This window comes from Microcaecilia unicolor, chromosome 7 (assembly GCF_901765095.1).
Source record: "Microcaecilia unicolor chromosome 7, aMicUni1.1, whole genome shotgun sequence".
Classification (NCBI taxonomy): Eukaryota; Metazoa; Chordata; class Amphibia; order Gymnophiona; family Siphonopidae; genus Microcaecilia; species Microcaecilia unicolor.
In genome coordinates, this window is record NC_044037.1 from 45,790,568 (window position 1) to 46,078,925 (window position 288,358).

Below are 288,358 nucleotides of genomic sequence, written 5' to 3' on the forward strand. Positions count from 1 at the left end.
AGCCTCCCAAAGTGCTTTGAAAATATGCCTCTATGGCTACTCTTATGTTCCTGTATTACTTACTATGTTTATCTATAACCTTTGTTCAGTATTTCTATTGTCTTACATTGTTAAACTAACTACAGTTAATTGTTTGTATGCCACATTGAACCTGAACCTGCTTGGGATAACGTAGGGTATAAATGTCATAAATAAATAAATAAATACTTATTCATTCTGGATATCTTGAAAACCTGACTAGGTGGATGATGCCTCAAGGACTGGGTTCAGAAGCACTGCATTATAGCCATGCCTAAACCCTCTTCTGGAGGCACACATAGCCAGCTAGGTTTTTAGGATCACCTCAATGAATATGCATGAGATAGACTTGTATACAGCATCCAAATATACATATGGCATGCATATTCATATGCATTCATCCTGAAAACCTGACTGGCTAAGAGGTGTAGTTTCAAAGCATTTAGACTTACAAAGTTCTTTGAAAATGAGCCCCTAAGTGTGCCTCCCAGGAGAGGGTTGAAAAGTAGTGCATTCTGAGACTTGCAGCACCGATTTGAATGGGTAGAAAGGGGACTACACATACCACACTGCTTTGACTGGGTAGCCTGGCAGCTCTGAAAAGGGTCTGTAGTATTTCAGTAGGAAGTGGAAACAGCCAAACTGGATATACTTCATGCAGAGCTGCCAAGTTACCCATTCCAGGAGGGAGACTTTTTGGCCGGTGCTGCATTTCTTCCAACCTCATCCTGGTGCTTTATTGGACAATTCAGCAGTGATTTCAATAGAATCATTGACTACAAATACGACATTGCTTTGGGATGTAAGTTTAAAACCAGCACCAAGCAAAACGTCTCCCTCCTGAAATGGTTAATTTGACAACTTTGCTTCATGGTCAATCTGCCCATATATTAGGATATTTTGCAAACACTAGTGGTGATATTTAGAGGAAGCTCTCTTATGGTTTAAGAAACCCGGTATCTAGTACTTTGAGCTTCGTTACACCTAAACAGGTAGAGGCGGCCCCAATTAAGCTTTTAGCAAGACCTGGAATGGCTCACACAGTTACGCTACAGAAGTTTTGAAGTATTCCCTGTATCTAAGATATCAAACGGGTCTGGGTAAAAACCAGAGCTTCCAGATCCATAACAACCTTGCTAAACCACTGTGTACAAAAAGGTAATCTGTGACTGTGTTTTTTTTTTTTTTTTTAAATATCTCTTTCTGTTCTAAAACCGATGCTGAGGTCAATCCGGTGATGTTAGCTCAGAGTCCATGTGAAATAACCTGTTGTGCCGGAGATTTTTGAGAGAGGCAACAAGTGATTTCTGTTGATGGGGGTGGTTTGCACATGTGGCTCTTTGACTGTAGCCCCAGAAACCTTGAATCGGCGGCGCGGCGGTGGCAGCTTGGGATCGGGAAGGGAGTGTGGAAATCCAGGCTCCGTCTTTTGGGCGTCGCCGGCGCCGCCTCCGCCCCTTCCTCCCTGCCCATGTGCCGGCTGCTGCCCCGCTCGGAAAGTTTTGCAGAGCGCAGCAGCCTGGCCGGGCCAATCAGTCGGGAGAGAGCGGAGGGGGGCAGAGCTGCGGGCCGCCGCTGAAGCACTTTTGGTAACTTGTGAGAAAGCAGCCAGGACGGAGTCCCCCCCGTCGCCAGCCCGTGCAAAGAAGATCCGAGCGGCTCCCTGTGCCCTCCCCGCATCTCCTTCACCCGGGCTTTGATTGCTTAGTAGTGGGGGGCGGGGGGTTCATCTTTTTTTTTGGTTGTATCGCGGATCGTGTGTTTTATTCCCTCCTTCCCTTCCCCCCAGCCTTCGTCCTCGCCATGGTCCGGATGGGTTTCTCTTCCTTCGTTTGCACTTTAGCTGCTTTCAGCCTCTCTGCCCTGGCGGAGTTGAAGTCCAAGAGCTGCTCGGAAGTGAGGAAAGTTTATATCTCGAAAGGCTTCAACCAGAACGATGCGCCCTACCACGAGATCAATGGTGAGTGCGGCGGGGAGCCCGGGGTCGGCCGCTGGGGTGGCTTTTTGCTCTGTCCGTGATTTAGGAGGAAACCTTTCCTCTCTCTCTCTCCCCCCCCATCCCTTAGCCTTCTCCACTTTCTTAGCGTGCTTTTGCTTTTCGCTTTGTTTTAGCTCTAGAGGCGGCCGGTGGCTTTTCTAAAGTGAAACTCGAGCCTCCCGCAAAAGTTGCGATCGGAACTTCAATAACAAATGCAAACGTTGCTGGTTGACCGGTAAAGCCACTTTTTTTTTTTTTTTTAATTCCTCCTCACGCTGCTCGGAAATAACTTTTCGACAGTGGTATTTTTATTAGGAGTGACCAGATTTAGTTTAACCTCGGGGTTAATTGCAAACGCAATTACAGGCGTTTTGAAAAGAATGATTACAGGAAATCTTAATCTCTTTTGTTTGGGGATGGTCATGTAAATGAAGAAGGCTAATCCTCTGGAAAAAAAAATGTGCACGTTTTTACACTTGAGGTGTTCAAAAGAACCTCCCCCCCCCCCCTTTGACTGTTTACTAAATGTACTCTATTGTCGAGCATTGGTTGTGAAGAATTCTTGCTTAAATGAACTCTGCAAATGATAAATTGTGTAGAGGAATTTGCAGATGGCAGCCGACCACATTTTGATGCTTTCCAAACCCTGAGTTCTTTTGGGCTGAGATCCTATGTCCACTCGTACTGCAGTCGGTCACTTGTTATAACATCCGTGGTCTATAAAAGTGCTTATGTGAAGAAAGAATGTAGCAACTTGGCAGAATGATGGCCGTGAGGATACAGTGATCTCTGAAACTTTCTAATAGCGTTTGCAGTTCTGTTTACCCCCAACCAGATCCACTGGCTGTTGCATATTGCTTGACTGTCAAAGCAGGCAGAGGAGGATTGTTCATTTGGACCTAGGGAGGGAAAAAGGGATCTAAAGCTTGCATTTTCCAAATGTGTTATAGCGTTTCTCATTTTTAAGGCCTGTCTTATGAAAAGGCTTCCCTTAGTCTTAGTGACTCAGGCCCTTAGCATTGTTTCTTGAAGTCTAGCTAGAATTTGGGAAGGACCCCCCCCCCCTTCAGATAACAATCCAAACGTTTTAAAATCACTGAGAGGCATCTGTAGTAAATTGAGATTGTGGAGTCTCTAAACAATATTGCATGAATGCTACCATATGTTTAGTCAAAGAACAAACATGGGCCCCAGTCATTTCACATGGGTTATTTACAGGACCAGTGGGGTTCTCTAAGTTGATTAGGTGTCTTGTGCGTCAGTTCATTTTGATTTTACAGAGTAAAATGTCTGCTGCCAACCTAATTCCACATGTATTGGCCTGATTTACAACTTTTACCTTCTTATACTCCCCCCCCCCCCCACACACACACATCAAATCTGAAATGCAAAGGGGGGGGGGGGGGTGGCAGGGCACATTCCCTCTGCTGCCTCACTGGGGGTTTGATGTATAAAAAGTTCTCTCTCTCCAAGGAAATCCTGTGCTCTAATGGTTCTGGGCCTGAGTGCAAAGCCTGTGCTTGGGAAAGAAATTTCATGTACTGAACCTCAGACATATGTCTGTCTATGCAAATACATCAAATAAATGGTTTCCTGAGAAGCTGTCATGTGGTTTCTAACACATTTCTAAGAAAACTTAAGGTTTATTGACACAAAACCGGGCAAGGGGATCATCTGACTCTTAGAAATATCTCCAAGCAGGCAGCAGCGATCCTGTATTGAGCTTCATGAATAATTCTTGCGTGGTACAGCCGGCTAGATTTTTATGAGGAATACAAAAATGATGGTTGTGGTTAATATTTTAACAACCAAGACAGCGAGTGGCTTTTCTGTTTATCTGAAACTAGTTTAAAGTTTTTCAGCATATGCTTCTAGATAGATGTAAGCCCAGAGGCCAGTTCTGAGGAGTCAGCAGTAGGAAACGGTAGCTAATGTGCTCACACCCAAAACCATTTTATTCCCTTTGCTTCATCCTTCAGCCCCCTCCCAGAGCTTCTGCTTTTATTTCCCCCCTTTTCAATTCTCCCCGGAACAAAAGAAGTGCCATTTTAAGCCGGAATCCATAGGAGACCACCAAGGACTTCAGCTCACGCCGTGCAATTTCGCACCACTTCCAACAATAAAAAAAAAAAAAAAAATGCATGACTGAATGACTGAAAAATGCAGAATGGTGGAGACATTCATTTGAGGCTGGGACACTGTCACAACACAGACAGACCCACGTAAATACCTTTTTAGACTGCTAATATAAAACCAGGAGTAATCTTTTTACCATGGCTGTGTCCTTCAAATATGCATACATTATTCCCTTCAGTAGCATAAAAGTGAAATGAACGTAGCCGGCTGTACGTTCTCCATTGTCAGCTGGGTTTCCATACATCTGAGAAAAATAAGTGGTCTTTTCATTTCTAAAGATGAGGGCTTAAATGGTACTATTTGCTATTCTTTTTCTCAATTTGAGAATACTCTGAGCAGCTAAGTGTGTGTTTTGTTAAAGGATGATTTTTTTTAAAAATCTGACGTTGATTATACCTCTTTCCCCATGTGACATAATGCAGGTTTATGGACCGGTCTGAAATATTTTTTAATCATTATGTACTTACCCAGTGTAATTAAGATGGTCCAACTTGTTTTCAGGGGAGTCGGAGTGCAGCCTGCTGGCAGGGCTTCCGTTGGATGTCCTGAACTGCTTGTTAGTTTGACCCCAGGCCTTTGAATTGAGAGGTCACACAGAGAAATGTGATAATCAGAAGGGATTATTTAACGAGAGAATCTTTCCTATTTACTTTTTAAAAGTATTAATTAGGGTATGTTCCCAGCTTCTGTGTGGAATAAATATGCTGAACCAGAGAGTTGGTTTCCTCTTTCTTTGAAAGGTATGGGTCTCCTCTTAAATGGATGAACCTTCTTGCTGGGTAAGGAATTGGAAGCAAAAGAATTTTGACTTGCTGCTTGTTAACTGCCTGGTGTTAAGTGTGATTTGAAGTCGCTCAGATGAGTAGGTGAACCAGGCCCTTGGAGGTCTCTTCTCACATAAACGCACAGGGCAATTTTATTAACAGGGCATCTATTCAGCATCTTTAGTGGAATGGGTAAAATATACACCTGTAATTCAGGCTCGAGCACTTCTCTTTGTGCCTAAATGTCAGAGATAGGGGGGCGTTCTATAAATGGTGCAGAAATAAATTGGCGTGGGACACTCTGGGTTGAATAACGCTTAGAGCTGATTCCCGCACTGGAAGTTGGGTGCTGGTTTTTATGCAGCTGAAATCTGGTGTAAATGCCGGCGTCCAGCTCCTGGCATTTGTGCATGGAAATGGGATTATGCTATAGCCCCGCGCACAGCTTTTTGGAATGCCTCCTTTTAAGTTGCGTGCTGAGATATTTAGGCACCCGGGGTTATAATATAATGCACAGGTTGATGCGCACAAAATCCCAATTGCCAATTATAACTGAAAGAATTGATTGCTATCAATTAATTGCTAGTTAATGGTTTGTTGGCTAATAAAGATGCGCACTGAGATTTTGGTGGATAACATATAAAATCCTGTAAGTTACACGTGCGAGTTCTGGCCTCCTGTAAAATAGGTGCCATGTGAAATGTGCATGTAATTTATAGAAGCGTGTTATATTGGTAGACGAAATCTTGTCTTTTATACGCATGTCCACATATGTATGCTTGTATATGCCATTATTGTAATCATAAATATTAACACCCAGTTTATAGAATTATTCCCAGAGTGGACAGAATGCCTTAGGGCCCTGTTTACAAAGGTGTGCTAGCGTTTTTAGTGCTCGTTATTAGCGCATGCAAACCGTGTAGTGGCCCTAGGAATATTATGGGCATCTACACAGTTAGCTCATGCTAAAAACGCTAGCATGCTTTTGTAAACAGGGTCCTAAGTGAACTAGGCCTGGACTTCTGTACACTGAAAAGCTGTGGGGGAGAGGGGTGGGCATGTTTTTGTTTTGTAAGTAGTCTGGGCTGCTGTGTTGCTGTGGATTTGCTAAGCTAGTAGAGGAGATAATCAGTTTGGGCCTTGGCTATAGTGGTTACCTTGAGGTCATAAGTTCTCTGCTGGACTCAAAAGTTGGCTTCCTTTTGACTTGGGAAAGCGTGCGTGTCATATTTTTGATCCTATTAAGGTGACAGTGGGGCTCATTTTCAAAGCATTTAGACTTACAAAGTTCCATAGTAACCTGTGGAACTTTGGAAGTCTGAGGGTCCTGTTTGCTAAGCAGCGTCATAGGCGCGTTAACCATGTACATGCTTACAGTATCCCTTATAGGTGTCTACATAATTAGCGTGTGTGCTAAAAACATTAAAACGCCTTAGTAAACAGGGCTCTTGGTGCTTTGAAAATACGCCTCTGTGTATCAAATTTGCACTGTCACAAAATACACAAGAATGTCTGTCAATTTGTGGTCAATCCAGGCCTACCTTCAACCCAAAGTCATTTTTTTCACCTTGTTGGTGTGATATTTTGTTCTGCATGAGTCCTGTGCTTCTCTTTGCTCTGTAAACAGTATACATAGTTTTGCACTGTATTTTGAAAGGACAGTTTGTTTGCAAAGTGTGAAGGATATTTATAACAAAAAGTCAAACTGCACAAAAAAGTCTGTTAGGAGACTGATGGATGTAAATAGACCATTTCTAAACAGATGAGCACAACATAGGTTGCAAAGCTTATGATCCATTTTATTCAGAGGCCTAGTTCAAAATAATTTTTGCCAGAGGCAGAGCACAGAAGGGTCCCTCGTCCAAAATGCTTTTCCACCCAGATGGTAGGTGTCCCGATGAGAGCTCTAGCCAGCAAAAGTTAAACAGAACAGCGGAAGTACGCCATTTCCTAGGAGGGCAGAGAACACTAAGCTGATTTTGGTACAGAGCAATATTCCGATCTATAGACTCCTGAGGCGTAGAGTGCCAAAACACAGCCGCTGATTCAAGTCTTTTTTTTATCTACCTTCAATAAACACCGCTTAATTGGACTGATACATTTCCCTTGTGGTTGTCTGGAAGTGCCAACTCTTCACCCTACTTCTTGGGTCTGCAGTATTCTACAAGGGCCAGATTGTACAAAGTTGTACACCTAAATCCGAATACCACACAGATTTGGGCGCACACGTTACAGACTAGTGCTAATTTTGCGACTAACTTAGGGCTCCTTTTACAAAGTCGCGCTAGGGATTCCAGCGCGGCAAGTGTGACAAAGCCCATAGGAATTGATTGGGCATCGTTGCATTTGCTGCGCTGGAATCACTAGCGCAAAAGAAGCCCTTAAGTGGTAATTGGCACTAATTTGTAGTTGTGTGGAACTGCACTTGAGCACCTAAATGCCGTATAGCATGCAGTTACAAAGGGGGTGGGCCCATGGGCGGATCAGGGCGTGTTGTCTGCATAAGTTGTACATGCTCATACCCACAAATGATATCTGTTACCTTTGACATGGTGGAAGTGCTAATGCATGCTGACTTACTCTTTTCTGTGGCAATTTTAATTTAATTTGGCATTTGCTACCTGCTTTACTGACAAGTTTTTTTTTTTTTAATCATTTATTTATAATTTTTTCATTTTACAAGGATCACTTGCAAAACAGTAAAACAGAGATGATTGTACATTAAAACAATATTAGAAGAAAACAATCTCAATAAGATAAGTGGATTTTATACAATCTTTCTCTTTCTTAGACCAGAAAATAAATAGGGAGAGTGAAACAAGACAAGGAGATCAATTTAAACAACAGCAAACAAAGAAAACGTGGTATTAACCCGATTATTCCCGGTTATTATTTATCTAAATCATTATTCCACATTGATCATCTGGTTGGTTTCTTCAAGACCATAACGGCGCATAGTCCATCAATTTCATTGGAAACATACTTATTGTCCAATATTAGTGAAAGTAATAAACCTGATTTCATTTTTTTCCCTTTTAAAACCAGAAATTGTTTAACAATACAAACCCTTGAATCTCCAATCCAATTCCCGATGATTAAAGTAATCCCAGTTTCACAGGCTTCACTCCTTTTGAATTAATATATTAAGAGGAATCATTTCAGAGGAAAAAAAAACATTAGGAGTCATACCCGGAACTCTGGGAAAACAACAATCTCGATATTAATCATCTGTAACAATACTGACAAGTTTTAAGCGGTTTACATTTAACATTTTATCAAGAAGTTAGCAAACATTAATTAGTAATAACTTACAGTGGAACTGTTCAGTTTGAAGTAAACATTACATTACATCTTAACTAGCTAGACATGGTTGGGCATAATTGTTTATGTAAGATCATGTTTAATATGAAACTTGATAGTCTTTGGAACTCATAGTCTATAATGTAGACCCTTCGCCATTTTTATCATGACAAGTTTCACACGCAATTGCTGTTGTAGAGTTGGCGCTTACTGTCGGATTCTGTATAGCACGCCTAGAGATCCTGTGCTGAAATGTATTTATTAGGATTTATGAATTCGCTCAAGGTGGTGAACAGTAAGAATAGAACAAACATGAGCAATAGGCAATTACAGCAGTAAAAATATTCAAATAACAATACGAAGTATGGCATGGTATGCTACTTGCAATGACAACACAATACATAATAGAACATTTTAATTGATAGTGAAAGGTACAGTAAAAATGTAACAGGTAAGAGAGTAAGAAGAATATGTGTAACTTAAGCTTATGAGCACTGATAACGGCACTTAGCATGCAGTAATGAGCACTAATTGGCACTGATCAGAATTTACACGCACAACTCGCTAAGCGTATTCTGTAACAAAGTGGGGCAAAGTTCTAACGCACGCAGTTCAAAAGAGGCGTAGTTATGGGCGGGGAAAATTTACGCACCTAGTTATAGGTCTCAGTGCGCCTAAATTTAGACACCAGGATTTATGCCACATTTTTGTAAGTGTAAATGGAAGCGTGTAGTTTCAGGTGCTGAGATATCAACTAAACATATTCTGTAATTTGGTGCCTAAATCTAGGTGTCGACTTATAAGATTTTTTTTTTTTTTTTAAGGCACCATATGAAGAATCTCCCCCTTAGCACTCATTTTTCATGCCTAATTTTTGATGCACTTTCTTGAATCTAGCCCCAAGGGCTCAAGCTTCTTTTGCTGGGATAAGCCTATAACAGTGTGGACCGGAAGAGCTGTGCAGACTTTGAGACAATAATACTTTCCATAGTAAACCACTACAGAAAATAATTGTTCTTTATGCACATTCAGTTCACTCGCTGCTCACAAAACTGCATATTCCTCACGTACCCCTTCTGTGTTGTCACGTGAAGACTGTGTGTAATAAGCAGAATTAGAGCTTTGCTGGTCTGCCTGAAGGATGATTTTTATTTTTCCTTTTCTGCCTGGGGGGGGGGGGGGGGGTTCTGTCATTTTACATGGCGGAAAATTACTTGTTTTTCTGTCAGAAAATGATTGGGTAGGAATGCTCTTTGTTTAATTTAATTTTATTTCTTCCAGCCAGACAGGTAAAATCCAGGATATTTTTCTGCCTCCCCTCCCCCACCTGACACACGTTCTTATCAACTGTTGTGTTCATAAACAATTATTTAGTGATCAGAAGCTCTGGTGCTCATCTATTTTTGGACCACAGACAGAATCTAATTAACGCACCCATAATCAGGCCATTGAACTGTTACCATAGCTCAGTTTATCCTTGCTAAAGTAGTCAGTCATTTCTGTTTGTTGTGTAACCTTTCAGTATTTTTAAGGTGTCGTATTGTTTAAACCTATGTTAATTGATCAGGCATGTATTTAGTTCAGTCTAATGGTTGTTTATGGTGATGGTTTCTCTGTAGACATGCTTAATCCTTGTAAGCGTGGCAGTGCCTTTCATACAGACATGCTTGAACTAGTATACTCATTGCTTCCATCTCTGTTAAATGCCTTTCTGTGGGTATTTTTTTTTTTTTTTTTGCACAAGGAGAAAACACAGACTTTTAACTGGGAAGACGGATTTTTGCAGCTTTGTTTCTTAAAATGGTGGCAGGATTCTGTTTGCAAAGTTCATTCGCAGTATGAGGTAACACCAGTAATGGTCAAACTGTGATTTGCTAAAACGGTACAATGCCCTATCAACAGTTTTTTTTTTTAATCCTTTACGAGAAGTATGTGTGTGATTTTTTTTTTCTCTGAGCAGGATTGATGGCGACGTCTGTGTTTAATTTTCCAGTCTAAACTATGACAGACTTTGGTATGTTTCTGAAAACCTTCCCTTTTTGGCTACAAATCACAATGCTATCTGTACCTCTTGTAAAATGTGAGTGGCATTCTTGATTTTGCAGCTGTAGCAAAGGTGCCTGGTTGTTCTCTGTTCCAAAGTAAAATTGTTGATGTGGTTGCACCAAGGACAGAGCTGTGAGTATGTTAACTTACAGCATAGGCACCAGAACCCAAGGGCTGTGGCCCTGTAAATGTTTTGCCCCACACAGCAGCCAAAAGGTAACCGAACAGAAAAGTCCCACAAGAACAATAGTAGTGCACAAACAAGTGGAAACGGAGGAAGGCTAGACAAACCTCAGGATCAATGAGATTAAAATTTTTATTGCTATGATATGTATAAAATGGTACACAATAACATAAAATCAGTACTCAAGACTTGACACGGCAACATGTTTCGGCATAAAATGTTCCTGCCTCAAGAGTATGTATAAAAGCAAAAACAAGAGGCACTGATCTGACCTACTGAGGTATAAACAAAGTAAAAGCAGATCACATACAAAACACAAAAACAAGTGAATAAAAATAGAAGTGGTTTATTAAAATGGTTACCCGACGTGGCCACGTTTCGCCCTCAGGCTGCGTCGGGGTAAAAAGACTAAAAGAGGTTGATATCGTAGTGTTCCCCTAATAGTAAAAATCAAACCACTTAGTCCACTTCTCACCCCAACCCGATTCACTCTTTTTTACCCCTGACGCAGCCCGAGGGCGAAACGTGGCCACGTCGGGTAACTGTTTTAATAAACCACTTCTCCTTTTATTCGCTTGTTTTTGTGTTTTGTATGTGATCTGCTTTTACTTTGTTTATGCCTCAAGAGTCTGACAATGTGTAGATGAAGATAGGATTGTGCTGCTAGGTAAGAATAGTGAAGAGGTCTTTAAAAAGACCGTGCATACGTGAACTGATGCCCTATGTAAAGACAATGGTAGCAAAACAAAACCAGGTACTCCGAAAGAGTGAGGTAAAGCGTCAATGCTAATCTCCTTTGCTCAGCATCAGCGGCTAGGGGGTAGAACAGGGGTTTCCAAACCAGTCCCGTGGGAACCCCAGCCAGTCAGGTTTTCAAGATATCCACAATGAATATGCATGAGATAAATTTGCATTCCAAGGAGGCCCTGTATAGAAATTGATCACATGCATATTCCCAGGACAGGTTCAGGAATGACTGGGATAGGGACACAGCTTGTTTGGTTTGGCCCTCTCAAACCAAAAAGGAAGGGGCAGAGCTACTGCAGGAACTGAAGGTTCCCCATACCCTCACCCCCCAGTTTTATCTCAGTGCAACTGGGTGATGGTTCTATCTGTGTGGTACAAGGGGGGAGGGCTTGAAACATGAGGTGTAAGTTGAGTTTTACTCTGTTAATAGCATCTTGAGAATGTCACTGTCAACAGATTTGAAAGGAAGTACATAAGTATTGCCATACTGGGAAAGACCAAAGGTCCATCAAGCCCAGCATCCTGTTTCCAACAGTGGCCAATCCAGGTCACAAATACCTGGCAAGATCCCAAAAAAGTACAAAACATTTTATACTGCTTATCCCAGAAATAGTGGATTTTCCCCAAGTCCATTTAATAATGGTCTATGGACTTTTCCTTTAGGAAGCCGTCCAAACCTTTTTAAAACTCCACTAAGCTAACCGCCTTTACCACATTCTATGGCAACGAATTCCAGAGTTTAATTACACGTTGAGTGAAGAAAAACTTTCTCCTTTTTTAAAAAAAATTTACTACATTGTAGCTTCATTGCATGCCCCCTAGTCCTAGTATTTTTGGAAAGTGTAAACAGACACTTCACATCTACCTGTTCAACTCCACTTATTATTTTATAGACCTCTATCATATCTCCCCTCAGCCATCTTTTCTCCAGCTGATGAGCCTTAGCTGCTTTAGCCTTTCCTCATAGGGATGTCGTCCCATCCCCTTTATTATTTTCGTTGCTCTTCTCTGCACCTTTTCTAGTTCCACTATATCTTTTTTGAGATTAAATTGGGAATTTGTGGTTATTGATTCTTTGAGGGCCCAGTAGCACTAACTGGCGAGAGCCTGGACTAGTTAGATACCAGAAGCCAAGCAGGCTTGGGCCTGGCCAGCACTTGGATGCCCCCCCCCCCCCAAAGCAAATCCAAGCCCTGATCACATAATACAACAAAAATGGGTAAGAGAGTAGAATAAACAACCTGATGGCAAATTCCACCTTGAATTTTAAGAAGTGAAAAAAAGCGTCATTGCAAAATCAGATTAAGGGCCCTTTTTACTAAGGTGCATTAGCATTTGTTAAACACTAGAGATGCCCATATGTTCCTATGGGTGTCTCTAGCGCTAATGTTTAGGTGCCCTAAATTTGTTACGTGCATCGTGTACCTTTTTCATGGTAGGTTACATTAAACCTTAGCGTGTTAAGGCTTAATTCATTAGGTATTTGACTTTCTGGCACTGAAGGGGGGAAAAAAAAAATCCCTTGACGAATTGGACTTTAAGTAATAATAATTTTCGTTACAGGCTTAAATGTTTTGAACAGGAAATTTGGTAATTAACTAGTATTAGAATCCTATTTGTTTCCCATGGTTGCACTAATATTTTTGGCGTGCTGAAGAATTTTGCTATAATCACATTCCATTTTGTCCCCAGTACTCTCTGCATATACAAAGTAGGTAGTTTATAAATGTGTATTTTATTGTCCTTGTTGAATTTAAGAGTCCAATATTCAGCCTGCAACAGTCATTGCTTAATTTTTATTGGAAAACCAATGGACATTGGTTATAATGTACGTTATATTACACCAAACTCCTGTTCTGCAGATACCTACGTGGATTACACAAATTCAAGAAGACTGGATAAGCAAACATTCCAGGAATTACAATGCACCCTCCAAATACAAGCTACACAACCTAATTTCCTAGTAGTACATATTTGTGAAATTAAAAAAAAAAAATTTTTCAAGGGTTTCCTAAACATTCAATAATCAAGGAGTAATCGAATCTGAGATGGCAGTGAATTCTAGACTATAACTGTTTGATAGGTGAGTGAGGAATTAAACATCTTAACATGATTTAATCCTCTTTACTGATGAAAAGAACAATAACATCTGGTTCTGAGTCCTATGAAAAAGACCTTTTTGAAGACATGTAATTGAATCGCATAGATAATCAGGAGCATCACCACTCATAATTTTAAAAATAGTGCATATGCATCCTGGCTTCTATTGAGAGCCAGGGCAGCTCCACAAAAAACAGGGTAACAGAATCAAATTTGTGAGCTGTATAAATCAGCTGTATGACCTGTCTGATTAAAGCCTTGGACCATCCAACATAGATAATCCTACATAATAATTCTCACCACCAGCGTTCTAATGTGGGACTGCCTGTGTCCGTGGCTCCTGTAGTTGCTGAGCTAGGCTCCATAGCCAGGATGACGTCACTAACAGCCCCTGCCTGGGAATCAGCTGTCAGTGCGCCGCTCCCTGCCACTTCGGAGCAACTGGCAGGGAGCGGCGCATCAAAAAACTACAAGCGCGGCACCACAGACCCCCCCCCCCCACTCGGTGCATCACCCAATCCCCCCTCCCCAAGCATGTGAAGCAAGCTGCCCATGGCCAGAGTAAGTAGGATTTGAACCCTGACCTCCCTGGTTCGCAACCTGCTGTTCTCTCCACTGGGCCAGTGGTTCCCAAATGGAAAGCCATGGCAAATTTTAAAACTCCCTTCAAATTCTGTCACCCATAGAATGGCTGGTGGGGGGATGCTCAAGCCTTGACAGCTGAAGTTGTCCACTGCCCAAGCCCAGAACTCCATGCTGCCTGAGGAAGTCAACAGCATGCTTCAGCTGCCAACACCGGCACTCCCACACATGGTCACTTCTGGCATCTTCCTCAGGCAGCATGGAGTTCGGGGCTTGGGCAGTAGACCACTTCAGCTGGCATGATTTAGGCATCCCCACCAGCAAAGGTAGGACTCCATGATGCCACCGCCATCATCATCACCGGGGGGGAGGGGAGTGGGGGGGACGACGACAAGGGAGGAAATGTGTAGTGTATGGATGCCATGAAACATTACTTAACCCATTAGTGCCCGACTTTCCCATATGGGATTTTATTATGGGAACATTGGGCTCTAATGGGTTAAACAAGACGCTGTGATCTGAGAAAGTTTGGGACCCACTGCACTAGGAAGCCTTTGCTTGGAATATGGATGTTAGTTGCATGGATGCTATGAAATAAAAAATTTCACCGCATTACTAGAGACATCAAGCCTTGAACAGCAAACTTACAAAGCAAGCATCAGAGTTTACATAATATGTAACGCACATCTCCACTGTCGCTCTAGGAAGCCAATGTGAAGCCAGAATTCAGTTTTTACATTCAGGTTGACTTCAGGATTCAATCATGTTTAACACACCCTTCAAAACATGTATTATTTTGACTCATTCCCCAGCCTGCTGTTCTGAAAAACTTAAACGGTGTCCTTGTGCAAATGCTATTGTGTATATTAGCAAAGCCACAAGGCCACGCTGGACAGCGTCTCCTTTCTAGCACTTTTCAGTGCTTATCTAAAGAGGCAGCCTGGGCTCTGAATCCACTGCCAACATGGTAACTTTGCAAACCAATCAGGGGTCGAATTTAGGGGTCATGGAGTACGGGCCTGGCATGGTACCTACTCCTGAAAATGACCTTGATCAGATAAAATAAAGGTCATCTACAATACACTGCCTTGCAAATCCCCATGCATAAACACAGAGAACATGTAAGGAGCGCCTTCATCAACTAAAAATCCAATCCAGTCACATACCTTTAGGCAGAATAATTAAGTCATGCAAAATCCCTCAACTGGACAACAAAAAACAAACAAACTGGTTTTGGTAATGTAACCCGAGCTATGCTGACATACAAAAGAGCTGTATCATTATTAGAAAATGGAAGAGAAACATTACACCAGTGGTTCCCAAATCTGATCCTGGAAGCACCCAGCCAGTCAGGTTTGCAGGATACTCACAATGAACAAATAGTCATGAGAGAGATTTGCATGCACTGCTTCCACTGCATGCAAATCAGTCTCATGACTATTCATTGTGGATATTCTGAAAACCTGACTGGCTGGGGTGCCTCCAGGTTCAGGTTTGGAAACCACTGCATTACTCTGTTTTTTTTTGTTTTTGTTTTTTAGATATAAAAAACAGCTTTTTAGTAACTAGCTGCAGCTATCACTACGGGGATTACATACTAAACTGTGTTAGGCGCTAACCCCCGCATTCCATATAGTGAGACTTAAGTTGAGCGCACAAATCTAGTCGTATTCTGCATTTGCGTACACAACTTGATTAGTTAACAAGCCAGTCAGCACTGATAATTGCCACTTAAGCAATTGACACTAACTGGCATTAATTAGAATTTCCACACACAACTGTATAATCATATTCTATAATGTGATGCACAAATTCTACGTCGAATAGTTAAAAAGGAGTTGTGGGCATTTCTAAAATTTATGCGCATGGTTATAGAATACACCTGGTCCGTGCCTAATTTAGGCATCGGCATTTAAACCAGGTTTTACTAAGCATAACTGCCCGCAATTAAAATTTAGTTGCACGGATGGGTGCTCGGCGTATTCTATAAACCGCACGGAAATTTAGGAGTATTTTACAGAATATGCCTAGGCGTATTTCTTTTTGGCATGATATATAGAATCTAGTCCTAAATGTGCGCCTAACGCAACTAAAAATGGAGTAGCGCAGGATCCACTCGGGCATGCTGTGGTAGCATCAAAATATGCACATGCTAACCATATGCTAAAAAACGTTTCCTTTTCTTTTTTTTTTTTTTTTTTGAGGACACATCCTGGGCAGCGAGTGGACATTCCTGCACTACATTACCACACATTATCTGGTTTCCACATGGACAACACAGGAGCCTTTATTGCCTATATATTGGCTGACAGTAAGTGTTCACGTGATAATTTTTTTAAATGGCCATATGTTAATGGCAATTAACATGCAGGACAGACCCAGCAACTAGGGTCACTTTTTGCACATGATTTAAATTACTAGAACTGCTCCAGTAGCACGTCTGCACCGATCAGGGCCACCGAGAAAAAGCGTGGCGCAAACAATCTTAAAGGCCCCCTCGCCACCTCCACCCCCCACTTTGGTTTTCTAAAACTCAGCCCCCCACCCCACCCCCCCCACCCACCCAGCAGTGAGCACCAGCAGCCAGAGACTGATACACACTGGTCCCGTCAACCCCACAGCCTTTCCTTGGGTGTTTCCGCCTATGTGAAAACAGAAGTTGCGTCACAGGGACCGGCTGGCGCTAGCAGTGTTTTATCAGTCACTGGCTGCGCTTGCTCGCTGCTGGTGATGAACTGCTGTTTTAAAAGGTACAGAGGCGGCCTCAATTTTTACAAAAACAAACTGATTTGAAATCACTAAATCGGGTAGCACTAGCACTTGCCCCCTCCTTGAAGACCAGGCCCAGGCAATCTTGCCCCTCCCCCCATGCAGCCCAGGCACTGATACTTAACAAGGATGCTTGAACATTTTTAAACAGTCTGTTCCAAGCAGAGAAGTCATACATTGAGAAGTAGGTCAAAACATTTTATGAATGTGATGAAGAGCACCACTCATCTCTACTATAATAAAAAGCACCTCCAGCGTTGTGAAGCTGACTCCGTGGTTTCATTGAAGTGAAGGGTTCGTCAGATTCGTCAGTCTGTCACCATCTCTCTCGGCCCCGCCCTCACGCCTCTGATAGGTCCTCCGCCCTCGACGTCATCACGTTTTGACGTTGAGGGCGGTGGACCTATCAGAGGCGTGAGGGTGGGGCCGAGAGAGATGGTGACAGACTGACGAATCTGATGAACCTTACGAACCCCTCACTTCAATGAAGCCACGGAGTCAGCTTCACAACGTTGCAGGTGCATTTTAGTACATTACACAGCTCCCTAATTTTGCACTTAAACATCGCAGGGTGGCTGGGGGGGGGTGGGGGGGAAGAGGGGGGGCAACGACCCTGGAACTGGGAGGGAGGCAGAGAGGGGGGCAACGACCCTGGAACTGGGAGGGAGGCAGAGAGGGGGGCAACGACCCTGGAACTGGGTGGTTGGGAGGGCGGACCCTGGAACTTGGAGGGGGGTGGGCGGACCCTGAAACTGGGAGGGAGGGAGGGAGTGATCCTGAAACTGGGAGGGAGAGGGGGGGCAACGACCCTGGAACTGGGTGGGTGGACCCTGGAAGTTGGGGGGGGGGGGGGCGGGTGGACCCTGAAACTGGGAGGGGGCCCCTGGCGCGCACACTCATTCTCACACACACACACACACTCGCACCCAGTCTCACTCTCTCTGTCACACACACAAACACACACTCGCACCCAGTCTCACTCTCTCTGTCACACACACACAAACACACACACACTCTCTCTCGCACCCAGTCTCACTCTCTCTGTCACACACACACAAACACACACACACACACTCTCTCTCGCACCCAGTCTCACTCTCTCTGTCACACACACACACACACACACACTCGCACCCAGTCTCACTCTCTCTGTCACACACACACACACACACACACACACTCGCACCCAGTCTCACTCTCTCTGTCACACACACACACACACACACACACACACACACACACACACACTCGCACCCAGTCTCACTCTCTCTGTCACACACACACAAACACACACACACACTCTCTCTCGCACCCAGTCTCACTCTCTCTGTCACACACACACATTCACTCTCTCTCTATCACACACACATACTCGCACATTCACTCTCTCTCTGTCACACACACACATTCACTCTCTCTCTATCACACACACATACTCGCACATTCACTCTCTCTGTCACACACTCACTCTCACACACACTATGTAAAACACATACACTCCGAGGAAAACCTTGCTAGCGCCCGTTTCATTTGTGTCAGAAACGGGCCTTTTTTCCTAGTTGTGTGTAATTTTCTATTCTTAATGTGACTAGAGGACAGAGTTGCTTAAGACTCTACCTTGCAACAATCTAAGATAGAAAAAGCTTTGTAAATCAACACTGATGCAGTGGTTCAATAAGCTCTGCGCCTCACTGTTCAGTTTGTAGGTGGCCTTCATAAACCTCTGTAAGCTCTGCATACATTTTAACACTTCCTAGCACAATCTCAACGTGTTCAGGACTGGAAAAATAGTTTAGAAAACTTAACTACCAGCTACATTTTTTTTTAAGTAGCCAAAGAAAAAAAGTATGTCTTCCTTTATAACTTCTGTTTTCCCTTTGGTGCTATTTATTCCTTCCAGCTGAAACATTTTTCATGAATACGATGGAAAATCCAAACCACAGAAAAAATGTTTTGTACTCCCTCTGAGGAAGGAAACACACCGTTTCAATGCTTAGGGCCTGATATTTAGAATGATTTAACTGGGCAGCAGAAGATCCTGCCCAGTTTAAGTCACATTGATTGGGTGATCCCTGATTTTCGACAGTGCATAATAACCAGATAGTGCTGCTGAAATACGGGGCGACACCCCCCCCCCCCCCCGGAGAATTCTAAATCCCACTGGTAGAGAATACATGTTCTACTCCTATCATCCTGATACTTATTCTAGGATTGATTATTTTATTTTATTTTTTGATTTCCAAGAAAGTGATCTCACAAACTTGAATGCAAATATTCTCCCCATATTGATATCAGACCATACCGCCATCAGCATTAATATTTATATAGATAATGAAAAAACAAACAAAACTCAGTAAAGACTCAATAATGTCTTTCCATCGGATCCAGACTTCATTAACCGTATTGAACTTTTTGTCGTCAGAAATTTTTCAGCACAACTTTCCTCGGAAACCTGTAAAACTACTCTGCATGGTGAGATTCTTAGTTGTTGTTCTTGGGGGGCGGGGGGGGGGGGGGGGGGGGGGGGAGGATGATACACCAAAAGTGAAAAAATTAGAATATAAGATAAGGCATTTTGATGTTGGGTTTCCAATAGTTTTATCATAGTCTATTTTCTCAGAGCTAGTTACTGCAAAATATAACTACAATAAATTTGCCAGTAGGAAGATATCTACCAAACAAGCAGATGTTGACAACTTTTACCAACTTGTTTCAATCTGAATTCCACCTAACTTTTGTGGAAATTGATTCTTTCTTAGTCTTACCCATGCTCAGCTAACTGATGAACAGCAGCCCTTGCTGAGAGGAAAGTCCATTCCATTAAATATTTACAAAATACAGCAGCCAAGCTGATATTCAGCAAAATACACTTCGAAAGTGCCAAACCCCCTCCGAGAAAAGTTGCATTGGCTCCCAATCAAAGAACGGATCATCTTCAAAATCTGCACCTTAGTCCACAAAATCATATACGGCGCAGTCGCAGAATACATGACAGACCTCATAGACTTACCAATAAGAAACAAAGTCAGATCATCAAGATCCTACCTAAACCTACACTACCCAAATTGCAAAGGACTGAAATAAAAAACAACTTATGCAGCCAGCTTCTCTTACGTAAGCGCACAACTATGGAATGGGCTCCCAAAAGCTGTGAAAACAATCCATGACCACTTGAACTTCAGGAAATCACTAAAAACCAACCTCTTCAAAAAGGCCTACCCCAACAACCCCACGTAACCCTCTTCACCTACCAACACAGTATGACTATGATCGAACAGGACATCACGCAATCTTCATCCATTCCGACCCTCCACTTATACCTCATACGATCACTATACAACTTGTGTATTTGTTATCCACCGACTGGGCAAACGCCTTTGACGGTACTAGGTAAGCCACATTGAGCCTGCAAATAGGTTGGAAAATGTGGGGTACAAATGCAATAAATAATTTAATAAAATAAAATTTACTGGCTAATAAGGATGGTTACACCTAAATTTTTTAAAACTTTCTATAAATTCCTCTCTCCCCTATTAACCAATCTGTAGGCTTGCTAACTTTTTAGTGTGCGCTAATGCTAGACACCCATATATTCCTAAACAGGGCCCTTATTTTCTCAGCTTTTGAATGAAATCCTTTTATCAGGCCAGGGATGAAAAGGTACAAAATCTAATTGAAAAAGTTTAGGAACCCAGGAACAGTTTATCACACTTTTATGTTCTTTGTTGTTCTTGTTAAATTTTAAAATTTTATTAATTGTTTTCTTTTTTAAGCTTTTTAATTTTTATTTTTGTTTACTTTTTTCTTTTCTGAAAGTTTTAGGCTCGTATGGGCCCCTTTTATGAAGTGGCGGTAAGCTTAACGCGGGCTTACCTTTCGCTAAAAGTGAAGTACTGCCGGGCTACCGCAGCAGCCTGGCAGTAGTTCCCACCGCCAGCGTGCGTCATATCTGGCACATTTGTAGCACTGGTGTATACCCGGCGGTAATTGGACAGTACTGCGTGCTGCCCGGTTACCGCAAGGTTAGCGTAGGAGCCCTTACCACCACCTCAATGGGTGGCGGTAAGTGCTTCCCCCTGAAATGGCCACGTGGGAAGTGCTTCACTTGCCGCACAGCCATTTCCTGAAAAAAAAATAGACTTACCTTTTACCCGCTGCGATAAAAGGGGGCCTCAGCGCACATCAAAGACGCACACTGATGCCAAAGCAGGCTCCCTTTTGCCGCAGCTTCATAAAAGGGGCCCTATGTAATTTGGTTTTCAACACCTCATTATATTGCACAAATTAGCATTCCAGAAAGCACCCCCCCCCCCCCCTTTTTTATTTTTTTGTAAAGATCATTTAGACCCCCTTTTACAAAGCTGCACTAGTGGGAATGCCAGCATAGCCCATTCAAAGTGAATGAGCTGTGTCGGCATTAGCACACCGGCGACCACCAAAGTGGTTTTGTAAAAGGGGGCCTTAGTTATTGACACATTAGCCACCTGTTCCCTATTTCACAGGTACCACATAACGCACTGGATTCCTGCTGGAGTATATTTGCTTCCAGCTATTTAATTGTAACTTTATACTTGTCAATATTCTCTGTCCTCCTCAAGTCACTTTACTAGCTTCCTATCCGTTTCCGCATACAGTTCAAACTCCTCTTATTGACCTATAAGTGCATTCACTCTGCAGCTCCTCAGTACCTCTCCACTCTCATCTCTCCCTACATTCCTCCCCGGGAACTCCGTTCACTGGGTAAATCTCTCTTATCTGCACCCTTCTCCTCCACTGCTAACTCCAGACTCTGTTTCTTTTATCTTGCTGCACCATATGCCTGGAATAGACTTCCTGAGCCGGTACGTCAAGCTCCATCTCTGGCCGTCTTCAAATCTAAGCTAAAAGCCCACCTTTTTGATGCAGCTTTTAACTCCTAACCCTTATTCACTTTGTTCAGAACCCTTATTTTATCATCCTCACTTTAATATTCCCTTATCTCTTGTTTGTCCTGTTTGTCTGGCCTAATTAGATTGTAAGCTCTGTCGAGCAGGGACTGTCTCTTCATGTTCAGGTGTACAGCTGTGTACGTCTACTAACGCTATAGAAATGATGAGTAGTAGTTAGTAGTACTTGGATTTTGATAACTCTTTAAGGTTTGTGTTCCCTTAAATCAGTGCTTCTCAACCCAGTGCTCGGGGCACATCTAGCCACTCAGGTTTTCTGGATATCCACAGTGAATGTGCACGAGAGAGATTTACAGTCACAGCCTCCTTGGTATGCAAATTTGGCTCATGCATATTCATGATGGATATCCTGAAAATCCGACTGGCTGAGTGTGCTCAGAGCACTGAGTTGAGAAACACGTCTTTAAATGAAAATCGAGCATCATAAAAACTGCACTGTTCAACACATGTTCAACAATTAACTGCTTTCAATAGTGCAGTCCGAGTGGGTGTATTTTCCTTGGCAGCCACTTCAGAAAAAGTACAATGTTTGTGCCAGAATAAGCAATTATTACATTCCATACAATTTTTATAGTCCCATTTATTATCTATTCTTAAAATTGCTTTAATGAAAATCGAATGTTTCCTCTTGCTCACATGAAACCTTCCTTTGTGGGGGGTGAATGTAACATGTCCAGCAAGAGACCTTCCTTGAGCGGAATTCATTCTAGGGGTAGAGAACTGCAGGAATTATTTTACATTTGAGCTGATTTCAATAGCTGTTATGCATGACTTAAAAGGAATCGCCATAGGATGTAAACTGTACCTCACACCGATGTGTTCATTAAAGAAAACTCCAGTGAAAAATGACTTTGCAACTTGTATTGGGAATTTAGTCTCATCTCTATCATGCGTTTCTTTGCTAGCAAATATGACATACCAAGAATCCAGGCTCATGTTCTAGATTGGGGTTGGGGGGTTTGGATGATGCACAATGCATGAAGAACTTGCAGCTTTCTGTAAAATTCTCTGAACATCATAATTCAGTAAACATTTTTTTTATTTTATATTTATTGAAATTTTAACATACATCCAAGCAATAAACGCTTGTTCAGCAGAGTTTAGAACATCTATATAAACCTGATAAAGAAAGTAGAAATCACTCAAGTCCACAATAAAGAGAATCCGAGACAAAAAAAAAAAAGAAGGAAAAATAAAGAAACAAATCAGTCTAATATGCACAGAAGGTACATGGGAACAACACTAAATTATTAGACGAAGAAGTATCATCAATCTCCTGACACTCGTTTAGTTACAAAAAAGACTGAGAGATGCAATGGATCGAAGAAAACATTCTTGGTAGATTTATATAGGATACGTCAATGCAAGATCAGCAGTAAGCAACTCAGTAGACATACTAGATTGGATTACCACAGACAAACTAGACCTCTTATTTATTACAGAAACCTGGTTCCATAGTCCTACAGACCCCGCCATCCTACAAACATGCCCACCAGAATACAAAATCACGCACTGGACAAGAAATGGAGAAAAAAGAGGAGGCGGAATAGCTATAATATACAAACCTGAATTCACCATCACAATCACAGGTGAATCTACCTCACCACAACTCGAAATTGCATCGACAAGAATCAACCATCCAAGCCTAATAGGACACCTCAACACAATCCTATTCTACAGGCCACCAGGAAAATGGCAAGACACCCAAACACAACTCATGGATTTCATCTCGAATACCTGCGTATCAGCCTCAAACATCCTCATACTAGGTGACATCAACTTACACCTAGAAGATGACACCCTACCAAGCACACGAGAATTCAAAGAATTCCTACAACTCTGGGATCTGCAAACACCCAGCTTACAACCAACCCACGAAAAAGGACACACACTAGATATCATAACAAATAGACTCGAACCGGACTCAACTATCACACTCACCAATACAAGATGGACACCCACACTATGGTCAGACCACCACAAAGCAAACGTTACTCTTTACTGGCGAAAAACACAACTAAACACAATCAATAAACATGAGCGAACAACCTACACAACGAGAGGAAAAATAGACCCCACAACATTCTGGCAACAAATCTACCAGAGCGAATGGACTACAAACGCTAACACCATCCAATTCCTCCAAGAATGGGACGATATAAGCACAACAACATTAGACAAAATTGCCCCAGCCCAAACCAGAACATCACACAGGAAAAATGCAAATCCATGGTTCACCGAAGAACTAAAAAAACTGAAATCACAAGTCAGGAGACTTGAACGAGCCTGGAATAAAAAGAGAGACGAACAAACACTAAATGACTGGAAACAACTTCGGAGAAAATACAAATACACTATCAAACAGACAAAAATACTACATTATAAAACATTAATAGGACCAAACTACAAAGACACACATAAACTCTTCAACCTCGTGAACAAACTGTTAGACACCACACCTGTTACAACCAATGACAAAGATATACCAAGTGTCGACAACCTTGCAAAATACTTCAAGGAGAAAATTGTACTATTACGACACAAAATACCCGCCAGCCCTACAGAATACACCACTCTCCTAGACTGTCTAGACCCAGAAGAAGGAACACACCCAGCAGACAGAACTGGACCGAATTTGAACTATTATCAGAAGACCTCATCTCCAAAACTCTCAAAAAATATGCCAAATCCAACTGCAAACTAGACATATGTCCAAATAGCCTCATGAAATCTGCTCCTCAACAATTCATAATAAACCTAACTAGCCACATAAACTACATGCTACAAAACGGACTCTTCCCAGAGGAAAAAGGAAAAATCTTACTCACACCAATTCCTAAAGACACAAAGAAAAACACGAGCGAAATAACCAACTACAGGCCAATAGCATCCATACCACTAATAACCAAGATAACCGAAGGTGTGGTAACTAAACAACTCACAAGCTACCTAGACAAACATTCAATACTGCATGATGCCCAATCAGGATTCCGTTCGAATCACAGCACAGAAACAGTATTAGTCACCCTTATGACTAAATTCAAACAAATAATTGCAACTGGCAACAATATACTCCTCCTACAATTTGACATGTCAAGCGCCTTCGACATGGTTGACCATGGAATCCTACTACACATACTTGAATATTTTGGCATCGGAGGAAACGTCCTGAATTGGTTCAAGGGGTTCCTAACCCTGCGCTCGTATCAAGTCACATCAAACTCAACCAAGTCCAAGGCATGGATACCGGAATGTGGAGTCCCACAAGGATCACCTCTATCGCCAACCATATTCAACCTAATGATGATCCCTCTAGCAAAACTCCTATCAAAACAAAACCTAAACCCATACATATACGCCGACGATGTGACAATATACATCCCATTCAAACAAGACACCAAAGAAATCTCCAACGAAATCAATCAAAGTCTACATATCATGAACACATGGGCAGATGCATTCCGCCTGAAACTAAACGCAGAAAAGACCCAATGTCTGATACCTCCCAATACAACACAACCGAATTCAACGTGATAAACACACCAAACCTAAAACTTCCAATCTCAGAAACGCTAAAAATCCTCGGTGTGACTATCGACCGCCACCTAATACTTGAAACTCACGCAAACAACATAACCAAGAAGATGTTCTTCAGCATGTGGAAATTGAAAAGGATAAGACCATTCTTCCCAAGATTCGTCTTCCGCAGCCTAGTGCAATCCCTCGTCCTCAGCCACTTGGATTACTGCAACTCATTATATGCAGGCTGCAAAGAGCAAATACTGAAGAAGCTTCAAACAGCCCAGAACACAGCAGCCAGGCTCATCCTCGGAAAACCTAAATATGAAAGGGCAAAACCACTGCGTGAGAGACTACATTGGCTTCCATTCAAGGACCGCGTTACTTTTAAAATTTGCACGTTAGTCCATAAGATTATTCACGGTGAAGCCCCAGCGTACATGACTGATTTAATAGACCTACCACCCAGAAACGCCAAAAGATCATCCCGAACTCACCTCAACCTTCACTACCCCACTTGCAAGAGGTTGAAGTACAAGACGATACACGCGTCAACCTTTTCCTACATGAGCACGAAGTCTTGGAATACACTTCCGCGCAACCTAAGAACGATTAGCGAACAAGCCTCCTTCCGTAAACTACTGAAGACTCACCTGTTTGAACAAACTTACGGAAAGAGCCAAAACACTTAGAAACCACACTCACTGTTCACCAACTCAATACACATCCACTTCTGATCCCCCATCCCTCTATCCAGTCAATCATTCACTTACTCACGGAACAATGTACATTATATACCTAGGTTTCTAACAATGCCCTTTTTTCCCATTGTCTCCTTCTAATGTTTCCATGTTGATGTCCCATTGTTATACTCCCATTGATATTCGAATGTCTCGCACAACTCTGTTCAATGTAATCCATAACTTAGTCGTATCAAATGTATTTCTATTATTCATGTCTTATTGTAAGCCACACTGAGCCCGCAAATAGGTGGGAAAATGTGGGATACAAATGCAATAAATAAATAAATAAATAAATATCTAATGATATCTTAAGAAAAAGGAACCCCCCCCCCCCCCAATCTGAAGAACACCTGGTTTCAATAACAAAAACTGCCTACAGTGGTGTTGGGTGTCTCTTGATACATCCAGAAATATTTGAATCTGAAGACCATAAAAGTTTTCTCTCTTTTTAAAGTACATTCACAGCAACCATTGTTTATCAGGAGAAAGTGCCACAGAGGCCACCAAAGTTGCTGCTGTAGCAATCTCTGGATCTGACGTTTCCAGTACAGCTGAAACATCTAAAGGAGCTTGCGATTCAGTACACAATTTATCATGTATGTGGTGCATTTAATGATCTGTAAGAATGGAAACTGGCTATATATTCCCTTCGATGGCCTTTTCTCAGTTATCCTAGTGGAGTAATAACATTTACAGCAGGGAACAGAGAGCCAGGGAAGCCAGAGTTCAAATTCCAATGTGGTTTGTGGTGATCTTGGTCAAGTCACTTAGGGGTCGTTTTGCATGTATGTGTCCAATGTGTGTCAAATTGACACTACCGCCCATCTACTGCGTGCACTGGGTGGTAGTTCCATTTTTGGTGCGCGCCCAAAACACGCGGTAGGAAATATTTCTATTTTCTAACATGGGGGCCCTTACCCAGTTGTAATCGGCAGTTGGCGCGTGCTGCACACTTACCTGGTTAGCGTGCGAGACCTTACCGCTAAGTCAGTGGGTGGCGTTGAGCTCTCAGGCCAAAAATGGATGTACGCTGGTTTTCATTTTGCCGTGTGTCCATTTTCTGGCACATTAAAAAAAAATCCCCTTTTTTTCCAGGTGCACTCGGGAAATGGACCAGCATGCGTCCAGAACACGAGCCTACACCGGCGCAGGCCACTTATGGGTGCTCCTTTAGTAAAAGGGCTCCTTAATCCTGCATTACCTTAGGTGCAAACTTAGGGGCCCTTACCAAATTGCGCTAAAAGGTACCTTAGCGCATTTTTATGCAGGTTATTCCTGCACGCTAAGGCCATTTTTAACACAGGGGTAAAATGTCTATTAAAAAAAAAAGTTTCTGTATTAATGGCTACACACAAATTTTCCCATTAGTGCATTAGCCACTGCTGCCACCTATTTTGAAGTGGTAAGGGCTCACATGCCAACTGCGCACTAATCAGTTGGCATTCGGCAATGTAGCTACACTAACTGATTAGCACAGAGCACACCCACTCTGCCACAGTCCCATCTTTAGTGCTAAAAAATAAACTTTATTGTTTTGCGTGTGGGTAGTGCGCGTGATCCAACAGTTACAGCGGAAAGGGAAACGGGACTTGATATACCGCCTTTCAGAGGTTTTTGCAACTACATTCAAAGCGTTTTACATATATTCAGGTACTTATTTTGTACCAGGGGCAGTGGAGGGTTAAGCGACTTGCCCAGAGTCACAAGGAGCTGCAGTGGGAATCGAACTCAGTTCCCCAGGATCAAAGTCCACTGCACTAAACACTAGGGTACTCCGTCACTAGCAACACTCAATGTAGAATCTCAATAGTAGCAACATTCCATCTAGAATCTCAAATAGTAGCAACATTCAATGTAGAATCTCAATAGTAGCAACATTCCATCTAGAATCTCAAATAGTAGCAACATTCAATGTAGAATCTCAATAGTAGCAACATTCCATCTAGAATCTCAAATAGTAGCAACATTCAATGTAGAATCTCAAATAGTAGCAACATTCCATATAGAATCTCAAATAGTAGCAACAGAATCTCAACATTCCATTTAGAATCTCAAATAGGGAAAGGGAAATGGGACTTGATATATTGCCTTTCTGAGGTTTTTGCAACTACATTCAAAGCGGTTTACATATATTCAGGTACTTATTTTGTACCAGGGGCAATGGAGGGTTAAATGACTTGCCCAGAGTCACAAGGAGCTGCAGTGGGAATCAAACTTAGTCCCTCAGGATCAAAGTCCACTGCACTAACCACTAGGCTGCTACTCCGCTCCACATGTTTAGTTGCGGTAAGCACGTGTTGGTGCTTACTGTAGCTTAGTAAAAGCTTAGATTGTAAGCCTTTTCAGTTTCTAATCTTTCTGTGATATAAATGTCCACCGTAATAATTTGAGTTATTGAGCCTATAGGGCTTCTCAGGTTGCTGCTGCTATTGGTATGTAACTTTTTAATTAGTTATTCTCTGTAAAGTTTTGTCTTGGCACGGAGTATGTTGTTTTCATCATATCAGATTTTAATGAGGAAATCAGAAATAGATGCTTATTTATTTGTTTATCCATTTCTAACCTGCCTATTACTTAGGCAGGGTTACAATAAAACGCACACAAACTTAAAAGCAACATAAAAACAATACAACAAATACACCCTGTGAGCCAACTCAGTTAATAATACTGCACCACGCAAATATCAAATGTGTGATTATATCATAAACTCCTCTTTATTCTGCATCAAATGCCTGAGAAAGCAAATGTCATGATGTTTCTTAAATTGGGAAAACTCTTGATAGTTGATACAATCGATCAGGCAACTGATTCCATAAAGATGGACCAAGAATAGAAAATGCTGCTTCCCTTGTAACTGCGTAATTTATCCAGTAAGGCACAGGGAGGGCAGTAAAATTGAAGAGCCTTCATTAAATAGAATGGAGACAGAACCTTAAAAACAAGGTTGAGCAATTTAAACTGAATCCTAAAAAAGATCAGAAGCCAATTCAGGAAATTTAAAACTGGGATCATATGTTTACATTTACTTTTCCCAACAATCCATCATGCAGTAGCATTCTATACTTCTTACATTGCATAGTAATAAGTAATTCCTATGTATAAGAATTACAGTAGTCTACTTTAGACAATACTAAACTGTGTACCACCACTCAAAACTCATCCCTAGGAAACGCAGGCTTAATCTTAATTAAATCATGAAGTTGATGAAATGAAGACTGAACAGGTTTTAAAACTTGTGCCTGCTTAGTGAGTTCAGAATCCAGGACAACACCTAGACTCAATATTTGATTCCTTAAAGCAAGCATTAAGCCCTGAAAATCAAGTTTCATACTCGTTTTAGTCCCTCGTGGTTTTGTAGTAATCGCCTCAAATTTCAATATTTTTACCCCACTATAAAACTTACCTCCCCTGTTTACTAAGCCGCACGGCAGTGCCGATGCAGCCCTTTCAAAGAGTGTTGGCATTAGCACATGGCAGCCGCTAGTGAAGCTTACCGGGGGGGGGGGGGGGGGGGGTTAATATTAAGATATTCAGTGTTGAGGGGGAGTCTGGAATTTAGCTTACACCTTTTTCAGTACTAGTTCAACATCGATTACATTCAGGACCAGAGCTTATAGTATATTTCTGTCTATGGAGGGTTAAGTGACTTGCCCAGAATCCACAAGAAGCATAGGTGGGATTTGAACCCTGGCTTCTCTGGTTCTCAGCCTGCTGTTCTAACCATTAGGCCATTCCTCTGTTCCAGTATAACTGTACTGATATAGCAAAGATGAAATACGAAACCACAGCACGAATAAAGATGAGGTTTTTTTTTTTTTTTTTAATGTTCCCATGTAGTTTGGTGGGGATTTTAGGCCTGCAAAATCTTCACACCTGGGGGTGGGGGTGGGATATCTGGAGTATTGGTATTTCTTTTCTTTTTATAAACTCTTGTCTACTGCTCTTTGCCAGTTTTTGCATGCAGTTTGCTAACTGTCTTTATTAGAGGGGAGACAACACATACACATTACCTAACTTAAAAACGATCTACGAACTAACTAACTTTCGTAAATTTCTGAAGACCCATCTCTTTAATAAGGCATACCACAAAGATCAACAAATGTAAATGTAACACATCTCCTACCTATATTCAGAATTGTTTTCATATAACTGCTTGTTTAAATTTCTAATATGCTATTTAATCTACTATGCTATACAATTTTTACTATGCTATTCAAGGCCTTTATGTAACATTGTCTGTTTATGTAACATTAAGTGTCTGTTTTCTAATCTATTTCCACCAACAACAATACATTGTAAGCCACATTGAGCCTGCAAAAAGGTGGGAAAATGTGGGATACAAATGCAATAAATAAATAAAATATTTTCATATGGTATATACATCCTTTCTGGGGTGTGTGTGTTTAATTTATGCAAAATATTTCGTCGCTTTGTATTCATGGAAATTTTTCTTTTTCTTTTCAGGAAAAGATAATATACGCTCTCACTATTTAACTTAGGCTTTGAGGAAATAAAACCAAATCTGAGTGTTCCGTTGTTGCTAAAAGTTACCAGCATGATTTCATGTGCAGACTGTAAAGAGTACATTGTATTTTGAGGAGTGGCAGCTTCAGTTGACCAATTAAATGTTTATTATAGACAAGGTAGTTTTTTTAGAAATAACATAAAGGAATATCCTGTTTACATGGGACGATGCATGCATGTGTTTATATATAAATCACATCTGGCCTGTGTTTGGGGGGGGGGGGGGAGAAGGGAGGGTTCCAGTAACTTCTTCCAGGAGTAATCCAAAAGCCCACAAGTCAAATAGTATCCCCCAGCCCTGCCACCACATTGCTGTATTTTTTTTTTTTTGCCACAACTTTCTTATTGCTTTTTCTGAAGCATCTGCAAAATGATGCCAGTGAATCATCTCTCTAGTATGAACCATTGTGTGTGTTTTGTACTGAGAGGTACGTGGGCTATGAAATTTTGACATTTGCCCAACTCCCCAACAAAGGGATTAACCGTATTTTTTTTAAGGTTTCACTCCAGTGCTCTGTTCACTCGGTAGCGCTATGGAAATAACTAGACTTCCTGTAAGGGGCAAACTCAAAATCTTTAAAGATAAAAACCAAAGCTGTGTTGATGAATAAGGGATAGACGGAGGAGGGAACTTTTTATTCGAAGAGGGGTATTTTTTTCCCTTCCTCTTCCTATCTGTTTCCAAGCTTAATCTTTACTTGGGTTCCCTGGTAATGGGTGGTTGAGAGCTTGGCTTAGCTTCATTAGCTGGATGTTCTTACGGCAGTGGTTCCCAAACCTGGTCCTGGAGGCAGGTTTTCAGGAGATCCACAATGAATATTCATGAGAGATTTGCATGCACTACCTCCACTGCATGCAGATCTCGCTCATGAATAGTCGTTGTAGATATCCTGAAAACCTGACTGGACCAGGTTTGGGAACAGTGGCTTATGGTAACTTTTCAGTAATTCAGTAAAATAAGTCTTGAACTTTGAACATACTTTTTTTTTTTTTTTTTTTCGTTTTTTTGAGGAAGTTATTTTTTAGGTATAGATACAAGCAGGCTCCAGTATGCAAACTCTGTCTTCCAGATTCTATATAGTTCGTGTGCAATTCAGGTCATATTCTGTGTTATGTGTGCTGCTTAATTATCTTAATAAGCCATTCATCGCTAATTGATGTGTGGAGGAGTGGCCTAGTGGTTAGAGCACCGGTCTTGCAATCCAGAGGTGGCCGGTTCAAATCCCACTGCTGCTCCTTGTGATCTTGGGCGAGTCACTTAACCCTCCATTGCCTCAGGTACAAACTTAGATTGTGAGCCCTCCTGGGACAGAGAAATATCCAGCGTACTTGAATGTAACTCACCTTGAGCTATTACTAAAAAAGGTGTGAGCAAAATCTAAATAAATAAATAAATTATTGACCGTTAGGCAACTATTGACTTTGAATTTAAGCAAACAACTTGCTAAGCGTATTCTATAAGGTGGTGCGTGTAAATTCTAACTTGCGCTGCCAGATAAGGAGGTGTGGCCATGGGCGTGGATCATGGGTATTATTAAAAAATTATGTGCACTGTTACAGAATACACCTGCTCTGCACCTAACATCGTCACTGGCGTTTACACCAAGTTTTACTTGGCGTAAACTCCCGTGACTAGATTTCATTGTGTGGATGGCCCCAGGTGTATTCTGTAAACACTCTTTTTTTATTTATTTTATTTATTTATTGCATTTTAGGTGCGGTTTATAGAATATGCCTAGGCATATATTTTTTTCAGCGCCGATTTTTACGCCACCATATATAGAATCTACCCCTATATGTACAGCAGAATGAAGAGTGGGATGGGAGAAAAAGGGCAGTAGAATATTCTCTCTTTCATTTTGTCTTTCCACTTCTCTGGTCCCCACTTCCTAAATCAGGAGAGCAGAGTTCACTTTAGTTTGACATGTTAACGCTGGGCTCCTTTTACTAAGGTACGTTAATGAATTTAGCATATGCTAAATCCATTAGCGCACCTTAGTAAAAGGAACCATTTATTCAGGTCTGGCTCAAGGGAGTCAACTTTAGCTTTGGCGCTCCACCCAGGCCATCCTCGCCCATCGGCCTACCTTTTATACGCAGTTTCCCCTTCCTGAATACCGACAGCATTTCACGTAACGCTACCTGCATGGACCCCTGCCTCTTCCCTGTGCCACGCCCCTGTGGAAAGAGTAAGTTAAGTCAAAGGAGGAGCCAGGGCATGGCAGCAGGAAGATGCTGGAGCGCTGATGTGGGTAACGGGTGAAATGTCTATGTTTGGGAGGGGAAGACTGCCTTTAAAAATAGATGGGAGTAGGTGGCCTGAGGCAGAAAAAGGAAGGGGTTTCCAGCTCTTCTGGACTCGCTTAACCTATAGGGCCAGTGACATCACAGGCTCGGTCGTTTGATGCCCTTTATCTTGCGGTACCCTAGGCCACAACTTCACCTGGTCCATAGTTAAACCGACCCTGCATATATTTTGTGGCGTGTTTTCAGCAGTCCTCTGTAGTCAAAGATATACTGCTTTGAATAATTGTCTGAGAAGTTCGTAGAGAACCAATGAACACCTTCCTGTGCCTTTTTTTTTTTTTTTTAACTAGTGAAAGATGCTTGAAATTTTCTTCCAGCTAGACTGTCGATATTTTTGCCTTTGTTGAGCATAGAGAGTGAGGAGATAAACTCATTTTTGCTTTAATCCTGTACCTGGTATGGGGCCTGTTCTGTTACCGCAGTAAACACAGCTGCTAGACACCATCAGATAGTGACCCTGTGACTGCCTCTAGCCTTAGTAATGGCTAAACCCAGTGCATTCAATTTATTTCTTCCCGCACCCTCCTGCCCCCCCCCCCCCCCAAGTGTATTTGTATTGCAAGATGTGCAACACCAAATGGGGTTTGGGAACAGAGGTAGAGGCAATCCCACTGAGTTGTTACTTTGCAGACTGGTGTTAAATGTTTGTGTCATTTTGTTGAGAAAATTTTAGGACACCAATCTGGTAGCTAGTTTTCCCTCCCTCATCCTCTTCTGCTTCCCCTTTCAAAAATATTTAAATAAAAAGCAACACACCTAACCAGTTAGTTTGCCCAGCTTCGAGGAAAATACATTTTGATGAAAAACAGAGAGTTCAATTTCTATTGTTGGACCAATGATGTGGAACCCAATTTCCACTGAATGTAAGAATAACAACTGATAACAGTTCAGTTTAAGAAAGTAATGAAAAATCATCTCTTTGTTAAAGCTTATGGAACTGATGTCAGTAAGTAGGATACCAAGCAGGCTATATATATATTTTTTTTCACTATAGGCTTAATCTCTTCAATTGGTTGTAATTAGCATACATGCACTTTCTTAACCATTATTATTATAAATCTTTATTCAAATATTACACATAACATTGTTCAATAAATCACTATTACAATCCTTATTTAAACCAATGCATCTTCATGCTTACTACATTCTCACTATCATTCTCACACTATCATTCGCACTAACTAAAACTCATTTATAAAAACACTTATACAAAACATTTTCATTACATCTCATCATATCATATACTACATCAATCGTTATCACAGGTAGCGGCAGTTTTGTTATCTCTGATAATGATTTATGTAGTATATGGTGAGATGTAATGAAAATGTTTTGTACAAGTGTTTTTATAAATGAGAGGGTTTTAGTTAGTGCGAATGATAGTGAGAATGTAGTAAGCATGAAGACGCGTTGGTTTAAATGAGGATTGTAATAGTGATTTATTGAACAGCAATGTGAATTATGTGCAATAATTTGAAGATTTATAATTATAACGGTTGTTTAAGTGTGTGTGTGTGTATATATATATATATTTTTTTCTCAAAATAGGAGTAAACAGTTCAGTAAAGGAGTCTTTTATTAAGATGCGCTTGAGTTTTTAGGCCGTGCAAAAAATGCAAGTGCTTCTTAGTAAAAGACCCCCTAAGTCTGTTATCCTTCTCTGTTATTATAGTTTGTGATGTTTTGTACAATTTTATTAGAAAATGTTAATATATATAATTTTATTCTGTAATTTTAAGTTTAGCTGTTTATAATTGCAAGTATGTTGATCTGTGCACTGCTTAGATATAGGTGATATATAAGTAATAAACCGTAACCATGGTTTGAGGCGCAGTGGCTGGTAGGTTTATTTTGCTTAAAGTGACACCAAAAAAGGCATAGAACACTGTAAACTTTGCTTTAATCATATAAATATCTTAACGGATCATCAGCTTGTGAGTGAGAGGTATTATACATCAATAATACCTAGGAACAAAACAAACTCAGAATGAAAAGCTTCAAAAATAAAAATTCTCTACATAAAGTGTATACATCAGTGCAAAGATGTACCAGAATGGCTGAGTAGTAACATTCAATTGCATGTGCATTTAAAGCAGTTTATCAATCAAAAAATGGGAGCGAAACCATCAAATTGCCCAATCAATTTTAGTATAGATTACGTGAGAAAACAGTATTAAGATGGAAACTCCATTTCTTTTTAACTTGCCACTGTGGATAGTGAATCCTAAATATTCAAAGGAATGTTGATCTTTAACCCTGACCAATACTGTATAATAATTTGTGTATTAAATATACCTCAGTTAAATATTTCAAAATACGCACTAATTGATCTGTAGGTTCCCTATCTTATGACGGGACCAATAGATCAATTTGCATAAAGGGAAAGGGAAATGGGACTTGATATACCGCCTTTCTGAGTTTTTTACAACTACATTCAAAGCGGTTTACATATAATCAGGTACTTTATTTTGTACCAGGGGCAGTGGAGGGTTAGGAGCTGCAGCGGGAATTGAACTCAGTTCCCCAGGATCAAAGTCCACTGCACTAACCACTAGGCTACTCCTCCACTGAGCTCTATTGTAGGTTTGTTTAACTGTGGAAGCTAATGTCAGTGGATGGATAGTCTTGCCATATCTTGAGCCTGCTGTTTAAATTCAGTTGTAGAGCAAAGCCAACTCGACGAAAAAATATTGTCTACTATAATGCAACAAGGTGTTTCTAGCTAAAGTTTGCAATATATATAGAAAATTCAAAATGGTCACCAACTTTTGAAATCATTATGTTAAAAAAAAGTTTGGATAAATTGCATGGAAAAAATAAATTTCAGGCTCAGGTCACAGGTGTTTAGCCATTGAATAAAATCATTTATTTGTGTCTTCAAACCCATCCACACAAAAAAAAGACAGTATCAATAAATTGTTTCCATATTTAGATACATGATCATAAGATTTTTCAAAGTGATCAACATAAATGTTAGCCACATCCAGTGCCCTTGTGGTACCCATTGCAGTCCCCTTTATTTAAAAAAGTAAACCCCATTAAAAAACAATTTTTTTAAATTCTAAAATTGACTATCACAAGTGCCCATTGCAGTCCCCTTTATTTAAAAAAGTAAACCCCATTAAAAAAAACAATTTTCTTTAATTCTAAAATTAACTACTACATTATACAAGAAGTGAGAATTCTGCAGGGTCATTCATATCTATTGAGTGATCAATAGATCCTTTTCTTGAGGTACCTTAATGTCTAGTAATTGAATATCACAAGTGACTGACAATATTTGAGCCTTTGGCACAGAAAGGGTTTTTCAAGTAAAGTCATTTGATTAGAAGGGATCTGGTATAAATGATGATGGTAAAGATTTAACAAAAGTATTCAAAAATGTCAGCGAATACACAATGGCTCTGTAAAGGAGCCGTTAGATGAAGTAATTGGTATTACTGGAGGATTTTAAAACCGTTTTATGTACTTTTGGCACTATGTACAAAACGGGTATAACTGGATGATATTTATTTAAAAAAAAAAAAAAAAAGTCTTTCACTGTAAGAAAACCATCCAGGTCTGCTTCTTGCAAAACTTTATCAATTGCTTAATAGTAGCTATAGGGTCAATATCAACTGACATATAAAACTGTCTATTGGATAGTTGATGAGTAATTTGTAATGTATAGTGGTAGTTATTCATCACTACTGTAGAACCAACTTTATTAGCAGGTTTTATAGTAATGGTAGGATCCAACCTTAATTCTTTCAAAGCCTTGATTTAAACAAAACTATTTGCGTTAATTTGACAACTATGTTGTTGAAACGTTTGAATAGTGGGAGATGTGGGCCCAGGAGAAAACCCAGTTTGAAACTTTATGGTTGGCAAAAAAAAGTCTCGGTTCTAAGAAAAATGAAAAATCTTTAAAAAATGGACATGTATATAAAACAAATCAAGATGAATTGTAGGCGCAAATGATAAGTCTTTCTATAATAATTGTTGTTGGCCTGCAGTTAAATGCCTATTTGAAAGATTGATCACTGCATATTTGTCATTGAGACCTAATGAAAGGTTGATCAGTTTAAAGAGGTGCTCATTGTCTGGAGGGGTGCTCTGGGTTCTGTGAACTCCATCCTAAAATAAATCATGAGATGTATTAACTGCTACACCACCCATCATCTGAAGAATTCTCATCTGACGAACTTTCAGAATTCATTGGCAGGATAAATTGTCACTAGACAATTGAGAATAAACTGCTCTTTTTGAAATCCTTGACATCTCAAAGAAATTTTTTTTTTATACTTCAAGGCTATTAAGTCCCTACGAAAGACTGAGAGAGATTCCTTAAATTGTATATGTTGAACTTCAAAATCAGTGAGCACACTTTGTTTTCAAGGTTTGCAATTGGAGATCAGACTCTTCTTGCAATTTTTGTGCTGTTGCTTGAGCTTGTTCGATAATTAAGAGGCCCCTTTACTAAATCATGTTAAGTGCACACACTGAACAGTTTTGCAGTAATTTGCCTGTGAGCATGTGCTAATCAACTGTGATCAAGAGATGTCATACATCAATAATAAAACAAAACAAGCTCAGAATGAAAATCTTCAAAAATAAAAATTGTCTACACAGAAAAAGGAAAGTACATAGCTGAAGGCAAAGATGTGGCAATAATGGCCAACTGTTACACACTAGTCAGCCATTTTTGGCACGTCTTTGCATTGAGCTATGTATTTTTCTGTGTAGTCAGTTTTATGCTGATTTTAATGCCTGAGGTAGACCTGACACATGGGAACTGTCCCAGTGGCTCAAGTGGCATGAATTGCAAGAAGGGCTAACTCAATCTGGTGCTGAATGTCCCCAGTCTCTGGATAGATTTCCCCACTGTTATCCAGATAGGGACGGTCTACTGATTTTTTTTTTTTTAAGCATTATCTGGCTAATGCCCCTGAAAATCTGTGCATGGCCTTGTCTACATGAGACTTATCCAAGTAGCAGCAGCACCTGCTGTTAGGATAAGTCTTTATAACCTATCAAGCCCTTGGATTGTAAGCCATCTGGGAACAGGGAAGTATCCACTCTTGAATGTGATTTGCCCCGAGTTGCTCTTGAAAAGGGGTAATGCAAGTAAAAATAAATAAAGATATACCTTTTTAACAAACCTTTAAATTTTGTATAGTTTGTCCACTTTGGGCTAGATTCTATACATGGTGTCTGAAAAATCCATACGGAATAAATTTCCACCTAAGTGTATTCTATAAGCGGCATCTAGATTTAGACATGGTATATAGAATAAGCTTAGTTGATATCCCATCACTTAGAGCTATGCGCATCCATTTACACCAAGGAAAACATGGTGTAGATACCGTCATGTAGATTTAGGCACAGAGGGGCATATTCTGTAACAGTGCACATAAAATTTGGCCCATTTCCCTGCCCATAACAATGTTTTTGTTTTTTTTTGTTACATTTGTACCCCGCGCTTTCCCACTCATGGCAGGCTCAATGTGGCTTACATGGGGCAATGGAGGGTTAAGTGACTTGCCCAGAGTCACAAGGAGCTGCCTGTGCCTGAGGTGGGAATCGAACTCAGTTCCTCAGGACCAAAGTCCACCACCCTAACCACTAGGCCACTCCTCCACTCTGGCTCCATGCATTAGAATTTAGGCGCTGTGCGTTACAAAATACGCTTAGCGAGTTATGCCTGTTTTCTGCTCCCTCTGATGCTACTTCATGTTCCAGGGCAGGGAACCGGCAGAGCTGACAGCCACTCAACTGCTTCCTGCACCCCCAGGGAGGTAAGAGTGATGTGCTTGGGAGGTGGAGGTGATACGCCAGGGGGGGCAGCTGACCTAGGAACACCACTGGGGGAGGGGTAAGGATGTTGGTGGGGAATATGCACGGAACACCTACAAAGTAGGAACATTTTGAAAGTGGATCAACATGGCTTAATTATCATGGCCATGTGATCAGTGCAAATGGTTTAAAACTTTCAGAAATATGAGATGAACATGTTTTGAGAAATCTTTTTGGTTTTATAGCTTGCCAGGGTGGAAACCTAGCAGGAAACTGAAAACACTACTGCAGAATAAAGGTTAATTTCTGTATAGCACCAGAGGCTAAATGAGATTTCCTTCTTGTTAGTGAATTATAGCCTTAAAATATTATTCTCAAATTCTTTCCTGAAAGATTTAGGAATAATTATACAGCACTTAAGGGCTAGGTTCTGCCAGAGAAACTGAACGGCTCTATAATTTGTACTTTGGGCAGAACTTCCTGTAAATGATAGCTGGGTTTAACTTCTTAATATGTTGCCTAAATATTTGTTTAGTTATGAGCTGGAGAATATAAATTGGACTTGCAGATTTTCAACCATTGCATTTTATAGATTTACAGCCTAAATGTATAACGTTGTGGTAGGTGGTATTTGCAGTTAGCTTTTAACAATACCTGGAGTCTAGTGAACCTCCCCCCCCCCACCCCCAGTGATGCGTATTAATCACATTGATAGTGTGGACAACAAGCTAACAGTTAATGTGTGTTAACTATTTTTTCCCCCATGTTCGTAATGTTAAAATCTTTGTAGCGTGCCTTCTGGTGTACTTTTCTGCCTCCCCCGTTGACGTTCCATGGTATGGACCATTGAACAATTTGTCTGTGTTTAGGGTAGGAGCCCTCCAAAGGCACTTCAGCAGCTCCGGGGGGGGGGGGGGGGGGGGGGTGACAAGATAGCTGACAGGCTGGAATGCGGATTCATCAGGAGTAAAAACTGGCAGAATTCCTCCTTTTATTCTTCTTTGACTTGGGCCCATAGTACTCCAGCTGCTCAGGACCACTGGAGGTTTATCCCATTAAGCAAAAGGAATAGGGTTTCTAATAAATCTGGTTTCAGCTCATGAGTTTACAGTTGAGTCTTATGCTAGGGGCCGAGAGACTTCTGTGCAGCAGGCAGTGCTTTCGCTGTAAAGGTTTTTGTGAATGAATCCCTTCTGGAAATAGTTTTGTAAGGATTTTTTTGGCTTTAAAGGAATCTTTTTTTATTTTTTTTTTATTTTTAACCAGATATCGGTGTATGCATCTTGAAAATGGTATGCTTTGACTGCTGGCTATGCATCCTGTGAAACGGTTTAATTTAAGAGTATTGTTGCACAAAAAGCATCATCTTTCAGCCTTTAGCTTCCCTGAACGTGAACAGTGTTTTGGATGTCAACAGCCACATTACTTAGTGTGTTATGGGTAGTGGATTGGAGGTTGGAGAGGGACATTGTACCTTTTTTCTAAAACGTAATTTTGTCTAGAACCCTTCATTAGTATTTTTAAATAGGAAAAAGCTGCTCATTTTTGTCAGCCCTGTTGAAGGGGCATCACTTACCAGTCAGCACTCATTTTGATCTTCTCTGCCTGTGAAGTGCAGTTAAACTTGGCACCAGTATCTTGGCGGTGTTTAGGCATTAATGGAAAAGGATTTACCTAGTAATTCACTTTGATGGCACCTGTAAGAACATGAAAATTCAGATGACATTACCTTGAACCGTTGGTTCTCAATTCAGTCCTCGGAAGATGCTTATCCAGTCAAGTTTTCAGGGTATCCACAATGAATATGCATCTGAGAGATCTTCATACACTCTCTCTGTTGTATACGTATCTATAAACTGAAATACTGGGTTGAGAACCAGCGCCCCCACAATTTTGAAAATCAGTTCTTTGTGCATAACCATTACACAGTCTTCAAAGGAAAAATGCTAATTTTTCAACTTCCAAGTTTGTGTTTTAAGGATTTTTAATTCATCATTCCCATTGCCCCAGGTACAAAAATAGGTACCTGTATATAATATGTGTAAACCGCTTTGATTGTAACCACAGAATGGCAGTATATCGAGTTCCTTTCCCTTTTGCCGCAACTTCCTTTTGGAATGTGTTACCTTCATGGCGCATCTTAGTAAACAGGGCTGTAACTATTTATCTTTTTGTATGAAACTGAAGACATTTTTTATTTGATAATGATTTGACTTGGTTTTAATTTTATATTTTATATTTCATTGATTATTCTTTATTTTAATGCTTATATTATAAACCTGTCTGCAAACCACAGTGAACCTGCGAGCGAATATAGTGGTATATGAGAGATACATTGACATTCTTTCCTGATCAGCTTTTCAAGAGGCTGAAACTTTATTTGAAAATATTATTAGTTAAAAGTATTTTTATTTTTTACCTAAGTGCTTGCAATCCTTGAACTCTTATAAAATTTCAGTTTACATGTTTGGGAATGGAAAACAAAATACCACATATGTAGACTAAACGTTTCATGTCGGCCAAGCCTTTGTTGAAATGACGTGCTTGAAATTTTTTGCAGAGCAAACCCTGGCCAGTAACCAGAACTGCTTGCTTGTTCCTGTGTGCAAGAGTGGTGTAGTAGAAATGTTTTTGTATACAAAATGTTTCTTTAAAACTGGTCATAGTTCATTGTTCATCTTCGATATACTGCAAAATTATAGCACACCTATGGGGCATAGTTATCAATGTGGGCTACTGTGATGATGTGTTATTTTACCATTAACTTGTGCTGTTTTTAGCATTGGTCAATAGAAGGTAATTACTAGTAAACTGGGGTTATGGTGTAATACATCTTAACTTCCCCTGCAAAGCGGTTTACAAGGAATAAAATCCAAAACACGAAATGGGGTGATGGACATTAGATAGAAGAGTAAAGTGTGTGTGTGTGTGTGTGGGGGGGGGGGGTCCAAAACAGAAGGCAGGAAGTGTATATACTTAGGGAATGTAAAGAGTGACAATGCCCCTGTATAAGTTGTTGGTGAGGCCCCACCTGGAGTATTGTGTTCAGTTTTTTGGAGGCCGTATCTTGCTAAGGATGTAAAAAGAATTGAAGCGGAGTAAAGAAAAGCTGCGAGAATGGTATGGGGTTTGCGTTGCAAGACGTGTGAGGAGAGACTTGCTGACCTGAACATGTATACTCTGGAGGAAAGGAGAAACAGGGGTGATATGATACAGACGTTCAAATATTTGAAAGGTATTAATCCACAAACGAACCTTTTCCGTAGATGGGAAGGCAGTAGAACTAGAGGACATGAAATGAGATTGAAGGGGGGCAGACTCAAGAAAAATGTCAGGAAGTATATTTTTCACGGAGAGAGTGGTGGATACTTGGAATGTCCTTCCACGGGAGGTGGTGGAGATGAAAACAATAATGTGGGATAAACATAAAGGAATCCTGTTCAGAAGGAAGGGATCCTCAGAAGCTTAGGGGAGATTGGGTGGCAGAGCTGGTGATGGGAGGTGGGGCTAGTGCTGGGCAGACTTCTACGGTCTGTGCCCTGAAAATGGCAGATGCAAATCAAGGTCAGGTATACACAAAAAGTAGCACACATGAGTTTATCTTGTTGGGCAGACTGGATGGACCGTGCAGGTCTTTCTCTGTCGTCATCTACTATGTTACTAGGTAAAGGAGGATTGGGAAATATGGGGGGAAGCAAACCATGCTGCCACAGCAGGGGCAAAGACAAAATCAGTTATGCTGAGGGGTAAGCCTGGGACAAATAGGGAAGACTTAGTTTTCGAAGGAAGATTCCATTCTGATGGCAATAGGCAGTGAGTGTTCCAAAGGGTTAGGACCAAAACACAAAAGTAAGAATGTCTTGATGTGATCAAGCCTAATTCTGCAGTGTGCTGAGAGAAATAAAAAAAAAAAAAACAAGCTGGTGTAGACTGTGTATCCATAAATCAAAGAAACAGTAATAAACCAACATAATTATTCATTCTTATATCCCATATTATCCAAAAACAAGTTTCGGTTCAGTGTGGTTTACAATGAAACTGTGTTACAGCAGCTTACATGTAATAAACTGAAGTTTTCTATTTAACAATTAGGGGACATTTGTTGGACAGATAGTTCTTCAAAGCTTTTCGGAATATAAGCTAGAACTAATACTTCTGATTTCATTTGGAATGAGATTCCCCCATATCGAATCTTAGTAATCAAATCCAGCAGAATAAACAGACTTGTAAGTTTTAGATTTTTACAACTGGGAAGATGCCAAAATAGATATTCTCTTGATGTTGATTTTGCAATTTGTAATAGTAAGGATCTTAACGGAAATCCTGTTGGCTACAGGTAGCCAGTGTTTAGCAGTCAGAAGGGGGAGTAGCATGATTGGTAAAAGCCCGGCATAAAATCAGTTTTATGAATCTGGAATTGGTGACTTCTTGATTCTCCCCCCCCCCCCCCACCCAGTATCCTAATGTTACCTAATTCAGAACACGTGCATTGATAAGTGCTGCTATTGTGTAAAAGCAGGAGAAGGAATTAAAATCATTTCTATATACAAGTACTAAGGGGTCCTTTTACTAAGGTGTGCTGAAAAATGGCTTGTGGTAGTGTAGGCGCGGGTTTTTGGGTGCACGCCAATCCAGTTTTCAGAGCGCCTGTAAAAAAAAAAGGCCTTTAAAAAAATGTTTCCGAAAATGGACGTGTGGCAAAATCAAAATTGCTGCCCATCCATTTTGGGTCTGAGACCTTACCGCCAGCCATCGGCCTAGCGGTAATGACCTATGTGCGTCAAATGCCACTTGGCACGAGTCCGATACGCGTGTCCGAAAATAAAAATTATTTTTCGGACGCACACCAAAAACAAAATTACTGCAAGAGCGATGTGGTAGCCGGGTGGTAACTCCATTTTGGCACGCATTGGGCACGTGTAGACGCTAATGCGGCTTAGTAAAATGGCCCCTAAGTTGTCTGGAATGGCTCATGAGTTTCTATATACAACGCAGTACATTTTTCATGCTTGTATTTTGTTGCCTTATTGAAAAGAAACTGAGCAAAGTGAACATCTGAATTGTTGGAGGTGAATCAGTATTGCTATAATCTGTGTCTGATTTAAATTTGAGATTGAATTTGTGGTATTGCTGAATTGTGTAATATGCCAGCTAATTATTGTTAATTGCTTTGGTTCTGTAATCTCTTTTGTGTCTCACCCAACTAGTCACAACCACTTGATGAAGTCTGTAAATTCCACCTTCATCCCAAGTTCTGTAACTTTCCCATCACCCGCTTTCCCACCTCCTCCCTCCTTTTAAAACAGAAGTAATGCCTTTTCTTGCGAAATTACATTTATAATGAGGAGCAGGCTGTGGAAGGGAGAGAGGCCAAGAAATGTCTTTACCCTCTTGGTTTTGGTTTGTCTTTCATTTCACTTTCCATTTGGTGCATTGGTTTTCAGAAAATGCCAGTTGAAGTATAGGCATCGGAACAGGGGATTGTGTGTAGATTGCACTTTTCCTATGTTCACATGCAAAAAGAAAGTCGAAACCCCCTAGCACACCAACAGGAAACAAAACAAAAAAGGAGGGAAGAGACCAATGAAATTCTAACTCAAGGGTAACCAATTTATTAATGACAAGAAAAGTTCATAAGGACTTTCATATAAATGCACTACAGACAGTACATCAAATACACTCAAAGCAGTCCTGCGTTTCGGTGCATAAAGCACCTGCATCAGGAGTCAAAAATAATCCTACAGAAAAAAAACATGAAAATGCAAATCCACATAAGAAATCATGTAGTTATAGAATGTCAAAAATCAATAGAAAATATAAATAATAACATAGTAAGAAATGAAGATAATAAATTAACATAATATATAAATGTAGTAATATGAATTTATATACACACAATTCAATATAAAATACATACAAAATGAATATCATTAAAGAACATACCAGTCTAGTTGACAACATAAAGATATCAATTAATGAGTCCCAATAAAATGTGTAATAGATACACCATCTATAAGGATACATAAAACAACATACATTGCTTTGTTTATAGTAACTACTTCGGGTGTCTTTAATAGGATTATTTTTTACTCCTGAGGCAGGCGCCTTTGTGCCGAAATGCAGGACTGTATCTAGTCTATTTGATGTACTCTTATTAATTAATAAATTAGTTACTCTTGAGTAGGAATTTCATTAGTTTTTCTATCTTGCCACAGAGCCGGTGGTGGGAGGCGGACTGGTGGTTGGGAGGCGGGGGTAGTGCTGGGCAGACTTATACGGTCTGTGCCCTGAAGAGGACAGGTACAAATCAAAGTAGGGTATACACAAAAAGTAATGAAATAAAAGTGGGAGGGCGACCAAGGATTCCAAAGACTGAAAGGATATATAATAATAAAGATGTTTATTGAGGTATAAAGACTTGACACAACGTCGTGTTTTGGCCGTTGTGTCGAGTCTTTATACCTCAATAAACATCTTTATTATTATACTAGGAAAAAATGCCCGTTTCTGAGTGCAATGAAACGGGCGCTAGCAAGGGGCCCCCTCCCTCCGTCCCTCGGAGCTACTTGCGTTACTTGTTCGGGGTTCGCGTTCGCCTTGCGTTTCGGCCCTCAAGTGTTATAGCTCCGCCCTCGACGTCATGACGTTTTGACGCGAGGGCGGTGCAGACACTCCAGGGCACACCGGATATCTCGGGCGCCTCAACTTCCGTGGAGGCTTCAGAACGTTGGGGTTGCCTTTTATATAGAGAGATATCCTTTCAGTCTTTGGAATCCTTGGTCGCCCTCCCACTTTTATTTCATTTCTTGTTGTTGTCCGTGGGGCGTCTAGAGTTCTCCGCCTTCTGGCGGATATTTTTTTCTCTTTACACAAAAAGTAGCACATATGAGTTTATCTTGTTAGGCAGACTGGATGGACCGTGCAGGTCTTTTTCTGCCGTCATCTACTATGTTATTATTGGGTTCAGTCTGGGCTTTAACTGAGCCACTTCAAGACATTATCTCTTTTTACCAAACACTATAGTGTTGCTTTGTTCTTAGGATCGCCGTCCTGTTGAACAGGGCTGGACTTATTTTGCCAGGCATGTTCATCAATAATAGTGCGCACTATTTGCATTTAGTGCCCAGTCAGAGTGCATGCTATATACCTGTAGTGTGTGAATGTGTGAATATTTTGCACACACAATCCATCCCACATGCATGTGCACACTAGGCAAATAATGCACGTTATGCAAATAGGAGAGAATTAAATAATTGTCTCTGAAAAAATTCAGCATCAAGCGCTATTCTATAAAGAGCACGCACATTATACACAATAGCATTTGTCGTAGATCCTGCACCTGACTTGGGTGCTGGGCTTATGCCTACTAAAACCTTGTGTAAATGCCAGCGCCCAAGTTAGGCAGGTAAGGCGGTATTCTGTAATTCTGCGCACAACTTTTCAGAATGCGCCTGGCCACGCCCCCTTTGCTGATACACCTTGTCAGTTAGGAGCCGAGCATTATAGAATAGCGCACAGCCAGTTGCGTGTGCAAATCCTAATTGATGTCAACTGCAATAATTGGTTGTTAAGGGTTTGTTGATCAGTTAGGTTGTGTGCTTAACTTTTGTATTGAATCTGGGGAATAGTGAGCACTATTTTTTAGTTCAAATATATTTTTATCTGAGTATTTCTAAGCAATTAATGAAGCTTTTGTAGACTATTCAAAATATGGCACTTCGTTTGATTTACTCTTTGAAAAAAATCCGATAGAGTATCTCGGGGGCCCTTTTACTAAGCTGCGTTGGTACCTACACGCATCCTACATGTGTCCGTTTTGAACTGCCCGGCTACCGCTTGGCCTGGGCGGTAATTTCATTTTCTATGCATGCCCACTACGCGTCCCGGAAAATTTCTAGCATGTGATGCTAACCATGGGTAATCAGCATTGTACGTGCGCTGACAATTACCGCCTGGTTAATGTTTGAGACTTTACTTCTAGGTCAATGGGTGGTGGTAAGGTCTCGGGCCCAAAATGGACATGTGCCAGTTTTTATTTAGCTGCACATCCATTTTCAGCTTAAAAAAAAAAAAGTCCTTTTTTGCAGGCGCTCTGAAAAATGGACCTCTGTGCATCCAATATATGCGTCTACACTAGCGTAGGCCACTTTTCGGCACACCTTAGTAAAAGGACCCCTTAGCTCTTTATTAAGAGTCGCTGGTTACTGGTCTTTGCAAGAGTACAATTTAAATTTTATTGTTTCATTTATAAAGTTCTATATGGACTAGCACCATTTTATTTACTAGATCATTTTATTTTTATTAGGAAAATCAGAACTACGATATCAATAACCTTATTTACATTTCCTTTTTTTAAAAAATACAAAAAGATTTAGATTGCTTGACCCTTTATTCTCATTTCGAGCAGCTCATCTTGAAAAAGAAGTTATAACCCCAGTGCTTTTAAACAAATAATTTACAATTCCAAAACACTATAAAAACGTATTTGTTTCAGAAATTTGTCATTCAATATAATTATGTAGGTTCCTGGTCATGACTAGCTTCTTTTATTGTGATTCACCTTGAACAGTGAGGTACAGGCGGAATATAAGTTGTATTGTTGCTCTGTATTGTATTTGTTCAATCAAACATCCTATTAGTCATAAATCTATGGACCATGGGAAGTCTAGGCACTCATGTAGTCAACCGTCCATGCAAAAGCCCAAATTTTATGATACTGTGGAAGAGTATGGCTGTGCTCAGCAATATGAAACTCATATTGGGCTACGAGGCTGACATGATTCCACCAATGATTCACCAAAAGTGTGGTAAAGTTTTTTTGTTTTTTGTTTTTTTTAAATATTTTTTTTTAGTGGCCTACTACTGACTTAAGGCCCTTTTTACTAAGCCACGCTATAGGCGCACCAGCAACTTTAGCGCATGCTAAAAATTAGCACGCGCTAACGCTAGAGACGCCCAAAGGAATATATGAGTGCCTCTGTTAGTACATGCTAAAAACGCTAGCGCACCTTTTTAAACAGGGCCCTTAATAGCCACTGTGAGTGGAATATAACTTAGTGTCTTCCAGTGACAAGTGATCCAAGCATGTGATGGAATGCAACATCAGAAAACCACAGAAGCACCAAGAGCCTTAGGAAAATGGGTCACCATTCTTTATTAGCAACTGTTGATATTCCAAGATAGACCCGTTTGATCTCTGAACTAAACACGAAGGGACTTGCCTTTCCTGTCACATGGAGCACAACTTGCTTTGAATCTATACGGACCCCTAACGCAGGTGCTAGGTGCCGGTCTATCTTGGAATATCAACAGTTGCTAATAAAGAATCGTGTCCCATTTTCCTAAGGCTCTTGGTGCTTCTGTGGTTTTCTGTACTTGTTTGTACTTTGGACCCTCTCTGTACTGTTTTATGGAATGCAACATCACCATAGAGAAGGTCCTAGGGATATTATAGGAAGAAAAAACAAACTGGAGAATGTCCCACACCGTAGACCAAAATTGTGAGAGCACAGGACACTCAAACAGCATGTGTTGTAAATTGCACAGAGCAACTTTTCATCTCCAACATAGTAGAGAGTAGCTTGCCTTTGACCTATGTTGTTGGATAGGTGTCGAAAGTGTTTTGTGCACAACATAATATAAGGTTTGCTGGATTGAAGCTGAGTGATGAGACTCGATTAGTTTTTGTCCAGAAATGAGACCACTGATGGTATTTGTTTTGAACTGGAATAAAAGGCAAAAACAAATTTTCTGGTTGCCCATTCTTACTATTGAAAGGTGAATCTTCTCCCCAGGCTCATATCTGTGATAGACTGGAGCAGGCTTTCCTCCTTTTATCCATCTTTCACTTGATCTTCCAAAGCCTCCCTATCTCATTGCAATGCATCTTTACGACGTTAATTCTGATATCACCATCTTTATTGTCGTGATGATATCAGCGACATGATGGGTGCGGTATAAAACGCAGGACATTGCTTAGCACTGAGGTGAAAAAAGTTCGTTTGCTCTCATCAGACTTCAAAACTTTCTCCACATGCATGTAACGTCCCCAGGCATGTGTTTGCAAATGCTGTGTTGAGCGTGTTTAGACCTTTGCTTCAGATTCTCTTCAAACAGAAACAACTTGATTTTTCACGCAGGGGAACACAGATCAGCTTAGCTACTGTGATTGGACATAGGTGGACTCAATTTATTGTTGAACTTGTTGACAGTTTTTGGAAATCAAGCTGATTTGGGTTTGCTGTGACAAAGGGTACGAGGACTTTTTTTTTTTTTAGGTTCTTAATTTTGAATATTTCTGTAATTGTTCCTTCAGTGTGAAAAGTATAGAGCTGTACTGAATAGCGTATTTTACTATTCAGCCAAATACAAATAATGGGCATTGAGCTTTAATATAAATAATAAAAGAAGCAACGTGAAATCGGAAATCAAGTGTTTTTGTTTAATTTCAGTAGGCTTTAGCACACTAGAGTTCCAGATTATTCGTATTCCGCCAAATACGAATAATGTATTCGGGCCTGAATTGAATACGAATATTCGATACAGCTCTAATCTTAATACATTTTAAAAGTTGGTTTTTTTTTTTCAGGCAACTGAAAAATGTACAAAATTGTAAAGACTTTTTTTTTTTTTTTTGCAAAAGCATTGTATCTCAACTTGAGTGCAGCTTGTAGACCAAGCTGCATTTGTTTGGCTTCAAAGAGGAAATTTAGGTATGAGAGAAGGGGGTGGCGATTGGTCAGGACCTGGAAATCTAAAGCGGGTTGCAATCATGTGACGAAAGTATGCTGATGTTGCTAAACTTCTCCTGACATTGAGATTCCTGGGCTCTATTACTGCCTTGTTCCACATTCCAGACCATCTGCCGGCCCTTACAATGTATTGAAAATAAGATAATTGCAGTAAGTGCTGTTTAAAAAAAGAAAAAAAAATGTTTTGCAGCTGCATGGGCACTGAAACTGAAAAGACAAACAACCAGGCTTCAAAAAAATTAATTTGCCCATGTAAGCTAAAGTTGGGTTTGAAACATTGCTTGCAGTAGTGGAGACTGTATCCTGCTATTTCAGGATTTAAAACTATTTTGTATTGCTCTGCCTTTTATAATGTTGTGCTCTAAGAATTCTCCCTTTTGACCTCTTGCAAATTCTAGTTCCCAATTTCCATTCTACCCCCCTCTTGCAGGCTGCTGCTCCGGGCAGGGTCAGCCATTGTTAATTGATAAACCAGATTCTTAGGTCTGGATCTTGGCTAGATGCCTTGAAATAGTACTGGGGAGAGGGGGGGTGGGGATAAGGAGAAAGCTTTCAAAGCTGCTTATCACAAGTTTGGTTGCAACTTGAAAAAGAAAAAAAGCAAGGATGGGGGCAAAAAAACAAAAAACAGACAACCTCGTGAGTAGTTTCTCTGTCACCCCTGTTGTGTCCTGGACCAAAAAGTGGCTACCTGATGAGTTTGGAGTTGGGTGTCCCTCAGATGGTCTACACAGAGAATTGTGTGTGTGTATGTGTGTGTGAGAATACCAGGAAATCCAAAGTGGCCTGTTCAGATTTCATATCTGCTAAACCTGTGAGATAACACAGAAAGGAAGTTCAGATACCTGCTATGTTCTGTACTTCTGCTACTGCAGGCTGTCGAACATTACATGTTTTTACTTTTCCAGCCCTTTTATTTGAAAAGCAAAGTGAGGAATCTAGTAAGCATCTGCCTTGTTGAGAATGTTGGAGCCTGTCAGAAGGGGCTGATCAAAAGGGCATCACTGACTGACATGTGATCTTGGGTTACACTTTAAGAACTAGTACTTCTGGTGTCTGGTTGTACATTTTTCCCACAAGAGGAAATGTCTGTCCCAAAGTATGCAAAAATCATGCAATAGTTTTATAATGCTGACAGATGTTCATGAGGGAACTAGGTTCAATCCACAGTCCTCCTTAATTTGGAACCCAGCCCTTTTTATTATTTTTTTTTATGGTATACTGGATACTGGATAAATAAAATAAATACATATATATTTTAAAAGGGCCAAATTTTGACTTTTGCCCTTGGGGAAAAATATGTTGCTTTCAAATAAAGGAAGGGAAGAACACCAATCTCTATGGAAGTAGTAGGAGGTAACCAAAGAGTAGGATGAAGACGGTGGCTTTCAAAAATACGAGGGAGACTGAACATATTAAATAAACAATGTGACAAGGATCATCCAGTCTCCCTTGTATTTTTGGAAGAGCCACCCTACTCTTTGGTTTTGTCTTGCTTTTGTATAATCCATCATTTTGCGCCTTAACTAACCTGCTGTGTAGCTCAAATGGGGTAGTCAGTGACTCGGCCGCTTCTGTCCACCCCTTTGCCTCTTTTCCCTTTAAAGTTTCTGATTCTACGTAATATAGACACCTACCCACAGACCCTTGTTCTTTCGATATTGGTAAGGCTGCAGCACAAGTTACAACAATTGATAGAGAATTAACAAAATATTGATGAAGCAAAATTAAATATCCTTAATACCAAGCAGTTGTCTCACATAATACCTTACTAAAGATCAGGGTGCGCTAATGGACGTTAGTGCATGCTAAATGCTGCACGTCCTATTTGATATCTGTGGGCCATGTGGCACCTAGTGCATGCATGCTAATGTCCGTTTGCGCGTGCTAAGCTTTAGTAAAACGGCCCCTAAGGGAACTAATTCTAAGTGTAGGTGGGTAACCCTCGAGACTCACCACTGCGGAGAGCCGTCAACACTTATTTAGTACAAAATTCCAAACTTTATGACTTAATAAAGAGATTCCTGCTGTTACGGACCATAAAAGCTAGTTACCCTTGTTGATCTTTCTTTTCCAAGGGCTGCCATAAAAGCTCGCCCTTGGCCCATTCACAACTTTTCTGTGTCTATCCCCTCAATCATTGAAATTTGGGGGTCTGTGGGGCTTCATATCTGGTCTTTCTGTCACCATGAGTTTTGTCCCTTTCTATAGAAGATGGTAATAACTCTCCATCACTTATCAGCTACTACCCTTCCCCCACTCAAAAGGGGGGGGGGTACATGTTTTCATTCTCAACACAGTTCCTTAGATGGCCTCCTATTGCTGTGTGCTCTTTACAGCTACCACCCCATCCCTTCGCCATGACTGGCAAAGATCCCTAACTAACTCTTGTTTTCTCCCTGTTTTCTTGGGTGAGGGGCTGGGTGAACGCAGGCTCATCGGGTCAAGAATGAAGTTGGGTCTCCCACGTGTATATTTAAAATTGCCGTCATTTGCCTTGCCCCTCACATTATTCACCATCTCTCCATCTATCTCCCTACCTTTCCTAAACCCTCTGCCCCCCCCCCCCTTATTTTTAAATCTGTTCTTTTCCATCCCAAGTGTGCCTGTGCTACCACCCTTTTTGCTCTAGCCTGCCCGCTTCATTGTTGGGCCTTTTCTTAAGTATTCTGTGGTTTGTCTTCAAGTTGCACTTGCATTTCTGAAGCAGTCTTTCTCTTTATGTTGTAAATGCAAACCCATGGTGGTGTGTTCTGATTTTTGAAGATTTTTTGTGGTTGCTGATAAATGAAGAAAAAATGTCGACGAACTATCTTACTGGTTGTGGTGAAAATCTTGTCTTTGAAAACTAAATTAGACTAGGCATATGTGGTCCAGTTATTCAGTCTCAGTTGTGCAAGAATGTATTTGTTTTGTCAGAAAAACAAAAAATAACACCTGGAAGATGTGAAAGTTAAAAAAACAAAAGATAACTGTTGGTGACTTCTCCAGGCTGACACTGACATTTGGGGAAAGCATTTGCAGCCATCTCCATATCGAAATGAGACAAACTGAAGTTTTAGTGCTTGAGTGGGATTCAACTTGATGGTAATTTTACCTATGCATGAAGTCCAGTGTGTTTTCCTAGGAAGGGGAAGTATCCTTTCTGTGTTTTGGTGACACTTGATATGCCTTGGCAGCCACCAGGTGGGTTCTAGATAAATTTCAATAGGGTAAATTCCCGGGGCCTGAAGCTTTTAACCTGGAAAGCACTGAAAACAAAAGTAAGGGCGCTGTTTACTAATCCGTGCTGTAGGCGCGCAAACCTTTTAGCGTGTGCTAAAAATATAACAATAGAGACCCTCATAGGAATATAATGGTATCTCTCTCGTTAGCGCGCACGCTAAATTTTAGCAAGCACAAAAAATGTTTGCGCACCTACAGCGTGGCTTAGTAAACAGGGCCCTAAAAATTTTTCCATGAAGAAGCCGTCCGTGTGACAGGGTGCTGTATGAATTTGGGACATTCAGTGTGACTTTCCTGGGTGCTGCTCATTCAGTATGCCTAATTTGTATTGCTGTTTAAATCCATTTTATATGGTTTGACTACTGCACAGCAAGCCTGGATGAGAAAGTTCAGAATATATTTTTCATTTGCACAGTGGACATCTATGGCTGCCATAGTGTTTGAGATGAACATTACGGGATGTGCACATCAGAATATTGTTTTCTCAAGGCAGTGACGAGTGAAAAAAAAAAAGATTTATACTTGGCAAACCGGGCCATGAAATGAATTTTGCAGAGAGAAGACAGCTTCAAAGGTCTTCTTTAAACTGGGCAAGTCTCCACAAGTCTCACAGTCTCCATTGCTATAAAGCATTCCCACAGCTTAATGCTCCAAAGGGAGACCTTAAATAGTTTGCCTGAGGCAGAATTTCTAATATGTCAGCCCAGATCTGTTGTATAGAATTGGACTCCTTGTGCTGTGCCAGCACAGCAGCAAATATGCTGAAAAACAGAGTACATGTTACTAGTAAAATCTAGCAAACTGTTACGTAGTACCATAGTAGATGATGGCAGATAAAGACCTGCACGGTCCATCCAGTCTGCTCAACAAAATAAATTCATAGTATAAAGGTACAATATCCGCCTTATTTTCGAAAGTGATGGGCAGCCAGATTTCGACCCAAATCGGGAGATGGGCGCCTTTCTCCCGTGGGCGCCCAAATCCGTATAATCGAAAGCCGATTTTGGGCGTCTTCAACTGCAATCTGTCGCGGAAACGGGCAAAGTTGACGGGGTGTGTCGGGGGCATGGTTATCAGCCGAGGAGAGATGGGCGCCCTTGGCCGGTAATCGAAAAAAGGCGTTTTTACCGTGAATTTGGGTCATTTTTTTAACCTTTTGTTTTTCACGAACAAGTACCCTAAATGACCACATGACCACCGGAGGGAATTGGGGATGATCACCCCTGACTCCCCCAGTGGTCACTAACCCCCTCCCACCATAAAATAACAAACTTTAAGAACTTTTTTTTCCAGCCTGTATGCCACCCTCAAATGCCATACCCAGCTCCATCACAGCAGTATGCAGGTCCCTGGAGCAGTTGTTAGTGGGTGCAGTGGACGTCAGGCAGGTGGACCCAGGCCCATCCCCCCCTACCTGTTACACTTGTGCTGGTAAATGGGAGCCCTCCAAACTGCCCCCAAAACCCACATGTAGGTGCCCCCCTTCAGCCATAAGGGCTATATTAATGGTGTAGAGTTGTGGACAGTGGGTTTTGGGGGGGATTTGAGGGGCTCAGCACCCAAGGGGTGGGAGCTATGGACTTGGGAAGTATTTAATTTTTTTTTTTTTACTTTTTACTAGTGCCCCCTAGGGTGCCCTGTTGGTGTCCTGGCATGTGAGGGGGACCAGTGCACTACGAATCCTGGCCCCTCCCACGACCCAATGCCTTGGATTTGTTCGTTTTTGAGCTGGATGCCTTCGGTTTCCATTATCGCTGGAAAACGAAACCGCCCAGCTCAAATCCGCACAAATCCGATGCATTTGCCCGGCACAAACCATATTATCGAAAAAAAAGATGGACACCCATTTTTTTCAAAAATACGGTCTGTCCCGCCCCTTCACGTACCCGTTCTTGGACATAGCCGCCCATGGAGATGGGCGTTCGCGTTCGATTATGCCCCTCTATGTATACTTGATCCTGATTTGTCCCTACCATTTTTAGAGTACAGACCGTAGAAGTCTGCGTGGCACTGGCCTTGTTCTCCAGTTATGCAAACTGAATCTGTCCAACCATGTTCAGGGCATAGACCATAGAAGTCTGTCCAGCACCAGCTTCACTTCCCAGTTACTGGTGTTGCCATCTAGTCATTTTCATCTCCACCTCCCATGGGAGGACATTCCAGGTATCTACCACCTTTTACAAGAAAAAGTTTTTCCTGACATTATTCCTGAGTCAGGTCCCCCCCCCCCCCCCCCAACTCAGTTCATGTCATCTAGTTCTGCTACCTTCCCGTGTCTGGATAAAGTTTGTTTGTAAATTAATACCTTTCAAATATTTGAAAGTCTGTATCATATCACCCCTGTCTCTCCTTTCCTCCAGGGTATACAAGTACAGGTCCTCCTCATACATCTTGTGATGCAAACCCCATTCCATTTGGAATTTTGCAGTAGGAGTTCTAGTTATTGATTTTATATAAATTTTTCAAATTTCTGTAGTCTGTTAATTCCATTGGTTCATTATTGTATTATGTGTAAATTAAATTGAGAGTCTCCCCCCCCCCTTTTGTGTTTTGAATCGTTTGCCTAGATCTGTTTATATAGCAGCCTCAAATAGTGAGACTTGGGGAAGAGGGTTCTTGCTTCAGGAGATCATGCGTTGTCCAGATGTGCCTGTTTTTCTGGTGTGTGGCAGCAGTGGAAGGCTGTATTTTGCTTTGAGACTGTTCTTGGAAAAATAAATGCAGGGCAAGGAAGTTTATGATTGCATTGACTATTTAATTAGCTTTAAAGGGCAGCAGATCTTTTTATGTTGTCATATGATCTCGTCCTAAACAACGTGGAAGTCCGATAAATGAGCATGTGGTGCACTGCCCTGCTTTCTGGGTGGCGTTCTGATCCCACGGTATAGTGAAGGCAGGTTTTCTGCTCTTGTGTTCATCGGCAAGTTTGTGTATATTCATGTCATACTAAGTTTATGCGTGTATGAGGTGATCTCTGTGGGAACAGGAACAGTCTGGGGTGGTGGTTCATGTGCCTGTCCTAAAAGTCTTACTCTCCTAGTTTTGTTTAAATAACGTAGAGGTTCTGGGATTTTAAGCTTTTTGTACGTATGCTTTGCTTTCCATCTAATTTGTTTTAGTGAAGTCTGTTTGAAATGTCGTCTTTGCAATATGGTGCCTTTCAAATGTGTCATATTTACAATAGCCATTCTGAAAAAGTGCAAGGCATTCTTTTTAGGCAGACCTCATGCCCATCAGCCACAGACTCAGTGAACAGAGAAGTATGTACTTGGTATAGATTTAACCAGCATATTTAGGTTTAGGAAAGCTGGGGGTGGGGGAGGGGATCTTTTACTGAATTGCATTAAGTGCAAATGATGCGCTTTAGATTGAAAGGCTGCGTGTCAGTTTGAGGGCTTTCCTAGCATGAAGATGTGCACTAGTACACGTAGAACCTAGGGGACACTCGATGGAGTTACATGGAAATACTTTTAAAACAAATTGGAGGAAATATTTTTTTTCACTCAATGAATAGTTAAGCTCTTGAACTCTTTGCCGGAGAATGTGCTAACAGCGGTTAGTGTATCTGGATTTAAAAAAGGTTTTGAACAGATTCCTGGAGGAAAAGTCCATAGTCTGCTATTGAGACAGACATGGGAAGCAACTTCTTGCCCTGGAGTTTGTAGTATGGAGTGTTGCCACGGTTTGGGTTTCTGCCAGGTACTTGTGACCTGGCTTGGCCACTGTTTGGAAAACAAGATACTAGGCTAGATGGACCATTGGTCTGACCCAGTATGATGTTAACCTGGTCATAGGTAGTGTGGCTGCACAGAGCACCTCCTGTTGAGGTTGGCACCAAATGAAGCCACAGTAAGTGCACAACTGGAAGCTGGCATGCGTTAATTTCCATGGGCTCACTGCATTATGCAGTCCACACCCATTCTTTACCCCTGACCCATTTAGTTCCTGTCCCCAGAACACTAGCATGCAGCTAACAGTTGAATTAGCACGCACAAACTTAGTGGATGTTTGTGTGTTTCTGTGGCAGCGGTTAATACACCCTAATTAGTGCATTAAGGGGCCCTTTTACTAAGCCATGGTAAAAAGTGGCCTGCACTAGTTTTGACAAATGGAATTTATTTTTATTTATTTATTTAGATTTTGCTCTCACCTTTTTCAGTAGTAGCACAAGGTGAGTTACATTCAGGTACTCTGCATATTTGCCTGTCCCAGGAGGGCTCACAATCTAAGTTTGTACCTGAGGCAATGGAAGGCTAAGTGGTTGGTCACTTCTTCTCAAACTTGAAGGCAAATTTAGATTTACATTCTCACCCTTGTGTATTATTCCAGTCGCTATTTTATTCATTTTATAACTTTTTTTTCCCCCCAGTATGTGGAATTGAAATACACATTAATAAAGTAAAACCTTCAAATATGGTAATGGATAAAAACAGTGACGCATACGAGCCAACAGATGAGAGAGCATCTTGTTTTACTTCTCTTCTGGCTGACATGCAAAGGGGCTGAATTAGTATTCGCATCTTCTCACAGATGTTCATAATTGTTAGCTTAAACCCGGAATTATTAACATATATGCAAGTCGTGTGAATGGACAAAGCTGGAGCCAGGAAAACTTCTGCGAATGCTCACAAGTTTCAGACTTGTTCTAATTCACCCTCTCTTTGTATTAGTTATGGAGCGCCTGAGATGTGTGCGAGTAATTTGTCTTCTGGTTGAAAAAAATACTTCCTCTGTGCTGAAGGAGAGCCTGAAGGCATTGAACTAGCAAACAACTTAAAAGCTGTTTTTGAAAGGTGGAGTGTGCAGCAGTCATTATTAACGTTTTTCAGAAGTTTGTCAGTTTTACTACCACTACTTAACATTTCTAAAGCGCTACTAGGGTTACGCAGCGCTGTACAGTTTCACAAAGAAGGACAGTCCCTGCTCAAAGGAGCTTACAATCTAAAGGATGAAATGTCAAGTTGGGGCAGTCTAGATATCCTGAATGGAGGTATAACGATTATGTGCCAAAGGCGACATTGAAGAGGTGGGCTTTGAGTAAGGACTTGAAGATGGGCAGGGAGGGGGCTTGGCGTATGGGTTCAGGGAGTTTATTCCAAGCATAGGGTGAGGCGAGGCAGAAAGGGCGGAGCCTGGAGTTCTCAGTGGTGGAGAAGGGTACTGAGAGGAGGGACTTGACCTGAGAGTGAAGGTTTCGAGTAGGAACGAAAGGGGAGATGAGGGTAGAGAGGTAGTGAGGGGCTGCAGATCGAGTGCATTTGTAGGTAAGTAGGAGAAGCTTGAACTGTATGCGGTACCTGATCGGGAGCCAGTGAAGTGACTTGAGGAGAGGGGTGATATGGGCATGTCGGTTCTGACGGAAGATAAGACAAGCAGCAGCGTTCTGAACGGATTGAAGGGGGTGGGGGGATAGATGGCTAAGTGGGAGGCCAGTGAGGAGTAGGTTGCAGTAGTCAAGGCGAGAGGTAACGAGAGAGTGGACGAGTGTTCGTGTGGTGTGCTCAGAGAGGAAGGGGCGAATTTTGCTGATGTAGAGAAAGAAGCGACAGGTCTTGGCTATCTGCTGGATATGCGCAGAGAAGTTTTGAGTTTTAAACGGGAAGACCTTGTTTTTTTAAACAGCGCATTGACTGAGAGCTATTGGTATAGGATAATTTAAATGAAATGAAGATTATTGTTGCACTTCAATTAAATGTGTGTATTGATCAGCGCTGGTTTTGCTGGCCTTTACGGATCTTAGGGAAAAGGTTTATAGGGGCATAGCAGAGAAAACAAAATCAAGGGTTGCTTGTCATAGCTAATAAAGTGTGCTTGGATTTCACTTCATTTTTCCGCTCAACTTCACAAAGTAATTAGAGCTTCCTTTTTTGCTTTGAGCACATCTAAATTTTTTTTTCGTTGTTGTTGAGCATACTTTCTTTTATAAAACAGCTCTTGCTGAATGACTTTTTCTATGGAATTTCATTCTAAATGTTAAACCAGATCTTAAAATAGCTTTTTAGTAAAACTGTGGTCATTCAGTGCTTGGAATGAAAATTATAGGCATCTTGAAGCAGACCAGAATCAAGCCCAGATAAACACCAATCCAGGGAGGATTTCTGGAAGCCTAGAGTAAAATTTATACTGCCTAAAATTGTCTCTTACTTTGTGAAAGATCTTTCTAATATGTTTGGGTATTTTAAGTTGAATTTAATTAAAATTGCACTTGACAAACTTACTACTTGACCCACTGTTGAGGTGTGTAGTTGTTTCTGCATGTTTATTAAGTCTACTCTGTCAGAAAATTGTGTAATAGTATTTGGTGAAATATTAGCATTAAAGCTTGGGCATTATTGAACATATATTTTTTTTATGTATTGGTACAGTTTTTTTTTTTGTTACATTTTGTACCCCGCGCAGGCTCAATGCGGCTTACATATACAGGTACTTATTTGTACCTGGGGCAATGGAGGGTTAAGTGACTTGCCCAGAGTCACAAGGAGCTGCCTGTGCCTGAAGTGGGAATCAAACTCAGTTCCTCAGTTCCCCAGGACCAAAGTCCACCACCCTAACCACTAGGCCACTCCTCCACTGTTGCTACTATTTGAGATTCTACATGGAATGTTGCTATTCCACTAGCAACATTCCATGTAGAAGTCGGCCCTTGCAGATCACCAATGTGGCCGCGCAGGCTTCTGCTTCTGTGAGTCTGACGTCCTGCATGTACGTGCAGGACGTCTGACTCACAGAAACAGAAGCCTGTGCAGCCTTCTACATGGAATGTTGCTAGTGGAATAGCAACATTCCATGTAGAATCTCCAATAGTATCTATTTTATTTTTGTGACATTTGTACCCCGCGCTTTCCCACTGATGGCAGGCTCAATGCGGCTTACATGGGGCAATGGAGGGTTAAGTGACTTGCCCAGAGTCACAAGGGGCTGCCCGTGCCTGAAGTGGGAATCAAACTCAGTTCCCCAGGACCAGAGTCCACCACCCTAACCACTAGGCCACTCCATTGTTAAATGCAGAATGTTTGTTTTTAAAAAAAATTTTTTTAATTTTATTAGGTCAATTTAATTTTGGGATGAAGCTTCAAAATATAGATCTGTGAATATAAAAAGGATTAATCTCCTTAAAGGAAAAACCACTTACAAAAAGTAAACCTCTTAACAAAACGTTCTACCTAACCTCTAATTTATTAAATGATGCTCCCATCAAAGCCTTATGACTGTGGTTCCAAACTCAGTTGTGATCCTAAGTGGGGTTATAAAATTCTCATTTGGGACCGTGATCATGGCTGGCTGAAAAACAAAAAACCACCGTTGTCTGTCCTCCAGTTTGTAATGGTCTGCCCTTGCCATTCACACATGGAGACAGCTGTAGCCTCATCAGCTGTTGGCTGTAAGTTGGTCTGAAACAGACACACAGAAGGAAAAGTTAGGTGTAGTGGAGGGGGGCACATACTGTTTGGAGGTACTGACTTAGGGTAAAGATCCCTGCTGGTGAAGGTGTTAATTTGTTGTCACTGGCCCTCAAGAAAGCTTTCAAGTGCTGTAGATCAGAGTGCGTATCTAATGATGAATTATTTTAATCGTACAATTGCGTGTAAAATAAAATGAAGGAAGAAAAGTAACAGCCCAATGCATAATCGGGAAGTGTTCCCCCCCCCCCCCCCCACTTTTTTTTGTTTTTGTTCGAGTAACTCATGAAAGTTGCTCTGACCATTAAACAGGACTTCACATTTACCTTAAGACTGTTTCCAAAAGGGAAGTCTCTGGCTCAAGAAGAATTATTGCAACAAGTTACCGAATTGTATTTTCCAGTGTCTGCTGTAATGTGATGGTAATTAGATCCTATATCTACATAATAAACTTTTTATTTCGATTTAGTTCACACCTTTTTCAGTAGTAGCTGAAGGTGAGTTACATTCAGGTACACTGGGTATTTCTCTGTCCCTGGAGGGCTCACAATCTAATTTTGAACCTGAGACAATGGATGGTTAAGTGACTTGCCCAAGATCACAAGGAGCAGCAGCAGTGGGGTTTGAACCGGCCACCTCTGGATGCCAAGACTGGTGGTGTAACCACTAGGCTACTCTCTAATCAATAGTTCAGGAATTTGAGTATTTTGAGAATGCTGTGGGGGGGGGGGGGGGGGGGGGGGAGACCTTCATCTTTCCTCAGTCATTGTTAAAGCACAAAATACGTGGTCAATCCAAGTTTTCAATATCTTTACATGTTGCCATACTGGGACAGACCAAAGGTCCATCAAGCCCAGCATCCTGTTTCCAACAGTGGCCAATCCAGGTTACAAATACCTGGCAAGATCCCAAAACAGCGCAATATATTTTATGCTGCTTATCCTAGAAATAACTGTTAAATAATTGTAGACCGTCACTCTGTCCCGTGATACAAAATAACAAAAAATATACACAGAGTGTATGGATGCAAATATAATACCCCTAAGGGCTATTTGACTAAGGTGAGGGAGAGTCTCATATGTAATACACAATAATATTTCTATCACTCAACAGGTGAATGGATTGTTCGTGTTCATGTCTTAATCATTGACTCAATCTCCACCACCATCCTAATTGTGCTAACAACCAACCTGCCTAAGATAAGTGCAGTGTGCATTAATTATTATAATATATTGAGAATTTTGTGCAAGTCACTTCTTTGTTAGCACAATTAGAATGGTGGTGGAGTTTGTCAATGATTAAGACATGAACACGAACAATCGATTCACCTGTTGAGTGATAGAAATATTATAGTGTATTACATATGAGACTCTCCCTCACCTTAGTCAAATAGCCCTTAGGGGTATTATATTTGCATCCATACACTCTGTGTATATTTTTTGTTATTTTGTATCCTAGAAATAAGCAGTAGATTTTCTTCAAGTCCATCTTAATAATGGCTTATGGTCTTTTTTTCTTTTAGGAAGGTTATCCAAACCTTTTTTTAAACCCCGTTAATCTAACTGCCAGGGTAGGTAAAAACCCAAGAGTTGAAAATTTTGGGGGCTCGAATTCAAGCTGAAGAATTGCCATTTGGGCTAGGGGAGAGGAGTTGCTGCTATGGCTTGGTGGGGGGGGGGGGGGGGGGGGGGGGGGGGAAGCAACCACAACAAAAGAATTTTAAAAGAAACAAAACAGAACACTTCTTCCAGAACTAAAGGAGTTTGCATCAGCAGTATGCACATATACAGGGTGGAACCCCCCCCCCCTTCTAAAAATTTGGTATAGATTGTATACCGATCAACCACACCATTAGAATGGATAAGCAATGTTTAATAAAACAAAAGGGTTTTCTCATTCTAGAAGAAAATGAAACACATTTCTTTAGATACTTTCAGCTGTTATATATCCATTAGACAGGTGGAACTATTTAAATTTCCATATTATTGTGTACAGTTTCTATAAGGAATATGAGTATCGTGAGGGCATTCGTGAGTATTCAAATAAATGTTTTGATTTGGAGATGGCATGTTCTCTCAAATAAGTTATACAATCTATGTATTTTAAAAGATAGTATAGTAATGTAGCTCAAATAACACTTGTAGTTTTTTTTTAATTGATAATGACTTGGAATAGTTTTCATAATAGTTTTTTCTGTGATGTTGTATTTTTGTACCATTATTGTGAACCACATTGGACCCAGGTATGGGGATATAGCGGTATAGAAGATATGCATTGGTATTATTCTAACTAAAACACAACTTCATTGGGCAGATGTTTGATATTCATGTATCAAATTTGTTGCCCATAAGTTGGTTAGAATGATTTTTGCTTGTGTTCTACACCCATTCAGTAGCAATGTTATTTATTTATGGTTTTTTTTTTGTTTTTGTTACATTTGTACCCCACACTTTCCCACTCATGGCAGGCTCAATGCGGCGGGCAATGGAGGATTAAGTGACTTGCCCAGAGTCACAAGGAGCTGCCTGTGCCTGAAGTGGGAATTGAACTCAGTTCCCCAGGACCAAAGTCCACCACCCTAACCACTAGGCCACTCCTCCACCATTGTTGTTACTATTTGAGATTCTACACGGAATGTTGCTATTCCACTAGCCATACATTTCGTTTCACAAAGCAGCACAGCGTTTTCTTGTGTACGATATCGTTGTTAGCAGCTTTAGTGCTTTTTTTCATCTGATCTACAAGGTACTTTTTTCTACAGATAATACTAGACCCCTGACGCAGGCCTCACGGCCGAAACACGTCACGTGTCGGGTCATTTCTGCTACTGTCAATAAAGACCTTGTTCAGGAAGACACTCATTGTGAGAGGACTTTTTTGGATCCACTGTGTGTTTTGCCTTTCATTGGTTTTCCTGTGGAGAGTTCACCTTCTGTGGGTGTTTGCTATTCCACTAGCAACATTCCATGTAGAAGTTGGCCCTTGCAGATCACCAATGTGGCCGCGCAGGCTTCTACTTCTGTGAGTCTGACGTCCTGAACGTATGTGCAGGACGTCAGACTCACAGAAACAGAAGCCTGTGCAGCCTTCTACATGGAATGTTGCTAGTGGAATAGCAACATTCCATCTAGCAACATTCCATGTAGAATCTCCAATAGTAGCAACATTCCATCTAGAATCTCCAATAGTAGCAACATTCCATGTAGAATCTCCAATAGTATCTATTTTATTTTTGTTACATTTGTACCCTGCGCTTTCCCACTCATGGCAGGCTCAATGCGGCTTACATGGGGCAATGGAGGGTTAAGTGACTTGCCCAGAGTCACAAGGAGCTGCCTGTGCCGGGAATCGAACTCAGTTCCTCAGTTCCCCAGGACCAAAGTCCACCACCCTAACCACTAGGCCACTCCTCCACTCATTTCTACCCCACATTTTCCCCACATATGCAGGCACAATGTGGCTTCCATGAATTACGAAAGTCAAGAGATACAAGAATGTTACAGTAGAATAAGGATAAAGCACTAGCAGCAATTAGGGTGGCTAAACAGCAGAGTTACTGATGGAATACACTTTTTTTTTAACAGGTAACGTTTTCAGCAGCTTCTTGAAAAGATGGTGGTCAGCTTGCGATTTTAGGTACAGGGGAAGAGCATTGCAAGTCCGGGCTGGAGTAGTGGAAAGTAGAGGCAAAAAGAAGCTTATATTTTTTAAGGGTTTTTTTCTTTGTTTTACTTCTACCTCCAGAGTTCCAAAGATTATCCGGCCAGGAATGGCCACTGACCGGTTAACTCTTATATGCGGCTATCTGGTCATTTTTAACGGGGCTGAAAATGACCAGTTAGCACTGAAGTGGACTAAGGGGCGTTCCAAGGACACTTCAGGGGCGGAGTTCGGTTATCTCCCAATATTCACAGCTAAGCAGTCTTGTTTGTTTATTTGTCTCATTTCTATCTCACATTTTCCCACCTATTTGCAGGCCAGGTACAAATCAAGGTAAGGTATACACAAAAAAATGGCACATTTTTTGGGCAGACTGGATGGACCGTGCAGGTCTTTTTCTGCCGTCATCTACTATGTTACTATGTTACATGTGTTTCATGTACAATGGGGATAGAGGAGAGGAAGGTAAATAGTGCCCATTGCTATGGGAATCAAGGAGATTTAGTTCATAAATAGGACGGTTTTAGCTTTATGCGCTAGCCCATGGCCGGTTAAGTCTGAATATTGACTTAACCAGGCATGCACTAACCGGCTTTTTTTTTTTAAATGGAAATTCAGTGCCAAAGTCCGCACAGGATCCGGCATTGAATTTCTGGTTTTAGCACGGGAGTGGACCAAAACACACTGTCTGCCACCAACTAAAGATCAGCCAGTATGTACAGTATCTAGGGGCCGTTTAACTAAAGGGTGTTAAGCGTTTGACATATGGAAACAGGCTACTGCACGGCTGTTTTAAGGGTTTTACGGTACTTTGCCTGTAACTTTTGGTCATACTACATGTTATTGAATTTTTCTGTCATGGGCAGAGCATGGACGTGGAAGTGTTAACCATCTGGTGCCTTTAGCTGTTCATTCGCCAGTTAGCACGCGGTAAGTGTAATGCATGAGTGCCTCCTGTATACTGGGCCAACTACTACTACTACTATTTAGCATTTTTATAGCGCTACAAGGCTTACGCAGTGCTGCACAAACATAGAAGAAAGACAGTCCCTGCTCAAAGAGCTGGGAACATGAGTGCATGAACTGCAAAAGAAAAATACTGGGAACACCCCTTCTACATGCGGCGTTAAGTTTTGGGCTTCCCGATGTTGAAATCCTGCATTAAAATGTGTTAAAACCTAAAACTAGATACATTTTTGGAAAAGGACCCCATAATGATTAATGAAATGGGAGATATAAACTGACTTATGTATGTGTTTTACACATGTTTTATTTTAAGGCCTTTATGACCCTTGATGCAGGCAAGGCAACGAAACATGGCCATGTTGGATTTCTATGATTTTTTTATATGATAAAATTTTTATTTTTATATTTATAATTCATTATTTCCTGGACTTGCTCCTCTGCTCATCTAATTCATCATTGGTATAATGTATTCAAACAAGTTGAGGCTAGGAATTTTTTTAAAGACTGGGTCTACTTTTTGCTTCAATCTTGTGGTTATAAACCAAGCCAAAGAGGCTGGTAATCTGTGAAAAGTGCTATCTTACTGGATGAAACAGCACAAATGGGAGTGAAAGGGTCAAGAGCCCCTGAGGTATGGGGGTCATAACCTTTCTCAGACCAGACGGATGCCTCCTTAACCTATTCTGGTTTGTAAAGAGCAGTTGATTCTGTGAAGGAATGTAGATGTGGGATTTCAGGAAAACAATCAGACCTCACAAGGATTTGTTCTAATACTCTTTGTTCAAAGGAAGATTAAAGATGTGATTTTATGTGGACTAATTCTGATTTCATAATGTGTTTTTTATGTCATGGGCTTGGCATGTCTGGCATGTGGTACATTTAGAATTTTTTTTATAGTATAATCAAGAAATCATTAAATAAAGCTTCTTACAGGTTTTTATTGCATACCATAAACAGGGTCCATGATTAGCAAATATTGATGTTTTGGTCTCTTGGAGAAGCTTTTCTCTTTTCCCATGCTAATTGTTAATGTGGTTCTTTGGTAGCCTGTCTTCCTCTGATTTTCAGATGCTTAACCTTTTTTTTACTCAACTATTCTATGACCTACCAATTTTTTTTAATGCATTTACAAAATAATATAACAAGAAATACCAACGTAATTCGGCAAGACCCTATAAAGCACTTTTTTAACATTATAAAATGAAATAACTGATCACTCTCAAAATCTCTATCGAACTCCGACTAAATATCCCTTACAACCAAGTCAAAGGAGATGGATGAAGAAGTAGAAGGAGCAGAAATCATGTTGATCAGCAAGGAATATGATGAGTGTGGAGGCTGATAGCTACCTGATATCGAATAACAAATTTAAATGGAAACATAAGCCAAAATTGTGTTTCCCAGTTGCACCACTCTGGGTCTCATTGTTAAAACTGTTTCCTCTTCTTCTATGTTAGTTTAGTTATACCTGGAAAGACCCAAATCTTACAGTTGAGAAAACATCTCTTTTTCTCTTAAATTTCAAAACCCAGTCCATGTTGTGGTCCAGTATTAATCCCCAATCAAGGTTGCCAACTGCACCGAATCTGTTCCTGACTTATCTAACACATCAAATAGGTTTCAGTGAATCAAACAGAAACTGACTCTGCCATCCACCTCCCCTTTCTTGAATGGTGGAAGGTATCTTTAATATCTAAAAAAAAAAAAAATCTTTTAAATTAATCCACAGGAGGAGAAAAGAAGATTTCAGGAATGTTCCCAAACCAGAGAGTCTGCCTTCTCAGCGCATTCTCCGGCTTCTTGATCATAGAAATCTAAACTTGTCTTTAACCAGAAACTGTTCACACTGTTGAAGTTTCTCCACCCTAGGCTCCAAAGTCCTTAATCATTTTTTATAATCCTCAACATCCATCACAATCTCCTTGGATTTCCCAGAGAGTTCTTGTAATTGCAGTGGAAGCTGAGTATTTTAGAGTTTGCTCCAGTCCCACTATAGCCTCCCAAATACCTTCCAAATGAAAAATCTTTGGTCTCACCAAGCTCTTGTAACTTTCCTGCAGGTTGAGAGTACAGTTGGACTTCTAGTGTCTTTAGAGACAAAACAATGCTTTTCTATACTTCATCAGCCATCCTCTCGACCCGAAGCAGAATGTCTCTGCCCCCATTCTGGCTGGCATCTCTCTTCCTTGCTCAAACTGAACTTCCAATTCCTTCTGTCACAGGCTGATCTGTTGAGCTACCAGAGAGGCCACAATAAGAGGGGCTGGGTTGAAGCGATCTGCAGGTCTAGTCTCAACATTGTTTTTTTTTTTTTTTTTTTTGTTACATTTGTACCCCGCACTTTCCCACTCATGGCAGGCTCAATGCGGCTTACATATTGTATACAGGTACTTATTTGTACCTGGGGCAATGGAGGGTTAAGTGACTTGCCCAGAGTCACAAGGAGCTGCCTGTGCCTGAAGTGGGAATTGAACTCAGTTCCTCAGTTCCCCAGGACCAAAGTCCACCACCCTAACCACTAGGCAACTCCTCCACTCCAGGCCAAGGGGAGCCTGTCAACAAAAACTTTATGGAGTAGCACCCAGTTATTTGTCTGAGTTACTTTATGCCCTGGCACATGCACCTAGGTTGAGCACTGTATGCTGATTGGTGCATCCCTTCCCAGTTTTGGCTTCTCATGAATTTGTTCAGCACTCTGCCTTTTTTTTTTTTGGCTCCTAGCCTGTGGAATGCCTTGCCCTGTAGCATTCGTGAAGAGATATCTTTTGCTAGATAGCTTTTAAAAACGTATTATTTTGATTCTGCTTTTGGGTCTGTGGCTGCGTTCTGATGGATGAAACGGCAGCCTGGGACAGCCTCCTCCTCACCCTATAACACACTCCCTCAACCAACCAACCCAGGCCTCCTTCGCCTCTTTTCCCGATATCACCGAAGAGGAAACCGCCTATCTTCTCTCCTCTTCGAAATACACCACCTGTTCCTCAGACCCCATCCCTACCAACTTAACACCATCAGTCCTACTGTCACCCTCCCCATCTGTCACATCCTCAACCTCTCTCTCTCCACTACAACTGTCCCTGACACCTTCAAGCATGTTGTAGTCACACCACTCCTCAAAAAACCATCACTTGACCCTACCTGTCCCTCCAACTACCGCCCCATTTCCCTCCTACCCTTCCTCTCCAAGATACTTGATTGCGCCGTTCACAGCCGTTGCCTTGATTTTCTCTTCTCTCATGCCATCCTCGATCCGCTTCAATCCGGCTTTCGCCCCCTACACTTGACGGAAACGGCACTATCTAAAGTCTGCAATGACCAGTTCCTTGCCAAATCCAAAGGTTATTACTCCATCCTTATCCTCCTCGACCTATCAGCCGCTTTTGACACTGTCAATCACAACTTACTTCTCGCCACACTGTCCTTACTTGGGTTCCAGGGCTCTGTCCTCTCCTGGTTCTCCTCTTATTTCTCCCACTGTACCTTCAGAGTACATTCTCAGGATTCCTCCTCCACCCCCGTCCCGCTCTCTGTTGGAGTTCCCCAGGGATCTGTCCTTGGACCCCTTCTTTTCTCAATCTACACCTCCTCCCTGGGTTCCCTAATCTCCTCCCATGGGTTCCAGTATCATCTTTATGCTGACGACACCCAGCTTTAACTCTCCACACCAGACTTCACTGCAGAAACCCAGGCTAAAGTTTTGGCCTGCTTAGTCGACATTGCGACCTGGATGTCCAACCGCCTCTTGAAACTGAACATGGCCAAGACCGAGCTTATTGTCTTCCCTCCCAAACCTACTTCTCCTCTCCCTCCACTCTCTATCTCTGTTGATAACACCCTCATCGTCCCCGTTTCATCTGCCCGCAACCTCGGGGTCATCTTTGACTCCTCCCTCTCCTTCTCTATGCATATCCAGCAGATAGCCAAGACCTGTCGCTTCTTCCTCTATAACATCAGAAAAATTCGCCCCTTCCTGTCTGAGCACACCACCCGAACTCTCATCCACTCTCTCATTACCTCTCGCCTTGACTACTGCAACCTACTCCTCACTGGCCTCCCACTTTGCCATCTATCCCCCCTTCAGTTTGTTCAAAACTCTGCTGCACGTCTTATCTTCCGCATGAACCGGTACACTCATATCACCCCTCTCCTCAAGTCACTTCACTGGCTTCCGATCAGGTACCGCATACAGTTTAAGCTTCTCCTTTTAACCTACAAATGTACTCAATCTACAGCCCCTCCCTACCTCTCTACCCTCATCTCCCCTTACATTCCTACCCGTAACCTCCGTTCTCAAGACAAATCCCTCCTGTCAGTACCCTTCTCCACCACCGCCAACTCCAGGCTCCGCCCTTTCTGCCTCGCCTCACCCTATGCCTGGAATAAACTCCCTGAGTCCATACGCCAGGCCCCCTTCCTGCCCATCTTCAAAGCCTTGCTCAAAGCCCACCTCTTCAATGTCGCCTTCGGCACCTAACCATCATACCTCTATTCAGGAAATCTGGACTGCCCCTACTTGACATTTCGCCCATTAGTTTGTAAGCTCCTTGGAGCAGGGACTGTCCTTTATGTTAATCTGTACAGCGCTGCGTAACCCTAGTAGCGCTCTAGAAATGTTAAGTAGTAGTATAGGAACCTATTTCATTTGCTTTTATGTATCAATTTTAGTTTATTGTATGTGAATTTGTAATTATATTATTTTATTTAATATATTTTGTTTTGGTTTTTTGTTATTGCTTTGACTTGTTTTGCACATTACAAGTGGTATAGCAAATTTTAATAATACTACTACTACTTAACATTTCTAGAGCGCTACTAGGGTTACGCAGCGCTGTACAAAATACACAAAGAAGGACGTTCCCTGCTCAAAGGAACTTACAATCTAAAGAACGAAATGTCAAGTTGGAGCAGTCAAGATTTCCTGTGTAGAGGTGTAGAGGTTAGGTGCCGAAGGCGACATTGAAGAGGTGGGCTTTAAGCAGGGATTTGAAGATGGGCAGGGAGGGGGCCTGGCGTATGGGCTCGGGGAGTTTGTTCCACGCGTGGGGTGAGGTGAGGCAGAAAGGGCGGAGCCTGGAGTTGGCGGTGGTGGAGAAGGGTACTGAAAGGAGGGATTTGTCTTGAGAGCGGAGGTTACGGGTAGGAACGTAAGGGGAGATGAGGGTTGAGAGGTAAGGAGGGGCTGCAGATCGAGTACATTTGTAAGTTAAAAGGAGAAGCTTAAACTGTATGCGGTACCTGATCGGAAGCCAATGAGCATTAAAAAAAAATATCAGCTAAAAGGAGCAGCCGCAAAGGTTAGGACTTTAAATCGGGCATGGATGTTTAAAAATGCCATCTTAAAAGCCCAGATCAGATGTATTCCATGTATTAATAAAGGTGGAAAGGAGAGCAAATGACAGCATGGTTAAAAGGTGATGTGAAAGAAGATAGAGCTAAAAACATCTTTCAAAAAAAAAAAAAGGGAAAAAAAGTCCAACTGAAGAAAACAAGAAGCAGCATAAACACTGACCAAGTTAGATGCAAAGCTTTAATAGGAAGGCTAGTGGAGGAGTGGCCTAGTGGTTAGGGTGGTGGACTTTGGTCCTGGGGAACTGAGGAACTGAGTTCGATTCCCACTTCAGGCACAGGCAGCTCCTTGTGACTCTGGGCAAGTCACTTAACCCTCCATTGCCCCATGTGAGCCGCATTGAGCCTGCCATGAGTGGGAAAGCGCGGGGTACAAATGTAACAAAGTGAATATGAAGAGAAACTTGCTGCAGAGGCAAAAACTCATAGTAATAACTTTTTTCAGGTTTATCACAAACAGAAAGCCTGTGAGGGATAACTAGGGCCATTAACTCATCAAGGAGTAAAATGGGGCACTCAGGGAGGACAAGGCCATAGCAGAGAGACTGAATGAATTATTTGCATTGGTCTTTACTGAAGAGGATGTAAGAGATCTTCCTGTAACAGAAATGGTTTTCAAGTGTTTCAATATGAGAAACTGAAAAAAACTTTCAGTGCACCTGGAAGATGTACTGAACCAATTGACACGCTAGAGTGATAAATCACCTGGATCGGATGTTATACACCCCAGGGTACTGAAAGAACTCCGACATGAAATTTCTGATCTGCTATAACCTGTCATTAAAATCATCTGTAGTACCTGAAGATTGGAGGGTGGCTAATGTAACACTGAATTTTTTTAATGGTTCCTGGGGTGATCCAGGAAATTACAAACCTGGAAGCCTTATGTCAGTGCCAGGCAAAATAGTGGAAATTATTTTATTTATTTATTTGTTGCATTTGTATCCCATATTTTCCCACCTATTTGCAGGCTCAATGTGGCTTACATAGTACTGTGAAGGCAATCGCCAATTCTGATATGACAAATAGAGAGTGATATTGTGGTATACTAAAGTTCATGTGTGACAGACACATTAGGGAATCGAAAGGAGGAAGAGTTAAGTTATGTCCAGAATAAAATTACCAAACATGTGAACAAACATAGTTTGAAGGGATAGAACCAACCTGAATTCAGCCAATGAAAATCTTGCTTCATTTATTTACTTCATTTCTTTGAAGGCATGAATAAACATGTGGATAAAGGTGAGCCAATTTGCTGTAGTATATCGAGATTCAGAAAGCTTTTGTCAAAGTCCAAAGACTCCTGAGAAAATGTAAAAAAAAAACAAAAAAAACCTGAGATAGAAGACAATGTTGTGTTGTGGATTCAGAACTGGTTTCAAGTTTATTATCAGACTTGATATACTGTTTTAGATAAAACCATCTAAGCAGTTTACAATACAAATTAATAACTCAGTAACAAATGAAAAAGTGAAAGGAATTCCAGTATAGACAGGAAAAGAGAATGTAAAGGCAGAAAAAGCCAACACAAACAAACAAATGGAGAAAACAAAGTGGTTAATAGAAAATAGTAACATAGTAGATGACGGCAGAAAAAGACCTGCACGGTCCATCCAGTCTGCCCAACAAGACAAACTCATATGTGCTACTTTTTGTGTACGTCTTACCTTGATTAGTAACTGTCATTTTCAGGGCACAGACCGTATAAGTCTGCCCAGCACTATCCCCGCCTCCCACCACCGCTCTGGCACAGACCGTATAAGTCTGCCCAGCACTATCCCCGCCTCCCACCACCGCTCTGGCACAGACCGTATAAGTCTGGCCAGCACTATCCCCGCCTCCCAACCACCAGCCCTGCCACCCAATCTCGGCTAAGCTCCTGAGGGTAAGGTTAAATGGGCATTTCTCTTAAAGGAGAAGAGTGAATAGTAGAGTGCTCTGGGGATCTATACTGGGACCTGTGCTATTTAACATGTTTATAAATTATCTGGCATTGGGAACTGGGAACAGTGTGAGGTGATTAAATTTGCAGACAATACAAAACTATTCAAAGTTGTTAAAAAGCATGGAAATTGGAAGACTGGGCATCCAAATGGTGCGTGAAACTTAATGTGGACAAGTGCAAAGTGATGCACATTGGGAAGAATAATCCAGTCATAGTTACCTGATGCTAGGGTCCACTTTAGAAGTCATCACCGAAGAGAGAGGTTTAAGAGGATAGAACTCTCCAACTTGGAGAAGAGGTGGCTGAGGGGGAATATGATAAGCGGTCTAAAAAAATACTGAGTAGAGTAGAAAGGATAAATGTAATCGTGTAACTTTTTTTTTAAGTCACTGGTTATCCCTTACCATTACTACTGTAATAAAATCTATATCGGTCTACCCTTATTATTGGTCCAACCGAACTTTTATCGCCTGACTGCTTAACCTCTTTGCTTTTAATGATCAAGCACTACCACTTTAACCCTTATGTCGAATAGGGTCTCTCTATAGCCGATGACCTAATGTATGTTACAACCCAATTTATTACTCAGGAACCTTCTTGCAATACCATAATGTATTCTTCTTTACCATGTATGTATGCACATGGTATATATATATATATATATACCATGATCTGTTCCATATATATTATGTTTCATGTATGTTACCATGAATGTATGCACATTAATGCAATACCATCTGTAATCATGTTAACCGGAAATGGCAACCGCCATTAAGGCAAATGTAAGCCACATTGAGCCTGCAAATTGGTGGGAAAATGTGGGATACAAATGCCACAAATAAAAAAATGCAGCTGCATGTATTTTTGGTATGAGGCACGCTGAACACTTAATCACAAACTTCACTGGCTACCAGTACAATACAGGACTGAATTAAAACCTCTATGTGTGATCTTCAAGGCTCTAAAAGGAAATGGCCCCAAGTACTTGAACAGGGTGACCCTGTACACATCTCCAAGGACACTAAGGTCCTCCCAAGGGTTATCAGTAACCACACCCTCTCCAAGAGACATTACATGCTGTGATAACCGCAAGGAAGCCTTCTCTGGAGTAGCCCCCACACTCTGGAATGCACTCCCCCCTCCCACACACACCCATGCAGAGTGACACAGGCAGCACATACTGCAGCAGGACACGTTTATCCACTCCTACCCTAGGTGAGATAACATTTAATCATCTCTCTGACCTCATGTGTAACTTTATTTAAATTAGTCACCTTATTTTTAACTTCTCTCACTGCTCCTTCTTTGCTTATATACCCTACACTGTCTATTAAAATGTTCTATGGAACTTTGGAAGGCTAAGTGCTTAGCCTCATAGTAAGTAGTATCCTATGCCATAGTTTGTATTGTATTTTTACTGCTGTAATTGTCTTTTGCTTATGTTTATTCTTACTGTACACTGCCTTGAGTGATTCTTTCAAAAAGGTGATAAATAAGTATTTATTATTTTTATTTATTAGGATTTGATTGATCTCCATTGGTTTCCTGTGAAGTCATGGCTGTATTTTAAATATATGTGTTAAGAAACATGTGGAGCATTAAAACAAAATTGATTACAGATTTGGAGTGTTTATTTTACTGCTCATACTTTCTGGTTGAGGCAGATTGGCCAGTCTATCTCTTGCAACTGTCTGTAAGACATCATTTTATGCTTCTGTTTTTATGATCACGGCCAAAATTATGGAATTCTCTTCCTTTTGCTTGAGGTCTGAGAAACTATTTGACTTTTTCAGAAGGAAGTAGAGAGCTGAACGTGATTGGGAATGGTGGAAATCCTGTGGAACCCGCATGTATGACTTGCTAAAATCTCCAATGACCTGTTCCTGGCCAAATCCAAAGGTCTCTATTCTTTCCTCATCCTTCTCGATCCAACTGCTGGTTTTGACACAGTTGATCATCCTTGATGCACTATGCTGACTTGGATTTTGGGTCTCTGTTCTTTCTTGGTTTTCTTATCTCTCCCGTCACAGTTTTAATGCATGCTCTTGTAGATCCTCTTCCACTCCTATCTCACTATCATCAGTTTGTGTACCTCAGGGCTTTATCTTGGGACATCTTCTTTTCTCCATCTATACTTATTCCCTTGGTGCTCTGATCTCCTCCCATGGTTTTCAGTATCATATTTATAGTTTCTTAGGACTTACTATACCATTCTGACTAGGCAGAGCAGAGCGGTGTACAGATTACAAAATCAGAAATAGAAAGGAACTCCACTGAAAATAGCAAAGCAAATCAGTCGCACAAAGAATCAAGTAAAAGGGAAAAAAAGGAAAAAAACTGAAGTTTGATTTATCTGGTGATCCCAGTCAGACTGTCTCCACCCCCCCCCCCCCTCAAATCCTGTCTAGAAACCAAGTCTTTAAAACGGCTTTAAAATTTTGAAAGAAATGCTGACTCTCTCCCCAGATGTACCTCTCCACACCACAAATTTCTGCAGGAATTTAGGCCCAAGTCTCAGCCTGCCTGTCCTGACATTGCTGCCTGGATATCTCACCGCCATCTGAAACTAAACATGGCCAAGACTTGAGTTTCTTATCTTTCCCTCTAAACCCGCCTCTCCTTTTCACCCATTCTCTTGCTCTCTCTGGATAACACTCTTATCCTTCCTGTTTCATCAGCTTGTAACCTTAGGTGCCATCTTTGACTCCTTTCTCTTTCTCGGACGTATCCAACAGACTGCTAAAACCTGTCATTCTTTATAATATCACCAAAATTTGTTCCTTTCTTTCAGAGCACACTGCAAAAACCCTTATCTATGCTCTTATCACCTCATGCTTAGACTACTGCAACTTACCTCTCAAAGGTCTCCTACTAAGCCATCTCTCTCCCTTTCAGTCTGTTCAAAATTCTGCTGCACCAGTGTTACTACGCTCATATTAGCCCTCTCCTCAAGTCTCTTCATTGGCCCCCTATCCATTTCTGCATACAGTTCAGGCTCCTCTCATTGACTTACAAGTGCATTCACTCTGCAGCTCCTCAGTATCTCTCTTTCCCTACACTCCTTTCTGGGAACTCTGTTCATTGGGTCATTTGCCTAGATCTGTCTATATAGTGGCCTCAAATAGTGAGCTCGAGGAAGAGGGTTCTTGCTTCAGGAGATCATGCCTTCTCCAGATGTGCCTGTTTTTCTGGTATGTGACAACATTGGAAAGCTGTATTTTGCTTTTAGACTATTCCTGGAAAAATGCAGGGCTTTGAATGGGCTGTGTCGGCATTACCGCACTGGCATCCGCTAGCGTGGCTTTGTAAAAGGAGGAGGGGGGTTAGTTTGTTGTGGGCTTGGGTATGTGATAACTTCATGTGAAGTAATGACCTGATATATGTAAATTTATATGTATTTTATTATGAAGTGGAGGAGTAGCCTAGTGGTTAGTGCAGCGGGCTTTGATCCTGGTGAACTGGGTTCAGTGCCCACTGCAGCTCCTTGTGACTCTGGGCAAGTCACTTAACCCTCCATTGTCCCAGGTACAAAATAAGTGCTTGTAACATAGTAGATGTCAGCAGAAAAAGACCTGCACGGTCCATCCAGTCTGCCCAACAAGATAAACTCATTTGTGCTACCTTTTGTGTATACCTGAATTTGATTAGTATCTGCCATCCTCACGGCACAGACCGTAAAAGTATGCCCAGCACTAGCCCCGCCTCCCAACCACCAGCCCCCCCCCCCCCAGCTCTGCCACCCAATCTCCGCTAAACTTCTGAGGATCCCTTCCTTCTGAACAGGATTCCTTTATGTTTATCCCACGCATTTTTGAATTCTGTTACCGTTTTCATCTCCACCACCTCCCGCAGGAGGGCATTCCAAGCATCCACCACTCTCTCTGTGAAAAAACATTTCCTGACATTTTTCTTAAGTCTGCCCCCCTTCAATCTCATTTCATGTCCTCTAGTTCTACCGCCTTCCCCTTTACGATAAAGGTTCGTCTGCGGATTAATGAAACCTAGGGGTTAATAAAATAAATAAAATTACCTGAGTTGTCCCAGAGTTCCGTTGTGGCCAGCAGTGCAGGTCCTTGGAATTTGCTGAGAGCTGAGCTTCTGTTGGCTTGGCAACAGCAGCTGGCAGTTGCCAGAGGGAGTGGATGTGTTTTGAAAGGTCTGAGAGAGAAACAGGAAAAAGTGGTTAAGTGATTTGGGAATAGATTGGTATATAAGGGAATATTGGGCTTAGACTGAAAGTGACTTGGATGGAAGTTTGGCTGTGTTTCTAGACTGTAAACCTTCGAGTGAGAACTAATTGAGATTGACTGTGCGATGAGTAATTGAGTGGAACAGTGAGAGCGTGTGTGTAAGCTGGAAAGGTGAAAACTGTGGTGGTGCTAGGTCTGAGAGCTGAGGAGGCTGAGGGTCTGAGAGAACCATAGTCCTATATGCTTAGTGAGTAATGGAATGTTGGTGTCTGACTGAGAATGAACTGTAACACTGTGAGTGAAGCTCAGTGACTGTGCAGAATCATCGCCTGCGCTTAGAATAGGGCTGACCCAGTGAAGCATAGATTGAATAGTTAATAATATTTTAATTAATTTTATTTTATTCAGCGAGAAGGCACAGGCAGCTCCTTGTGACTCTGGGCAAGTCACTTAACCCTCCATTGCCCTATAATTGTAAGCCACATTGAACCTGCTATGAGTGGGAAAGTGCGGGGTACAAATGTAACAAAAAATAACAAAACAGTATAATGAAATACATTTAAGGTCCCTAAATTCCTGGAGAGAAAAAAAAAAGGAAGTCAGGGTTTTGCCTCCCAATTTGGTTTCTTATTAGAGAGGTTAGGAGGAAGAAAGAACTGAAGAGAAACACCGGTGAAGATCCAGTTCATCCAAGGGCCCCCACGCAAGCAAGCCACGTTTACCTGCCAGCTGCCAGAGAGAGAGACGCGTCTACATCTGTGTAAGCTAAGTGAAACCTGCACAAAAATTGAAAGAGAGAAAAAAATACTTAACCTGAGGAGTTGATCAAGAGCCTAAATTCTTGAGAGAAGTGGTGCAGGTTCTGTAAAGACAAAAATAGAGCTCAAAGGATCAAATTATTAATACAGATGAGATAAACATTTAATGAATTCAAAGTACTAGCAAATGCTACTGGTATTAAAATAATATAAAATAAAATAATATACGGGTAACGGAATTCAAACATGCGTTGGATAAACATAAAGGAATCCTGTTCAGAAGAAATGGATCCTCAGGAGCTTAGCCGAGATTGGATAACAGAGCCGGTAGTGGGAGGTGGGGATAGTGCTGGGCAGACTTGTACGGTCTGTGCCCTGAAAAAGACAGGTACAAATCAAGGTAAGGTATACACAAAAAAGTGGCACATTTCTTGGGCAGACTGGATGGACCGTGCAGGTCTTTTTCTGCCGTCATCTACTATGTTACTATGTACAAACATATGTAGAGGAAAATACAAATCTGATGAAGGTGGCTGGAAGAAGTGATTGAGGTTCACCTGTAAAAATAAATAGAAAAACAAATGAGAAATGTTACAACTTAACTTCTATGTAGCTATATAGAGGGTAAGGGGAAGATTAGCAGGGGGGGAAAGATACATTGTTTCTTAATTTTGGAGTGGTTACCAAGTGATGTGTGTTGCTACTTTCATTCAAAAAGTATAAAGTTTAGGATTTCAACATTAAAATGTTTATTATTGGAGAATACCAATTTGTGTGGAGTTTATGCCTACCAAGATTTGGGAAAGAAAATCCAAAAATTTAGTTTAAATTTCTCTCTTGTTCCTAGGGAGCATGAGACGAGGTTATTGTTTTTTTTTTTTTTGCCTCCTCTCCACTGCCGGGAACTGGGTTTCTGGAAGCGCCGCCACGATTATTGACATCCGGCGAGCCAGCACCTGGTGTTCAATATACCATCAAATCCAGGCTTGGGGAGGGTTTACTTTAATACCTTTCAAATATTTGAACATCTGTATCATATCACCCCTGTTTCTCTTTTCCTCCAGGGTATACATGTTCAGGTCATCAAGTCTCTCCCCATACGTCTTGTAACGCAAATCCCATACCATTCTCGTAGCTTTTGTTTACACCGCTTCAATTCTTTTTACATCCTTAGCAAGATATGGCCTCCAAAATCGAACACTTGTACATAATATATGTAAACCGCTTTGAATGTAACCACAGAAAGGCGGTATATCAAGTTCCATTCCTTTTCCCTTATGTTAATTTTAAGCCTTGAGAAGAGTGTCCGTTTTTTTTTCCTGTAGAAAGTTTTTCTTGTTCTATGAATTTAAAAGCAATTTAAAAATAAAATTTTAAAAATCCATTTCTTCCTCCCCTCCCCCCCCCCCCAGGTATCCTTAGTACTGGAAGTACCTGCGGATATAGGTGGGGGTGGAGGAGATGAACTGTGGGGCTGGAATGAATCCACAAGAACAGGTGGCTACAGGATAGATTCCAGTGAGGAGTAATACAAGAAGCAAATCACTAAAAAAAAAAACTTTAATAAAAAGTTGAATTTATTCACCACAACATCTTTAAATATATAAACAGTCATGAGCTCATGACTGTTTACATATATTTTTTTTTTTGTTACATTTGTACCCCGCGCTTTCCCACTCATGGCAGGCTCAATGCGGCTTACATGGGGCAATGGAGGGTTAAGTGACTTGCCCAGAGTCACAAGGAGCTGCCTGTGCCTGAAGTGGGAATCAAACTCAGTTCCTCAGTTCCCCAGGACCAGAGTCCACCACCCTAACCACTAGGCCACTCCTCCACTCCATTCAAAGATTTTGTAGTGAATAAATTCAACTTTTAATGAAAGTTTTTTGGGTGATTTTGCTTCTCTCCTTTCTAGATCTTCTGAGTTGCCTGCTTGCTTATTTCCTTAGATTCCAATGAGGACAGGAGGAGATGGCTGAGATTTTTGTGCCCGTGCAACTTTCCAAAAGAAAACGGGGAAGCCTACCTTTTTGTCAGCCCATTGGGTCCGAATAAGAAGAAACTGGTTGCTTGTCTTGATGCTTTTATGTAAATCTTAAGTAATGTTAAGTGTATTTTCTTATAAATGTGACTGTGTATTCATCTGCCTAGGCTTGTAAAATAGGCAGAACATAAATATGTTATGATTTATTTATTTAGATTTTGCTTACACCTTTTTCAGTAGTAGCTCAAAGTGAGTTACATTCAGGTACTCTGGATATTTCTCTGTCCCAGGAGGGCTCACAATCTAAGTTTGTACCTAAAGCAATTGAGGGTTAAGTGACTTGCCCAAGATCACAAGGAGCAGCAGTGGGATTTGAACCAGCCACCTCTGGATTGCAAGACCAGTGCTCTAACCACTAGGCCACTCCTCCACTCCACTATGTTAAATGAGATTTGCGTGGTATTAGAATGACCCACATGACTGTTCTGTTGTGAAGTATCTGTCCAGCTTTAATGTCCTTTTAGTCATAATTTGGCTCTGTTGGAAAACCATTTTACTTCCGATACGTGGGTTTCAGACCTGCACTTCAGTTTGTCTATAAAGGCCATTCTCTAAGCTGGTGCCTAAATTTTAGCCAACAGTAACGCATTGCAGAAATTTAGCACTTAAGCACATCATTGGCGTCAGTAGTATACTTTACAGGTATAAGTGCTAGATCCTATTTTGTAACTAGTATGTGTAAGTAACCCCCCCCCCCCTTTTTTTTAAACAAAGCTGTGTGACAATGCCGACACAGCCCATTCACTTTGAATGGGCTGTGTCGGTGTTACAGCAGCGGCTTTGTAAAAGGGGGTTAGTACGCAATGTCCAAGGAGGCCATGTGGGTGGTGTATGAGTATGTCACGAAGTGATGCTCACATCAGTTGTTGTGTGTTGCATGGTGTACATAGGGGTGCCAGCTTACACTAGCCATTGACATGACATAAATTGGTGCACCAGACTTTTGGCACAGTACAGCAGCTTTGTGCTAAAGTTCTATTAGGGCTTAGGTGCACCCAGAACCATTTTAGTGTTTGGTGCTAAGTGCACCCCCATTCTTTCACCTGTTTTATAGAATTGACCCATATACATTTTGGTTGACTAAATAGTGTTTGGGAGGGGGGGGGAGGGCGGAGAATGGGCAGAGAATAGCAACTTGCCTCAACTGCCATGTTCAGAGCTACGAAGCCCAAAAGAAGGGGTGGAAATGGGTTTCTAGGGGGAAGCAACATTGGAGGTCTGTGAGAACGCGATTGCATTGAAACCCAGAACGAAGGGCAGCATTAAAAGTAGAGGGAGTTGGCTTTGATGAGACCTAAGGGTAACACCCAGTTAAATACATCATTGTCATGTTATAAACACCATCTAGGGATTCTGACATCAAGATTGAGTTAAATATACAGGGGGGGGGGGGGGGGCTGTGGGCTGGAATTTTTAAAAAGGTCATGCATTTTGTCAATGACTAGTAAACTTATAAATCCTCTATTTGTCAATATTCAACCCATATATGGATAGTGCTGAGGCAAAAGTTCATCTGATCCTCTGCACTCTTTACAGAGTTGGAGTGCAGTTAAGGTGGAAACCATATCTGTAAAGTGATGATATTCAGTCACTACATAGATAACTTGGGCATGGACTTCAGTCTTGCTGATTACCAGGTCTAAAGTAAAACACCTAGGCTATCAGTATAGCAATTAAATATTGTTGCTGAATGGCTATTAGCAGTCAGTGACAAAAATGTATGTTTAGCACTATTGAGTATACTGTACACAGTTCTTTTAAACGCTGCAGCCAGTGTTATATATATATATATATATCACTCCCTATCTCGGACACCCTAAAAATTCTTGGAGTGACTATCGATCGTCATCTAACACTTGAGAGTCATATGAAAAATACAACCAAAAAGATGTTCCACTTAATGTGGAAATTAAAAAGAGTAAAACATTTTTTCCCAATGACAGTCTTCTGTAATCTGGTACAATCAATGGTGCTCAGTCACCTAGATTACTGTAATGCACTGTACGCTGGATGCAAAGAACAGACAATCACGAAACTTCAGACAGCCCAGAACACTGCAGCCAGACTTGTATTCGGAAAAGCAAAATATGAAAGTGCTGAACCGCTTCGAGAAAAGTTACACTGGCTCCCACTCAAAGAACGTGTCACGTTTAAGATGTGCACTCTAGTTCATAAAATCATCCATGGAGATGGCCTAGTCTATATGTCAGACCTGATAGACTTACCGACTAGGAATGCCAAAAGATCAGCCCGTACATTCCTTGATCTTCATCTCCCAAGCTGCAAAGGCCTAAAATACAAACTTACGCATGCAGCAAACTTTACCTACCTGAGTGCCAAGCTATGGAACGCACTGCCGCACAACCTGAGAAAGATCTACGAACTAACAAATTTCCGAATATCATTGAAGACCCATCTTTTTAACAAGGCATACCACAAAGAACAAAAAATATAAATGCATGCATCTCCTTTACCTTTACACAGACCTATTTTTATAATATCTGTTTGTTCTAAACTTCTACTATGTTACTCAAAATCTCTGCTTGTTTTAACTTCTACCATGTAACAATAAGTAACTATGTTCTAATCCACTACCACCAAGAACGATACATTGTAAGCCACTTTGAACCTGCAAAGAGGTGGGAAAATGTGGGATACAAATGCAATATATATATATATATTCTGCTGACCACTACTGCTAAAATTTGACCCTACTGTGTTTTTATTTGGATTTAGCCATGTCCTGATTGAGCAAGGCGAGTTAGGTACAGTAAATATTTTGCCATCCAAAGGGAGCTTAGATGACAGAGAGAATTTAAACTGGCTGTACTCATTCATAAATGTTGGCATTCCATGTACTTGTCCTGAACAACTAATCATATAGAGTGATTTTCCTACATATTTGGCACAATGGCTGTTCACTGATGCGTCTGCTATAATAGGAAGGGATTAAGTTTGTTTGACATGTGCATTTCTTATCACATTATAAATTTCCATTGCTAGCTGTCCTTGTGCCAGAAGATAAATAATAAGAGCTGACTTCTTTCTATATCAAGCCTGAAGTTATTGACACTGTGCCTTTACTTCACAAATACCTTTAACACAACTGTACAGAAATTCACAGGCCCTGCAGCTATTAAATTGAGCTTTTGGACAAGTAGTCGTCATTGCACATTTGCCTGATGTTGTATTAAATCTTTTAGATGCTGACATGATGAGCACAGCAGAATGAAATGGATGAAAGAAGGCGGCAAATGCCGGGTGTAGGGAAAGGGGTGTATATTTTTCTTATACTGGGTGTAAAAACATTTGTAGAGGATACTCCGCCAAAGGTGGAGAACTCGAACGTCCCACGGAGAAACACAAAATAGAAGAGACAGTGGGATGTTTGACCACAGAAACCAAACACTGGAAAGGTGGATTCTTCAAGAAACAAACGTTTAATTAAATCAAAAGACTCGACACAAACGTTGTGTTTCGGCCGCTAGGCCTGCATCAGGAGTCTACAGAAAAAAACATATTTATGTATGTATTTACAGTTAAAAAAAATGAGGATGTAAAAACATTTGTAGGCATTGGTTGTTGGACTTCCATTGAGCATCTTTTTTTTTTCTGTACATTGCATAGTTGCTGTACTTTTAATGAGCTATCAGATATGAGCAGGAAGGACCTGGGTAGGTTATTGTATCTTGTCATTTGCTTCATGCTGAAGTGAGTCTTAGAGCGTGTTTCCATACTAGTTGTCATGCGTTGTATATTTTTCTCTTCCATTTAAAGAGTGCAATACACTTTCAGACTATTTTTTGACCAGGCTTGGTGATGAACTTGATTTTGCTGGTTTCAATCTCAGAAGGGCCTCCTTGACTTCCAGCGGCAGTCTCATGAGACTGCGGCTGGACGTTCTGGAAGCCATTTTGAAACAGAAGCCATCAATGCACAGGAGCGAGTGGGAATCGCTCCTGCACCCACTAGGCCAGGAGGAGCTGGTTTAAGAGGGGGGTGTTTTCTGTTCAAGGGGGGGGGGGCAGTCTTTTTTTTTTTTTTTTTTTTGTCTTCAGTTTCTGCCGAAACCAAGTGGCCAAAGATTTAGTTTCGGTCGGGCTCTAATGCAAGAGTGTGTATAAGGTATTAACAGTGGAAATAGGTAAATGGGATGCTGGTGTAAAGATTTTGTGAGGAAGGCAAAGGACCTTAAACTGTATCTGAAAGGGCATAGTTAGCCAGTGATTATTATACACTAATGGTGTTACGTGATTGAACTTGGAAGAGTTGCACAGAACTGTGATTGTGGCATTTTGAAGAGTCTGAAAATGCTTAAGATCAGAGGTTTTATTCTGCAGTAGGTACATTTGCTCGAAGCACTTTAATCCCTACTCAACTTGCAATGCGTCTCAACTACGGAAATTCTAAGTAGTGTTTGAGTGAACGTATCCACCAAGGGTTGTAGAAGGAGCTGAAAGTTGTGCCTCAAACAATAGTTGGAAGTTGCTGATGACCACCTGGTGATGCAGGGAAGTCTGTAAATATAATAAGAGAACCCAGGAGCATGGAGGAATTACTGGACAGTGTGTGATCTTTCCATAATCCAGATGGCCAGGGTCTTGACAGGAATCAGTTTAAGATGATATTTCGTACTTCAAGGCAGTATTGTGCTGCTGTGTTTTCTACCAGTGTGAATATTTTCTTCTGTTGTCTAAAAGCATTATTGTAAGACCTTTTTCAAGCTTTCTCAAGATATTTAGGGGTCATTTTACTAAGACTCGCTAACGATTAGCACATACTAAATGATGAGGCACCCATTATATTCCTATGGGCGTCTTATTTGGCACGTGCTAATCGTTAGCATGCGCTAAATCTGTTAGTGTGCCCTATTAAAAGGACACCATAATGTGTTTGTTTTTTTTCCACCTCAACATAAATCTAAAACTTTAACACTTGCCAGAATTTTTTTAGGTATCAGGGCAAAAATCATAGGGGATCTTTTACTAGTGATTAGTGCATATTATCTGCCATAGGGCCCATTTTATTCCTGTAGACCTTGCTGCAGATAATAGCGCTAAACATTAGTAAAAGTCCCCCATTTTTTCAAAGCATAGCAAAAAAGGTAACAAACCTCTAAAATAAAAACATTTTTTTGAAGAAAAAAAAAAAGCAGACTAAAGAAACAGAGTCCACCCCCCCCCCCCCGAAAATAAAATTACACTAGAAAAATGTATATTAAAAAAGTGCTTTTGGAGTCACGTGACGCTATGTACCGGAGAAGTCGAGGTTAGACGAGCTCCAGGTACCTCCTTGTACTTCCCTTTGAAATAACTTCTGGAAAAAAACGGAGTGAACCAAATCTGCTGGCGGAAAGCTGATACAATAAGAATCGGCGGCCGGAAAAGAAATTGTAAGCAATTATGACATCTAAATCTTTAAAAAAAGATAAAGAAAAGAGTAAAGCAATGGAAGACAAAATGGCCGCCCCAGCGAGCCCGCCAACTTCAGCAGTCGGGTCGGCGTGGGCAGCGGAGATTGTGGGAGAGGTGACGACGGCGATGGAGGCTATTCTAGATAAAAAACTGGATAGTTTAAATTCAAAACTGGAGGGCTTACAAAAACATATGGCGCAAATAAGTCAAGATCTGATAGCGCATCAACAACGGACGGGAGCCCTGGAAGATCGAACAGATATTGTAGAAGAAAAATATAAAAAACTTCAAAAACTGGTAGAAGATCAGGTTGAGAAACTAGAGGATCTAGAAAATAGATCGCGACGAAACAACCTGCGCTTCGTGGGGCTACCCGAGGATATTAGAGATAAAGACTTACGGACCTTTCTAGAAACATGGCTGGTGGAAGAGTTAAAGCTGAACACAGATCTAGGCCCGTTACAAATTGAAAGAGCACATCGCATGGGGATGCAAAGAGCGGGAGAGAACAGACCTAGAATAATTATCTGCCGCTTCCTGAACTTTGTTCAAAAGACAGCGATATTACAAGCTATCAGAGGAGGAATGGCTCTTAAATATAACAATCATAAAATCCTTTGCTTCCAGGACTACTCGGCGGCAGTTGCGATGAAGAGAAGGAATTTCTCGCCCATATGCTCTCAATTAATTCAACGAAAGATCAAGTTTGCCTTGCTGTACCCGGCGAAATTAAGGGTAACCCACCAATCAATGACAAAAACTTATGAATCACCACAAGAAGCGCAAGATTTTGTAAAACAATTACTGCAATCGGGAGATGAATAACGCAACGGAAAACGCTGAAGGTATTGGAAATTATGCAAGTTGGAACTGTTTCATTGCACGAAAAACAGCGGACAAGATTAGATACAAGAAGAGCTGAAGACCTGGGACTGGCGAACTTTAAATAACAAATGGATGAGGTAACAGATTGGTTGATCAATCAAACGCCAGGAGGGAAAATCATAATCAGTAAAAAGTGCGAACTAAGAGTATATATGAATAACTGCTGATATGTGGGGAACAATTGAGATAAAGGTGATTGATGTTAATGCGTATGCATTCCGTTGAAGTCACTGAAAGAAGAGACTAATATAAGTTTGGGGGAAACAGTAAAATTGTTTGAAAAGCTGTAAGAAAAAGTTTAGACAGTTCACAAAAATCGGATATAAATATAAGATGTTATATGAGGAATTTGTAATCTTTAAAAACTTGGGGAAAAGGGAAATATAGTAAAATGAAGGATCGTATAGGTATAATGTAAGTACAAAAGAATTGGATTAAGGAACAGGGAATAACAAGGGGGGGGGGGTCAGACGTGACTAATTCCTTGGGGGGGAATAGTAGGGATAAGAAATGGGGAGAGGAAGGGGAGAAGAGGGAAGAGGAGGGGAATTATAAGGGAGGGAGGGATAGATCATTAGAGAAGGGAAACAAGGAGGGAAAATATGAACATTACAGAGATAAGGAGAAATTGGAATATAACTACTTACAGCATATAAAAGACACTGGGGGAGGGCATAAGCTGGGGTGGCCTCGCCCGAATGACAAAAGATTCCTGTGGCAAATAGGCTGTTATAATGTTCTATAAATGATAAAGATTGTAACATGGAATGTAGGTGGCATTGGTTCACCCATTAAGAGGTCAAAAATTTTGAAATATTTGCAAAGAATACATGCTGACATAGCTCTATTACAAGAAACTCATCTCTCAGATGCAGAACATGAAAAACTGGCTAGATGGTGGGTGGGAAAATGTGTAGCATCACCAGCTAAAGGGAAAAAGGGAGGGGTAGCCATACTAATCAGGAAAGGGCTGGTAACTGATCTGGATGATGTGATTAAAGATCGAGAAGGGAGGTATGTGTTTGGCAAGGCGATAATAGCAAGACAGCGGGTATTCATAGGCAGTATATATGCACCAAATCAATTTGAGGCTCAATTTTATAAAAATCTAATTGACATACTAACGAAAATAGACCCTATCCCATTAATATTAGGAGGGGATTTTAACATGATATGTGACCCTGAATTGGATAAATCTCATCCTCCTCCCAATCTAAGACATGAGCCCTCAAGAGGATTGCCCAATCTTTGTACGGTATTGGACCTGCTAGATGTGTGGAGAGTATTACATCCTCAGGAACGGGATTATACACATTTATCAAGGGCACATAATACCCAGGCAAGAATAGATTATATACTGATGTCGCGGTCACTGTTGGAAGGGATTAGAGAAACAAAAATAGGTCCCTATGCTATTTCAGATCATGCAGAAGTATGGGTAAATTGGCAACCAAAGGGAATGGAAAAGAAAATGAGTTGGTGGTCCTTTCCGAGTTATTTAACCAAAGATCCAAGATTTAAAGAGGGTCTACTGGCTAAGTGGGCCGAATACAAAAGTATTAACGAAAATTCAGTGGAGAGTGCCTCTTCTTACTGGGAAGCAGCTAAGGCGGTTTTGAGAGGAGAAATGATCAGTTATGTTAGTCATTACAAAAAAGCTAGAGATAAGGAAATTTTGAGATTAGAGGCCCAGATCCATAATCTGAGGAAAAGGTTTGGAGAAAATCCAAATGTAAACATCAGAGAAGAACTTCTAGGGGCACAGGTGACCTTAAACTCATTGATTCATGAACGGGAGGTTAAATCACAAATTTACCATAAATTTCAGTTATATAAATTTGGGGGTAAGGGTGGAAAAATGATGGCGAGACTTATAGCTAGGAAACAAACCTCCCGCATAGTAACAGCTTTGAAAGATCAGACAGGTAAATTGTGTCATACTGATACAGAAATCAGAAACATATTCAAAAATTTTTACCAACAGTTGTATGCAGAAAAGGATAGCTCGGAGCTAGATAGTAATTTATATCTAGATAATCTGGATTCTCCGAGTCTGTCGGAAGATGAGAGGACGCAGCTCAATGACCCTATAACTAGTGATGAGGTGGGATGGGCAATTGGAAGTAGTAAATCAGGAAAAACCCCCGGGCCGGATGGCTTGAAAATAGAATTCTATAAATTGATGGGAGACATTATTCTAGTACCAATGATGGAAGCATATAATGAATGGGTGGAGAAAAGGTCGGTACCAGATCAACTGAATGTAGCCCGTATTATTTTAATCCCAAAACCTAAGAGAGATGTCACCTTACCTGAATCTTATAGACCCATATCATTATTAAATTGCGAAGTAAAAATATTTGCAAAAATATTAGCAAATAGAATGAGTCGGGTGTTGCCGTCACTGGTGCATGAAGCGCAGGTGGGGTTTGTTAGAGGCCGAACTGTATCTAAGAATCTGAGACGGATTCTAGTCTCTTTAGAACAGATGGATAGAATAAATAAGCTGGGATTGATGGTGAGCTTTGATGCGGAAAAGGCTTTCGACCGTGTGAGATGGAAGTTTTTGTTCCCAGTAATGGAAAAATATGGATTTGATGGATGGTTCCTAGGAGCGGTTAAATCACTTTGTTTCACCAACAGCGAATGTGATGGTGAATGGTAAATGCTCAGAAAAGGTGAAGATAGAGAGAGGAACTCGTCAAGGCTGCCCCATGTCACCACTACTGTTTGCATTATATTTAGATCCATTGATAAGAGAGATATATTCTAATGCAGAAATTCAAGGGGTATCCTTAGGTAAGGTGGAATTCAAAGTGGCGGCATTTGCAGATGATTTATTAGTTGTGATTACGAGGCCAGAGACATCGCTACCAGCTTTATTAGAAGCATTTCAAGAATTTGGGGACTTCTCGGGTCTCAAGTTGAATCTGGAAAAGTCAGAGGCACTGGCGACTGATGAAAAGATACATAGAGACTGGTCGGGGATATTCCCCTTGAAATGGGCAGAGGGCCACTTTCGTTACTTGGGAATTTTGATTTCAACGAAGACTAGGGATATATATAAACTTAATATAAAACAACTACTGACACACACTAAACAGCAGTTAGAAAAATGGGAAACACTACCATTGTCACTGATTGGGCGTGTGGGACTTATACGTATGGTAATTCTGCCGCGTTGGTTATACGTCATGCAAACTCTCCCGCTTAGACTGTTGAACAAGGATTGGACAAAATTTTATAGAATGGTGATGAGATTTTGTTGGGCAAATAAAAAGGCGAAAATGAAATACCAGCTGCTATGGGGGAACTGGTCACAAGGGGGAATAGGCCTACCAAATATGAAGTTATACAATATGGCATGTTTGTTGAGACATATTAGAGATTGGCTCTTTGACTCAGACAGCTACACTCCACTGGAGATAGAAAGGGCATTTTATGCGCCATACCACCTAATATCATTGCTACAAGTAGAGAGATCCCTGATCCCGAGTTATCTGCGCCGAAGCTTGCTGCTAGAACCGCTGCGTGAGGCGTGGAGATTTTTAGGGAAAATTATAGGAGTAAATACCGCAGTGACAGAATTAATGACCATTAGGGGGAACCCTAGGTTTCGGTCAGGCTTGGAGAATCCAGTGTTTAAAAGATGGGAGGAAAGAGGAATAGTATATTTGAAGGATATAATAGGCGCAGAAGGGAAGATAAAGCCGCGGGAACAAATAATGAGTAATGAATTGATACAATGGGGAGATACCTTCGCATATTGTCAATTAAAACATTTTATAAATTCTGTAAACGAGGAGGAATTGAGACAAAAATCAGGGTCCAAATTGAAACTATTCTTTGAGGAAATTTCGAACAATGAACCATCAATCTCTGAAATGTACAAGGTATTAGGGACTACAGGGATGCTCAAAGACAGGAAGGCGATCAAAGAACGATGGGAGAAAGACTTAGGAAGACCCCTCACCGGTTGGGACATTAACAGACAAGTGAGGGGTATTGCAAACTTAGTTAGTGGTGCCCAGTATCGGGAATGTGCATTTCGAGTAATTCATAGAGCCTATTTTACGCAGGTCCAGCTAGCAAAGATTGGAGGAATACAGAACGCAATATGTTTGAGATGTAAAAGTGCAGAAAATTCACTATACCATGCATTTTGGAGTTGTGAAACTATTAAAGGTTTTTGGTCCAGAGTGGCTAATTATCTGTCTAACCTGCTGTCTTGTGAAATAATACCAACTCCTGAACAGATGTTGCTAGATGTCCATGGGTCATTTAGAGGGAAATCCTCTGAGGAAACCTTATTTTTTCGTAAGGGATGTCTGTTAGCAAAGAAATGTATACTTCAAAACTGGACTTCGGAAGTTGTACCAGAATTTTGGCATTGGCGGAACATGATGCATCAACTTCTGATGTGGGAGGCAAGAGAAGCCAAGGGTTCCCCGAAACGAAAGAATCAATTTTTGAAAATCTGGGGAAAATATATAAATACCCTTTCAGCAAAAAGTAAAAGCTTTGTGCTTAATGTGCTGTAGATATTATATTGAATCTGTGGTTGGTTCAGTTTCTCTTTGAGAAAATTGTGTATTAGTCGGGGGGAGGGAGAGAATAGGAGGGTTAATTAGGGGGGGAAGGAATATTAAGGGATGGGAGGAAGGGGGAAGGGAGGGGGGAAAGGGGGGAAAAAGGTATAAATAGTGAAAACAAAAGGTCAAATATGCCGAGGTAGCAACCAAGAAAGGAATTATTCGACTGAACCTGCATATTGAATGTAAGATGTTGATAAAAATGTATATTGTTTTCAATAAAAACCGTTGAAATATAAAAAAGTGCTTTTACCGCATGGCCATGTGTGCTGAGAGCTTTTTTACCTGCTGTGGGGAAAAAGGGCCCTGCGCCAGTGATGGGGGCTGTTTTTCCCACGTGCCAGGGCCCTTTTTAATGCAGCAGGTAAAAAAAAAAAAGCCCTCAGTACACATGGCCATGCGGTAAGAGAACTCTTACCGCATGACCCTGCAGCGGAGAGCCCTTACCGCCGCACATTGAGGTGGCGATAAGGGCTCCCGCGCTAACCCGGTGGTAACTGAGCAGTGCGTGGCGATGCCTGATTACCATTACTGTGGTTCATTACAGGTTTTTTTTTTTTACAATTTTTTTTGCCTCTTTCCAGTGCTGGCACCTGGATCATTTCTGCTGGGAAAGGACACTAGAGCAGTGTTTCCTAAGTCCGGTCCTGGAGTACCCCTTACCAGTCAGGTAGGTTGTCAGGATATTCACAATGAACATGCATGAAAGAGATTTGCACATAATGGAGGCAGTGTGTGCAAATCAAGTCCATCCATATTCATTGTGGGTATCCTGAAAACCTGACTGGCAAGGGGTACTCCAGGACTGGACGTGGGAAACAGTGCACTGGAGTCGTGGTAAAAGTATCCTATCCATTGGTCTGGGCCCAACTACAGAAGTAGTGGGTCCTGGGCATAGGCCAATGGCAAATGCCAGAAGCCAACGTCTAGATGCCCAGGACTTTTCTACCTTTCTATTTGAGTATTATATTAAAAAAAAAATTCTGAAAAATAAGGTCTACAAAGTTGTAGTTGTAACTCTGGGAAGCTAGTCTGAAATGTATTAACTTGCAACATTTTCTGACTAGCTTTTGGGAGTTGTGCTCCTCTAGTATGTGAAAACAAAATGAGTAGGTTAATAACAAAGGAAGAGGATGTAACTAGCAGGCTGCTTCACAATGGATACTCTTGGGGGAATTCTGCTTAATGCAGCATTTACAAAGGATTACAGTCTCGCACAGAATTCTGCACTTCCCTTGCTGAACCCTGCTGTGTCCTAGAGAGAGGAGGCTGCTACCATGGATGCTGACCTTTTTGGGCTTGAAGTAAAGGGGGGGGCGGTGTCTTGCTTTTCCTTCTTGCACACCTTTAGGACCCTACATCTTGACCTGCTTGCAGGGGGAGTTGGCAGGCAGCACTCCTTTTCTAAAATCAGAACTACACAGGGTCAGCAGATTCCATGAGACTACGGAGGCCCTGCAGTTCTGACTTCAGGTGGTGGGGTGGGGTAAGGCGCACTGATTTCTGTTTCTGGAACAGGAAGGGAATAAGAGTATTGGAGTGCTGATTAGAAAATGACACGGGGACAAACTTTGTCCCCCATCCAGGGGCGTATCTGGAATCCGGCAGTAGAGGGGGCACATTTTTGCCTCCCTCCCCCGCTGCCTCTGCCTCTCTCCACCCCCCCCCCCCCCACCGTCAACCCTCCCCCGCTGCTTACCTTTGCTGGCGGGGGCCCCCAACCCCCGCCAGCCGAGGTCCGACCCGCAGTCTTCATATTTCGTCTTCCTCCGACTCCTCCGTGGCCATGCTGTAAGTAACGCTGCTGATTTGTTGAATCCAGTTCGGAGTCTGACGTCGCAGTATGTACCCCAAGGAACCCTAATCCACCCTATTAGAATGTCCAGGGAGACAAAAATATAACTCGCTTTGTATGTCCTAGTGGGGAAGAAATACGCCCTATGAAGCACTGTTATTTTTTAATCTATGGATGAATAATAAATTCATCAACAATCTCAGGATTCAGTTTAGCTCTTCTGTCTTCTGCAGTCCTTCCTGCAATAGAAAATGTCCTCTTAGAAGACCTGCTGGTAGCAGGAATGCACAGGATTCCCCCGTGCAAGTTCTGCCAGTTTTTGCCAGCACTTTGCTTGTTTTTCCAAAAAAAATCAAAACACCATCATCATCTGCATCACTCAAACATAAACAACTGTCTAATTCATTAACAATAGCCTTCAAAGGAGGCGTTGTTTATAAAAGTTGCTCATAAACCTGATAACAACATCTGTTTTCATTCTTTTGAAAAGGGGGGGGGGGGGGCTCTTCCACAGATCCTTTCTGGGAGTGTGGATTGTAGTGGATCCTGAGTTGTTGATGGACTCGAGCCTTCCATTTCGATCTTGTTTTTGTACAACCTCAAACCTTCCTATATCTAGGAACTATCTCATCCTTCATTACCCAAGTTGTCAGAGGCTTCATTATAAATCTATTCATAATGCAGGCTTTACCTATCAAAGTACGAAATATGTTACCAATTACCTCTTGTTGCGTAAGCTGTTGAAAACATTTTTCTTTAGTAAATCGCTTACTCACACTAATAATAGCTCACCGGCATGCTCGGAACTCTGCTGTTGTTATTCAGTAGCAGTGAAGTGTATTGTATTATTACTATGTATGCTAATAACTAATTGTACTGGACTTCTTGCAAATGTTTATTGTTAGCCAAATTGAACCGAAACTTGTTTGGGATAATGCGAGATATAAATGTCATAAATAAATATTTGGTTGTCTGTGTTTACATCATCTGGGAAGATAACTGGATTGTCTTTCAGATGTGGGTGTAGAAGAGAACCAGTACTGTGTAGTGGCAGATGAAATGTAATGTGGACAAATGCAAGGTGATGCACATTGGAAAGAATAATCTGAATCATAGTTACCTGATGCTAGGGTCCACCTTGGGGGTCAGCACTCAAGAGAAAGATCTAGGTGTCTTTGTAGATAATACTCTGAAATCTTCTGCTTAGTGTGTGGCGGCGGCCAAAAAAGCAAACAGGATGCTAGGAATTTTTAGGAAAGGGATGGTGGATAAGACCTAAAATACTATAATGCCTCTGTATCGCTCCATGGTGTGACCTCGCCTTGAGTAATGTGTTCAGTTCTGGTCGCTGTATCTCAAAAAAAGATATAGCAGAATTAGAAAAGATTCAAAGAAGAGCGACCAAAATGATAAAGGAGATGGAACTCCTCTCGTATGAGGAAAGGCTAAAGAGGTTAGGGCTCTTCAGCTTGGCAAAGAGATAGATGAGGGGAAATATGATCGAGGTCTATAAAATCCTGAATGGTGTAGAATGAGCAGAAGTATGCTGATTTTTTTTTTACTCGTTCCAAAAGTACGAAGACCAGGGGACACTCAAGGAAGTTACGTGGAAATACTTTTATAACAAATAGGAGGAAATATTTTTTCACGCAACGAATAGTTAAGCTCTAGAACTCTTTGCCGGAGGATGTGGATTTAAAAAAAGGGTTGGACAAGTTCCTAGAGGAGAAGTCCATAGTCTGCTATTGAGACAGACGTGGGGAAGCAACTGCTTGCCCTGGGATTGGTAGCATGGAATGTTGCCACAATTTGGGTTTCTGCCAGGTACTTGTGCAGTGGCTTGGCCACTGTTTGGAAACAGGATACTGAGCTCGATGGACCATTGTTCTGACCCGGTATGGCTACTCTTATGTTCTCATGTTATGTAATAAGATGTAAGTATTTTTGGGCACAGATCCCTTTCTTTTCTCTTCCAACCAGCTAGTGACTTTTCCCGACCTTCCTGAATCCTGACTCCTGTCCCCTTTCATTGGTTTTGTTTCCACCTCCCCTTCCATATATGAGATCTGCTACTTCTGTCTCTTTACATCACCTTTCCCTGTGCTGAAGCAGCCTCTGCACTGTGAGGATGGGGGAACCAGTCAAAAAGGGGGCCTGATAACCCAAAATCTTCAGGGGGTTATAGGCCCCTTGGGCAACAAAGTTTGGGGAATGGCAGAATTGGTAAAAGCACTGGGAGGAGGTCAGTGCAGTATACCCTGTACTTCACTCTTTAACAGTGTTGCTATGCTGCACCCCAGTCTTGTTCTACAGTGCCCCCATCTGATTTGGCAGCAGTAGCAACAGTTGTGCTTAAGCATATCTTCCTCTGCTGCTGAAGGACCACTTCTCATGATAAGAGCTGTGCGATTCTGATGGAGTTTTCAATGTTTTGCCATGCTCATCTCCTACAGTCGGAACAAAGGTCTTACCTGGAATGAGGGGGTGGGGGGAGAAGGTGAATTGTTGGGAGAGGGAAAAGTGGAAAGAGAGTGTAAGTGGAGGGAGGGGTGACAAGAGGGAGAGAAGGGTGGTGAGAATCTTCCACTACGTCCTTTGTATCCCAACTGAACACTCATTTCACATGTTCCCCTCCTCCTTGATACCTTCTTTAACCATGACCCCCCCCCCCCCCCTTCCCCACATACTTACTTGTGCACCTGATATCTTCTCTTGGGTCTCTGACATTCTCAATTAGCAAACATTACACAAATATTTTATTTTTGACAAATGTGCAGAATTTTGAAGTATTGTGTGCAGAATTCCCCCAGGAGTAAATAAACTACTTTTATTCTTCACACTGTTTATTTTATTTAGTTAGATTTTGCTCACACCTTTTTCAGTAGTAGCTCAAGGCGAGTTACATTCAGGTACACTGGATATTTCTCTGTCCCAGATTTATCAGCTCTTATCTCCACAAGGGAGCAGCCATGTTCTCATCTGTTTAGATCATCTAGCAAGTCGTTCCATGCCTTTGGCACTGCTATAGAGAAGTTTCTCCTTTTCCACTTCACTTTCAGTATGTCACTCTATGAAGGAACTGCCACCTAAGTACCCTGCAATTTCCCTGGCTGACATGTACAGTGTGTAGGCATCTTGAGTATTTTCATCAACCCCACATACATACCATTACAGTAATCTGAATAATTGAAGCATGTACTGCTAATCTGAATGAATCAAAATCTAGAAATGACCTTAATATCCTATCGTTTCTAGTTTCATTTGCCCTTCTATTTACCCTGGCAATTTGCATTTCCAATATCCATATTCTAGTCTTAACTGTAACTCAGTATTTTTGGCACTGAAGGTGTGAGGTCTGATTCCGTAACTACTGGGGGAAATGACAGAGAACTCCACTCCTTCCCATTGAAACATTTCTTTTGTGCATTAAGGAGTTGATTAATAGTGAATAACAAGTCAGATGCAGCACACAACCCATAATTCAGCCCATTCAGTTCTCCCTTTGTTTCCTCTGAATGGGAAGATCAATCGTATGTCATCATTATGTATAAATGCCTATTGATTTAGTACTCCACCCCAGTGGACTCTAGAATAACTTCAGCAGTAAAGGGGATAAGCAGGACCCTTGTGGCACACCATATTTAATTACAAATGGTTTTGTCGTCGTATCATATCTCTGGTAATAGTTGTAGAAGCCCGTGTACTTCTTAAACCACATTTTAAATTGAATGTTCCACATTAAGAGATTTTTAACCATTTCTTTAGGAACCTTTCTTCCTTGTTTATATTTCCAGGTCTTACAAAACCACATGAGGAGGCTCTTCGGTTATAATGTCTAAAGATCAGAAGAGCCATCCCTTTCCAGGCTCAAACATTGTCTCTTAACAAATTGTTCTATCTCTTTTCAAAACTTGTTTTATGAATATCTTTTTTTTTCTTTAAGTTCTTTGAACTTCCCTGGGAGTAACAGAGTTGGCAGGCTTGAAGATGACTTTAAATTGTGAATAATTGTGGATAAGGTGATACTTAAGACAGCAGACTGAATATCATACGACATGTCTACAGCAACATTTGGGACACCTGATCCCAAGCGAATGCTGTGAAAACTTTATAGACATTAGTAAATTATTTTTAAATTGCTGTATCTACAAGTCATTGGTGAGGCCCCACTTGGAGTGTTGTTTTCAGCTTTGGAGGTCGTATCTTGTTAAAGATGTAGCAAAACTGGAAGCAGTGCAAGGAAAAGCTACAAAAATGGTATGCACATATCCAACAGACTGCCAAGACCTGTCGCTTCTTCCTCTTCAACATCAGCAAAATTCGCCCTTTCCTCTCTGAGCACACCACCAGAACTCTCGTCCACGCTCTCATTACCTCTCGCCTTGATTACTGCAACTTACTCCTCACCGGCCTCCCACTCAGCCATCTATCCCCCCTTCAATCAGTTCAGAACGCTGCTGCACATCTTATATTCCGCCAAAACAGATATACTCATATCACCCCTCTCCTCAAATCACTTCATTGGCTTCCGATCAGATATCGCATACAATTCAAGCTCCTTCTCCTTACCTACAAATGCACTCAGTCTGCGGCTCCTCACTACCTCTCCACCCTCATTTCCCCCTATGTTCCCGCCCGTAACCTCCGCTCACAGGACAAAGCCCTTCTCTCAGTACCCTTCTCCACCACTGCCAACTCCAGGCTCCGCTCATTCTGCCTTGCCTCACCCTATGCCTGGAACAATCTTCCTTTACTCATACGCCATGCCCCCTCCCTACCCATCTTCAAATCTCTGCTTAAAACTCACCTCTTCAATGCTGCCTTCGGCGCCTAACCGCTCGAGAAATATAGAATGCCCCAATCTATCCACCCTATCAGATTAACTGTTCACTCGTCCTCTAGATTGTTCACTTGTCTTTAGATTGTTCTCTTGTCTTTTAGATTGTAAGCTCTTTGAGCAGGGACTGTCCTTCTATGTTTAAATTGTACAGCGCTGCGTAACCCTAGTAGCGCTTTAGAAATGTTAGTTAGGATTTGCGTTGCAAACCGTACGAGGAGAGACTTGCTAACCTGAACATGTATACCTTGGAGGAAAGGAGAAACAGGGGTGACATAATATAGACATTCAATATTTCAAAGGTATTAATTCGCAAACAAACTTTTTCTGGAGATTGGAAGGCGGTAGAACTAGAGGACATGAATTGAGGTTAAAGGGGGGCAAACTCAGGAGTAATGCAGGAAGTTATTTTTCACAGAGAGGGTGGTGGATATGTGGAATGCCCTCCCACGGGAGGTGGTGGAGATGAAAACAGTAATGGAATTCAAACGTGAATGGGATAAGCACAAAGGAATCCTGTTTAGATGGAATGGATCCACGGAATCTTAGTGGAGATTGTGTGCAACACCGGTAATTGGGAAGCAAAACCAGTGCTGGGTAGACTTGTACAGTCTATGCCCTGATTGTGACTGAATAGATATGGATGGGCTTGAGTGTAAATTTTAAGAGGCTTTTTGACATTAGCTTCATTATGTTTTGTACAAAAGGAGTGCTGGGCAGACTTCTACAGTCTGTGCCATGAGAATGACAAGGACAAATCAAACTCTGGTATACATATAAAGTGTCATATTCCATGTACAATGAGTGTAACTTGTTGGGTAGACTGGATGGACCGTACAGATCTTTATCTGCCGCCATTTACTATGTAATAATCTAGAAGGGGATTCCAACCCCCTCCCCCCCCCCCCCACCCAAAAAAAAAACTTCACTGGAGACCATGTTGGAAGGGTTAGGAAGGAGACACGACAAAGGTCTTAAACGCTGGCTCCTAGATTTAATGAAAATTTGTCAAGGTCTGTGTTGACCATTGTATCTCTAAACCTTGATGGAATGGTGAGCTCTAGCACATGCTCGAGGCAAAAGTAGTTTGGGATTTGTGCCATTTAGCATCAGATGAAATAGTACTACTCTGTAGTGTCTGAGGAAAAAAAAAAGAAAGGTTAATTATTTGAACTCAATATGCCAGATAATAGAGAATGGGTGGTCAGAAACTTTGGGGGTTTTTTGTTTGTTTGTTTGAAAACAAATGTCATTAATAGGGCTCACTATTTGGATATAGTGCACATTGTTTGGAAAGGGTTAACACTATTCTCTGGATTCTGTATAGGTCACCTAAATTTGGGTGCAGATCCCAGACCCATGCGTAAACTAATTAGTCAGTTAGGTGCTAACAATCAGTTACTGGAGTTAAGCACTTGGCAGTAATTAGGAGTTAGGCACAAATATGCCCTACACCCTAATCTATAAGATTTATGCCTAAATTTCATGGTGTGCAACTTCAAAGGGGGTGGGGGCATGGGCGGGTCAGAGTGTTCCCAGAATTTAGGCATGATATAATAGAATACTGGCATTTGTGCGCCTCAATGCCATCAATTAGATGCCAGCATTTACATCAGCCTTTGGCAGGCATCTACTATAATAAAACTCACCCTCAACATTCTGAAGACAATGTTCTGAAGTCACTCGGTCACTCCCTGAAGGGTTCGTCAGTTCATGGTGGTGAAGCCACAACACTGACCATGTCTCTCTGCCCCGCCCTCGCATGACGGACCAATCAGAAAAAACACCCTCAACATTCTGAGACACAAAGGACCAGCACAAAACCGTTACCAGGCAACGCTAGGCGACGTAAGACGGACCTATCAGAGGAAACTATGTGGCAATAAGGGAGGAGCATTCACCAGCAGAATTGCTCATTATCTGTGCAGCATGGAGAGCACAGAACCACCGCTTGAACGAGAGAAGATTATTCCTGCTGTGGGTATGTGCAAAAATAGACTGGGGGGGGGGGGGGGGGGGAATTTTTAAATGCCTAATGCCGGTACTGAAGAGTTCCGGAGGGCCTATAGAACAGACTATATTTGGGATCGCTTGATGTGGAGTCGGTGGAGCCGGAGAACAGCATGCCCCTCACCATCTGGGACGTGGGTGAACAGGACAAGCTGTGGCCCAGCTGGAAGGATTACCCGCGACCCAGCCAGCAGCAAACAGTGACCAAGGAAGGGGGAGGAGTAGGGAAACACGCGGAGCGTGTTTCCCTACTCCTTCCCTGCCTAGGAATCGCTGGAGACTGGCTGCCAAACTAACGAAACAACCGCACACCGATGCACCAACTCCATCATTCGAAAGGCATCCACTCTTTCTTCAACAGAAATGCAAACTAATAATACAAAACAAACAAAGAATACCCGGTTTCTCACGCGGCTGCAGGTAACTCCCTACCACCTTCCTCTTCCCCTTTTGCCGAAGTGGCCAAGGACGTGCCCAACCATCCCCAGCCTCAGGCAAGCTGTCTCCCACCTCGGGGATTCCCCAAGCACCCGGAAAAAGACGGCGCTGCTTCCCGCAGCGCATAAATGTTCCAGCATTCCCCTACAGCTGGCCTGAAATGGACCGAACATACCGGATCACCCCCCGATGGCCCGAGACCATGCTCCTCTCCCTTCCGCCAACTTAAAACAACCATCCCCGTCCTCAGGCAAGCCGTCTCACACCTCCAGGATGCCCAGAACCCCAGCCCAACGGAAAAAGACGACACTGCTTCAAACAGCACATTTCTCTTTCAGCGTTCCCCTACAGCAGCCCTGAAAAGGCCAAAAAATACCGACTGACCAAGAACGTGCTCCTCTACCTTCCGCCCATCTAAAACAACACTGCTGCCTCAGCACAACACAAACCCCCCCCCCCCCCCCCCCGGAAAAAACAATCCACCACTCAGCAAAGGCTGACTCCCCTACAACCACATTTACATTTCACCAACAGAAAGACTCCCCTCCACAAACCTCCTTGACAGACAAAGCCACACACACACAATACAACAGAAACACACCCTCAAAGCCACACACCAATCCATCCCACTTTGCCAGCACAGCACAGCACATCCCCCAACCCCCCAAGCAAAAAACAAAACAAAAAAAAGATACACATCAACAACCTGCACACATACCCCACCCTCACACACACACACACACACACACACACACACACACACACACACAATAACTCTGTGACACATACACACACAAAAAAAGCCACATGCTAGCGCCCGTTTCATTGGTTTCGGAAACGGGCCTTTTTTACTAGTCCTTTATAATAAAACGCACCTCCAACATTCTGAAGCTGACTGCATGGCTGAGGCATTCCTGCTCTCTGTATCCATCTCCTGAATTGACATCACGTACTTCCGGGTTCGTCACAAGCAGAAGTGACCAACCACAGGAGGTTTCTCGGCTTCAGAATGTTGGAGGTGCATTCTATTAAATAGGATTGGTCAGTTCCTTGAAGCACAGCCAGAACTCAGCGTCCTGCACAGTAACGCTCAGACACCAGAGAGAGAGAGAGAGGGAGGGAGGGAGGGGGGGGGCCTGACACTAGGGGAGGAAGGTATCTCTGTCACACACACACACACACACACACACACACACTCTCTCTCTCTCTCTCTCTCACAGTCAATGTCTTTCTCTCTCTCACTCTCACACACTGTCTCTCACACACTCTGTCTCACACTGTATCACATTCACTCTCTATGTGTCACACACACTCTCTTGGTCTCATACACTCAGTCTCACAGAGAGTCTGTGTCTCACACACACTCTCTCTCTCGCACACACTGTATCTGTGTGAAACACACTCTCTCTCTCTCTCACAGTGTCTCACATACGCACTTGCACACACTCTCATTCTCACACACACACTCGCACCCAGACTCACTCTCTTTCACACACACACACACTCGCACATTCACTGTCTCTCTCTCTCACACAGTCACTCTCACATACACTCTCTCAAACATACACACTCCGAGGAAAACCTTGCTAGCGCCCGTTTCATGTGTGTCAGAAACGGGCCTTTTTTTACTAGTAAATGCTAATGCACAGATCAATCGCTCTTCATAGAATATTAGTTTTATTTATTTGCTGCATTTATGTCCCACATTTTCCCACCTATTTGCAGGCTCAATGTGGCTTACAATATAATACAACTACAATCACATTGATGGAATAGAAAATCAGAGTATATATAACAGATAAGGTGCATAGGAATATTATGGCAATCCTATTAACAGAGAAGGATTTCAGAATTCTTGCTAATAAGGTTCATACGAAGATTATGTTCATTAAGAAGTGGATAAATGGATAACAGCATAACATAATGATATCAGGATAGGTATAATTATCAGTAGTTAGGGTAAATGGATAACATAGCATATTGTTAGATATAATTATCAATGATTAGGTTGTAAATAAAATAGGCAAATTAAGAGTTCTAATATAAATTGTGTCTGGTGCAGTTTAGGAGTCAGATCGTTATGGGGGATCTATTTTGTACGCTTTTTTGAACAAGTAAGTCTTCAGTAGTTTCCGGAAGGTCATCGTCGCATGTTTTTCTTATAGTGGTTGGCAATTCATTCCATCGTTGTGTACAGATGTATGAAAAGCTAGATGTATATATTGATTTGTATTTAAGTCCTCTGCAATTGGGATAATGGAAGTTTTAGAAAGTACGTGATGAACTTTTGTTGTTTCTCTCTGGTAGATCTATAAGGTCTGACATGTAGGATTTGGAACCTCTCTTAGATTATTTTTCCATGATCACTACAAGTTTATTCCATGAGCTCGCTTTTGTACCTTGGTTGTCTTATAGTTCAAATTCATAGGTGCTTCAAAACTTATTCAAATAATTCTTGATCTATCCAGAAAGTTTAAACTCGTTCTGCAGTGTGCTGCATATTGGGTTTGGAAATGTAATGAGAAGATGGTGCCTGATTTAATTTCTAATTTTAAATAAGGCAGGGCTTGACAAATCCCAGGTACCAGGTAGCCATGGTGACTAGACGTTTATTTCTGGTACCTGGGGTGTTTGTGGCTTTTTTTTTTTTAAGATTTTTTAAATTATTATTTTTTTGGCTACTGAAGGAGGAACTTTCTGCTTGTAACTGAGCTGTGCGGTGCAGAAACTTTTATCCTGGCCTCAAGTCTCATGAGACCAACATGAGGAACTTGCACCATGCGACTCATATTCGCGTGGAAGTTCCTCTTCCTGGTGTTAACCATGGACGGGAGGGTAAGAGGGGCTAGCAGGAGAAGGGGAGGCGAGTGACTGCCTTGCTGGATTAGAGATAGGGGCTTGACAGGTTCCTGACTAGCTTCCATCTTGGGAGGGGAGGTATAGGTGGCTGACGGAGCTGGGAAGGGGATTGACTGGCTTCCTGGGGTGGGGGCGGTTGATTTTTAAGGGAGGAGCGAGATGGCGGGATAGTGAAGTGAAACTGGTTGAGAAGAACAGGGTAAAAGAAGGGGGGAGTTGCTGTCTATGTATATCAGCAGTTCTCATGGGTGTATTAAGAGCATGATTTCTAATGTTCCTTTTCTTTTGGACAAAGAATGGAAATTCTTTATAAATCAGTCTCTAGAGGAGCTGCATTAGACCTGAGAAGAGATTCTCTTCCCCCACACTCAGTTCAGTGGAGACAGTGACAGTGGGGGTAGGGAGTTGGGGAGGGTCTCGGCTGTTGACTCCTAAGTCCTTGTGCTGGCTCCTAAGTCCAAAGAAAATTTGTCAAGGCCTGACATTAGGTGTGGTGATGATGAAAATTCATGACAACTGAAAGAAGTCCACTTGAAAAGTCTCATCTGAAGAACAGCAACTTTCATGTTGAGCCCATCATCCTCTAGGGCAGGAAATCGCTATGACAATTGCCGAGTGGTGTGTGTGTATGTATATATATATATATTAGTAAAAAAAGGCCCGTTTCTGACACAAATGAAATGGGCGCTAGCAAGGTTTTCCTCGGCTCCCCTGCAGCCACCCATGTCCAGTGACCCTCCTCTCCCCCTGCGCCCACTTCAGCCACCCATGTCCAGCAAACCTCCTCTCTCCCCTGCCCCCCTTCAGCCACCCATGTCCAGCGACCCTCCTCTCTCCCCTGCCCCCTCCAGCCACCCATGTCCAGTGACCCTCCTCTGGACATGGATCAGCTGTGAGGCATGTCCCCCCCCCCCCCCCCCCCGGGTTCTGAAGTTGACATCATAAGGTGTTTCTCCCATCCTGTATCTGAAGCAAAAAAGTTTTAAGACCTTTAATGCACCGACGATTCTGGTGGATCTTGAATTCCTGTGAGTTGTCCATTGTTTGTGGTTTTCGGAGGTAATTCAGTAGGCAATAAGATTTATATGTTGGTTATGCGAATAAATGTTTGGAAGAATGCCATTTATACACGTGTGAGGACAAATGTGCGTAACCTCCAAAAATTTCCACCTAAGCACTATTCTGTAATATCCATTTAACTTACATAGTGGCCCTTTTACTAAGTGGTGGTAAAATGGATTCTGCGTTACCGTTGGTACGTGTTTTTGATGCACGCTGAGACACCCTTTTACCGCAGCGGGTAAAAGGCTGTCTCCTTTTTTTTTTTTTTTTTAAAGAAATGGTCATGCGATGTGAACAACTTTGAGGTGGCAGTAAGGGCTCCTGCGTTAACCAGGCGGTAACCAGGCAGTGTGCGGCACTGGCCGATTACTGCCGGTTAAACACCGGTTCTACAAAAGCAAAATATTTTGTTAAAGCTGGTGGGTGGAGCTTAGGAGGTCTCCCACTGTAAGTTACACAGGGATCTGCAGAGCTTATGCTCTTAATTTGGATAGGCTGGTTTGAACGTCGACAACAACTCCAGAACTGAAAATTTGTGTTGAATATTTATGAACATTCTTGCCAAAATAAGAAGTGTTGTGTGCTAAGCTCATCTCAAGTATGGGATGAAGCCTCCTTAATAAAGGATTTTAAGGATCAGCCATTTTCTTTTTATGCAGTTAAAGCAAATTGAACACAAGATTGTTAGTGTAGTATAGTTAAATGATTAGTGATAGGTATTTTGTATAAGTGAAAGATGCTATTGCTTGATTTGGTTTAATTTAAAAAAAGGCAGTTAAGTATGTTGTTTACACATATGTACACATACCAGTATCTAGTAGCACTTCTTATGTATGTTTAGCATGGTAGCAATTAATAACTAGTTCATAAGGACCAGCACTCTGGATGCCCCGCTTACCTCTCATCTCTTATTTCTCCTTATGCCCCCTCTAGAGTGGTTTGCTCTGACCTTACCTCCCATTCATTGTTACCGTCTCGAATCTGTCATTCTGCTTTCTTTTGTACTGCCCCTTCCCTCTGGAATGCTCTCCTTGGTGAACTGTCTTACCCCCCCCCCCCCCCCCCCCCCCCAGTTCAGATCTCTTCTCAAGACCCATCTTTTTCTCCAGGCCTTCCCTTTTCTCTTGACTGGCTGATCGTTCTCTGCTGCCTGCCTTGGATCTGGATTCTTGACATCACTTCTCCTTTTCTAATTTTGTTCTGTTCTGTTCCGTCCCTGTTTCTCTGTGGCATTGTATCTCCTTTTCAGTCGCTTTAATTTTAATTTTTGTACACCGCTCTGATTTGTAGTGAAGAGCAATATATCAAGTACGCCAATAAATTAAACTAAACTAAGCAGGGTAAGCATAGGTGATCAGTGTTGGCCTTGGGAAATGTTAGTTTGAAGTTTACAGCAGTTAAAGTCTGGTAGGGGTTATAGGTTACTTTAATGTTTAAACAATCCATTATTTTAAGGTAAATGCTTAATAAGACAAGTTAACTCTTTATTATTATTCTGAATTCCTGAAACAGAATTCATGTTATAAGCATAATAATTAACTAACAATCTATAGTGTTAAAAGGTAATGTAGTATAAGTTCTTTCAGAGTGGGAGGAAAAATAAGCTTCTAGGAGTAATTATAGTCCACAAAAATATGTGAGAGGGGTCTAGGATTTTTAAGGTCAATGAGGAGTAGAAAGCATACGCTTTGTTCAATATGAAAGCAGTCCACTTCCATGGTAGCAACTGGCTTCCCTCCAATCCCCCAACTCACATCTCTCTGGTACTCAGCTGACTAGCCACCAAACCAGAACTTATTTATTTACTTAAGCATTTATATTCTGCTTAAAGTACTAAGCAGATCACATCAGTACATGCATAATTGAACGAAGAAGGATTGACATACGATAGCGCAAAACCTCTCCGTGCAAAACTACACTGGCTCCCAATCAAAGAATGTATTGCTTTCAAAATCTGCACAATGGTTCACAAAATTATCTACAGTGAAGCCCCGGGATACATGACAGACCTGATTGACCTACCAACCAGTACTTCAAAATCAACACGAACGTACCTAAACCTGCACTACCCAAGCTGCAAAGGACTCAAATACAAATCAACTTACGCATCCAACTTTTCCTACATAAGCACACAACTGTGGAACGCATTTCCAAAAGCCTTAAAAACTATATATGACCACCTACACTTCAGGAGAACACTAAAAACTTATTTGTTCAAAAAGGCATACCCTACCAACCCAACATAAAAACTTGACCGCTGCAACACAACAAAACCATAATACAGTATGGACACAATAACAAAATACATCAAGGACACAACACAATTCTCCCGAGTACGACATCCCTATGTGGCCATGCCACATAAACCTTATCCTATCTCATGTGGCTATACCACATGAATCTATCCTATTTCTACATCACTCTGTATTTGTTTACACCGGAGTCTGCAGTCGCATCTCCGGCAGTATGTAAGCCACATTGAGCCTGCAAATAGGTGGGGAAATGTGGGAATCAAATGTAACAAATAATAATAATAAATAATATTTAATTTAAATCATTTATTTATAATTTTTCATTTTACAAGGGTCACTTGCAAACAGTAATACAGAGATGATTGCACATTAATACAATATAAGAAGAAAAGAATCCCAACTAGATATATGGATTATATACAATCTTTCTCTTTCTTAGACCACAAAGTGAAGAAAAATAGGGAGAGTGAAATAAGACAAGGAGATCAATTAAACAGTAAACAGAAAAAAAAGAAAACATGGTATTAATCTGATTATCCCCAGATATTACTCATCTAATACATTATTCCACATTGATCATCTGGTTGGCTTCCTCAAGACCAAATATGGCGTATAGTCAATTCATTTCATTGAGAACTTACTTATTGTCCAGGTTTTAGTTAGAAATAATACATCTGATTACATTCTCTGTCTTTTAAAAACCAGAAATTATTTAACGATATATACTCAAGTCTCTAATTCAAATCCCACTGATTAAAGCAATCCCAGTTTTCACAGACTTCACTCCTTTCGAAGTAATAATTAAGGAAATATTTCTGAGGAAAACTTTAGGAGTCATACCTGGAACTCTGGGAAAAACAATAATCTCGACATTAATCATCCACAAAAACCGTCCACCTTATTATTCAAAGTTTCTGGTCCATTATCATTTTCAAGATCATAACCACTTCTTGCTTGTACAGAACTTCATGTCATATCAATTTTTTCACACTCAGAGGGTTCAGTCAAATTGTCCATGCAACTCTTCAATAAGATCATATCTGAAACAAAGTTATTTACTACCGCCGTTAGGTCCCGAAGCGCCTTCCAGATGGAATTCAGTGTAACCTCCACGGAAGCCAAAAACTCCAAGATGATTTCTCTTGAGGTGTTTAGGAGTGGTTCTGCTGTAAACGTCCTCCGTTTCAGCATATGCCTCTAACTCATTCCTCCACTCCTTTGGACATGGTGGTTGAATAATTCGGGAGCAGTAGAGTTGTTTTTCCAGGTCCAAGAGCATCGACGCTCCTTCGCCGGCGTTAATCAAAGGACTTGCCAACCCTTTCATCTTTGAGCAGTTCGATGCGCAACGATCCCGCACTTGCTGCTCAGGGGACAAAACGCTGGCCATCAACGGCTGACTGCCAGTTGTTCCCGTCCTCTCAGTTAAGGAAAATGCAATTGCAGAGAGGTAATTTTACATAAAGGAGACAGAACCTCAGAGGGCAGTTGGGCCGTTGGGCATACGAACTCCAGGTCAGTATCTCACCACTCTCCCAGTTTGGGACACTCTTTGTCTGGTTTCTCCTCAGAGGCCTATCTGATATGGGTAGCCCTTCAGCATAGCCCTCTGAGTCATTGAAACACGGAAGCCCCTGCACCACTACAAGGTGGTGTCCCTTTGGAGGGGTAATAAATTTTTTTTAAAGTCTAAAATGAAACAATCGGTTAACGCCATCCAAACAAAGCCATGAGCATTATTGAGAATGATGGAAGAGTAGTAAAAACGCGTCTTGTAATTGATTTCTGATGCCATTAGCACTGGTACTTGTATACAAGCAAGCAATGAAAAGCATCAGCTTGCAAGGCTCGTAATCAGAACAATAGAAAGGGAAGCACTGGGTTTGTCCATGGCCACGTGAATTGGAATCTCTTGAGGAAACGGTTAACCTGCCTCTTTTTCTTAAACTTCAGTCTAGGATGGGTAGGGAAATCTGGCCTGGACTGTTGTGGTACACAGCCAAACATCTCCCTTATATGCACACTGGCCATCTGCATGATACAAACCTTCCAGTACGGAAAGCTAAAAATATGTAAGTATAAACTAAAGACAGCAGCTCCAACTTCAGGCATATATAATATGTTTGATAGCACTTGATATTACCGTCCATAGAGTAGCTGTTCTGAGTGGTTTTACAATATTACAATTAGTATTAGGCAGAAAAGAAATACATCAAGGTATAGGAAAGGAAGAGTCCGGAAATAGTGCATCTAGAGGCCCTCTTACTAAGTGCAGTAAAAAGTGACCTGCGATAGTGTAGGCGCATGTATTAGGTGCACGCGGGCCAGTTTTTACTGCGTCTGCAAAAAAAAAAAAAAAAAAGGATTTTTAAAAAATATAATGTGACGGGAAAAGGGCATATGGTAAAACTGAAACCAGCCTGCGGTAAGGGCTCACGTGCTACACGCATGGTGACCAGTGAGGGCATGCCAACTGCCAATTACTGCCGGACACGATGCACATGCTTATCCACTGCTACCCTAGCTAAGATAATATTCAAGCACCTGACCTCATTTGCAACTTTCTTTAAATTAGTACCTTATTTTCTTACTCCTTTGACTCTATTTTGTCTGTCTCTGTGTTCCATCTTTGCTCACACCCAATTGGCACTTGTCAATATCACTATGTGCAGCCGGTGTCACTCCTTGTGTGACTAGCAAGTTAGTTGTGCAGTTTCTTACTGAGAAACTGATTTCTTTGACTTTTTCCAAAGGGCACATTAGGTTGCAGTTGCAATAACTCTGTGGACCTGGTTTCACAATTTATTTTTGGCAGTGTTCTTGAACTGTCTGCAGTAAATTATCTGCTGGGTTATATCTTCTCAGAAGTAGATAGTACAGATCAAAGATTCTTGTTCTTTTTTAAATAGTTATGTAGGAAGTGATGGCAGATAAAGACCAGTTGTCCCTTTTCAGTGCGCCCAGTTGTCTTGCTGTCTAGTTTTCTACCTATACTTAAATGAATACCAGCCGTGCCCCCCCCCCCCAAATGTTTATTTACCTGACTTCTTGACCCTGTTTCCACCACATCCCTCTCTCTCCCAAGCACGGCCATCAAATTGATTTGTAACCATGGCCTCTGTGTGCAGAGGTTTTGCAGAAGGTTTTACGCTATTAATTTGTTCCATTGCATAAGAATTTTAAATACTGCTAATAAAATTGGTCATGAAGTTTAATTGTGTGCTTGCCAGGTTATCACCGTCTGTAAGTTCATGCCAATATGTAGTTTTGACCCTCATCTCCCCTTACGTTCCCGCCCGAAACCTAAGTTCACAGGACAAATACCTCCTCTCAGTACCCTTCTCCACCACCGCCAACTCCAGGCTCCGCTCATTCTGCCTCGCCTCACCCTATGCTTGGAACAAACTTCCTGAGCCCTTACGCCAAGCCCCCTCCCTGCCCATCTTCAAGTCTTTGCTTAAAACCCACCTCTTCAATGCTGCGTTCGGCACCTAACTCCTACCGTTCAGTAAATCCAGACGGCCCCAATTTGACTGCCCCTATCGGACTGACCGTTCACTTGTCTTTTAGATTGTAAGCTCTTTGAGCAGGGACTGTCCCTCTATGTTAAATTGTACAGCGCTGCGTAACCCTAGTAGCGCTTTAGAAATGTTAAGTAGTAGTGTGTGTATATATGTATATATATATATATATATATATATTTGTGTTCTGGCTTCTTTATTACTACTGCAAATAAATTTTTCCATCTCACTGTGTAGTCCATGAAGAAAGATGTTCTGTTGCATGTGTAAATTTGCTCTCACATCTGTGGTATTTGAAAGGTTAAGAGAGAGGAAGCTGACCAGTGTGCTTCAACAATTGTCTCTATCTAAATAGTCATGGAACCTTGATGCCTACAGTTTCACATGCCAGCAGGCACAGTGAATTTTATTTATTTAGACAATTCAACTTTTTGTTTTCACGCTGCTGACATAGTGATATTGACAAGTGCAGTTTGCAGTACTTAAAATGTTATAACCAAACTATAAGTTTAAAAACATTCTGGTAGCTTTTTTTTTAATCTTTAAAAGTACTTGACAAATATAGTTTATAATTTTTGATCTGGTTTTTCTATCCAAGCCAAGGAAATCCCAAACAAAGCATAATCTTGGATCTCTTTGAGTGAGCTAGAAGTGTTTTATACCAGTTGTGGCTTTTTGTACCATTGCAACGCCTCGCTCCCTAACCTGAAGGAATGTATATTATAGGCTGAGATTCGCCAGCTATTTCTGTATGCCAAAAGTGACGGATTTAATGTTGACCTGCTCGTTTTAAGATATACTTGATGGATTGGAGTTGGCAGGTTCCAGATTTTAGTGGTTTCCAATGATATATTGGCAGGGTATCCTATGTGTTTTATTTTCCAAACAGCTTTGGGCATGTCTGCTTAATGCAGCCATATGCATTGTTGTGTATTTACTAGCATTACTGGTAGTGCTGATATAGTAGTTGGGAAATAGAACATAGCACTGCATTGGTTTTGTACTATTCATACTACTACTACTACTACTACTAATAACATTTGTATAGCACTACCAGGCGTATGCAGCGCTGAACATGAGACACACAGAGACAGTCCTGCTCAAAGAGCTTACAATCTAGGTAAAAACAGACAGACAAGACATTTACGGGCAAGGGAATTATTGGTAAAGAGGAACAAGAGAGAAGGAGCTTACAATCTAGGTAAAAACAGACAGACAAGACATTTACGGGCAAGGGAATTATTGGTAAAGAGGAACAAGAGAGAAGGAGCTTACAATCTAGGTAAAAACAGACAGACAAGACATTTACGGGCAAGGGAATTATTGGTAAAGAGGAACAAGAGAGAAGGAGCTTACAATCTAGGTAAAAACAGACAGACAAGACATTTATGGGCAAGGGAATTATTGGTAAAGAGGAACAAGAGAGAAGGAGCTTACAATATAGGTAAAAACAGACAGACAAGACATTTACGGGCAACGGAATTATTGGTAAAGAGGAACAGGGGAGAAGGAGGGCAAATGAGTAGGGTTAGGAGCCAAAGGCAGTAGTGAAAAGGTGGGTTTTCAGCATGGATTTAAAAACAGGTAGAGATGGAGCTAGACGTATGGGCTCAGGAAGTCAGTTCCAGGCATAAGGTGCCGCAAGACAAAAGGAATGAAGTCTGGAGTTAGCAGTGGAGGAGAAGGGGGACGATAAGAGAGATTTGTTCAGAGAGCGGAGTTCATAATGAGCAGTACTCGTGTTTTTCATGCTAGAGGTGTGCTAGTGGGTTATTTGTTGAGATTTATTAACCATGTTTATGAAAAGATTCAAATGGAAAAATTAGCATTCCATGATAAATGGCAGTAGTGCTTGGCATAACACTTGGTTACTATCATGATCTATCTAGATTCCCTCTAAACCTATGAAAATGTGTAAGGAGTCAACATGATTTTAATACTTTCAATCTATTTTAGTACTAGTGTTGAGGTTACAAAGACAGAATACAGAATTGCATTTTTTTAAAGTACCTTATTCATCTTTTAACAATACATTGTAAAACCCATCATAAAACAGCAGTGCATCTGGAGGAAAACGGAACAGAAAATCTTAAATTTTAATTTGCAGCCTTCTAAAGGTCTTTATATACCTGTCCATCTGTCTTGGCTATGCCAAGTCAGCTTACTTTAGCTTCCAGAGATTGAATTTGATCTTTGAGTGCTGAGGTCTCTTGGCAGTCAGTGCATACATACAACCTCTTACCAGCTAGGAGACGCTCATACATGGTACTCGGTGGAAAAGTTTGGTTAGCTCACCATCTTGCTACTGTATTTTAGTGTTGTTGAGCTGTACATTATATTATGTTTTTCTGAAGTTGTTTGGATGCTTTCACCAAATAAACATTAATTAACTTTATATTAGGCTCTATTATGGAAGATTTTGTTTTTTAATGACTAGCAAGCAAACAGTTATCTTTTACTAATGTCAGGGTGGGTCACTTGGTGATGAAACCTCCTAATTAAGTCATCTTGTAGCAGCCTATCAATTAGCAAATGTGCCTGGAAAGGGAGGTAGCCTACATACGGAGATTTTAAAAGCCTCTAAATGCTATTAAGTTTGCTGTCTCTGCACTCAGGCTTTTAAGCACAATTTCCTAGAACAGTAGTACATTGTGTTCACCTTGAGCTAGAGGCAGATTCGGGAGTCCTCTAAAGATACATTTCTTTACAGAAGGGTGGTGGCTACATTGAGAAAAGGGTGAAGGGTAGTATCTGGTTTCAAAAAAAAAAACATTGGACAAACACAGAGAATCTCTGAAAGGAAGGGCTTGTAGAGCTGAATCGGTGGTGTGGATAGGCTGACTAGCAGATTTTCCCAAACTGTGGGTCGGGACCCTAAATGGTATCACAAAACCCACATTTGGAGTCATGACCTGGGTGGTCTTTTCATAGGTGGATCATTATTCTGTACCTCTGAAGGGGTGACACAATTTTATTGGGCCACTATCATGAGCTTATGACCACAAAAAGATTGAGAAGTACTGAGCTACCCTGTCTACCATCATGTTATATGTTCTTAGACTGGGTGTAAAAATTACTTTTGGGGGACAAGATGAGGAATTTTCCTAAAAAGAGGAGCTAATGTGCTTAAACATTTGAAATTCAGTGTTAGAGTAATTAAATTGTTTCCTGACTGTTGTATTTATACAACATTAGTAATGAGTAGGATATTTTGTTTTTTTACAGTTCTGCTGCTGCAGAATCAGGCACAACTATTTGTTTCTTGCTTAAAATAATCTCTCATAAAAGGACTTACATAATAGTTATAAATCGATTTCATTGCAGATTTACCTCTCCACGCCAGTAATCTTGGCAGAAATCCAGTCCAAGGTATCTGCCTGCCTCTCTGACATTGCTGCCTGGATGTTTCACTGCCTCCTGAAACTCAATATGTCCAAAACTGAACTCCTTATCTTCCCTCCTAAACCAACCTCTCCCCTTCCCCCATTCTCTATTTCTGTCGACAACACGCTCATTCTTCCTGTCTCGTCTGTTCACAACCTTGGGGTCATCTTTGACTCCTCCCTCTCCTTCTCGGCCCATATTCAACAGATTGCTAAAACCTGTCGTTTCTTCCTTTATAACCGCCAGAATTCGCCCTTTCCTTTCCTTTCTGAACACACTATCAAAACCCACATCCACACTCTTGTCACCTCTCACTTAGACTACTGCAACTTGCTTCTCTCAGGTCTTCCACTCAGCCATCTCTCGCCTCTTCAATCTGTTCAAAACTCTGCCGCACGACTAATATTTCGCCAAAGTCGTTATGCCCATATCAGCCCTGTCCTGAAATCACTTCACTGACTCCCTATCCATTTCCGTATACAATTCAAGCTCCTCTTATTGACCTATAAGTGCATTCACTCTGCAGCCCCCTCACTACCTCTTCACCCTCATCTCTTCCTACACTCCTTCCCTAGAACTCCATTCGCTAGGCAAATCTCTCCTAGTTGCGCCCTTCTCCTCCATCACTAACTCCAGACTCCACTCTTTCTGTCTCGCCGCACCTTATGCCTGGAATAGGCTTCCTGAGCCATTACGTCTAGCTCCATCCCTGGCTGCCTTCAAATCCGGGCTAAAGGCCTACCTGTTATGCTGCTTTCGACTCCTGACTTGTAACTTTTAACTTCCTTATGTGTCCTTCCGTCTGTCCTTCCCTTATCCTTTTTGGTCCTGTCTGTTTGTCCTGATTTAGATTGTAAGCTCTTTTGAGCAGGGACTGTCTTTCTTCTTCATGTTCAATTGTAAAGAGCTGCGTACGACTGGTAGCGCTATAGAAGTGATTTATAGTAGTAGTAGTAGATTTGTTCACATTTGACGTGGAGTGAGATGACTCCCAGGTCCACATTGGGTTGTCTACATTCATGTTCAGAGGGAGACAGAATCCCATCAAATCATCTGAATTCTAAATGGAACTTCGTTGACTTTAGGAGTTGGCTATCCAGTTTTGATGTTTATATGTTTGTCTGAGGCTTCAAGACACTACTGCCACCTTGTGGCTACTCTCAGTAATGATCGAAGTCTCTTGCAATTGCTGGAGTTGGCATACAGCAAAGGGAGCAAAGTAGGAAAAGCCTCTTCTGCTGGCAGCTGCTAGTTGAGAGCAAGGCTTTTTCCTCTCAAGACTGAAAAGTGTTATTCTATGTAATACAGAAAACTTTCCAAAAGCATTCTTTATATGTTGCCTGCTGAATCCCCAGGCTTTTCTCCCTTTCCCTGCTTGATTTCCCCCTCCCCCCTTTCTTCAGTGCCTGTCCCCATTAAGCTTCAATTGTATCACTGAGTGGTGTTCCCTCAGCAGAATTGGTTGGTAGCCCCATTCTTTCTCCTACCCCATACCCAGTCTCAATTCTCTTGTTTTGTTACATCAGATTTTACAGAGACGGTATGAGGAAGCGCCTTTTAGCAACTCAGAGACATATAATGGGGACTTTGAGTTGACTGGTAGTGTGGTTGCCTGGTGGTTTGGCAACCAGTTCAAAAGCTGATTGTCAGTGAAACTTTGATGTCAGATTTCCTTTTGTCAGAGGGAGTGTAACAGACAGAAACTGACATTTAGTTCATCTTTCTTAGTAAACACAACATGTACAAGTTTTTAGAAACTGTAAGCATGAGCAGTAATGTGATATAAAACTACACAGTTTTTCTTTGCAAAACCATGCTATGTATATGTTAGTATTCACCAGTCCTCTCTGTTCATGTATCAACTGGTATCTGAAATTATGGCTAAGTTACACTCATCTGTTATTCAGTAAGTAATGAAATAGTTCAACTATTGTTTTCATAAATCAATTACCAAGTTGTAATAAAGTATGCATTATGATTAGGGCCAGCTGGAACAGAATATTTTTTTTTCCTGTTTTTTCCCCCCCTATGTAAATGTGCATTATTTGTAAGTCAGTGTAGTTCAGAAAGAGTGAAGGAGTGGTTTCCCTGGGCTAAACCAGGGAAGCCAGTGTTCAAATCCCACTGCCACTCCTTGTAATTTTGGGCAAGTCACTTAACTTTCCATTGCCTCAGGTACAACTCAGGGGGCTCTAAGCTGTGTTAGACATTAACACATGCCTACCACATGACATGCTCAAGTGTGTCATGGATGGAGAGTGCTAATCAGTTAGTGCATCCACATTACCACATACTAACTGGTTAGCTCAGGGATACCCCACGAACTCTTACTGCTTATAAAATAAGTACTCGCATGATGATTTTTTTTTTTTAATGGCTGTCTCGACCATTTTACAGCTGCCTTAAAAATGGCTTTAGTACTTGGGAAAGACCTTGCACGTAATGGTTCGTAAGACCATTTTTCGCTGCAGTTTAGTAAAAGGACCTCTTAGATTGTAAGTCCTCTGGGAATAGAGAAATTCCTTCTGTATCTGAATGTAATTTGCTTCAACTACTATAGGGAAGGTGTGTGAAGGTATATACACCAGCCTTGTATTTGCATTTTTACATAGCTAATATGGTACTCAGGCAGATAAGGGACCCCTTGGCCTGCTGAGCTGTCTTGATCTGTATCCTCCTTTCCCTCTCCCAACAGAATTTGAGGGATATTGTCCATCTGTGGATGGTTTTTATGACCCCAAGGAATGAAGTTTTGTCCTTGACCAGTGTGACAGGATCACCCTCTTGCCACCCTTGTGTTGGATTATAGAGTAGAACCTTGCCCCCCCACACTCCCAGCAGGCTTGTGCTGTTGACACAAATCCTTTGTGACGAGAGGCCAGAAAACAAGTGCGCTATTTAGTGTTTCTATAGGGCATCTGTAACTAAATCTGAAAAGCTAAATTCTTTTTTATACTGGCAAGCGTGGAGTAAAATTGGGCATTGATACTGGCAGTGTGGCCTATCTCTCTTTAATGAATTGCTCTTAATTGCTAGTAATCATTAAAAAGGCCTCTAATTGCAACATTGGTGTAAAATTGTGCATGTCGGTTCTACATCTGCTCTTCTATCAACCCTTAATGAAAAATAATCGCACTGGCATTTCTGTCAATGTGAGTTTGAATTTGTCATTGCTGACATAATATGATGTAAACATAAGCTTAATTTATTCACACCTGCTGACAATTAAAACACTGAAAAGAATAACACAAAATCCTGTTGTAGATTGTGGTTAGCTGCTATTGGTGACCGAAGGAGTCCCACTTCTTTTGTGTGTCACTTGGAATTGGTCCATATTTGAGTATTAACAAAATTAGTGGTCTGTACCTCAAATACGTGGATAATGTAACGTGCATGCCATTAGTCCACTTCAGTGCATAAAACTAATATCAAAACTAAAATGTAAAAAAAAAAAAAAAAAAAAATATATATATATATATAGTGACACCTTTTAATTGGACTAAATTAAGTTCTTGACAAGCTTTTAGGAGCTTATGGAAATCTAATTCCTTAGGCTAGGACAACATATTGCCATATTGCCTTGCCATCTTTTTCTTATCTTGTCTTGACCTGAAGAAGTAGGTTTTGACTCTCAAAACATTTAAAAAAAACAACCTTTTTTTTAGAGGGGAGGGGGGGACTAAAGTATTTCACTCTTCCTAGAACACTTGTAAGGGGCCCTTTTACTAAGCTGTGTTAGGCACGAATGTGCACCTAACACAGATTAAAATGGTGTACTTTGGGACACTCTCAAGTCCTGTGGTAAATGCCAAATGTGTACATGCTAACTGTGTGCTAAAAAAAAAATGCTCTTTTTTTATTTTTTATTTTTTGAAGGGAGCAGAGTGGGTGCTCCTGCGCTAACCAGTTAACGCAACTACATTACTACGCACTAACTAGTTAGCACACGGATAGCATATAAGCCCTTGCTGCCTAAAACAATGGGACTTGGTAAGGGCACATGCAGTAACTTTTCAAAATGTCTGCATGCTAATGGCAACAGCGTACGACCCTTAATACCGAATGTACAAAAAATACTATTTTTAAGGCTGTGGTAACAGTAGCCTTAGCATGCACCTAAATATTTAAAATCAGGAATAAAAATCCTATTTACCTATAGGTCACCATACAAATGAATAAATTTACATATGGAAAACGAATGGGGGGAAAAGGTCTCATAAGTCACCAGGTCGATGCTCCATATTCAAAACCTTCGTCCAGCACGTCCTGCATGTTCCTTTAAGTGAAACTGAGCATGCTCAGTTTCACTTAAAAGAACGTGCGGAAGGACGTCAGGACTCACAGCACAGATCAGCGAACACGCTGGAGACTGGACTAAGGCTGGCGGGGGTTGGGGACCCCCGCCAGCAAAGGTACCTTATGGCAGCGGGGGGGGGGGGAGGGGTTTCGAAAGTGGAGGAGGCCAGGGCTAAATCGGTGGGGGCTCATGCCCCCGTGGCCCCACCTAGCTACGCCCCTGTTACTGCCTAGCTGAAAAAATATGGTGGTGGTGTCCTTTTAACAGAGAATGCCGAGGATTAAGCCTGCCGGCCTCAGCTTGCAGGAACTTACGTCAGAATGCTGATCATTACACAGGAGCAGATTTACAAGAAACAACCCCATTGTAAATGTGTATTGGTTCAAGTAAACGCAAATGAAAACTCCAATAGAACTCTCTCTGAAGCAAAATTCTGTTGACATCACCTCTGCGTCTGGAGTGGTAAATGCAATCAGTGGCAAAACATTTTAAATCTGCAAAACTATGTGCTTGAGCTATGCAGTGCTGTACGATTGGAGCTTCCATGCACTGTCTTGGTAAATTCTGTGTTCGGTGATTCCGTACATTTTTTTTTTTTTTGTTACATTTGTACCCTGCGCTTTCCCACTCATGGCAGGCTCAATGCGGCAGGCAATGGAGGGTTAAGTGACTTGCCCAGAGTCACAAGGAGCTGCCCGTGCCAGGAATTGAACTCAGTTCCCCAGGACCAAAGTCCACCACCCTAACCACTAGGCCACTCCTCCACTCTAGGGTTCTCTTGATTTTACCGACATAAAACTTGTCACACTGACATTTTAACAACAAATAACATGAGAAGAACGGCAAGAAGTATGATGTTTCAAAAATACCATTTCTTATTGACAGGGTTACAAAACCCATCAATCTGTTCAGTGATGTCACAAGTCTTGCAGCCTGAAGCTCCACGTTTAAAGAGTCCCATTTGTGGTGTGGTTAAATCACTAATGGTTTTTTTCAGGTAACTGAGCAGGACTCAAAAGTTCCTTCAGCTTTTTCAAATGTGAGAAGATCACCCATAAATGTTGTTCCTGAAAAACTGGGCGGGTCCTCATAATGTCCCAGTGCTGTTTATCTATGTTTGTATTTTTCACACATCTTAACAACATGAGCCAACTTGCCCCACCATCCCAGCATTGCCTCGTCTCTCCTACCATTATTGCCACATCTCCCCACTTCCCCTTCCCCTCCCCCTGACTTGCTGGCTCCTTTCCTGGGTCTGCATGGTGATGACATTGGTGTCGACAGCAAATATAAATCTAGCATGAGGCCGTTGCCTAGTGCGTACCACTGCTGGTTCTGCCATTCCCACCCTTCCGAAATAGAAAATTACATCAGAGGAGATGTAAGCAGCAGAGCCAGCAGCAGTGCGCACAGGGGCAGTGGCCCTGCGCCTACCTTGTATTTGCTTCTGCTGCTGCTGCAGACCTGGGAAAGCAGCGGGCCGGCAGAGGGAGACGGTAAGCAGGAGAAGGAGAGGAAAAAGAGAGAGATGGGGTAATGCTGGATGATGGGAGGGGGGAGGGAGAGTTGGGGGAGAGGGACCGTGTGATACTGGATGGTGGTGGTGGAGAGTGGGAGACAGAGGGGGGTGATGCTGGATTGTGGGGGAAGAGTTGTCCTGTCACAGAGTCGGGATTACAGAAAATATGACCAGATTATGCGATTGTGTGAATAATCAAGCAGTTAAAATTTTGTAATGTACAGCCCTAATTTTTATTGGTTTTAATGTTCTGAAGTACATTTTGAATGGTACATACAGCTTGATTTACTCTTTACAAATTAGGTATGTATTTTGGCTGGATTGTCTCATGGTGCTGTCATATGCTGCCGTTTACAGCTTTCAGTTTATTGTCTTTCAAAATCTTTCCTGTGTGGAAGCTGATGTGCCTAAGAAAAATCAGTGGAATCTGTAAAGCTTCAACAGATGTTTATTGCTGATTTTCAGGTGACCATTTGAAGGTGTGCCCCCAAGGTTTCACATGTTGTAGTGTAGCAATGGAGGAGAAATACAGCCAGCAGACGAAGCACGACTTCAAGAATGCTGTGACAAAGCCCTGCAGTCTTATGCAAACTACATTTGCTTCCAGATACAACAAGTTCGATGGTAAGTGCATAAGTTGCTTTAAACCATTATATCTTTTTGCAACTAATTTCGTAACGGGGGGGGGGGGGGGGGGGGGGGGGGGGGGGAGAGAAAGACGCACATTGAATGAAGTCAGCCTAGGTGCCAGTTCTGCCAGCGTAAAATTGGCACCTAGAAATAGCCTCTGTAACACACAAATTTACACATGTGCCGAAGGTGTGATAAATTATTTTCCTTAGTGTCTAGCTGCAGTGTTCTGCACAAGTGAGGTGTTATCACCCTCCTACCAGCAGATGGAGGTAGAGAAGAAAAACTGAGTTTTCCAGTGACCTTGCTTTCTCTACCTCCAGTAGATGATAGGTTGTGATGACTGTTGCTCCTGATCCCTGTCCTAACACAGCTTGGTTGAGCTTAACAGTTGCTCACAGGTTATTTGGTCCCCCGGACTGGACCTGCTTGATTGCGGAGCTTTATTATAAGCACATTTTGTAAAAGAAGCATGTACATAGCAGTTGCACCCATCCAGTGCCCCTGTAAACATCTCCATGTAAATTGTTTAGAAGTAGACATGCTCGGTGTAGCTACTTTTATACACATATATCTGCGTTTAATTTTCTAAGAGCCCTTTTTCTGCATGTAAATCATTCAGTACTTACAGAAAGTGCTTTCTAAAAGTATCTGCTTTAGCTTTGTCAGCTGTGCTCCGCCTGATATATTCTTTTGTATGGTCATGTTTCGCTGTTCTCTCTCTCTCTCTCTCTATACTAACTTGCCACTTAGAGGGAATAGGTGTGGAAGGTGTCAGGTTTATATAGGAACTGCTTCTGGCATATGTTGCTTATACAGACAGTTGCTGTAGCTGTGTGCCCTCAGCTTACATACACTTGGTTGTCACCTATCAAATGAAACCAACATGGCCGTGGTATTCAGAGTGAATACTGAGAACAGATTAAGCCTCTGTCAGCAACTGAACTTTGCTAAATTGGGAAATCTGTCGATTTAAAGGTTGGCAAGAGAAGAGAGATTGTGGGTTAAGATGGGAGTTGGTAACCCATTTCTCTTGGTGGATTTTAACCTACAGTGTGGGGTAGGGGGGGGAACCTTCTTTTAAAATCTTAGTGGACCTGACTCTTTTCACATATTGCAGTATCCATCCACAGGGCTGGCCGTATCTCGCGTTTTATTCTCTTCTCATGAATCCTTCTTAATAGATATTGGTCACTTGCAACTACCTGCACCTGAAATGGGCCATATATACTCAACTGTAAACCGAGATCAAGCATGGTACCGGAAGATTGGAGGGTGGCCAGTGTAACACCGATTTTTAAAAAAGGTTCCAGAGGTGATCTGGGAAATTATAGACTGGTGAGCCTGACGTTGGTGCTGTGCAAAATGGTAGAGACTATTGTAAGAACAAAATTCAAAAGCATGGATTAATGAGACCTAGCCAACATGGATTTAGTGAAGGGAAATCTTGCCTCACCAGCCTATTACATTTCTTTGAAGGGGTGAACAAACATGCGGATAAAGGTGAGCCAGTCGATATTGTGTATCTGGATTTTCAAAAAGCGTTTGACAGGGTATGTCATGGAAGACTCCAGAGGAAACTGAAGAGTCATGGGATAGGAGGCAGTGTTCTATTGTGGATTAAAAACTGGTTAAAAGATAGAAAACAGAGAATAGGGTTAAATGGTCAGTATTTCAATGGAAAAGGGTAGATAGTGGGGTTCCCCAGGGGTCTGTGCTGGGACCACTGCTTTTTAACATATTTATAATTGATCTAGAGATGGGAGTAACTAATGATGCAGTTAAATTTGCTAACACAAAGTTATTAAAAGTTATTAAATCGCAAGAGGATTGTGAAAAATTATAGAAGGACCATATGAAACTGGGAGACTAGGCATCCAAATGGCAGATGATGTTTAATGTGAGCAAGTTCAAAATGATGCATTTGGCAAATAGGAACCTAAACTATAGCTACGTAATGCAAGGTTCCACATTAGGAGTCACCAACCAGGAAAGGGATCTAGACATCATCGTTGATGATACTTTGAAACCCTCTGCTCAGTGTGCAGCGGCAGCTAAGAAAACAAATAGAATGTTAGATATAATTAGGAAAGGAATAGAAAACAAAAATGAGGACATTATCATGCCTTTGTATCGGTCCATGGTGCGACCACACCTCAGATATTGTGTGTAATTTTGATCACCACATCTCAAAAAAGATATAGTGGAATTAGAAAAGGTACAGAGAAGGGTGACGAAAATGATAAAGAGGATGGGACAACTTCCTTATGATGAAAGGCTAAAGCAGCTGGGGCTCTTCAGCTTGGATTAAAGATGGCTGAGGGGAGATATGATAGAGGTCTATAAAATAATGAGTGGAGTGGAACGGGACATGAATCGCTTGTTTACTCTTTCCAAAAATACTAGGACTAGGAGGCACACAATGAAGCTACAAATTGGGAGCAAATATTTCTTCACTCAGTGTGTAATTAAACTCTGGAATTCATTGCCAGAGAATGTAGTAAAAGCAGTTAGCTTAGTGGGGTTTAAAAAAGGTATGGATAGCTTCCTAAAAGAGAAGCCCATAAGCCTTTATTAAAATGGACTTGGGAAACATCCACTGCTTATTTCTAGGATAAGCATAAAATGTATTGTACTATTTTGGGATCTTGTCAGGTACTTGTAACCTGGATTGGCTACTTTTGGAAACAGGATGCTGGGCTTGATGGACCTTTGGTCTATGCCAGTATGGCAATACTTATGTACTTACGAGATTTTTTTTTTTTTTGTCCTGAAAAAAGCTTATAGTCGAGTTGGAAAACATTTCTCTCCTTCCCTCAGGATGACGGACACTTCACTGTTTCCTCCTCCTCTCCTCCCCCCTCCCCACAGTGACAGCATTTCTCTCCCACTCCCTTCCCCTTCTGCAGTGACCAGCATTGCCCTTCTTACTGGTACCACCTTCTCAATGGCTTCCACTGACACTGCTGCTGAAAGTTATTGTGCTGGGCTGGGGCCTTGGGCGTCACAGCGTGCTCAAGCCCTGCCAGATGCCACGAGAGACCAAATAGGACTAAACTCGTGGAATTTTAATACTGCATGTTCTTATTAATTGTGAAACTCTCCCAAAGGATTAGTACCACCTATAATTCTTTATATTGAAAAAAAAAACTCCAATTGCTACAAGTGATAGTATCCAAATCCTAGATATTCAGGTAAATAACTTTAGATCTTTCTGTGTTTTGAGATTAAATTAATCTGTTGACCCATTTCTTGGTCATAATGAATTATGCTCGTTTGTACCTGTTCTGATAGTTAACAGTTGGATCATTGAAATGCAGTATTACAAGAAAGTGATCCGTTATAAACGGACTACAACAATTCAAGACACTGCTCTTAAAAAGCAAAAAGGTCTGACCACGTGACATCTCTTTTTATAAGAACAACATTGGTTTTCTATATTTTTCAGGATTAAATAGATTTTGGTACTAAACCATCCTGCTTTCTGTCAAAGGCCCATTTTTCTTTTTTGACCGACTTCTTCTTGTCAGCTGTTGGGTGTTTTTGTATAATCTCAGGGTAATTTGTCCACTATTCCTCATATAATAGATTAGAAAAAGCTAGTTTCACAACTTTCCATATAGCAGCTTCTACATTATGGAATCCTTGTCCTTCAAATCTGTGACATGAGACCTTCTTCAGCCATGTAGGGATCAGCACTGATTATGCTGGTTCTTTCATAGCTACCGGTTTCTCCCCTACTCTGCTCCAGGACCATCTTGGCACTACCAGGGCAGTGCCTTGGTGGTCAGAGCCAATATTCTGCACCTGATATTTCTACTTCTCACCCAGCCAGAGAGTTAGATGGATTTTTAGTACCTTTCTAAACAGTTCAAGGGTTTGGTCTTGTTTAATGGGTTGATATGTTTTTGTTTTTCTGTTTTGTATTTTTGTAAGATATGATTTTGGGGTTGGATGAAGATATAGGGGGTCTTTTACTAAAGATTAGCCTGACTTAACTGCCGCAGAGCCCATTTTATTCCTATAGGCCCCGCTGCAGATAACTCAAGGTAACCGCCATAGTTTCTTCCCCCAACCCCTAAATTAGTGGGCTCCTAAATTATGACAGATGAATTGTGTTTTTGTTTTCTTAATTTGTTATTCCTTTTCCAGTTTGTTAGAATGTTTTAATGGGGTAATTGTATGAAAGATATAAAATAATCTGCTGTCCTTTTCCCCTTGTTAGTGCAGACCTTAAGTGCTGTTAATTGCTGTTTTAACCAGAGCTAATTTAATCTGCAACCACAGAATGGATTATTTTGGAAAGTGTGTCACAATCCTAAACCACAATATGAAAGCCTTTAAAAGAAGGCAGTAAAATATTGTGGGCAGCTCTTTGGGGCTTACCCACTAGTGTTCAGTAGCTGCTTGTTGCATTGCCAGCTGTGAGATGTGGGTTTGTGTGATGCAATTTTTTTTCTCTTGCTACTTACAAGCCTATTTACTAAATACATTACATCTAAATTATATCTTACAAGAAATTTTGGTCTGGTTTCTGGTAACTTTTTTTTTCACCCACCAATGTATGGTGATGTAGAATTCAAGATTCTTCTATTAGCTTTTAAGGCTCTCCTAGCCACTTGGCAGTTAACCCTTATGTTCCTTCATGTTGTCCACGATCATTCGATGATCATTGTCTGGTCCTTCCCTCATCAGCTATTGCCCACATGCACTCTGCTAGACATCCTTCTTTTTGGCAGTGATGTCATGAAAGTCTTCCACTGGCACTATAAGCCGAGATGTCCCTCAGCAGTTTTAAAATGACACTTAAAACAAGTTTGCTTCGCTTGGCTTTGAAGGACTTATGATTGGGGCTGTAGAGTGAGCTGATCACCTATTTCTTTCTTTTAAATTCTATAACCACTATTTATATGTGCTTTCCTATTTGCAGTTCTTTTTGACTCTTATTATTTTAAACCGATTTGATCTATTGACCAAAGTACAAATCTGGAGTAAAATGTGCTTTCATATCAAAATGTTTAATGTATGGCTGGCTGTTTTTCATTGTGGCGGTATAAGATTACTGTTGAATTTTTCCTTATTGAGCTTTGTCGAAAGTGGTTTTCAGGCTCATAGCATCACGGTGGATTTTTATGGATATCTCCCTCTCCCCTTGACTTCAGCTGTGGCAGATGGGAGACACCACTGAGTCACCTTGTTTTCTGCAAATCAAACATGTATTGCTGTGGTATCAGTGTGAACTACTGTTAAGATGTGATATTTTACTGTTAAGCCCAGTTTAGGTCTCATTGCATAAGATGGGACCTGTGCTGAAATAGCATGGGTGGTAAAATAACAGATCATAACGGAAGCCCATGTAGGTAACTGTGCCCCTAAATGATCAAGTGACTAGTACAGTTATTCATAAAAATGTTCTCCTCTCCTCATTCCCCTGTTAAATAGTATGTTTCAGTGGATCACTGTGAACACAAGGTAACAGAACAAAAAAAAAAAAGTTGGAGGCTTATAGAAATGCAGCAACCAATTCAAACCTTAATGAAAGCTGGAAGAAAAATATTTGCGTAATCTTCATAACCTGAACCGTGAGTGATGTGTGTATTTATAGGGCTTCCGATCCTAGAGGGTTTATCATTATTTTGGAGACAGTTTCTTTCCCAGAGTAGGAAACATAGGAGCTCATTAGTTCAGTGCTTCTCAACCCAGTCCTCGGGGTCACACCCAGCCAGTCAGGTTTTCAGGATATCCACAATGAATATGCATGAGAGATTTGTATACCACAAAGGCAGTGCATGCAAATGTCACTTATATACGTATTGTGGATATCCTGAAAACCTGAATGGCTGGGTGTGCCCTGAGGACTGGGTTGAGAAGCACTGCATTAGTGTATTCATGTCACAAAGAAATGTTTGTGATGTTTTTGGTAGATTCCATTCAACGACCTTGGGAGCTTAGCCGAGTTTAGGTGCCAGAGCCAGTGGTGGGAGGCGGGGCTGGTGGTTGAGAGGTGGAGATAGTGCTGGGCAGACTTATACAGTCTGTGCCAGAGCTGGTGGTGGGAGGCGGGACTGGTAGTTGGGAGGCGGGGATAGTGCTGGACAGACTTATAGGGTCTGTGCCCTGAAGAGGACAGGTACAAATAAAAAGTAGCACATATGAATTTATATTGTTGGGCAGACTGGATGGACCGTGCAGGTCTTTTTCTGCCGTAATCTACTATGACCCAAAATACAGATTTCAAGTAGTTTTATGCTGTTAGCCTCCTTCCCATTTTCACCCCCAGCATCCGCTAGCAACAGTTATCAGCCTTCTACCTGAGACAGCAGCAGGAACGTGTGCCTTTGCTCCTGTTGCATTGTGCTTGTTTTAGTAGAGGCGGACTCTATGGTGTCTGGTTTCAAGACACCGTGATTGAGCGGTCTTTACATACACCAGTGTAGTTGTTCTTCATTTACATTTGTGTTCTACCATTCAGTGTATGACCCCTGAAGCAAACGGTCAAGTCCCGTCGAAACACTGCACCATGTCAAGTCAATTACACGACTGGTACTGAATAAAAATTGTTTGTATTACATTTGGATGTGAAGAGCTTTTTCCTTTTGTCCACCCCTACTATTTTGGTTTTCTGTTTGCACATTGCATTAGGGGTTCTTTACCTTTACTTTCGGGTTGTTTTCTGCATTGTGCTTGTTTGCCAGATCTGCTAGTGCCAGAGGGTTTAAAATAAAACAGGCAGTTTTCTATTCTCACATTTTAAATTCTCTAGTGCCAGTGGTAGAACCAGTGAAGAAAGAGATCGGTGGGCACAGGGCTATATTAAACTGCTCCAGTGATGATTAATTGCAATGGCAGCTTCTGGGTGATGCCATTGGGGGGGGGGGGGGGGGGTTGGTTTCCAGTTATAATTGAAAATTGGAAGTCCTGAATGTAATCACCATCAATTTTAATGCCATGGTGAATATACACCAACAATTTCACATCCAGTTCGGTAGTATAAATATTGCCTTGAAAGGTATGCAGTTTATTTTTAAGATACTTTTATTTTTCATTGCAAATGATGATACGGCTATGCATTTTCATGCTTTATGAGCTTTTCAACATCTCAAATATTTTATTTATTTATTTATTTGTGGCATTTATATACCCCGCTCTTTCCCGCTCGATAGCAGGTTCAGTGCGGCTTACAAAGTATCACAGAGATGACATAGTTACATCATAGGTGGTTTCCTCTAAAAAAAAAAAAAAAATAGAGGTGAACACAATGAGAGAAATAGCATTGAATCATCAACTAATCATGTCAAGTATGTTGCAGCTTCTTTAATTAGTTGGAGCAGTGATACGTTTTCTAAAGCAAACTTTCCCAGTGATTTCCAGAGAGCATTGTTCAGTTTTTACCATCCAATCAGCAGTCCCAAATAGGTTGAATCTGGAGATTCATAACCTCCTCCTGCTTTGTAAGAATGAATTATCTTCATTTTCCGGTGCTCAGACAGCTGCTTAGAATAGCCCATGGTGGTTCTTGCTGCTTGCAACAGCTGAGAGGATAGGAGGGTCATATTATTGGTTCAGTTGTGGGATTATCTTAATTTTCCTTGAATGTCTGAGTCACTAAAGCAAATCATATAATGATTTGCAGAAAGATGTTGTATTTAACTTTATGCTATGTAAAACGGTGTTCTATTCTGTCCACGTAAGGATTCGGTGAAACCTGTGATTTTAACTATAGGTGCCTAAACTTTTAATTCAAAACCAACGGATCTTTTTAAAGCAAAAGGGGCACTCAGGGAGGACAAGGTCATAGTGGAGAAACTGAATTAAGTCTTTGCTTCGGTCTTTACAGAAGAAGATGCAAGACATTTGCTTGTACCGGAAATGGTTTTCAAGGGTGGTGATGTGGAGGAACTGAAAGAAATCCTGGTGAACCTGAAAGATGTACTGAGCCAAATCGACAAATTTAAGAGTAGTAAATCACCTGGACTGAATTGCATACATCCAAGGGTACTCAAAGAACTCAAGCATGAAATTGCTGATTTGCTGTTAGTAATATGTAGCCTGTTGGGACTACGGACATTGTGACATCGATTTTTAAAAAGGGTTCCAGGGGTGAGAAATTACAGACCGGTAAGCTTGACGTCGGTGCCGAGCAAAATATTGGAAACTAAAGAATAAAATTATGGAACACATAGACAAACATGGTTTAATGGGACAGAGTCAGCATGGGGTTCAGCCAAGGGAAGTCTTGCATCACCAATTTGCTTCATTTCTTTGACGGCATGGCTAAAGGTGAGCTAGATTTTCAGAAAGCTTTTGATGGTGCTCCTCAAGAGAGACTACTGAGAAAATTAGAGTCATGGGATAGGAAGCAATGTTCTGGTGTCTATTAGGAATTGGTTATTGGACAGAAAACAGAGGGTAGGTTTAAATGGTCCTTTCTCTCAATGGAGGAGAGTGAACAGTGGAGTGCCGCAGGGATCAGTACTGGGACTGGTGCTATTTAACATATGTATAAATGATATGGAAATCGGAATGACGAGTGAGGTGATTAAATTTGCAGATGACACAAACTATTCAAGGTTGTTAAAACACGTGCGGATTGTGAAATTATTGCAGGAAGACCTTAAAAAATTGGAAGATTGGGCATCCAAATGGCAGATGAAATTTAATGTGGAGAAATGCAAGGTGATGCACATTGTAAAAAATCCGAATCATAGTTATCTGATGCTAGGGTCTACCTTGGGGGTCAGTAACCAAGAAAAAGGTAATCATTGTAGGTAATACGCTGAAATCTTCTTCTCAGTGTGTGGCGGCAGCCAAAAAAAGCAAACAGGATGCTAGGAATTATTAGGAAAGGAATGATGAATAAGACCAAAAATACTGTAATGCCTCTGTATTGCTCCATGGTGCAACCTCACCTTGAGTACTGTGTTCAGTTCTGGTCACCATAGCTCAAAAAAGATATCGCTGAATTAGAAATGGTTCAAAGAGGAGCCACCAGAATGGTCAAGGGGATGGAACTTCTCTCGTATGAGGAAAGGCTAAAGAGGTTAGGGCTCTTCAGCTTGGAAAAGAAATGGATGAGGGAAGATATGATTGAGGTCTACAAAATCCTGAGTGGTGTAGAACGAGTAGAAGTCAATTTTTTATTTGTTCCAAAAGTACAAAGACTAGGGGACACTCAAGGAAGTTACATGGAAATACTTTAAAAACAAGTAGGAAGAAATAATTTTTCAGTCAATGAATAGTCAAGTTGTGGAACTCTTTGCTGGAGGATGGAGTAACTGCGGTTAGCATATCTGGACAAGTTCCTGGAGAGTCCATAGTCTGCTATTGAGACAGACATGGGGAAGCAACTGCTTGCCCTGGGATTGGTAGCATGGAATGTTGCCACAATTTGGGTTTCTGCCAGGTACTTGTGACCTGGCTTGGCCACTGTTGGAAACAGGATACTGAGCTAGATGGACCATTGGTCTTACCTAGAATGGCTACTCTTATGTTCTTATGTTCATATATGCTTCTGTGAGCTTGTGGAGAGAAAAGGTGTAGGGTATTTAGATTATTATGGGGGTGGTAAATTTTCTGGATGTGTGTTGCCTGCAGTGCTGCTCTTGTAGGGAGCAGAGCTACTATGGGACAGGTGTCGTCTCGCTTCCTGCTGTTGGACGTATTGTCAGCTGAGGGTTGTAGGCTAAAATCTGACTCCCCCCCCCCCCCACCTCCTTCCAGCCATTCCCCACCTGATCTTAACATGCTAGTACTAGGCTCTTATCACTTCCTCAGCACGCTGTAAGCTGTTCTCTCCCTAGCGAAGATTTATAAAAGTAGATTGTTGTACTGGAAGTGAACATCCATTAAACGTAATTAGATGCTTTTTTTTAACAAGAGGTTAGGAAAGGGTAGGATTGTTTGCATTAGAGGTGAAATCAAAACTATGGTGTTTTGTTTCTATTCTTCAGATTTCTTTTATCTGTAGGGATCAAACTCTTGGGTCCTTATTGCATAGTGTGGTGCCAGCTGCAGGGTGGAGTGTTATTTCCCACATATACCTTTTCTGTAGAGGAACAAAGAGCAGCAAAAATGATATGCATTGAAAGGCTTTTTCATTCTTCAGGTTTATTTTAATCTTTAGCGTGATTTATTTTTTAAAGGAAAAATTCAGAGATTTGCGTACTCCTCATGGAATACTAGCTGAAGTTTTTATAGACGAGTGTTTTGTTCTCGAATCAGATGTGTGGTGGAGGAAGGTTCATGTTATGATGGGTTTACATGGGTATGTCTGATGTGGTAGGCTGCATGCTTAAGTGTTGTAGCGTGCATCTTTGTGGATTTGTCTGCCAAGGATCATGTGTGGATGTATAACAGCAGAATGGTGCCACGAGACTGGCTTTTAGAGGGAGAAAGACTCCTTAAAAGATATTTTTTGTTGTTGATGCTAGCCAATACAGTACAGTCTCGATTATCTGACGTAAATGGGATGGAGCTGTTGGTTAAGTGAAAAGTCAGATAATACGGAAAACAATGGTAACCCCTTAAAAAAAATGCATGTAAAACATACTTTATGCATAAATAGCAGGCATAGCGTATCTGTATTTAAAATACAGTATTGTTTATTACCAGCGCTGCTTAATGGCAGTGAGGGGTGCATGAAGGAGTATCAGCTGCAAAGCATGGTTCCCTTGAAGAGAAGCGTGGTCTCGGATCAAGCATGGCTTCCTTGCAGTGTGTGAAGCTGGAAAACTGGAAGAGAACGTGCGTACTTCTTAACGGCAACGTGATGACGTCACCGGGAGGGTTTGTCGGATATGCTGGATGGTCGGGTAAATAGAGACTGTACTGTAGTTGCAAATAAACATAGGGGGTCAGTTTCCTGCCTCCACTTCACTTGGGGCTTAAAGAATTTGTAGGAAAAATGTAATTGATATTAAGGCAGCTACAAAGGTATCCTGAATTTTCTAAACCTGATGACTAAATCTTCCTCAGACCGTTCTTAGTGCTGCCCCTGATTCCTGGTATGTACGGTATCATCTACGTTATAATTATATGTATGAGGCTCATCTGTTTTGGACAATTGAGCTAAAATCAGCAATATCTGGAAGGGTCAGAGGAAGCACACACACACACACACACAGTCTAAGGGAAAGTAGCCAAAGTCACTTATCTACACCTCGGTCACTGCTCGGCCTCATTAAAGTATGCTCTGAACCACATGGCCTAGCTGTATCGGAAACAATTGGGAAAAGCAACAGGAAGACAAACGCAGAAAAGCTCTTAATAGAGCTTTAAAAAACAAGCACCAGAGGCTCAGGAAGGTACAAAGAATGTACGACTGCAGTCTGCAGCAAAGCAGCCATATCCTGAAGCAAAAAAAAAAAAAAACCTAAATCCCCCCAGCTTGTCAATTTCTGGCCATTAAAGGAAAAAGTGACCTAATTGCTCCAATTGATTGTAACGAGAACTGTGCGGTTGTGCAAGTGGCCTTCTGGCAATATACTTAACCCTGGTTAGGAGTTACAGTTGCCCTTTGGGGAGAGGAGGAGTGGGGGCGGTCTCTGACTCTGGTTTTGACATTTCCTCCTTCAAAGAATGGCAGGCCAAGTTTCCACTTGTCAACCTCCCTGAGATGGGTGACCCTTGCTTCTGCAGGTCTGCTCCAGATCCAGCATCCTCCTAGGGTCATCACTAAGAAGAAAAAATGTCAGGCTCAGTAAGCTGAATAAGGATGTAAGCAAATAGCCTGAAGGGCTGGTCCATAAGTAGAGCAATCAACTATGTCTTACCACATTTCTTTTTTACATTTATTTGCTTATGTTTCATGTGCTACCAGGAAACTACCAAGAATATCTTAAATTATGGAGTCCTTTTACTAAGGGCTACGCTAGTGTAGGCGCGTGTTTTGGGCACATGCATATCCATTTTTCAGCGCACCTGTAAAAAAGGCCTTTTTAAAAAAATTTTGTCGGCAAAATAAAAATTGGCACGTGGCTATTTTGGGGCTGAGACCTTACCACCAGCCATTGACTTAACGGTAAGGTCTCATGCAGTAATCGTCTACGTGCCTAGAATGATGATTACTGCCCGGTTTCTGCTACGTGCAAGAAAATAAAAATTATTTTCCGGTGTGCGTATCGGACATGCGTAAAAACCAAAATTATCGCCCGGGCCTCACAGTAGCCGGGCAGTAACTCCAAATTGATGCAGCTTAGTAAAAGGGCCCCTATAAGAATTACGTTTTTTTAAATCGTGTATTATTTAAGGAAATGCATTGCATTTTACATTTCCATGCTACTGTTTCCCATAACAATGAGACCCAAAGCAGTTTACAACATCAATTTAAATATAGCATGATCGAAATACATTAAAAATTCATCTCTAATATCGGCTGTCCTCCTGTCACTAAGGAGTGAACCACAAATTTCAAACAAGTTTATCAATAACATATACTCCATCCCAAAAGGCTTGGGAGCAACCATATTAGTGAGAAGCTCACAAGCTTTCTCAGTGCCTTGGATTTTGAGGAGCTCAATGCTGGGTGATATCATAAATGAGATACACCATGTATGAACCAATTGGGTTTCATTGCTTTCGAGATTAGTTTAACTGTTCTGAAGGAATGTATAAATAAGGATTTGGGAAAGTGGCAGGTGAGAGATAGTAATTGGTTTGCATGGTTAAATGTGTGCATACTAGAATGTGCAGGGGTTATTTTAAAAATAAAGATCAAAATTATTGCCAAAAACAAGTGCTGTGTGAGCCACGCGGGAGTGCCCATTTCCTCAATAGAGTTTTTGAACTGCAGAAAGAAATTGACTAGATCTCATTACTGGATATTTGAAATTTTGCCAATTAAATTTGAGATTCCCCATTAAGGTAATATGTGTCCCTGAAGCAGGTGCAACCAAAACATGCCCACGTTAGGTAGGTGACTTTTGTACCAGCAAGTGAACTATACCAGGGTTGTCCAACCTCGATCCTCAAGGACCGCAATTCAGTTAGGTTTTCAGGATTACCCCAATGAATATGCATGAGATCTATTTGCATGCACTGCCTCCATTGTATGCAAATAAATCTTATGCATATGCATTGGGGAAATCCTGAAACCCAACCTGGTGAGGGCCGAGATTGGAAACCCCTGAATTATACATTATTAAAGAATTTTTACCATACTACTTTTTTCCCCAACTCTGTTTTCCAACTCAAAATTATTCCCTCCAGAATGTTCAAATATATTGTCCCCTAGTGTTTAAACCAGAGCTTCCCAAACAATGAGTCAGGACCCTGGGTGGACTCTCCAAAGGGTGCATCCATTATTCTGTTCCTCTGGGGTGGGGGGGGGGGTCACATAATTTACTGATATTTGGTTTGCTGTTCATTTCTAAAAAAATTTGCTTTCATTGAAGTGTGGGATGCTTGTGATTCATCTGGAGAATCAGTTTTTTGCTCACTCACACAATTTGAATTTGAATGTATTATTTCTAATCCACTCTTATCCAGGGCAGAGTAAAACATATATACATAAAATCAATTTAACAAAACGCAAAGACATAATAAGTTTTAACAACATCCAACAAAATGAAATTCCAGCCCTTCAGTGTTATCATAAGCTGTATACAATAAAAAAAATCTCTCAAACATTTCTTAAATGTAGACAAGCAGGTTTCACATTTAAACCGTGGTGACAGTTTATTCCATTCAGTAGGTCGATAGATGGAAAATGTGCCAGTCCGTGTAACCTCTAAATATGTGTGTTGACGTACAGGAATGACAAAGCTCACTTTTATGTTGAGATCTCAAAGATCGAGTCGGCAGATTTGCTGTTCGTGAAAACTGTTTACATTTATATGGTTTAGCACAAAAATCCTGTTGGTGTCATGTATCATTTACAAAACAGTTCAAGAATACACCATTCAGCAAACTAAACTAAACATAATCAGCTATACTAGACCATACTTAAAGGAGGAGAATCCAATCGAAGAAATACCAGAGGAAACTGGTGAAAGAAAAGGATAAGAAATAAAAAAAACGAAACATGCAGTGTGTCTATTCCATATTAACGATACCATTGGTTCTTTAGTATATGGAGGGCTGTGAAACCCCTCTACCTTCCAAGAAAAAATTGCAACTGAAAAGGTTCATAAAACACATAAGTATGTTAATCCAGAAAAAGTAACAAAAGAGAGGATCCAAAAGTACACAAAATCCAAACAGCAAAAAGAAGCACAATAGGGTCTTCAAGGCTGGAGCAATGGTACAATCTTTAATGAAGATGACCCAGACTGTACCATTGCTCCAGCCTTGAAGACCCTATTGTGCTTCTCTGTGATCCAGGAAAAGTAAACACAAGGAAAACTAACGCCTAAAGAAATAACATGCAGCTTAAGTGTTAGAAATTTCTTCCTACATAATTGAGTCCATTTAGATATGTGAGGAAATATGGAAATTTTTCCTCCAAGAAATGTGGAATCCGAGGGGTCTTTTTACTAAGCTGAGGCAAAAGGGGGCCTGTGCTGGTGTCGGCGCGTGTTTTTGATGTTCACTGAGGCCCTCTTTTACCGCTGCAGGTAAAAGACTTATTTCTTTAAAAAAAAAAAAAAGGCTGTGCGGCAAGTGAAGCACTTGCCACGTGGCTATTTTGACGGGGAGCAGTGGTGGTAAGGGCTCCTGTGCTAACCCGCCAGAAATGGCACACACTGGGGGGGGGGGGGGGGTGGAATCTACCACTGGACTGCTGTGGTAGCCTGGCGGTACTTCCAGTTTAGGGAGCCTGTGTTGGACTTGCTGCCGCTTAGTAAAAGCCCCCCCATCCCTCCAAGGAGCCTCTTTATCTTGTTGGAAAACAAAAGCCACCAAAAGTATAGATCTAGAGACCACTTCTTCCGTGGAGGTTTCCAAACTTTGAGTAGTAATTAAACTATCAGAGAATACATCCACAACATCTGGAGAGCTTGAACGTTGTCTAGGAACTGAACATCTGGAGAGCTTGAACGTTGTCTAGGAACTGGAAGATAATATATCCTATGAAGAGGCAGACATACTAAATCCGAATATTTAAACTTCTCCCTTAGGAATCTGTAAAACAAATCCTTTGGAGTTATTGTCATAAATCTAGGAAAATTAAGCAAACACAAATTTAAATGTCTCACATAATTGTAAGTATTCCAGTCTTTGGTGAACTAACGTTTTGTCCTGAGCCATACTAGCTCGTGTGGCTTGGGACTGCTGAAATTGAGACTAAAACAAGAATCTTTTCAGAATTAGATTTCAAGACTTCCTCACATTTGTGAATCCTGGGTAGACGAATAATTTATTTTTATTTATTAGGATTTATTTACCGCCTTTTTGAAGGAATTCACTCAAGGCTGTGTACAGCAAAAATAAGTCAAACATAAGCAATAGACAATTACAGCAGTAAAAATATTCAAATAACCATACAAAGTATGACATAGCGTGCAAGTTGCAAATGAGATCAGAAAGGTGCTTGAACATTATCTTAGCTAGGGTGAGGTTGAAGTTCCAGCACATACCGTGTAAAGAGATTCCAGTGCTGCGGACTTTGAAAGAGGAGAATAGATGGAACAAAGGGAAGACCCCTCTAACTCCACTCCCTTGCAAAGACTCTCCAAAACCAGGTCTCCATGTCGGGTCTTCCAAACCTGGCTCTGCCCGCAGTGAAATCAGCAGCAGAGGTATGCCCACGAGTCTTCCCTGCGACCCTGCTTCTGTCAATGAGTGACCCCGCTGGTGTCGTGTCTCGTGGTGGTTGAGGAGGAGCCAGTCCTGCTGGGCTGAGTGACGCCTCACTCCCAAGGCCCAAACTCTCCCTTGCGTTTCAGCCAGCTAGTGCACCCTGTAAAGTGGATTAAATGAAGCCAGTGATCTCAGCCTTCTTTAGTCCAAGGTTTGAGGGCAGCCAGGCAGCTGCATTGATCTTCCCTTTCCTCTTAGGCATTGAAGTAAATGGAAAACTAGCACCAAAGTGCCAGATAATGAAACAGCAGAAAGTAGGGAATACTGGAGTCTCACTGCAACGCCATCTTGGATCCTCCCCATCTTGTTGATATGTTTGCAGTACATCTATAAAACATGCTTTAGTACTGGTGTAAAATGACAAAAGTAATCCTTGAATGTACACTTAATTCAAGCAGAGCCAAAGTTTTTAATTTATTGTACAGCAAGTCAGCATTAGAAAAAGGACACTCCATGCATTTTTATCCAGGTAATGAGATGAATTGTTAGGTATTCTATAATTTGGGAACTCGGAATGGCTCATTAATGAAGACCAGAAATAGGCAGAGGGCAAAAATATAAGTACATCTTTGTACACTGGCCCTCAGACATGTAGAGGAATAGATCTTTTGATTAATCACAAGCTGAACAAATTTTCTTTGCATCTAGAAGTCAACTGAAGAACAAGAGTTAGTAGGCGAGACCTCCCTCCCTCCTGTTTCCACCAAAATTGAGAGCTGAGGTGGAGGGAAGGGAGATTTGGAAGCCTACTGCAGCTCCTTTTTAAAGCTGCCTTCCCATTCTATGGATATGTATTTATTTAGTAAATAATAACCAATTGTTCATTGATTTGTCCTTAGTACACCATTGCATAGTACTAGGAAAAGCACCCAGGCGTTAGCCTCCACCCCTTCCAAAGTTTTCTCCCAGTTTTGTTCTCGTAGGTCCTTCCTCTTTCCTAACAATCTTAAACTCTACCTTCTATCCCCCCCCCCCCTCCAGCTTCTTCTACCAGCAAGCTGGCCTCCCTCAGTTTCCTAGACTGACTAGCTAGCCAGCACCCGTGTCTCCCCTTACTTTTTAGTCTTCCAAAAGGCTGCTGCTGCAACTGCTACCATTTCTACCACCAAAACAGGAGCTTTCTCCTCTGTGTCACTCGTGTTTAGTCAGTCCAAATAAAAACGCTTTTAATTAAATCAAATGTATGAAAGGAACCAAAAGAACCAGCCCAAAATGAATGAGAGTGACACTGAAAAATTTTGCCTTGTGCACCTCCCTGGGGCATAGTATATCTCTGTATTTTTTTTCTTTTCCACTGCTGGTTGATCATTCAGTGGCTGCTGGAAGAATTTCCTTTCTTCTTCCTCGATCCGTTTTCTCCTCTAGGCTTATGGTAGACCCAATATTGCTCAGTTTTCCTGAAAGACTGCTCTGTCCATGGTCTCTTATTGTGGTGGACTGGATTTCTGATAGACAGCATATGCCATCCATATGTGTATTGTTCAACCATCTCTGTACATATATTGTTTCGTGACACTGACCACTTTGTTTTGCAGCACTGACCACTTAGTTGAGAATAACTCATATTCTTGTCCTGGATTTATATTTAAAAAAAAAAAAGCCTTTTAGAAAGGAGTCTATTAGGTTTACACAGTAAAAAAAAAAAAAAAAAGTAGTGTTGAAATTTTAATTATTTTCTTTTTTTTTCTCGTTAATTTCTTTTATTGATTTTCGATACAAATATAAGCAAGAGCTCACAACATAACAACAAGTAACATTTTACAAAGTATGGCAATACTGGAGCTCAAATGTAAGAAGTAGCTATCCATATCTAGGTTTAAATTAAGTTAAGAAAAGAGAGAGGTAGAAAAGAGGGAGGGGGGGGGGCTGGAGGGTACAAATCAAAGTATAAAGCATGCATAGGCCATAAAATACATCTAATTTAGTGCTTATCGTTGTACAGTGCCAAAATAAGAGAAATTTTAATTATTTTCTTAGATTTCTTTTTGATGGGACATCAAGCAAAAATGATTAAATCCTGTTTCTGTATTTGATTGTGTTATTTGTAGTATTTCAATTCTAGACATGTGCTAGTCACGTTGCTGTCACGTTGCCACTGTTGGGGTGAGTGCAAAGGGTAGGAATCTCAATTAGGAAGGTCACTACTCCGTAATGAAATACCAGTTAAACAGACTTCCAGGAAGAACAGTTGCTCAAACAGCAGATGCAGTTGTATCAAATCAAGCAATTGCTGCAAGTAATTTCAGTGTTGTAGCAGATTAGGCCTGTCATTCAAAGGTTCTGTCCTTGATGCCTCAGGAAAAATTGTTTATTTATTTATTTATTTTTAACACATTTATACCCCACATTTTCCCCATTAGTTGCAGGCTAACTTGAGACAGTGATAATTTTGCAGAAATGTGTACATATTTTCATATAGAGCAGGGATTCTCAACCCAATCCTCAAGGTACGTCCAGTCAGTCAAGTTTTCAGGATATCAGCAGTGAATATGCATGAGAGAAATTGCCAAACCAAGGAGGCAGTGTATGCAAATTTCTCTCGTGATTATTCATTATGGATATACTGAAAACATCACTGGCTTGGGAGTGCCTTGAGGGGACTAGGCTGATAAGCACTGAATTTAGACCACCGTCTGTAGCAATTTATAAAGGTACTGTAGGGTTGTTTTTTTTAAACTAATAATTACTGTTGCAGTTCATATACCAATTAATATCCATGAAACCTGAGCTGCTATTTTCCAAGTATAAGAGGTGAAAAAATTTCTACTTTCACCTTAGAATCCAGCATTACTTTTGTGTTTTTTTTTTTAATTTATAGAAGTCTTTATTAAGCATTGCAAAATCAATACAACATCTACTCATTTCGATACAGTAGAATAATCTACATTTCCACATAATCACTCAATGAGTATTTGACAAAAGAGGCTTCAGTTAAATAACAATGCTATAACAGATACAAACTCTACTTCAAATTTTTTAAATTTTAATACAGAAAATCTCCCCTACCCTTGTCCTACACTACTTTTGTGTTTTTAACCTTTTAATACTTTAATGCCTGGAATTTCCAAGCATTCCATTCAAATAGTCTTTAAAAAATGGACAGTAAATTTAGGCAGATGGGTTGCAAATTAAGGACCAGATTCAGTAAATGGCACCAAAAATCGGCGCTGAATGGTATTCTATAAAGAGGGCTCCAAGATGGGGGGGGGGGGCTTTTTATAGAATGGCGTATAGCGCCAGAATCGGCACTCCAGAATATTTATACCAACTGAAACCGGGTGTAAATCGCAGTGTGCAAGTTGTGCATGGATCCCCTGAATTCTAGAACACTGCATGCATTTTAAGGGAATGCCACTGACCCGCCCGTTGTTACACCCCCTTATCAGATCCACATGAAAACACTTAGGTGCTATTCTGTAATTGAGTGTGCAAGTTTGGTTCCATGCTGATCTGCTGTTTTTGGGGTGTCAGCATCTTGCTCCATTATAAAGCTTTTCCAAGCTGTAGTACATACCCCAGATTCTGTGTAGCATGACTAGATTTCTGTGCGGAAATCCAGCCGGACTCTATACCATTGTGCATAAACTAATTGGCTCAACAAGCTAATTAGCGTTAGCACTTAACAAGCAATAATAAGCACTAATTGACATTAGTTACAGTTTACGCATACAAATCCCTAAGCATATTCCGTAACACAGTGTGCCTAAATTTTAATGCGCGTAAGCAAAAGAGGGGATGGTTATGGGCGGAGAAATGGGCATTTCTTCCCTGTCCCTGCTTTTGTGAAGAGGGTCTCCAATGCTGACGAACCTCTCCTATCTCTAAAGATCTATTAAATAAATCCTTAAGAGGTCCTACCAGGATTTCTCTGAGCTCCCTCAGTATCCTGGGATTATCCCAACCCATCCCGTAGTTATGTCCACTTTTAGATTTTCAAGTTGTTTAAAACGCTTTCTTCTGTGATCGGTGCAATATCCACTCCATTCCCAGATATACCCTCGCCAATCAACCTCCGCCTTTCTCCAAGATTTTCTTCGGTGAACACTGAAGAGAAATATTTGTTTGAGCACATTCGCTTTATCTTCATCAATCTCCACATGGCTGTTCTCAGCATCTTTCAGTCTTGCAATTCCATTCCTAGCTTTTCTCCTTTCCCCAATATATCTGAAAAAGTTTTTGAAACCTCTCTTTACATCATTTTAGCCATTTTTTTTCTTCCGCCTGTGCCTTTGCTAGCCGTTATGTCCCTCTTTGCTTCTTTGAGTTTAATCCGGTAATCGTTAATGAATTAGAAATTAATGTGCACTGTCAATTTCTTCTCTGAACTATGCACTAAAAAAAAAAAAAAAAAAAAACTCAAACCAGACAGGAAATACCAGACATGGGAACTTTAAGCATTGCCTCATACTAATACTCGACAGAACATATGTTTGGGGTGGGGAGGTTAACTCCATCTGATCTTTCCTAGGATCTATATTATATACAGCTGTGTTAACCCATAAATCCCATGATTTTCCTATTAAGGAACTCTAAGAATGTCTTTTTTTTTTTTTTGTCTAGAAATGTTTGTCCCCATTTTGTTGTGTACTACTTTGAAGACTGATATCGAACTCAGCATATTTTAACCTAAAATGATTTCAGATTTGAACTAGGCTTAAGGGTTAAAAACATTACTCTGGAGAATAAAATCCTTAGTTATTTATTGAACAGTGGTTGCAATAGAATAGAAGCCAGAATTTGGATTAGTCACTGGTATGTATTGAAAGATAAAAAGTTTCCTAGGGTTTGGCTTTACTTGCCGACCTTAATAAAACACACCCCACATTTCAAGAATTCCTGAAGTATTTTATTATATTGAATCCAGACCACAGTTTAGATAATAAAATATTGGTGCCCGATTGTAAGGATGACAGCCACACTGTTTTACTGCTTTGATTAATTGGATGAGATTTTCTTCCCTTTTAATTGCAACACATCAATCTGCAATATGCCATCCACTGTCTATCAGTTCTTTCTAACTATATTGGGTTTTATACTTTAGCAATGTGTATGTGGTTTATTTCCTTTAGGATCCCTTCGACAATTACAGCTAGACTGCTGTCCAAGTAGAGAGCCCAAATTCTAAATTCTTGGAAGTGTGTTATCACGTTTTTAGTAAATGTTGAACTTTGTTCCTCAGTAATGTATTTCCAGGTTTGTGTTTCCTAAGGAAACAACAATCTGAAAAAGGGCCACATTTCTTTTGTGCAGTGGTACAGCTTGAAAAGCAACTTCAGGGGCTGGCTCGATGAGTCAGTGACAGTGAGAGCAGGGCTGGCCAGGTCTTTTTATATAGCAGAGACCCAGTGGCGTAGCTAGGTGGGGCGGGGCGCATTTTTAGAAAAAAATGGCACCTATGCGCATCATGCCAGTAAATATTTTTTTTCTTCCCCCTCCCTCCCAAGTCTTCAATCTTTTCCTGTCTCTTCTGCCCGCTCTCTCGACCGTGTTCGTAGTCTCTGGGGGAGAGGGAACAGTAACTGTTCTGTGGTTGGTTTTAGTGGCCATGATTTCAGAGTTCCAGAAGAAGCCCTGATGTCTGGCACCAACCAATGACCGCGGTCAAAATGACTGATTAAAGTAAATTGAGGGGGCGATATAAACGAGACAAACTCTCCAGAGAGTCACAAACAAATCTCATGATGACAGGTCAAATGTGATTCCAGCTGAGCTGGAAACAAAGTAGCAGAAGCAAACTGCCAGATTAGTGGGGGGGGGGGGGGGGGGGGAAGGATAGGTTGTAACATTTCTGTTTATTTATGATTTATTTACTGCCTTTTTGAAGGCATTTACTCAAGGCAGTGTACAGCAAGAATAAGTCAAACATGAGCAATAGACAATTACAGCAGTAAAAATATTCAAACAGTAGAAAGTATGGCATACATTACAATGTCAACACAATACGCAACAAAACATTTTAATAGACAGCATAGGGTGTAAGCAAATAACATGCCTATTTAAAATATGTAGAGTACTGCCGTTGAGTTTAAAAAAAAAAATCAGGCAAGTCGGAAGGTATTTACCATTTTCAGTTTTTTTTTTATATAAGATTGCACGTAATTTTGCATGATATGACTAAAAAAATATATTATTAATGAGATTGACATTTTCCAGTTTTGCTATCTCCAGCGGTTACCGATTGTATTCAATCACTTAGTTGAGTACACTTTAGGTTACCACTGGCTATTTCATAGAGGGGAAGCATAAAACCCAAAGCATTGGTTCTCTGGACTGCTTGCAGATATCTCTCATGAATATTCATGGTGGATATCCTGAAAACCTGGCTGGCTGGGGTGCCTTCAGGACAGTAAAAAATAGCACAATGGGCCTCAAAGGTTGGAACAATTTTATTAAAAGACCCTTCAGGTCCAGCAGGCAGATAATCAAATCTCCCGCGCTGTTCGATTAGCACTCTAAAATTAGCAGTAGTACAGGGAAACAACACCACAATATTTAAAGCTAATAGCATGCAAATTTAAGCATGCTATTAGCTTTGATTATGGGGCACTTCTGTGGGAAGATTGTGCCTGGGCATACGCCCAAGGCATAATCCTCCAGCAGAAGTTGTTTTGACAGGTCTGGGCTGTCAAAAAAAACAAAAAAGGCCTTGACCTGTCAAACCTAAGCCCACCTCCCAACATGAGGCCTGGAGTCTGTGGCCTACCTCGAAGTTGGAAGAGGGAGGGACCTCTTTAGGTGTCTCCTCAAAATAGCAGTGCCCTGCTCGGTGCATCCTGGGATGCACTTGGCGGGGCTTAACCTTGGAAGTTAAGCCCCACGCAGCGCATTCTAAGATGCATTGGAGAGGGTGCCACCATTTTGAGGAGGCACCTGCAGAAGAGGGGGAGGGAATGCTAGTCAGGCGTAAGTTTGACAGGTTCGGGAGAAAATCTTGGACCTGTCAGACCTCTTCTGGTCTCCCCCATTCTTTCCTTGCTCAGCAAAGCCTAGTGCTTGCTCCGAGCTGGTGTAGGGTTTGCAGTGGGAGCAGCTCCCTTGTTGGCGCACTGCCCACTGATCATAAGGGAGGAATGCAGGAGACCCTTGTTTGCATGCATTTTGTAAACAATGCTCCTACTGGCTAAGTCCGTGAAGCCTCCTCACCACCAGCACCGAGCTCTCTGTTTTCCTCTTTAGGTGTTTCTTCTTCTTTCTTGGGCCTGTTTTTGGGATTTGCAACCCAGCCCCCTTTTCTTCAACAGCTCCTCGGCTGTTTTAAACCCAGTCCAATTACAGCCAGGGTTCTCTCTGCACAGCTCAATAAAGTCAAGCTGTTTCTAACACAGTCCAATTACAGCCAGGCTTCTCTCAGCACAGTTCAATGGAGCTAGGCTGTTTCAAACACAGTCCAAGTATAGCCAGGCTTCTCTCAGCACAGCTCAATAAAGTCAGGCTGTTTCTAACACAATCCAATTACAGCCAGGCTTCTCTCAGCACAGTTCAATAAAGTCAGGCTGTTTCTAACACAGTCCAATTACAGCCAGGCTTCTCTCAGCACAGTTCAATGGAGCTAGGCTGTTTCAAACACAGTCCAAGTACAGCCAGGCTTCTCTCAGCACAGCTCAATAAAGTCAGGCTGTTTCTAACACAGTCCCATTACAGCCAGGCTTCTCTCAGCACAGTTCAATGGAGCTAGGCTTTGCGCGGGCTCAAAGCCTTGGGTCCCACCCTCTGGGTCAGTCTCTATTCTCCTGACCTCCTCCCGCATTGACCCAGGCCTCTCCCCTATACCTCCAGTGCTGGCTGAGCCATAGCCAAGAGCTCCATGGGTTCGTCTAAGACCAGCTCAGCCTCCTCTTGCTCCATCCCCTCTGGTTCATTCTCCCCTTCTCCTTCAGTAGCCCAGTCCATTTTCTCCTCCCCCCCCCACCCCTTTTCCAGCTGATTACACTTTTCTTCATTAACTCTGCTAGGCTGCTTTTCCTTCTCCTGCCACCGGTTCCACCACCTCCTCCACCAGGTGGGAGAATCAGCTTTTCCTTTTCCCTGGCGGCCCTCTTCTGGAGCTCCTTGGTTCTGCACCCTACTTCTCCTCCCCCGGAGCTCTCCTGTGGCCTTCTGGGAGTTGTAGTTTCCCATCTTTATGTCCCTTTTGGGCAAAACCTGAGTATCCCTAGGGTCTTCCCTCCTACCCTCCGGCTCTCTTTTCTCCGGTGGGTAGCTGGGGTCCCTCTTCCTTTCGGCATATTCCTTACATACCCCCTCCCTTAAGCTTTTACTCCCCAATTCTTTCTTTTCTTCCTTATCCTCGCCTACCCGGGATAGGGCATCCACATTTCCCAAACATCTCCCCGGACGATGCTCCACTGTGTATTGGAAGGGTTGTAGTGCTAAATACCACCGCATTAGCCTCCCATTGTTATTTTTCATTAAATTTAGCCACTTCAGTGGGGCATGGTCCGTTACTAGCTTAAATTGCCTCCCTTCGAGATAGACCGTACACTCTTGTATTGCCCACCTAATAGCTAAACACTCCTTCTCTATGGTGGAGTAATGGTTCTCATGAGGTAGGAGTTTACGGCTTAGATATAGCACGGGATGTTCTGCCCCTTCATGTTCCTGAGACAGCACTGCCCCTAGCCCCCTCCCCGACGCATCCGTTTGTAGGATAAAGGGTTTTTCGAAATCTACGGCCTTCAACACCGGTTCCTGGCACAGGGCCTGCTGCATCTGCTCTAACGCTCGCAACTCCGCCTCCCCCCACCTCAGCTGGTCCGGGCTCTTACCCCTCAACATGTCCGTTAAGGGAGTAGCCATTACAGAAAAGTGCGGGATGAATCTCCTGTAATACCCCACCATACCCAGGAACCTACGCAATTGTTTTTTTCGATTGGGTCGGGGAAAGTCTTGGATGCTTTTAACTTTATTCAGTAAGGGTCGCACCTCCCCCCGGCCTACATTATACCCCAAATACTTCACCCTATACTGGGCAAAGTAACATTTCTTCGGGTTAAGGGTAAGTCCAGCCTCCCTAAACGATTGCAACACTGCCCCTACCTGTTTCAAATGATTGTTCCAGTCCTCACTGTGTACTACCACATCATCCATATAGGCCGCGGCATATGTCTGATGTGGTCTGAGGACTTGGTCCAGCAATCGTTGGCAGCTCGCCGCCGCCAAATTTAGGCCAAAGGGCAGCCTTTTGAATTGGTACAAGCCTATAGGGGTACTAAAAGCTGTCTTTGCTTGGGCTCCGGGGGAAAGGGGAATCTGCCAGTACCCTTTTGTTAAATCTAAAGTGGTAAGATACTGGGCTGACCCCAACCTGTCTACCAACTCTTCAATATAAGGCATAGGATAGGCATCAGCTTGAGAGATAGCATTAAGCTGACGGAAATCAATACAAAATCTCCACTCCCCTTCAGGTTTTGGCACCAACACCACCGGGCTGGACCAGGGACTATGGGATTCCTCAATTACCCCAAAGTCCAACATTTCCTGCATTTGTTTAATGACTTCCCTCCTTTTCATTGGTGAGAGTCTATAGGGCCTTTGCCTTACTATCTTACCCTGTTCAGTTACAATGTCATGCTCTACTAGGTGGGTACTCCCCGGGCATGCTGTCAAAACATCTTTAAAGCGCTCTAAGAGCCTTCCTATCTCTTTTTGCTGCCCCTGGGGTAACCGGGGGTTAACTCCGGGCTCGCAGGGTTTGAAAATCTCTCTTATTTGAGTCCCTAACTCCTCTCCTTCCTTTTCGTCCCCCCGCGTTTGAAACCCTACCCTCGCTACCCAAGGTTTCATAAGATTAACGTGAAACGTCTGGACCCGACCCCTCTCATTCGCCACCTCATACGTGAGGGGACCGAGTCTCCTCTTCACCACCCAGGGTCCTTTCCATCAAGAGGCGAACCTATGGGGATCTTCCGAGATTAAGATGAGGACCCTATCCCCGGCGGCAAACTCCCTGTTCCGAGTCCCTCTATCGTAATATCCCTTTTGTTGTTCTTGGCTCTGTTCTAGCCGGTCCTGGGCATACTCCTGCATCCTACCCAATCGGCCCCTTAGATCCTGCAAATATTCGCCCACGGACTGCTCGCTGGTTTCCGGAGGTACCCAGTGTTCCTGTACGATATCTAATATACCCCTGGGTCTTCTGCCAAACATTAACTCATACGGTGAAACTCCTAAGGAGTCTTGCACCTTCTCCCGGTATGCATAGAGCACAAAGGGTAAAAGTTGGTCCCACCCGGTCCTATCCTCCCCCAAGGCTTTTTTTAGCATCCCCTTTAAGGTCCTGTTAAAGCGTTCCACCATCCCATTGGTTTGGGGATGGTAAGCCGCCGTACGTACATGTTTTATCCCAAAGGCCTCCCATACTTGTCTTAAGGTATGGGACATAAAGTTGGAACCCCGATCTGTCAAAACTTCTTGGGGAAAACCTACCTCACAAAAAATTTTTATGAGTTCCCAGGCAATACCCTTGGCCGAAATGTTCCTTAAGGGTAGGGCCCATGGATACCTGGTGGCCATGTCCATAACTACTAACACATAGAGATACCCTCTCTGTGACCTTGTTACTGGCCCCACAATATCCATGGCTATTCTCCTCACCGGTTGCTCTACCCGTGGCAGCGGCTTTAATGGGGCTTTAGGAGGGAATCTGTCTGATACCTTCTGACATCTGGGGCAGGACTTGCAGTATTTTTCCACCTCCCCATATATGCCCGGCCAATAAAACCTCGCCAATATTTGGGTCAGGGTGGCCTGGGAGCCCTTATGTCCGCTCAGAGGATGGTCGTGGGCCAGCCTTACCACCAGTGGACGAAAAGCTCGGGGTACCACCAGCTGTTTCCCTCCGCCCGAGTGCTCCCAATTTGGCACCCTTCTATATAGGATGTTCCCTTCTATCAGGAACCCCGGAGCTACCTGGCCTTCTCCCTGGCGCGCCCTTTCCCAGGCATACTCTAAGGTAGGGTCCGTGGCCTGCTCCCTATGAAATTGGGGAAACTGCTCCCTCAATTCTTCCGGGGCCACTGGCAGGTAACTCTCCCTCTGTGCCCGCTGAAGAGCCTCCCTTCTACCCTTCTGCTCCTTTTTTTTCACGGCTTTCCTTTTTTTTTCCCGGCCCGGTTCGCCCAATACCTCCCCCTGAAAAGGAAAAACCCCCCCTATTCCCTCTGTTTCTTCGTCTACCTCGCGGTGAGCCTGGGCCCTGGTAGTGACTAACACTTTTCTCTCCCCCATACACTCTATAAATGGAGGCCAATCCCTCCCTAAAATCATCTCATGCGGCAATCTGGGTAGAACGGCCATGGCCAGCTCTAGCTCTCCGGTGGGCCCCTGTAAGTTGACCCGCTGGAGTGCATAACGGGTCCTGGCCCCATGAATACATTGGATAGACACCCCTCCATCATAGGTCTCCCTGCCCGGGGCCCTCCTCTTTCTTATCTGTTGCCACAGCCTCCGGGAGATCATGGATTGGTTGGCCCCAGAGTCTAACATGGCGGTGATGGGTACTCCCTCCACCTTAACTTGAGTTAGGTACCTGGGCCTAACTCCTTTTTCTACCTGAGAGATCCACCCCTCCCGCCACTGGCAATCCTTTTTGAAATGGCCTACCTTACCACACTTAAAACACCCCTTGCTCCCAAAAGGAATAGCCTTTCTACTCGGGCTGGCGTCTAACTCGGTCTTTTTACTCCCTGCGGGGGTCTCCGGCTTAATTAGGGAAACTTTCGGGCCCCCTTTTTGTAACGCCCGAGTCCTGCCTCCCTCCCGCTCTGGCCCCCCCCCCACTGCTGGGCTTCCAGGTAACATTCCAAACCCGATGTCACCCACTCTACCGTCTTACATCCCCTCTTTATTAATTCGGCCCTAATTTCGTCGGGCAGACCCTGGAGGAATTGCTCCACTACTAATTCTTGCAGTACCTCGTGCAGGTTGTGTCGCTCGGGCTCCAACCATTTTTTCACTAAATCCATTAGCTTATTTGCTACCGCTTTAGGGGGGGTCCCCTTTTCCCATTTGGTGGCTCTAAACTTACGTCTGTAAGCTTGTGTACTGAGTCCATATCTGTCCTTGATAGCTTCTTTCAACCTTCCATAGTTGGCAGCCTCTTCCGGAGACAAATCCCTAAAGGCTGCCAAAGCCTCCCCGGATAGAGAAGGCACCAATCTCATGGCCCACTGCTCTTGTGGCCACCCAGCCGCCCCAGCCACCCTCTCAAATGCTGTCAAAAATTCGTCCACATTATCCTGCTCGGACAACTTCCCCCAGTTAAGTGCATTCATGGAGACATGTCCTACCACACCGCTTCCTCCGGGCCCGTGTCCATTTGCTCCGGTTTCCCCCTCACGGGGAACATTAGCCCCTCTCTGGAAAAAGTCTTGTAGCATGTTGAGTACTGGTTGCTGCTGATCCCGGGCCGCCATCAGAGAGTCCTCGACTATCTTGGCCGTCAGCTCCTGCTGTTTTTGGAACTGGAGAGTCATCCACCCGAAGATCTCCTTGGGGTCCATCACGGCACTGGCACGGCCACCTGGGGGGAGGGACAAAACAACAGAGAACCACCTCCAAGTGCGATTACCTCACTTAAGTTGGACTCTTTCTCTGATCCCTCTAACACCTCCCCCCCTCCCCCAGTTAGGCCCGCTTACCGGAACCCAAGATGGGTCTGCGCCTTTCTCAGCGTTGGCCCTCTCGTGGGGCTTCTCGTCCAGTCGGGTCACGGCCTCCTCTAGCGACAGGTCCCGCAGCAAGATCCCACTCCTGACACCACTTGTAAACAATGCTCCTACTGGCTAAGTCCGTGAAGCCTCCTCACCACCAGCACCGAGCTCTCTGTTTTCCTCTTTATGTGTTTCTTCTTCTTTCTTGGGCCTGTTTTTGGGATTTGCAACCCAGCCCCCTTTTCTTCAACAGCTCCTCGGCTGTTTTAAACCCAGTCCAATTACAGCCAGGGTTCTCTCTGCACAGCTCAATAAAGTCAGGCTGTTTCTAACACAGTCCAATTACAGCCAGGCTTCTCTCAGCACAGTTCAATGGAGCTAGGCTGTTTCAAACACAGTCCAAGTATAGCCAGGCTTCTCTCAGCACAGCTCAATAAAGTCAGGCTGTTTCTAACACAATCCAATTACAGCCAGGCTTCTCTCAGCACAGTTCAATAAAGTCAGGCTGTTTCTAACACAGTCCAAGTACAGCCAGGCTTCTCTCAGCACAGCTCAATAAAGTCAGGCTGTTTCTAACACAGTCCAATGACAGCCAGGCTTCTCTCAGCACAGTTCAATGGAGCTAGGCTGTTTCAAACACAGTCCAATTACAGCCAGGCTTCTCTCAGCACAGTTCAATAAAATCAGGCTGTTTCTAACACAGTCCCATTACAGCCAGGCTTCTCTCAGCACAGTTCAATGGAGCTAGGCTTTGCGCGGGCTCAAAGCCTTGGGTCCCACCCTCTGGGTCAGTCTCTATTCTCCTGACCTCCTCCCGCATTGACCCAGGCCTCTCCCCTATACCTCCAGTGCTGGCTGAGCCATAGCCAAGAGCTCCATGGGTTCGTCTAAGACCAGCTCAGCCTCCTCTTGCTCCATCCCCTCTGGTTCATTCTCCCCTTCTCCTTCAGTAGCCCAGTCCATTTTCTCCTCCCCCCCCCACCCCTTTTCCCACTGATTACACTTTTCTTCATTAACTCTGCTAGGCTGCTTTTCCTTCTCCTGCCACCGGTTCCACCACCTCCTCCACCAGGTGGGAGAATCAGCTTTTCCTTTTCCCTGGCGGCCCTCTTCTGGAGCTCCTTGGTTCTGCACCCTACTTCTCCTCCCCCGGAGCTCTCCTGTGGCCTTCTGGGAGTTGTAGTTTCCCATCTTTATGTCCCTTTTGGGCAAAACCTGAGTATCCCTAGGGTCTTCCCTCCTACCCTCCGGCTCTCTTTTCTCCGGTGGGTAGCTGGGGTCCCTCTTCCTTTCGGCATATTCCTTACAATTTGCATGCAATTAATGATCAGAGCTGGTGAGCTCATTGTTTCACGTGCTCACCAGCTTTGATCCTGGGGCACAGGCAAATGCGGGCACTAGTCTAGCACTAATGGCCTCTAGCACCTGATCATCTGCCCCAAAAGTAAAAATGTCTTGTGCAGTTTCAGCCAGAATTCTTGGTCTTCGCTGTATACCAATATGAAGAACTGCTTTGACAGACCTTACTTTTGGAAATTATTAGCTTGAAACTAATTACTCCGCTGTTCTTTTTCTCTTTCAGAATTCTTCAAAGAACTTCTTGAAAATGCAGAGAAATCCTTGAATGACATGTTTGTAAGGACATACGGTCGTTTATACATGCAGAACTCTAAGCTATTCAAAGATCTCTTTATTGAACTGAAACGGTACTATGTTGGTGGAAGTGTAAACCTGGAAGACATGCTAAATGATTTCTGGGCACGTCTTCTGGAGCGCATGTTCCAGCTAGTGAATCCTCAGTACAGTTTTACGGATGAATACTTGGATTGTGTGAGCAAGTATACTGATGACTTGAAGCCATTTGGAGATGTACCACGGAAGTTAAAATTACAAGTAACTCGTGCATTTGTAGCTGCTCGTACATTTGCACAGGGACTTGCAATGGCAAGGGATGTAATCAACAAAGTATCTGCGGTAAGTGCATCATGGGGTGAGGAGGCATCTAGGTTGGAATACCTGTGGGACACTGATGTGCCTGTAGGGTCTGAGAATATGGAAACAAGATAGGGCATCAAGCTTGTAAACTTGGTGCCATCCAATCTGACTGGGGTGCTTTAAAAAAAAAATCTTCAGGTAAAAGGAATTGAACGACCTCTTGTAGAAATTCTGGTTTATAAGACTGCTTCTGTACTCTCCTGTCCTCTAGTTGAACCAGACTGAGCTCCCTTTGTGCCAAATGTAATAATTTGATCTATATGTATATGTGTGTTACATAATTTAGTCTTTATATTTACACAGAGGAAACTAAAAAGGCTGAATTTCATACGTATCGCAACTCTTTACCATATACCTTAATATTTTCTGTTTGTGTGTGTGTGTGTGGGGGGGGGGGGGGGGTCACAGATTTAGTGGAAAAAAAAGTACACTTCTTTTAATACACACAGCTTGGTGAATTGAAATGAGTACAAGTTCACAGCTGAGCAGATTTATCCTCCACTCCTGATAAGTCTGATGGAAATTCCTAACGATTTAACCAACCACCAGACTGATAAATCTGCTATTGGGCTATGAGCACAAAAGACACCCCAAGACTGTGTAAAACAGAGGAGTTTAATAAGTGGCTTTAAGCTTGGTGTAAAGAAGAAGGTTTTAAATACATAAGAGGATGACGCAGTATATTTAAAAAAAAATAGCAAGTTGTATTGTAATGATTTATTTATTTATTTATTTTACAGTGCTTATATCCCACAATTTCCCACCTCCGGTAGGCTCAATGTGGCTTACAACATTTGAACAAAAAAATAGACAGGGCACAGTAAATGGAAAGGGGTATGTAGGGCAGAGAGGTAAGGATAAAGAAATGGGTCCATAATAGCAGCGCCAGAGCGCAATGGCAGCATCCTGAGGTTAGTGAGGTTGGCCTGGATCTTTGGGCTACGCTTGCTCAAATAAGCAAGTCTTAAGTGACTTTCTAAAAGCCAGATGATCTTGAATCGCTTTCACTGATTTTGGTAGGGCATTCCACAAGCGGGCGCCGACGTAGGCAAAGGAGGAAGCATACATGGTTTTATTCTTCAGCCTAGAACATGCAGGGTAATGGAGGGTTAAGTAGGAGCGGGCACTTGTGAGAGAGTTTCTTGGCGGTAGGTGGACAAGTGAATCCATGTACGCAGGGGCTGCTCCATAGAGAATCTTGTGGACTAGGGCACAGATCTTAAAAGTTATACGCTCTTGTACAGGAAGCCAGTGCAATTTCTTACGAAGCGGACTGGAACTAGTGACAGGAAAAAGGATACTTGAGGAGAAATTCAGGCAGTATGTTTCTAGACATTTAAACTAGCGTGTAGGAGTGACAAAAGGAAGCAAGAGAATTTAGTAAATCACCCCCAGAAAAATCATGAATGCAGTGGGGAAGGTAATGTTAATATAGAACACCATCTAAATTCAATAACATATGGAAAGCAAAGAGCACAGATGATCGTAGTCTAAATAAAAAGGTTCAAGACTTGGATATTGTTGCTATTACAGAGACGTGGTTCAATGATTCCCATGAATGGGTTGTGACATACCGGGCTATAATCTTTTTAGGAAGGATAGGGAGGGCCGAAGAGGTAGAGGAGTGGTGCTGTATGTGAAACATATCAGAGCGGCTGAAATGCAGGGAACCTGGGGAAAGGAAGAAGCTATACGGGTCGTCCTGAAAAGCGAAGATGGAACCTTTATCCACACAGGTGTTATCTACACACCTCCGGCACAAATGGAGAAGCTGGACAAGGATCCGATTGAAGATATCTCTAACCTTGGAATGAAAGGGGAGGCGCTGTTAAGAGATTTCAACTTCCCTGATGTGGCTTGGAATGTCCCATCGACAGAATCAGAAAGAAATAGAAAGATCATGGATGCCTGTCAAAGTGCTTTGCTTCAGACAAGTGCTGACGGAACCCATGAGGGAAGGGGCAATGCTGGATCTAGTACTCACAAATGGAGGAAGTGTTTCCAGTATCCAAATTGGTGCCCACGTAGGCAATAGTGATCATCACATGATACGGCTTGATAGAAGAGCAAAGACGGAGTGCAGATGCACAAAACTCAAAATACTGGACTTTAGACATGCTGATTTTGATAAAATGGGGGAATACCTGAAGAAGGAGCTGACGATAGGGGTTGGCATAGAGAGGTGGAAGGGAAGTGGTCCAAGCTGAAAGCTGCTTATAAATACAGCAACAGATCTTTCCATTCCATAGCTTCCTATTATTCCAGAACCTGGGAGGTTAGTTGTGTCCATCATTCAGCAGGTGGAGATAGAGAACTGAAAATCAAGCTTGGCCTCCAGTCCAGCTCCTCAGTATTTACGTAGGCAAGCAGTAAGGAGAAACACAATATAAACAACGCCTGGCAGGCACAAAAGTTTGGATATTCTTTGAAACACCTTTGACAGAAATAACACTTCCTGTGGTCAAGTGTCTTTCTGTCCTTGCTTTTGAAATGTTTCTGAAATTTCTTGCAGAACTTTTCTTTGGTCTCCTTCCATGTACTGCATGTTTAAGATCTCCCCAAGGACTTTCAGTAGTAGTCGTCGGGATTGTGAAGGCCATTCTAAAACCTTCATTTTTTATTTCAATAAATACTTCATACTTGATTGAAAGTGTGCGTTGGATTATTGTCTAGTTGAAATATCTACTCTCTCCAGTTTCAATTTCTTTACTGACTGTGAGATACTAGCTTCTAGGATATGTTGAAAATTACTATATATACTGTTTAATCCACCCCTCTATAGACCCCCGTGGGATCCTTCCACACGGAGGTGTACAGAGGGTTTGGTCTTCAAATATAGGCATCAGAAGGCGTAGTTCAAATCTTATTCCCATGACCACAGCTTTCTGTCTATTAGGATCTAGGTGAATCTTGGGGAATTTATGTTCCCACATATATTCTATTAGAATCTAAAAGTATTCTGTATACAGAATGGGTGTCAGGTATATGTGTAGATTAGTTTGTAGAATTAGTAGGAGATGAAGGTTAGATAGAAATTAAGACAAACACTGTTTTAGGAAGATAAATACATTTTATTTCTTACCCAAACACAAGTCTTCAAGTTGGTACAAATTACAGATTCAGTAGGACAGCTCACCCCAAGTAGGGTCTTCAGTTAGGTACAGAAGTTGGACAGATTCTGGATATAACCGGACAGAGCTTCGCTGCTTCCAAGGCGTTGGGGAGAACTCCGAAACTAAGCCAAAATTTCCCTTCTTTTATACCCACAGCTCTCAATAGAAGTCAATTGTGAGGAACATTTTTTCTAATATTTCTCAATGTCTGAGATCATACTTTCGCATCCGGCCAGATGTACATCTGTACCCAACTCCTTCCGTTCTAGCTATTGCAAGTTATTTCGCAATTTCCTCTTTTGTCAACATGTTTTTCTCTTCTGCCAGAACATCTTATTTTTAGCATATCAGTTTCACTTCCTCTTTTTTTTTCATCTTATGATCTCAGTTTCATCTTATAGAAAGACAAACTCCCTTTTAATAAGTGCTACATTCAATTTGTATCTGATTTTGTTAAGACTCATCTATAAGGCCATTAGTAGGTTATCAGGCCTAGTCAGTGCTTTTCAGCTGTACAAAGCTATGTAGCTTGGCGCACCACTATTCCAGTGGATAGATCTTAAACTAGAACGCATATTAACTTGCAGGAAAAGCAAGTCCTTGCTCAGCCAGTCATAGATTTTTAAACCTAGCTGGTATTTTTACAGCCTGAGTCCTAAAATCTGGCCTTCCACCCTTCCGGTGGGCATCCAGTGAGGGCCTCTTGCTGTACTATAATTATACAATACTCAAATATAAACCAAAATAAAATTTTTCCTCTTATAAAAGGGGGGGGGGGGGGGAATGTTAGCTGCACTATAAACCAAGGGTTTTTATTCCAGCATTCCTCCCCTTCCTTCTCCTACCCACCCCCTCCCCTCAAAAGTTCCTCCTTCTGCTGCTGCCCCCCCCACCAAAAAAAAAACAGAAAAGCTCCCACTTCTTTCCTTCCTCCCCCTTTACCCCCTGAACAGATGAAGCCCCCCCCCCCCCAGGGACCCACCCATAGGCCCCTCCCAGGGCCTACCATACCACTGTGGTGGCAGGAACAATACCCACTCGCATCTGTCCGTGGCATCTTCATAGTGAAAATGGCGGCAGTCTTGCAAGATTGCTACTGGAGGATGTGGCAGCCATTTTGTGATTGAAGCCAATATATATGGTGGTACTTCAGTTTACGGTCGATTTGTGTGGTGACCTGTGGGTTCTGTTTTGTAGATCTGGCTTGTTTTCAGACAGTTCCATCAGATTTTTCTTAATCTTCCAGATCTTGATTTCTCTTGAGATCTGTATTGCTTCCATTTCTTAGTTATGTTTTCTGTTAATTGAAGTTGCTAACAGGAAGGGTTTAGAGATTATTTTTTATAGCCTTCTGCTTTGTAAAAGAACGATCTCCATTTTCAAATGTTCAGATAGCTGCTTAGAAGCGTCTACAGTTGTTGCAAGTAGAATAGTCACAAGCTGAAAGTATTTGCTAAATCATAATTGTCTTCACTTCTCTAAATGAAGACCTAGTAAGTCACTAAGGGGCTCTTTTACTAAGGTGCACCAAGTCCTAATGCATCTTAGCATGCTTCAAAGCAACTTGTAGTTATTTCCCTGTTTATGTGCGGTATCTCACACAATGTATTTTTTGGAGGAGGCATAGCGTGTGCAGGAAATGGGTCTTGAAGCATTATCCAGCTAGTACATTCACATTAGCGCATGCTAACTGGGTAACATGGACTTAATGCAGGAGCCCTTAGCACCATCTAAATGGTAGGTGGTAAGCGCTCCTGCATAATTTTTTTTTTTTTTTTTCAAGTCCTGCATTAAAAATCAGCACAGGACCTCCAAAACTAAAAATAAAAAATGCCATTTTACTGCCATGATAAAAACAAAAATGGGCAGGAAACTCCAGCATTAGGATGCAGCAAGCCCATTTTTTCTTACAACTTAGTAAAAGGGTCCCTAAATTTCTTGGGCCTTACTAACAACTTTATACATCACAATACAATTAAAATTTATATTCTGTTGCAAACCAAACAAGCTCAGCATGTAAGCTAACAAGTAATATTTAGTGAATTATAAAGTTCAATAGACCAACTATCTAAAATTTACATTAAAAACGTTCAAAACAGAAAAGCTATCATTAATTTCCTAAAGTTTAAATAACATGCCTGATATGCAGTATCCAAAAGAAGTGCAGTCCAATAACTTGCAGCATGAAACTTTTTAAGAAAAAAGTATGTACATAAGTAATGCCACACTGGGAAAAGACCATCGAGCCCAGCATCCTGTCCACGACAGCGGACAATCCAGGCCAAGGGCACCTGGCGAGCTTCCCAAACGTGCAAACATTCTACATGTTATTCCTGGAATTGTGGATTGTTCCCAAGTCCATTTAGTAGTGGTTTATGGACTTGTCCTTTAGGAAACCGTCTAACCCCTTTTTAAACTCTGCCAAGCTAACCGTCTTCACCACGTTCTCCGGCAACGAATTCCAGAGTTTAATTATGCGTTGGGTGAAGAAAGATTTTCTCAGATTTGTTTTAAATTTACTACACTGTAGTTTCATCGCATGCCCCCTAGTCCTAGTATTTTTGGAAAGCGTGAACAGACGCTTCACATCCACCTGTTCCACTCCACTCATTTTATATACCTCTATCATGTCTCCCCTCGGCCGTCTCTTCTCCAAGCTAAAATGATAGCGGGGATGGGACGACTTCCCTATGAAGAAAGACTAAGGAGGCTAGGGCTATACAGCTTGGAGAAGAGACGGCTGAGGGGAGACATGATAGAGGTATATAAAATAATGAGTGGAGTGGAACAGGTGGATGTGAAGCGTCTGTTCACGCTTTCCAAAAATACTAGAACTAGGGGGCATGCGATGAAACTACAGTGTAGTAAATTTAAAACAAATCGGAGAAAATTTTTCTTCACCCAACGTGTAATTAAACTCTGGAATTCGTTACCGGAGAAAGTGGTGAAGGCGGTTAGCTTAGCAGAGTTTAAAAAGGGGTTGGACGGTTTCCTAAAGGACAGGTCCATAAACCGCTACTAAACAGACTTGGAAAACTCCAAAATTCCAGGAATAACATGTATAGAATGTTTGTACGTTTGGGAAGCTTGCCAGGTGCCCTTGGCCTGGATTGGCCGCTGTCGTGGACAGGATGCTGGGCTCAATGGACCCTTGGTCTTTTCCTAGTATGGCATTACTTATGTACTTATGTAAGCTGAAAAGCCCTAGCCTCCTTAGTCTTTCTTCATAGGGAAGTCGTCCCATCCCCGCTATCATTTTAGTTGCCCTTCGCTGCACCTTTTCCAATTCCACTATATCTTTCTTGAAATGCGGCGACCAGAATTGAACACAATACTCAAGGTGCGGTCGCACCATGGACGATATAACGGCATTATAACATCCTCACACCTGTTTTCCATACCTTTCCTAATACCCAACATTCTATTCGCTTTCCGAGCCACAGCAGCACACTGAGCAGAAGGTTTCAGCGTATTATCGACGACGACACCCAGATCCCTTTCTTGGTCTGTAACTCCTAACGTGGAACCTTGCATGACGTAGCTATAATTTGGGTTCTTTTTTCCCATATGCATCACCTTGCACTTGCTCACATTAAACGTCATCTGCCATTTAGCCACCCAGTCTCCCTGCCTCGTAAGGTCCTTCTGTAATTTTTCACAATCCTGCCGCGCGTTAACGACTTTGAATAATTTTGTGTCATCAGCAAATTTAATTACCTCGCTAGTTACTCCCATCTCTTAATCATTTATAAATATATTAAAAAGCAGCGGTCCTAGCACAGACCCCTGAGGAACCCCACTAACTACCCTTCTCCATTGTGAATACTGCCCATTTAACCCCACTCTCTGTTTCCTATCCTTCAACCAGTTTTTAATCCACAATAGGACTTTTCCTCCTATCCCAGGACCCTCCAATTTCCTCTGTAGCCTTTCATGAGGTACCTTGTCAAACGCCTTTTGAAAATCCAAATACACGATATCAACTGGCTCCCCTTTGTCCACATGTTTGTTTACTCCTTCAAAGAATTGAAGTAAATTGGTCAGGCAAGATTTCCCCACACAAAAGCCGTGATGACTCGGTCAAAGTAATCCATGTCCTCGGATGTGCTCTGTAATTTTGTTTTTAATAATAGCCTCTACCATTTTCCCTGGCACTGACGTCAGACTCACCGGTCTATAATTTCCCGGATCTCCCCTGGAACCTTTTTTAAAATGGACATTTCATTGGCCACCCTCCAATCTTCCGGTACCACGCTCGATTTTAAGGATAAAGTAGTATGAGTCAATTGGAATGGTGTCCAAACTTTTGCCCTTGCCATATTCAGTTTTATTTGTTCAATACAGTACGGTTTCAATTATCTGACCTTCGCTGATCTGACCATCTGGCATATCCAACAAGACCCCTGGTGGTGATGTGCGGCTTCTCTTTCCATTTTCTGAACCTAGGCCCTACTTTTAACACCATTGTGAGCCGGGACCCTGCTTTTACTGCCTTTGTTTCTGCATTGTTTGAGGAGTTAACCATTGTTTTTCCGTATTATCCAACTTTTTGTTTATCCGACAAAAGAAAAGCACCAATGGGCCTTCAAGAGTGGAGCAATCAAGAGTCCCTTAATAGATAGACCCAAATTGGGCCATGCTTCACCGTGTGTACACCTGTTAGGTTGTACCAAGTAGAAGTTGTCATCTTCTGTTCACTTAAGGATTTTACTGAAATATACAATTTTGACCAGGAGTGCCTCAACTTTTGCATGCAATTGTAATACTGTGGCATTAGAGTGCTACTTTAACGGCATATGTTTTTACTGCATTAACCAGAAATGAAATATGGGGCTCAGTAAATGCTATGGAACCATCTTTGGACTAGAATATTTGAAGTAATGTGAATCAAGGTTCGTGAACTATAAGGGCTCTCCGGAACTTCAAAGATGCATATACAGCAGTCACTGAAAGCAGTGTCATCTTTTTCTACTCTGTAAGGTAGTACATTTATTTTAGAACTTTGCTGATATGGCACTCTAGGCCAGATCAACCAGATAGGAATAGAGCACAAGTTGCCAAAAAGGAGCAAGGAGTCCAGATCTCCACATCAATTCCACATAGCTAGAAGGTAATCAATAGAAATAAAACATGGAAAAGAAAATATGATGATACCTTTTTTATTGAATATAACTTAATACATTTCTTGATTAGCTTTCGAAGGTTACCCTTCTTCATCAGATCGGAAATAAGCAAATGTTGGTAGATGACAGTATATATAAGTGAAACATCAAAGCATTTCAGTGACAGTCTAACAGGATGGGAGCGGGTCTAAAGAAGTTGTAGCCTAAGCTGGTAGATCCTGAGGTAATGGCCCTGTATTCCTTTTAAACTGCAGTTTACAACTTTCATTTCTACTGAATAGAGACAAGGTCTTGTCTTGCAGATAGATATGTTTAAATTACGTGATTATATACGGTGATAGGAAAAACTATACTGTACTTCCAGAAAAAGTATAAATAATCAGCATATTGATTTTTGGATTGCTTATTTCTCCAGAGATGCAGTACTTTTTTGTTGTTTTTTTAATTGACATCTGACTAATCAAGAGCAATAGTCTGAAAAATGTAGTCTGCAACTATATTTCAGTAAATTAAAATAACATGCTTGCATCATGATTTCTGTAATTGCAAGAACTTTGTGACCTTTTAGTGCTCAGTTTCATCTCAAGGTACCTGACAGTTTCCTGCTGAAATCCACTGAGATACATGGAATTTAGTCATGATAACGCCATGTTTGCCTGCAGCCCATGTATCTGTAGGCAGAAATCAACCTGGCGTCCAGATGTTGCTTCAAAACTTGCACATTCGAGATCTTAATTGGTTTGGACAGGAAGGATTCTTGTGGCTCTTGATCAAAAGATGTAAATATTGGTGCCTCTCATTTCGAGACACTATCCATGCCATTGAGTACATCTTCGGTATTCTGATAGGGAAAGGTATTTTTATCACACAGAAAACCTGTAAATTTCTGAGGATCCTTGAAGGCTACCTTGCTAAGAGGTTCCTAGGTGACACCTCCATTTTCCTAACTGCTGGAAAATGAAATGAGTTACGATCCTTGAATTTTCAGCTCTTGTAGCAATTTTTGAGCACCATTGGAATGCGCCTGTTGTAACTATTACTCAAGCTATCCATTGGATCCATATGGATGAGGGGAAGGGGGAGGCGGTAGTGGAATGAACTTAGAAGGCACTAAAGAGGGGATGAAAGGCAGGAGGTTAGAGTCAACAGGGGTGATGGGGAAAGAAGAGAGACCGGGGGGGGGGGGGGGGGAAGAGGAGGAAGAAGGCAGAAGAAAGAGTGAAGAGCAAACGGGGATAAAATCTTGGAAAGAGGGAGACGGTGAAGAGCAAAGGGGGATAAAATCTAGGAGAGAGGGGAGACAGTTAATCTGGACGATAAGCTTTCTCAGGTTGTCACATATATGTACTAATAGTAAACGTAGGACCTGATATCAAGAGTGTTGGTTACTAAGTTGTAGCAATTTTCCACAAAATTTACCATTGGAGTCAACTCATTACCTCAGGTTAATGACGGCAGCAAAATTTGCTGCAGGAATCATCAATTTGCTCCCTTAGTAAGAGTTACAGCAACAAGCCCCACTATCTGTGGACAGGGCCAGGGTAAGAGCGGGTGGCATTGCGGTACTATCACAAGGGATTCAAGTTGCCAAATAAGGGCCATACCTTTTAATTATAAATGAAACTGTTTGTTTTTAGCATATTGTAATTAGTGATGCGCTAGAGAGGGGTAATTAGTGATTTAGTAAAAAATTACTGATCACTTGGTTTTGTCATAGATGCATTATTTCTAATATCAATTATTTGCTGTTCCATTAGGACATGCTTTACTTATGGGAGGGGTTTTTTTTTCTGTGTACTATGGTGACAATTCCTGCTTGTTTTGTTCAGATTCTAGAGACATACAAACCTGTCCCTGTTGCTTGGATAAGGTAGGGCACTTCTCAAGCTGTTCCTGACAAATACAGTAGAGAGACAAATTTTCCTAATTGTGTGTGGAAAAGGGTATTTTTGTAAAATATTTTAAATATTACACCAGCAAGCAAATTGTATTTGCAATGCATGTGTGTATTGCATGCAATTTACACATTGCAATGACTGGTAATGTTGCTGAAGTAATCTGCCAAGGGATTAGCGTGCATTAAGCTAGCATTTTGAGAGACAGTTGAGTAAGAGAAGTCTGTCAATAGTGTAGATTGAGAATTAACTTGTCACCTGAGGCTTCAGAGTGCTCTTTCTGCTGTTAGGTGTCAGGCTAGTTAAACATTAATATTTGGTGGTTAAGGCTACCTCAATAGGAAGGTGTGAGGCCCAGATGTGAAAGCATAACCTTAGTTTGAGGGTGTTAGTAATTGATTCCTGTTGTATTTTTTTTTTATGGCCATGATCTAAAACATTGTTATTTCATATATATGTCAACAAACAAGCTCTAGGTGATAGCATTTTCTGTTGGTCTAATAATGCATTTATGACTACTGTAACATAATGGAGTATATTTAAAAGCCACTCATAAAATGTTCTCTTAGTTTAACAGGAATCATCCATTATTCATTTGATTTTACTGTATATGTATTGACTCCTGGAGGAATTCTGTTCACAATATTTTAAAATTCTGCATAGTTTATTTATAGTCTGTTTTGCAGAGAACTCCACCATCAAAGGCCTGAAATTCCCTCCTGCCTTTTCCCTCGTCAGTTTCCTCCCTAGTTCCCTCTCTTACTTCAACTGCAGGTCTCTCTCTCCCGCTAACTCCTAACAAAACCCCTAATTCTGCCTGTGTACAAGGTTTTCTGCACATAGTAGGCATATATTTGGCGCCTGAAAATTCTATGTGGGGAAAACACTACACCTAGGCGTATTCTCTAAAGCACACCTATATTTTATAGAATAGGCTTAAATTTCCGCATGGTATATAGAATACACCAAGCACCTCTCCACGCAACCAAATTTAGTCACAGCCATTTATGCCATGTTTTACTTGGCGTAAATCCTGACACCTAAATTAGGCGCAGAGTGGATGTATTCTATAACAAAGTGTATAGATTTTAGAAACGCCCACGACCCGCCCATGGCCATGCCTCCTTTTCGACTATGTGACTTAGATTTTAAGCACGCCATGTTATAGAATACAATTACCGAGTTGTGCACGTAAATCTTAATGCCAATTAGTGCTGATAATTGCTTATTAACATCCAACTGACAGCACTGATTAGCTAGTTAATCAATTAAGTTATGCACACCATTGTAGAATACGCTTCAATTTCTGCGTGGAAATTAAGGTGTGATATATAGAATCTTGGGGATAATGCCTCTACCTCTCATTCTCTTTGTCCCCAGTCACACACTCCTGTCTCTTTTTCTCATCCCTTCCCTAGTTTTTATTGTTTCTCTCGAATAGCACACCCTCAAGCTTGATCACCACACAAACCACTAGCGCACCACCATATCTTGCCTCCCCCCCATCCCCATGGCTGAGACTCTGCTTGTGCTGCCCCCATATCCTATCCCCATGGCACATAATCAACCTTGATGTCCCCCCTTCCCTGTGGCATGGCCAGCTGCTCCAGTGACCCCACTTGAGCTTGGTCTGCCTTCCCTCTCTGCCCTGATCATGATTCACATCAGGCCACTTGCTCCTCCCCTGGCAGCCTAGGCATGACTGTGACCTGTACAGACCTCTCTACAGCTCCATGGTTCAAATGAAGAGTTAGACTTTGGTCGGCAGAGGAGGAGGACATGGCACAATGTGCAGCTGTTCGACCCCACCACCACCACCTCTTGCTCCACAGTGTAGGGAGGGGGGCTGAAAGCGGGATTGAGAAGAGCCTTTGATGCCAGGACCTGTGCAGAATTTTGCACAGGTAGACAGAATTCCTTCAAGAGTAAGTATTTTAGGGCAGATTCAGTGATATTACGTACAATGTCATGTGAAGAATCTAGGCTTGATTTTCAGGCCAGAACTGGAGATGTTGCGAGAGCAGGGGGGGGGGGGCAATCCTAATCATTTCCTATAGGTGATGATGGTACCTGGTCCACCTTATTTTGTTTCAGTAGTGAGCTTAGGCTATGACCCCTGGTCAAGAACTGTAACAACTGAACTCAATCAACTGGGAAGGGCTATAAAAAAAGGTATGGAGGGTTAGAGGGGGATTATCAATGGACTTTTAAGTAGCTTAAAAGGTGGCTGGTTCAAATTTGAGCTGGAAGACTCAAAGGAGGGGAGGGAGAAGACCTGGACATTCAGAGTGTGTTTTTGCTTCTTCCTTTTCCTTCATTTCCAAATTATTTCCCATATCACATTTTATAAATGTAAGTGTTGCCTTCCCCCTTTCCTGCCCAGCTCTGGTCCTGGAAACATTATGTAGTTTCTCTGACATATTTTTTTTTCAGTGTGTTCAAAGTTTTTCCTTATATTTACATTCAAAGTTCTGTTGTGGTTGATTGATAAGAGGGAGAATCTGAAATGGATTAATTTTAGTAAGAAGAGAACAGGAATGGTAATTTTTTGAAAAGGGTAAAAATGTTCATTTTCTTTGAGGAGCAGAGGGTGCAAGAGGAAGAGAGAGAACAAAACCTGAATTACCTTTCTTACTCTAGTAATCTGAGATTTACTTTTAAACAAATTCTAATCAGTTCTGCTTGAAAGGACACTGAAAATACTCCTTTCTGAACATTTAACCTTTCCTTAACAAAGAGAGGGTGAGTGTAGGGGAGAGAAACTTGCCCATGTAGAAAAATTAAAAAAAAAAATTGCCCTCAGGAGTTGGGAGATAAAATGCTCAGTCTTGTCTTTTTCTAATTGCATTTGCTAGGTTTTGAGAGAGAGACGTTCCTCCATCAGATCAATAGCCAGTTGCAGTTGACTTATTGAGACTGGTCATTTCAAAGTTTTGCATGAGAGATGAATTAGCCATAGAAATTATTTGTACATTTTATGTGCATCATTAAGAGAATTAATATTTGCTACTTGGCATCTTCTAACTGTGACTGTCACCCCTTCTCTTATTGTTGTTGGTCAAATAAGGTCTTCTTTAATAAGTGACATCTGCAGAAGTTATGCCCAGCATCTTGATATAATTCTTTTTAAGGACAGCAGTAGGATAGAATGTCATAGCTACTAAGTAGGCACATGGTTACTACATGACACTTGTTCCTGTTTTGAAATTAGGCTCTTATTCTGCTTTCAGTTCTTATCACTTCATCCACTTGTCTAACTCAGTAAGGGACAAATGTATTTGGCTTTTAGTTCATCCTTAATGGTGTGGCTGCTGGTCATTAAAAGGAGGATTCAACTTCTATTGCATAACCTAACTTAAATTTGTTTAAAAAATTACAATCAAGAATATATTCTTGAACAGAAAATATACAATCCACTCAGTAAAGAAATATTCATAAGAATATATGTTATGGAAATAAATCCTAAGATGAATTTATAGCAAGACTAGTATAAGAGAGGACATAACCCAAAGAAATAAGGACATATACTGGTAAGTGAAAACAATTACATAAAGGGAAGAGAGCAGCAAACTCAGCACTTCCCAGTACGCTGTCAAGCTACCATAGCCATAAAGATATTTAGCTTGGAAAGTCTTTAAATGTGAGGTGTAGAAAATAAATTTTATATTCAAGAATCTTAATTCACATAAGCATAGTTAGTGAATCAAAAATGACACTCTTTTTCCCTCCATGCCAAAAAAACCTTTATACATTTCTTTTGAGACTCTGGAAATATCAGGAAATACTGAAATCTGCGATTCTAAAAAAAAACTCCTAAACTTGAAAAATACTTCAAATGTCCAGGCTATGTTAGAACATAAAAATCAGAAGGAGTGGTCTTCTCATATACACCTCATTGCTAGAATCTTCCAGCAGTGCTGAGACATCCAAGGTATCCTCCAGTAGACAGCTTCCATCTTCTCCTTGGCTCTTCCATTTGGGGTCTTAAATGAAACATGAAACACCTTGGTTATGGGAAGGGTGAGCTATTGGACTCTTCAGCACTTCCTTTTTCAATGGATACAGTTGACTTACCAGCACTGACTTGGGTAAGTTATCAAATCTCAAGTTCAACCTCTTGGAGTAGTTCTCAAAATTTTTAACTGTCCTATGGACCAGGGTGAGACCTTTGATAATAGTTGTCACGGTTCCTAAGCTCAACCACTTGCTGTTCCAGAACTCTCAGCCACTGTTGCTTCCACAACTCATTGTACTGTTGTGCTTGCAGAAGAAGAGTTGGGTCAATACATTGTCCATTCTGTTTACAATGGAGGCCTCAACGCCCACTAAGTCATCTCATAGTGAATCTAAAATTTTGCCCCTGGTTTGCAAGGAAATTCACTTAAGCCAAAATCGCTAAGGCAGTTTGCTTCTTTCTTCCTCCTCCACCAGTGACTCCAAAAGGTTAAAGCAACTTTGGGGACTTGCCCCCATTGGAAGAGTGCCTTACAGTCTTGGCGTTATCTGCAGCTACTTCAGTCCCCACAGGAGAAGCTATGACCACTTGGGAAACAGAGGACATCACCTCCAATGTCTTCATTGCTGCATAACATTTCAACCTTAGTGTGGGAGTTGATATCCAGGATGAACAAAACACCCTTCTCACTGCCCCCCTCTTCTGCAACCTCAGATAAGTTCAGCTCCAACAGTGGGGCTGATATATTTGTGAAGTGGGTGATGGTAGCAGGTGCAGCTTTTGTTGGGTAGAAACTCTGGTTCAGATACCCATATTCTGGGACTTTCTCTTCCCCATCACACAGGTGCTTGAACAGTGACTTTGCCCAAGGTGACATAGAGTGTCTGTGTTGGAAGTGGAATTTCCACTTTGGTTTTCTCGGCTCCCATCCTTTTTCAGACTACTGCTTTTCCACTTACTGAATCATGATCAGAAATGTTGGTGGACTCGTAGCCCTCTGACTTTTCATTAATTTCCATCATTAGCAAGGTCAGAATTTTTAGTTCCGTCTATACATGAATATAAACCAATTTTTTTTTTTTTTTTTGGGCTAAAAAAGGCATCAAAAATCGAATCTTGGTTTAGATTTGAGACCTCCCTCCCACACCTATGTTCAGCATTCCTCCCATTCTGTCCCTCCCTATGGTGTCCCACCCACCAACCTGACCCCCCTCCCCCCCACCCGTTCCCGCAGAGCTCCCATTTAACTTCATCTGCTCAGGGGAACCTTCCATCCCAGGCCCACCATACCGCTCTGGTGGTCTAAAGGCATGTTGTGTCAAGAGCAATTCCCACTCGCTCCTGGCCCATACTGTCTCTTTAGTAAAAATGACTGCTACGTCTTCAAGCATCAACCTCACAAAATTGCCGCTGGAAGTTGCAGCAGCCATTTTTACTATGGAGATGGTATTGTAGGAGTGAGCAGGGATCAAGGATCACTCCTGCCCCAATGTGCCACTAGACCACCAATCTGGTTTGGTAGGCCGGGGAGAGGCTACTGGTGGGTCTGGGGGTGGGAGCTGTGCCTGTTTGGGGGGAGGAAAGGAGTTGTTGGTAAGTAGGAGCTCTTCTGGTTTGAGGTGGGGCGGCGGAGGCAGCGATGGTGGCGAAGGAGGAATAAAAGGGACATTCAGGGAAGGGGGGAATGCCAGACACCACGGGAAAGAAGGAAGGAAGAATGAAAGGAGAGGAATTCTGGAATATAAACCCTTGGGGAAAAATGTTACCTCAGTTTTATATTTGAACATATACAGGTACACTGTGCGTTCCGTGTGTGTGTGATTGTTCTAATTGTACCTTGTGCAAGTAGAGATCAAACAGTGTTTTGTAAGGGATGCATTTTTATTGGACTAATTTAATAATACGTTACCAGCTTTCAAGAGTTATCCTCTTTCCATTCGTAGACTGAACTGATGAAGAGAAGAAGCTTTAAATAAGAGAGAGAGAACTTGGTGGCTCTGTAAAAGCAGAGGATTTTGTAGTCGCAAAAAAGTGATGATAGAGAGAGAAATCTTAGGGGCCCTTTTAAAATGGCGCACTGAAAAATGGCCTGCGGTAGTGTAGATGCGTGGTTTGGGTGCTCGCAGAATCATTTTTCAGTGCAACTGTAAAAAATGCCTTAAAAATTTTTTTTTGATGGAAATGGACATGCAGCAAAATGAAAATTGCTGATCGTCCATTTTGGGTCTCAGCCCTTACCGCCAGCCATTGACCTAGCGGTAATGTCTCGCCCAGTAACCGGGTGGTAATGATCTTCGTGCATAAAATGACGATTATCGCCCATGCGCCAGAAAATAAAAATATTTTCTGGGGCCTAGCAGATGTACGTCAAAAATGAAATTACCACAAGGGCCATGTGGTAGCCAGGCAGTAACTCAAAATTCATGGGCCCCTCAGTGACACTGCAAGTGTAGAAATAAGATGATAGAAAAAAAAACAATATTAAGTGATACCCTTTTTTTATTGGACTAACAATACCTTTTTTTGACTAGCTTTTGGTGATCTTAAAAAAAAAAATCCTTTCTTTAGATCAGAACAGAATGAGCAAATAAATTTTCCAAGTAGTAAAGCTCCATTGCTGGCAACTGGAATATATAATATGGACTGAAAATAACATAATAGACTGAATCCTTGCATATCTTTGGTTGTGTTCTACTGATATGAATCCTCTTTCTATCACCTGCTGCTGGTTAAAGGTGTTCATATTCCATTTCAGAATTCTGTCAAGCTTCTTGTTGTCAGTTTAGAAGATAGGTGTCTGGCTTTTGATTTACATATCCCCAGCCTTGTGTAGAAATCTTTATTTTGCAACAATTATACGCAATCTGTTCACTCTTGGACCGTGGGACTTTGTGCTTTCTCCTTCATTCTTTGGTTCTGCCATGCCTAGATTGCTGTATTTCATTGCTTCAGGATTTAAAACTTGCCCATATCGGGTGGCTTCAGTTGATTCAGAATAGTTCTGTCACATGCTTTTTGGAGCCAGGAAATATGATCATGTTACTCCCCTTTTGGGTGAAGAGCATTTGGTCTCCAGTTTCTTTACGAATTCTGTTTAAAATTCTAAATCCTTAACCCGAGTCTTCCTTTTTGTCTAGTCCGTTCATACCGTACTCATCCACTTGCTACGGGTTTTGTCGAATTTGTTGTGCTGGAATTGCTAGTGTGGCTTTCCAAAAGGAGCCCTTGGTGATTGTAGCAAAATGTAAAATGTGATGGGTCTGTTGAGATTTTTCTATTCTCATTTACAATGTTAAGTACAGTAAATGCAAGGAGAAGTGCTCATTTTTAAACAGCCTTTGCAGCTGGAAGCTGTCGTTTTAATGCATACACTGTGCCTGAAATTCTACAGGGGTACTTTGCTTTTGAAAGCTTAATTTCTACCTGCTCATTTGTGCATACAGCTGAGAAGTAGAAGATAGTACCCATGCTCCTGAAAATGTCTTGTGTATGCATGCTATTGCATGCCCACAGGCACCTAAAATCACATCTGTAGTGAAATCCATACTTACTTTATAGCTGCCCTGGGAAAGACAGTTTTCAAAGAGGCCAGTTTACTTGGATCAGTCTTATTTACCTGTATAAAAGGTTGAAGATTACCCCCATCACTTACCTGCAGCAGCCAATTTCGTTTTCACCTTCTATTTGTGTGTGTGTATTGAGCATAGTCTGTAATTTCTCCTTCCATAGCAGTTCAGTATGAAATGGACCTACAAAAGTTTATTAATAAAGGATCATCTGTTTTCTCGAGCTTTTGCTGATTTTTGTCTGTGATGGTGGCTTGTTTATGTGGAATTATCCCTGTTCACTGCTGTAGCGTTTGTAAACGAATGAATGAATAGGCATTCTATTTCATGGTCTGCTGACTGATATCAGGTTACTGTCTTTCAGTGGATACCTTGGAGCACACTCAAGATTCTGTGTCTTGGGAAACAGTTTACGTTCCATTCCTTTTATTTGGTGTACTTTTAGCCACCTATAGTTTTAGTTTTTCAAGAGACAGAGTGGGTTGCAGTCAGGTTGTTATGTGCTCAACATTTGAACTTCTGGAAGGTAGTTTATAAAAACTTGAGAGAACTCTTGAAACCATGATATCTTCCTCAGATATTACAAGGAGACCGCTGTCTTTGTAAAATGACTAATAACTTAAAAATACAGCAAGCAAAAATACTCATAGAGAAAAGTGCTGCCCTGTCTGTTGCATATTATATATGGGAACAAATCATAAACCTACAATATCAAAATAGTGCTATAACTGCTTGAACTCAAACATGAAGTACCCTATCTATAGAGCATATTACTATAAATAGATGATAGAACATGAATACCCCCTCCTATTGGAATACCACTACGAATCCTTGTATGTATTCCTATATAACTATTCTTGGTCATGCATGCCCAACTTAGGTAGACCCTCACCTAATGTGCAATAAGGGACCACAAATTAGAAATAAATATTCAGGCAAATTGAAATGCAAACCCCAAGAAGCCAAACTGAGGCATGCAATTCTGGAAAAAGAGAAACCGGGGGGGGGGGGGGGGGGTCCTTCAGGACTTTGTAAAATACAAAGCAAGATATGCACGTTTCTCCAAAGAGACATGACCAACTGTAGCAAGCCTGCTCATTGCTGGCTGTAAATCTGACCATATGCCCATCATTTCCTTTGAAGTAAGTCAGTAGAATCTATTACTAAAAAGCAATAAAGCAATCTGAAAACTTTTCAGGCTTTGAATAATAGAGCAGAATGGTCTGACTACCTTACTGTCTTTTTTTTTTTTTTTTTTTTTTTTTGCTGTTGATGTTATCAAACACAAAACTGCCCTCCTTCCTTGAATAAAATCTCAAATCTAGAGGATATTTTTTCTTACACCTGATCACCAAAGACCAGACAGGGCAGAAATGCACAAGAGGATTCTAGAACTAGAGAGGAAATTTGTAAAATCAACTGCACTGGCAAACACTAAGACCTTAGGACTTCAATTATTAAAACAACAATCTTATGATCCAAACCCAATACTAATAGGAGTCCTTCTAATCTCATAAGGTATAAAGGAGTATGTTTGTTTAGGTGCGTTAGCATTTTTAATGCACCTATAAATTTAAGGCGCGTTAGATGCTAACACGCCTATACATTTCTATGGGCATGTTAGTGTTTAATGCGCGTAAACCATTTGCACGCATTAAAAACACTAACGTGCCCATAGCACCGCTTAGTAAACATAGGTCAAAGTGTTTACACTTGCTGATTTAAGGTATTGACCATCTCCTTGGCCCTCTAAACAGGAGACCTGAAAGAATTAATGACCTAGCAGAGTACATTGTTTTCTATTAAGAAAATGATTTCCTCATTAGAAGTTTCCATATGTGGTAACAAGCTTGTGTTATCTAGTCTTCTATATATAGTGATATTAAATTTCTCAAAAATTGTGTTACACCTTGTTGACTTTATGGTAGGATTATAGGGATGTAAAGAAGCCCATCTACTGTATGTGTGACTCCAGGCAGTATCTTCTTTACTTGTATCTCCCAGACTTATGTTTGAAAACCCTCAGAATGTGTCATGCTCTTTTGTTTTTCACCATCTCAACTGACTGAGGGACAACCCATGGGTCCTGTCACTGTCAGATAGCTTCTTTTTTTCTTGATTAATAGAATGTGTTCCTTCTCTTGTAGATCCTTTTTTTTTTTTTTAATCTAATTTTGCTATGGCTGTGGAATTGGACCTGCTAAGGCTGCTGGACTTATTAAAAGGAAATAAAGTTTATTTTTGTGATCTATTTTTTTTTCCAGTGATAGATATGTTGTTATTTTACCATCTGTTTAGATAACATGGTCCAATCCACGACTACTTTTGCACTTATTATTATTATTATTTATTATTATTATTTATTGCATTTGTACCCCACATTTTCCCACCTATTTGCAGGCTCAATGTGGCTTACAGAGTGTTGTTATGACAAAGTCATGACAGGATATTGGATACAATCAATAGTATGCAGAAAATGGATGAGGAATTAGAGAAGATGGTGTTAGATAGGATAGTTTAGGAGGTGATTTGTGTCTTTAAGGGTTCTTTTTGTAGGCTCTATTGAAGAGATGTGTCTTCAGAGATTTGCGAAAGTTGCTTAGATTGTCCATAGTTTTTAGGGCTGGGGGTAACCCATTCCATATCTGTGTACTTCTGTAGGAGAAGGTAGTGGCATATGCCTGCTTATATTTAAGTCCTTTACAACTGGGGAAGTTCAGATTGAGGAATTTGCGGGCTGATCTCTTGGCATTTCTGGGCGGTAGGTCCACAAGGTTAAACATGTACAGTGGGGCATCTGCATGAATGATCTTGTGTACGATCATGTAGATCTTGAATTCGATACGTTCCTTGAGTGGAAGCCAGTGAAGTTTCTCTCTTAAGGGTTTCACACTTTCATATTTAGTCTTTCCAAATATGAGTCTGGCTGCGGTATTTTGGACTGTTTGGAGTTTCTTAATAGTCTGTTCTTTGCAGCCAGCATACAGAGTGTTACAGTAGTCCAGGTAACTAATTACCATAGATTGTACCAAGGTACGGAAAATGTTTCTAGGGAAGAAAGGCTTAACTCTTTTGAGTTTCCATATCGAGTAGAACATCTTTTTTGTCGTGTTCTTCACGTGGGTATCGAGAGTGAGGTTTCGGTCGATAGTAACTCCAAGAATCTTCAGGTTTTCTGATATAGGAAGGGTGCAGTATGGTGTAGTTATAGTGGAGTAGTTGTTTGTGTTGTATTGAGATGTAAGTACTAGGCATTGAGTTTTTTCTGTGTTGAGTTTTAGCTGGAATGAATCTGCCCAGCCATGCATGGTTCTGAAGCTTTGGTTGATCTCGTTGGTAATTTCGTTTAGATTGTGTTTGAACGGGATGTAGATCGTGACATTGTCTGTATATATGTGAGGGTTAAGGTTTTGATCGGCTAAAAGTTTGGCTAGAGGTATCATCATTAGGTTGAAGATGGTTGGTGAGAGGGGGGATCCTTGAGGAACTCCGCATTCTGGTATCCATGGAGGTGATCTTTCAGCGTCTGTTATTACTTGGTAGGATCTGGTGGTGACTTATTCCTAATGACTATCAATGCGTCTCTTCCTCAGTGGAGATTGAGAACAACTGATCATTGTCCTCACTATGGTCTCCTTTTTTAAGTATTTGAAGATTTCTAAGCCTCAATCATTTTTTTCAAAATGGGCTAAGCAAACCCGACTCATTTCATATGTCTTTATACCTCTAAATACTTTTTATTGCTGTTTTTTCTGGTTATTGTGCAGTTCCCCACTTTCTCTGAATTAACTTTAAATTGGATGTAATACTGCTGCATTCATGGTAGCCCCGTCCTTCTCTACATATCGAGTAACTTTTCTTGCCCACCTTGACTTAGATTTGGCTTGATTCTACTAGGTATAGTGCTTTCCTATACTTAGCTTCACACCATCAGGAGTGAGCCTTCCAGGGCCTGTTTTAAAAAGGGTCTTTAGACATACCTCTTTTCACAAGCGTTTGGGGAGTTATGATTATGCGCTCTGATTGGTGTCTCACAGTCTTGTTGCAGGTTTGGGCATGAAAATATTGGCTGCATCTCTTCTCTTTTCTAATTAGTTGAATTGTGAACAGTTTTGCTGCTCTTGTAACTCATAGGCAATAGATCAAATCCTTAATACAGTGATCCCCAAACCTGCCCTGGGGCAACCCCTGCCATTCAGGATTTCAGGATACCCACAATGAATATTTGAGATCGATTTGTATACACTGCCCTCCATCTCATCATATTTATTGTGGATTTCCCGAAAACTTCACTGGCTGACGTTCTCAGACAGGTTTGGGAACCCCTGCCTTAATATTAATGTAATGATTTTAACCAATCAGTAAAATAAGAGCATTAAATCCTATGTAGTAAATAATTCAGATTATTTATGCCAAAAAACATTTTCATATATACTAGATCTCTTGTACCCCCTATCCTAAGAAAATATAGGAAAACCTTCATTCAGTAAATATATTTGCACTATAAACATGTCTATAATATAATTCTTAAAATTCCACCAGAGAAACACTGCTAGCTGTGTACGCATCTGGACTAATGTTTATACAGATAATTGCAAAGCACACAGGACAGATTAAATGATAGTGCGTTATGTACATTTTATCTGTAACAGTTGTCATTCATATACAATGAAAGATGTATTAAGCTAGTTACTGCTCATCAAACATCTTTTTAATTTCAGAGAGTACTAAAATACAAAGTTGATAACAATGTAAACATCACTTCTTGATTAAAACAGAACAAAGTTATCAGAAGTTCAAAGTGGTATTTCAACTTGCAAAGCATAGAGCAAGCATTGTTTGATATCCTTGTCATTACTGTGTTCTTAATAGGTCAGGTTAAAAATTAATATCTCTTTGGACAGTATTGTACATGTGTGAAGAATTCATCACAATGTCCATTGTAGATGCTACTGTAGGGCAGCAAAGATGTTAAAGGATTTCAGGTGTCTCTAGAGAACTGTTTACTTATGCTGGTTACTCTGTCTAGAAGACCATCATGTTGACAAATGTGAAGACTGGTGCCAAAGCTAATATCAATGAACAGCTTGTAATCATTTCATTTGACAGTCTATAGACATGGACAAATTTAATTTGTTTGAAACCACAGAGCAATGGCTTGCTCGTATGGCTTCTAAGACCATAAAATATATAGTTTGCTGGCTAGAAGGAAAGACTTTACTCCCAATGTGAGTTTTTATTGTGTGTGTGCATGCAACATAATATACTAACTAGCTCTGATCTTACTCAGAGGAGGCTGTCACAAGGGCACTTCTGCTAGAAAGAAGATTTGGTTTTTGAGGGCCACTAATAATTTCCGAATTTCTTCCTGAACTAAGCACAACACCAGAACAAATTATATCTGGATGTACAGTTACACGCAGCGGGGTGTTCCGGTTTCATCCTGGCTTTGCAGCAGCACTGTTCAAACCTTTAGCAATATTTGCCGCATTTTGATGCTTAATACTGGGTTCAGGTGGCCACTGGCCTTTTGCCAGCTGTTCAGTGAGTGTCCTAAAGAGGTACATCAACCCCTCTCTTGCTTAATGTCCTGTTAATGTGCGTAAACTCTTCTTACTCTAGAACATAAATTGATCTCTGCTTGCTGACTAGCCTATTCTCATCTTTTCGCCTCTCCTCCTCCTCTCCCCTGTATAGCTTGTGCTGAGCAAAGGTGTATAATATCATTAATATACAAGAAAAGCAGTGCACTAAAACATATGTGCTATATGGAGCTGCTTCAGGAGAAAGATGAGAGGTAGGTTAAGGGGACTGATGGTGAGGGCAGAAGGTAGTTGAGATTGAGGAGGTGTTGCTGTCTCTATCTCAGCCCCCATTTCTCTCTCACCTCCAGTCCCAGTTCCTTGCATTCAGCATACCCCTTTAGATTATATTATTCACTGCCTCCACTCCCTCCGTAGCCCCATCACTCACACCTCTCCCTTCCCGCAAGTCTTATTGCTCCACTCCATACTTCACATTTTAACCTCCTCGGATATCCCCTATACCCGGAGCAGCAGCTTTGTGTTCAGGGTAATTGGCATAGCCAGAGTGAAAAAGGGGTAACCCCCTCTCCCGTGACCTTTTACGTTCTTCCTTCATCTCCAAACCATTGCAACTATGTAAGCAGTGTATTTATTTAACAAAATTTATAGCCCACACATCGTAACATCTGAGCGGGTTAAAATAAAACAATAATAAACATCATTAAAACAAATAGACATTACAACTATATAGAATTCTAAAATAATAATAATAAAAAAATTAAAATGCAAACTAATTGTACAAATGAAAAATGCAGTTATTGCTATAACTGCATTTAGCTAGCACAAGGCAATCAAAACAGTGTGCTACCCAGAAAAAGCCTTACCAAACAACAAAGTCTTCAACTGCTTCCTAAAAAAAAGGCAAGGAAAAAATTTGACGCAAAGACAGCAGAAGAGCATTCCACAATGTGGGGCTAACAGAGAAAATATGAGAATGAATAGTTTGCAAACGAACATCATGAAGGGAAGGAACTTGCAGCGACACTTGATCTTGAGACCAAGCAGGACAGTACTCCTGCAACCTCTTGAGTCAAGGCCAATGGAACATCATCATATAAAGCTCTAAAAACAAGCACCAGCAGCTTAAACTCAACCTGCCAAACGAAATGTGGAGTGATATGCTCCAATTTACTGACCCTGCATAATTAACCATGCTGCAGAGTTTTGTGCCACTTGCAATGCCTGTAGCATTGTATATGGTAAAACCACACAGTAAGGTATTGCAATAATCAAAATACGGCAGCACATAACTCTGCTGCACAAAACGAAAATTCTGATCAGATAGAAAATCTCTTTAATCTAGTAACTTAACACTAGAAAAAACACTAGCTTAACAAGTGAAACAACATATGGTTTAAATGACAATGTAGTATCCAAAATTACTCCCAAACTATGAATACAAGCAGAGACGGGGACAAAAACGGAATCCAGATTAAAGCCAGGGAAAGGACAAGCCTCTCCTGACCTTGCTAGCCACAAAATCTGAGGTTTGGCTACATTTGCCTGCAGCCAAGTTTGCACAGACTGAAAATAAGACTCTATCAACCCCTCCCCCCCTTATCCACTGCTGCAGGAACAGGAAAATAAAACTCTGTATCATCAGCATACAGCCGATAGCGAATGCCTAATCCAGCCAAAACCTTACTAATTGGTGACATAATCAAATTGAACAACAATGATGACAAACACAAACCCTGTGGAACACCAACATCAACTGGCATCCAGCACAGTTGTGAAGAATGCTGAACCACCTGGAAAGTATGCTAATCTAAAAAAGATTGAAACCAAGCCATCACCTTTCCCGAGATTCCAAAGGAATGCAATTGGCGTAACAACAAAGTATGATCAATCGTATCAAACGCAGCAGCCACTACTACTACTACTATAAATCACTTCTATAGCGCTACCAGTCGTACGCAGCGCTTTACAATTGAACATGAAGAAGACAGTCCCTGCTCAAAAGAGCTTACAATCTAAATCAGGACAAACAGACAGGACCAAAAAGGATAAGGGAAGGGCAGACAGAAGGACACATAAGGATAAGATAAAAGTTACAAGTCAGGAGTCGAAAGCAGCATCAAACAGGTAGGCCGGATTTGAAGGCAGCCAGGGATGGAGCTAGACGTAATGGCTCAGGAAGCCTATTCCAGGCATAAGGTGTGGCGAGATAGAAGGAGCAGAGTCTGGAGTTAGGGATGGAGGAGAAGGGTGCAATTAGGAGAGATTTGCCTAGTGAACAGAGTTCTAGGGAAGGAGTGTAGGGAGAGATGAGGGTGGAGAGGTAGTGAGGGGCTGCAGAGTGAATGCACTTATAGGTCAACAAGAGGAGCTTGAATTGTATATGGAAACGGATAGGGAGCCAGTGAAGTGATTTCAGGAGAAGGCTGATATGGGCATAACGACTTTGGCGAAATATTAGTCATGCGGCAGAGTTTTGAACAGATTGAAGAGGAGAGAGATGGCTGAGTGGAAGACCTGAGAGAAGCAAGTTGCAGTAGTCTAAGCGAGAGGTGATGAGGGTTCTGATAGCATGTTCAGAAAGGAAAGGGCAAATTCTGGCGATGTTATATAGGAAGAAACGACAGGTTTTAGCAATCTGTTGAATATGGGCAGAGAAGGAGAGGGAGGAGTCGAAGATGACCCCAAGGTTGTGAGCAGACGAGACAGGAAGAATGAGCGTGTTGTCGACAGAAATAGAGAATGGGGGAAGGGGAGAGGTTGGTTTAGGAGGGAAGATAAGGAGTTCAGTTTTGGACATATTGAGTTTCAGGTGGCGGTGAAACATCCAGGTAGCAATGTCAGAGAGGCAGGCAGATACCTTGGACTGGATTTCTGCCGAGATTACTGGTGTGGAGAGGTAGATCTGGGAGTCATCAGCGTAAAGGTGATACTGAAAGCCGTGTGATGAGATCAAAGCACCAAGGGAGGAAGTATAGATGGAGAAAAGGAGAGGTCCTAGAACAGATCCTTGAGGTACACCCACTGACAGCGGGATAGAGGAAGAGGAGGAACAACCAGAGTATACACTAAAAGTACGCTGTGAGAGATAAGAGGAGAACCAGGAGAGAGCAGAATTCCGAAATCCAAGTGAGGACAGCGTGTCAAGGAGTAGGCTGTGATCAACTGTATCAAAGGCAGCAGAATGATATCCACATACAATGATATCAAAAGAAACCGCTCACCCCGATCAAAACCAAGTCGGATATCTTCCACTATAGTAAGCAACAATGTCTCAGTACTATGACCCATACAAAAGCTGAACTGAAAGGGATCTAATAAGGAATAACAATCCACAAAATCAGTCGGTTGAGACAGTACTAACTTCTCAACCACTTTCACAAAGAAACCCAAGTTTGAAATTGGACAAAAATGTTCAACCCGATCCGTTGACAAAGAAGACTTCTTCAACAAAGGGCGAACAGCTGCCCTTTTCAAAATTGCATGCAGTAAGTCGTCATCAAACATCCGATTTGAAAGCTTTTAAAACCGTAGAACACAAATTTGAAGGACTACTAACATTCTTTAATGACTGTAATACCTGCGCCACTTGCATAGCCCCCACTGCGACGAATTCTGTCCACAACGCTGTAGAAAAGCATTAGCGTCATATCTGTTATTTGAATGCTCGAATGCTTGCTTATTAGATGTTCTATTAGTATTATGCTGACAACGTATTATATGAATGTCAGTAGTGTTAAATGTGTATATTTTTGATACTGTTTCATGGTAGTCCTATTAGGTTTTAATTTGCTGCTCTCAAGTCTCATGTTTATATTTGGCCATTTTTACTATTGTTATGCTGTTATAGAATTGTAAGTTTTATGTTAAACAGTACCTGCTGTACACCACCTTGGGTGAATCTTTTCATAAAGCTGGTTGATAAATCCCAATAAATAAGAAATATGTAAAAATCAAGTATGGAGCCATAGGTATCAACTCTGTGGGTGCTGAGCACCCACCGCATTGAGCAAACTTCTTCACTGTATTCAGAAAGCAATAATTTGGGTTGCACTCAACACCCATCATTTTGCAAAGTTGGCTCTTGTGCATGGGGCCTGTGAGGCTTGTTCTTCCTCGTTGATTCAGCAATAACACCACATAGGTTTCTTGTTACTAAGGAAGCTCATGCAGGACTGCTGCACTGCATATGAATTTGTGCGCTCTCATTCATCCTGTGCCTGTCATTTTCACTTTGCAGGCAAGGAGAGTAATTGAATGCAGGAGTGGAGAAGCAGCAACAACGCAGAAAGGGTGATTGTGGCAGATCAAGGGCCAGGATGGGTCTTTGACCCAGTACTGGCTCTTGACCTCTGAGGTTTGCACACCACCAGTCTAGAGTTTCTTTCTGTGACAAGCCTGTACTAGATCTGCATGTTGCAGTTGGTCAGCTGTTCCTGTTCCCTCAAGGGCCTTAAATTGATGCATTAAATTGTTACAGATGAGACCAAAGTTCAGCTGCTCATTGGGAGCTACAAAGCCAAATATCTAGAAAATCTTTGCAATTCCAGATATTTGAATTCCTTAACCACATTCTCAATTACATGCTAATGATAGTCTGTCTTAAAAAAAAGTTACTTTTAATGGCCTATTTATTTATGAAGGCTTTTTTCATCGTTGTGAGCATAGATTCAGTCCTTATATACTGACATGCTTTTTCTTCAAATATAATCCAAATTTTCTCAGGTATCCAGCCAGATATAAAGAAGGGAATGCTTAAATGAAAGTTTTTTCAAACAGCCATTCAATAACTTTATATATATATATATATATACACACACTTCTAATTGACCTCAGCGATGTTCATTGCCAGCTAGAATTAATTAGATTATATACATATATAATCTAATTAATTCAAGCTGGCAATGAACATCGCTGAGGTCACTTAGAAGTGTGTATATATGTGTGTGTATGTATATATATATATATATAAAGTTAGTGAATGGCTGTTTGAAAAAACTTTCATTTAAGTATTGTCTTCTTTATATCTGGCTGGATACCTGAGAAAATTTGGATTATATACTGAAGGTGCCAGGAATGATTGTTTGAATTGAGCCACGGTTTTGATTTTCTTCAAATATGGCATTAGCAGGAAAATAATTTGTAATGATACAGGGTGAGAAAATAGTGCAGTTTAAAATTTAGAAGGGATATTCTTGTGGAAGGAAATTCCAGTCAACTCATTGGTTACCGCTAAATTACTTGGTTTTCCAAAGGTGACATTCTTTTTTTTTTTAGGGTTGTAACCTATGTAGTTTTACAATAGCTTGTAAAGAATTTGATGTATTACCTTAAATTAGGCACCTCAGATAAAGTAAGTGATTGACCCATTGTTATATTGAAAGCTCAGTAGTACAAGAGTACAATCCAACCTTCTTTTATCACCTTCTTTTTCCTTAATGGGTACTTGGAATTTGGGTTAGATGTTAACTTGACAGTTTTCACCTTGGAGGACTGCAGATACTATTTCAGCAGTTTGACTAAGGCAAAACAACTTGTAAGGACACTGATAAGAGAGAGCTGCTATCAGAAACATCGTGATTCTAGCAAGGCAGTATTTATACGTTGTTTACAGTTAGTCTTGCCCTATCTAAGGTGACCTGACCTCTGTGGGCAGGCAGTAAAGGCTGACTGTGATCTCAAGTTTTGCTACATTATCCTTGTAAGCATGCATAGCAGGTTTTTAAACTATACTTCCAGTAAAAATTAGGGTTTGCAGTACACAGCATTAATTGTAATTTAAAAGATTACAATTTAGTTTTTCATTTGTAGTATCTCAAGCTCTGTTGGAGAAGGCTTCATCTGTTTTGACCAGGAGAGCTTGATATTTAGTGTAGTCGCCATTCCGTAAAGTCAAATGTTAACTTTGTGCACTGATATAACATGGGAGAAACTGATTCCCTTCTTCCCCCCAGTTGTGGTCTACTCAACCATGTTTGCATAAAAACTAGAGCTCTTTGGCCAACACTGCTGCATTTCTAGATCGTACCACAGGCTTTTATTAATCCAAGTTTCTACACAGCTGGCACATGGGATTAGTTTAATTGCAAATTATACCAAAGCAGTTCATGAAAATAAGATTTCAGAGAAGTAATAGCAAGCGAGTTGGAAGAGAGTGAGAGGTAAATGGGGAATGGTGTGAAGATGTGTATATAGGAGTTAAATCGGAATCTGCCCATTTTACCAGATTTAATTAGGTGAACTAGGCTCTTATACTGAAGTGTTTGCTGGGTCCCAAAAGTTTGCTCAAAGAGCAGAATTGACGTCTTCAATCCCGATTTGAGTGAGGAATGTGTAATGTTTGATATCAGATAGGGGTAGGAGAGACATAACCGAAATCTATGTATTAGTGGCTTCAAGGCAGATTCTCAAGGGTAGTGGATTATTAATAGAGCAAGTTGGGAGGCTATAAGGAGGCAAATTAGAAAATAGTGGATTGGAGTGTGTCCCCCGAGTATTTGGGAGAATCTGAAGGCTCTAAAAGCTGCCAACAGCACTTCACTAGGAGTGGGATTACATGATTGTATTTGTGAGCACCGCAGGTAAGTTTCACAGCATAGTTTTGAATGAGCTGAAGGCAATTCATATTGGCTGTGGAAATACCCATTCATTGCTGCAATCCAGTCTATTTATTCCAAGTGTATATACCAAACTTGGGAGATCTTCTCTAGGAATAGATGGAGGGCATGAATCTGGCACAGGAAGAAAAATTATCTTAATGACATTTTTTTTTCAGGGGGGGGGGAAGGGGGTGGAAAAAGTTAGTTGTGCATTAAGGGTGACTCCCAGTATTTTAATACTCCCTTTAAGAACAAATGGGGTTCCATAAATAATACGTGCGGAAGAATGAATATTTTTTTTCTAATAACACACACACATCTTCAGATCTGTATAGGTTTAGTTTTTGCCTAATGTTCTTGCAACCAAATGATTATTTAAATTGTACAGTCCAGCATTCTGATTTAAATGTCTACTAAGAAGTACCGTGCAAGCGTGTTAGGTGACCTAGGCAAACTTTCGGTTCTACGCCCTCCCTCCACCCCCATTAACATTTAGAATCTTTCTCCCCCTCCCCCAACAAACATGATCACCAGCACCACCCTACTCAGAAGAATCTGGCCACAGGAGTAGTCTGAAAACTTCTCACCCTTCTTGCTAGTAAAAGTACTTTATTGTATGCAAATCTCTCTTGTATATTAAGGGGTATACTGAAAGCCATACCTGTTGGCGGCCCTTTAGACTGGGATTGAAGACCAAGGTACTAGTTGAATATGGGATGCATAGAAGTAAAAGATAATGCCATAGCCCTGAATTAGAGTAGTGAGGATTGCTAGAAATAGGTTGAAGAGAGTGGAGGCAAGAATAGAGCCGCCTCTACCTTCATGAAGATAGGCTTAATGGGTGTTAGGGCTCTTTGACTGAAAAGGGATAGGATAGTTCACAAAATCACGAATGGGTAGAATAGGTGATGGCTGTTTAACCTTTCATGAAGTATCCTGAGTTTGAAACTAACAATCGATAGATTCTACAATTAGTTTTCAAAGGTATTTGTTGATGTAGTGCATGTTAAAACTAAGGAATCTGTTGCCAGTGAATGTGGTCAAAGGTGACTAGCAAAGCAGGGCACAAAAGTGGTTTCAACAAGTTCCTGGAGGAAAAGTCCATGAAATATTAGCCAAGAAGGCTTGTGGAAAGTCATTAGTTATTCCTTGAGATATTTTGATCTACCTTTTGGGATCTGCTGGTAGTTGTAACTTTGGTTGGCCACTGTCTGAAACAATGCTGGGCTTGATCGTCCATGATCTTGAGTCAGCATGGTTTTTCTTATATTAATGGGCAGGCAAAGGAAGTTCTGCAACCCCAAGTGACAGGATGAGTACCCAGTAGGACAGGGCTCCTTCAAACGTGCGCATTTAAAGACCTGGCTGCTTCCTAAGGAGTACTTTTACTAAGTTGCACTAATGATTAGTGTGCTCTAAATAAGGCGCCCATTATATTCCTATGGGTGTCTTATCATGTGGTGCACCTTAGTAAAAGCATATCCGAGTTCCACAACAGCAGTCGCAGTTTATGGATCCAGGCCTTGTGCATCGAATGAGTGGGGCCTAGTGGCTAGGAAGTTGGCTTGGGCTAGAAAGATCATACTATTTCAGTGTTCAGCTATCATCTTTCGAGGAGACATGGTATGTCACTTCCTCCTTTGAATCCCTCTCCTTCTTTAGCAGAATTTGGGCGGGTTTAAATCATTTCATTCTATAACAGTTTCTCTTATGACCCCCACTCCTCAAAAGAAATGCAGTGAGACAGTATGAGTATTGGTTTAGAGGTGGTGAAATTCCTTTTGGTGAGATTTTGTTTTTTTAATTGCATTTCCAAAAAATTACATCAAAACAAATATGAATCAGAATAAAGAGCTTAATAACATATTTATTTTTCAAGAAATAAGTAAATTAGCGCTATATAGTCCACAAATAGAGAGGGAGCAAGAATCAGAATTGTCAGAGGAAGAGGAAGAAATAGATTCTAAACAAAGCAAGTGATCAATCCAATATAAATGGCTCAGGGAGTCAAAGATGTCTTAAGTCCCATCTGTGGCAGTGCCCCCTTCCCTTCATGGAAAAATTGCAATTGGGAAGCATCATAGAAAATATATATGTGTGGTTGTCCAAACAAACTATACATTTACATGGGTATCTTAACTGAAACTTAGCACCCACTTCCAATACTCTTTGGTGAAGGGCCAGGAACTGCCTCTGTCTGGCGTGGGTAGATTTAGCCACTCAGGAAAAATGGAAATTTGAGCCCCATGGAAGTTCAAGACTTTAGTTTTAAAGTATAGTTGCATTAAAGCTTCCTTATCCTGATTAAAGACAAAAGTCACCAACAAGGTGGATCTTAGCACTACCACTTGTGATTTCTCCAGATTATCAGTCAACTTCAGACTATCTGTGGAAACATCCACCATTGAGGATTCTCTGTCAGGAGTAGATTGCTTCTTAGAAATTGTGTTTAAAAAGGATTTATTTTCTACCATCAAGGTATTTATAAAATATTTCCTTAGGTGACGTCATTAACTGAGGAAAATTTAACAGAGACAAGTTCAAGTATTTAGTATAATTCTCAAAATTGTCAGTTTTCCTGTAAATCAACAAACGGTCTTGTAATAAAGTAGCTTGAGAATTTTTAACCTGAGTAACTTGGCCCATTAACTCTTCAGTCTTCCCACCGTGTGTTTTCAAAGTTTTCTTCAGCCTTCCTAATCCTACAAAAGTTCTCAGCTACCATTGGGAATGCCAAAGAACATACCTTATAGATAGATTCCAACCCAGCCCTGATAGTATTGAGAGTCACCTCTGATGGTTTAACCGGGGGGGGGGGGGGGGGGGGGAGGAGAAAGGAACCAGCCTCCCTCCTGGGGCTTCCTTGGTCTTTCCAGAAATGGACTGTGCTGCAGCAAAGACCGACGATGACAATAATGCCAAAGTAGAGGGTGAAGCCTGCCCCCCCCCCCCCCCCATCAGAGGCTAATAACAACAGAGCCATGCCAGACACTAACAGCATCTCTGGCATCATCATTCTTTGGAGTGACGGAGGGCCAATTGGGCTGAGCGATGCTTCACTCTCTAGCGCAGGGCTCTTTCACCTTGCGCAGCAGAAACATCCAGAGGAATGTTCTGACAAGTGAACTGGGTTAGCTCTCTGCTGCCGGGAGCCAACCGAGCCAGGGTGAGCTCGAGGCTTCCCTTTCTGCTTAAGCATCAGGAAATGTAAATGAAGGAAAAACACAAAGGTTCAGGCAAAGCTCAGTATAACACATCCTTGCTGGTGGCCATTTTGCTCCCCTTTTTGGTGAGGTTTTGATACATTTATTTTATTCAGCTCCTGGTGACCCTGGGTAAGTTACTTAACCCACCATTGCCCCAGGTACAAAACATAAATTGTGAGCCCACTAAGGACATTTATTTATTTATTTATTTATTTTGTTGCATTTGAAATAATATATAAACCACTTTGTACCATAGAAGGCAGTATATCAAATGCAATAATAGTAATAATAATGTCTTTAAATTGTGAGGATTTGTTGAACGATCTTGTAAAACTAAAAGACTGGACAGAAAAAAGCTGGTTAAATTTAATATGTACAAGTGCAAAGTGTAATACACAGGGAGAAATAAACCTGACCACTGGAACAAAAGGCTGGTATTTAATGAGAGCTTTTCGAATATCTAATGTCTTTATGTACCATTTATATTATTAGAGTTCATTGTGTCAACATGTTTGTTCTGTTTGCCCTACTATCTTGAGTTTCAGATTTCGGAGACTCTGCTTTTTAGCTGCTTCTTTTTGGGACTTAACAGTCTGTATTTCTTTTCCTCCAAAAGGTAAATCCAACACCTCAATGCCATCAAGCTCTCCTGAAAATGATGTACTGTCCCTACTGTCGGGGCCTCGTTACCGTGAAGCCATGTAATAACTACTGCCTTAATGTCATGAGAGGCTGCTTGGCCAACCTAGGGGATCTTGACACAGAGTGGAACAATTTTATAGGTGAGAAAATATGGATTAATAATTGTATGGTGTGTATGATCTGAATGCCATGCTAGAAACTGTGTATTTGAAGGTAGCCTCCTTTTAATTGAACACACTCTTATTTAATAGAATAGCAGATTGACCCCTTCGGGTGGAATGCATTGTTACCCAGTAAGTCAGTGGTTTAAAACCTGAGCAAGGTATAACTGTAACTGCTGTTGTTGCTCAAAGTGGTAGATTAAAAAAAACAAAACTTTGAGTAACTTTTTCAGTGGTGTTATTTTTGTTTCCAGGGTTTACATTTTGTACTTAATCATGTTCTGAGTTTACAGTGCTAACATCTGGACCATCATGAGAGGTTCACAGACTTTTTCTCTGCACTTTAGATGGCGGTTGTAGGTGTCCTGTTGGCTGATCCCAGTCTGCCTGGTTGTTGCGTTCTGTTACTAAGAATGTATCTCAACTGGCAGATGTAGAAATGTGAGAACTTGTGGGATAACATTCCTTTTCAAAGTCTGTTTTCGATTCCATCTGGTTCTCTTATATTTGTGGGTAGAGAACATATAGGATCCAACACTCCCCTCCACCCCCAGTGTCTTTGAAAATAGAGTTGATTGTTTTGGATAACTTATAAATTTTGTAATATTCAACCTCAGAGGGCACTGTGACCACTCAAGTCCTTGCTGTGTGCACCAGTCTGGATGGTTTCACGGGAGCTTGGCTGCTCTGTGGCATGTAGTATTGCTAGACAATGATAGACGAGATTGTTAGGCATATATAACCTGCCAATTTCATTTTTCATATAGTTAGGAGGAAGTCCTGTTCCCAAAGGGAACTGTTAGTGAGTTTCTGCCAGACAGAATTTTTAGAATTTATTATGGAGGAGAACTTTCAGCTCATTCTGCTATTACCCTTGTGAAGTCGGCTATAACACAAGAAAGCATAGATGATAACCTGACACACTAAGGTCTTATTTCACCCAGGTTGGCTATTGGTGCTGTGGTGGTCAGTCAAGGATCAATAAGGTCTAATTGGTCATGGCTTCCCTATTCGTAGGCTTTTCCAGTTGTCGTCTTCTATTTTTGTTTTGTTTTGTTTTGAGAACGGAGGCATTTTTGAGGACCTCGTCTGTGAAATTTGCAGGTGTATGAATTAACTGGGCATAGGACTAAAGCTCAGCAGGACTGAGCTTAATATTTCCCAGAGCTGGAGCAATTATCATTTTCAGAATGAGGAAAAGTGTCATAGGCCTGATAACCTCGAGAGAGCTGGGTATTTATGCAATTTGGAAATTTTCCACACTAGACCCAGTGTATTCCTTAAGCACGAACAGTGTCTTTCCTAACCATCTAACCAAAAACACCAGAGTGGGTACTTGGGTAGGAGATCTGAACACTTATATTGGGTACTATGTTGCCAGGTGCAATTCAGGAAATGTTCATGAAAACGCTGTGCTTACCATGTGTTGCAAGACATTCTTTTAATGAGCTATAGTCGCATTGCCAAGCTGTACGATGAAAGGAGTGACATTTTTATGCAATAGTGTTTTGTTATTGAACAGGATGTGCCTGCTGTAGTGCAGTTTAGATTTTACGGTGGAATTTAACTTCCTAGCTGGAGAGGTGCCTGTTTTAAATGTAAATATTTAGCAAACTTGAAAGATGGATTCACATCTGGGAAGTAAGAAAAATACAATTGACTCCTAATTGCAGCTGTAATTTTTGACCCTGTCTACCTCTGGTTCATTGAAAATGCTGGAATTAGCAGAGTAGAACAAAAACAGGAAAGAGAACTCCTTCCTTGACCCACCACCAAGGCACTGATTTTTTTTTTCTTTCCTTTTTTTTTTTTTTTTTAAATAGCAAACCTCTGCATTCAATTACACTATCCAGGAATGGGCCTATAGTAGAACTGTGGTACAGCTTTCTGTGTCTTCTCCCCCCCCCCCCCCCCCCCCCACACCTTTCAGCAGTCCTTCTCATTCAAGCCCAGATAATCAAAAGCCCCCCGCTGTTCCAAACAGCGCTCTGAAGGCATTCAAAATTCGAAAATGGCGGTGCCCTGCCCAGTGTATCCTGGGCGGGGCTTCACACCATATAAGGGACAACTCCACTCAGCATATCCCAAGATGCACTGGGCAGGGCTGGGCACCACCATTTTTGAGGCGGCGCTGCTGGAAGAGGAAGGAGTCTACCTCCCTCCTCCAACAAAGGTACGGGGAGTTGGTGAAGAAGGCTCCTAGACCACCAGGTCGGGGGGGGGGGGGTGCTACATGGTAGGGGGGCTGGAGACCCACCAGATTTCCAGCCCCCCCCTGAACTTGTGTTGGGTGGGTCGGGGGAACTGGAGGTCCACTAGGGTTCCTGCTCCTGCAGGGGGCTGCATTGGGGGAATGGGGAGCCTGCTAGCATGCAAATGTATGCTGGACAGGGCTCACCATTTCTCCCATATGGTCTGCAAACTCTAACGCCAGCTGCGAGCTGGCGTAGGGATTGCTGCAGACAACGCACCAATGTTTGGCACGCTGCTCGCTAATCATTGGGGAGGAATACGTTTAGCATGCATTTGCACTAAGAGCCCTATTTTGCATGCCTTTGAGTTTGTTGTTTTCATGTGCTCAAGGGCTCTGATCATAGGGCAGTAGCAAACGCAGGCACTAGTATAACACTAACAGCCTCTAGCACCTGCGTTTGCTTCTGATCAAAAACCCATCAGTCAGCTGCTGGTTTCAGGCGCAGGACTGGAGGAGCTGCAAAAAGGGGAAAAATACTGATACCCTTAGGAGTCTCTGAGGCTTGGCCATGAAATGTAGGTCAGAATCTCCAGTCTCTCCTGATGCCATGGTAAAGGCCACAAAATTTGGCCCTAGCTATGGAATGTGCAGGTCTCCATGGAATCACTGCAAACCAGATTCCAGGCATAACTTGCGAAGTGCTTTCATTGATGACAGTGATACTAACACAACTACCCTGGGATCATGTTTTCCATGTTTTGTAATTGTTTTTTTTACTATGTAAGCCGCATTGAACCTGCTATCTGTGGGAAAGCGCGGGGTACAAATGTAATAAATAAATAATAAATAAATACATGTTGGCCTAATGTTAGGAGGACAGTAGCATTGTAGAACCCCTCCTCTATTGCCTTTGGGGCCAGAATGCAACATGTGGGCCTCAGGCATCACAAGAGGACAGAGCCCAATGTGTAGCAAGGTCTCTATCCTCCATGTAGCAATCTGGCATGGATAATGTGAAGGAATTGTGGGACATGGAAAGGAGAAAGGAATAAGAAGAATGAGGCACTGGGAATGGGGGAAGCAATATAAAGAATGCAAAACTAGGATCCCTGGATGGAAGAGGGGGAGGGGATCTTGGAGTTGGCAGCTGGGGGAAAGTGACTGGGGGGATGTGAAGAGGTTGGAGGACGTATGAGAGCTGGAAGTAACAGAAGGGCTAGAAGGGGGTGAAGCTGCAAGTGAGGAGTCTGTAGGGAAGGTAAGCAGTAAAAGAAGGCACTGGTATCTGGAATAGGTATAAAAGTATGTCCTCATTCTTTTCCCTCTCCTGATCCTGGTTGTCTCTTCCTCTTCCGTGCTATATCCTATTTCTTCTGCACTGTTTTCCTTCCCCTCTCCTTGTAATCCATTCTCCTGATTTCCCCTATTTCCTTTCCCCTGTGTATCAGTCTGTCCTTCTCCTAAGGTCCCCTTTTCATCTCCATCCCCTAGATTCTCTCATGCTACTACTACTACTAATAGAATTTATATAGTGCTACCTCTGCCTCCCTTCTCTTTTCTTAGCAGCAAAGAAATGTCAAGAAACTCTCTATAAAGTACAACACATGGTTTGATATTCACATGCATTGAAAATGATTTAAGTGTACTGCATACTTGCCACAGAATATTGAAAACATTGTCCCAGAAGACTGGAGTGTCTGCTGTAGTTGGACTGTGAGTAGTTCTTGTAGGTGAAGAATAGCGTTTCGTTATCCCCATACAGTTAGTATGTTAGTAGGCAGATCATAAGATAGGGGCCCTGTTGCACCATCTTGCAACTAGATTTGGCAAACGACAATATATATATATTTTTTTAATAGGCCAGCAAGCCTACAGTGTTTTGTGATATGCAAATGTACTAATTTTATACTGGAGGAGCGAAACGCAGTTCAAATCCCACTGCATATCATTAGTTTTTATATTCCACAGCCTCCTTTTTCAGGTTCTGACCAGTGGAGGAGTGGCCTAGTGGTTAGGGTGGTGGACTTTGGTCCTGGGGACCTGAGGAACTGAGTTCAATTCCCGGCAAAGGCAGCTCCTTGTGACTCTGGGCAAGTCACTTAACCCTCCATTGCCCCATGTAAGCCGCATTGAGCCTGCCATGAGTGGGAAAGCGCGGGGTACAAACGTAACAAAACAAACAAAAAATAAATAAATAAATAACATACAAGAAACTTGGACATTACCAAGGAAGTAAATACAGTACCACATATTGACTAATCAATGCCCAAAAAATTAGTATACTTTACATCTCCTGACTAAATAAATTAGTATAAAAACACAAAACTAAAAACTTTCTAAAGAAAGACTTTAGAACTTTTCTAAAATGCCATAAAATCAATTATTTCTAATTGAAAATGGAAAAGAGTTCCAAATTAAAGCTGCCTGAAAAGTTAGAAGAATAGAACCTTTTAAACCTAACCTTCATTAGCTTTGGGAAATTAATGCCAGACAACCTGTGGAGCATACCTATATTAGAGCAAGTGTAAGGTGATGCATGTGGGAAAAAAGAACCCGAATTATAGCTACGTCATGTAAGGTTCCACGTTAGGAGTTACGGACCAAGAAAGGGATCTGGGTGTCATCGATAATACACTGAAACCTTCTGCTCAGTGTGCTGCTGCGGTTAGGAAAGCGAATAGAATGTTGGGTATTATTAGGAAAGGTATGGAAAACAGGTGTGAGGATGTTATAATGCCGTTGTATCGCTCCGTGGTGCGTTTAGAAAAGCGAATAGAATGTTGGGTATTATTAGGTAAGGTATGGAAAACAGGTGTGAGGATGTTATAATGCCGTTGTATCGCTCCGTGGTGCGACCGCACCTTGAGTATTGTGTTCAATTCTGGTCGCCACATCTCAAGAAAGATATAGTAGAATTGGAAAAGGTGCAGCGAAGGGAAACTAAAATGATAGCGGGGATGGGACGACTTCCCTATGAAAGACTAAGGAGGTTAGGGCTTTTCAGCTTGGAGAAGAGACGGCTGAGGGGGAGACATGATAGAGGTATATAAAATAATGAGTGGAGTGGAACAGGTGGATGTAAAGCGTCTGTTCACGCTTTCCAAAAATACTAGGACTAGGGGGCATGCGATGGAACTACAGTGTAGTAAATTTTAAAACAAATCGGAGAAAGTTTTTCTTCACCCAATGCATAATTAAACTCTGTAATTCGTTGCCAGAGAACGTGGTGAAGACAGTTAGCTTAGCAGAGTTTAAAAAGGGGTTAGACGGTTTCCTAAAGGACAAGTCCATAAACCACTACTAAATGGACTTGGGAAAAATCCACAATTCCAGGAACAACATGTATAGAATGTCTGTACGTTTGGGAAGCTCGCCAGGTGCCCTTGGCCTGGATTGGTCGCTGTCGTGGATGCTGGGCTTGATGGACCCTTGGTCTTTTCCCAATGTGGCATTACTTATGTACTTATGACATGGGGACAAAATTTGTACTCATCCTTGTAAACTCTGTCCCCGCCAGCTCTGTCCCCATACACACATCCAGCTGAAATAAACCCCCTGCCACCCTCTATCCTTCCAACCCCAACAATATATCTGAGATTTGAGAAACACACTGCAGCTAACGCCGGTCTAGCATCTCTCCCCATCCCTCCTCAACCCTCTTTCTTGCATTTACCTCATTAGTTTCTTTTCCAAAAGGCAGCAACAATTCCTATAGGCTGCCGTGCCATGGTGCCACCGGCATTAGCCTCTTCACTCTACTGTATCCTGCCTCTGAGGATACAGGAAGTTGCGTCAGGAGGGAGGCAGCAGCAGGGAGAAGAGGTCGGCGGCAAGGCATCCTGTGAGAATTACTGCTGCTTTTTGGAAAAGAAAACATAAGGTAAACTTGTGGAAGAGGGTTGAGGAGGGAAGGGGAGAGTGCCACCTGAGGCCTTCCCCTTAGTTGGCCTAATGGGCCGCCACTGAGGGAGGTGCAGAAAGCTACCAGATACAGGCCCTCATGATCCAAAGCCCCGCTCTGTTCCAAACAGCGCTCTAAAAATAGTGCTGGAACAGCGTAGGGCTTTTCTGCATAGATGATCAAAGATAATGCATGCAAATCTAAGCAGCGCTATTATCTTTGATTATCATGTAGAAGTGCGGGAGAATTGTGCCTGAGCATGCGCTCAGCACAATCCTCCCGCGCTTGTTTGACAGGTCTGGGCTGTCAAAAGCCCAAACCTGTCAAACAGCCTGCCCCGAGGCCCGAACAACAGGGGCTGGAGGTCCGGTGGGTCTCCAGCCCCCCCCAAACCCCCAGAAATTGTGAAGTGGCTGCCTCCGGCCAAACGCTCTCCCACCCAGTGACGGGGGGGGGGGGGGGGGGGCTGGAGGTCCAGTGGACCTCCAGCCCACCCCAACTCCTCCCCCCCACAGCGTTCTCCTTTCAATCCCTGGTGGTCCGTGGTGACAACCCCCCTCCCGGCCCCCCCTACCTTTCGTTGGAGGAGGGACGCAGCCTGCCTCCCTCCTCTTCCAGTCGACGCCGCTGCAAAATGGTGGCGCCCAGCCCCGCCCATTGCATCCTGGGATGCGCTGGGCAGGGCTACAGACCATGTAATAATCCACTAAGTCCAAACATTCTTTTATTCTCAATACCAATAAACTATGATCATTAGGCTTTGGAAATATTATCATGATGTCAACAGTATAGATGAAAACATCCACTCCTAATTGATCTCACTGTTTTCTAAATTCCAGTTCACAATAGGCATTGCATCCTATCCCATGCTATTTTAATTTCCTCAGGAATCTCTCTTATGCAGAACTTTCTTAAATGCCTTCTGAAAATCCAGATAGATCGTTCACCCTTATTGACATGTTCAACACCTTAAAAAAACAAAAAACCACGACATCCCTTTTCTAAAGCTATGTTGGCTCTGCTGTATAAACATTAGGTATCTCCATATGGCCAGTAATTTTGGTTTTCAGAATAGCTTCTACCTTCTTGCCCAGCACCAAATATCATACTTAGTTTTCATGACTGCCCCAGAGTCCTTTTTAAAGGTAAGTGTTAAACAGTGGCCACACTTCCAATCATCACATGTCACAGCTGATCTTAATGATAGATTACAGGCTATTAGCAATAGGTCTGCAGTTTCATTTTTGAATTTCCAGCCCTCTGGGGGTGTACGCCATCCAACTGCAGTGATGTGAACAGGGATTAATAGGAAAAGCCCTGTTAAGGTGCCTAGTTTCATTAACGTTGAAAAGCAGTAACTGAAGTGCCACCCAAAATACAGTAAAACTTTGTGTTGCTAAATTGTTAGTGTTTCCTTTACAGTGTGCTGGCATTGCAAAGCCACATTAGGAATAAAATAGGACCTGTAAGATTTTTTACATACTTAACACTTAATCTCCAAGCTGCAATTCTAAACACGTTTATTTTTTGGTGGTACTAAGATGTCTAGATGCAGTTCTGCATACCAGGCAGTCAGGGCTTTGATTTTGTTTCATTTAAGCAAGTTCAGAAGGGTCTGCAGTAATGAATAATGTTAATCTCCAGAGCCTTTTCATGAATTTTTCACAAGGGTTTAATTAATCTGCTTTACGCTTGTAGAATTCAGCCACCGTTTACATGTAGGACCTTTTTTTGCATTTTTCTTTGCCAGGAATTTTTTTCTTCACTTAAATGGCTACTTCTTTTCATGAATGGTCAAGGGTCCCCATCTCCTCCTCCCTGCCAAATTTACACTTGGATACTAAGCCTTCACATTTTAAAATCAGATCTTAAAAGAGTTTTAGGCTGAACACTACCTTTTGTGCTTGAAGGTCAGTGTAGCTGGTGACGCGCCTTCCTGATTAGCAGCAGCGTACAAAAGAATTGTATTTAAGCAAGAGCAAGCCATTTTGTTTCTCAACCTTATCTTTGTGTAGTTAGTGAAACAGAAGTGTGTGTTTGTGTGTGGTGGGTGGAGATATGCAACGAGAAAATGGCCTTGAAAGCAGAGAACTGCATACTTTAAATCACTTCTTCTTTCCCAAACATGGGGCAGGTGCCGGTCAGAGCTCAGCCAGAATAAGCACGGGTTCAAATTCATTAATGCTTCAAAGGTCCATTGGAACCCTTGGTCATTTTTAAACTCTGCCATTCTTGCCTTTTTTGTGAGCTGGAGGTGGGTTGCAAGCAGGAGCACAAGTTATTGACCTACCCAAAAAGACTACAGTCTAAGTTGTACCTGAAGTAGTGCAGTCTGAAGCGCTACTACCTGCTACTACTATCCATTTCTACAGCGCTACTAGACATATGCAGCACTGTACACATTATATGCAGGTACACTTTCTCTGTCCCTTATGGGCTCACAATCTAAGTTTTTGTACCTGGGACAATAGAGGGTTAAGTGACTTGCCCAGGGGGGTCACGGACTGCAGTGGGAGTCGAACCCAGTTCTCCAGGATCCCAGTCTGCTGCACTAACCTTTAGGCTACTCCTCCACTCCGCCTTGTCAAAGGTCACTGGGAAAAACGGAGATTCTCAACCTAACGCTAACCCTCTCATTCTGTACATGGTGATCACAGTCATTCACATGATTACACTTGGTATTATTTTATCAGTTATGTGTTCAACTTGCTTCATTGGTCCTTAAAATGATCTTAACTAGCACTGTTTTGCATTTACATGTGTAATTTATGACCCTAATCCAGTGGTTCCCAAACCTGGTCCTGGAGGCACCCCAGCCAGTCAGGTTTTCAGGATACCCACAATGAATATTCATGACAGAGAGAGAGATTTGCATGCACTGTCTCCACTACATGTAAATCTTTCTCACGAATATTCATTGTGGGCATCCTGAAAACCTGACTGGCTGGGTTGACGCCAGGACCCCAGGTTTGGGAACCACTGCCCTTGTCTGTAACTTACCCGTGTAAATTGACTTAACCCGTGTGGGCAGGTCATGGGTGTTCCCACTATTCTAGTGCACACTTCATAAAATATTGTCGCCTACACATGCAAGATGCTGCATTCAAGTGTGCACCTGTACATTCGCCTTAAGTCATGGCATAAGTGGTCATGTCTAAATGTTGATACATAAATGCCAAATTATACTGGTATTCTATAATGGCAACTGCAAGCTCAATTCCCATGACTGAATTCACAGTAAGCACATGAAATGGTGGAGCCTAACCTTTCTTCAATGGCCCCTAGGAGGTTAATTCTATAACAGGGTACCTACAAAGGTGCTAGTTATGGTGCGGTTATCTTAGCAGGGTTTAAAAAAAGGTTTGGCTAATTTCCTAAAGGAAAAGTCCATAAGCTGTTATTAAGATGGAAAATCCACTGCTTCTTCCTAGGATAAGCAGTATAAAATCTGTCCTCCTGTTCTGGAATCTTGACAGGTACTTGTGACCTGGAATTGGAAATAGGATACTGGGCTTGATGGACCTTTGGTCTGTCCCAGTATGACAATCCTTATGTGCCTATTTGAAGCCTTCTTTTCTTTACAGAATAGTAGCACAAGTAGAAGAGAAATGCGAAATACCTGTACAAATGTATGTAAATTATAATGTGTATATGTGTGCTTCACCCAAACTGCCATGTACATGCCATCAAAGCACAACATCTACTTTCCTGCTAGTCTGTATTCTGGAAGTAATTTCTGCGCATAAATGACTGGAACCCCCCCCACCATTTAACGCTGACTAAAACTAGAGAGCTCCGTATACAGTTACCCCCTCGGTGGCCAAAGCACATCAACTGAGCTAAGCCATCTTGCATTCAGTCCTTCTGCAAGAATTTTTAAACCAGAGTCTGAAAATTCCTTAACGCGCCTTTATGAATAGACATTATTCTGAATCGGAGCCAGCCTTATTAATGTCAAATGGTGTCAGAAGGAGTTTACTGTTAGTTACGATCACTGGCAGGGACCACAGAGGCCAAATCCTGGCTGGAGCCACATAGCTATTCCACTCTGCCCATATAAGTATGCCGGCCTAGATACACTTTAATGAGAATTTTTCTTTCTTTGTAGCACTTCTTGTCAGTGTCTGTCACTTCTACTGAAGAGCTGTATCCTTCCAAGGCCAATTATTTGTTTCCTTATCTTTTATGACCAGCTTTCACTGCTCTGCTGGAGGCCGAAAGCATTTTCTATATCAGCAGTCAAAGCGGAGGCTGCATTCCTTAACTGTGATACATGTAACACCATAGCACCATGAGTAACAAAGGGCCCAATTCGCTCTACATTCCCATGCTCTTGTGTATGGCCTAGCCGGCTTGAAGCTTAGACACCAAACAGCCAAAAGAATTGGGGTTTGTGTTTCCTTTTCATGCTTTCACAAACACATTATTGATCTGGGGCTTTGCCTTGCTGCTGAGGGAGTAAGTAATTAGAAAACTGAATGATTTTCTGGTGTAAAAAATTGCATTTTTCCCATGTTTGATTATCTTGCCCATTCAAAAAATATTTTAGTTGAAAAGCCACTGCTTTGTGAAGGACGACAGATCATTTTATGTAGGTTGGAGGGGGAGGGAATCTTCCAAAATCTTTGACAAGTATGGGCACATTTTAAAGTTGTGCTTCACTTATTTACAAAAGTTTCCCATTTACCCAGCACATGAAAAGCATGTTTCCTCCGACTTCAGCACAATGATGCATTCATTCTTGCAGTCTTTGCCTACAAGAATTACTTTATTAGAAGCCACCAGGATAAATCATGTTTCATTTATTATCCTTTAAAAAAAAATACAATATGCATTTTGTTGGGAGATATTTTTGCTGGTCTGAACTGCTAAAGCCCAAGCTGTAAGCAATTATTGTCATTTTTTGTGCTCAACTCATCCGCAATCTGTATCTACAGAGTTTTCTGTTCATTTCATCTATAGGTTTTTAGAGGATTATTCTTAAAGTCCATTGATAAGTGTTAACCTGCAAAATGGCATTTCTAAATAAGATACTTAAAGGAATTCCTGTATAAGAGCATCATAAGTGTGGCCCATTAGTATGCAACCATATCAAGCAAAATAGTTGACAGCTACATGCAAATGTGCATGGTATAGTATATTCTTGTATTTTATGTTATTAATATTACCTCTGGTTCCTTTCTGAGAAAAAAAAAAGTATGGCTGGTAAAACAAATTACCGTCCATACTTGGAGTTCTTAGATGCCTCCAGTTTTATCAGGAAAAACTCCAGACCAGTGAGCTCTCAAACAGGAGTTAGTAGCCATTTTTGGCAAAGTACCAAGAAAGGCAACCTCTTCTAAGGCAAGGTCTTTTAACCAGTGGTACCTGCTCACTCCAAAGGATGCTGGAAGAAGGCAAACAGGGTATGGAGAAGGCTCTTGAAATCTGAGGCAATTATTAGGACAGCTATTGGGTACTGTAACTATGTACTATTGTAATTTTAGTGATATGTTAGTAGTTAGCATTGTTAGCGGCTATTAGCTTTTGGTAACCGCTTAGCGGTTTACATTTGTTTACAGTCTCGCACATTTAGTGATCAGCCAGCTGACTGATGCATCTACACCAGTGTTTTCTTACATAAGTACATAAGTAATGCCACACTGGGAAAAGAAAAAGGATCCATCGAGCCCAGCATCCTGTCTTCCGCATCAAATCAGCAACACTAAGTGTGAGATTCTGTGGACGTCTGACGTAAGCATTGTTTTTTTCCAAACCACGGCCTTGTAGAGTCTCTTTATATGTCCTGCAGACACTGGTAATAGTCTCTTTGGTTCTACAGTTGGCTCCAGTTGTCCATATGTAGATATCAGTTGTCACTAGTGGATACATGGTTTAGGAAGGGGGTGCACGGGTTCCTTTAAGTTAAAGGGGTGTGGGAACTAAAAAATGCGAAGAACCTCTGCCCTAGGGGGATGCTGGTATGGAGCCCTCATTTATTAGTGTCTTCCTCTAACATCAGACCACCGCCTCCCCCTGCTGGAAACCAAGTACAGGAGCAGCCTAGTGGTTAGTGCAGAGGACTTTAATCCTGCGGAACTGGGCTCGATTCCCACTGCAGCTTCTTGTGACTGGGCAAGTCACTTAACCCTCACTTAACCCTCCATTGCCCCAGGTACATATAAGTACCTGTATATACTATGTAACCTGCTTTGAATGTAGTTGCAAAAACCACAGAAAGGCAGTATATCAAGTCCCATTCCGTTTCCCCTCTTATCACAGCAGCGATAACAACATAAAGAGGAAGTGAATGTGGCTCTAAGTCCCATTCCTGGAGCCTGTACCCCCTTGCTGCTGCAGGCTACTGAGAGAGAGAGAGCAGGCTCCCTTCTATTCTGACTGCTTTCAAAATGGCTGCTGACACTGGGGCATTGTGCCTGCCCTGACTAGACCACCAGGTAGTTCTGAAAGGGGCTACTCTTTTGTACTTCTACTGCAAGTAATGTAGTTATGATCTTTCACAATAGTTTATATAGTAAATAGGTGCTCCAAATAAATGGTTTCGATACAAAATTTTAGCAGGAGTTTGGCTACTTAAGAAGTAGCCACTCTGGAGTTATGACATCAACTGTAACTCTGAGTGTGGCACAGAGTCAACCACTGTAAAAGTACTATGGCTTTTAGTTTGTTTTCATTAGCTACAGTCCATGTGTGTGGAGGCTACTTTGCTTGGAGGTGAAATATGGTCTTTCATTATTTAAATTATTATATTCTGACTTGGACATTATGGATTTAGCAGAGGAATGCAGACTGCAAGCTCTGACCATCTCCAGCAACCCTCATTGGTTCACATTCACTCAACCAAACTTGAGTTTTTAGTTTCAGTTCCTGTCAAAGCTTTGCGTTTTGGTGAGTAATTTCAATCAACCTGTAGTACACAACTTAAGTAATGTTTCAGGGGTCCTTTTACTAAGCCATGGCAAAATGTGGCCAGCAGTAGTGTGGGCACATGTTTTTGACACACATTGGGCCAGTTTTTACCGTATCTGGGGAAAAGGGCTTTTTTGTCAATGGGCTGGGAACAGGGCCTGTAGGTAAAATTGAAACCAGCTCGCGACTGTTTAACAGCCTGAGCCCTTAACGCCCGTTGATCTAGTGCAGGGGCGTAGCCAGACAATAGATTTTGGGTGGGCCTAGGCAAGAATTGAGTGGGCACCAAGTGTTCTCCTCCCCCCCCCCCCCCCCCCAAAAAAAAAAAAATCTCAGCTGCTGGGAAAACGCTTCTTTCCACCTTGGCAGCAGGAATACACTGAAAACTGAGCAGGTGCAGGTGTTGTGAAGAGTAGCGTTTTCGTTACCATCAGGGGAAATCTTCAGCTGGCGGAGCTTGGGACTCCCACCAGTTACCACTAAACATGTGCTACTATTGGGTGGGCCTGAGCCATAAATGGGTGGGACCTGGCCCACCCAAGCCCACCCGTGGCTACGCCACTGATCTAGTGGTAAGAGCGCACACTGTACACACGCGGTGACCAGTCGTCACGTTCCAACTGCTGATCAACACCCCACGCAGTAGTAAATAAAAAAAAATTTTGTTCTGACAGTATGGCCGCACGCCAAATCCAAAAGTACCACCAGGTGGCATGCTAGTCTGGCGGTAGTCTCATTTTGGCATGCACTGTATGCACACAGAGCCTACCACACCTTTGTAAAAGGGTCCTTAGTTTTTTATGAAAAAATATTTTGTGAAAGGGAGCGTTATTTATGTTATCAGAAATGTAGTACTTAGCACTGTTTCATTTGTCAACATTGTGCCACAAAATCATCTTAACTAAGAACCATTAAATAGAACAATAGTGTTACAAAAGTCATTTCACATATGGTACAGTCCAAAACCTCCTAAAATAAACATGTTCTCTTCAGGGATACTTCCTGAACCAAACTACCTAATCCATTTGTGCATAGTGAAACATGTGAGAGAAAATCTTATCTGGAACAAATCTTCAAGTGCTCTTGAATTCAACAAAGTTATTTTACAGAAGCTAAAACCAATTCATCACATAGCAGATGTAACCTCTAACATGGCCCAAGATTTGCACCCTTTGCAGGTTGTTGAGGGAGAGTGATGATCCCCACTACAGTATATTGAAAAAAAAAGGTCAGTGAGCTCCCCCATGTTAGACAAACCTGGCAGACCTTGACATTTCAGTAGGCTCCAGCCTTATAGAAACAGCAGAACAACATTCTTTGTATGGAAGAGCACAGACTATATTGGTGATACATTTTTCTATTTCAGCTTATCTAAGAATTACCTCACTAAGAGGTCCTTTTACTAAGGTGCGCTGAAAAGTGGCCTGTGCTGGTGTAGACATGTGTATTGGACGCGTGCAGGTCAATTTTTCAGCACACCTGCAAAAAAGGCCTTTTTTTGGGGGGGGGGGGGGGTGCGAAAATGGACGTGCAGCAAAATAAAAATTAGCACATAGTAACATAGTAATATAGTAGATGACGGCAGAAAAAGACCTGCATGGTCCATCCAGTCTGCCCAAGACAAACTCATATGTGTATACCTTACCTTGAATTTGTACCTGTCCTTTTCAGGGCACAGACCATATAAGTCTGCCCAGCAGTATTTCCTGCCTCCCAACCACCAGTCCCGCCTCCCATCACTGGCTCTGGTATAGACCGTATAAGTCTGCCCTCCCCTATCCTCGCCTCCCAACCACCACCCCCTCTTCCCCCCACCTGCTCCTCTAACGTTTCCATTTGGGGCCTGAGACCTTACTGCCACCCATTGACCTAACAGTAAGGTCTCGCGCGTTAACTGGGTGGCCCGGTTAGCGCCATGCGCCAGAAAATGACATTTATTTTCCGGCACACTTAGTGGACACGCATAAAAAAATCTAATTACCGCCTGGGCCACACGGTAGCCAGGCGGTAGTTCAAAACTGACGCATGTAGGCACCTACGCAGCTTAGTAAAAGGATCCCTAAGGATGTAAAAGACTTGAAGCTGTTCAGAGGAAGGAGACAAAAACAGTATGGGACCTGTGAGAATAAACTTGAAGGCCTGAACGTGTATACCCTAGAGCAGTGGTTCTCAACCCAGTCTGATTTTCTGGATATTTATGAGAGAGATTTGTATGCAAATCGATCTCATGCATATTCCATTGTGGAAGCCCTGAAAACCAGACCCGGTGTGCCCCAAGGAATTGGATTGAAAACCACTGCCCTTGAGGAGAGAAGAGACTGGATGGGAGTGGAGGAGTGGCCTAGTGGTTAGGGTGGTGGACTTTGGTCCTGGGGAACTGAGTTCAATTCCCACTTCAGGCACAGGCAGCTCCTTGTGACTCTGGGCAAGTCACTTAACCCTCCATTGCCCCATGTAAGCCGCATTGAACCTGCCATGAGTAGGAAAGTGCAGGATACAAATGTAACAAAAAAAAAATAATAATAATAATAGATATTTAAATACTTGAAAGATATTAATACAAAAGCATTTTTTCAGGGACAGGGAAGCTATAGAACTAGAGGACTTGAGTTGAAGTTCCAAGGAGGTAGACTTAAGGCCAACATCAGGAAATAGCTTTTTCATGAAAGGGTGTGGTAGGGACAAAAAACCGTGACAGAATTCAAGAGAGCATGGGATGAGCCTGGGATGTACAGTGCGGCAGGTACAACTCTACTAGCTGTCTTACTGGGCAGACTAGATGGAACATACTGGTATTTATCTGTCGTCGTTCATCATGTACGGTGATGATGTACAGTGATGATTGCTCAATGGCTGTAGAGCTACAGCATGAATCTGACATTCCAGTCTTTAACATATTTTCAAAAACCTGGTTGTTCTAACAGGCATTTGGTGATTAAGCATATTTTAAATTTATGGTTTCTTTTTACCTTTTCATATATTTTGCATTTATTTGTGATTTTATTTTTTACTTTTCATCCCTTTGAATATTTTGAAAAGTTATTCATAAATTTACTAATATACAAATATGAATGTGCACTTATGTGGAATTGAACTTTAGTTTCACATATGCTAATGAAGTAAAGAGATAATAGGGTAGACAAAACCTGATGGTATGTTTTTTGGGTTTTTTTAAGTATTTGAAGGGTCGCTATAATTTCTTTAAACGGAAATATAATCCTGTTATAATCTTAAGAACTGCAGTTTGAATATTACTATAGAGTAAACTATAGGGTGCTATTTCAAGCTTATTAAACAGTAACAAAAAGGTGCTTCTGCTTCACAGACTGAGAAATGGAATGATGTTGATATACTCCTGAACACAAATGTTACTAAAATACAGGATCCTGTATGCCCTTAAAAGGAGAAATAACTATCATGGTTTAGATATCTCTTAATGTGGAAAGTGGTGTTGGCTTTTGAACAGAATATTTGGTTACTATTTTTAAACTAAATAATAATGGAAAGGGTATTTTATTTCTCATTCACACTTGATAAACTTAATATGGCTCTTTCTGTCTGCTATGAGAGAATTCCTTGTGGGAGAGGGGAGTAAAATGGTTTGCTCCAGTTCCACAGTTCAGACGGATTTGTATCAGTTTGCCTGCCTTCGCTCGGGCAAGTCCTGGAATGTTGCCCAGAGTACCATTTCCTGATAAAGAATGTGGGTCTGCGGTGGAATGTAGGTGGCTAATTTTCGTTTTTTAGCCCTACAGTGGCCTGTCATGAATACAGAGCCCTTTGTCAAATCTTTCCAAAATTTGACAAGCAGCTGACAAACAACATGGCTTGTAACAGTCCTCATGCAGGATTTCTTAATGGTTTTCTTGGCTACTCAAAAACATGTCATCGGTAGCTTTCAAGGCCAAAAATGTTTTGAATAACTTGATCAAGTGATGAAAAACTAGAATCTTGAGTGCTCTGAGCTGATCCTCCCATTCTGATCTGAACAAGTTTGACTGTGGTGTTGGACACAGATAGTATAACAGATTTTCAGATGACCGCTCAGTGGTTAGTTTACAGTTCAAAATAACTGACAAAACGTTAGGCCTGCTATACTTGTAATTAGAGGTGGGGAGGGGGGGGGGGGGAATCTAAGTTTAGTTAGCTTGTGTTGAAAATTCTTTCTAGTAGCTTAACTTTCTCATCTGCCCAAACCACAAACTTCTTTACAAGCAGCTCAACATAGCCATTTTTGTGAAGTTTTTTTCAATTTTGGCTTCACACTGTGCATGTGACCTCCAACGTGAATAACCTTTAATCTTGGTGGTTGATTTTTAACAGATGCAACGCTGATGGTGGCAGAAAGACTGGAAGGACCCTTTAACATTGAGTCTGTCATGGATCCAATTGACGTGAAAATTTCTGATGCAATTATGAACATGCAGGAAAACAGCATGCAAGTGTCACAAAAGGTAAAACTCAAAATAGTAGTGATTTTTCCTAAAGACAACCATTTAAGTATACCTTTAATAATGTGCGCACAAATCTTGAGGCTAGTGCAGTGCATTTAATTTTCTGTAGAGAAGTTTGTGTATAGTAGAATAAAGTTTGGCAGTGGCAATTTCTTAGAGCTAAGATGACCATCTAGCTAATCACTAGGATTACTGAAAAACTGAGAATTTCACTTTCCTCAGCTTCATGTCCTGCAGAACTTCTCTGCATCTGCCCTTTTCAACCCTGCTTCCTCACAGCTATGATTTTGGTCTTTGTTATGGTCTAGTTCAGACCTTGTTTGCATTTAGGAGCCAACTCAGAAATTTTGGAACCCTCCCCACCCCCATTCCCCAAGTTTGATTGAGGGAAGGGGGGCTAAAGAGGTGGAGGAGAGAACTCCTTTGATATATACTGTAGCCAGGGTTGCCAACTTTTGACAGAGAAAAACCTGACACCAGCCCGCCCCAAGTCCTTGGCCACACCTTCCTTCACACCCTGTACAACGGAATGTTCCACTGTTTCTTTTCTGTGTCTCTGTTTTTTCCTCTAGTTGCAGGGTCTCCTGTACATTTAACACTTCTCTCTCCATGTCCTCCATTCGTCTTCCCTCTGCATCCCTGATCTGTCCTGTCCAGCATTTCCTCTGTATCTCTGTCCCTATACTACCTCCATGCCCAGCATATCTTTCTGTGTCCCTATTCCTCCCCTCTCTTCCCTTCCTCCCACACAACCCACTCTGGGCCAGCATCTCTCCTAATCTCTCCCCTACCACCCCTCAAGGTTTGGCATCTCTCCCTCCTTCTGTGAGTCCTGTGTATCGACACCTCTCCAAACCCCTCCTCCTCCTCAACTGGTCTCTCTATCCTCCTCCCTCAGTCAGGTATTTATCTCCTTCCCCCTTCCTCACCTGGCAGATACAGAATATCTTTTTCTCTCTTCCTCCCCCTTTCCTGATGGATCCATTATCTTTCCCTCCCTTTTGTGGATTCAGCATTTCTTGAATCCTCCTCAGGAGATCTAGCATGTCTCCTCCTCCTCCCCTTGCTCGTTCTGAAGTCCCCTCTCTCTATGTCTCCTAGTCCAGGTAGCGTCTCGTCTGCTGCCTCTGTTTCCCTCCTCTCTCCCCCCCCCCCTCCCCCCAGGAACATCCATTGTCTCTCCCCCTGCATCCTTCAGGTCCTGAAATGCGCCTTCACTGACAAGCAGTATCCACAGTAATTCAGGCAAGTGGGTTCTGCTCATATCCGAGGCATGACCGCATCCTGCTCCATTATTGCCCCTCTAGACAGATGCTACTATCCTTAGTGGACAGCCTGGCTTGTTTACAGGTGTACTGTGGAATCATTCAAATATTTTAAAGATGTGCATAAGGATGTTTACCATTTCCGTACATTTTGTGGTTTTTCTAGGTTTTCCATGGATGTGGGCAGCCTAAAATACTTTCTCAAAGCCGATCTTCTCGCTCTGTCTCTGAAGGTGTTTCAGTGCTCGTTTTAGGCCATATAACCCAGAGGAAAGGCCAACTACAGCTGCTGGCACAAGTTTGGATCGACTGGTGAGTAATTTACCATTTTTATAGTTGCTTAATGGGATTAACCTCCAGAAGCCTCAGCTTATATGTGTGTTAGAGAAGAAGTTTACACTTGCACAGCTGTGCTCAGGGTGGTGTAGTTAGCTAGGTTTCTTGTCATCATCTTTCTTAAAACCAATTATGGAAACTGAGACTAGCAGCTTACTAGATGTTAAGGCCATACTCTTTAACAGGTGTAGGACATGAAGTACTCAGCCTGCAGAAACGGAGCACAGGCTTGATGTTAATTGTTTGGCATTCACTTGTTACCTCTTCAGTGTTTAGTATGAAGCTAATGGGTGCAGCTACAGTAGATATTTCCTATTTAGACTTTCAAGAATGTTTTGATAAGTGTAAGGTTTTCTCTTGTCCTTTAAATAGGTTACTGATGTGAAGGAGAAACTGAAAACAGCCAAAAAGTTTTGGTCCTCTCTTCCCGGAAGCATTTGCACGGATATGCTGATAGCTGGAGAGTTGATGAAGACAAGTGTTGGAATGGAAATGCAACAAGCAGGTCTGGATAGGCCTTCACCATGCTTCCACTGTGCTTCACTTTCTTGATGTTCGCTTCGAGGCAGCATATGAGTAGATGTTCTAAAACGCATATTTAAAATAGCCACATGTGTAATATACCAGTGTAATATTAGTGATACACCATACTTTGTGCACATAAAACTGACAGCAAAATCAAACTGGAGAAATTAAGATAATCGCTGCTAGATTCCTTTGTTCTTCCCTTTCCTTATTGTCTCTTAGAAGGTAACTTCTATTCTTTCTGCAATAACAGTTGATCTTGTGTGTGTGTGTGTGTGTGTGTGTATATATATATATATATATATATATATATATGTATATATGTATATATATATGAGAGGTAACTGACTCACCCGCAAATGCGCAGTAGAGAGTACTGTACTGGTCCATGCGCGGCACGTTACAGGTTTCTCCCGACGTCAGCTGTTCATAACCGCAACACCTACTACTACTTATCATTTCTAAAGTGCTATACTAAACGTATGCAGCACTGTAACAGCGACCCTCCTCTCTCCCCTGCCCCCCTCCAGCACCCATGTCCAGCGACTCTCTTCTCTCCCCTGCCCCCTCCAGCCACCCATGTCCAGCGACCCTCCTCTCTCCCCTGCCCCCCCTCCAGCCACCCATGTCCAGCGACCCTCTTCTCCCCCTGCCCCCCCATCCAGCCACCCAGGTTGTCCAGCGAATTCTTCGGGGCAGGCAGGAAAGACCCCAGTCTTGCCTGCCTGCCTGCTGCTGCCGGCGCTGACTCTCCCCTGCTTGCCGGATCGCAGCTGGAAGCTCGGCGGCCATTTTAAGAGCGATCCGGCAGCGGGGGAGAGTTGGCAGCGGGTAGGCAGGCAAGACTGGGGATCTTTCCTGCCTGCCCCGAAGAATTCGCTGGACAACCTGGGTGCTGGAGGGGGGGCAGGGAGAGAGAGGATGGTCGCTGGACATGGGGGGCAGGGGAGAGCGGAGGGTCGCTGGACATGGGTGGCTGGAGGGGGGCAGGGGAGAGAGGAGGGTCATAGTATAATAAAAGTATACTGTAGACATCCACTCTCATTTCTTGCTTTGGCTATTCATTACATTTTTAACACAAAATGTCGCCCATTTTAACAGGCTTTACGGGCTTGTATATATATAATATGTATGCAGGATTTGGAACTGGATAGTCTCAAGGCAGTCAAGTGAGAAAAGGAGCATGACGCAAAATGAGTTCAGAATATCACCCAACAGGACTGAGAGATCCAAGTTCAGTTTCAGACGATTCTTCTTACTGAGCCAGATGTACCAAGCATATCAATTGTAGATACAACATGGGAAAAATCCTTTACTATATCTGGTACATTTAGTGTAGCTTGATGAAGAAAGCAGTCAAGAAATTGTACACAGCGGTCCTTAGGTGGTCCCTTCATCATACTTTTCACAGTTGAAAAGTATGAATGACATCAAATGCATCAGCAGGCACCAGTAATTTAAATAAATGTATTTATTTATTGACATCAAGCTGAAAATCGTGGATCAAATATGAATCTATAATAGTCCTACTCCCCAAAAATGTATTTTTGCCTTTTCTTTTTTTTTTTTTTTTAGGTTTAAACAATTTTATTGATGATTCACATTATTACAAAACCAATAACGTAACCTTGGACAAATACAACGCATTTGGGTATACGCATCCATATCTTTTATCATCAATGATTTTATCATTTCCTCCCCCCCCCCCTTACACCAGATCCCCATAGCCAGCACTGTTTTGCCACATGAATATCCACTATAACATTGATATCTCCGAATACGCTGCTCTACATTTTGTGCTTGCCTTATCATAATCCCCGCTCTCCCCCCCCCCCCAATACTACTGTGATGCAAAGAAACTTTCATGAACTCTACACCTCATTAAGCATAAGCATACATGCCACTAGACAGAAATAAACCAGTGTTCTGAGACCTTACATTTGAGGAGACTTTCCCCCTCTCCTTTCTGTAGATCATTGTCATCAAAACCTGGACTTTGGCCACCTCCGAGAAGTAGACAACACCCTATTGCATGAATTGCTGTGAACTGCACAGATCAATATCTTTATAATGCGAACATTCCACTTAACTGTCCCATCTAAACATGCCCGCCCCACACAAAAATTAAACAGCCCCTACTACCCTCTACCACACCCTACCCGAACATACCAGACTTCTCTCCCTGCCCCCTATCCCTTACCGATCCCACCTTCCGCCCCCGCCCCAAGAGAAAAAAAAAAAAAAAAAACACTACCTGCTCTTCTCCTTCTTTCCTTCCTTACATACCATTTAATACTAAACTTCGTGCCCTAGCCGACATGATTGTATATACCCCCGCCAGATTCTCATAAATCTCTCTCTTGCCTTTGGGGAGGGTCCCATCGCCCGACGCTCATAGCAGCAAAAGATCATGGAGTTGATTTCTCCAATACCAAAAATCTGGAGGATCAACGCTAAGCCACCTATTCAAGATCAACTTTTTACCTAGGATACAGGCTTTAACGTATAAAAGCCGGGCACCCCTTTGTTGATAGCCAAATAATTCAAATTTGTCTAATAATATCCCTGAAGGGGACATGGGAATCCTAGCTTGCAATAGTCCCTCCAGATACTTAAAGATCTGCCTCCAATAGTTCTGCACTATGGGACAGCCCCAGAGGTAATGAAAGAATGTCCCCTCTGTCTGTTGGCACTTAGAGCATAGGGGGTCTGGCCCCCCCCCCCCCCCATCTTGAATACTTGGGGCCTTGGACATATATGCTCTATACAAAATTCTATAATGGCATTCTCTGAGAGCTGCATTGATCGATATGGCCGGGACACGAGCCACCAACTTTTATAGTCTAGGTGGAAATTGGGGTCTCTGCAAATCGTGTGCCCAGCGTGCCTCAATTGCACTCACGTCCTTTACTAATCCTTTCTCCCACAAAATCCGTATATTCCCGAAATGAAAGCCTGTCCCCCGGGACTGCGTTGAAGACTCCTCTGAGCTTTCTCCCATGCCCACTATTCAGACTGTTCGATGTGGAGGGTCCGCACATAATGCTCCAATTGCTGATACGCAAATTCATGTCTGATATCGATCCCTACCCCCAATGCACCCAAACTCAGTAACCCTCCTCTGTACCCAGAACATGTTCCAATCGTGTAATGCCCATGAGGCCCAACTACGAAATACTGGGTTTTTCTGAGCCGGGAGAAAATAATGGGTTACCGTGCAGCGGCATGAGGTCCGTATATCACCGCTGATAATCCCCAAGTTCTAGTTAGATCCTTCCAGGCCCCCCTCAGGGGTCCCAACAACAGACTATTCTTAAATGTCCCTGGTAACGCTTGCCTCGGACCCTGTAATAAAAAATAGAAATGATATGGATGAAAAAATTCCCTTTCTAACTGCCTGGGCGTATAGTCTTGCCTGTCCAACAACCAGCTCCCTAAGTGCCGCATAATACATGCTTGGTTATAGCCTTAATATCCGGTACCCCTATACCCCCCTCCCTCCAAGATCCTAACATTAAGTCCATGGGGAGCTTAGGCTTCTCCCCCCCCAGAGGAAAACTCCCAGGTGTTTATAGAAATTGCCTCACGTCCCCCCCATGGAGTCGCAGTGGCAACACCTGAAACGTGTAAAGCCATCTGGGGAATTCCACCATAACGAAACAGTTGTATCCGCCCATGGAGCGTGAGCGGCAGCTCCGCCCATTTTCGCAACCTAACTCTCATGTTATCCAGCAAGCGAGTGAGATTTAGATGATAAAAAATCTGAAGTCTGCATAGCTATCTGTACCCCCAAATACGTGATATGTTGTTGAGCCCATCTCAGCGGAAAATACTCCCCCCATTCACGTCTTACTTCATCTGAAGCCGTTAGAGCTAGGGATTTGGTTACATTGATTTAAAGCCCGCGTAATCCCCGTACTCATGAAATAATTCTAACAGCGCCACCAGGGACTTCTTAGGATGCGTTAGATGAACTAGAATATCGTCTGCAAATGCAGAAACCTTGAACGTAGACTTGCCCAGCTCACTCCCATCACCTCAGGGTGGGACTCTATTGCTCGTATCAAGGGATCCAATGTAAGAATGAACAGTAGCGGGGATAAAGGGCACCCCTGTCTTGTGCCCCGCCTTATCGAGAATACCTCAGATCTCTCTCCATTAACCCAGATGTAAGCCTGCGGGTTCAAATAAAGGGCTTCCACTGCATCCCTGAAAAATCCCTCAATTCCCACCTTCTGTAAGACCGCAAACATGAAGCGCCATGCAACTCTGTCAAATGCCTTCTCTGCGTCAAAACTGATTAGCAGAGAAGGCACTTTCCGCTCCCCCACCTTCTCCAAGGAGGCTATAATCGCCCTCAAATTACTGACCACTGCCCGTCCTCTCACAAAACCTACTTGCGGTGATGCTATCAAGTCTGGAAGCACCCTTGCCAGCCTATTAGCCAAATTTTGCATATAATTTAATGTCACTATTTAGCAAGGAGATTGGCCGATAGGCCCCCATCTCCTCTGGGTTTTTCCCCGGTTTTCAGTAACACTATCACTTTAGCTATATTGAAGGTATCCAATGCGGGCTCTGAATTGGCCAGGGAGTTAAACAACTTCAAAAGGGGGGGAGTCACCAGCTCCTGTAATGTTTTATAAAAGCCACACCATATCCATCTGGGCCCGGTGCTTTGTGTATTCACTCTGCTGTTCGCCAGCATCAACTCACCCTCCACTATAGGTGCATTGAGGAGTTTTGCCTGGGCCGAGGAAATCGAACGGGGGCCTCTACATTCTCTAAAAACATCATGCTATCCGTTATCAGTCCCTCTGTCCCCATACAACTCCTTGGTAATACCTCTGAAACCCTGCCACTATATCCTGTGGAGATTTAACATGTTACCTGCCTGGTCCTTTACCTGTAAAATTCTGCTCGGCCCTTTCTTCCCTCTAGCTCAAGCGCCCTAGCAAGCTCCCTGCCTTGTTTCCGTACATGTACAACTGATGCTTATAATATTGTTGCGATTTTGAACTCGTTCATGCAGCAGTTCATTTAATTCTCTCTGAGATGCAAGTACGCTAACTTCTGCCTCTTACCGTCGGATTTACCCCGAACTTTATACGCTGATTCCTCACCTCTCGTTCCAATCTTAAAATCTCTTGATCTCGTCTTTTCTTAATCCACGCCCTATAAGCAATGATCTCACCTCTGAGGACAGCCTTTGCTGTCTCCCAGTACAAACTGGCCTGTTCCACATGCATCCTGTTGTGGACCGCAAATTCTCTCCATTTCTCTCTCAGAAATGCCTGAAACTTCGCATCCCTGTAAAGCTCCAGCGGAAATTTCCATCCTCCTCCCTTACTTTCTCCCCCTGTTTGTTCCAAGATCACCCAAAGTAGAGAATGATCTGAAATCTCACATGGGCCTATCTCCGCCTCAACCACCTTTGAAAATAAAGTATCTGAGAGAAAAATATAATCAATACGGGACATGGTTGAGTGCGTTCTTGATAGATGAGTATAATCTCTGCATGTTGGGTGTAAAATTCTCCACACATCTACCAAGTTTAGTGTAGAGCACAAGAAAGGCAGGCCTCTTTCATAATAAGCCTGACTTTGTCCTCTCCCGCTACTTTTGTCTACCAATGGGTTATAACTATGTTAAATCCCCACCTAAATTATATTACCCTTTGGTATGGAGCCAACAATGTCAAAATCTCCCTATAAATTTTTCTCAAAAGTATTCGGTGCATAGACATTGCAAAGTACATATGTAAAACCCCCCATTCCACCTCCACTAATACATATCTGCCTTCTGCACTCCTCTTTACCCCTTTGATGGAAAGATGCAGCCCCTTACGGAAAGTATTAATACCCCTGCCTTTTTATTGCAAGCCGGGGAGCCTATCGCTCCTCCCACCCATCCTTGTTGGAATTTGGCATGCTCTGCGGCTGACAGATGCGTCTCCTGCAAAAATACTATATCTGCTTGCATGGCGGTTCAAAGCTTGTAAAAGTTTTTTCCGCTTTATGGGCGACGAAACTCCCCCCACATTCAGGAAACAAACTTAAAATGACCTAGTCCCCTCTCTTATCTTATGTATAGCCAGCCTCTACTTTTACAGCCTTGGGAACACACCCCCAGCCCTGGGTGCCCTCCCCCATCTCCACCACTGCTGCTGGACAACGATCCCTAAGGAAAGAGAGAAGAGCAGAAACCAATAAAAACCACAACAACAAACAAAACCCCTCTTCCTCCCCCCCTTGTCATCTCCCTCCCCTCTCCTCCCCTTGCCCAAACCCTCCCCTCTTACCCCCCCCCCAAAGAAACAGATCTGAGTCCTGTCTAGAGAACTTGTCACGTTTCCGCCCCGCCCCCTCCTTTACAGCACAACTATAATCTTGAACCATTAGCAAACCCCATCCCCCAAGTACCACAGTTAACCATGCTTTTAAAACGACCGTTCCTATACTTCTATAATTTTATCTTCACACGTTTGCACTTATATTCCTAACATTAACAAAACAAGTCCCCCCCCCTCACAATCAATCAGTAACCCCCATATCTCTCACTTTAAACAGGGAGAAAGACATATGCACTCTCTTTTAGTGTCCGTAGAATGATTCCTTGCAGACTCTGAGCTTCCCTCTCAGTTCCTTCTAGGTAGCTTTCTTTCTTCTGGCTCTCACCAGGATCAGCGCTCCTGTTTCTTTCGCTGCGACTTCCACGCCGCCATCTAACTGTTTGGCAAATTTTAGGGCTTCGGTCGGTGAGCTGAAAATCGAAGCTTGCCATCCTGCTGCACTCGCAGCCGCGCTGGATACAGTAAGGCAAATCTAACTTTCTTCTTAAACAGCTCTGAGCATGCTTCTCCATATTGCTTCCGTTGTAATGCCACAGCCGCAGAGAAATCTTGAAAGCATAAAATGATGTGCTGTTCATATGCAACTTTCCACGTCTGCCTCCAGGCTCTCAGAATCTCTTGTTTATGGGAGTAATTAGGATTTTACATATTACTACCCTGGGACGTCCTGCTGCTTGCCTTAGCTGGCCCAAACGATGTGCTCTCTCTATTTTTAAGGTCTTTTCAGAGCCTGCAAATTCAGTGCTTTGGGCAGCCAGGATTCCAGGAACTCCCTTAAATCAACCTCTCGTAGGGACTCAGGAAATCCAACCAACCGGAGGTTATTCCTTCTCGCCCGGTTCTCAAGATCTTCTAGCTTCTGCTCTACCTGCTCAACTTTTTCCGCCATTCCTCATGCTGGCTGGCCTGCTGCGTGCAACGGTCTTCTATATCAGACAGTCTTTGCTGATATCCTGCCATATCTGTGCGCAGCCCCTCTATTTTACCATCTACCGCATCCAACTTTTCAGCAATCTTTGGCAGTTTTAAGTCCACAGAGGTCTCCAGCAGCTGCGAGACCTCAGCTGCAATTTCAGCCGCCCAAACGGAGCTTACAGTTTCTCCCGAGGGGGCCAGGGTCCCACCATCTTACTGTCCCCAGCTCGCCCTCGTGCTCCGTCTTTCTCTGTGTTTTGGAGGTCATCGCAGGTGCACCAAATTAGTTCCTTTAGGACTTTTCAACGTGCCCAACTTATTTGTTCTGTTCGTGGGTTTCCAAATCGCCTCTCGTGCTGTCCAAGGGTAGATTTATCTTAGGGGCCTCGGAGCTCTGCCCTGCGGCATCCTACCCTCTGCCTAGCATCACGTGACCGCTCTTTGCCTTTTCTTTATTTTGGAAGACCTGTTGGTTGGATAATGTGGGAGCTCTTCTTTTTGGGACTGGAGATTTCTTAATATTTGAATGTTTCGTTTGGTAGTAATGGTTTGTACAGAAAGCATAGCATTCGGTGTTGTTGATTGGCTTAAACAAGATAAATGCCAGTACTGTAATTGATTAGAAAACCATATTACTATGGCCAGTTATATGCAGGAGCTGATATTAGGGAATAACCTTGAAAATGTGTTTCAGTGAAACATGTGCCATGTCAGATCAAAAGTTCCCCTGAGCCAACCGGTATTGAAATTCAATTTGAAAAGATGAGTACTAAGTAAATTTATTTAAAAGTTTAAAGTAATTAAAGATATAAAAACTTGAAAATTAGGAGGGAGGCAGGTTTGAACCAATGATGGTATAAGTACATAAATCGCTGTGTAAAAATCTATTGAACATAGCATTATATGGCTCAGGTTCATACATTAATGTAATTAAAACTTGGTTGGATACATCTGGATATTTGGGTCTGCTGAAGATTAAACAGAGCCTAGTTATTGCAGTTCTGTAATTGATTGTCCCCGAATCACTAGTCAGTTGACTGAATGTATGCGCTCCAAGATTTTGCCACCCAAAGCTGAAAGTTTATATATTTTCTTTCTCATTGCTTAAAACATTCAGTTTAAATAATTTGAACTTTTGTGTTCAAATAATTTGTAAGTGTATCCAGTAGCCAGCGTTTGCCCCTTATTCTAAAGATAGTTTTCATTCAGAGCTCAGTGTTACCACAGCAGATAACTTATCTTGACTAAGCCACACTGAGCCCGCAAATAGGTGGGAAAATGTGGGATACAAATGCAATAAATAAATAAAAATAAAATATATATATGTTTATAGGAAAATATTTCACATTTAAAGCTTGTGTGTATAATCTGTGTTAGGTACCCGTTTCCAGTGACTGCAAATGGATTAGCCAACCAAGCACATAATCCTGATGTGAAAGTGGATATTACCAAGCCAGACATAGTGATCCGTGGTCAAATCATGAACCTTCGAAGAATGACTAATAAAATGAAAAATGCTTACAATGGTATCGATGCTGATATTGGCATAAGTAAGTATACTTGCAGTGTCAGTTTGGTGCTTGGTTGTATGTGGAAGAAACTTGGGAATTTTGACTCGCCAGCTTTCTTCTGCTCCTTTGAACTTCAGTTTAGTTGGAGCCAGAGGCGTATCTGGCCTCCGGCGGTAGGGGGGGCCAGAGCCAGAGGGAGGGGGGCACATTTTAGCCCCCCCCCCCTCCGCCGCCAGCCCTCCCCCGCTGCTTTTTCTTACTTTTGCGCAGAGGTCCGCTTCCTCCTGGGCCTTTAAAAATATTTCTTCAGCTGGCGCACCGTCAGACTCCGAACTGGATTCATCCGCTCAACTCCAGCACGTCGGCCACGGCGGACGAAGAACTTGAAAGACGTCACCTCGGGTTGGCTGGCGGGGGTTGGGGTCCCCCGCCAGCTGAAGAAATATTTTTAAAGGCGCAGGAGGAAGCGGACCTCTGCGCAAAAGTAAGAAACGGCAGCGGGGGAGGGCTGGCGGCGGGAGGGGGGCCAGGGCGAAATCTGCGGGGGCCCAGGCCCCTGTGGCCCCACGCAGATACGCCCCTGGTTGGAGCAGGGCTGGGATCCTTCTAACATGTGCTTTCACTAAATGTTACGTTGGGATTTTCTCCTCCTATTTTATATTCTTCTTTCCCCTTTCCCTAATCATACCTAGTCTGGGTTATTGCAGTGAAGGCCTTGGGCCAGGGACCGTGCATTAGAGATCCTTCTGGAATACTGCTGTCATGGGCCCTGAATTTGGCTACTAGCCTCCTAATTCTGTATAGTGTGCCAGAAGTTAGACACCAATTTGGCACATAGATTTCTCGCCACAATGGCAGTTTACGAGCCAAAATGGGGGGAAGGTGGCAGTTATGCACATAAGTGCACCTGGGCTCTATTCTGTAACTCCTAAGTGCTCCAGCACAGTGTTTCCCAAGTGTAGTCCTGGAGTACCCTTTGTCAGTCAGGTTTTCAGGATGTCCACAATGAATATGTATGAAAGATTTGCACATAATGGAGTCACGGTATGCAAATCAAGTACATGCAATTCATCATTGATATCCTGAAAACCTGACTGGCAAGGGGTACTCCAGGACTGGACTTGGGAAACACTGCTCTAGCACATAATTGCAAGGGGGAGGGGGGGTTGATATGGGAGGGTCATGGGCATTCCAACCATTCAGCACATGCTTTATATAATATCAGCTGTGTGCACAAGGTGCTGCATTTAGGCGTGAATACTTACACCTGTCAGAGAGTGGGTATAAATGTTTATGCCTAAATTTACGCACAGTATTGTTCACTTATCCTAGTATTCTATAACAGATGTGGTGTGCAAATTTGCAATTAAATAGAACACTAGCTTAGTACTCAGCTTTTTGACACTGAACTTGTGATAAGTAAATGATTGCCTTCCCTAGGTGTTGCTCTAAAGCAATGACCTACTTCCCCCCGGTTGACCTGGAACAAGTCAAAGACCCAGCTCAGGTATCAAACCACGTACCGTACCTTCTAAATGACAGTGCACATCTCTGCTGCTGAGCCATCAGATTGAATTAAGATTGGAATCAAATTATTTGAATTTTGGTAAACATCTGAAACTTGGCTATTTCAGAAGCATCCATCTAACCAGTAATTCTCTTTTGATTTTCAGTAGTACTGGTAGTTTTTTAGTTTTTGTATTCTTCCATGTTAGGCTACACTGCCACTGTTATTGTAAACTGCCTCGAGCTTTATTGTATTAGATGGGTATATAAGACTAAGGTATTGTATTACAGCAGTCCAAGCAGCTTGTTGAAAGTCCAGAGAGACAAGCGAAAGGTTAAAGAAAAGTAAACTGTGCTTGCCTTTACAGATGATTACAGTAGCGGAGAAGGGAGTGCAAGTGGCTGTGAGGGTGACTCTAATTCAGAGTTTCATTTCAATGAAATTGTGAAAACCTCGAGGATGAATGAGACTTCGAATGGGAACTCTGCCACCACCATTGGCCTATCACACATAGCCTTACTCACTAGTCTCATCTTGGCTATGCAAAGACAGTGGAGATAATTGCATAAATTTGGAAGCAAAAGACAATATTCAAGCACCTTTTTCCACTTTTTATACCATCTAGTGACTTTGCTCTCAAGTTAATGGACAACAGTGTACAGTTTTTTTACTATGTTGCCACTGGTTTTGAAGTGTGTTCTACACGGTCTGGAAAAAGGGGTAATGGACACTGCTTCTGTCCCATTCAGCAAGGATCAAGTAAGGTGGTCAACTCAACTGTATATACAGACTTGTAGTTAGCTATGCATTCTCTTTTTATCACATTTCCTGTTTTTTTTTTTTTTTTTTTTTTTTGTATCTTAACTACATTTCCTACCAAGAAAACCAGGGTCATATCTTGGCATGTAACAAGCAAGTTTCAGAATATGAAATATCTGTGTACAGAAGTAAATTTTATTTATCATGTTATCTTATAGAAAAAAAAATGAAGCGCCCATTAAGCAGAAAATGTTTCCTGTAATTAATTGGCCAAAATGCTTTATTTGACGAGAGAATTTTTTTTTTTAATACGTACAATAACACTGTTCATCACAAGCCTATTAAGGTCTGGTATAAGTTCCATTTAATTTATTTAGGGTTAGTCGAAGAATCTATGAGAATTCTAGTCGTAAGCCAAGGTGAGATATGTTGTCCACACCCCACTATTTTCCCCTACATGTACCATAAATATGATCGAAGACTTCCTGTTTCGACAAACAAAGAAATGGAGTATGGTCCACCTTGATGTAACTCCTGGTTTTGTTCTAACATTTTAACCAATGCAAACAACATTTATGTTTGACATGTAGAAAGCCCTTGTAGATGGGCTGATGACTTTGTATAGGCCATGTTTGCAAGTAGCATCTTCCTCTTACCAGTCAGAAGTCGAAAGGGGCTCTGTAGAGTTGACAGGGTTAGTAAGAAGTATGTAACCCAAGCGAGACAGGAGGCTGTGTCTCTCACATCATCTCACAGAGGCAATGAACTTGAAAGCTGGGGTGGAGACCACACTACTCTAGTGTTTTGACTGGCCAGTCCATGAGATAGCAGTAGCATGGACTCAGAGTTCCTTTCACTATGTCCTTTCACTATGTCCAAGCCTGAAGAAAAGAAGCAAGTACCAAATCGTAAGGGAAAAGGAAGCATTCGGTTAACAAAGGAGTTCTAAAATGTTTTGCAGGTGAAGTAAAATTTATTCTGTAGGGTTTTTTTCCCCACCTTTAACAACTAGCACATATTTTTCAGCTTCAAGAATAAAGACTAAGGGCCCTGTTTACTAAGCAGCGCTAAGGACGCTTTAGCGCTTTTAGTGCACACTAATGATTAGCATGTGTTAAATGCTAAGTCACCTGTAGGAACATATGGGGCAACTCTAGTGTTTAGCACACGCTAAAAATGCTAGGGCGGCTTAGTAAACAGGTCCCTAGATGTTTTTTAAAATTAAGTCCAGCTTTTTGTTACCTCTGTTCTTAGATCACAATCTTAATTACTTGTAAACATTAGCTCAGGGTCAGCATTTCATTTAACCTGTTTCAATAAACCAAAAGTGTGTTTCTTTTATCACAGACAGATAAGTGAATTACTGGGCTGTTGCACACACAACCCTACAGGCTTGGTGTCATTAGAAGTAACAAAGTTATTTATTTAAACATGTTAGTAATAGGTGTATTGTGACTAGATTTTTTTTTTCTTTTAGAAAACAAATCATTGAAATTTCAAACTGAGAACAATTTAATTTGTGTGGGGAAAATAGATTGTAAATAACAGTTGCCTTATAGAAATTGGGAAAATGTGCTGATACTTAGTAACTACCTCATTTCTGAGGAATTTCCTTTTTAACTTTAAGGGCTGCTCTACTTGGTTAAAAAAAAAGGAAAAAAAAAAAAAGTAAATCTGGTGTCCAAACATAGCTCAAACAGCTATCTCCATAGACCTGGTTAGATTGTGGTTTTAATTTAGGGTCTAAAGTGCTTCAGCTGTTTTTGCTCAGTTGAGTCACCCCCAACATCAGAGAGTTTTCTGAACTAAACATCATTTGAGGCCTCTCCAACTTTCTCTGGATTCAGTTTGCTGCTTGGTAGTGTTCGCAATATTTAAATCCTCCACTGCTTTGATTTCAGCCCTGATCTAAACAGTTCTTAGATGTACTACCATTATAAATATTTAAAAGGTCTACATGGAATAACCCTTCTGGCATTTAACAAGCTAGTAGGCCTTAAACAAATGCTGGGTTCAGAGATGTCATTTGGAAATAAAAGCCTCGTATAGAGCAGCGTCTTTCCCCCCCCCCCCACCCCCCCCCCCTAAAATTCCAGTTCTGGTGTGCAGGTACTAATAGTTAAGGAAGTGCCCTTGTAAATTCTTTGGCTCTTAAACTCTGCCCAGCATATAGCTAGTAACTAAGCCATCACTTGACTTAAAATTTTCTTATCTAAGGGGGTTGTTTACTAAAGCTTAGCTCGAGTTACCTACAGCAGGGCCCATAGGAATAAAGTGGGCTGTGTTGCAGATAATTTGAGCTAAGCTTTATTAAATAACCCCCTAAATGTTTTATTCATTTTGATAAGAGCTACACCAGAAATTTTCACTGAGTTGTGTTGAACTATCTAACTCCTCTGTATCAAATACAAGCCACTGGAGTGGGATTCAGAAGCAAAGAAAGATCCGGGTTTCTTTTGTTTCTGTTCATCATACAGCTATATAATTCATGCAAGGCGTCCATAGATGTGCACTTTTATAATCGGACATCCCACTGACCACTAAAATGGAAAGCTATTTTCTATTTAGAGATGCAAGGGGGCTTTTTTTTTTTTTTGTGGGGGGGGGGGGTCGGAGGGTAGAGAGAACATTTAATTGTCCCTGTTAGCCTTATAAAATTCAGTTCTCCTGGTTCAATGAGCAATCCAAACCATTACCCTTTTAAAGCCTTACTTTAGAGACCAGTCCATATTGGTAACCACATGTATAGTAAATATTCATATTTATTAAAGCTAGGAAGCCAGCAATAAGTAGTTTATACAAAAAAGAAATATAATACGTACTATGGTCCATTAGCCATGCTGCAAAATCATTTGTGAGGGCGAGTGAAAAGAATGTTCTTCCTTCATTAGTTAACAATCATCTTTTTAATAGCTATAAACTGTTTCACTCTACTCTTGATACAACTTTTGGGAATAAAAAAACTCAACTTAACCAGCCTGAAGAGCTACAGAAATTGAAAATAAAAAGAAGCAATAGAAAAAAACAAAAAGTATAGTGCATGCAGCAAAAGTATTCTGAATGACCTGTTTTTATGGGGATGTATATTTGGTAAACTGATAATGGACCAAAAATTCAATATTAGGGGTTTTTTTTTCCCTTGGTTGTGCTGGTTAGGGGACAATGATTTCACTTCCTGTTAAGATCATTCAGCTCATCCTGAGTCGACGCTTGGCTTGAAGGAACAGCCATAACATTAAGGTTTGAATGCAGCCGTTTGTAGGCTGTGGTAATTGGTTTAATATCCCTTAAAATACAGAACCACAGCTCTCTAAGTCTTTCATTTGTATTCTTTAACTGTCTATTTTCATTGCTGCAATTAAACTTGTCCTTAACTACATGAGAAATGTTTTTGTTCAAAACAGATTCTTATGCATTCTTTGCATTGTGAGTTGTGAACTGTCCATTATTAAGTTTTTGCTTGTTCTCACCAGATAAATGAAACGTTCTTTCACTGTATATTGCAGCTGTGGCTTTTTCCTGTATGTTTGATCAAAAGGTTGAGGATTGATTGAAAATTCTGCGTCTGCCGTATCTTGAGAACATGTATTTCTGCTAGTCTGTGCTAAAATGAAATGTTTGGAGATAATGGTTTATTAATATGAAATATTTGGACAAAACCTGACATAAACTGAAATCTTCACACGCTGAACTATTCTATCAGCCTGACAGGGCATGCATTTGTTTGCAGTTCCTCTTCCTGGCGAAAGTAAAATATAGATAAAGAGGGACTTTTCTGTGGGTTTTCTTATAAATGGGCCATTTTACTAAGCTGCATTAGGCGCTTGCACGTGTCTAATGCAGCAAAAAAAAATGGAGTACTGCAGGACACGCTACAGCGTCATGTGATAGTTTTTGAATGTGCACACACTAATAGGCACTCAATTTTGTGTTGTCTTTTTTTTGGGGGGGGGGTGTCAGGGGCAGAGAGCGAGGAGTGGCCTAGTGGTTAGAGTGGTGGACTCTGGTCCTGGGGAACTGAGGAACTGAGTTCGATTCCCACTTCAGGCACAGGCAGCTCCTTGTGACTCTGGGCAAGTCACTTAACCCTCCATTGCTCCATGTAAGCCGCATTGAGCCTGCCATGAGTGGGAAAGCGCGGGGTACAAATGTAACAAAATAAAATAGATGCTATTGGAGATTCTACATGGAATGTTGCTACTATTGGAGATTTTAGATGGGATGTTGCTAGATGGAATGTTGCTATTCCACTAGCAACATTCCATGTAGAAGCCTGCGTGGCCACATTGGTGATCTGCAAGGGCCAACTTCTATATGGAATGTTGCTAGTGGAATAGCAACATTCCATGTAGAATCCCAAATAGTAGCAACAATGGTGGAGGAGTGGCCTAGTGGTTAGGGTGGTGGACTTTGGTCCTGAGGAACTGAGTTTGATTCCCACTTCAGGCACAGGCAGCTCCTTGTGACTCTGGGCAAGTCACTTAATCCTCCATTACCCCATGTAAGCCGCATTGAGCCTGCCATGAGTGGGAAAGCGTGGGGTACAACTGTAACAAAAAAAAAAAATGTTCCTGTTCTAACCAGTTAGCGCATCTTCATTACCGCATTATTATTATTAGCATTTGTATAGCGCTACCAGACGCACGCAGCGCTGAACACCTGACACAAAGAGACAGTCCCTGCTCAAAAGAGCTTACAATCTAAGTAATACAGACTAACAAGACAGTTACGGGTGAGGGAAGTATTTATTTATTTATTTATTGCATTTGTATCCCACATTTTCCCACCTCTTTGCAGGCTCAATGTGGCTTACAATACATCATGAATGGTGGAAATATATTATAAAATAGACATTTAGTGTTACAGAAGAATCTTGGGTAACCCAAGTAATGGGTGAGAAGGGACAAGGGGAGGGCAATTGTGGCTAGGAGCTAAAAGCAGCAGTGAAAAGGTGGGTTTTCAGCATTCTAACTGGTTTGCGCACAGATAACGCAGGAACCCTTACCACCTACAAAATAGGTGTTGGTAAATGCTCATGGCCATTAATGGGGAAAAAAATAGAAAATTGCACACTAAGGCCTATTTTTACTGCGGCTAAGCCTCCATTTTATATGAATCTGTAAAACAATGGAACTACAGTGTACAAATTGAGCCTCCAAATTGAAGCTGCCAGAGAAGGTAATACTATGAAAAAGAATGAAATCTGAAAAAAGTGTATAGCCCTCTCTGTCTACAGACTAGGCTGTTTTTAAAGTGTGTGTAATTCAGCATAACAAATTAAAAACAAGATGCAATCAAGGAGCACAATAAAGCAATGCTAAAATACACATGAAGATGTAACAAAATATGCTCCCAATACTTCAACACAATGCAATCAAAAAGCACAAGAAAATCAATGGCAGGATGCAAATAAAATTTGGAACAAAACCTGAATCACCTCATCAAAAAACAAAAGTGCTGCCTGTCATTCACCTGAACCACTCAAATTTGTTAAGCTTGACCAAATAAGTAGCCCTTTACCTGTTTCCAGCACTCAGCCAGATGAGTAATAGATCTTAATTCAACTAGCAAAGAGTTTGTGTAGGGCTAGCAACTGCAAAAATGTATCCATGGGATTCACTTAGACAATGTGAAAGGACAGAACATCTAGTAAATACTGTCCTAATCTAAGTGAGTAGGAAAGACACTAGATTTTAAATAGTGCATAAATAGGTTTCTAGGTTTATTACTTATATCCCACTTTTACCCAAGACGGGGGCGCAATAAAACATACACAATTAAAATACAAATAAAGATAATTAAAATTACAAGTACACAAGAATACAAATAGTCCAATTAACTCATGGCCCTCGTTCTTCAAAACAGTCTTATGCAAGTACAGTCCCATATGTTGCCCTAAACAAATGACATTTCAAGGCCCTCTTAAATACTGATGAGTCTTTCAATAGCCTCATGGTCACTGGTAGCTGATTCCACTCACTTGGGTGCAACAGTTGAAAAAGGTTCTACGTCAAGTTTTCCTCAGAGGAAAAAGAATACCGATTAGGAAAAATAAGCAAACAGGCATTCTCAGATCTCAAAGAACGTGAAGGATGACATGTGTCGTCAATTTTTAAATAATGAGAGGACGTATGATACAAAGCTTGATGAACCAACAACAACAATTTATATTTAACTCGAAAGGCAACTGGAAGCCAATGCAACTTCACCAAATAAGGAGTTATGGACTAAATTCTATATATCACGCCTAAACATTCGGCGCCAAAATGAATTTCACCTAAGCATATTCTATAAAATAAATTACTGTATAGAATAAGCCTAAATTTCCATGGTGTTTATAGAAAATGGCAAGCACCGGTCTGTGTGACTAAATTTAGTCACGGGCAGTTACACCAAGTAAAACCTGGTATAAATGCTGACGCCTAAATTACGCGTGTATTCTATAACCATATGCACAGATTTTAGAAATGCCCTCTACTCGCCCACGGCCATGCCCTCTTTTCAACTATGCAACTTAGAATATATGAGCAGTATGTTATTCAATACACAGTTCCGTGTGTAAATTCTAATTAATGCCAATTAGTATCAATAATTGCTTGTTGGCAATAAGCGCTGATCTGTTAACCAATTAGGTTATGCACATTGTTATGGATACACTTCGATTTCCACATTGAAATCGAAGTGTGATGTATAGAATCCAGGGGGTATATGTTTACACCACAAAACATTCAACAAAAGACGCACAGCTGAATTTTGAATAATCTGCAAAGAACAAATACAGGCCCCAGACAGGCCCAAATACACAATGTTGCAGTAATCTAGCCCTGTCAGCATCCATAGCCTGTACCAGTATCTGAAAGTCATCTACAGAAAGCATAGATTTAAGTTTACTCAGCAATTGAAGTTTAAAGTAATAATTTTAACCACTGTCCGTGTATGTTGCTGAAACATCAAGGAGGAGTCTAAAATCACCCCTAAACTATGTACTTGACTAGAAAATCTAGTAGGACGAACATCGCCGCTTAAAACTGAAAAACTAAGACGAAAACAAATTCACCACATAACTGGAAGCAACTGAAGGGCTGTATTATACTGATTTACTGTGCTCATCATACCCTTCATACACTGATACATCAGTGGCATCATACACGGTCAATGGAGTGGAGGAGTGGCCTAGTGGTTAGGGTGGTGGACTTTGGTCCTGAGGAACTGAGTTCGATTCCCACTTCAGGCACAGGCAGCTCCTTGTGACTCTGGGCAAGTCACTTAACCCTCCATTGCCCCATGTAAGCCGCATTGAGCCTGCCATGAGTGGGAAAGCGCAGGGTACAAATGTAACTAAAATAAAATAAATATTATTGGAGATTCTACATGGAATGTTGATACTATTGGAGATTCTACATGGAATGTTGCTAGATGGAATGTTGCTATTCCACTAGCAACATTCCATGTAGAAGGCTGCGCAGGCTTCTGTTTCTGTGAGTCTGACGTCCTGCACGTACGTGCAGGACGTCAGACTCACAGAAGCAGAAGCCTGCGCGGCCACATTGGTGATCTGCAAGGGCCGACTTCTACATGGAATGTTGCTAGTGGAATAGCAACATTCCATGTAGAATCTCAAATAGTAGCAACAGTGGAGGAGTGGGCTAGTGGTTAGGGTGGTGGACTTTGGTCCTGAGGAACTGAGTTCGATTCCCACTTCAGGCACAGGCAGCTCCTTGTGACTCTGGGCAAGTCACTTAACCCTCTATTGCCCCATGTAAGCCGCATTGAGCCTGCCATGAGTGGGAAAGCGCAGGGTACAAATGTAACAAAAATAATAATAAAAAAAATCTGTTATATCTAGCAACTGATTGGCTAGAGGGATGTCTGGTATTCTGACCTCTAAGAACATGCTGGATGAAATTGCTGCTAAAACTAATTTGTGCAGCACTTAGTTGCTTTGAAAAGAAAAACAAAAACTGTTATGCTCATGTCAGTGACCGCTACTGCTCACAGCAAGCAGATGCCTGGTAAATCCATATAGGTAGTGTTGCTGAATATACCTATTGATTGGTGAGCACCGCAGCACTATCTGTTTAGTTTAGGCCTGTTGGTCATCTTTCTGAATATTATTTTGGTTTGCCTCTGCCATGCCACATAACTTTTAAAAGTCATCTCCGTAGTCTCTCCATAATGTCGGAAGGATCACAGGAAAGGGTTTAGGATTAGTTGTTACAGGCTAATTCATTTTAAAGAAGTGTTATTTCTGCTGTATTGAGATGATCCACAAATTTCTTAACGTCTACCAATAAACTCAAGTACTATGAACTAATAGGAATACAATTTTAAGAAACCGGGAAAGAAATATATGCGGATTTGTCAATTATTTAGCCATTTAGGGCTAGATTCCATATATCACGTCTAAAAATTTGACGCAAAAAAGAGTGCCTATGTGTATTCTATAAGGTATGCCTAAATTCTTGGTCGCTCCCAGCCTTAGAGCTTTCATGCATAGTTGATTGAGAGTGATGCTGAGTTATGTACTGGTCTTGAAATGCAGAAAAAACGAATTATATAATTCCATATGAGGTACATTTTATAGTACAATAATCCCAGTAGCACTACTTATCCCATAGGAAGCCTTGGTAGAATTAACGTTTATCACTTGTATTTCTCACTTCTTGGCATTACCACAAGTCACATGCATAGACATCTCTTCCTTTTTTTGTAACAATGGCAAAAGTTTAAACCAGGCTTTTGCATACTTACAGAACACCCAGGTTGCAATTTCAGTTGTAATTAGTGTATTCGTTTTTCAAGTGCCTTTTAACAGCAAGCACTTTAGTAAGTGATATCTTGTGTATAACATGTTAAAGAGACAGACAAGTCTCAAAGCAAAAAAAAAAAAAAAAAAACTTTTCTCAGATTTCTGTATGCAGACAAGACACCATTTCTTAAATGCAACAAAAAAAAATCTAATTTCTTTGCATCAAAATCCCTATTCCATTTGCACTGTTTCCATTAGTTGATCTATGGTGGTATAGAAGAATGGGTTCTTGGCTCAACAGTAGTCAAAATATAAGGGTAGGTTAACTTATTAATGGAACATACCAGTTAAGAGCAAAATAAGACTGCTCAAGAATCTTGTTACAGTGAGAAAATAGAACAATTTCTGTGGTACTCTGCTTGCCAGGACAGTCATCTGATATGAACTCTTTGAACTGCTAAAAATTTGCAAGAGGCAAGACTGGTAATATGAACTGGCAGAGTTTCTCTAAGGGAACCTTCTCTGGTTCCCACATTAATTCATATTTTCTTTTTGCAGACACATTTTTATGACCTTGCTCCAGAAGCTATTAGAATTGAAATCTAATCCTATCTAAAAGCTAAATAGTATTTCTATTTTTAAGAGTCTCATCACAGATTTCTAATAGACAGATTAATGAAATTAGCTGTGCTTTGGTTTTTGATAAGATACAGACTATTGCTTTTGATATGTTTAGAGGTCATCAGTTTAATGATTAAACTTAGTTAGCTATTTCAATACTGAAAGTTTCTGAAATCTTGCAGATGAGAATAGTTAAGCAAAGCCTAACTGGGACAGTATTGGCCAATGCAACATACTGGTACTTCCTGTTGCTCCAGTCTGGCCAAGGGCAGGGCACGCTTTTCCCCTTCCCAGATCCTGGCACTGTTGCTCTGTTCTTCTTTCCACTATGTACCCTACTCTTACCCTCATCCCATGTAGCAGTAATGGAGAAGCAGAGGACATGTTTCCTGTTCCTAGGGTAACACTTTACCTACCCTAACACATCCTGCCTGAAGAAGGGGGCTATTGAGAGCTGGCAATGATTGACGCCCAGTATTCCCATGACAACAGGCAGAAAGCCAGCAGTGTAAGTGTCCATGGCAAGGGGAGCATATGAAAGGGAAAAAAAATGAGGGTTGGAAGAAAGAAGCCAAGAGTTGGGACTACTACTACTACTATTTAGTATTTCTATAGCGCTACAAGGCATACGCAGTGCTGCACAAACATAGAAGAAAGACAGTCCCTGCTCAAAGAGCTTACAATCTAATAGACAAAAAATAAATAAAGTAAGCAAATCAATTAATGTGGACGGGAAGGAAGAGAGGAGGGTAGGTGGAGGCGAGTGGTTACAAGTGGTTACGAGTCAAAAGCAATGTTAAAGAGGTGGGCTTTCAGTCTAGATTTAAAGGTGGCCAAGGATGGGGCAAGACGTAGGGGCTCAGGAAGTTTATTCCAGGCATAGGGTGCAGCGAGGCAGAAGGCGCGAAGTCTGGAGTTGGCAGTAGTGGAGAAGGGAACAGATAAGAAGGATTTATCCATGGAGCGGAGTGCACGGGAAGGGGTGTAGGGAGGGACGAGTGTGGAGAGATACTGGAGAGCAGCAGAGTGAGTACATTTATAGGTTAGTAGAAGAAGTTTGAACAGGATGCGAAAATGGATAGGGTATAGCATGGGAGGCAGCACTGCAAAATTCCCTTACACACACACACCTTTTGTGAATGCTACTCATACCCATGCGGGTACGCAATGATCCATCTCACTCCAAATTTAGAACAGGCATACAAACCCGGCCGGCCAACCTTCAATTGTCATAGGCTGCTAGAGTTGCCTCTACTTTTCATTTCTCCTATCTAGCTGGTTAAACTCCCCCCCCCCCCCCCCCCCCCCATTTTTAATACAGTCCAACAAAAGGGCTCAGAAAATGGAAAAACTATCTCTCTATATAAAAGGCAACACCAACGTTCTATGAAGCCTCAAGCCGGAAGTGTGAAGGGGGCGAGATATCCGGTTTCCCTATGAGTGTCTGCCCCGCCCTCTCTGTAACACAGTCAGCGAAGGAAAACAGCAGAGCATGAGATCAAATCGCTGGCTCTGTAACAGAGGGGGGAGGGGAGAGAGGCCAGAGGGCAGGGACACACACACTCCCACATGCACACAGAAGAAAACATTGCTAGCCCCCGTTTCATTTGCATCAGAAACGGGGCTTTTTTTACTAGTAAGCAATAATCACAATATACAATGGAAAATCCAACAAGCCCATATCGCCAGAACCAATATTACCAATTAAAGAAACCGTATAACAATTACACATCCTATATAATCATTTGCACCTCCAACGTTCTACGCCTGGATGCCTGGGTTCGTAACACAATTCCCACTGGTCCGCCTTCGCGTCGGAATGTGATGATGTCAGAGGGAGGACCAATGAGAGGGAAGGGAAACCAGCGCCGGCTAGCCACAGAACCTTTGGAGGTGAGGATTCAATCGCGGGAGAATTGCCCCCTCCCTCCCCCCGTCCTCTCCCCTTCTCCTCCTCCACGAGTTCCATGCCCCCCTCTCCTACGAGCTCCTACGAGGAAAGGATCCTAAGAAGAAAGAAGCCTGATGGAGCAGAGTGAACTGTGAAGAGATGGAGTAAGGTAGTGAACTGAAGAAAGAGTGAATGGTCAAGATAAGACTGTGGTATTGTGGGCTTAATGGAGGGCCATGAAGAGAGCAGAGAGATTACAAGAAATTACGACCCAATATTCAAAGGATTTATACTCCCAACTTTGAGGTCCTTTTACTAAGCTACGGTAAGTGCTAGCAATTACTGCTTGACATTCTCAAGCATCCTTCAGTCCTCTTTTTAACATTTTTTTCTTGGGTGTCTGGGGTGGAGATTGGGCATTTCTATGCCCACATTACCACCCGCTAATGATTAACACAAGACTACCTCTACTTCAGGAAGCAGGTGAAAGCTTGGCTCTTCAACCAAGCCTTTAATGAAAGAAGTAACTAACTTGTTAGTCTCACACACACACACAAGGATTGACTCGGGCTGCACATACTGCAGCGGGACATGTTTATCCACTCCTACCCTAGCTTAGATAATATTTAACCATCTCTCTGACCTCATGTGCAACTTTCTTCAAATCAATCACCTTACTTTCTAATTCTTCCTACTTTCTTACTCATCTATGTTACAACTTTGCCTTACCCTTCACTACCAGTTATAATCTAGTACATATTGTGTTGTCATTGCATGTAGTATACGTTTAGGCATATTTTCAAAGCACTTTGGGAGGCTAAGTTCCATTGGTTTCTATGGAACTTTGGGAGGCTAAGTGCTTTGAAAATTAGCCTGCATGTCATATTTTGTATTGTTTGAATATTTTTACTGCTCTAATTGCCTATTGCTCATGTTTGATCTATTCTTACTGTACACCGCCTTGAGTGAATTCCTTCAAAAAGGTGGTAAATAAATCCTAAATAAAATAAATTACCACACACTAATTGATTAATGCAGGATTAGCTTGTGACCGCCTTAACGCCTACAAAATAGGTGTCGGTAAATGCTCATGCACTAACAATTTTTAATGGCAGCATGTTAATGGCAATATTAGCACGTGGCCATTAATGGAACAAATGGAAAATCAGATGTTTTCCAGCTACGGTACAAATGGCCTTAGCATGCAGGAAGAACCCGCATCAGAGCACTGTGAGGGCAACTTTTACCACAACTTGGTAAAAGGACCTCTTTGAGCATCATGCTCATAAATTGGCATCTCTGAAAATGAGGGAATTAGAGGAGGGAAAAAGAAGTTTGCAGCTTAGCACTCATTTTCAGCACTAGGCTCATAGGTAAATCCAAATTTGAGCCTAACGTTTAAGTTCCTAAATTAAGATGAATTTTCAGCGGAAAAGTTATGGTCCTAAGTTTGCCTGAAAATGGGGCATGAGTTTGGGAGGCTCAATTTTCGCAGTGGGGGGGGGGGGGGGGGAATGTTCCCACAGCTACTACAACATATTTCAAACAAAATACATCAGGAGTGCTTGGGTGCAACTTACTAATGAGAATCTGCATCTCGCCCCCTCCTGCCACTTCCATCACTCTCCTCACCCCTTAGTACTCCCACCCTCCACCCTGATCCTCTCTTTTCCCAGACTATCTCTTCTATTTGTCTCACCTCTAAGTCTCGCACAATTTGTTTGTTTATGTATTTATGAGTAATTTTTTTTCATGGAAAATCACACACTTGTGTAAAATGACTTTGAAAATCACAAGGTAAGATGACAATGTATAGTCAATGCAACATTTATACCCCTCTGCACACACAGTACCAAACTAACAAAAGCCACTAGTATCTGGAGATAAGTCCGGATGGATTTACCAGGTAGGCTGGTACCAGTACAAACTGGAATATTGCTGTGGCATGTACAGAGGCTTGGTTTGGCATTATTTACCCAATCTAGAAACTGGGACCCCATAGTTTGAGAAAGATGTGCAATATTTCCAGCAAATAAGATGTGTTTTGCTTGTGCACCTTCATTAAAAATTGGAAAGTCTGTTAGCTAGAGCGCATGTGTTTATTTCTGGAATGATTCAGTTTAGCCCTAATATCTTCCATCTTAAGTAGAGGAGTGTGGTAGCTGTGTTAGTCCACTCTTAAGGTTATCAATAGAAATCAAACAAAATACTCTACAACCTATACTCCAGGAGGATGAATTACTGAAAGAGATATTCCCATCCCCACCAGTACTGGCCTTCCGACAGCCACCCAACTTAAAACACAAGCTAATCAGAAGTAAACCTCCATCACAGACTGAAAAGGAACAGAAGGGCACACTTCCCTGTAATTTATCCAGTTGCAAACTATGCCAAAATATTTCACAGGACCCCACAGTCATCCACAAAGGAAAGATATTCAACATAAAGGGATCTTTCACTTGCTCATCTTCCAATGTGGTATATATCATTCAGTGTAAAAAATGTAACGAAGGATGCTATATTGGAGAAACAGGCCAGATGCTTAAGACAAGATTCAATTTACATAGACATCATATGAACAATACTGGTGCCAGCAGGGTTCCCACGCCTGTTGGTCAACATTTTACAGGACCAGGACACTGTACCAGTGACTTCACAGTGAGAATCCTGAAAGGTAACTTTAAAACCATACAAGAACGTAAGACCTTTGAAGTCAGAATGATTGAATATTTTAACACCCAACAGAAAGGACTTAACAAGGATCTGGGGTTCCTAGCCCATTATAAACCATAAAGCTGTATGTCTCTGTTGATCACCCTCCCCTTACCTATCCACACCCATCCTGTTAGAATATCAATGATATGCTTTGATGTCCCCATGCATACTTCCTACCCACCCCCATCCTCCCACCCTGTCAGACTGTCATAGTAATGCTTGAATGTTTTCACTTACATACACTGTCAGCTAGCACATTTGCTTATTTCCGATCTGAGGAAGAAGGGCAACCTTCGAAAGCTAATCAAGAAATGTATTAAGTTATGTCCAATAAAAAAGGTATCATCTTATTTTCTTTTCCATGTTTTATCTTGTTTGATTTCTATTGATAGCCCTAATATCTGTAAGTCCAGTGAATGCGGTTGGAGTTCTTTAACTGCTTAATTTTCTGGCAGTGTCTTTCATGTTGCCCTGCTTTAAACTGAGGAAGGGATTATTAGCTCCAGAAAGCAAGTGAACATGTTAGACCTAGTTATTTATTTACTTATGAACTCACTTGTAACCCGCCTGTACCTAGGCAGTGATAAACAAAATGTACATAATAAAACATTCATCAAACTGTAGGAGCCAACTTCTGAAAATTGATTGAGGGTGCTGAACTCGTGAACTGAACACAAACTTCCCCCTCACCCATCAACTCCACCCCCCCCACACACACATACACACACACCAAAGTACTTGAGTGACCAGCTTGTACTTTAAATGTCAAGAGCAGAGCAGGTAATGTGGGCATGGAGAAGCCTCCTTTGGCCAAAGCAAAAGCTAAGGTCCTGCAAGTCTCTTCTCCCCCTCTGCAGCCAGTGTAGTCTGTCCACACATCACACCTTCCCCTTCCCCTTCCCCCTCCCCCTCCCTCCCAAAAAACACAGTCCTCACCAGTCTTTTTCTACTCTTACCCCATCTATACCACACACTCTCTCCCCCATTCTTTTTTTTATACCCTAATTTCTTCCTCTTCTCTCTCCCCTTACTCCCCAGCTCTCACAGTCTTGTATCACTTCCCTGCTCTGCTCTCCCTGGCTCAAAGGCACATTTCTTATTTTCTAGGACTGGTTCCCCATCCCCTGCACTACAGGGATGACTCCTGGTATTCAAAATTTTGCAGGCTAGACTGAAAGCCCACCTCTTTAACATTGCTTTTGACTCGTAACCACTTGTAACCACTCGCCTCCACCTACCCTCCTCTCTTCCTTCCCGTTCACATTAATTGATTTGATTTGCTTACTTTATTTATTTTTGTCTATTAGATTGTAAGCTCTTTGAGCAGGGACTGTCTTTCTTCTATGTTTGTGCAGCGCTGCGTATGCCTTGTAGCGCTATAGAAATGCTAAATAGTAGTAGTAGTAGTAGGCCATGGGCAACCCCCTTACCTACTGAGTCCACATGAGATTTCGCTGCCGCCTGCCCACCCTAGGTCCTAGGCACCTTGCAAGGATCAGAGCTGGAAACCTCAGAGATTACAAGCAGTGGGAGAGAACATGTTCCAGCAGCCCAGCGCATGGGATCATACACTCAGTGACTTAGTATACGTTCTGGCCTGCCTGTATAATAGGTCTCTAATGGCTAAACGGAAGCAGGAGGAAAGCCGGGGAACCAAACCAGGAAACACATAGTTTGTGAGGTAATATGCTCCTTGCTCCCCCCCCCCCCCCCCCCCAACACTGCCATTTGTCTCCTGTCACTTTTTCCTACTGCTACTGCTGCTAGTTACATAGCCCAGTGCCCCCACTTGGCCCATCATATCTACGTCCTGTGGGATAAAATGGGGGGATAATATTTTTTATACTTTGTGAAGAATGGGAATAATTCTTCTCTCCATTCTCCACTTAGTTCAATCCCTGACCATAGTCACACACCCCCACCCCCAATATCATAGCTGCCACGGGAAAGAAGTGTTTTTTAAAAAGGGAGATTCTTAGGTATTGCACACTACTACAACATTCCTCTCCTTTACCCATCCTCCCCTCCAAAATACCTTATTTACCCCAGTAATGGCAAGGTGAGGCAAAAAGAGCACATACTGACCCTTCTCAATTAGCAATATATCTCCTACCTAGTGATGCTCGAGTTTGCTCAAGTGTAGGAGGAGAAGCTGATAATTTTGAAATTGTGCCTATGGCTCAAATCTATTCTTTCTCTACTTGTTCTTGACTTTCTAGTCTTACCCCCTCCTGCCACTTCCATCACTCTCCTCACCCCTTAGTACTCCCACCCTCCACCCTGATCCTCTCTTTTCTCAGACTATCTCTTCTATTTGTCTCACCCACCCACCCACCCACGGGCAGGCTCAATGTGGCTTACAACAGTTCCACCCTCCATTCTCATCTTTCTCTTTTTTTTTCAGCTCGCCTCTCACTTTTTTGTATCCTAGCACACGCACCCCTTCCTCCCACTCAGCTTGCATTCACTTCAGTTCTGTTTTCCCTTTTATAGCCCATTTTCTATTCTCTCAGCCTATCTTCCTCTCACGACCTATTTCTTCCATCTCTTGGTACCTGTGTCTACTCTTCTCCCTCAGCTTCGTTATCGGCCTCTTCTCCAACCCCTTCCCTTCAGTTCTTTTCCTCCTTTCCCTGCCAGTTTCCTCTTTTTGGTTGCTCCCCCAGACCCTCAGAGCAGTGTTATTTCTTCTAGTACAGCCCCCTCCCCCCTCCTTAGCTAGCATCCCCTTTTACAGCTCCTCTAACATATCCTGTGCCAGCAGCTCTCTCATACCCCTCACAAGTTCTCTGCTCCTCTCTCAGCCCTTTCCGTTCATCATTGTCAGCTCCTCATCACCTTTCTGGCTCTTTTATCAGATTCAGCACTTCTGCCCTTCTCTATGGCCAACAAAAGGTAGGTATTCTATCTGGCCTACACTGCTGCTGCTCTCTGCTCCCGGCCTCTGTTAACCCATTAATCAGACTTTACTTAACCAGCCAATAGGCTGCAGGGGAAGGCGGGATCAGTAGCTTTGGAAAGATCAAGGAGGTTAGTGACTCGAGGTGGCATGATGTCAAAAAGCTGAAGCCCATTTCCACAGCAATCGCCATCTTGGTATGTCCAAAACAAACTAGCCACTGCTGCAGCCATATTGCCGTACATTGGTTTATCTCATTACTAGTAAAAGAGGCCCATTTCAGAGCAAATGAAACGGGCGCTAGCAAGGTTTTCGTCACCATCACCCCCCCCCCCTCCCTGGCCAACCCCTTCGTTGTTCTGCCATTGCTCCGCCCCCAACATCATGACATTTGACGCGAGGGCGGGGCCCGGAGCAATTTCCCCCCCCCCCCCGCCTCCCTGCCTCCCTCCCTGCCAACCCCTTCGTTGTTCTGCCATTGCTCCGCCCTCGAGGGTGGGGCCCGGAGCGATTTTGGTGGCTTTACCACCACGAACCTTCAAACCTTTTTGAAGGAAGTCAGGGCTTGGCTTCACTGACGTCAGTGTCCTCAGAATGTTGAGGATGAGTTTTATTATAGTAGATAATATGCTGACTTGTGGAGCATAAGGAAGTACATATTGTGAGGAATGGGTAGATAAACAGAAGGGGAAAGGGAGAAGGGGGGCCCTCCTTCCATATAGGAAGCTCAAGAGGAGCGAGGGGGACTACAGAGACTACAAGTCCCAGAAGCCTGAGTTGAGTAGGAAACAGGAGGGGGAGGACTTTCCTTCCCGGAGAAAGGGGGAGGAGGAGGCTGATTGGGAAATGAAGTCTGAGGAGGGGAATGAGGCACACCTGCTGGGGGAGGGAGTGAATGAGCATATGGACTGGCAAGCAGCAGGAGGGGAGGAGGAGCCTGAGGAGATGGACTTAACAGCTTTTGCTCGTAGCAGGAAAGGGGCTAAAGAAAAGTAAGTCCAGGGGAAAACTGTATGAATTCCAGACCTGAGTGGGTGGTTGTCAGGAAGCAGTGCTGACAAATGAGGGAGGTGGGTCCCTAGGGTAGCAAGTAGGAATTGCTAGCCCAAGGAGTGGATTCATATAGTAGAGGAAAAGCTTTGATCTGAAGAACATTTGAACTGGCAAGTGGATCTTTGTATTAGAATTCTACAGGCGGGGGGGGGAGGGAAAGAGACTGAAGGGGCCTGTGCTCAGAACAGGACTAGTAGAGAAGCATTTGGCCTCCTAACCTGGGCTGGAGAGGGTCAGGGAGTAAGTAAACTCGGTGGCTTATCTTAACTCCCCCGAATACGGGGTCTGCTCTAAGTAGAGGCAGGACTATCCCTAAGGGAAAGCCCAGGGTACAGAAGGGGGTTCTCTGGGCTTCACAAAGAGAAATATCCTGTTTGGTAGTAGGGTGGGCCTGGAACTAATTGGCTTACTGTTGACTAGAGTGAACTTAGTCGCAGAAGCAGGAGTAGTGGTGGGATACTGACAAGAAGGAGCTTGCAGCAATAATAGAAGTAAGAGGATTAGCCGCAATTGGGCGGGCGAAGAAGGACAGCACGGAGGGGTGTCTAAGGGAGAGCGGACAGCACGGAGAGGTGCGAGCTGACAATATGGGAGGCTTTCAATAAATTAGAAAGCTGACAGCACATAGAGTGGTGAAAGGCTTCCAGGAGGGAAGGGGGTTTTGTGTGCAAGACAATGAGCAGAGTCGCAGAGAGAGAGGAAGATGGAAACTTGCTGGTCAATATTCAGCCTGCACCATAAGTGATTTTACTAGGCAGGAGCCTTTTCTGCCCAGTTAAATTGTTTTGCAGTGGGTGATTGAAGTTTAATCCTGGAATAGATAGAGGCACCTGGGCCATGGGTTTCTGCTGACACTGGCTTTTTGAGATTAAAAAAAAAAAAAGGCATATAGCACAGGACTGAAACCCACAATTCAGCATTGCAAATAAGAAAGGGGCTCATCACAATCAACTTTTAAGAAGTACAAGAATGTTACGGGATAGCAGGAGAGTCCAGTAGATTAGTCCACAGTGTTAAACACATTTAAAGGTATTTAAAAAAAAACAAAGGGGATATATGTAAAAGGTCTGCATCTCAACGACTGTGGAACAAAAAAGTAAACTTTTAAAGGCCTACTAAGAGGATCTGTTGCCTTTTGCCACTCTGGATCATAACAAAAACATTAACCCTCCCTACATCACAGACACCTTAAAAATTCCCCAACCCACACTCCAATTCCCCTTACGTGCCCCTCCTTGGATCCCCTCCTATCAAAGAGAATGGAAAACCTAGGAGCTTTTATAAATCAATATAAACCTCACAAGTTTTCAATAGCATTTCCTATTGTTTTGGACAAACCAATATGGTGGCAAGCTCTTCTCAATGGCTTCAGCCCATTTAGTGAGCCAGATAGGCTCATGCCGTCCCCTGTCATTAAACCTCCTTGGGAAAGACAGCCCTCCTTCCTTCTCTCTGATGCAGTTCTGTATCCTGAAGCTGTAAGCTCTGGTGCTACTGCCATGCTGGAAAAAAAATATTAGGGGTGTCCTTTCACCCACTGAACTGGTGCCTACGCATTAGACAAAAATACTTTTTTATTGTATCATTTTACTTTTTTTTTTATTTTTTTATTTCCATGACTTCAAGCGGGTTGACTGTGGATGCTGCACTGCTTCATTGGAAGGAAATGGGTTAAACCAGAGTGGATTTAATTTCTGGTAGCTTCTTGGGGTTTGGTGTAGGCCACCAATGGTAATGAGTGCCAAACAAAAGCCATTTTTAGGATATGCTGGCCCTTGAAACTTGACATTGAGATGACCTTGTGGCTGCAGTCCATTCATTATAACTGCAATTTTAAGTAGATGGGAAGTAGAGTACAAACCCAGTGAAGTGAAAGCTCTGGCATTTGAAACTGGCTCTCAAATAAGGTAGTCACATGCTTCTGCCTATGTTCTCTTGAATGGCCTCACTTGTGTCGGGCTGTGCCTTTTTAAAAGACAACAGGGAGAACTTTTACCCTCTTCCTCCACTTAGCTTTGTTCGCTAGCCTCCTCCTCCCTCCACAGAGAACCATCTAGGCTGTTCTGGAAAGGAATGTGTTTTGGGGAGAGAGATATCTCTGTGATTAGAATTCTGGTGATGAGGATTCAGCTAGACCTCATTCTTGGGCAAACTTTGTAGCATTGTATAATTCAAGGCTGTGAGTGGTCCTAAACGTATTATTTGACAGAAAGCTTTCCTAGCTCTTTACTTTGTGATTGAAGAATGCTGTCTGCTTTAGTAAACTGGGAATTTGAAAAAGATAACTTGTGTTCAGCATTTTGTTGCTACCTAATTTTTTTTTTTTTTGTTACATTTGTGCCCCGCGCTTTCCCACTCATGGCAGGCTCAATGCGGCTTACATTAAGTCTATTGGTCTCATTGGCTTGTTTCTGTGACATTTACAATTTCACTAGAACTTATAACCCTGTCAAACTTTTTCAGGTGTTTCTTTTTATCATCGGACTTCTATGAGGAAACATGAGATGCAGAACAAAATGAGGGCCTAGAGCTGGCCGTCCTAGGTTGGTGGCCTTTTATTCCTCACCTGCCCCTTTTTCTTTCTCCAGAAAACATAAGGGATTATGTGAGGAGCCAGTGAAAGCCTGGTGCTGGTGATTAACATATTACTCGATAGGCTCTGTCTGCCAACTTCTTCAGTATATGGATATGAATTAGAGCAGCGTTGCATAGCTTAAACTTTGAAGCTAGTTTCTGTCCTTCTCGTCTTAAATAACTACTCTTGAAATTGAATGCTACATCCCAGAAAAGTTGAAGGATTTTCTTGCAAGCAGTTTACCAAGAAGACTCTCTTTAAATTCCCTTGCATTCCACAATGTGAGTTACTTACAAAAGGCTTTATACAAGCAACAATATTGGTGGTGGTTAAGGATCCCAGACGGTAAATTACGTCACAGTAATAACTTGCTTGACTCTGAAACTTGGCTTACTGTGTGTTGCTCTCATAGGAATTAGAAACCAGACCACCGCCATCCTTGTCAGACCCTCTAGCAATTCCTGGAACAAAATAAACATGAACAGATTATGCAATTGAGCAACAAAAACTTAGAGTAAAGAGTAAGTTACCTTGTAATGTGTTTACCCTGGTTGCTTCTATTTGTGTGTGTTTGTTTTGGGAGAGAGGTGGAGAGAGCCTGTAAATAACCATACTGCCAAGATTGCAGTAATCAGGGATCCACCATGTTTCATTTTGTTTTCAGGGCCCTGGAGGTACAGCATTACAAAATATGCAACAGAAAAGAGGTGCCCAAATCTGATTATTTCCCCTCTTATTTCAATCTCACTCTTCAGTAGAATTATTTTTCTGCAAATGCATAGGATACAGGCAGCAATATGAGTGGTGATATCATCTAGTAAGAGCACTACATGGATTAGCTCTCCAGAGCCCAGAAAAACCTGGGAGGCTTCTTAGGGAATTGTGGGGCTTTCCTTTTCTCTGTATCTCTTCTACTGCTAGTCCATACAGATGGCTTTTCACAGCTCTCCCCAGAAAACTTTTTCCCCCTAAAACATGACCACTCAGGAGCATAGCATAGGAACCAGCTCTGTGGGCATTTAGCAAACTCCTTCATTTATGTCCAGAGTGGGGTAATTTTTATTGTAATTGGAACCCCCACTGATTCTGAAGTGTTAGCACCTATGACCAGGAGTGCACTAAGAATCCAACAGGCTGACTTCTAGCACCGCCATGAAAAACAAAAGGTCCAAAGGACTCTGGTTCTAATATCACTAGTGCTGCAAGGAAGGCAAACCCTTTCCAAAAATACTAGGACTAGGGGGCATGTGATGAAGTGACAAAGTAGTAAATTTAATACAAATTGGAGAAACATTTTCTTCACTCAACGTGTGGTTAAACTCTGGAATTCATTATCAGAGAATGTGGTAGGGGCGGTTAGCTTAGCAGGGTTTAAAAAAGGTCTGGGTGGCTTCCTAAAGGAAAAGTCCATAGACCATTATTAAATTGATTTGGCAAAAATCCACTACTTATTTCTGGGATAAGCAGCATAAAGTGTATTGAACTTTTTTTGGGATCTTGCCAGGTATTTGTGACCTGGGTTGGCCACTGTTGGAAACAGGATGCTGGGCTTGATGGACCTTTGGTCTGTCCCAGTGTGGCAATACTTATGTACTTATAACCCCACTCTCTCCAATACCCCCGCATCTGGTGCCCTTTCCTATTTAGTGCAGGTATTTGTAACCACTCCCATGAGAATCTAGCCTTGAATGCAGCCCTGCTAACTCACAGGAATGACCAGCATCTCCTGTGAGTTGTGGTTCTACCAAAAATACATTTACAGTTGTCCCTCCCCATCTCTAGAAATGGCATTAGGAGCTGGACTTCCCAATCCCCAGGGTAGGCATAAATCGAAGAAGGCTGAGGAGATCAAGCATACCACTTGGGCAGTGCTCTCATGAAAAATGCACCTCAGGCAAGCAGGGAAACAAGAAACCTTCCCAACCTCTTCAAACTGTCAGTGTGACAGAACCCAACCTCGCCCCCTAGGGGAACAGCGAGTTTCACAGTCGATGCTCACTTCCTCCCCTAGCTCCAATCAGCATTGATCACTACAACATACAAGATCATGGTCTCCTGGTCGCTTTCTGCAGCAGTTTCTTCAGCAAAACTAGAGCCTTCAAACACTAGGGATGGGCAGACAGAAAATGTTCTTTGTGTGTCATTTCCCATCTTATGGGAGTTTTCATTTTTGTTTGTCTATTATTTTTGTCAGTTGCTGATGATAGTGCACTCTTTGAGAATAGTGCACACTACATGGAAAGAGAGCACACCCTTTTCTCGATAGGCCATGCAAGATTATACAAGTCCACAGGATTGCTGGATCCAAGATGGCGCTGGATTGAGTTGTTACTCCAGACGTGCTTCCGTGACTTACCTTGTTTGAGCTGAGTAAGGCAGCCGGTTTCCCTTAGCTATGGGGAAACGGCGTGGTAAAGTGAGGGAGGCTCCTGTTACCCCCGCTGGTGCCGTCTTATCGAGGCAGATGACTCTGGAAAGCTGCGGTGTATCGCTGGGTCCCCGGGCTACATCTTCTCCTGCTACCCGACCGGTTTTCAATAACTCGGCCAGCAGTGTAGACGGGGCTTCCTTGAGCCCCGACGTCCGCGCAGCACCACCACAACCAGGAAGTGCCCGAGAGGCTAGAGATTCGAGAGCCCCGGAGCCTGAAATGGAAGGGACCCTCGAAGAAAGGAGCCCAGCTGATCGTGGAGGAAGTGAAGGAAACCTGGTAGGACAGGGGTATACAAATTTTTCCTTAACAATGAAAGAGAATTTACAGCGGATTTCCAACACCCCCCTTCCTGAGTTTAATATCGAAGCGGTGAAACCAGCTGTAGTGACTGTTGAATCACTATGGGATCTAACTTTTTCAATGCACTCCTCGCTTCAGTTAGTCTTGAAAAAAAATGGTGTGGAGATTAAGATATTGTCGGAAGCCCTGTTAACTCAGGAGCAAATTAATGCCCAACAGTTGTCTGAAATAAAAGTATTTGACAGCAAAATTACAAATCTGGAGAATTTGAATAAAGTCACAATTAAGGACAGTAATTTCGTTAAAAGGAAGTTGGAATATCTTGAAAACCAGCAGAGGAGACTTAATTTGAGACTTGTCAATTTCCCCAGATCTCCTGTTATCTCTGCGGTTGAAATGGTTAAAAGATATTTGAGAGAGGTTTTGGGGATGCCGGGTGAAGCTCTACCACCCATTACGAGAGTGATATATCTCCAGACTTCAATACCATCTAAAGCTGGAGGAGAACAGGCGGCTGTGGATGGAGGACTGAACCTAACATCCTTCTTGGAATCCTCTCTAGAAGTTGTTACGCAAAGGACAACAGCGGTGGTGACTTTTGCACTTGAGATAGATAGGGAGATGGTGTTAAAGTTATTCTTTAAACATATGGACTCGATGTTTTTTGGTGCAAAAATTAGGGTTTTTCCAGATTTAGCTAAAGAAACTCAGGCTAGGCGCAGAGCCTTTTTGGCTCTACGCCAAAGAGTATTAAATTTAGGGGCAACATTTACTCTCAAATTTCCTTTTATTTGTCATTTCATTTATTTACAAAATAATTACCAATTTTCTGATCCAAAACAACTCGAGGACTTTATCAATGCTAGAGAAGCTGAGAATGTTATTGTTAAAATTTAGATTTCCATGCGGACACTGTATGGTAGATTGAGAATGTACCCGGAGCATGTAACAATTTGTTATTATTTTCCTTTATGTATTATAAGAATATCTTGGATCCATTTAAGTATTTCCAATATTGTGGTCGATGTTTAAGGTAAAAATGTTTCCACTATTGAGACAAGTAGTTGTCCCAAGAAAGTGATTATTTCCTTTAGTTTCTTTTTTCTTTGTTACTGTATACTTCTATGAGAAGATGTGTAATTTTGAAACTATAAATAAATAAAGTTAAAAAAAGATTATACAAGTTCACTCATGTGCACTACCTTGTACATGCACAATAGTACCATCATCAGATTTTGCCTTCCAGAATACAACTTGACCCCTATCATCCATAATCCAGAAGCCATATACCTGATTTGTTCAACCTACACCTCCTATGATATATCAATACTTTTGCAGCTGCTATCAGTGCTCACAGAATGGTGTGACTCACCATCTGACCTCATGGAAGACATATATAATTGGCTGCTGGTGGCTGGGAGATAGTTCTGCTCTGCACTCATTATTGCGGCAGTTGCTGTGAATGCAGATATCCTACTACTACTACAAATCATTTCTATAGCGCTACCAGTCGTACGCAGCGCTTCACAATTGAACATGAAGAAGACAGTCCCTGCTCAAAAGAGCTTCCAATCTAAATCAGGATAGACAGACAGGACAAATAAGGGATAACTCTATAAAGTTGCGCACCCAAATTTCCAGTAGCCATGCTAGTCCAGCTAGAATGCAAATTGTGCATGCAATATATAGAACAGTGCCAGTTGTGCTCCTTAATTTAGGCCCTGTAAGTGTGAGCACTAGAGGCCATTTACACCCTATTAGCACCTGTGTTTTACCATTGCAGAATGTTCAGAGGCCTGGAACACGGGAACAAATGAGCATACATACAAGCAACACAAGTAGCACGCTAATGTAGTCAAGCTTGTGTTAAGGAGGTAATTTTGCATTCCTCCCCAATGCTCAGAAAAGAGCACCTGAAACACTTGGAAAAGAGCACGGGAGTGGCCTAGTGGTTAGAGCACCGGTCTTGCAATCTAGAGATAGCTGGTTCCAATCCCACTGCTGCTCCTTGTGATCTTGGGCAAGTCACTTAACTCTCCATCACCTCAGGTACAAGCTTAGATTGTGAGCCCTCCTGGGACTCAAGAGAAATATCCAGCATACCTGAATGTAAATCACCTTGAGCTACTACTGAAAAATGTGTGAGCAAAATCTAAATTAATAAAACTGTTTTGCAAAAAATAATCAGAGCAGGTGTTACAGTGCTGGAAGAGAGGATTTCCCATCATTTTCTTGCTTCTGTCATTATTCTTTCTGCAAAATCTGCCAGTTTTGGTTGGTTTTGGAAGCAGAAAGAAGCAATGTGCAAGCTGTTAAGCACTGGTCGTGAGAAACAGCAGACCCCAGCGAAAGCACACTTTGCTGTCTGTTTCCTGCATCTAAATTTAAAGCACCCATGCTAAAAAAAAAAAAAATTAAAACACCCAAAGTGAAAACACATGTTGGCATCTGCTTCCTGTGTCTAAATAGAAGTGTCCAAGCTAAAAACTATTTTAAAATGCTTATATTTAGGCTGCAGAAAACAGATGCCAAACCAGTGTACCTGAATGTAACTCACCTTGAGCTACTACTGAAAAAGGTGTGAGCGAAATCCAATTAAATGATTAAATAAATGTGTGCTTCACGTTTGGGTTTTTCCAGGTGCATAGGCACAGGAGCCAAGCTTACCATGGAACTCTTCTGCGTATGCGCCAAGCACAGTCATCCCGCCGAACTCCCTAATGCTCAACGCTATAAGTGTGCCCATATTTGCATTTCATTAGCGTTGAGCATTAGGGCATTCTTTTGCGCTGTGCTGGCGGTATTTTTACGGTGCTATTCGGAACAGCTCCAGAGGTTTGAGCATCAGGGGCCTTAGTTGTTAAATTGGATGCCAATTATGTACCATAATGACCCTTAAGTGGTGTTAATTGGTACTAATTGACACTAATTTGTTACATGCGGTACTGCACCAGTGTTATTCTATAAATGCTATAGTGCACAACTACAAAGGGGTGGATCAGGGGTGTGTTTATTACTTTGTTTCTGCTTATTCAGGTTTGATATACCGCTGTTACTTCAAGCAACATCAAAGCGGGTTACAGTTGTACAATAAAAAAAAAATAATATACAATATAAATATTTATTTATTTATGGGTTACTTATATCCCACATTTTCCCACTCATGCAGGCGCAATGTGGCTTACAGAGAATTAAATAAGAGTACAAAGTAAAAAGCTTAGGCAAGCATAAAAGAAGCAAATAGTGGGGGAGAAACTAACAGCGTGAACTAGGCAGGATAAGGGACAAGGGATGCATCAATCAGTTACTTGTGTGTAACTGCCCAACTTTAGGCATTAATATTTACACCAGCCTTTGACATGGGGTGCAATTTCTGTTAGAGAACTGGAGTTTAGCAACCATAGTTTTCACACCTAATTTTTGCCGCACTTTCTTGAATCTACTCCATAATGTGTTTGCAGAGTATTAGATCTGCAGAGTACAAAGCACATAAGCACCGCCATACTGGGAAAAGACCAAGGGTCCATCAAGCCCAGCATCCTGTCTCTGACAGCGGCCAATCCAGGCTTCAAGAACCTGGCAACCCCCCCCCCCCCCCATAAAAAAATTTATAATGTTCAATTGACTTTTCCTTCAGGAATCTGTCCAAACCTCCCTTAAACTCTGTAAGGCCAGCCGCTGCCACCACATTTTCCGGAAAAACTTAGATTGTGAGCCCTCCTGGGACAGAGATATATCCAGTGTACCTGAATGTAACTCACCTTGAGCTACTACTGAAAAAGGTGTGAGCAAAATCTAAAAATAAATAAATAAAAATAAGGTTATATCCCATTCTGTAAAGAGCCCAGCCTTCACTCCCATTTAGGGGTAGGAGAAACACATAGAGGCTCATTTTCAAAGCGCATAAACTTACAAAGTTACATGGAGGGGCATTTTCGATATGACATCTAAGTCCAACTTTGGACATTTTGCTAAAACATCCAAAATTCAATTGGGGAATATAGCCATTTTTAAAACAGAAAAACGTCTTTTTTTATTATTATTATTTTTATTTATTTATTTATAATTTCAATATAATACAAGATAAATTCTTGCTAAAGAAAAACAGATCATATAATTTCCAAGAATATACAATATCATCTCCTTTAAATTAAGAGAAGAAAAGAAAAATTCCAGTACTCTTTCTTAGACCACCAATATACAAGTTGTGGGGGCGTTAGGAAAAATCTGGTGGATTTCAATCTAAGGTAACTTATAATAAACAAACGAGAGGCCTGATTTACTCCTCTTTATACATTCGTTAAACCAAGTTCTCTTAACATCAGAGTCTATCTGGTTATTTTCTTCATTTCTAAAAAAACCTTCAGCTGCTCAGGTTCGAAAAACACATATTTTTTATTCAAATAGGTTATCATACATTTACATGGATAAGACAAGGTGAATCGTGCGCCCAAATTTCGAGTATCCTCTCTAAATGAAAGAAAAGCTTTTCTTCTATCCTGTGTGGTTTTTACAACATCAGGGTATATCCATATTCTATCACCCAGGAAGACTTTTGTTAAGTTTTTAAAGTAAAGTTTCATTATTGAGTTTAAATCCTGTTCAAAAACCAACGATACAAGTAATATTCTTCTTTCAAGTATTTCAATTTCAGATCGTTCTAGAAGAGCAGTTAGATTCTGTAGTGCCTGTGTTTCTTTCAGTCTCCCAGAGTTTTTTGTAACAGGCAAATAGTACATTTTATTAACTGGAGGAAGAGACTCTGGAGAGTATTGAAGAATTTCAACCAGGTACTTCTTAAACATTGCCATAGCATCCATTTCTATGGATCTTGGAAAATTCAGCAAACGCAGGTTTAAGCGTCTATTATAATTTTCAAACTGCTCAATCTTACGATGGATCATTAATTTATCTTTAACAAGAGCTTCTGTCTTCTGCTTTAGAGTGGAAAGATCTTGTTGTACAACATTATTGTTTTCAACCGATTCTTTTTTGAAAGTTTCGAATGCATTTGTCAGGAAGTCCAATTTACTCACCATTTGAGCAACTGAAGTAGTCAATGACTGCAAAGCCTCCCAAATAGAGTCTAATGTTGCTGCCATGGGAGCCTCAAGCTCAACTTTGCTGGTATCTCAGAGGGTTTCAGACCGAGCTCCGATGATGGGAGTTCCCGTTGCGCCACTTTCGGACGTCTCGAGGGATTCTAGCCCGCTTCTGAGTCCTGCAGGGCATGGCGGCGGGTTAACATCCGGCAAGGACAAAATTGTTATTATTTCCTGTGAGGGAGAAACTCCACCATTTTCTCCCCCCGCCGGAATCAGACTCGAGCCGGTCTGACGAGGAGTGCTAGTGGCGAATCTGTCCATTGTCATCTGGGTAAGGGCATTTTTGGGGTTCATCGTCGGTAAACCCTTAACTACCCCCTTCCTCTAGGTGTGAGGCATATTTAAACATAGAAGAAAAAGAGAAAATACTTCTCAATAAAGAAAATCTTATCCACCAGGGAAGATCTCAGCGACGTGACAGAGCGTCCATCTACTAATCCGCCATCTTGACACGCCGCCCTTCAAAGCAAATGTCTTTTTTTTTTTTAAATGGCTGTTTGCTAGATGTTTTTCTTTTTGGTCCGTTTTCTAAAAAAATAAAACATTAAGTGAAAAATGCACAAAATCAAGCCATTGGGGTGTAGGAGGAGCCATCATTCTTAGTAGACTGGCCACACAGACATCCCACGAGACCACTGGGGCACCCTAGGGGGGCACTGCAGTGGACTTCAAATAAATGCTCCAAAGTACACATCTCACCATTGCTCCCTTATCTTGTCTGCTGAGCCCCCCCCCCCCCAAACCCACTATCCCCAACTGTACACCATAACAATAGCCTTTATGGGTGAAGGGGGCATCTATATATGGGTACAGTGGGTTTCTGGTGAGTTTGGGAGGGCTGACAGTTTCTACCATAAATGTAACAGGTATGGGCCTGGATCCACCGGTCTGCAGTGCACTGCATTCACCACTAGACTACTCCAGGGACCTGCATGCTGCTCTAGTGTACCTGAGTATAACATCTGAGGCTGGCATACAGGCTGGTAAGTAATGCTTCTAATCACATTTTGGGGGTGGGAGTGGGCCAGTGACCCCTGGAGGAGTAAGGGGGGGGTCATCCCTGATTCCCTCCAGTGGTCATCGGGTCATTTAGGACATCTTTTTATGCTTTATTCATTATAAAAGCAGGTCTAGCTCTAAACTTCTTAGTTGTAGTCATGGACAGTTTTGTTTTCTTCCATTATGGCTGAAAAACGTTCAAGTCTTAGGAACACCCAAATCCTGCCCTTAACCCCCCCCCCCCCCCCCCCCCCCCCACCCAACACGTCCCCTTGAGATTTGGATGCACGGCAGACAAACAGCACAGAAAAATAAATGAAACACAGGTTTTGAAATTACTGGGTTGGATGTTTTTTTTGTGAGAAAAATGTCCAAATGCTGCTTTATGCCACTTTTTAGACGTTTTTCAAAAATGAGCCCCATAGTAACCTATGTAACTTTGTAAGTCTATGTGCTTTGAAAATGAGCCTCTGACCTTGAATGTCATTATGTGGTTTCAAAATGAGCGCTTGTCAAGGTATGTTCGTCCCGGTTGTTTGAAACCTTTTGATTGGGTAAAGGTAATTGTGCCTTGAGAGGCAATTTAGCATTTACTGGATGTATGATATGAGGCAGGGGCAATCTGGAAGGGGGAGCCCATCCACAAGTTTGCCCAAGGCACCATACATGGTTAAAGCAGCCCTGCTGGTAGAGATGTGCAAAATATCAATCAATCATCAAGAAAAGATAGTTGCCTTCATAATTGCTCTTCATAATTTATTCACCTAGTGTGCTTCACCCCATCCATCCTTCCTGTGTCAAGACTGTACTTTGGGTTGTCACAAAATCATCATACTGGTTACTCTCAGCTTTGAAGTTGTCACCTTTGTGGCTGCATTCATCCTGATTATCTACCGCTTACCTGTAACTGGTTCTTGATAGATGGCAACCTTTTTCAACCCCTTTTAGAGTGAAAAACACATGCCAACTATATTATTGTCTGAAACTCTAAGAAGACCACATCAATACGGGTTTTAGATGGGTGACCTCATCAGTTGTTCATGATCCTGTAGTTTATAGAGAACCTTAACTTACAGATAAGCATCTTTTCCTTTATTAAAATTATCACAACAACTTGAAATATATAAATGTGAAAATATTATTATATTAAGATATTCCAACTAACAAGTCAATGAAGAAGTTTTCATAGTACTGCTTTTAGTCACTCTAAATTACCTCTGGTGCAATTTGCTAGAGAAAACCAGGATACATTCCAAATGAATACAGAGATCTAGAACAAGGGCTCATAGTGTGTGGCTGAAAGGGGTGGGGCAAACTGAGGAGTAGGGTAAGGAAATATTTCTTCACAGAATTGCTGATGGATGAATGGAATAGTCCCCCATGGGAGTTGGTGGAGTCCAAAGCAGCATTAGCAGTCAAGAGAGCCCTGCAGAAGCACAGAGGATCCTTAGTTAATTGTAAACCCAAGACCACGTCATGTCTGTAGTCCTGCAACAGAAAAGGAAAGATATATATATACTAGATGGGCCTTATTATCATTGGTTTAATTTAAGTGTTCAAGTGTAGACTAGGTTTTCAGCAAAAGATAGCTATAAGAATTGGTGTAAAAAGATCATTTAAGGGGAGAATTACTTGGTATTTTACCATGCAAGTCACTAAACTGGGATATCTCAGTACCATAGGTTAGTGACTCCCAAGAGACATGAAGAACACAACTTACTTTTAACTTTGTAAGCTGCATTATTCTTCCTCCCCAGGGAGGGAGCATTCTTAAAGTGGCCGGAGTTAAATAACACTACCCTCTCCCCCCCAGGGGGTACCCTGTTGTCTACCTTAAGGGGGCAGTGATATCCATTTACTCCTGCTGTTTCTAGTGCTAGGTTCAAAAAGGTGCCTGCTGACCCCTAGCCTGGCATTGCTTTTCCTCTATGTTATCCTCTGCCAATTCACTTTAATTCATTGCCTTGTTAATCCTTGGCTGGGACTCAGGCAATCATGGACCTTAAATCCAGCCACAGGGTGTCACCATTGCGTGTTGATGAACTTTCTTTCCACCTGCTCCTCTACAACATCCCTAGGCTTGTTCAACCTGGAAGCAGAAGACCTGAAAAGGTTGTGTTGGAAAACGCAGGTGCGACTACTAGGGATCACTCTTACCCCATTACCCTACAGTACATACTAGGGATTCGGGAAATCCCTGGGGTGGGGGGAATGATACCTTCAGGGGGATGGGGAGGGGTGACTGCTTATCACTGGACCCTTTAACAATGCTTTCTGGACTGTGTATCTGTGCTCTGATGCGCCAGGGAGGAAAAACAACACCAGCTAGAGTTATGTTTCTAGAAAAAACACTGCTTGAGGAGTTTACCATAAGTTCTGTTTGATTTTCATAATAATGAAGTCTTTTGCGTGCTTTACATCTCATTATTGTATATCCCTTGGTAACTTTAAACTAACATGCGTTATGGTAATATAACTTATATTATTGCTGCTTAATGTGTGTTGAGATGCAAATAATGTGAATTATTGCCATTTAAATGCACCTTAGTAGGGGGTAGCTATATGAGCTATTTTGAAAGCCTGTAAAATTGTTCAGATTGCAAAGGAGAAGGTTGTATACTCTAAATACAATTTGGTGTTCTTCCATATCTTAAAATATTCTTTGATCAAGCTGTGATATTTAATTCTTTGATGTTCTCTACTATTTGGCAGCAAATGCTTAAATCAAGAATCGTATGTTACAATGAAGAATCAAGCATTCAGGTCCATTTGAGAAGGTTTTATATGTGGTATTAGACTTAGAATCCCTGTTCAATAAAGAACATTAGGGCTGAAAGTGAAAAAAGATCACAAGTTGGAATGCCCTTATCGGAAATCATTTATTTATTTATTTATTACATTTGTACCCTGCGCTTTCCCACACACAGCAGGTTCAATGCGGCTTACATAGTAAATAGAATTACAAAGTCTTGTAAGGAGAATATTACAAACTGTAATAAACATAGTAATAGTAAGGTTTTATGAATATGTGAATTGAACATGGAAAGGTAAACAAGGTAGGATAAGCAAAAGGGAAAGAGATTGGGAGGGGTATAGTGTAGGGAAGATGGAGAAGAAAAGACTGGGGGATGAGTATAAGGAGATTGGGAGACATGGTTTATGAATTTTAACAGTTGGGACAATATTCAGGCATGCTATTAAAAAAGAATTCTGAAAACTCAGCATCTGTATCTGGATAGGGGCTGGTGTTGAACACCTGGATTCAGCAGTGACAAGTGCTGCTATCCAGATAAAGCTGGGACAGCTTCAGTCAGTGGCGTAGTAAGGGGGGGCGGTCTGCCCCGGGTGCACGCCGCTGGGGGGGGGGTGTCGGCTCCGTTGGTTCCTTGCTCCCTCTGCCCCGGAATAGGTTACTTCCTGTTCTGGGGCAGAGAGAGCAAGGAACCAACGGAGCCGACGCAGCTCCCAGCGACGTGGACTCGGGGGTGGATCGGCCCTGCCGCCCACCCCTCGCTTCTAAATCAATTAAGAATGCGCTCTGAGGGGGAGGATGTGCTCCGGAGGGGGGTGCGTGCAGAGGGGGTGGCGCCATGCCCCAGGTGTCAGCCGCCCTCGCTAAGGCACTGGCTTCAGTGCTGTCCTAATTTCATCATCATAGATATCTGCTCAGTGGACTGAATATCACAGCAAACCAGACCATCCAGCTCCATCTTTACTGTGCCCCCATACCACCCTGGCACTAGCTACCATTCAGTGGCAGTATTCGGATAGTATCACTATATCCAACTGGCAAGTAGCTTCTAATTTGCTAAGTAACAAATGCAAGGAGGAAAAAGGACTTCAGTGGCTTGGGTCATCTCTGGTATGAAACTTGGACTAATGACCCACCCTGCTTTTTCATCAGTCCTGAAAAAACCTCCTTTACTTAATTGAACATTACTGTAATTTTTTTAAAACAAATTTTCCTTCTTGCTGTATTAAAGTCCAATTATCATTCGTTTCTGCTTGTATTTATCTGACGCAAACGCTGCTACTTGTCATTTGGGTATAGTGATATTTTTCGAGGAGCAAGTAAGCCAGTGAAGAGTATTCGGTAGGGCCATTTTCCAGGTAAGTGGGTTTGAACAGCAGGCCCAGGATGTGTGTTTTAGGTTGTTAAAAAGTGAAGTTATAGAAATACTAATTTTAATACTTGTCTAGTACAGTTCTTGGTCAGAAGTTTCTCTTAAAATGTGGAAAAAGTCATAAGTGTTTGTAGATACTGATTGTAAGAAATTTTCATAGTCAAAATAAAATTATTCTTTTGGATATTAAAAAGAGGCAATTTCTGGTTCTTGCTGTACATCCCGATTGGCCTCCTGTTTTTTTTTTTTTCAATTATAACTGGAGATCTTCTGTGCTTATCCCAGGCTTTCTGTTTTTGTCTCTTCTACCCCCCAATGGGAGGCCATTCCATACCTCCACCACATTTTCTTTAAAGAAATATTTTCTAGCATTCCTGAGTCTACCCCTCATACTATGACCTTTTGCAGCTGAAAACGGGTAATAGGGCAGATTTAAATTGCTGACTTTTAAGCCATGACTGTTTGCTTAACGTCTCTGAGTTTCATGGGAACACACCCATCTACCCTCTTTTTTTTAAATTGTTGTTGTTGCATTTTGACACTACCAGATGTGAAATGCTATTTTGCCATTCAGCTGAGAAGAGTGAGTAATCCAGGAAAAGGTCTTTTAATTTTATTCAAGTGTGTCTATGGGTTTTTTTTAATCTTTTGATTTTTTTAAAGTTAAGATTATGTAGAGTTCCAGCTGGGCTTAAGTGAATCAGTGATTCCATGAGCTTGAATAAATTCTCCATGAAAATTTAACCTCAGTGAAAATGCCTGCAAAATATGACTTTTGCCTTACTTTGACAAGTCCCAAGCGAACAATCTTGGGTATATGTATAGACAATCTGGTATACTCAACAGTACCTATTTAATAAGGTTTATTTATGTTTAGTAGTCATGGCTCCCAGTGCGCTGCTAAGAAATGATTGTTAAATTCAAGGAACCTACGTTTTGGGATACAAGAACATGCATTGACCAAAAGTACCACCACCCTTGACAGTACATAAGTAATGCCACACTGGGAAAAGACCAAGGGTCCATCGAGCCCAGCATCCTGTCCACGACAGCGGCCAATCCAGGCCAAGGGCACCTGGCAAGCTTCCCAAATGTACAAACATTCTATACATGTTATTCCTGGAATTGTGGATTTTTCCCAAGTCCATTTAGTAGTGGTTTACGGACTTATCCTTTAGGAAACCGTCTAACCCCTTTTTAAACTCTGCCAAGCTAATCGCCTTCACCACGTTCTCTGGCAACGAATTCCAGAGTTTAATTATGCGTTGGGTGTTGGGTTATGAGTGTTCTCATGTCCCTCCAACATCCTGAAAATGTGGTGTTGATAGGACACAAACAAAAAGCATGATTAGATAGATACATACAGCAATCTGACAAGTGTTCTTTTCTTTAGGAAAGTTGGCTGAAAGGACAATATGCTAATATTAGTAAGCAAGCCAAAGGAAGCATAAATTGGCTTTAATAGTTTATAGTGGGATTCTCAACCTCACCCTCATGAGATAAATTTGCATACACTACCTGTTTGCAAATCAGTGGAGGTAGTGTATGTTCATAGTGGATATCCTGAAAACCTGACTGGCGGGGGGTGGCCCGAGGACTGGCCTGAAAACCACTAGTTTATTCATATTAAATCAGTGTGTTTTAATGCATTCCTTAATCTTCACTTCCCCAACTGTAAAGGTCTAAAATACAGACTAACGCATGCGTCAAGCTTTTCTTACCTGAGCACGCAGTTATGGAATGCACTGCCGCTTAATCTAAAAACTATTTATGAATTAACTAACTTTCATAAATCTCTGTAGACCCGCCTCTTCAACAAGTCATACCATAACAATCAATAACTGTAAATTTAACACATCTCCATTTTACTTATACTCGGAACTGTTCTCTTCTCATATATATTTGTTCTATGCTGTCATGTCATCCATATTCTCTATGTAATCACCAACTATTATTTTCCAAACTGGAATGGCGAATGCCATAATGGTACATTGTAAGCCACATTGAGCCTGCAAATAGGTGGGAAAATGTGGGATATAAATGTAACAAATAAATAAATAATTTAGCAGTTTGAGCTAGAAGTCCAAACAACAAGCAAAGTGACAGAGGGCTGTTTTGACTAAGCAGCACTAAAAACTGGCACATGCTGCCCCCAACGCAGGTCTTTCCTGAGAGTTAAAGCTACATTTAGCGCTGCCGGGAAATGGCCAACTTTTCTATTTCGGCAATAATGCCCAGGTGCTAATTTTCCCATTAGCATGTGAGCATTTACCAACACCTATTTTGTAGGTGGTAATAGCTCACGGTTAGCGCGGTAGTATCGTTGTGCTAACCGATTAGCGCAGAATATGCCTACTCTGCCCCAAGACCCGCTCCCAGTGCTCAATAATAAAAACTAATTTTTAGCATGTGGGGTAGAGTTAGTACTTACCGCAGCTTAGTAAAAGGGCACCAGAATGAGGGCTAGGATCTGATAGCAAGGGCCTTCGTTTGCAACTGCCTGGCACTGCTTTTCCTCTATATTATCCTCTGCCAACTCATTCAGTCACAGGGGGATGATCAGAAACAAACGCCGGCGCTAGAGGCTGTTAGTGCCATACTAGCGCCAGCGTTTGCTAACGCCCCATGATCAGAGCCCTACTAGCATGCCTATCCAGCTGTGGTACCTCACTCTCATCTCTCCCTCTCTTCTGCTGGTGGCCCAGCATCCGTCCCTCTCTCTGACTCCACCCTCCCCCATTGTGGCGGTAAGGGCTCCCCGTCACATGGCCACGTGATAAGAATTCTCTTACCGCATGGCCATGTCTGTCTGGGGGCTTTTTACCCTCTGCGGTAAAAAGGGCCTGGTGTGAGAGAAAAATGGCCCCTGCCACTAGCACAGGGCCCACTTTCCCGCAGCTTGGTAAAAGGGGACCCCTTAATGAGGGTAACAAACATAAACCCATGTAGATTTGCCCTATGTTATACTGAAATTAACTACCTTCTGCCATTCAGTGGAGTTATGCTTTTCAGATGTTTCCTCACAACTGCAGTTTCAAATAACCCTAAGTCCCTGCCTCTGAATTTCTAGAGACTTCAGTGTCTTGGTGCTGATCTCCTTCAGTTAACATAGCTGTCATGATCACTCATGGGAAATATTATCTTTTTCATTTTGTCTCTTAGAGCTATTTTATTTTCTTTAAACTCTAACACTTCACAGTTTTGATAAGTTGGAAACAGGCTTCACTTAGCTGAGTATACTGTTTTTCTTTTGGTTTGTTTCAAGTTTACCAGTTTATTATTTAAGTTATATTTTTCTCTGGATGTGTATTAGGCATTAGAGAGTGACGCAGGGACAAAAATTCACCCCCATTCCCTCCACGCAACCAGTCCCCACATTCTCCATCCCAGTCTCCCCTCATCATCCCCACAGTCTTAATTTTGTTCCCCGTGTCTCCCCACTCAAAGCTGAAAGGTTTTTGCAATTTTATGGACCTAACAGGCATTGTAAATAAACAACTTAGGCCTATAGTTTAAAAGACAAATACAGCAATATTTAATACAGATAATGAAGCACTAATAATAATAATAGTTCATTTTTTTAATCCATGAAGAAACAGTAAATCATTGATTTTAAAAAATGATGATAAATGGCTGGCTGGCTTGGTAGTACCGCTTAATTTAAAAAAAAAATTTCCCCATTACCACCCATTACCATTAACACCCAACAGAAAGGACTTAACAAGGATCTGGGGTTCCTAGCCCATTATAAACCATAAAGCTGTATGTCTCTGTTGATCACCCCACCCCTCACCTATCCACACCCATCCTGTTAGAATATCAATGATATGCTTTGATGTCCCCATGCATACCTCCGACCCACCCCATCCTCCCACCCTGTCAGACTGTCATAGTAATGCTTGAATGTTTTCACTTATATACACTGTCAGCTAGCACATTTGCTTATTTCCGATCTGACGAAGAAGGGCAACCTTCGAAAGCTAATCAAGAAATGTATTAAGTTATGTCCAATAAAAAAGGTATCATCTTATTTTCTTTTCCATGTTTTATTTTGTTTGATTTCTATTGATAACCCATTACCACGGTAATCATTACCATGTCACTCTCTAATAGGCGTATAATGAAGTTAAGATTGCAAGTCTATAAATTGATGCCACAAAAAAGTTGCTTAGTGCCAGTTCTAGAATGGTGCTTGGATGCTGGTTCACTGTCACAGAATACAGGCATAAGGCAGCATTGGAACACCAAAATTTAGGCATAGCCACTCAATGGCTGGTGTAAGTGGACTTGCATCTTATGCTATAAATTTCATGCATCGCTAAGCAAAATGTCCATGACATTTCCATGCTCTGTCCATGTTAACGGTTGACAATCACTGAAGAAAACAAACCTCCGCAATGGTAAAACCAAGAGAAAAGCACAGCGAAGGTGACAAGGTGGATGATGTCGATAAAAGTACTACTGGACTCGAAAAAAGTTCACAGCAAGAGTTTATTGATAAAGACTGGACTCGACACGAATCGTATTTCGGCCGCTCTGGCCTGCCTCAGGAGTCCCTGTGTGTTGATGTTCAGTTGGTTCCTGAAGAGAGAATCTGAAATATTTAGTAAAGCCGAAGTTCACTCTGGTTAAGTAACTTCACTGTAGCACATAAGTACGAGCAGCACCGCTCGAACAGCATCTGAGGAGCCAACTGAACATCAACACACAGGACTCCTGAGGCAGGCCAGAGTGGCCGAAACACAATTCGTGTCGAATCCAGTCTTTATCAATAAACTCTTGCTATGAACTTTTTTTGAGTTCAGTAGTAGTTTTATCGACATCATCCACCTTGACACCTTTGCTGTGCTTTTCTCCTGTCCATGTTAACACCACCATGCATTTGCCCGCTAAGTTGTACTACAAACCAGCTTATAATTGAAAAAGAAAAATGCCTATATTGCGACTCAAATCGGGAGATAGACGTTTATCTCACAAAAACGAATAAAGCGGTATAATCGAAAGCCGAATTTGGACGTTTTCAACTGCAGATGCGGATGCGGACAAAGTTGATGGGGCGTGTCGAAGGCGCGGTGAAGGCAGAACTGGGGCGTGGTTATCGGGCGATCAGAGATGGGTGCCTTTCGCCGATAATGGAAGAAAAATATGCGTTTTTAGCGAGAATTTAGGGCACTTTTCCTGGACCCTGTTTTTCCACAAATAAGGCCCCAAAAAATGCCCTAAATGACCAGATGACCACTGGAGGGAATCGGGGATGACCTCCCCTGACTCCCCCAGTGGTCACAAACCCCCTCCCACCACAAAATATGCAGTTTTACAACTTTTTATTTTCACCATCAAATGTCATAACCACCTCCCTGGCAGCAGTATGCAGGTCACTGGAGCAGTTATTAGGGGGTGCAGTGGACTTCAGGCAGGTGGACCCAGGCCCATCCCCCCCCCCCCACCTGTTACACTTGTGCTGGTAAATGGGAGCCCTCCAAACCGCCCCCCAAACCCACTGTACCCACATGTAGGTGCCCCCCTTCACCCCTTAGGGCTATAGTAATGGTGTAGACTTGTGGGCGGTGGGTTTTGAGGGGGATTTGGGGGGCTCAACACACAAGGGAAGGGTGCTATGCACCTGGGAGCTCTTTTACCTTTTTTTTTTTTTTTTTTTTGTAAAAGTGCCCCCTAGGGTGCCCGGTTGGTGTCCTGGCATGTGAGGGGGACCAGTGCACTACGACTCCTGGCCCCTCCCACGAACAAATGCCTTGGATTTATTCGTTTTTGAGCTGGGCGCTTTCATTTTCCATTATCACTGAAAAACAAAAACGCCCAGCTCACAAATTGTCGAATAAAACATGGACGTCTATTTTTTTCGAAAATACGGTTCGGTCCGCCCCTTCACGGACCCGTTCTCAGAGATAAACGCCCATGGAGATAGACGCTTTTGTTCAATTATGCCCCTCCACGTGGTCTTAGAGCACACTTATGTGGGTTTTTCCTATGCACTAAGGTGTGCTGTGGGTTTTTACCTCACCTGCAAAATGGCCAATTTTCCATTTTCCCTATTAATGGCCAGGTGCTAATGTTCAAACACAGAAGGCAAAAGTAGAGACTAATACACGATTCACCACTGGAGACGTGAGTCCAACAGTCTTTATTATATCAGAGATAACGACCCGACACAGGCTGTGTTTCGACGCTAAAAAGCGTCTGCATCAGGGGTCAATAAATACACTACAAATCAAAACATATAACATATAAATAATGCCAATAAAAACATATATGCACATCCATATAGAGATATGAAAATTCAATAGACACTGATTTTCTGATCAGAGGTCAATATGCCCAAATATGCTCAATAACCATTAAAACAGCATACATATATTCAAAAGATTTAAAAAGTTTTTGGCTTCTGCTAATATAAATAAAAAAATATGAAAATATAAATATTATGTGTATTCCAGGTATTTATATAATTTTGGACTTATATGCCAGCTAAAATATGATGTATAACAACCATTTATACATCATATTTTAGCTGGCAATTTGTGGTGTTATCTGGTGAGCTTGTTCTCTCCCACGGTAGAGCCTTTTGAGTATTGTGCACTGGTAAACGCAGGTGCTAGTCCAGCGCTAATGGCCTCTAGCTTCTGCATTTACTTCTGAGCATTGCCGCCTATGTAGGCCACCTTTCCAGGGTGCACACCCCCAAACTTTCTTTCTCTCTGTGTCTTCCAGCAAACTACCCCCCCCCCCCTCTACTCTTGGCACACACACATCCCTATGGTTCCCTTTCAGCCTCCCCCTCAGCATACGCACACTCATACCCGTAAGTGTCTCTCTAGCTTTTTCTCTCCTCCACTTGACTTGCACATACCTTTCCCCAGCTCCTGTACCCCAGCACACAGGTTTTCTGCTCTCGCCTCTCTTCCTGTATGCCCCTCTCCCCCAAAACACCTAGCTTTCCTGCCCTCCCCTACTGCACAGACACCCAATTCTCATCTCCCCTACACTCTGCAGCCCACAGAGGCCTAGTTCTCTTGCTCCCTCTCCCTACCCATTTGTCCAGAGCCCTGGACCAGTGAGAATCGCACCTGGCAGAAAGGGACAGCAGCTGCACATCGAGCCACATCCTCCCCTTCTGCCGCCCTGGCATTGAATTCAAAATTTGAACCATGTGGTTCAAGTTTTACATACAAACCAGGCGGCAGAAGAGGAAGGTGTAGCCTAATACGCTTGTGATCAGCGCTGGACTGGACACTGGGAGGGGGGAAGTGTGCACGCTTAAGTGAGTGTGCCATTGGGGGGGGAGGGGTGGTAAGGAAGATTAGAGAGCCTCCTGCATGTGCTTCTTGGTTTTAACCAGCTCTGATGATGCTGCCCATACCTTCAGACTGCAAAACCTAGGCACTAGGTTCCATTTCTTTTAGTCGCCATGGTGACCTGGTGCTCAGGGTTTGTCAAGCCCTGGACTAACTTATTATATTTTTTGATCATCTTTTCAAAGGTAGAACTGCATAAGAAAAGGGCTTTGCCTTTGAAAGCAGGTCAAAAAATAACTTATTAAGTTAGTCCAATACAAAATGTTATCACCTTATTTTCCTTTGTTTTGTTTCTGTTTATTCTTTTTCTTTGCTGTCAGTCAAACAATGCATCATAAAAGACAAATACAGCATCACATGAGGGAGGGAGGGTACAGCAGAGAAAGCAAAGCATTCTGGAAATTAATCTTCAAAGAATTCTCTGGGCTGCCCTGATAATTGGACATAAAAGAATTGACACAAGAAGCTATATTCTGTCAAATTGTCAGAGCAAGTAAACCTTGCTGATAATGTGATGATGTGCATGAGTGCTCCAGCACTGTGAGAACAGGCCTGCCTGACAAAGAAGAAACAAAAGAGCAGCACTATGAGACCTACTGCTGAAGTGATTTTTGGGGATTTAACTTTTGAAGTTCAGTAAAATGTTCTAAATATATAAAAAAAAAATTAATAGACCAACTTTGGTGGCCACTGCTTCATGGTGTCTTTGCTCCAGAGAGCAATGCTGTACCTAGACTCCAGGTAGACCCTTTCCAGCATAAGAGCCCACTTTTGATTGGTAGTTGTTTAACTTGACACAAATTAACATGGCTAAAAAAAAAAAAAAAAAAAAAGAAAGAAAAGAAAAAGCATAGTGGGTCTTGGGCACAACTAGACAGGCTGCATTTAAATGTGGCGCCTTGCTCCTTGTCTTTGCTTCCAGTCCTTGAAAGCTGTCAACAGGTCAGGTTTTCAGAATATTCCTAATGGATATACATGAAGGTGATGTGCAAGCCTGTTACCTCCATTGTGTGCAAATCTCTCTCATACATATTAACTAAAAATATGCCCAAAAATGACTATTGGTGGCCACAAAGACTGGTAGTGAAGACTAAGGGCCGCACATGCAGGGAGTGCCCACGTGGCTAGAATGTACTATGGGAGCACTAAAAGTCTCACCAGTCTCTTTTCCCTCCTCAAAGCCAGTTTATCTTCACCAGTTTAGCCCCACCCTTTTTTCTACTACTACTACTACTTATCATTTCTATAGCGCTACAAGGCATACGCAGCGCTGTACACCATACACAAAAAGACAGTCCCTGCTCAAAGAGCTTACAATCTAGATAAGACAGGTAAACAGACAGAACAATTAAGGGTAAGAGAATAAAGAGGTGAGGATAAAAGGACAGGGCAAGTGAGTTAGGAGTCAAAAGCAGTGGTAAAGAGGTAGGCTTTGAGTTTGGACTTGAAAACGGCCAAAGATGGGGCTAGACGTACAGGCTCGGGAAGTCTATTCCAGGCTTGAGGTGCAGCAAGATAAAAGGAACGGAGTCTTGAATTAGCAGTAGAGGAGAAGGGGACAGATAAGAGAGATTTATCTACAGAATGGAGTACTCGAGTGGGGGCGTAGGGAGAGACAAGAGTGGAAAGGTACTAGGGAGTAGCCTATAGCCTTTGCACACCATACTCACTCTTCCATACCATCTACATCCTCCCCCTCCTAGCCAGTTCTCGGATCTCTTCCCTACCCAGCCTACCAAATTCACTTTCTCTTCTGCCAGACCACTCTTGCTTATTTTTCAATATCACTTTCTCTTAATCTCTTCTTACTTCTCTTCGCTTCTTATCTTATTTCCCCCACCTTTTTACTCCTTATTTGTAGTTTTACTTATATTTGGGGGTAGGTTGCTTAATACCCCCCCCCCCCTTTACCTCTTGCACTCCTCCATCCTAAAAGTGTCTACTTCCTCCTTCCTTTCCCTATCAGTTTCACCCTCACCCCTTCCTGGTCAGCCCCCTCCCATGCAGGCTAGGCTTACTTATTGCTTCATTGCTCCCGGTGCCTCAACCATCCTCAGAAGATTGAACTGATGTCTCAATGTACCACACCTTCTCCACAGACATGGCTCGCTTTCCAGCTCCCCTCCTTCCCAGAGCTCACCACATTTCTGTTACCTGGACTGTTCCTGTCTATTGTTCTACAGAAACTAAAGTCTAAAGAGAATCCACGTACGTGGAGAACTCAATAGATCCCACGGCACGTAAAGTAGAAACAAAAAGGTGGGAATATGAGCCAGGCTATCCAATAATTGGACCTGAAGTTAAGTTTAAAATAAACAAAATTTAATAATATTCAAACAAATAATAATAATAACAAAATTCCACATTAAAAATGACTCTAAAAATGACTCGACACAACGTTGTGTTTCGGCCGGATGGCCTACATCAGGAGTCTATAAACAAAAACAGTAAATAAATACGTGAATAAAATATACATAGATAAGTTATGCAAAAAGAGGAACAACTGTGAGATATAAGATATCATAAAACATCAAAAGCATAACCATGCTAATATAAATTCATGTATATCCTGTTTATGTATTTATTCTTTATAACTCTCCTCTAGTACTTTTTGTTTCTCATATTAGCATGGTAATGATCCCTTTTTGGACATTATATCAATGTATATCCTCTTTATGCATTTAGTTTAAAATTTAATCTCTATTGATTGAACACTGAATTTATGTATATCCTTTCTTTCATACATTTTTATAATATTTTATCTCCATGTTTTTTTCGTAATGATTCTTTAGTATATTTGATCTTCAGTATTTATATTAGCATGGTTATGCTTTTGATGTTTTATGATATCTTATATCTCACAGTTGTTCCTCTTTTTGCATGTCATATCTATGTATATTTTATTCACATATTTATTTACTGTTTTTGTTTATAGACTCCTGATGTAGGCCATCCGGCCGAAACACAACGTTGTGTCGAGTCATTTTTAGAGTCATTGCTAATGTGGAATTTTGTTATTATTATTTGTTTGAATATTATTAAATTTTGTTTATTTTAAACTTAACTTCAGGTCCAATTATTGGATAGCCTGGCTCATATTCCCACCTTTTTGTTTCTACTGTTCTACAGAAACTCACAAACTTCAGGACAACAGCAGTCCCATGCTCAGTCGGTCAGCCACCCCTCCACCTGCATATGCATGCATTCAAAGCTCCACTGTCAGCAGCAGCTTCCTGACCCCACAGATTATATACTGAGCAGGAGCTCTAGTTATGATCATGTAACCTTTGACACAGAAGTGTGCACTCATATGAACTCACTGCCTGCCAGCCCACACAATACAGCTCTACTGACCAGTTTGGCTATAGGAAAAGTAGCTGGCTTTGGGAGCTAAATTAGGGTTGGTTGTAGGCAAATGGCACCCCTTTCAGTGGCACAAGTTTGGCATAATGCTGCCTTTTTTGTTAATGGTGATGGTGGCTCCAGTACAATGTCCCTCTTTATATCTCTTTCTACAGCCATCCCATTTCTCTGCCATTATCCCTTCAACATCTTTTCCCCTAACTACCTGAAAGACAGAGGAGAGTGAGAGCAGAAGCATGGCACAGCACATGTCACGCCTCCCCCCTCCCCCCAAGCTGCCCCAGTCTGAGGTGTCGAGTAAGATTGCTGTGCTGTAAGGAAAAAGGGAAGCTGGGACTTTGTGGGTATTTTTGCTTGGTTTTTGTTTCTGTAGTAAGGTTACATTGGTTTTGTCAAATCTAATTTGCACAGGTTTTGACAGGTAGCCGTACCCACTTTTAGTTGCATCAGCCAATCAGAATTGAAGATCTGCTCAAGCCCCACCCACTTCCCACCAAACCACTCCAACTCTGCCCAAGCCCCACCTATTATGATGACATCATTGAAGGGGATGTCATAATTCTTTGCTAAACCCCACCCCTTTTGGTGATCACTTGAAGTGACATTATAGCTCTACCCAGGCCACACCCTTCTTTCAAGATGACAGTGACTATGGATCACACAAATCCAAGATGGGAGCAGCCATAGCGTCACTTCCTGTTTTACACCATCCGCTGCCATCTTGGATTATTCACATCATCAGAAGTGACATCCATCACCAGAGATTGCTCCCTACAGTCTCAGTTTGTACAGGCACTGAGCATGTGCAGTTGGGTTCCTCTTATTTTTTTTACTCCTCAAACTGCTTTTTTTTAAATGGTAGGCCGAGAGAAAATGATTAGCCACCCCGTTTGAGAACTTCACAGCTCTTTCTCTCTCAGGAATGAAAAGGTTTTTCAGCCTTCAGACTAGCTGTTTCTGTTTTTAAATATTTTTTTCAATCACAGGCACGGCATTACTGCTTTATCATTCTGCCAGATATGTAAGTCTCATACTGCCTTTTTCATATTTTGTACCATCAGACAGCTATTTACAAAAGTCTGTGTTTAGCCTGGCTTTTGTTTTTTTCAAAATGCTGAGCCTTTCTCTCCATATACAGACACCATGTAGTTTAAGATAGCTCAAATAGAACCCAACGGACCCCCCCCCCCCCCCAAACCTGGTTTCCCAGCCCTTAAAGTGTGTTTTTACAGTTACTATGAGTTAATGACACAGAATGACATGCTAATTTCCCTCTCCCCCTCCTTGTCCTTGTCTTCCCTCCTGCGCTTGCCCCTTCACTCCTCTGTCCCCTCTTACGAACACCCTCCCTTTACATGTTTATCTCAAATAGCGCAGAAAAAATACATTTAACAATGTTTCTCAGCTTGGCAGACTGAGCCTGGTTGATTTTTGAAAAGGTCTACAAGCCTCTCACTGTGTTGTTTAGACAGACCTTCAACCTTCTGTTGAAACAGAACTTCATGCTGCTGAAATTACACCAAAGCCCACAACCCCTTTCCTTCTCCCCCTATGGGGTATGTGTGTATGTGGGTGAGAGTGTACATGTAGTCTGAAGGCTGAAATGCCTTTCTCTGTCTTACAGACAGGCAATCTTGTAAGATCTTTGTGGAGAGAGTGATTTTAAATATAAAATAGAACTTTGTAAATTTGGGTGAGGGAGAGTATGGGCCATTAGTTCAGAAAAATAGAGCACCAAACACATACTTTTTAAAAGTATATCTGTGCAGAAAAAAAAAGTACATTTTACACTATTTCTTTTGGCTTTTTTACTTGTCTGAACAATATAAATGGAATGCTGAGCATGTTTATTGATCACAGCGTGTGTGTTGGAATAGGATGTATCTGTGCAGTCCCTTCCCAAACCTCCCTCTGCAAAGCCCATAACAGCTAAACCCCACTCCCTTCTTCTCTGGTATGAGATGCTGTTTCCTCAGCTCCACTCCATCCATACAGGAAGTTATTCTGATTGCAGGATATGACTTTTGAAATAGTCATCGGCTCTGCTCATCCCTGCATACTTCCCCAAGATGAGTAGAACCCATTAGTTTTCATATGGTTTGTAATACTTTCATTTAATATTTCAGTGTTGGCCACCGTCTATCACAACTGTATTACAGGAGGGACCAGAAAAGGAAGCAACTTCCACTTGTGTAATTACACTAGGGATTTTCGTTGTACCCCACAACAGAGAACCCATGACCATATTTCAGAGCTTCAGTAAGAAGTGAGGAACCAAAATATTACTGGCATCAATGTACAGCCATGTCCAGATGGTGTGCAAGTCTCCTTTGAAGTAGAGTTAAGGGTCTTAACTTTACTCTCATTTTTTACTGCCAGGCTTAAAGTGTCAATGTTAAAAAGTTCAATTAGTTAACTTAATATACATTAAAAAAAAAAACAGTGCAGTTTTCAGTGACTGCAGTTTAAGCTAGCTCTAGAAATTCACTTCTCCCCCCTCTCTGGCTGCCTCATGAAAAAAAGTCCTTATTGTGCTGGAAAGTCTACTACTACTACTACTTAACATTTCTAAAGCGCTACTAGGGTTACGCAGCGCTGTACAATTTAACATGGAAGGACAGTCCCTGCTCAAGGAGCTTACAATCTAAAAAGACAGGTGTACAATCTAAAGACAAGTGTAGAGTCCGTCTGATAGGTAATACTATATCTCATGAGAGGTTAGGTGCCGAACGCGGCATTGAAGAGGTGAGTTTTAAGCAGAGATTTGAAAATGGGTAGGGAGGGAGCTTGGCGTAGGGGTTGAGGAAGATTGTTCCAGGCAAAGGGTGAGGCAAGGCAGAATGAGCGGAGCCTGGAGTTGGCAGTGGTGGAGAAGGGAACTGACAGGAGGGATTTGTCCTGAGAGCGGAGGTTACAGGCGGGGACATAGGGGGAGATGAGGGTAGAGAGGTAGTGAGGAGCCGCAGACCGGGTGCATTTGTAGGTAAGGAGGAGAAGCTTGAATTGTATGCATCATGCATCATGGAGAAAACAAAATTAAAGGGCTGCTCTCTTACAGCATCAAATCCATGCTGCTACCTTCCAAATTCTGCCTCCCTTGACAAATACCTATTCTGCCTGCCTAGTGGCAGTATGCCTTCATTTATGATGAGGGCATGCCTGCCTGGAATAAGGTGCAAAATAAAAAATGTTAGAACTACTGTTATGCTTTCTCCGTAGGGTACAGTGGTTTTAATTGTGAAATAGAACTTTGTGAATCTGCATGAGGGAGAATGTGGTTTTAAGAAGTCTGGGCATGTCCTATCTCCCATTTTCACAGCTTGTGTGTTGGTATAGAATGCGATTGAACATGTCTTGCCAACCTCTCTCCTGCCAAAAGGGACCTAAAAGAACAACATGTAATAACACATGACAATCAGATATGCATGGCAGCGCATTGTTGGCGCTCTAAACACACACAACCCCCCAGCTACTTTTCATCTATCAGGGCCAGAAAACTGTGACAGCTAAACATGGATTCCCACACAACCCCTCATAGACAGAGGGCACAAGGGGAAGAAAGCTTCCAGGGGCAGTGCGAAGGCAGCGTGGATACATCGCTAATGCTGCCGGGATCCTCCCAGGTAGATTAAAGACTGCAGCGCCGGAGGGAGGGAGGAAGAGAGGGGGTAGACGGAATCGTGATCGGCGGTGGCAAGCTGTTTGGGGGGGGGGCTGGGCTGCTGTTGGGGCCAGCTTTGGTTCATGACCAGCCGCCGAGATTGAAGGCCATGCTTTCTCCTCAGGCCAGGGAGCTTCTGATCTGCAGGGGGAGACCTTTTGGGGTGGAGTTTTCCCCAGACCATTCTGGCAAAGTATAAGGCCTTTTGTTTAAAAAGGGCTGGTGTTCGCTTGACTGAATCTTCAGAGCAGTGCACAACACGACCTGAGCTGGATTGAGTGAAGGACCTGGATGAAGGATCTCTCCAGTCCCAGGATGAATTGCCTCTTGAGGAGAACCTCCAGATCAGTCTGAGTTTCCGAAAGAGAATGAATGGATGGAGGATTTATCTTCCAAGGGGATTCTTCTGTAGTCTGCATTTTTCACAGGAATGAGCCTCAAGAGCTCATTTCTCAGGTTATCTCAGTTGTTAGTTGTGGAAGCAAGGAAACTGGGTTCATAATCTACAAAATAGTAGTGTGACTCATACATTACTAATTTTTACCACTAAGCAATATTAAATGTATAAATATGAAATCTTTATTCCACAATATTTTAAAATACTTTAAAATGCATACATCATCACTTCTATGTAAACTCCCACCCCAATTGTTGACCCTCTGGAATACACACTACACTAAATCACACTGAATCCTCATACTAACAACTCCTCACTGCCTATACCCATTGTTCATATCCAGCAACAGGCGAGCATGCTTCAAATCTGTAAAAATGTTTCTCCGTTCTTATACACTGCTTGTATTCCAAGTCAGATATTTGCATAAAAATTCAAGCTTGTATGAGAGTCCTCCAAACACGACTCAGCGTAATTGTTCCAAAAAGAAAACCCACTTCTGTCTAGTGCCCACCTGTCCAACCTGTTGGCCCACCCAAAAATTGACTTCTGGCTACGCCACTGTGCTGAACTAAAACAGATCTGCTAAACCAGGGGTGGGCAACCTCAGACCTCGAGGGGTGCAACCCAGTCAGGTTTTCAGGATTTTTCCAATGAATATTCATGAGATCTATCTGCATACAACGGAGGCAATGCATGTAAATAGATCTCATGCATATTCATTCAGGAAATCCTGAAAACCAGACTGGGTGGCAGCCCTCGAGGACTGAGATTGCCCAGTCCTGGTTTAGGAGGTTCGTTATTTCAGCATCCTCTGCCACTTTATCCAGGTTGCCCACCCCTATGCTAAACAAAATGGAGGAGGTGTCTCAAATAGTTTCAGAGGTCAGCATATACTTTTCTTTCTTTCTGACAAAAAATTGGAGGACATACATCATGGTTGTTTAATTTTGAACTGTGTTTAACAGACTGTCAATATTCTGTTGAAGATGAACAATGATGAGTATAGAGATGTAGCAGAAACACTGGCAGTCAATGTGTCTTGTGTATGCTGCTGTCAATATATACATGAGAATGCCCAAGGTAAAGAGAGACTTTACAAATGGGCTCTAGCCTGGGGGATGTCCAGGACATGAGATGATGGCCAGGGTTGGCTTAAGATTCATCCCAGTCTATGCTTGGGTGGGGAAAACTGCCTTTAAAGGTAGATGGGGAAGGTGGCCTGAGACAGAAAGAGGAAGGGGGTTGCCAGCTCTTCTTTTTTCCCTGCCCAAGCAATGCCACCAGGTAAGCTCTGGGCCAGCTTAACCTATAGGGCCAGTGACATCACAGACTCAAGCGTTTGGTGCTCTTTATCTCCGGTGCCCTGGGCCAGAGTCTCACCTGGTCCATAGGCTAAGCCGATCCTGATGATGGCACAGTCTTGGGCTTTTTAAACAACCGAAGATCCATGCTCTTTATTGGAAAAGCATCTTTATTTTACTCATACGAATAGCAGTGCACTGTATTATACAACACTGCTGGTCCCTGGCCATGGCTAAAGATTGTCACTGTTGAGCATTGGATATATCGGAACTAAATCATCATGTGTGCCTGAAGTGGGACTCCAGTGTAAAACTGCATAAACTACGGGTGCATTGCAAGAGACCATGGTTGGAACACATTCTAGGCATCATTCTGACCACAGGATATAAAATGGAAATATTGGTGATTTTTAATGAAACTATTAATACTATCATTGATCTTTTTGAAAGTGTAAAAACAGTGCCTAACCCCTTTGAAAAGCTAGATAGTATAGTGAATGGTTAGAAAGACCATGATTATATCAACTAAATTCATTGTATTGTCCTTGAAAGGAATGTTGAATCATTTTACAAAAGCCATTGATGTATTTTTCAATATGATTATATCTGTTTCAGATATAAACATTTTGATGATGAATAGAAATGTAAGCCATGGCTGTTGAATAAATGTGTGAAAAGACAATAGCAACCGTGTATAACATATAATAATAAAAGTCATACATTTTTGAAAATAAACAAGGGGTTGTTTCTTCCCCTTCTGCCCTCTGCCAGCCTCTACCCAGGCAGCGCCGTCATCTTAGATTTGTGTGACCCATAATTAGGGTTACCATATGGCTCCAGAAAAAGGAGGACAGATTGAGCCAGTCTGGGTTTTACTTCCATTGCTTTCAATGGAAGCAAAACATGGACTGGATTAATGTGTCTTCCTTTTTCTGGAGCCATATGGTAACCCTACCCTTAATTGCTGCTATCTTGGAAAAGGGGCAAGGCTTGAGTAGAGTTTTGGTGTCACTTCCTGTGACATCACCAAAGGGGTGGGGTTTAGGGAGGGTTATGATGCCACTTCTGGTAACCTCATCAAAAGGGGTAAGGGTGGAACAGAAAGGGCAGGCTTGAGCAAAGAGTGGGCATGGTTTCGGTGGACCCTCAATTCTGATTGGTTGATGCAACTCGAAGTTGGTGTGGCCACTGTCAAAATATGCAAATTTGTTTGACAAAAGCTATGTAACCTTATTACTACTCTCTATTTTTCACTGCCTGTCCATCTCTAAATCGAGTTCCATGCTGCTCTTGCCCTCTGAACTTTGACACTGTAGGTGACATCATCTCTGGAAGCAATTTAATTCAAGACCACTGTGGTGGTGTTCAAGCCACTAGCGCATCTGGAAGGAGCAAACCAAGTAGCTAGAGCCACTTTTACTTATGGTCAATAGGGTCAGGTGCCCTGGTCCCAGCTTAACAGGGGACCCATAAATTAAGGCGGCCCTGAACAAAGGACCTATTCTTACTGCTCATAGGTGTCCTTTATAATTGGTTTAGGAAGGCTCACGTTTCCCCATTTTATTTATTTATTTATTGTTTGGTACAATTGATATACTGCTCACTCTATCCTTAACAGGCAACTAAGCAGTATTGATGTCAGGAAGGGCTAGGGAAGAAAAAGGGAAGGACGGAGGGCACAGTTGAGAAGGTAGTGAGATGGGGAAGTGGAACACAGGGCTTCCTTCCTGACTCAAGCAACACAACTATAAATTTTATATAAATTTGTTGGTTTTTTTTTAACTCATTGAATAGTGCAAACTGTGATATAATTAACCCAAACTCAAAAATGTTCATGTTACCTACATTTTGGTGCAAAGCTATAGAATTGTCCCTTAAGTTTTTAACAGGCATTAACCTATGAATTAAAGTGTGTTAAGTTCTAACACATCATATAAAATTGTTATTAAAACAAATGTGTGAAGAAAACTGCAAAAGTCTGAAAATATACAGAAAAAGAAATCTGTTCCTTTTTGAGTCAAGTCTCTAGCTAGCACAGAAGTATTTACTAAACTTAATTTTCCAAACTTCTGTATCTGTAGCTTGACTTCTATTCATGCTCTCTACTTGCAGCCCTAAGGAAGTGCAACAAAATAATATTTGGGATGGTCAAGCACCCACAGAGTTGCCACCTGTGGTTCCTGAGTTTTCTCTCAGTGGCTTCTCCCTGCATATTCTCTATCTTGCACCCTTCCAATGGCTCCTTTCCAGATCCTATCTTCATCTTCAGGTTGACTCATGGCCTGGGTTAGCAGCAATAGGAGGGAAATTTCAGTAGGAGCACTGTCAAGAGCTCACAGACTCTCCTTTGCACCATGGGTTCCTTAAGTAACAAAAAAATGTTGTAGGAAAGGGAAGAGGCAGGTCTTCTGTAGGGCTTATGAACATGTTCCACCTGACAAGGCCCATTCTGGGTTTTCTTCCTATTGCTATTGTACATGATCAGCTCTTTCAAGGAATTAAGATGGTGGGCTACTGAATCTCTCATGCCCCACCCAATACTGTCCAATTGGGCAGAATTTGTGCCATCTTTGACATGCACAGATTTTGACTTAATTGTTGGAATTCCTTTCTTTTTGGGCTTTTTGGCAGCATATCCAGTTGCCTAAGCCTGCTTCTGAAACTATTTAGAGGAAGTGGTTACAAAAGCAGGTTGAGAACCAAGTAAGCTATGCATAGGTGTAGACTGGGGGGGGGGGCGAGGGGGGGCAATGCCCCCCAAACAACGACGAGGCGCCGCCGCGCCATTAGTTAAAAAAAACCACATGCAGGCACGCGCTCCTCTCCATCCGCTTGGCTTCCCTGCCCTCTCTGTCTGCGTCCCGCCTTCTTCTGACATCAGAGGAAGGCGGGACGCAGACAGAGAGGGCAGGGAAGCCAAGCGGATGGAGAGGAGTGTGTCCGTCTACCCCTCTCTCTTCCTCCCTCCCTCCGGCGCAGGCAGCAGTCTTTTTCAGCGTTCCTGGCAGCGGTAGCGATGTACACGCTGCCTTCGGCTCTGCCCCAAAGCCTTCTCTTCAAGTTCCTGTTCCCGCATAGGTGGGAACAGGAACTTGAAGAGAAGGCTTCCGGGGCAGAGCGAAGGCAGCGTGTGCATCGCTACCGCTGCCAGGAACGCTGAAAAAGCTGAAGACTGTTGCCTGCGCCGGAGGGAGGGAGGGAGGAAGAGAGGGGGTAAACGGAGTCACGATCTTGGACCTCGTGGGGGGGGGCAGTAGAAGGAAGATGGATGGAACTGGGAGGGGTGGGGAGCAGAGGGAAGGAGCAAGAGATGGATGGGACTGGGAGGGGTGGGGAGCAGAGGGATGGACCAGGAGATGGATGGGATTGGGAGAGGTCAGGCACAGCAGAGGGAAGGAGCAGAAGATGGATGGGACGGAGGGATGGTGAGCAGAGGGAAGGAACAGAAGATGGATGGGACTGGGAGGGATGGTGAGCAGAGGGAAGGAACAGAAGATGGATGGGACTGGGAGGGGTGGGGAGCAGAGGGAAGGAGCAAGAGATGGATGGGACTGGGAGGGTGGGGAGCAGAGGGAAGCCTACTGGAAAGAAGACACTGCATAAAACAGAAGACACTGGGACCAAAGCGAATAGAAAAATTAAATGATCAGACAACAAAGGTAGATAAAAGTATTTTATTCATAATTTATTAATTGAAATGTGTCAGCTTTTTGAAATGTGCATCTATGATATTTTGCCTGTAAATTTCAATTCCTTCCTCCATATTAGCATATTCATTTGCATATGTATATATGCAAATGATATGCTAATATGCTCCGCCCATTCTTTGCCCCCCCCCCCAAATGAAACAGTCAAACTACGCCTATGAAGCTATGCTTTGAATCTCATTTCTTGCAGTTATGCTGTTTGTCATCATGAGTGAGTCTATTTGCTCTCCAGTGCCCCAGGTACCAACTTAGATTATGAGACCTCTCTTGGACAGGGATCTATCTACCTGCTGCAGACCTGAGGAAAGCCACTGCTTATCCTTATGGATTGGTAGCATGGAATCTTGCTACTTTTTGGGATTCTGCCAGTGACATGTGACCTGGCCACTGTTAGAAGCAGGATATTGGGCTTCCTTTGTCCTCACAAGCTGCCCAGCACAATGTTTAACATAGAGCTAAACTGATATTTACACATCACCATGCAGAGACTAAAAAGTCTGTTCTACATCCAACACTTTCAGACAGGAGATGCTGGGGAATTCAGCTATACAGGCTTGCTGGTGAGGCTGTGAAAATACATATATAAATGTGATAAAAAATATGATACTCCTTTGGGGGGAAGTTTTTAGAAGGATTATGAAAACTGTTAAGGCAAACAAATAAACATTCTTTTCTCTCAGGTACACGATGGTGGAGGGGGGAGGGGCTTCTTTCCCAGTAGGCGTAAAACCAGGGCAGAGCCAATAAGAAAAGCCCAGAAGACAATGGAAGCATGGAACATGTGCTCAAAGGGGGCCAATCGCAACAGAACTACAATTTACAGGACATTACAGCAGTTTTGTAGTTCATAGCAAAACTGGGTTACAGATATAAACAATATGCTTACATTTACATGGGTATATCTCAATCTTCCCAAACACTTCCAACTTAAATATTTATTTAATAGTATCCCAGTGCTTCAACTCAACACAATTTTTTCATTTTTTCATTGTTTTCCAAAACGGGGATCTTCAGATTTAAACTTTCCCGCCATTCGGAATGATTATTTCCGTATATCGGCGTCACATAGATCTTCATTGATCCACCCGTAGTGAAATATTTTCTCTATTATTTAGTGCCTTACTTGTGTATATATAAATATATATGCTTCTGAGCAATTTTATATTCAAAATTTTAAAACTTAACTTTATAGTCGCCATTCAACAGCATTTTTCTCCCGAAGCAAACCTCTGCCGACATGGCCAGGTTTCGATATACTTCTTCAGGGAAGAGGTGTGCTGAAAAGAAATTACATATATTAAAAATTATATTCTTCTTCTTATCTATAGTTTCAAACCCTATCAATCCATAAGCAATGAGATCCTACCAATTCAAGATATAACTCTGTATATCTCCATAGAAAAGAAAAGAAAAATGGCTGCGGCGTTCTAAGCAACCACTTCAACTTAAATAGGTCCCAGCTGATTAAGCCTGTCTCCTTCTGATTGGACCATCAACATCCACATCCTCCAATCAGATCAACGACCACCAGTCTATTTCTGAGTTCAATCCATAAGGTTGCAGCGTATGCAGATAGAAAATCCATCTTTGTTCCTTATGATTTAGTAGAAATTCAATGTTCCCACCTTCCCAACCCATCTGTATATGGTCCAAAATGCGCCATTGTAGATCTTCTATGGTATGATTTTTGTCCAACCAATGTTGTACCATAGGAGCTGATAATACTTTATTTTTTATGCGGGACTTATGTTCAGTCAAGCGAATTTTAATTGGACGACTTGAACGTCCCACATACATTTTCTGACACGGGCATATAATTACATATACCACATTTTGAGAGTTACAGTTCGTGCATGAACGTGCTACTATTGCGCGAGAGGAATCTGGTGGAATCCAAGTAGAACCTTCAATAGTGTAATCACACCATTGACAGGATCCACATTTAATATGTCCCAGATTTTCAAAAGGTTCCACAATATAATCCAACCGTTTATATGACAATAATTCTCCAATTGTTCTCCCTCTCTTCAATGCACAAATGGGATGTTCTGCAAAACAAGGATGGACTTGTAACATCCTCCAGTTACGATGTATACTTTGATTAATACAAGAACTTAAAGAGGAATAAGGAATTACAAGAACCAATTTCTCCATCTCCTGTATGTTTTTATACTGCAATAGTAAATCTCGATTGGAATATTTTGCTCTTAAAAACGATTTCTTCAACATCACCTTAGGGTATCCTCTCTGCAAAAACCGTGTCATCATTTTCGAAGCTTGAGTGTGAAATGTGATATCCTCAGAGCATATTCTCCTCGCCCGTAAGAACTGACTCGTGGGTAAACTCATTTTTAGGTGGTAAGGGTGGAAACTAGAGAAATGCAACAGAGTATTACGTGTAGACGGTTTTAGATATAAATCAGTATGTAAATGACCATTCTTTTTATATACCCAAACATCTAAAAATTCAATGTCTAGCACATGATGTTTCATAGTAAATTTTAAATTTGGCTGCTGAGAGTTTAACAAACTCATAAATTCTTCCAGAGCCGAGGTTGAACATTGAATTTCTACTAAATCATAAGGAACAAAGATGGATTTTCTATCTGCATACGCTGCAACCTTATGGATTGAACTCAGAAATAGACTGGTGGTCGTTGATCTGATTGGAGGATGTGGATGTTGATGGTCCAATCAGAAGGAGACAGGCTTAATCAGCTGGGACCTATTTAAGTTGAAGTGGTTGCTTAGAACGCCGCAGCCATTTTTCTTTTCTTTTCTATGGAGATATACAGAGTTATATCTTGAATTGGTAGGATCTCATTGCTTATGGATTGATAGGGTTTGAAACTATAGATAAGAAGAAGAATATAATTTTTAATATATGTAATTTCTTTTCAGCACACCTCTTCCCTGAAGAAGTATATCGAAACCTGGCCATGTCGGCAGAGGTTTGCTTCGGGAGAAAAATGCTGTTGAATGGCGACTATAAAGTTAAGTTTTAAAATTTTGAATATAAAATTGCTCAGAAGCATATATATTTATATATACACAAGTAAGGCACTAAATAATAGAGAAAATATTTCACTACGGGTGGATCAATGAAGATCTATGTGACGCCGATATACGGAAATAATCATTCCGAATGGCGGGAAAGTTTAAATCTGAAGACCCCCATTTTGGAAAACAATGAAAAAATGAAAAAATTGTGTTGAGTTGAAGCACTGGGATACTATTAAATAAATATTTAAGTTGGAAGTGTTTGGGAAGATTGAGATATACATTTGAATTAAAGTCCCCACACCTGGAAAAATATAGGTCTACTTAATTTGACAGTACATTTACATGGGGGCAGCACAGGGATAGGTGGACCTTTTGATTTGATCCAGTATGGCAAGTCTTATCTTATATCTTGCTATATCTTAGCTATAACTTTTCCTTAAGTACAGGTTTGGAAATGCAAGAAATTTAAACTCAAATCCAAGGATACACTGATCTAAGGAAATCACCTTGAGAAAAGTCCAGTGTAGAATTCAGAGTGAGGTCTCAGTCAGGGCAGTAAGGGAAAGGGTGCAGTGCAGCAGTTTTCCTCGTCTTTAATCTGCCCTTGCAGAAAGATTTCAGCTTTCCAGTATAAATATTTTCCTTAACCTTCATATCACAAATACTTATACAGTAAGAAGAAAATTGCACAGATCTAGGCGGGGGTTTCTGGATTTAGGTACTGCACCTTTTAAGTCTCCAATCCTTTTCTTGGTTCAACATTTACCTCCAAAACAAAGCTTTCTGAAACACAGCCTGAAGATAAGCATTTGAAAGCTTTTATTCCAAAGGAAAAAGAAAAAAAAGGTTATGGGTTTCAGAAAAATGCATAAAAAGTGTGTCAAAACTCCTCCGTAGCCACTTCTGTGGGACAGAGTAGCAAAGTAGGTGGGTGGGGGCAAAGTAATAAGCATCTGGCATGCAACTTTTTCCACGCTTTTGCTTCCTAAGCTTTTCATCTTTCTTAGCTGGTATCGTTCCTTACATTGTGCCCTAGTCTAGTCCTTGTATGAGTATATGCCACTGGAGGGGTGAGTTTGTTTCCTTTTATATGGTAAATCATGGTAAATGGGTTCCAGCCCTCCTGTGCCACCAACTCGCAAAAAGTCTTGAAAGGTACCGAATATTTTTCTCCCTCCCTATATAGACATGTGCAGCCATAACACTCATACATTAGTGGCATTTCCATATAAGGAACGTGCATTTGTTTTCAGACAAATATGAGATGATAAAGGAAGGTATCCTTCCATACTCTCTCTCTCTCTCTCTCTGCTAACTCCCTCCCCCCTCCAGCTGCGGTCTGGCATCTCCCCCCTCTTCCTTCCTCATCCCCCCTCACTAAGCCTACCTTTTTTTGTTGTTGTTGTTGTTGCTGTTTCCAAAAGTCGGTGGCGGCAGCAATCCCCATACACTGCCCTGCCACTGGCACCGGTGTCTCCTCTGTACTGCGGCCCACCTCTGAGGAAACAGGAAGTAACATCAGAGAGGCGGCCTGCAGTACAGAGGAGATGCCAGTGCTGGCGGCAGGGCAGTGTATGGGGATCACTGCCACCACCGAAAAACAAAAAAAGAAGATAGGCTGGGGAGGGGAGTTGAGGAAAGAAAGGGGGATAATGCTGCTCCATAAAGAGTACAGCCTGAGGCCCCCACCTCAGTCGACCTAATGGTAGGGCCGCCACTGCCTAGGCAGGGATCTTTAAGCCCCACCAGCTGAAGACATTTGCAGCCTACCTAATCCCCCCCCCCATCAAAAAACTGTGGCAGTCACTGGTGCTACTCCATAACGCTGATAACGTGGTTCACTGCAGTTTACATAACAAGAGATGGAACAATCATCTAGAAATTACATCATACATGAAATTCAAATCATGATATTTAAGATGCAAACTACATTTCCGTTGTTTAACACATATTTCTAAAATAAATATCTTTTCAAAAATCTCCTAAACAACCTATAATTGGTCATCAATGTGATATAACATGTTTTTCCAATTGTTTGCAGCTTGATAGCAACATTATAATAACGGGTGATTTCAATTAGCACCGGGGGGCATGCCTAGTGGTAATCACTGTCTGGTCACTTCTAGGCTCCCCCAGGAAATGGCTGTGCACTGTGCAGCAAGTGTTTAACTTCTTACTACATGGCCATTTCCTTCCTTAAAAAAAAAAAAAAGCCTTTTTACTGGTGGCCGGAAAAAGGGGACCTCACTGTGCTCTGACTCCATCACAGGATCCCTTTTACCATCGCTTGCTAAAAGGAGCCCTTGATGTGCTTCAATATTTGTGTTAATGTTGCAGAAGGAGAAATTGACAAGTTGTTGGAAAAGCTTGTCATGCATATATCTTCAAGACAATGACGTTATCTATGCTTTGGCTTATCCTTGGAAAACAGGTTTCACTTTTTACACTGCCTCATGCTGAAGTTACCGGGGAGGTTCCTGGTACAAAGCTTCTGCTGGACCCTTCTCATCTCATAACTGCTGCCCGTTCCCTAACATTGCCTGTGACCCAATTGACCTGTGATTCTGATCTTACCAAACATGTTGTCAGTTTATATCCTCTGCCACCAGTATCTTTCTATACAGGTGCTCATCTTCATCTTCTGTCTGCTTTGCACTTTTCTTGGTGTCTTGGATCTTCATTCCATTGCTCCTGGTGCTACTTTACCCTTTCTGCAATGCCTTGGGATCTTCTGTCCTGGGATAAAGAGGAAATAATTACTGTACCTTCTTTTCCTCCCCAATTCCCAACATAGTTTCTGCTCCCAATTACTACACTAGATCTTGAATATCAGTACAACTTCTAATGCTGACCTGACAACGCAACCCCAGTGGCACACATTTTTGGAGATAACTTCCCCATAAAGGGCTAGATTCTATATACGGTGCCTGAGAATTCAGTGTGGAAAAAATACACCTAAATTGTATAGAATAGGCTTAAATTTCTTCACAGTATGTAGAATAATGCCAGGTGCCTCTCTTCGCAACCAAATGTAGTCGTGGCCATTTATGCCATGTTTTACTTGGTGTAAATCCCAATGCCTAAATTTGGCTCACAGTGGGTGTATTCTATAACAACGTACTTAGATTTTAGAAACGCCCATGCCCCGCCTGTGGCCACACTCCCTTTTCAACTGTGCGACTTAGAATTCAGGCAGGCCAAGATGCAGAATATGCTTAGCGAGTCGTGCACCTAAATATTAATGCCAATTAGTGCTGATAATTGTTTGTTAACATCCAATCAACAGCGCTGATTAGCTAGTTACCCAGGTTTTATTTGTAGCATTTATACCCCGCTCTTTCCCGCTCCATAGCAGGTTCAGTGCGGCTTACAGAGTATGGTACAAAGTATCACAGATACAATACAAAGTATGTTACAAAGTATCACAGAGACAGTGCAAAGTATGTTACAATGTATCACAGAGGTAATACAAAGTATGGTACAATGTATCACAGAGAAACACAGTTATATAGAGTGGGACAATAGTAAAAGATGTGGGGAAAGGATTGAAGTGTGGGTAGTACTGGTGGTGTGGTCTAGGTTTAAGGATTAAATTGGGTTGTTTGGGTAGGCTTGTTTAAAGAGGTAAGTCTTCAGCAGCTTACGGAAGGGTAGGTGTTCATTGGTTTTTCGGATATGTCTAGGTAAGGCGTTCCAGAGTCTTCAGCTGGTGGAGCTTGGGATCCCCACCAGATACCACTAAACGTATGCTACTGTTGGGTTGGCCTAAACCTTTAATGGATGGGCCCTGGCCCACCCAGGCCCACTCATGGCTACGCCACTGATGTGAACCAATGAGGCACACCGGGGATTGTCAGGACTTGCAGCCCACAGCCCCTCTGCTAAATCCACGGGAGATCATAACTCTCAGGATAGAGTTGGGAAAATAATCTTTTTCCAGGAACTAAAAGCATAGGCTAACAAGTGGGAGAGCTGTTTTTACAAGGACTTCCCAATAAGTCTGGCATGTTTATGTCTCAAGTCAATGCGGATGTAGTTACATATCCTTTGAGAAAGGAACTTTGTGATACTGTGTGAAAAAAAATGACTATTACCAGCTTTTTATGCGTACCCAAACTGTGCACGAACAACAAGAGAAAGTAGCATTGAGATATTTCCCATTTTGTACTTACTTATAAAACGGATAGGGTAAAGGTCTACACGGGGGAGGGGGGGGGCTGATGCACAATCCAGAATAAAAATGCAGATTGATATTACTGAATGTGAGGAACATATATGCTTTGAAAAGTTACAATACACTTATCAACTAACACTATAGGCTGAACAGTACTTTTGCTTGAAAACAATCACCACAGGTTTGTCTCTCGTAGAATTTAGCTTCTGCAACACTATGAGTTTGATTAAAGCGTTGCTTCTTCATCATACCCTACAGAGCTTGGAAATTCTTAAGAATCACTGACATAGCATCCAAGCCAGAATTAATATAACAGTTTAAAAAACCGAAAGACTATATTTTACCTCCAAGCAAAATAGCCTGCGTGCACAAGGAATGCAGCTAATGACAACTGAAACTAAAAACCACAGTAGTTTTACAATGGCTGGTTTTTACGCCACACTTAGAGTGACAGCTGATGCCATAACTCCACAGAGAAGCTAATTTCTAAGTAGATTATCATCAAATTTACAGACTTAAATTCCTGCTAATTGTATCAAGAGCACTTATTTGGAGCACTCTATTTACCATATAAACTACTATGCAAGATCATAACTGCAATCCCATTACAAAAGGAAAAAAAAACCGAATGCAGTGTAGCCCCCTCTCATCCCATCCCATAAGTACATACTGTATGTATTGCCATACTGGGACAGACCGAAGGTCTATCAGGTCCAGCACCCTGTTTCCAACCTGGAAAATCCCCCAAAAGTACATTTTATGCTTCTTATCCTAGAAATAAGCAGTGTATTTTCCCCAAGTCCATTTTAATAATGGTCTATGGACTTTTCCTTTAGGAAGCCATTCAAACCTTTTTTAACCCCGCTAACCTAACTGCTTTTACTATTTTCTCTGGCAACAAATTCCGAATTTAATTACACATTGAGTGAAGAAAAATTTTCTCTGATTTGTTTTATATTTACTACTTACTGTAGTAGCTTCATTGCGTGCCCCCTAGTCCTAGCATTTTTGGAAAGAGTAAACAAGCAATTCATGTCTACCTGTTCCACTCCACTTATTATTTTATAGACCTCTATCATATCTCCCCTCAGCCATCTTTCCTCCAAGCTGAAGAGCCCTATCCACTTTAGCCTTTTCTCATATGGAAGTTGTCCCATCCCCTTTATCATTTTCGTCGCCCTTCTCTGTACCTTTTCTAATTTCAATATATCTTTTTTGAGATGTGGTGACCAGAATTGCACACAATATTTGAGGTGCAGTTGCACCATGGAGTGATACAAAGGCATTATAACATCCTCATTTTTGTTTTCTATTCCTTTCCTAATAATACCTAACATTCTGTTTGCTTTCTTAGCCGCTGCAACAAACTGAGCAGAGGGTTTCAACATATCATCAACAACGATGCCTAGATCCCTTTCCTGGTCTGTGACTCCTAATGTGGAGCCTTGCATGACGTAGCTATAATTCAGGTTCCTTTTTCCCATGTGCATCACTTTGCCATTTGCTCACATTAAACGTCATCTGTCATTTAGATGCCCTGTCTCCTAGTCTCGTAAGGTCCTCTTGTAATTTTTCACAATCCTTTTGCGATTTAACAACTTTGAATAACTTTGTGTCATCAGCAAATTTAATTACCTCACTAGTTACTCCCATCTCTAGATCATTTATAAATATGTTAAAAAGCAGCAGTCTCAGCACAGACCCCTGGGGAACCACACTATCTACCCTTCTCCATTGAGAATACTGATCATTTAACCCTACTCTCTGTTTTCTATCTCTTAACCAGTTTTTAATCCACAATAGGATACTATTTCCTATCCCATGACTCTCCAATTTCCTTTGGAGTCTTTTTCATGAGGTACTTTGTCAAATGCCTTTTGAAAATTCAGATACCCAATGTCAACTGGCTCACCCAACCAGTTGATATTGTGTCTTCCTTGTGTAGGGATGTAGTCAGGGCAGGAGCAATTCCCAGCTGCAACCTCTAGCAGTCGTCTCCCAGCAGCCATTTTGAGACCAGAACCAGTATGGGCAGGAGTGACTGGGGTTTGCTCCAGCCTTGACTACACCCCTAGACCACCATGGATTGTAAGGGGAGGGGGAGAAAAAATGGGACCAAACACAATTTTTTGTCTTGTACTGAAAGCACATAGTCATTTTCGTCCAATACTGAAAACATGGCAGTAAATTCAAATATGCTTTCGGCACCATAACCAAAACAAAACCAAAATTTGATCTACCTCTACCTAGAGCTCTGCTTCACACTGCTATTCCTTATTCTTCTCTCCTAAATTGCTCCTGGATGGGTATTTTACTGCTTTTTCTTTGCAGTTTCTATTAGAGAAAACTATAGTTGTACTTTCATAAATATCACAGGCGCTTGAATTAAGTTCCAACAGTGTATTTATATTGCTTTGGATAATAAACACCAACATTTTCTTCTAGTTCCTCTGAAAGTGAACCTGCTTCTAGGTGCAGATAGGAAAGTTGTTATGTGTCAATTCTGAGTAAATGTACATCAATTAAATCAGTGTAATGAAAACATTTTACAAATGTAATACCATACAAGTTAAATTAACAATAATATGCATGCAGTTGTTTTTCCTATACTCTTATAGCAGGACCAGATAGAGAACCAATGGGTCTGAAACCATTCCTAAGTGTCATCAGTTTTTCCAGGTTCAATAGAAGTTTATCGGTTTTCTTTTGAGAGTTGGTTTCTGCAGTCCTCTATGCCTTATCATAAAGAGACTCCTATGAATTATTTGTCTTTGTAGTCTGATTATTTACAAAACTGCCATCCAACACTTGTCTGTACTCCAAAATGTACAACGCTGCCCATAAGGAAAACAACTCAGCCGCCCTTTGCTATTTAGCCATGCCAGGAATACTTTTAGAAAATGTATTATGATCACTAAGCACATTCCTTCATCCCCACCTCTTCCCATCAGTAAGCTTGCATAAGCTCCATCTGTGTTTAGTTATCCACAACCTCTGAGGGGAAAAAAATCCTTTAAGGGTGGAGTCTCCTTTACAATAGCATAATTTTTGATATCACCATCTCCTTCCTCTCTGTTCTATATCAAAGCATATACTCAGTCTGTCTATCTCCTACATTTAAATCATTGATCATATGGGGCTAAGGTTGACACCTTAATCCACAGGAAAGACAAAAAAGGAACTGTAGGGATAAAACTTGCAGTCAGATCTCTCAAGAATTTGGAATGCCTCCTTCATTAGGATTTCTCTTTTAGATTGGGTCCTAGTTTTTTTTTTGGTTTTTTTTTTTTATGATAAATTTTATAATACTGATCATTAACCCATACCAAATGCAATTAAAAATAAGATCGATTACTGTTATAACTGTCAGATTACATACGCATTTAGGATAGTTGAACTAAAAATTATGCAGCTGTTGGCCTTTATTATCATAGTATCAGGTAACATAGTAACATAGTAAATGATGGCAGAAAAAGACCTGCATGGTCCATCCAGTCTGCCCAACAAGATAAACTCATATGTGCTACTTTTTGTGTATACCCTACTTTGATTTGTACCTGTGCTCTTCAGGGCACAGACCGTATAAGTCTGCCCAGCACTATCCCCTCCTCCCAACCACGAGTCCCGCCTCCCACCACCGGCTCTGGCACAGACCGTATAAGTCTGCCCAGCACTATCCCCGCCTCCCAACCACCAGCCCTGCCTCCCACCACCAGCTCTGGCACAGACCGTATAAGTCTGCCCAGCACTATCCTCGCCTCCCACCACCAGCCCCGCCTAAAAACACACACACAAAAAAAATAAAATTCCATATCTGTTTTATATAGCAAATTGTAATTGTAGCCTGTTTGAAATCACCCTTACTAGCCCATGGCCTGTGGAATCACCTGACTACAATCTTATTCTTGTTGGCTTCAATCTTCAATCTTATCGGGCTCCTGTCTGGTGATAACTATGAATCAGTTTGCAGTAGAAAGACATCATCGTCTGGAAAATTTAGAAAATTGCTGGCAAGAGAAAGATGCCCTTGAAGCAGCAGAGGCGCCTGTAGCTCTTACATGTTTGGAAATAGTCTGTGTGAACATCAACTGCTGGTTTAGATATTTCCTTGGGATGTAGTCTTTGCATCTGTTATCCATAGCCTTTGGTAAGTCCTTGTGCAAAGCAGTAAAGGATTGTCCAGTCAGCTATGCAAACCCTTGGGTAGTGTGCCTCTGTCTGAGGAGACCCTTCACATTCATTGGTACTCATAGAGAATGACTGGCTATTTTTAATAGATCCACAACCTCCAGTACCACACATGAAGAGCACTCAAAAATTAATATAAATAACCAGCAGCTTTTCTTAATTTCTTAATCTTGGGAGCAGGACCATGAAACATGAATCAATCTTTTGGCACTTGAAATAATAATTCACTCCAATGTATCATCGTCAGTCCAAAAAGATCATAAACATCAAATCACAATGTTCAAAGTGCCTCATTCATGTAATCTTTCTTTATCAGAATGATGAATAACACAATATCATTTTTCTATATACAGATATACTGTCATTTCATCTTTATGATAACGAAAGATTGCATGAATTAGAAGCTTTGAACACTGTGAGTCGGTTTATCAGCCTTTTGGACTGATGATAAGTTGGAGTGAATCATTATTTCATGGAACTTTTTGAGTGCATCCAACTTACGCACTGGGATTTATACCTGGTTTCAGTTGGTGTAACTCCTCGCATCCAAAGTTGGGTGTGGATCCCAGGCTATGTGCTATTCTTTAAGAGGCGTTGATCCCAGAACACCTGTCATAGAATACCATTCAGTGCTGATTTTTTTTCAGTGCCGAATTATGAGTACCATTTACTGAATCCAGCCCCAAGGAGGAGATTCTATATATGGCGCTTAAAAAATTGGCGCTGAAATCAGTGCCGACTAAGCGTATTCTACAATTGGCACCTAGATTTAGGCGCCGAGCATAGAATATGCTTAGTTGATATTTTCAGCACCGATATATGCGCACATTTGTTTACACCAACAAAAACCTGGTATAAATCTCAGCGCATAGATATAGGCGCACTGTGCCATATTCTGTAACTAGGCACCTAAATTTGAGAACGTCCGTGCCGATTTCGGCGCCTTAATCTAGGCGCATTATATAAAAATTCAGGGTAAATATGTAAATGTAATTATATAGGAAATACATGTACATGAGGGATAATTTTATATAGCTGATTCCTCTTTTACATGTGGTATAGCGCTTATAATAAAATTGTGTGGTCAAATATGTACATATATTTATATGTATTCCTCTGAATTCTATAAAGCTACATGTCCAAATTGCTGACTAGTCTACAAATTTGTGCAAGTTATAGAATACCGCTCATTGCACACCTAACTTAGGAGCCCTTTTACTAAGCTACAGTAAAAAGTGCCTTGCGCTAGTGGCAGGGGCTGTTTTTGCCACGTGCTGCGGCCCCTGCTACTAGCGGGTAAAAAAGGTTGAAAATAGCCATTCTAAAAATTACTGTCCGTTATTCAAAACTATTTAATCATCCAGGAACAGTCACTGGCCGGTTAAATTTATTTATTTATTTATTTATTTGTTGCATTTGTAGCCCACATTTTCCCACCTATTTGCAGGCTCAGTGTGGCTTACAGTGTTCCATCATGGTGATCGCCATTTCCGGAGTGAGAGATACAAGTGATATTACATTAAAGTTCATGATTGACAGAGTAGATTAAGCAGTCAAGTATTTGCATTAAAGTTCATTTGTGGTAGAGTAGACCTTGGTAGTCGAGTATTGAGAGTTAAGTTTTATCCAGTTCTGGTTTGAGTTTCGTTGTCCATATTTAGGATGGATCATTGTAGTATGCCTTATTGAACAGGTTGGTCTTCAGTGATCTCCAAAAGTTAGTAAAAATAGCATTTTAGCCCCTAACCATGGATATTCAGCAGCAAATAACTGGTTATCTCCACTGAATATTTGTGGTTAACGGCTAGCCGGTTACGCATGGATATTCAGCAACAGACCGGCTATGTTTAGCGGTTAAAATAAGCTGCATAAATAGCAGGCCTATCTTTAGCTACCAAGCACTTAACTGGTTAAGCTGTTGCAGCCCTGTGAAACTGGATACTTAATGCTGGTCACAGGGCGGACTGACCATTTGGGCAACCAGGCAGTGCCCGAGGTCCCAGAGGCTCTGCCTGGATGCCCGCCACTCACTATAGCCTTCCCCGGTCCTACCTTTAAAAGCGCACCACTGGTGATCTAGTGGCCTCTGCGGGGGGGGGGGGGGGGGGGAGGGGGAGGGGAGAAGACGTTCTTTTCTGCTGTTATACTGCTGCTATTCCCCCTGCCTGGCACCACCGTACTTTAAAAATGGCGGCCAAGACTCACTGCACAAGTCTCACAAGACTGTCGAGACCTGCAAGACTACCGTGGGAAGTCTTGGCCACCATGCCATTTCAAAAACACAGTGGCGCCGGCAGGTGGGGGAATAGCTGCAGGACAGCAGGCAGGAAAGAACATGCTGCTCCCTCTCCCCCCACAGAGACCACTAGACCACCAGGGTCCTTCAGGTAGGACCGGGGCAGCAAGGCCGTCAGTTTCAGCAGTGGGGTGGGGGGCAGCAGCGTGGCAGTAGGGGGTGTGTCAGGCAGCGGCCAGGCAGGGGGCCCAGATCACCCTCAGTGCCTGGAGTTCCAGACCACTCTCACTCTTCCCCTGGCTGGTCATCAGATACAGACCGGCATTGAATATCCAGTCTAAGTGCTGGCATTAGGCAGTCATCTTGCAACCTGACGCTGGCTGAATATCAGGGACTATCCTCCTAAGCGTTATACCATGCAACTACAAAGGGGGTATGCTCATGAGCGGGTCAGCGGCATGACTTGCAGTTGCATGCATACATTCGAGTACTATCCCTAACACCTGAAAAAGCCAAATTTAGGCACAATCATTTCCACCACCAGTCTTTGACATGTCGTAAATGCTGACACCTAAAGTTAGGTACGCACATAGGGGTTCTTTTATTAAGCTGCGGTAAAAGAGGGCCTGCGCTAGCGTCAGTACGTGTTTTTTGATGCCCGCTGAGGTCCTCTATTACCGCAGAGGGTAAAAGGATGTCTTTTTCTGAGGACAAGAAATGGCCGTGCAGTAAGTGAACCACTTGCCACGTGGCCATTTCGGGGGGGGGGAGGAGGGGGTACTTACTGTCACCCATTGAGGTGGCAGTAAGGGCTCCCGCGCTAACCTGGCAGTAATCAGGCAGCACTGATTACCATTGGGTAAGCACCGACGCTACAAAAATAGAAACTAGTTCCGGAATAGCGAGCGGTAAGCTTAGTAAAAGGGCCCCACACTGACTTAACAGCAATTTTGTGCAATTGTTTTTGTAGAATTGGTGCTTTGCACTCATTTTTTGTATATCATTTTCGGTGCTCTTTCTTGAATCTACTTCATTCACGTGTAGTGTCCTGTGTGATTATTGAAACAGTATTTTTAGAATAGCTGAAGTGTCTGCTAAACAGGTAAGTGTAAAATTTTTATTTGATTCTGATTCAATATTAGTATATATTTTTATACTTCTAAAAAATGGACCTGTGAGGAAATCTCCCCATGGCTTTATTGTACACTAGTATTGAAAGCCCTTTTCGGTAGGCAATGAAACGGGCGCTAGCAAGGTTTTCACGATAGTGTGTTTGTGTGCGAGTGAGACAGAGGGATTTGAAGAGTGTGTCTGTGTGTGTCTGATGGAGTATGTGTGTTTGTGTGTCTGAGAGATACAGAGAGTGTGTGTGGTGAAGTGATTTCCATGACCCTTTCCTTCCTTTGCTCAATCCGTATGTCTGTGTTGCTGGTCCCGACCCCGATTTCCATGACTCTCTCCCTCCCTTGCTCAGTCTGTATGTCTGTGTTGCTGGCCCCACTCCCGTTTTCCATGACCCTCTCCTTCCCTTGCTTTCCGTATGCTAAGACAGTTTACCTACAGTTCCACATCTTTTTCAACCACTGCCGTACACGTGCCTGAAACCTGAAACACGGCTCCGTAGACAGCCAGCTGGCTTTGGCTGTTGTCTCTGCAGTTGCTCCTCCTCTCCCCTGTGACGTCGCTGCACTCCTCCGGGGTTTTCCTGCAGGGGCAGTGACGTGCAGGGGAGAGGAGGAGCGGCTGCAGAGAAAACAGCCAATGCCAGCTGGCTGTCTACGGAGCTTTTTTTCTGGTTGTATAATTTTATTTATTTTTTTTCCTTTTTGTACAGGCCGCTGCTGCTCAACAGGAGAAGCAGCAGCGGCGGCCATTCAGCGTTGGTGGCTGCAGGTGGTGAGGGGTTTGATGTGGCCGAGGGTGGGGGGGTAGGGGCTTGTGTGTTGCGCCGTGGGGAGGGGCTTGGTTGGTGCGCCTGCACGGAGGGGCTTTGCTGTTGGGGGGGGGCTCTGTGAGGTGATGCGCCGGGGGGGAGGGGCTTCTGTGATGCGCCTGCACGAAGGGGCTTTGTTGTTGCGCGGGGGGGGGGGCTCTGTGAGGTGATTCGTAGGCAGGGAGAGAAGTAGGGAAACATGCTCGGACTCCTCCCTTTGCCTGGCTTGGAGTGTTGTAGATGCTCCGCCTTCGCGTCAAATGTGATGACGTCATGGGTGGAGCAATGCGATTGGTTGAGTGCCTTTGCTCCGCCCTCTACGTCATGACGTTTGATGCGGGGGTGGAGCTAACACTCATGGGTGAATTCCGGGTTTCACCACCATGCATTTAGAACGTTGGGTGTTGTGGAGGCTTCATAGAACGTTGGAGGTGTGCTTTATATAGAGATTTTATATAGAGAGACCTGGTGCGGCGCAAATTGTGGCTTGATGGTGAAAGTTATAAGTTTTGGTTTTATAAAGTAGTATAAGCCTGCCATAGACACTTTTCTTGGATATTTTTTTGGATATTGAATATTGCAAATGGATTCGTAGTTTACTCTTTGATATAGTTGCTGTGTTTAAAATTCAAGCCCATTATTGGGCATATGACAACAGACACACTAAGGAGCTGACCACGCACAAGTTTTATAAGCTACAAAATTTTGCACTGTTTGAGATGCAACATTTCAAGATTTGTTTTGGAATGAAAGATATTCACCCAAGCCTTAGCACCTCTCAGTAATCTTTCTGTGTAGAAATTTCTCAGAGCAGATATGCCAGATGGCACTGCAGTCCTTTCTCGCCAGTGTATTCCCCATATTTTATTTTATTTATTTATTGGGATTTATTAAGTACATCATATTCTTTTATAAAAACACTCATAACTTATGGCTATAAATTTGGAACTGAATGAGATTATTCCTTTTTTCAATTTATGTAAGTTAATGGAACTCTGGTATCCTGGATGGGCCTCCTTTAGGGCTGTAGCCTACCTAATTTTCAGACTATTGCTTCAGCTATACACTAGGTGGCGCCACCAACTCAGTAAACAGAATCTACTATATCGCCTCTAGCCTCAGATCTGAGACATATCACAGGGAAGCTGCGAATAATTCCTGCACAGAGATTTCCCTTTGGAGCTGTTTTCTGCTCTGAGCAATCTAAGGGAAAAAGAGTCATTGTGGATATTTTATTAATGGAAGGATTATTATCCTTAATGTTTTGCTCATTAAATATTTGACAGGGACTTCAGGACAAGATTTGACAGAAGAGGCATATTTCACTAGTTGGCTCACTTTTTACTAGGTTGAAATACAGCCCACAGATTCTAGTGCAAATACATAACATACATCCTTAGAAAAGAAAATGTGCAAGCATTATTTTTTAAACAAATATGAAACCTATTAGTATTGTTTGTAAGGAGTCTGTTTAAAATACGTTTTTATTTTGTTTTGTTTTTTTTTTTAGTTAATCTCACCTACTCCCACCCCTAGCCCTACCTTTCTCTCAGCGGTTTATTTTTCCAGGAATACTGAGAATGCCCTTTGTCTGTTTGTGCATGTGCATAGGTGAAGTATCTTATTTTGTGTTGCAAAAACAGGAGGGGCCCAAACCAAAAGCTTTAACATCTCCTTGCATGACAGCAGCTCTTCATAATTCCCAAAGTTAATGAAATGTACAAAGAGCCTTTCATTCGATCCCTAACCCCAACAATTTTTTTTTAAAACTCCAGTATTGCAAAATATCTCTGGCATTTTACCCATGATTTTTTTTTTCCTTTGGTGCACTGCCAGATCCTCTCTAGGACACATTGGAAGGGAGAAGGAAACATGTTTCACTGTAACTAGGAGGACTGAAAATGAACTTTAAAAATATGAAACAAAAGCATTGTAGTTGTGAATGTGGGACATTTGGCAAGCATCAAATTGTGGATGTCTGCCATGAAGAATAAGCATTAAGAAAAGGGTTTAGATGATTTAGTAGTGGGGGGGGGGGGGGGCAGAGAGAAGAGCAGTATGGCCAGATTTGGCTCATCTCCTATGACTCTTGTACTTGTCAACGCTGTTATTAATATCTGAACTTGACTACAGGGCCTCCAGAGGGACTTCAGTAGATCTAAGCAGATCCTCCTTTTTTTTTTAAATTTATGAATTTTCTGAACGATGCTGCACTGAGTCTGAAAGCGCCATGTTGTGTTTAGGAGTGGCCTAGTGGTTAGAGCACCGGTCTTGCAATCCAGAGGTGGCCGGTTCAAATCCCACTGCTGCTCCTTGTGATCTTGGGCAAGTCACTTAACCCTCCATTGCCTCGGGTACAAACTTAGACTGTGAGCCCTCCTGGGACAGAGAAATATCCAGTGTACCTTGCAACATGGCTGTGCAGGCTTCTGTTTCTGTGAGTCTGACGTCCTGCACGTACGTGCAGGACGTCAGACTCACAGAAACAGAAGCCTGCGCTTGCAGATCAGCAACGATTCTGGAATCCTAAAGAGTGACAAGATTCCATGCAGAATCTCAAAGAGTAGCAACATTCCATGTAGAACCCTAAAGAATAACAAGTGGAGGAGTGGCCTAGTGGTTAGAGCATCAGTCTTGCAATCCAGAGGTGGCTGGTTCAAATCCCACTGCTGCTCCTTGTGATCTTGGGCAAGTCACTTAACCCTCCATTTCCTCAGATACAAGCTTAGATTGTGAGCCCTCCTGGGACAGAGAAATATCCAGAGTACCTGAATGTAACTCACCTTGAGCTACAAAATCTAAATAAAATAATAGGAGCAGATTCAGTAAATGGCACTCAAAAATGGGTGCCCAAAACATAGGCACTAACCCCAGGATTCTATATATTACACCAAGATTTCCACATGGAAAATATTTCATAATAATGTGCATAACTTAAGGGTCCTTTTACAAAGGTGCACAAGCATTTTTAGCACGCACTAAACACTAGAGACACCCATATATTCCTGTGGGTGTCTTTAGTGTTTAGCTCACACTAACGCTTGCACGCCTTTGCAATCTAATCAGCCCTGATAATTGGATGCTAAGCAATTATCAGCACTAATTAGCATTAATTAGAATTTATGCACACTACTGTCTAAACGTATTCAGTAACATGGTGTGCCTAAATTCTAAGTCGCATAGTTGAAAAGTGGAATGGGCAGGTCATGCACATTTCTAAAATCTATGTGCGTTGTTATAGAATACACCCACTCTGTGCCTAATTTAGGCATCAGGATTTAGTTGACGTAATTGATCGTGACTAAATTTAGTCGCATGGACCGGCACTTAGCGTATTCTATATACTGACTGGAAATTTAAGCCTATTCTATACAATTTAGACATACTTTAGAGAATAATTCTAGATTTATTTTTTTTCCATGTGGAATTTTCAGGCACCATATATAGAATCTAGCCCTAAGTGCTATTCTATAAAGGATGCATGTGCCTTTTATAGAATAGTGCTTAATACCGATTGCTGTGTCTAACTTTAGGCACTAGACTTACACCTGCTGAAATCTGGTGTAAATGCTGGCGCACAAGTTAGACACACTGAGACAGTATTCTATAACTATGCGTACAACTTTTCAGAATGCCCCTGACACGCCCATGGCCATACCCCCTTTTGAGTTATGTACCATGCCTTATAGAATAGCACACAGGCAGATGCCCATGCAAATTTTAATGAGTGCCAAGTACCATGGGATTTGGGCTGATACAGCACTTCCCTTCTCACCAGTGGCATCCTTTCTTAAAATGAGCAGTTTGATGGGTACATTCAAACTAAAAGCTCCAACTTCTCCCAAATTTCTTTTACAATTGGGGATAATTATTTTCATAGAGCTTTTCTGGATGTACCCTTATATTTACCCCTAGATATTTAATGTATGATTTAGACCTTTTATGTTCAACGTTTTTTAATGACAATGCCAAGAAAGCACATTCATTCAAATAGAAAAAAGTATTCATTAAATACAGAATGATACATACCGTCATCAAACTTTTAACATTTTATCCCTCCCTACCCTTCTTTTATATAGTCAACAGTTTAAACACATTTCCTTCCCCTAATACACACTATAACTCCCCATCCCAAAATAACCCCCTCCCCCAAAAAGGAAAAAGAAAACCTCCCTCCCACCCTCCCTAACTATTAGATGTAAACCATTGTTATGCAAAGACAAGAAACTATTCTTATTCCGGGGACACAAGATCCTCTTACTTCCAAAATTGTACTATCCTATAATTACTACTCCTTGTTCCCCACCAGCTCACAACTCCTCCCCATCTTCACCCCACTTCTCACATACCCATCCCAACCCAGTCCAAGAAAAATAACATCAGCGTCTAGGGGAAAGAAACCTCATCAGTTAATCTCCCAGTATATTAAGGACCAGACTCCTATCGTGTGGTGATAGCGTATCTAAATATACTCCTCAAATCTTTAAAAATTGGGTTTTGTGCTTAAAGGAGCCCCTTGCCTCCTAAGACAACAGTAGGTGAACCAAGTTACGCCAATGCCAAATATCAGGCGAGTGCACCGAGGTCCATTCCTGTAAGATACACTTCCTCGCTAATAGACACAACTTACGAAAAAACAGAGTACCTTCCGCCGTAGGACCCCTAAAGGACCCAGGGCAGTCTAGCACCAGCTGAGCTGGAGTACCGTCAATGGTACAGGAGAAAAGAAAGGAAAGATACTTGGTAACCCTACGCCAAAATCGGCATATCACTGCACACTCCCAGAGAGCATGGAAGAACGTATTAGTGTCTAATTGACATTTAAGGCAACAAGGCGACCGCACTCTGCCCGCTTTGTACAATTGAGCTTGAGTGAAGTAAGCTCTATGTATCACATGAAATGCACATTCACGAAAAGTAGCACTAGTGACCAACTGCGGTATCCTCCTAATAGATAAAAGTAAATCCCACGAGATCAAATTCCTTCCCAAGTCTAGCTCCCATTTATGTTTAATCCTTTCCAAGTCTTTAGCCCTCCAAAATTGCCACAAGGCCTTTTGAATGCCTGAAATAGTAGGAGCATCCTCCGATATAGTATCAAAAAAGTTTCTAAGGCTGATTCCAATGTGCCGACTCAATGCCTCCACATTGAGGGACCAGATATAATGTTTTAACTGACAATGTGCAAAGGTATCACCCCATTGAATATTTTCCTGACCTTTTAGAAGATCTAATGGCTTCAGGGTGCCACTTACATCTATGGCATGTTGCAAATATTCCAGTCCCAGTTCTCCCCATCTGGCAAAAACTGAATTGCCTAGACCCGATTGAAAGGCAGGGTTCCCCTTAATTGACAGCAGGTCCGTAATTTGCGGGTCCCCTCCCAGTCCTTTCACCAATACCCGCTATGCCTCTCTTAATGGGCTCAGTAACACACTGTATCTCAAATGCCTGGGGATCAACAAGCTATCAACCTGCAAAAGCGAGAGCAAATTGAATGGAGCTAAATATGCCGCTTCCAATTTTAGGGGGGTACACCAATGAGAAGAATATACCCAATCTCGAATATGTCTCAGAAGATAAGCAATATTATACAACTTCAAATTGGGAATACCCATCCCCCCTTAATCCCAGTTCCCCAACAAACATTGACTTTTCTCCTTTGTCTTCTTGTTAGCCCAACAAAATCGTACAATCAATCGATTATAATGCCGGAGATCTCTCTGCAAAAGCTGTAAGGGTAAAATCTGAAGCAAATACAACCACCTAGGTCAGTGATGGCGAACCTTTCAGAGACCGAGTGCCCAAACAGCAACCCAAAATCTAATTATTTATCGCGAAGTGCCAGTACTCATTATGGGCGGGGTCACCACATATGACCACTCCTATGATAGCCACACCCCCTTACACCAGCCATGGCACATATAAACAGACATCATTGAAAATATTATACTAGTATAGGAGAAAAAAATAACATGATTTTCTTTCATTATAAATCATTTCTGTAAGTTGTTACAGCTCCAGTATACCCAGTGCAAAATAAGACAGCAGATGTAAATTCTCAAATTGGACATATTCCAAACACTAAAATGAAAATAAAATGATTTTTTTCTACCTTTGTTGTCTGGTGATTTTGTTTTTCTATCCATATTGGTCCTAGTCACTGATTCTGCTGCTCTCTATCTGTTCTCTTAACTCCGTTTCCAGGGCTTCCTTTCCATTTATTTCTTTACTTTCCTCCATTCTTCTTCATTTCTTGCCCTCCATCCATGTCCAGCAACTCTCCTCTCACCTCCAGCCACAAATGTCCAGCCACCTTCCTCTCCCCCTGCCCTCCCCTCCAGCCACCCATGTCCAGCCACCCTCCTCTCCCCCCTGCCCTCCCAGCGGCAGGCCTCCCTCCCACCCAGCACCAGGCACCAGGCCACCCACCCAGCACCAGGCCACCCACCCAGGCCTCCCACCCAGCACCCAGCACCAGGCCTCCCACCCACCCAGCACTCCCACCCACCCAGCACCAGGCCTCCCACCCAGCACCAGGCACCAGGCCACCCACCCAGCACCAGGCCATCTATCCACCCAGCA

General features: G+C 41.9%; 1 protein-coding gene across 1 annotated transcript; it reads left to right on the forward strand.

Moving 5' to 3' along the window:
- Positions 1-1,531: 1,531 nt before the first annotated feature.
- GPC4 (glypican 4) lies at positions 1,532-216,411 on the forward strand. Its single transcript, XM_030208703.1, is given in 11 exon segments — positions 1,532-1,978; positions 118,054-118,212; positions 148,189-148,580; positions 182,218-182,383; positions 199,732-199,862; positions 201,294-201,357; positions 201,360-201,439; positions 201,836-201,926; positions 201,929-201,968; positions 210,633-210,805; positions 212,641-216,411. Coding segments are annotated over 11 exon segments (1,647 nt in total). The 5' UTR covers positions 1,532-1,821; the 3' UTR covers positions 212,835-216,411.
- Positions 216,412-288,358: the final 71,947 nt, after the last annotated feature.